Raw genomic sequence first — 239,250 nt, forward strand, 5'->3', positions numbered from 1 at the left:
TCTAGGCCTTCTCAGGAATTATGTGAGGAAAAGCAAGACCGACCCCCTGGTGGAAAGGGTGAAACTGCTCCACATCAATCCCGTGTGGAGTACCTGGATGGGAGGGAGGACACCGTCTCCATCAGTGACTTGGCACCTGCTGGAACAGAGGGTCTGTCGCCTCAGGTGCCCTGTGAGCCATGGAGCTCATTCTCGCCACCCCCAGTCAGGGTTCCAGCTTGGAGACAGAGACCCAGCCTGTCTCTCCTTGCTCACAAGGGGACCAGGAAACTCAAGGAGTCCAAAGCCCCTCGGGGCTAATGTGGTCCACCAGGATCTCCAGACCCCTTGACTGCTTAAATCTGTAAATTTGTAAATAACTCTATATTTTTCAACCATCTTTTTTCTGAACCCATGTTCTCTGTCTTCATTCATAGACCCTAAATTCTACAGGAAGGGGTGAATGCAATGAACTGGGATTCACTGGTAGGGTGTTCTGCTGTTCGTGGGCTCCGCCTCCTGGTTCCACCCCCATTTGCTCGTTTATAACCCTGGTTTCCCTCCTAAACCCACAACCCTTCCGAAGACTACTGAGACTCTACCCTTAGTTATAAGCTAATAAAAGTGTTTGTTTTTCCTCCAGTCGTGAGAGCTTTTATTCATGCTACACACCCCAAGGCTGCATGCTTAGTCCCCTACTTAACTCCCTGTAAACTCATGACTATACAGTATAGCCAAGTTCAGCTCCAACATTTAAAAAAAATTATTTAATATTTTCAAATTACATTAAAAAAATCCAATACATTTAAAGTAACTATAACTATATCCCCTCCCCTTATAATATATTAAAAAAACCAAGAATCAAAAGGAAAAAAAGCCTCCCCCAACCCCCCTCCCCCAAAACCTTACAAAAATATATCAAATATTCCCTGATTGAGTGCCAACCTTACCACAATTACTTAATTTCTATATTTCAAATATAAAACCCACATATCAATAAAAAAAGAGTATAATTATTTCTTACATTATGTTAGTTTTTCTAAATATTAACAAGACTGCAGTTCATTATGCCATCTATGCAAACTTAATTCTACATCATTCTTCCATGGAACCGCTATACATTTTCTTGCTACTGCTAACCCTAATCTTAGAAAAGCCAAATATGGTTTAGGCATTTTTGAGTCAACAAATGGAACGCTAACATAACCCAACAAACATAACTTTGGATCCAATCAAAAATCCATTTTAAATAATTCACTATCCTATTAGCCAAATCTTTTGCCACCAGTTTATAGTCAACACTTAATAATGATATAGGTCTATAAGATGATACTTTTAAAGGATCTCTATCTTTTTTTGGTATAACTGTAATCAATGCTCTTGAGAAAGATTCTGGAAATATACCTGTTTCAGTTGCTTGTTTCAAAACCTCTTTATATAACAGAAATAATAAATCATTAAACTCTTTATAAAACTCTACCGTAAATCCATCCTCTCCAGGAGATTTCCCATTAGGCATCGATTGCAAAGCTTCTTTCAATTCTAATTCAGTAAATAAAATATCTAAATTCTTTACTTCAACTTCATTCAAAACTGGCAAATTTAAATTAGATAAAAATAAATCAATTTGATCCATTTCTTGATCACCAAGAAATATAAAAAATTTATATTATAAATTTTCATTTAATTTTTAAAAATCATCATTAATATCTTCTTATTTATAAGTAATGTCTACATTCTTCCTAATAGCATTAATTGTCCTTGATACTTGTTCAGTTTAAGCTGCCATGCCAAAATCTTATGCACTCTTTCTTGTTGCTTAGACCGCAAAATCATTTTCTCATATTTATATGTTTGTAAATTATTATAACGCAATTTCAATTTAAATAATTGTCTTATCATCCTCTGTACATTTTTTTTGTAATTTTTTTCTCCAAACTTTCAATTTATTTTTCCAAATTTGAACTTTCTAATAAATACTGGTTTTTTAAATCTTTGTTGTATAGCTAATAATTTGTCCCCTCAAATATGCTTTTAAAGCATCCCACAAAATAAACTTACTTTGAACTGAATTTTCATTTGTTTGTAAATAAAAAATAATTAGATCTCTCATATACTTAATAAAGTCCGGTCTCTTCAATAACATTTCATTATAGCAGGGCCATCTCGTGCCTCTTGACTGAATATCATCCAGTTCTTACTGCAAGGATCAAAGTTCCCTGAAAGTGGCAATTCATGCCTACATCCTATTTTGAATAGGATCTTCCAATCTATTGGGACCTGTCCAGAGAATTTTGGCAAATTGTCACTAAACTGATTCCATCTGCATTAAATTAGTTCATCGTTATTGAATAAAGATCTACCGGGACCAATGCCTGAAGAGGGCACACAAAATCAGGGAACCGGTGCGGACTCGAAAGGCCAACATGGCCTGTTTCCGCTCTGTAAATGGTTATATGGTTAAACCTCCATCGATAAGCTGTCTCAGTTAATTCAGTACCCAAACGTCAAATTAATAGTAACAAAATATCTGACAATAATCTACTTTTATATTCTGTGAAATTAAATCTACCTTGTAAATGCGCAGAAATCAAAAATAAGTCTATTCTAGAAAACGAATTATGTCGAGCTGAATAAAATGAATAATCTTTATCAGTTGGATTTAATTTCCTCCAAATTTCCACTAAATTTAAGTCCTTTATCATCTCAATTAGTCTTTTTGCCTTCTTAGTTCTTTTAATAATTTTTGGAGATTTGTCTAACAAAGGATCCAAGCAACAATTAAAGTCTCCTCCTACATTCCCATTTGACTGATTCAAATTTAAAAAGGCCTCTGAAATAAATGTCTCATCATCTTCATTTGGTGCATAAATATTCAAATATTAAAGTCCTACTTTCAGAAAAAATCTTACAATTAACAATTAACACTCTTCCCGCATTAGCAAAAAAAGAGTCTACAGCAAAAGATATTTTTTATTAACTAAAATCGCCACCCCTCTAGCTTTAGAATTAAATGAAGATGAAATTACATGTGCTACCCAATCTCTTTTCAACTTCAGATGTTCTTTTTCTGTTAAATGAGTTTCTTGCAAAAATGCAATATCTACTTTTAACTTCTTAATATAATATAAAACACGTTTCCTCTTTATTGGATGATTTAAACCCTTAACATTAAAAGTTGCAAAACTTAAACTTCTCATTACAACTTATATAATGGCACCCAATCTTCCACAATTAACTTGAAAAAAAAACCCTTAACAAACAATAAAAAACAAACCCCCCCAAAAAAAACCTTAAACCCTCCCCCCCAAAAAAAACTGCAAACTCATATCTTTATTAACTGGGTGCAGTTAACACCAACATAGCAACATAGGAAGTAGGAACAGGAGTAGGCCAAAAATGGCCCATTGAGTCTGCTCCGCCATTCAATACGATCATGGCTGATCTAATCCATGACCTAACTCCACCTACCTGCCTTCTCCCCATATCCCCCAATTCCTCCATCATGTAAAAATTTATCTAACCAAATTTTAAATATGTTTAATGAAGCAGCCTTGGTTAGAGAATTCCAAACATTCACTACTCTCTGGGAAAAACTATTTTTTCTCATTTCTGTCCTAAATCTACTCCCCCGAATCTTGAGACTGTGTCCTCTCGTTTTAGTTTCCCTAGCCAGCTCAAAAAACCTTCCTACATCTATCCTATCCATACACTTCATAATCCTATATGTTTCTATAAGATCTCCTCTCATTCTTCTGAACTCGAGTGAACACAATCCTAGAGGATTTAATCTTTCATCATAAGTCAACCCCTTCATCCCAGGGATCAACCTAGTAAACCTCTTCTGAACCGTCTCCAAAGCCAGTATACCTTTCTCAAATATGGAGACCAGAACTGGACACAGTACTCCAGGTGCGGTCTCACCAGTACCTTATACACTTGCAACGTTACCTCCCTACTCCTGAATTCAATTCCTCTAGCGATGAAGGCCAACATTCCATTTGCCTTCTTAATAACCTGCTGCACCTGCAACCTAACTTTTTGCGATTCATGCACAAACACTCCCAAGTCCCTCTGCACAACAGCATGCTGTAGTTTTTCACCCTTTAAATAATATTCAGCTCTTTTATTTTTCTTGCCAAAGTGGATAACCTCACACTTACTAACATTGTACTCCATCTGCCAGACCTTTGCCCACTCATCCAGCTTAACTATTTCCCTCTGCAGACTCTCCACATCCTCATTACAATTTGCTCTTCCACTCAATTTGGTGTCATCCGCAAACTTTGCTACACCACATTTTGTCCCCTCCTCCAAGTCATCAATGTAAATGATGAACACTTGTGGGCCTAACACTGACCCCTACGGCACCCCACTTACCACTCTCTGCCAACCTGAAAAACTCCCATTTATCCCAACTCTCTGCCTCCTGTCAGACAACCAATTTTCAATCCAGGCCAATATACTTCCCCGGACTCCACTTTCCTGTAACTTACTGAGAAGTCTCTTGTGTGGCACCTTATCAAGCGCTTTCTGGAAATCCAAATATATGACATCAACCTGTTCCCCTCTATCCACCGCACCCATTATATCCTCAAAGAATTCTAACAAATTTGTCAAACAAGATCTTCCCTTTCTAAAACCATGCTGCGTCTGCCTGATTGAACAGTGGCTGATGACTTCAGATTCAGCTGGGATGATATCTTCTCCCCAGCCGGAGAGCAACGGAACCCCTCAGGTACTAGATGCTTCCGCAATTTCTTCTTGTAGATCCATCAATTGTTCAACTTCCAGTTGCTTTTCAACTTTCCCATTTCCAGCTTTGCTCAACACCACCAACGGTTTCGGAGAAAAATCCTGTATCAACTTAGAATCTGGTAAAGAGTTAGCAAATGTCAAAGCTACCTGTGGATTTTCAATCAATTGAAATTGATACTGCCCAAAGAAAATTTTTTAAATTGCTGGATATCTAAAAGTAGATTTATACTCTTTTTTCCATAAAACTGCTTTAGCAGGTGTTGAACTCCTTCTGTCTCATAACAACCGTCTCACTCAAATCTGCAGAAAAAAAACTTTACTATTCTGAATTACAATTGGGCCATTCAAACGAGCCTGTAAAGCCACAGCACATAAAATCATCTCACGGTCTTGATACCTCAAACATCTCACCGAGACAGCTCGAGGTGGTTGCCCTGGCAATGGCTTTTTTCTTAATGCACGGTGTTAGGTCTGCTTTGTTCATGAATGAGTGAGACAAACACCAGACTGAGTCGAAATCAGGGTTCTTTGTTCTTTATTACCGGACTAACCATGTTAGTCGGAGAATGCATTCTGCCGTTATCAGCAAAATGGTGATTTTTTATACCCTTGGATACATGCTTAGAACATCATCATATCATTACTTGTCCAATGACTAAAACTGTTGCTATCCTTTCCCTGCTAGCTTCCTGCCTCTCAATCCATCAATGTCTCTCTTATCTTGTAAGTACAAGGATGCATTCACATCTTGTTACAGCCCTGTACAGGGTAACTCCTTACACATTCCCATCTCATGATGTTTTACCTTACAACGGTGAGCCTTCTCTATCTCCAAACCCTTTGGAAAATATTCTGAACCAAATATTTCAACAATTCATTCTTCAAAAAACTTTGTAGTATTTACTCCTTCTGGCAACCCCACTATTTTTATATTATTTCGCCGACTTTGATTTTCTAATGAATCCATTTTCTGTAAAAGATTCTTCTTCTCAATCTGCCATCCAGCCACCGCTCCTTCAACTTGGTCCGCTCTTATCTTCTACATTTTTTATTTTATTTTCAACGTTATCCACTGCTGTCAAGCATTTATTAACATTCACCTTCATTGAAGCAATCTCACCAGAAATGTCAGTGATTTTAAGTCTAATGTCAGAAAGCTGTTGGTCAACATTTTGTAAATTGGTGGAAACATAATCCATCAAACTTACATTCTGCTTTGTTATTGTTTTTAAAATTACCATCACATAGAAGGGGGCATAGGACTCATAGTACTGGGAGATTTATAAGGTGAAGGTAACTTTAAAGATGTAGGAGTACCTTCTGCTTTGGCTGCAGCTCATAAAAGTTGATTATCTTCTTCCTCCAGATAATGGTCAAGCTCCTCATCCACTTCTTCCTGTAGTTCAGCCTGCTGCACCTCTCTTGGTTGGCTACAGGTCTGCTTCTCACCCAGCATCAAGCTGAATTCCTCAGCCCCACGCTGAGCAGCAGCCCCCGCAGCCCTCACTCTCTCAAGGGTTTCACGCACGCGCACCGCTGTGCGCATCCCGGCAGCGACCGCTTAGCGCTGGTAGGTCGTCCCCGGAATGTCCCTCGCAAACTGTGTTAAAGACGCAGTTGAAAACTACACGTCATGCCCCCCAACCGCTCCATGTTCAGCCGTGCTACTCGACATGCTCAACACGGCAGACCCACGCACATCGCGCACCTCCCGTAGCGACATTAAAGATGCCACGGCGGCGCCATCTTGCGTTGCTCTACGCATAGAGGATGCCGTCACTGCAGCCAACCTTGCTGAAATAGATTGCTGAGTCTTTGGCTCCATCTCCAACTGACTTCGAGGCTCCAAATCTTCGGTAAGGCCAGATTTTTCAGATTCTTCCAACGTATTGAAATGCAGTTTTTTTGACTGTTGAATTTTAGTTCTTTTAACCAGTTTCCTTCTCATATCATATACAGTCTTTTCATAAAACTCTCAAACATATATTAAGTCTTTAAATTCGGGTTCTGAACTTTCCAGCTGAGGAGAGATAGACTCCCACGTTCTCCCCTAAGCCATCTTGCCTCACCTCCCCAAGTTCAGCTCCAACTTGATCGACAAATTTGTTGACGTCGCCACCATTGTTGGCCGAATAACAGAATTCTGAGTCAAAATACAGGATGGAAATCGAGAACCTGATTGGGTGGGGCAAGAACATTAATCTTGCTCTCAACATCACCAAGAGCAAGGAGCTTAATGTTGATTTTAGGAAGGATAAGGCTGAGGGACCACACATCTGTCCACAGTGATAGGATGGAGTTGGAGAAGGTTAGAACCTTCAAGTTCCTGGGAGCCCATATTTCAGAAGATCTCTCCTAGAGGCAGCACAATGGAGCAACTGTGAAGGCACATCAATGCCTCTTATTTTCTTAAAGAGTCTGAGGAGATTTGACACGTTGATAAACATCTACAGGTGCACTGTGGAAAGTACACCGACAGGTTACATCGTAGCCTGGTTTGGGAATCAGACTGCCTGGGAACGCTGTGGTCTCCAGAAGGTCAGGTCAATCACAAGCTCTGAACTCCCATCCATTAAATGCATCTATGTGAGGCACTGCCAACATCATAAAGGACCCCCATCAGCCTAGTCACAAACTCTTCTCACTGCTATCTTCAGGCAGAAGGTACAGAAGTCTGAAGACTGGCATCTCTAGGTTCAAGGACATTTCCTTTCCAACAGCTATCAGGCTCTTGAACCTCCCTTTGTTACACTAATCAGGGACTGATTAGACACCACAAAAGGACTGTCTGCATAATTGCTGTCACTTTATATGCACAAAGATTTTTGCATTTATTTTGCTTCTTTTTAATTCAATTAAGTATATGTTTTTCATTATTTTAACACAATACCTGTTCAGTTGCAGCAAGTGAGAATTTCAGTTTATATGTACCACATATTTCGGCATTTGAGACGACCATCTAAGACAGGTCCTCAATTTCAGCCTGAATTTCATGGTTTTATCATATATTTAGTGTATAAGACAACCCCACCCCCCCCCAAAAAAATACGTGTGTTGACTGAGCTGGTGTCATGTTGACTGAGCTGTTGGGCGTGGCCAGAAGGTGGGTGTTATCATGGAACCTCCAACAAAGTGAAGAGACTATAAAGCAAGTTTTAAGTTAAAGGTCATTGAATTGGCCAAGGAATCGACCAACTGTGCTACTGCAAGGACATTGGACATAACTGAGATGATAAGAGAATGGAGAAAGAATGAAAAATACCAAAGAATGTGTTTCGAGAATAGGAATCATTTGTTGGCCAGAGTTGAAAAATGGTTATTCGAACAAAGGCAACCATTGTCAAATATTGGAAACATGAACAAAACCCCCATGAATTTTGACATGATAGGCAATGAAATGGTGGAACATTAAGGTGTTAAAATTGTTCAAGCCAGAAGTACAGGCCATGAAAGGACTAGGTTTACGGTGGTGTTATCGTGCATGGCTAATGATACGAAGTTGAAACGCATGGCCATCTTCAAGCAAAAAATTAAACCTAAACTAAAATTCCCACGAGGTGCTTTTGTACATTTGCCTGAAAAAGGATGGAAGGATGAAAGTGGCGTAAAACTATGAATAGACAATGTGTGGAACAGATGGCTGGGGGTTTACACAAAGAATGGAGTTTGTTGGTCTGGGATATGCTTCACATTTAACTGATAATTCTAAAAACAGATTAGCACAAAATAATACTGTGATTGCTGTTAGACCAGGTGGTTTGACTTCTCTATTGCAATCACTAGATGTCTGCTTGTACAGCCATTTAAAGATCATGTGTGTGAAGAATGGAATAATTGGTTGACAGGTGCTGAAAAATCCTTTACAAAAGGCGGGGAAATGTGTGGTATTTCACTTGATTTTGTGCTCAAAGCATGGGATAAAGTAAGAGTAGAGACTGTAATAAAATCTTTCAAAAAGTGCGGTATCTCTAGTACAATGGTTGGTACCGAGGATGACTTATTGTGGGACACTGACGACGAAGTGGAAGCCGACTCATCAGACTCAGACTGGGACCCAAATGTAAACAGTGAGACTCCGGATGTGCTCGTCAAATTCTTCACCTCAGACGATGATGGGTGATGGTGATTTTGAAGGATTTTAGATGCGTTCTTTTACAATAAAAAATTCTAATACACCGGTAGCTTAAAAATTCGTTTTCGGGTGGGGTCTGAGTGGATCATGGAACCGATCAAGTGATATTTTGAGTAGAATTTTAAGGTCACATTTTTGTATCTGATCTATAAGACGAGCCTTGATTTTGGCATATTCTTTGGGTGCTTCAAGGGTTGTCTTTTATGCCGAAATATGCGGTATATTGTAAAATGTATATGACAATAAACTCACTATCATCGTGAAGAAGATAATGCTCTCTATCAACATGTGATTTAAAAGTATCAGTAGGCCATCAACCCTTCAAGCCAGCATCACCATTTAATAGGATGAGGGTGACTGATCTCAGTTCTGCATTCCTGGCCACCTGCTGAAATCTAGTTTGCCCCAACAAAGTAGTTTAACCTTACCTTGATTCTGTCTTTTCTTCCCTGGTCCAATCCCTCCCCACCTACATCTGTGACACCTCACATGCCCTCCATCTCCTCAAAGACTTCATTTTCCCGAACTGAACCACCTCATCCTCACGATGGATATCCAATCCCTTTACACCTTAATTCCCCACGTAGAAAAGTTTGAAACCACTTTGCTTCTTCCTGGACCAAAAACCCAACCAGTCACCCTCTACCCCCGCCTGCTAGAACTTATCCTCACTCTAAATAACTTCTTCAACTCATCCCTCTTCCTCCAAATTAAAGGAGTAGCCATGGGTACCCGCATGGGTCCCAGCTACACCTGCCTGTTTTGTGCGTTTTGTGCTTTGTGGAACAATTCATGCTGCAAGCCTGCACAAGCAAGACCCTTCATCTCTTCCACTGATATATCAATGACTACATTGGAGCTGCCTCATGCACCTGCAATGTGCTTGTCAACTTCATTCACTTCGCAGCCAACTTCTACCCTGATCTCAGACTCACCTGGTCCATCTCTGATATCACTCTTCCCTTTCTGGATCTCTCTGTCTCCATCTCCATCTCCGGAGACAAGCTTTCTACAAATCCTCCAACTCCCACAACTACCTGGACTACACTTCCTCACATCTTGTTTCCTGCAAGGATTCCATCCCTTTCTCTCAATTTTGCATCGGTTCCCAAGATGAGGTCTTCCAGTACAGATCTTCTGAAATGTCTACCTACTTCCACAAATATGGCTTCCCCTCCACCACTATCAACTCAGCCCTCATCCGCATCTCCTCCATTTCCTGCTTCTCTGCTCTGCCTCCCTTTTCCCTCCCAGATGCAACAAACATAGAATTCCTCTCATCCTCCTCTACCACCCTACCAGCCTCTGCATCCAACAAAATTATCTGCCGGAATTTCCAGCACTTAATACAGGATCCCACTACTAGATACATTTTTCCTTCTCCTCCCCTCTTGGCCTTCCGCAGGGACTGCTCCCTCCACGATTCCCTTGTGCACTCATTCCTCACCACCCATTGTACCCCTGGTACTTTCCCCTGTGCCCATAGGAGGTGCAACACTTGCGCCCACACCTCCTCCCTCATCATGGTCCAGGACCCCAAACAGGCCTTTCAAGTGAAGCAACACTTCACTTGAATATCCTCAGGACTGATTTACTGCACCTGGTGCTCCCTTTGTCGCTTTCTCTGCATCAGAGAGACTGGTTGCAGACTGGGAAATCGCTTCGCTCAGCACCTCCTCTCCATTTGCAACAACAGCGACCTCCCAGTGGCCAACCACTTCAATTGCGAGTCACACTCACACACTCGTATGTCTGTCCATGACCTTGTATACCATCCCACCCTGACCACATGCAGATTGGAGGAACAACACCTTATTTTCCGTCTGAGCACTATCCAGTTAGATGGCAATAACATTGCCTTTACTGCTTTCCATTAAATCTGCTCACCTTTTCCTTCCCCTTCCCCCTTTTTCCTGTCTTTCCAGTTCTCCCACCCACCCAGCCATCCCTCCCCCTTCATTGCTGGTCCCCTCCCATTTTTCTCCTGCCTTTGCCACCCCCCCCTCCCCCTCCCCCCACTCTTTTGTTTGGACACCTGCCGGCATTTTCTCATACTCTGATGAAGGGCTCAAGCCCGAAACGTCGGTTCTGTATCTTTACCTTTGCTACATAGTGGACACTGTTTAACCTGCTGAGTTTCTCCAGCGTTTTGTGCTTTTTACTTCATCCACGGGGTCTACAGTTTTTTGTGATTTACTGCTGTAATCTTTCACCTCCTTGCACATCAAATATTTATGTAACTTTGTGTTAAAAATACTCAAAGGCTTTGCTTACATCTCTCTACAAGGAAGAGCATACCAAAGGCTCACAACTTTCTGAAAGATAACATTCTGCTCAACTCTATTTTTATTTTTAAGGAAGTGACTGTTCTAGATTCCTGTGCAAGAGGAAAGACCTTTCCAGCATCTACCCTGTCCAGACACCTTAGGATCCGATATGGTTCAATTGGGTCACCTTTCACTCTTTTAAACTCCAGCAGATGTCAATTGAAAGCTGCAAAGTGCATTCCCGATGTGCAAGAACCATGAAACTCTACTTCGGTGCCTGGGAGAAGAAGATAAACACTGCTTTGCACCTGTCTTGCTGCTCTACAGGTGTTAATTAACTCTCCGTGCGGTGGGAGCACTTCTATTTTCGAAAAGATATCAGCTGCTGTGACATCATGAGATTCCATTTGTGGGCACAGCTGGCAGAGTGGACATAGGGTTGTCAGGGCATCTACACCAGGGACTAAGATGAAGTGAGTTTACTACGATATGACGGAGAAGGTTTGATTACAGCCTCTGGGAGTGTAGATGAAATGAGCGCGATGACTCCAGCCAGAAAGTGGCAATTTAATGAAGAAGCAAAGGAAAGAAAGAAGCAGCGGGGCTGTGATTGGAAAGTTAGCTGATGAATCATCTTATTTATTGATATGGATTTAAATGTAATTTGGTGAATCAACCATGATTATGGCACAATTATATTTAATCAGATAGCCTTTTCTAATAGTGTCAGTATAATAATTAACCCTTCCTTATGTTTTTAGAATATCTGAGTGCTGATGTTTGGAAATAGCCCACAGTGCCCAAACAAGGCCTGAGTAAGGAGACCCAATCCTTCTCTCTCTCTCTCTCTGATATGGTCATTTAATTTCTATAGTGAAGGTGCATTTTGTCGAACTGCAGCAAACAAGATTTCAGTGCATTTGTACATTGTATTTATATGAATTTTTATGATCTCTGATAATTTTCATCACTGTTTCTAGAGTACAGAAGAAAGATGGAGGGACGAGGTTTGGTGCTGGGAAAACAACCCCTCCCTCAGTGTCAGCAAGAACCAAGCGGTGGTTATAGTTAAAAATACACAATGCTGTGGAAACGTAGCAGGTCAAACAGTGTCCTTTATATAGCAACAGTAAAAGTACATAACTGACGTTTCGGGCTTGAGCTCACTCCTGTCCACATCAACATTGCTGAGGTGCAGATAGTAGAACAGCTTTAAGTTCCTTGGGGCAAACATCTCCAGTGACTTGTCCTGGTTCATCCACATCAATGCAATGATTAATAAACTGCACCAGCACCTCTGCTTCCTCAAAAGCCTGAGGAAATTCAGCATGTCACCAGCATCCCTTAACAACTTCAGGGTGCATCACTATGTGAACATAGGAACATAGGAAGTAGGAACAGGAGTAGGCCACAAATGGCCCATCGAGCCTGCTCCGCCATTCAATACGATCATGGCTGATCTAATTTATGACCTAACTCCACCTACCTGCCTTCTCCCCATATCCCCTAATTCCTCTATCATGTAAAGATTTATCTAACTGAATTTTAAATATGTTTAATGAAGCAGCCTCAACCACTTCTCTGGATAGAGAATTCTAAACATTCACTACTCTCTGGGAAAAAATATTTTACCTCATTTCGGTCCTAAATCTACTCCCCTGAATCTTGAGACTGTGTCCTCTCGTTTTAGTTTCCCCGGCCAGCTCAAAAAACCTTCCTACATCTATCCTATCCATACACTTCATAATCCTATATGTTTCTATAAGATCTCCTCTCATTCTTCTGAACTCGAGCGAATACAATCCTAGATGATTTAATCTTTCATCACGTCAACCCCTTCATCCCAGGGATCAACCTAGTAAACCTCCTCTGGACCATCTCCAAAGCCAGTATATCCTTCCTCAAATATGGAGACCAGAACTGGACACAGTACTCCAGGTGCGGTCTCATCAGTACCTTATACAGTTGCAACGTTACCTCCCTACTCCTGAATTCAATTCCTCTAGCGATGAAGGCCAACATTCCATTTGCCTTCTTAATAACCTGCTGCACCTGCAACCTAACTTTTTGCGATTCATGCACAAGCACTCCCAATTCCCTGGGCACAACAGCATGCTGTAGTTTTTCACCCTTTAAATAATATTCAGCTCTTTATTTTTCTTGCCAAAGGAATTGAATTCCTTGTACTCCATTGTAACTCCATTGTTACAATGTACTCCATCTGCCAGACCTTTGCCCACTCATCCAGCTTAACTATATCCCTCTGCAGACTCTCCACATCCTCATTACAATTTGCTCTTCCACTCAATTTGGTGTCATCCGCAAACTTGGCTACACCACCTTTTGTCCCCTCCTCCAAGTCATCAATGTAAATGATGAACACTTGTGGGCCTAACACTGACCCCTGCGGCACCCCACTTACCACTCTCTACCAACCTGAAAAACTCCCATTTATTCCGACTCTCTGCCTCCTGTCAGACAACCAATTTTCAATCCAGGCCAATATACTTCCCCGGACTCCACTTTCCTGTAACTTACTGAGAAGTCTCTTGTGTGGCACCTTATCAAGCGCTTTCTGGAAATCCAAATATACATCATCAACCTGTTCCCCTCCATCCACCGCACCCATTATATCCTCAAAGAATCCTAACAAGTTTTTCCAACAAGATCTCCCCTTTCTAAAACCATCCTGCGTCTGGATGATTGAACCCTTACGTTCCAAACGTTTCACTATTTCATCTTTAATGACGGCTTCAAGCATTTTTCCAACTACAGACATCAAGCTAATTGGCCGATAATTTCCAGTCTTCTGCCTACATCCCTTCTTAAAAAGTGACGTGACATTTGCTGTCTTCCAGTCTGCCGGGACCTGCCCAGAATCCAAGGAATTTTGGTATATGACCACCAAAGCATCAACTATAACTTCTGCCATTTCCTTCAGAACCTTTGGATGCATATCATCAGGACCAGATGATTTGTCTGGCTTTAGTCCCATTAGTTTCTCCATCACTACTTCCTTTGTAACAACTATTTTATCAAGGCCCTCCCCAACATTGGCATCCTTAACTCCGCACTTGGGCATGCTGGACATGTCTTCCACCACGAAGACTGACACAAAATATTTGTTCAATGCCTCGGCCATTTCCTCATTTTTTGCTACCAGTTTTCCTTTCTCATCCTCCAAGGGTCCTATGTTAACTCTGGCCAGCCTCTTCCATTTTATCGATTTATAAAATTTTTTGCTTTCTGTTTTTATATTTTGTGCAGGAACGGCTTTGCCTAAGACCACAAGAAACATGCAGAGGGTTGTAAATGTGGCTCAGACCACCATCGACCCCATCCCCTCCATCTATCGCCCCCACTGCCTTGGAAAAGCAGCTAAAAGACACATCCCACCCTAGCCACACTTTCTTGACCATCAGGAAGTTGGTTCACAAGTATGAGATCACACTCCAGCAGGTTCAACACCAAATTCAACAAGAGTTTCTTTCCTTCCTCTGCCAGTCCCCTGAATGAACTACCAAATAGTCAAATTAGGTAGCTTTTCCTCCATACCAACTGAGATCTCTCTGTAACTCTACACTTTTATACAGCCTTGCTTGTACAAGGGAGAAGATGACTACTGATCTGCTCGTAAAACAACATCTGCCATTGCATCTTGATACAGGTGACGATAAACTTGAACTTAAAGTTTAGCTTTCAAATAACACTGCTCCTTGCCTTGTGTCTCCAAAACATTCCCTATAGATGAATGTGCGTCAATAATGCTGTTTTAGTTTTAACTGAGACGTTCAAAACAACTTGCACCCTAGAATGATCTAGTCCATTTGGCCCATCGTACTGAGGCTGGCGTCAGAGTTGTCGGGCAGCATCTAGGAGTTACCATCCCCAGAGGGTCTATTTGGCCCATCGTATTTATGCTGGTATCAGAGTTGCTCTGGATCACCCAGAAGGAGCCAGGACAAAGCCCAAAATTGAACCCCGGGTACTCGTGGATTCAGTCGTGACAGTTCGCCTTATAAGGGCTGTCCTTCGGGGCAAGAGGAGGCCGGTGGCGAGGGAGGTTGTGCTGGAGGGGAGAGCTCTCACGCACTCCCCGCTGCCGTGCGTGGGAAGACGTCGTGAAAGAATAGCCGTGGCCTCGCTCTTGTCCCCTTGTCGGCTGCGGTGACGAAGCAGTGCGATGGTCGAGCCCTTGAACCATTAGAGAGGAAACTCCTCCCTGGGTTGCAGACAAACAAGCCCTTGCAAGCGCCATGGTCTCATGGATCATCTCTAGATTAGTCGTGTGAGTATTGCAGGCTTTCCGCTGTTTTATTGTCTGGCCAATACTGGCGTTTATTTCGCTCCCCTCTCTCGAGTCTGAAGCTAGAAAGGATTGCAGCCGGATTGCATTGGGCCACACACAGTCTGTCTCGAAGTACCAATTCTCACCGAAAAGCAACCCCTCGCAATGGAAGGTGTCGTGTCGCCCTTTGTGTGTCCAAGGAGGATCCGGGTGCGCCAGGTTGTCACCGAGCGAGCAGGTGACCAGGTGCAAGAAAGAAACAGGAGCCGGGGAGAAGGGAGGGAATGTTGCAACTTGCCAGGTCGATTCCCCCCAGTCGGGGAAGCCTGGCTGCTTTCAGGTGTTGATGTGTTCAGGCTCGGGCTCTGGGGGGGGGGGGGGGTCCCGGGGCGCAGCCGGCTTCCCACCCCCACTTGAGGGGGCCGATCGTGTCTCTCCCAGGCTCGGCGATCCTGGCTCACCACGGCAAGCTGTTGTGACTGAGGTTGGGAAGGGACGTTCATCGGGTGAAAGCACAGAACATCGGACCCTATTTTAACCTCCTGTAGGTTCCCTCCTATTCCCCAAGGCTCCGGGCGTTCTTCCTGACCGCAGCTTTTCTCTTTGTCTTTAAAGAGACGCCCCCTCCCCACCCACCAAACTCCAGCACGTTTTTAATGATTGCAAACATTGGGAAGGAGAATCTGCGCATTTAATCAGGTTGGACACCAACACGGATTTATTGTTGAGTGGAAGCTTGGGTGGATGCGAACCCTGAATGTTTCCAGCGGTGGTGGTGGGGGGTATTCTTCCGAGTGACAGGAGCAAATTGTCAATCTGCAGTGGGAGCTATGAGATGCGGGCTGCCGATCCCCGGCACTCGCTGAGCGTCCAGAACATTGGGATGAAAGGCTGGCACTTAAAATCCAACCCTCCCTCTCTCTACGGATGATGTCAGAACTGCTGAGTGTGAAATATTAAGGCTCCACGTGAGATGTTTAGTCATGACCATTAACTGCCACTCAAGATTGCAGTACATCAGGGCTAAAATAAATCCCAGCACAGCCAACCCCATCTCTGTGGTCCTTCTGGCAAAAATGCTCCCAGAGTGTTCCTAAAGAGGGAGTTCCAGGATTAGATTATTTCAGATTCATTGACAAGACATCAAATCCAACCCTGAGATTCTTTTTTCTCTGCTGAGGCAGAATGATCACTTATTGAAAAAAAACTGTACTCAATGTACACATGTCAACAAATAAAGACATTTAAACAAACTGCAATACAGAGAGAAAAAAAATCAATAAAGTGCAAAAGTAAAAGTCCTTAAATGAATCTTTGAGCTTGTTGATGAGGATTCTGATGGTGGAGGGGTAGCAGCTGTTCCTGAACCTGGTGGTCAAGCCTTACCAACAAATGAAAAGAGCATGGAATAAAATTGATTCAGGCTTTACACTTTGTCTATTGGGTGCACCCAGCAGTAAGCCTGGTGAGTACAAAGTAAAGATGTACGGGGTTAGAAGGTTAATTGGTCACATGCATGTATTGTGCAGGGCAGGCTCATGGGCCGGAAGGGCCTGTTACCTTGCTGTATCACGACATCAAATGAAAGAATGTTCATCCACGGACACTTTTTTTTAAAAGAAAGAAGTACCAATGAAAGACAGCAAATGGAACACTTGCACAAAGTTGCAACAACTTTCCTCAATAAAGGCAGGGTGCTTTCCCAGTTAGCTGCCAGAGGTGGACAAGAGTGTGTGCACAGCATTTGCACACATTTTGAGTTAAAATCACCAGCCATCTCTTTTAGCTAAAATCATGTCAGGAAACCGTTGCAGGCAATTCTCTGTAACTCATCCTAGCACTGCCAATGTCTTAAACTGACATTTATTATGCACCTAATAACCACATTAGTTACTTTGTACGTATTTCTTCCCCTGTTGGCAGAAATGGGAGTTTTTGGAGGCATGCTGCGACCTTGACTAGTCATTCACATAATAATTAGGAGCGCAACGGAGAGGGTTGGGACTAAAATGCCAGTGCTATAGACCTAGGCCTGTCTGCTCATCTCCGCACCCTTTGAAAAATTAATCAGTGGCGCTCCCTTCACTTATCATGAGTTATATGTTGTGATCAGTCTGTATCTTGCCCTCCTTAGGGGTCACGCAGCAATGAGATCAGAGGATCACATGGGATCAGGGAGATGAATGTGCCAGATGGACTGGAGGATGCCTCTTCTTCTCTCCCCCCAGCATTTTCCCTCACCCTTATGTGCTGTCCCTGAGCTCTTTAAGTGCACATCAACCCTCAATGGGCAATGCAGTAATGCAGATAATTCTGATCTCTTTGATGGAAACCACATGGGTTTTGTTTTAGCATGTTTTTGGATGTAAAAACAACAGTAATGCTTTGAACTGGTTTTTGCCAATATGAATTTTTGAGGGGAGTACATCCAAGTGGGCATTAAAGTTACTTGTAGTACATGAGAAACATTTTTTACAAACACCAGAAATCTTGAGAGAACAAAGAGAAGCTGGATATACTTAATGTGTCAGACAGCCCTATGGAGAGAAATGGTAAGTCAACGTTTTGCATCAGGTTCCTTATTCAGATATGAAATGTTGACTGACCATTTCTTTTCCTGGATGCTCCATGACCTACTGAGACTGTCCAGCATCTCTTTGTTCAATGTACAGTATGTGGCACATGTTTTGCATATCAAGAGGAAAAGGGTTAAATGTAGTTTCAGAGCATATATGCGCCAGATAAATCCCATGCTATGGGAATTCTGCCTTGGAATTTTCCAAAGATTGCTACACCAGCTGGAAATGGTATTGCCATTATCTACAAAAGAAACAGGAGGGGCAGGCCATTCAGCCTCTTCAGACTACTCCACCATTCAGCAAAGTCAGGGCTGATCTAATTCTACTGTGTGTCCGTGGCTGATCATACCCATATCCAGAAACCCAGTTATCTTGGCTCAGAATACACACACTGATAGAGGCACCCTTGGGCAAAAAAATCTCGACACCACCATCTGCCTGAAGAAATTTCTCCTCATCTCAGTCCTCAACACAACTCTGTGGAGCCTTCGTTATCTTTCCATTTTAAACTAGAGAATACAGGCTCAGTGTATTCAAACTCTGCTCATATGATATAGACCATCTGAGAAAATTAATTTGAAACTATGAAGAAGGCTGAGGAGATTTGGCATGTGGCCGATCACTCTATCAATCTTCTGCAGCTGAACTGCGGGAAGTATACTGACTGGTTGCATCACAGCCTGGTTTGGTACTTCAAGTGGCCAGTAATGCAGAAGCTGCAAAAGGTTGCAAACATAGCCAGATCCATCTCAGGTTCTGACCTCCGATCTGTTGAAGGTCTTGCCTCAAGAACATAACATAACATAACAATTACAGCACGGAAACAGGCCATTAGGCCCTTCTAGTCTGCACCGAACCAAACACCCCTTTCTAGTCCCACCTCCCTGCACAATGCCCATAACCCTCCATCTTCTTCTCATCCATATACCTGTCCAACCTTTTCTTAAATAATACAATTGACTCCGCCGCCACTATTTCTCCCGGAAGATCATTCCACACGGCTACCACTCTCTGAGTAAAGAAGTTCCCCCTCATGTTACCTCTAAACCTCTGCCCCTTAATTCTTAACTCATGTCCTCTTGTTTTAATCTTTCCCCCTCTTAACGGAAATAGTCTATCCACATCCACTCTGTCTATCGCTTTCATAATCTTAAATACTTCTATCAAATCCCCTCTCAACCTTCTACGCTCCAAAGAATAAAGACCTAATCTGTCCAATCTCTCCCTATACTCTAGATGCTTAAACCCAGGTAACATTCTGGTAAACCTTCTCTGCACTCTCTCCACTCTGTTTATATCCTTCCTATAATTAGGCGACCAGAACTGCACACAGAACTCCAAATTAGGCCGCACCAACGTCTTATACAATCTCAACTTCACCTCCCAACTCCTATATTCCATGCAATGATTGATAAAGGCCAGCATACTAAAAGCCTTCTTCACCACCCTATTCACGTGAGTTTCTACCTTCAGGGAACGATGTACCGTTACTCCTAAATCTTTCTGCTCTTCTGTATTCCTCAATGCTCTCCCATTTACCACGTATGTCCTATTCTGATTCTTCTTACCAAAATGAAGCACCTCACACTTATTAGCATTAAATTCCATCTGCCATTTTTCAGCCCACTTTTCTAAGCAGCCCAAATCCCTCTGCAATCCTTGAAAACCTTCTTCATTATCCACTATTCCACCTATCTTAGTATCGTCTGCATATTTACTAATCCAATTCACCACCCCATCATCTAGATCATTAATGTATATAACGAACAACAATGGGCCCAGTACAGATCCTTGAGGCACACCACTGGTCACCGGCCTCCAACCTGACAGACAATTATCCACTACCACTCTCTGGCCTCTCCCTTTCAGCCAATGTTCAATCCATTTGACTATCTTAAAATTTATACCTAAAGACTGCACCTTCCTAACTAACCTTCCATGTGGTACCTTATCGAAGGCCTTACTGAAGTCCATATAGACAACATCTACTGCGCTACCCTCATCCACATTCTTAGTCACCTCTTCAAAAAATTCAATCAGATTGGTCAAACATGACCTTCCTCCCACAAATCCATGTTGAGTGCTCCTGATCAGACCCTGTCTATCCAGATGTTTATAAGTACTATCTCTAAGAATTTTCTCCATTAATTTACCTACCACAGACGTCAAACTTACAGGCCGATAGTTGCCAGGCTTCCTCCTTGAAACCTTTTTAAATAACGGAACCACATGCACAATACGCCAATCCTCCGGCACTATCCCCATATCTAATGACATTTGGAAAATTACCGCCAGAGCCTCTGCTATTTCCTCCTTCACTTCTCTCAATGTCCTGGGGAAGATCCCGTCTGGTCCCGGAGACTTATCCACCTTTATATTCTTCAAAAGCCTTAAAACTACACCTTTTGTAATCTCTATATTCCCCATATTTACCCAATTTGCTTTTTTTATCTCACATCTCCCAATATCCTTCTCCTTAGTGAATACCGAAGAAAAGAAACTGTTCAATATCTCCCCCATTTCTCTAGGCTCCACACACAGTTTTCCGCTCTGATTTTCTAAGGGACCAATTTTGTCTCTAGCTTTCCTCTTATCATTAACATATTTGTAGAACTCTTTTGGATTAGTTTTCACCCTGCTTGCCATAGTTTTCTCGTACCTTCTTTAGCTTTAGAAGGCAGCCAATTTCATAAAGGTCGACCACCACCACCTCCCCCCCATCACAAGCCAAGTCCTTGTGTGGGGATAAAGGTTCAAAAGCCTGAAGTCTGTGCCGCTTGGTTCAAGAATATTTCCTTCCAATACCTATCAAACTCTTGAATCTCCCTTTATTACCCTAATCCTAAAATACTCCTCGACCACCAAAGATCTGTAGAATACTTCACCACCACCACCACTACCAAAGGTCTAAGAATACTCCACCACCACCACCAAATGCTTGTAGAATACACCACCACAAAAGGCCTGAAGAATACTCCACCACCACCACTAAAGACCTGTACAATATTCCACCTCCACTACCAAAGGGCTGTAGAATCCTCTACCACCACCTCCACCACTAAAGGCCTGTAGAATCCTCCACCACCACCACCAAAGGCCTGTAGAATCCTCTACCACCACCTCCACCACTAAAGGCCTGTAGAATCCTCCACCACCACCACCAAAGGCCTGTAGAATACTCCACCACCAAAGGCCTGTAGAATACTCCACCACCACCACTAAAGGCCTGTAGAATACTCCACTACCACCACAACCAAAGGTCTGTAGAATACTCCACCACCACCAAAGGCCTGTAGAATACTCCTCCACCACCACCACCAAAGGCCTGTAGAATCCTCCACCACCACCACCACTAAAGGCTTGTAGAATAATCCACCACCACCACCAAAGGCCTGTAGAAAACTCCACTACCACCACAGGCCTGTAGAATACTCCACCACCACCACTAAAGGACTGTAGAATACTCCACCAGCACCAAAGGCCTGTAGAATCCTCCACCTCCACCCCCACCAAAGGCCTGTAGAATACTCCACCACCAAAGACCTGTAGAATATACCACCACCACCAAAAGGCCTGTAGAATCCACCACCACCACCAATGGTCTGTAGAATACTCCACCACAACCAAAGGCCTGTAGAATCCTCCACCACCACCACCACCACCAAAGTCCTGTAGAATCCTTCACCACCACTACTAAAGGTCTGTAGAATACTCCACCACCACCACCAAAGACCCGTAGAATCCTCCACCACCATCACCACCACCACCAAAGGCCTGTAGAATACTCCACCACAATCAAAGGCCTGTAGAATCCTACACTACCACCACTAATAAAGGCCTGTAGAATACTCCACCACCACCACCCAAGCTTTGTAGAATACTCCACCACCACCACCACCAAAAGGCCGTAGAATTATCCACCACCATCACTACTAAAGGCCTGTAGAATACTCCACCACCATCACCAAAGGGCTCCACTTTTATGGTGCAGCACCACTTTTTTGCATGATGGTAAATGTGAATATTTATTATCAATCTTCTGTATTTATCTCTTTTAATTTAATGTACATTATGGTAGTTTTTAAATTAAGTACCTGTTCAGCTGCAGCAAGTAAGATTTTTGGTATATACACTGTATATACCAATGTGAATAAGAATAAACTAATGGTAAAACACAGAATGCTGTGATCCGGTTCCCCCACACCTTGATGAAACGCTGGTGATGTATCTTTACCTTTACTACATTAAGGCAGTGTTTGACCTGCTGAATTTCTCTAGCATTTGTGTGTGTGTGTTTTTTTTAAAAAAAACAATAAACTAAAATGATTGCTAAAGAAGTTAAAACTGTGTTAAAATTGTCTGGACAAATTGGGTGGAAGGGGCTGTTTCTGCGCTGAACAAATGACTTTAAGGATCTATGACTGTACACACGCTCTCACCAAGGAAAAAGCAGGATGACGCGGCAGATTCGGTCGCCATCACCAGATAGTTCTGCACTGTGCATTGTAAATGCTTTCAGGGAAGGGCTTGTCATTCAGAGGGTCTTCAGCACAATGTGAAAGTGGATGGGTTTTTGCCCCAATATTTCCCTGAATAACAGAGATGATCACGGCTAGACTAGATGTCTATTGATCGCCCCGTTCGCAGCTGCAGGCTAAAGGGGGTCAGGGGACCCGTGAGTGTGCCAGCGTCGGATCAATGCAGACTGCCAAGCAAGGCATTCCCATCGACTGGCCAGTACGCATGTAACTGGGAAGTTGTCCTCCGTTATTTAAATGCCTGGTGTCCAATTCTGAAGGAATTTGTGTGCCTGTGCAACGACTGTTTGGGCAGGCAGGAGTTGACAAATACTTTAGAGGCCATCCAAATGGGTTGACTTAACAATTCTGATCGACTTTGTGCTAGTCGTGGAATTAATTGCGGTCCACTTCTGCATCAGTTTCATTGGAATCCTTGGGCTTCCTCTTATTTCTGGTGTACACACATCAACTAGAAACAAACTTCCGCATAAATGCTGGTAATATACAATACATATTTCCTTCCGACATCAGTTAATTCTGGAACAGCCCTGAAGGAGTACCTTCACCAGAAGGTCTATCATGTTCAAGGAAGGGCTGGCCATCTCCTTCCCAATGCCATGGCAGTGATGTCCAGATTCCCAAAGTAAACATGGTGAAAATGCCCACGTCGGTAATAGTGGGAGTCCTTTACCTGGGAGATGGTTGAAAGCCCAGAAAGTCTGCTTGAGAACATTGAATTTGACTGAGGTTGTGGTAGACTGTGAGAACTGCCTTCTCTCAGAGGGGACATAGTGGTCTTCCCTCCGAGTTATGTAAGGTATCCTAGGGCAGTGTTTCAAGAGCAAGGTCATGTTTATTGCCATCTAACTATATATATACAGCCTGAGGGAACAGCATTTCTCCAGAGCATGGTACACACACAAAGCACAGCATATAATAATCACAAATATTTAAAATAAATAAATATAATATTTGGGATGAATTATTCAGTTACTGGATACTGTTCATCAATCTCATGACCTGCAAGATTAAAGCTATTCCCCAGCCTGGCCTGGCAGTCCTGATTTTAATGACCTTTTACCCCTTTCTTGATGGCAGTGGGCCAAAGATGTCATGTGCTGGATGGAAAGGGTCTTCTATAATTGCTCTGTGGTGAACTGCTGTACACTCATTTATCTGGCTCCGCTCCACTCTGTGACTGTATCTATGGCTCCTCCCTCTTGACCAAGGCTCCAACACCATAACCCCTCTCCAGAAAGCCTGGGTCACAGCACAGGAGGATCTTCAAGTTTATTGTAAATACAAGCCTATTGTTCTGTAACTCCCATCTTTTGAGTTATTGATAGTGCATCAATTTTATTTACAATAATTTTTTCCAATGATGGAACAACTCTTGAAGGCTGATGAACTGGAGATCGGCCCACAATCGCCAGAAGCCTCAGACTGCTTTGAATTCTGGCTATGCTGCTTTGAGGTCATGCTGCAAAATTCCTCTGGAATCGTGGCCACAGAGGCAAGCATTTATTCTTCTCCCGGGTCAAACATCAAGTGTTCTTGATGATCAGGGATGCCTCGATGTACGGGGAGGCAATGGACATACTCAAGGACCAGTACAGGGAGAAAGTCAACAAGGTATATGCCAGGCACAGTTTGGCTACCCATAGACAGCAACTGGGTGAATCAAGCAACGAGTTCCTCTGGACCCTGTGGTGACTCACACAAGTGTGCAACTTCCAGTTTATGTTGGCCACCCAAAGTACAAAGGACATGATCCAGGACGCCTATGTCGCAGGCGTCAGGTCGGACTATGTGCACCAGAGGCTAATCGTTGGAGATCACCCTCCGTAACATGGAAGCTTACTTGGCCAATGATGTGGGGTCCACATGAGGACTGCCATCTTGGGACATGGGTTTACATGCCAGCAGTCCACTACCGCATCCAATGAGTGAGCCCATCACAGCTGTGGTCTCCCAGGAGCACCCAAAGTGCTACTTTTGTACCTAGCCAAGCCACCCCTGAAAATGCTGCCCAGCGAAAGACGTGATGTGCTTGAAGAGTAGAAAGAAGAGACAAAACGTGAAGGAATGTCTATCACAGATGCCTTCCAGTCCCAGTGCTGCCACGTGCGCAGCATGGGGCCAGCCATCATCACTGCCGTCATCTTCCAGAGATGACTATGCCGGATATGAGGGCTGCCATCTTAGATGCTGACAATTTCCGGGGATAACCATGTTGCCACATTATGCTCCCAGACATCTCAATCTACGATCAGGTGTAAGATGCCTTTTTGATAACGGGAGCATTGAGAGTTTTATCCACCCCAATACAGTGCTACGTTACTCCCTTAAAGCAAGACCAGTAAGCTATAAAGTCATTCTGTCTCAGAGTTCCACTCAATCGAGATCTGCAGCTACACCAGTGTGATGCTGACCATGAGGGGCACGACTTACAGGGACTTTAAATTCTTCATCATGCCATAGGTCTGCATGGTTGAGGATGAACTTTCAATACCACCTTGAGAGCTACGATGCAGTATGATGGCCCTTACCACCCCACCCCTCAGTCGGCAACCCACAGTTCATCAGCCAGCCATCCTGCATCCACCCCACCGCCCCCTCCCCACCACCCCCCCCCCCCCACCGCCGGCTCAACCCACACACGGTATCTCTGTTCTCTGTATCGATCCCCCACCGCTCAACCCCAACTGTAAACCAATCTCTACAAAAAGTAGGCGATACAGTGAAAGGGACAGGGTGTTTATTAAAGCAGAAGTGCGGCAACTCTTGAATGAGGGGATCATTGAGGTCAGTACCAGCCCCTGGAGAACTCAAGTAGTGGTGGTCAATGATGGGGGTAAACTCAGAATGGTGATTGATTATTGCCAGACCATTAACTGCTAAACACAGCTGGGTCACCAGTTATAACCCCCAAGGGTACAGCCAAGTGGAGAGGGAGAACCCCACTGTGTGGAAGGCATCCTCCTTGCTCTTAAGTCCAGGGGGCTGCCAGTCTCTCACTGGTGGGAGGTCCTTCCCAAGGGGCTCCACGCAATCAGGTCGCTGTTATGTACTGCCACCAATGTTTCCCCTCATGAACAAATTTTCTCCTTCCCCAGAAAGTCTGTGTTGGGGACCACCCTACCATCCTGATTGATGTCCCAGGGTCGGTCCTGCTATGGAAGCATGAGAGGGGCCATAAATAGGGTCCAGCTCCTCCAAGCAAACACCCAATATGCATACGTGGCCTACCTGGATGGGCGCAAGAAAACTATCTCCATCTGGGAGCTTGCATACGCGAGGGCACCCACCAAACAGTATCCCCCCTTTCATGGACACACACAACATGCCATCGCACCCCAACCCCTGGACAAGTCACCATGCCCCCAGCAGGTTAAAGACCAGGACTCACCCAACGACCCCAACTACAGCACAGCAACTGACTCTGCCAGTCATAATGGAAGACCAGGCCACCGGACAGACTTCACCTGTAGGACTTTGTGCCCCATGTCACCCCACTGGACAAAATAGAAAAAAACAAAGGGTGAATGTGGTGAACTGCTGTACACTCATTTATCTGGCTCCGTCCTGCTCTGTGACTGTACCCGTGGCTTCTCCCTCTTGACCCTGTGTAAAGGCTTCAACACCATAACCCCTCTCCAGAAAGCCTAGGTCACAGCACAGGATGACCTTCAAGTTTATTGTAAATAAAAGCCTCTTGTTCTGTAACTCTAGTCTTTTGAGTTAGTGATAGACTCATGCTCTAAGTCAGCCATTTTCAACGTTTGTTTTTGACTTCCCCCCTCCCCCGCCGGACACTGCTCAAAGTTTACGAACCCCCCTTATCTGTGAAGCAGTTAAATTTTAAGATGTAGCTGTCCTTGTGGTCTGGCTGTTCCAGGGACGAATGTGGGGACTGGGGATCAATTCAAATCAAATCAAGTCACCTTTATTTATTGCTCATACCATGATTGCACAGTAAAGATGAGATAGCCACAGAGCATATTTACATAAATATAAGTTAGAATAGAAGTTGAACACATTAAAACATTAAGATGTTTAATGTAAAAGTCCACAGTACACTATCCACATATGTTCTTGGAATTCATGAGCCTAATGGCTTGGGGGAAAAATACTGTTGCCTAATCTGGACATAAGGGCCCAAGTGCTATGGTACCTGCTACCAGATGGCAGAAGGGAAAACAGTTCACGTGTTGGGTGTGTGGAGTCCTTCACAATGTTTATAGCCTTTCACCTGCATCAAGTGTTGTAGATGTCCTTCAGGGTAGGAAGAGAGCCCCCAATGAGATAGCATCTGCTTTGAACTTGTTGCAGTGATAAATGGATTGGAGTGGTTTGATGGTGGCACTTCAATATGGTGGCTGTCAGAGCACTGTCCAGTAGTTTAGGGGATATAGAAATAGGGGACATGAGGCTATGATAAGGTTCAGGGGAGTAGATTTAGGACAGAGACGAGAGGAACTGCTTTTCCCAGAGACTGGTCAACCTGTGCAAGAAAGCAGTAGAGACTGCCTCATTAAATATATTTAAGATCGGATAGATAGACTTTTTCTATTAAGGAAATTAAGGGTTCTGGGGAAAATGTAGGTAGGTGCACCTGAGTCTATGACCAGGACAGCCATGATCTTATTGAAGGCTTGAAGGGCCAGATAGCCTATTTCTGTTTCCTTTTCTGAATACAGTATTTTGATATTCTAGATATTTTAGCCCATCACTACATTCTTCTTCAGCTTTGAGGATGGTGGCCTTCTTGAAGCAGGAGGGTAGCTCAGCCTATAGGAGAGAAAGGTTGATATCTGTGAATCCTCCCTTTAGTTAGTCTGCACAAGTACTGAGAACATATCCAGGGACTCTTTTTGGGCCAATTGCTTTCTGCAGGCTTGCTCTCCAGAAGGTGAATCTGGCATCTGGGGCGGTGACTGTGGGTTTGTATGCGCTTCAGGAGGCCACTGGCTCGCTGGCCTCCTGCACTGAGCTCATCATAAAAAGAAACTGTTGGAAGAACTCAGCAGGTCGAGCAGCATCTGTAAAAAAGATTTTGGTTGAGACCCTGTATCGGAAAGTGAAAGGTAACATATACAGTTATGGAGGCATTGGGTTTTTCACAGCACCGATACAGGCAATTCAGCTCAACTAATCCATGTCAACTAAGTTAGCGACCCTTTTCCCTCTGTCTCCTTTCACAGAGGCAACATCAAGCTAGACCGATTTGCCCATAGCCCTCTAAACATTTTCTCTGACAGTTTGTTCCACATACCCACCACTCCCTGTGAAGAACGACTCTTGAAATCTTTCTCATCTCATCTTAAATCCATGTCCTCTAGCTTTTGATTCCCCTACCCTGGGAAAAAGACGATGAATCTATGCCTCTTATCTATACCTCTCACGATTTACAAACTTATTCCACCACCTACACTCCAAGGAGAAAAGTTTCTCCTTGTAATTCAAGAGCCCCAGCACCCAGTCCTGGCAGTATTCTTGTCAATCTTAACTGGACTTCACCATTGATTTTGAATGATGAGCACCTCGGCTCTATCTGTCTCAATAGTGTGGATCTCTCGGTAGCCACCCATTTCAATTCCCCGTCCCATCCCCTTGATGACATGCCTGTCCATAGTATTGTGCACTGCCAGACCGAGACCACCCACAAATATGAGGAACCATCTTCCTTCTGGGCACTCTCCAACTGGGTGGCCTTTACATCAACTTCTCAGGTTTCCGTTAAACCTCCCCCCCTTCCCACCTTTCCCTTGTCACTTTTCCCCTAACTCTGTCTCTCTCACTCTCTTCCCTTTTCCCTCTGTCTCCTTTCACAGAGGCAACATCAGTTCTCGCCTCTCCTCTTATCATATCCATTTATCACCTTTTGTTGGTCTGCACTTGTCCGCCTGCTACTCTTTAGTCTTTATTCTGATTCCTTCCTGTTCTTTGCTTATAGCTTGAAGAACGACTCAGGCCCGAAACTTCAGTAATATATCTTTACCTCCTATGAATGCTGAGTTCCTCCAGCATTTTCGTGTTACACCGACTTCAAATATATTTACCTTATCTCAAAGTAAGAAAGTCTGGAACAAAAGACTGAATAAGACTGATTTAAAAAAAAATCCAACAGAGCCAAGTCAGGATTGGAGTTGTGATTATAAACTGACCATCTTGGGCATACTTGCAAGGTAGGCAGTTGTTTTCACCCCCTGGCCCATGTACTGATTCCTGTCCCAAGAGCATCATTGAAAAAGCTGTGCAACTAGGATGCCTGAGGGCATTCAGTGAAGGGTTTTGGTTTACAAAGTGCCTGTGTGATTATACAGAATACTAACTTTAATTGGATTCTCAGTCTGCTTACAAGGTCAAAAATAATGCAATGTCACAAAGAGGAAATTTAAAAAAAAATGAAAGTCACTGTTTTATGCAACTTATAAAATGTGGTGTAAGGAAATCAGATTCAACCTGCACAGAATGGGGATCCCAGATCCATAAATCAGTTTGTTGCTTACATCAACATGAGCCATGTGTATTGTACACTTAGGTCCAGTATTGGAAGGAAAGGGAGAGGCTCAAAGGTTAAAAGTTCATGTCCCACTTCAGTGCCAATAAAGAGTGCTCCAATGTTGTTAGTGCTACATTTAAAATGAGGTCCTGTTACCCTGCCAGATGGGGATAAAAGATCACAGGAAATCATTTCAAAGAAGTGCAGAATTATCTTGGGTGCTCTGGCCGATTTTCTAATAATTAATTTTTCTGAGAAAAAAAATTAAAAACACATTCAATTACTGTACTGAGGAACTCTTTAAAATAATTAAATATGTCTTTACATTTAATTAATCCCCCAAAATTAAGAATTTGAAACTTATCTCTCTCCCTCACAGTTCTTTCTCTCCTTTGAAATGTATGGAGTCACTAAGCCTAATTGCCCGAGAAGTGAAAAGCGATTTAAGAGTCAACCTTCATCAGAAGGTACGGATTCTGGAAAACCAGCACCTCGAGTTCAAGTTTTAGTTTATTGTCATCTGATTCTACATACACTTATTCAACTCGAAGAAACAGTGCATATCCGGTCCACAGTGCACAAACACAGACACACAGTACATATTGCACACATGACATATATACATAGCGATCTAAAATAAGTATATATAAAAATAATTTATGGGTTTCTTGGGTGGTTCAACAGTCTCACCACCTCCAGGAAGAAGCAATTTCCCAGTCTGGCAGTCCTGGTTTTTATGCTCCTGTACTTCTTCCTTGAAGTGTCTCAAAGCTACTGCAGGAAGCACTAGTCCCTGTAAATGTCGTTAATAGAAGGAAGGGAGGCCAGTGATCTCAGCAGTTTTAATCACCCTCTGTACTGACCTCCAATCCCATTCTTTGCAGCTACCATACCACACTATGGTGTAGAAACCCAGGACACTCCATTGTGCTCCTGTACAACGTTGTTAATGGGTGAGGCCAGTACCCTTGCCCACCTCAACCAGCTTAAGAAATATAGTCAGTCGTGACTATTGAGGAGGTGTTTTTTGATCCAGAATAGATTGTCCTTTAAATGAACATAAAGGAGCCATTGATATGTAGTGGGGATTGGTCCTTCATTCTCCTGAAGTCCACAATCATCTCCTTTGTCTTCCCCGTGTCGAGACTCAGGTTGTTACTCTTGCACCACTGTACAAGCCTTTCAACCTCCTCTCTGTGAGCCGATTCATCATTATTGCCAATGAGGCCAACAACCTCATCAACAACAATGTGCCATTTGCAAAGTTGATGCTGTTAGAGCTGAACCTGGCAGAACAGTTATGAGTTAGCACCGTGAACAGTAGTGTGCTGAGCACACAGCCCTGAGGTGCACCAGTGTTCAGTGTGATGTGTCTTGAGGTTTTGCTGCCAACCTGAACAGACTGTTGTCTTTCAATCAAGAAGTCCAGGATCCAGTTACAGAAAGGGAGGCCTAGTCCCAGTGAGGACAGTTTATCCACCAGTCTCTAAGGTATGTTTGTGTTGAATGCTGAGCTGAAGTCAATGAACAACATCCTGGTGTATGAGGCACATTTCTCTAGGTGGGTCAGGACGGAGTGGAGGGTCAGGGCTATTTCAATGTCTGCGAATTGGTTTGGACAATAGCAAACTGGAATGGGTCCATTGTCGCTGGTTGGTGCACGTTGATGCGCTCTATTATCAGTCATGATCATGGAGCTCAGTGAGGTGCCACTGGACAGTAGTCATGTAGTCCAGCTGCTCTCTTGGGATGATGGTGGCTGCCTTATATCCTGCAGGGTCAATGGACTGCTGGAGTGAGGTATTGAAGATTGAGGTCCATTAGGACCTTCAGTGCCCGATCAGGAATCTTATCTGATCTTGCTGCTTTGTGTAGGTTCACCCTGGATAGGATCCTCCTTATTTCATCTGTGGCTATGCAGGGTGATACTCTTGGTGGGGGGGTTCCTTTCTTTGGTGTCAATTTGTATTTCGCTCGAACTGTGCATAGAAGGTGTCCAACCTGTCAGGAAAGGAAGCATCATTATCACTGACCCATGACGATAACTTGTGATCTGTTGTGGTTCAAGAACAGTTTGTTTCCAAAGGCTATCAGGCTCTTAAACCTTCCCCGCCCCTATCTTGTTACACAGACTAGAGCTCCAACATCACAAAAAGGCTTGTCTGCACAATTGTAACAGCGCTTTTCCGTGCACTACAATAACTGTGAATATTTATTATCTATCTCTTGTACTTTATATCTTTTTAATTTAAATTAAGAAAAGCTGTTAAGAAAAGCTTTGTGAATCTCGGTGCATGAAAGGGAGGTCAAGACTCACGAGCCTACTTGAGTTTTTTGAGGAGGTAACACAAGAAATTAATGAGGGTAGGGTGGTAGAAGTGGTCTACATAGATTTTAGTAAGGCATTTGGCAAGGTCACCACATGAGAAACTTGTAAAAAATTGGCTTGCATGTAGAAATCAGAGAGTAGTAGTGGAAGGAAAATATTCTGCCTGGAAGTCTGTGACAAGTGGAGTTCCACAGGGATCTGTTCTGGGACCCCTACTCTTGGTTATCTTTATAAATGACCTAGAGCGGGATCTCCAAAGTGGTCGATATCAATCTCTGGGGGTCAATGGGACTATCCAAGGGGTTGGAAAATGCTAGGGGGTTGAAATGGGGTCAATAAACACCAGTGGGGGTCATTTGAACTTTTAGGGTCAAAAAATTTGTAGAGCCCATGGTCCTCATTCCTGCCCAGGAGATTGAGGTCCCTGCTCCTGCCGGGAGCCCAATATCCCCACTCCTGCTGGGACCCTGAGGTCACCACTCCTTCTGGGAGCTTGAGGTCCTCACTCTTGCCGGGAGCCCAAGGTGACTTCTTTGATGTGGATAGCACCGCATCTGATGTTAAGAATGGAATGCTGCCGCCGATGCTGAAGACTTGGTCCCAGCTCCGTTTGACATCTCGGCCGGAAGCAAAGGTTTTATTTTATTGTAATTGCTTCTTAATTTATAGCTTTGATACTTGATGATTGAGGTGTTGTATCAAAGTTTGGGGTGTGGCTGGGAGGCCCGGACACCATGCATATGGTATGCAGTTTCCTTCACTAATGCATATGGAAACTGTACGTCTACCTATTTATTTGTTTGTTTATTCATTTATTTATCTATCTATTTATTTATTTGGGGTGGGTTTTTTTGTACATGCTTTGGGTCTATGAGGGGGTTGATGGTGTAAAAAGTTTGGGGACCCCTGACTGAGATGAGGAAGCGGAAGGATGGGTCAGTAAGTTTGCGGATGCTTCTGAAGCTTATTGGAGGTTACAAAAGGAGAAAGCCAGGATGCAGAGTTGGACAGAAAAGTGGAAGATGGAGTTCAATCTGGATAAAATGTGAGGGGATGCATTTTGGAAAGGTCACACCAGAAGGCTGAGTAGAGTTAATTGTTGATTACTTAAGAATGTGGATGAACGGAGGGACTTTGGAGTCCAAATCCAACGTTCCTCAAGGTGGCCGCAGAGGTTGATAGGATAGTTAAGAAGGCATCACTGGCATCACTAGGGAGGTGCAGGAGGTGTGGACTGCACTGGGTGACACCATCAGAAGGAGTGACACCAAAATGACTGTCTATAATATTTTTGTACAGTGTTTCAGCAGAAACATTATTTTTTATAAAAATATACCTGTAACTTTATAACAACAAAAACATTTTTTGTAAGTGCAGCTTACATGTATCGATATACCTACAAGCATAAATCTTTATGCTAATTTACTTTTTGAACCTTCTAATGCGTTCCAGTCAGAGCGGTCATTATTACCCAATTACAATGATACTTCAAATCACGTGGTTTCGTTTGCACACGCTACAAGCATGCGCTGTTGTTTTCATTGCTGCTGGTGTTCAAATATTCTGGTATTTTAGCTACAATATTGTGGTATTTAGTATTTGTGAATTTATATCAATACCTTTTTTGAGAATGAAGTAGTAATTAAGGGAAAAGGAGAAAAATAAAAACAGTTACTAATAAATAATGTTGTAACTAATAATATAGAACTGTTGTTACTGTAACAGTGTCAATGCTGTTGTTACTGTAACTGTGTCAGTGCTGTTGTTACTGTAACTGTGTCAGTGCTGTTGTTACTGTAACAGTTTTAGTGCTGTTGTTACTATAACAGTGTCTGTGCTGTTGTTACTGTAACAGTGTCAGTGCTGTTGTTACTGTAACAGTGTCAGTGCTGTTGTTACTGTAACAGTCTTAGTGCTGTTGTTACTGTAACAGTGTCAGTGCTGTTGTTACTGTAACAGTCTTAGTGCTGTTGTTACTGTAACAGTGTCTGTGCTGTTGTTACTGTAACAGTGTCTGAGCTATTGTTGAAGTAACAGTGTCTATGCTGTTGTTACTGTAACAGTGTCTGTGCTGTTGTTACTGTAACAGTGTCAGTGCTGTTGTTATTGTAACTGCGTCATTGCTGTTGTTGAAGTAACAGGGTCAGTGCTGTTGTTGAAGTAACAGTGTCAGTGCTGTGGTTACTGTAACTGTGTCAGTGCTGTTGCTACTGTAACAGTCTCAGTGCTGTTGTTACTGTAACAGTGTCAGTGCTATTGTTGAAGTAACAGTGTCAGTGCTGTTGCTACTGTAACAGTCTCAGTGCTGTTGTTACTGTAACTGTGTCAGTGCTGTTGCTACTGTAACAGTCTCAGTGCTGTTGTTACTGTAACAGTGTCAGTGCTATTGTTGAAGTAACAGTGTCAGTGCTGTTGCTACTGTAACAGTCTCAGTGCTGTTGTTACTGTAACTGTGTCAGTGCTGTTGCTACTGTAACAGTCTCAGTGCTGTTGTTACTGTAACTGTGTCAGTGCTGTTGCTACTGTAACAGTGTCAATGCTGTTGTTACTGTAACAGTGTCATTGCTGTTGTTACTGTAACAGTCTCAGTACTGTTGTTACTGTAACTGTGTCAGTGCTGTTGCTACTGTAACAGTCTCAGTGCTGTTGTTACTGTAACTGTGTCAGTGCTGTTGCTACTGTAACAGTCTCAGTGCTGTCGTTACTGTAACTGTGTCAGTGCTGTTGCTATTGTAACAGTCTCAGTGCTGTTGTTACTGTAACAGTGTCTGTGCTATTGTTGAAGTAACAGTGTCAATGCTGTTGTTACTGTAACAGTGTCATTGCTGTTGTTACTGTAACAGTCTCAGTACTGTTGTTACTGTAACTGTGTCAGTGCTGTTGCTACTGTAACAGTCTCAGTGCTGTTGTTACTGTAACTGTGTCAGTGCTGTTGCTACTGTAACAGTCTCAGTGCTGTCGTTACTGTAACTGTGTCAGTGCTGTTGTTACTGTAACAGTCTTAGTGCTGTTGTTACTGTAACAGTGTCAGTGCTGTTGTTACTGTAACAGTGTCAGTGCTGTTGTTACTGTAACAGTCTTAGTGCTGTTGTTACTGTAACAGTGTCAGTGCTGTTGTTACTGTAACAGTCTTAGTGCTGTTGTTACTGTAACAGTGTCTGTGCTGTTGTTACTGTAACAGTGTCTGAGCTATTGTTGAAGTAACAGTGTCTATGCTGTTGTTACTGTAACAGTGTCTGTGCTGTTGTTACTGTAACAGTGTCAGTGCTGTTGTTATTGTAACTGCGTCATTGCTGTTGTTGAAGTAACAGGGTCAGTGCTGTTGTTGAAGTAACAGTGTCAGTGCTGTGGTTACTGTAACTGTGTCAGTGCTGTTGCTACTGTAACAGTCTCAGTGCTGTTGTTACTGTAACAGTGTCAGTGCTATTGTTGAAGTAACAGTGTCAGTGCTGTTGCTACTGTAACAGTCTCAGTGCTGTTGTTACTGTAACTGTGTCAGTGCTGTTGCTACTGTAACAGTCTCAGTGCTGTTGTTACTGTAACAGTGTCAGTGCTATTGTTGAAGTAACAGTGTCAGTGCTGTTGCTACTGTAACAGTCTCAGTGCTGTTGTTACTGTAACTGTGTCAGTGCTGTTGCTACTGTAACAGTCTCAGTGCTGTTGTTACTGTAACTGTGTCAGTGCTGTTGCTACTGTAACAGTGTCAATGCTGTTGTTACTGTAACAGTGTCATTGCTGTTGTTACTGTAACAGTCTCAGTACTGTTGTTACTGTAACTGTGTCAGTGCTGTTGCTACTGTAACAGTCTCAGTGCTGTTGTTACTGTAACTGTGTCAGTGCTGTTGCTACTGTAACAGTGTCAATGCTGTTGTTACTGTAACAGTGTCATTGCTGTTGTTACTGTAACAGTCTCAGTACTGTTGTTACTGTAACTGTGTCAGTGCTGTTGCTACTGTAACAGTCTCAGTGCTGTCGTTACTGTAACTGTGTCAGTGCTGTTGCTATTGTAACAGTCTCAGTGCTGTTGTTACTGTAACAGTGTCTGTGCTATTGTTGAAGTAAGTGTCATTGCTGTTGTTACTGTAACTGATTCAGTGCTATTGTTGAAGTAACAGTGTCAATGCTGTTGTTACTGTAACAGTGTCATTGCTGTTGTTACTGTAACAGTCTCAGTACTGTTGTTACTGTAACTGTGTCAGTGCTGTTGCTATTGTAACAGTCTCAGTGCTGTTGTTACTGTAACTGTGTCAGTGCTGTTGCTACTGTAACAGTGTCTGTGCTATTGTTGAGGTAACAGTGTCAGTGCTGTTGTTACTGTAACTGTGTCAGTGCTATTATTGAAGTAAGTGTCATTGCTGTGGTTACTGTAACTGTGTCAATGCTATTGTTACTGTAACAGTGTCAGTGCTATTGTTGAAGTAAGTGTCATTGCTGTGGTTACTGTAACTGTGTCAATGCTGTTGTTACTGTAACAGTGTCAGTGCTATTGTTGAAGTAACAGTGTCATTGCTGTTGTTACTGTAACTGTGTAAATGCTGTTGTTACTGTAACAGTCTTAGTGCTGTTGTTACTGTAACAGTGTCTGTGCTGTTGTTACTGTAACAGTGTCTGAGCTATTGTTGAAGTAACAGTGTCTATGCTGTTGTTACTGTAACAGTGTCTGTGCTGTTGTTACTGTAACAGTGTCAGTGCTGTTGTTATTGTAACTGCGTCATTGCTGTTGTTGAAGTAACAGGGTCAGTGCTGTTGTTGAAGTAACAGTGTCAGTGCTGTGGTTACTGTAACAGTCTCAGTGCTGTTGTTACTGTAACAGTGTCAGTGCTATTGTTGAAGTAACAGTGTCAGTGCTGTTGCTACTGTAACAGTCTCAGTGCTGTTGTTACTGTAACTGTGTCAGTGCTGTTGCTACTGTAACAGTCTCAGTGCTGTTGTTACTGTAACTGTGTCAGTGCTGTTGCTACTGTAACAGTCTCAGTGCTGTCGTTACTGTAACTGTGTCAGTGCTGTTGCTACTGTAACAGTCTCAGTGCTGTCGTTACTGTAACTGTGTCAGTGCTGTTGCTACCGTAACAGTGTCTGTGCTATTGTTGAAGTAAGTGTCATTGCTGTTGTTACTGTAACTGATTCAGTGCTATTGTTGAAGTAACAGTGTCAATGCTGTTGTTACTGTAACAGTGTCATTGCTGTTGTTACTGTAACAGTCTCAGTACTGTTGTTACTGTAACTGTGTCAGTGCTGTTGCTACTGTAACAGTCTCAGTGCTGTTGTTACTGTAACTGTGTCAGTGCTGTTGCTACTGTAACAGTCTCAGTGCTGTCGTTACTGTAACTGTGTCAGTGCTGTTGCTATTGTAACAGTCTCAGTGCTGTTGTTACTGTAACTGTGTCAGTGCTGTTGCTACTGTAACAGTGTCTGTGCTATTGTTGAGGTAACAGTGTCAGTGCTGTTGTTACTGTAACTGTGTCAGTGCTGTTGTTGAAGTAACAGTGTTAGTGCAGTTGTTACTGTAACAGTGTCTGTGCTGTTGTCACTGTAACAGTGTCAGTGCTGTTGTTACTTTAACTGTGTTAGTGCTGTTGTTACTGTAACAGTGTCAGTGCTATTGTTGAAGTAACAGTGTCAGTGCTGTTGTTACTGTAACAGTGTCATTGCTGTTGTTACTGTAACAGTGTCATTGCTGTTGTTACTGTAACTGTGTCAATGCTATTGTTACTGTAACAGTGTCAGTGCTATTGTTGAAGTAAGTGTCATTGCTGTGGTTACTGTAACTGTGTCAATGCTGTTGTTACTGTAACAGTGTCAGTGCTATTGTTGAAGTAACAGTGTCATTGCTGTTGTTACTGTAACTGTGTAAATGCTGTTGTTACTGTAACAGTGTCATTGCTGTTATTACTGTAACAGTGTCAGTGCTATTGTTGAAGTAACAGTGTCAATGCTGTTGTTACTGTAACAGTGTCATTGCTGTTGTTACTGTAACTGTGTCAGTGCTGTTGCTACTGTAACAGTTTCAGTGCTGTTGTTACTGTAACAGTGTCAGTGCTATTGTTGAAGTAACAGTGTCATTGCTGTTGTTACTGTAACAGTGTCAGTGCTATTGTTGAAGTAACAGTGTCTGTGCTGTTGCTACTGTAACAGTGTCAGTGCTATTGTTGAAGTAACTGTGTCAGTGCTGTTGCTACTGTAACAGTCTCAGTGCTGTTGTTATTGTAACTGTGTCAGTGCTGTTGTTGAAGTAACAGTGTCAGTGCTGTTGTTACTGTAACAGTGTCAGTGCTATTGTTGAAGTAACAGTGTCAGTGCTGTTGCTACTGTAACAGTCTCAGTGCTGTTGTTACTGTAACAGTGTCAGTGCTATTGTTGAAGTAAGTGTCATTGCTGTTGTTACTGTAACTGATTCAGTGCTATTGTTGAAGTAACAGTGTCAGTGCTGTTGTTATTGTAACAGTGTCATTGCTGTTGTTACTGTAACTGTGTCAGTGCTGTTGCTACTGTAACAGTGTCAGTGCTGTTGTTACTGTAACAGTGTCAGTGCTATTGTTGAAGTAACAGTGTCAATGTTGTTGTTACTGTAACAGTGTCATTGCTGTTGTTGCTGTAACAGTGTCATTGCTGTTGTTACTGTAACATTGTCAGTGCTATTGTTGAAGTAACAGTGTCTGTGCCGTTGCTACTGTAACAGTGTCATTGCTGTTGTTACTGTAACAGTGTCATTGCTGTTGTTACTGTAACAGTGTCAGTGCTGTTGTTGAAGGAACCGTGTCAGTGCTGTTGTTGAAGTAACGGTGTCATTGCTGTTGTTACTGTAACAGTGTCAGTACTATTGTTGAAGGAACCGTGTCAGTGCTGTTGTTGAAGTAACAGTGTCATTGCTGTTGTTACTGTAACAGTGTCAGTGCTATTGTTGAAGTAACAGTGTCTGTGCTGTTGCTACTGTAACAGTCTCAGTGCTGTTGTTACTGTAACTGTGTCAGTGCTGTTGCTACTGTAACAGTGTCAGTGCTATTGTTACTGTAACAGTGTCAGTGCTATTGTTGAAGTAACAGTGTCTATGCTGTTGTTACTGTAACAGTGTCTGTGCTGTTGTTACTGTAACAGTGTCTGTGCTGTTGTTACTGTAACAGTGTCAGTGCTGTTGTTATTGTAACTGTGTCATTGCTATTGTTGAAGTAACAGTGTCATTGCTGTTGTTACTGTAACAGTGTCTGTGCTGTGGTTACTGTAACTGTGTCAGTGCTGTGGTTATTGTAACTGTGTCAGTGCTGTTGTTGAAGTAACAGTGTCAGTGCAGTTGTTACTGTAACAGTGTCTGTGCTGTTGTTACTGTAACTGTGTCAGTGCTGTTGTTGAAGTAACAGTGCCAGTGCTGTTGTTACTGTAACAGTGTCTGTGCTGTTGTTACTGTAACAGTGTCTGTGCTGTTGTTATTGTAACTGTGTCAGTGCTGTTGTTACTGTAACAGTGTCAGTGCTGTTGTTACTGTAACAGTCTTAGTGCTGTTGTTACTGTAACAGTGTCAGTGCTGTTGTTACTGTAACAGTGTCAATGCTGTTGTTACTGTAACAGTGTCAATGCTGTTGTTACTGTAACAGTGTCAGTGCTGATGTTCAAGTAACAGTGTCAATGCTGTTGTTACTGGAACAGTGTCAGTGCTATTGTTGAAGTAACAGTGTCAGTGCTGTTGTTACTGTAACAGTGTCAGTGCTATTGTTGAAGTAACAGTGTCAGTGCTGTTGTTACTGTAACTGCGTCAGTGCTGTTGTTACTGTAACAGTGTCTGTGCTGTTGTTAATGTAACAGTGTCAGTGCTGTTGTTACTGTAACAGTGTCTGTGCTGTTGTTAATATAACAGTGTCACTGCTGTTGTTACTGTAACAGTGTCTGTGCTGTTGTTACTGTAACAGTGTCAGTGCTGTTGTTGAAGTAACAGTGTTAGTGCAGTTGTTACTGTAACAGTGTCTGTGCTGTTGTCACTGTAACAGTGTCAGTGCTGTTGTTACTTTAACTGTGTCAGTGCTGTTGTAACTGTAACAGTGTCATTGCTATTGTTGAAGTAACAGTGTCAGTGCTGTTGTTACTGTAACAGTGTCATTGCTGTTGTTACTGTAACAGTGTCATTGCTGTTGTTACTGTAACAGTGTCAGTGCTATTGTTGAAGGAACCGTGTCAGTGCTGTTGTTGAAGTAACAGTGTCAGTGCTGTTGTTACTGTAACAGTGTCAGTGCTGTTGTTACTGTAACAGTGTCTGTGCTATTGTTGAAGTAACAGTGTCAGTGCTGTTGTTATTTTAACAGTGTCTGCTGTTGTTATTGTAACTGTGTCAGTGCTGTTGTTACTGTAACAGTGTCAGTGCTATTGTTGAAGTAACAGTGTCAGTGCTGTTGTTACTGTAACAGTGTCTGTGCTGTTGTAACTGTAACAGTGTCTGTGCTATTGTTGAAGTAACAGTGTCAGTGCTGTTGTTATTTTAACAGTGTCTGCTGTTGTTATTGTAACTGTGTCAGTGCTGTTGTTGAAGTAAGTGTCATTGCTGTTGTTACTGTAACTGTGTCAATGCTGTTGTTACTGTAACAGTGTCATTGCTGTTATTACTGTAACAGGGTCAGTGCTGTTGTTGAAGTAACAGTGTCAGTGCTGTGGTTACTGTAACTGTGTCAGTGCTGTTGCTACTGTAACAGTGTCAGTGCTGTTGTTATTGTAACTGCGTCATTGCTGTTGTTGAAGTAACAGGGTCAGTGCTGTTGTTGAAGTAACAGTGTCAGTGCTGTGGTTACTGTAACAGTCTCAGTGCTGTTGTTACTGTAACAGTGTCAGTGCTATTGTTGAAGTAACAGTGTCAGTGCTGTTGCTACTGTAACAGTCTCAGTGCTGTTGTTACTGTAACTGTGTCAGTGCTGTTGCTACTGTAACAGTCTCAGTGCTGTTGTTACTGTAACTGTGTCAGTGCTGTTGCTATTGTAACAGTCTCAGTGCTGTCGTTACTGTAACTGTGTCAGTGCTGTTGCTACTGTAACAGTCTCAGTGCTGTTGTTACTGTAACTGTGTCAGTGCTGTTGCTACCGTAACAGTGTCTGTGCTATTGTTGAAGTAAGTGTCATTGCTGTTGTTACTGTAACTGTGTCAGTGCTGTTGCTACTGTAACAGTGTCAGTGCTGTTGTTATTGTAACTGCGTCATTGCTGTTGTTGAAGTAACAGGGTCAGTGCTGTTGTTGAAGTAACAGTGTCAGTGCTGTGGTTACTGTAACAGTCTCAGTGCTGTTGTTACTGTAACAGTGTCAGTGCTATTGTTGAAGTAACAGTGTCAGTGCTGTTGCTACTGTAACAGTCTCAGTGCTGTTGTTACTGTAACTGTGTCAGTGCTGTTGCTACTGTAACAGTCTCAGTGCTGTTGTTACTGTAACTGTGTCAGTGCTGTTGCTACTGTAACAGTCTCAGTGCTGTTGTTACTGTAACTGTGTCAGTGCTGTTGCTACTGTAACAGTCTCAGTGCTGTTGTTACTGTAACTGTGTCAGTGCTGTTGCTACTGTAACAGTCTCAGTGCTGTTGTTACTGTAACTGTGTCAGTGCTGTTGCTACTGTAACAGTCTCAGTGCTGTTGTTACTGTAACTGTGTCAGTGCTGTTGCTACTGTAACAGTCTCAGTGCTGTCGTTACTGTAACTGTGTCAGTGCTGTTGCTACTGTAACAGTGTCTGTGCTATTGTTGAGGTAACAGTGTCAGTGCTGTTGTTACTGTAACTGTGTCAGTGCTATTATTGAAGTAAGTGTCATTGCTGTGGTTACTGTAACTGTGTCAATGCTATTGTTACTGTAACAGTGTCAGTGCTATTGTTGAAGTAAGTGTCATTGCTGTGGTTACTGTAACTGTGTCAATGCTGTTGTTACTGTAACAGTGTCAGTGCTATTGTTGAAGTAACAGTGTCATTGCTGTTGTTACTGTAACTGTGTAAATGCTGTTGTTACTGTAACAGTGTCATTGCTGTTATTACTGTAACAGTGTCAGTGCTATTGTTGAAGTAACAGTGTCAATGCTGTTGTTACTGTAACAGTGTCATTGCTGTTGTTACTGTAACTGTGTCAGTGCTGTTGCTACTGTAACAGTTTCAGTGCTGTTGTTACTGTAACAGTGTCAGTGCTATTGTTGAAGTAACAGTGTCATTGCTGTTGTTACTGTAACAGTGTCAGTGCTATTGTTGAAGTAACAGTGTCTGTGCTGTTGCTACTGTAACAGTGTCAGTGCTATTGTTGAAGTAACTGTGTCAGTGCTGTTGCTACTGTAACAGTCTCAGTGCTGTTGTTATTGTAACTGTGTCAGTGCTGTTGTTGAAGTAACAGTGTCAGTGCTGTTGTTACTGTAACTGCGTCAGTGCTGTTGTTACTGTAACAGTGTCAGTGCTATTGTTGAAGTAACAGTGTCAGTGCTGTTGCTACTGTAACAGTCTCAGTGCTGTTGTTACTGTAACAGTGTCAGTGCTATTGTTGAAGTAAGTGTCATTGCTGTTGTTACTGTAACTGATTCAGTGCTATTGTTGAAGTAACAGTGTCAGTGCTGTTGTTATTGTAACAGTGTCATTGCTGTTGTTACTGTAACTGTGTCAGTGCTGTTGCTACTGTAACAGTGTCAGTGCTGTTGTTACTGTAACAGTGTCAGTGCTATTGTTGAAGTAACAGTGTCAATGTTGTTGTTACTGTAACAGTGTCATTGCTGTTGTTGCTGTAACAGTGTCATTGCTGTTGTTACTGTAACATTGTCAGTGCTATTGTTGAAGTAACAGTGTCTGTGCCGTTGCTACTGTAACAGTCTCAGTGCTGTTGTTACTGTAACTGTGTCAGTGCTGTTGCTACTGTAACAGTCTCAGTGCTATTGTTGAAGTAACAGTGTCATTGCTGTTGTTACTGTAACAGTGTCATTGCTGTTGTTACTGTAACAGTGTCATTGCTGTTGTTACTGTAACAGTGTCAGTGCTATTGTTGAAGGAACCGTGTCAGTGCTGTTGTTGAAGTAACAGTGTCATTGCTGTTGTTACTGTAACAGTGTCAGTGCTATTGTTGAAGTAACAGTGTCTGTGCTGTTGCTACTGTAACAGTCTCAGTGCTGTTGTTACTGTAACTGTGTCAGTGCTGTTGCTACTGTAACAGTGTCAGTGCTATTGTTACTGTAACAGTGTCAGTGCTATTGTTGAAGTAACAGTGTCTATGCTGTTGTTACTGTAACAGTGTCTGTGCTGTTGTTACTGTAACAGTGTCAGTGCTGTTGTTACTGTAACAGTGTCAGTGCTGTTGTTATTGTAACTGTGTCATTGCTATTGTTGAAGTAACAGTGTCATTGCTGTTGTTACTGTAACAGTGTCTGAGCTGTGGTTACTGTAACTGTGTCAGTGCTGTGGTTATTGTAACTGTGTCAGTGCTGTTGTTGAAGTAACAGTGTCTGTGCTGTTGTTACTGTAACAGTGTCTGTGCTGTTGTTACTGTAACAGTGTCAGTGCTGTTGTTATTGTAACTGTGTCATTGCTATTGTTGAAGTAACAGTGTCATTGCTGTTGTTACTGTAACAGTGTCTGAGCTGTGGTTACTGTAACTGTGTCAGTGCTGTGGTTATTGTAACTGTGTCAGTGCTGTTGTTGAAGTAACAGTGTCAGTGCAGTTGTTACTGTAACAGTGTCTGTGCTGTTGTTACTGTAACTGTGTCAGTGCTGTTGTTGAAGTAACAGTGCCAGTGCTGTTGTTACTGTAACAGTGTCTGTGCTGTTGTTACTGTAACAGTGTCTGTGCTGTTGTTATTGTAACTGTGTCAGTGCTGTTGTTACTGTAACAGTGTCAGTGCTGTTGTTACTGTAACAGTCTTAGTGCTGTTGTTACTGTAACAGTGTCAGTGCTGTTGTTACTGTAACAGTGTCAGTGCTGTTGTTACTGTAACAGTGTCAATGCTGTTGTTACTGTAACAGTGTCAGTGCTGTTGTTACTGTAACAGTGTCAATGCTGTTGTTACTGTAACAGTGTCAGTGCTGATGTTCAAGTAACAGTGTCAATGCTGTTGTTACTGGAACAGTGTCAGTGCTATTGTTGAAGTAACAGTGTCAGTGCTGTTGTTACTGTAACAGTGTCAGTGCTATTGTTGAAGTAACAGTGTCAGTGCTGTTGTTACTGTAACTGCGTCAGTGCTGTTGTTACTGTAACAGTGTCTGTGCTGTTGTTAATGTAACAGTGTCAGTGCTGTTGTTACTGTAACAGTGTCTGTGCTGTTGTTAATGTAACAGTGTCACTGCTGTTGTTACTGTAACAGTGTCTGTGCTGTTGTTACTGTAACAGTGTCAGTGCTGTTGTTGAAGTAACAGTGTTAGTGCAGTTGTTACTGTAACAGTGTCTGTGCTGTTGTCACTGTAACAGTGTCAGTGCTGTTGTTACTTTAACTGTGTCAGTGCTGTTGTTACTGTAACAGTGTCAGTGCTATTGTTGAAGTAACAGTGTCAGTGCTGTTGTTACTTTAACTGTGTCAGTGCTGTTGTAACTGTAACAGTGTCATTGCTATTGTTGAAGTAACAGTGTCAGTGCTGTTGTTACTGTAACAGTGTCATTGCTGTTGTTACTGTAACAGTGTCATTGCTGTTGTTACTGTAACAGTGTCAGTGCTATTGTTGAAGGAACCGTGTCAGTGCTGTTGTTGAAGTAACAGTGTCAGTGCTGTTGTTACTGTAACAGTGTCAGTGCTGTTGTTACTGTAACAGTGTCTGTGCTATTGTTGAAGTAACAGTGTCAGTGCTGTTGTTATTTTAACAGTGTCTGCTGTTGTTATTGTAACTGTGTCAGTGCTGTTGTTACTGTAACAGTGTCAGTGCTATTGTTGAAGTAACAGTGTCAGTGCTGTTGTTACTGTAACAGTGTCTGTGCTGTTGTAACTGTAACAGTGTCTGTGCTATTGTTGAAGTAACAGTGTCAGTGCTGTTGTTATTTTAACAGTGTCTGCTGTTGTTATTGTAACTGTGTCAGTGCTGTTGTTACTGTAACTGTGTCATTGCTATTGTTGAAGTAAGTGTCATTGCTGTTGTTACTGTAACTGTGTCAATGCTGTTGTTACTGTAACAGTGTCATTGCTGTTATTACTGTAACAGTGTCAGTGCTATTGTTGAAGTAAGTGTCATTGCTGTTGTTACTGTAACTGTGTCAGTGCTGTTGCTACTGTAACAGTGTCAGTGCTGTTGCTACTGTAACAGTGTCAGTGCTATTGTTACTGTAACAGTGTCAGTGCTATTGTTGAAGTAACAGTGTCTATGCTGTTGTTACTGTAACAGTGTCTGTGCTGTTGTTACTGTAACAGTGTCTGTGCTGTTGTTACTGTAACAGTGTCAGTGCTGTTGTTATTGTAACTGTGTCATTGCTATTGTTGAAGTAACAGTGTCATTGCTGTTGTTACTGTAACAGTGTCTGTGCTGTGGTTACTGTAACTGTGTCAGTGCTGTGGTTATTGTAACTGTGTCAGTGCTGTTGTTGAAGTAACAGTGTCAGTGCAGTTGTTACTGTAACAGTGTCTATGCTGTTGTTACTGTAACTGTGTCAGTGCTGTTGTTGAAGTAACAGTGCCAGTGCTGTTGTTACTGTAACAGTGTCTGTGCTGTTGTTACTGTAACAGTGTCTGTGCTGTTGTTATTGTAACTGTGTCAGTGCTGTTGTTACTGTAACAGTGTCAGTGCTGTTGTTACTGTAACAGTCTTAGTGCTGTTGTTACTGTAACAGTGTCAGTGCTGTTGTTACTGTAACAGTGTCAGTGCTGTTGTTACTGTAACAGTGTCAATGCTGTTGTTACTGTAACAGTGTCAGTGCTGTTGTTACTGTAACAGTGTCAATGCTGTTGTTACTGTAACAGTGTCAGTGCTGTTGTTACTGTAACAGTGTCATTGCTGTTGTTACTGTAACAGTGTCAGTACTATTGTTGAAGGAACCGTGTCAGTGCTGTTGTTGAAGTAACAGTGTCATTGCTGTTGTTACTGTAACAGTGTCAGTGCTATTGTTGAAGTAACAGTGTCTGTGCTGTTGCTACTGTAACAGTCTCAGTGCTGTTGTTACTGTAACTGTGTCAGTGCTGTTGCTACTGTAACAGTGTCAGTGCTATTGTTACTGTAACAGTGTCAGTGCTATTGTTGAAGTAACAGTGTCTATGCTGTTGTTACTGTAACAGTGTCTGTGCTGTTGTTACTGTAACAGTGTCTGTGCTGTTGTTACTGTAACAGTGTCAGTGCTGTTGTTATTGTAACTGTGTCATTGCTATTGTTGAAGTAACAGTGTCATTGCTGTTGTTACTGTAACAGTGTCTGTGCTGTGGTTACTGTGACTGTGTCAGTGCTGTGGTTATTGTAACTGTGTCAGTGCTGTTGTTGAAGTAACAGTGTCAGTGCTGTTGTTACTGTAACAGTGTCTGTGCTGTTGTTACTGTAACAGTGTCTGTGCTGTTGTTATTGTAACTGTGTCAGTGCTGTTGTTACTGTAACAGTGTCAGTGCTGTTGTTACTGTAACAGTCTTAGTGCTGTTGTTACTGTAACAGTGTCAGTGCTGTTGTTACTGTAACAGTGTCAGTGCTGTTGTTACTGTAACAGTGTCAATGCTGTTGTTACTGTAACAGTGTCAGTGCTGTTGTTACTGTAACAGTGTCAATGCTGTTGTTACTGTAACAGTGTCAGTGCTGATGTTCAAGTAACAGTGTCAATGCTGTTGTTACTGGAACAGTGTCAGTGCTATTGTTGAAGTAACAGTGTCAGTGCTGTTGTTACTGTAACAGTGTCAGTGCTATTGTTGAAGTAACAGTGTCAGTGCTGTTGTTACTGTAACTGCGTCAGTGCTGTTGTTACTGTAACAGTGTCTGTGCTGTTGTTAATGTAACAGTGTCACTGCTGTTGTTACTGTAACAGTGTCTGTGCTGTTGTTACTGTAACAGTGTCAGTGCTGTTGTTGAAGTAACAGTGTTAGTGCAGTTGTTACTGTAACAGTGTCTGTGCTGTTGTCACTGTAACAGTGTCAGTGCTGTTGTTACTTTAACTGTGTCAGTGCTGTTGTTACTGTAACAGTGTCATTGCTGTTGTTACTGTAACAGTGTCATTGCTGTTGTTACTGTAACAGTGTCAGTGCTATTGTTGAAGGAACCGTGTCAGTGCTGTTGTTGAAGTAACAGTGTCAGTGCTGTTGTTACTGTAACAGTGTCAGTGCTGTTGTTACTGTAACAGTGTCTGTGCTATTGTTGAAGTAACAGTGTCAGTGCTGTTGTTATTTTAACAGTGTCTGCTGTTGTTATTGTAACTGTGTCAGTGCTGTTGTTACTGTAACAGTGTCAGTGCTATTGTTGAAGTAACAGTGTCAGTGCTGTTGTTACTGTAACAGTGTCTGTGCTGTTGTAACTGTAACAGTGTCTGTGCTATTGTTGAAGTAACAGTGTCAGTGCTGTTGTTATTTTAACAGTGTCTGCTGTTGTTATTGTAACTGTGTCAGTGCTGTTGTTACTGTAACTGTGTCATTGCTATTGTTGAAGTAAGTGTCATTGCTGTTGTTACTGTAACTGTGTCAATGCTGTTGTTACTGTAACAGTGTCATTGCTGTTATTACTGTAACAGTGTCAGTGCTATTGTTGAAGTAAGTGTCATTGCTGTTGTTACTGTAACTGTGTCAGTGCTGTTGCTACTGTAACAGTGTCAGTGCTGTTGCTACTGTAACAGTGTCAGTGCTATTGTTACTGTAACAGTGTCAGTGCTATTGTTACTGTAACAGTGTCAGTGCTATTGTTGAAGTAACAGTGTCTATGCTGTTGTTACTGTAACAGTGTCATTGCTGTTGTTACTGTAACAGTGTCTGTGCTGTTGTTACTGTAACAGTGTCAGTGCTGTTGTTATTGTAACTGTGTCATTGCTATTGTTGAAGTAACAGTGTCATTGCTGTTGTTACTGTAACAGTGTCTGTGCTGTGGTTACTGTAACTGTGTCAGTGCTGTGGTTATTGTAACTGTGTCAGTGCTGTTGTTGAAGTAACAGTGTCAGTGCAGTTGTTACTGTAACAGTGTCTGTGCTGTTGTTACTGTAACTGTGTCAGTGCTGTTGTTGAAGTAACAGTGCCAGTGCTGTTGTTACTGTAACAGTGTCTGTGCTGTTGTTACTGTAACAGTGTCTGTGCTGTTGTTATTGTAACTGTGTCAGTGCTGTTGTTACTGTAACAGTGTCAGTGCTGTTGTTACTGTAACAGTCTTAGTGCTGTTGTTACTGTAACAGTGTCAGTGCTGTTGTTACTGTAACAGTGTCAGTGCTGTTGTTACTGTAACAGTGTCAATGCTGTTGTTACTGTAACAGTGTCAGTGCTGTTGTTACTGTAACAGTGTCAATGCTGTTGTTACTGTAACAGTGTCAGTGCTGATGTTCAAGTAACAGTGTCAGTGCTGTTGTTACTGGAACAGTGTCAGTGCTATTGTTGAAGTAACAGTGTCAGTGCTGTTGTTACTGTAACAGTGTCAGTGCTATTGTTGAAGTAACAGTGTCAGTGCTGTTGTTACTGTAACTGCGTCAGTGCTGTTGTTACTGTAACAGTGTCTGTGCTGTTGTTAATGTAACAGTGTCAGTGCTGTTGTTACTGTAACAGTGTCTGTGCTGTTGTTAATGTAACAGTGTCACTGCTGTTGTTACTGTAACAGTGTCTGTGCTGTTGTTACTGTAACAGTGTCAGTGCTATTGTTGAAGTAACAGTGTCAGTGCTGTTGTTGAAGTAACAGTGTTAGTGCAGTTGTTACTGTAACAGTGTCAGTGCTGTTGTTACTGTAACAGTGTCAGTGCTATTGTTGAAGTAACAGTGTCAGTGCTGTTGTTACTGTAACTGCGTCAGTGCTGTTGTTACTGTAACAGTGTCTGTGCTGTTGTTAATGTAACAGTGTCAGTGCTGTTGTTACTGTAACAGTGTCTGTGCTGTTGTTAATGTAACAGTGTCACTGCTGTTGTTACTGTAACAGTGTCTGTGCTGTTGTTACTGTAACAGTGTCAGTGCTGTTGTTGAAGTAACAGTGTTAGTGCAGTTGTTACTGTAACAGTGTCTGTGCTGTTGTTACTGTAACAGTGTCAGTGCTATTGTTGAAGTAACAGTGTCAGTGCTGTTGTTACTTTAACTGTGTCAGTGCTGTTGTAACTGTAACAGTGTCAGTGCTATTGTTGAAGTAACAGTGTCAGTGCTGTTGTTATTTTAACAGTGTCTGCTGTTGTTATTGTAACTGTGTCAGTGCTGTTGTTACTGTAACAGTGTCAGTGCTATTGTTGAAGTAACAGTGTCAGTGCTGTTGTTATTTTAACAGTGTCTGCTGTTGTTATTGTAACTGTGTCAGTGCTGTTGTTACTGTAACTGTGTCATTGCTATTGTTGAAGTAAGTGTCATTGCTGTTGTTACTGTAACTGTGTCAATGCTGTTGTTACTGTAACAGTGTCATTGCTGTTATTACTGTAACAGTGTCAGTGCTATTGTTGAAGTAAGTGTCATTGCTGTTGTTACTGTAACTGTGTCAGTGCTGTTGCTACTGTAACAGTGTCAGTGCTGTTACTGTAACAGTGTCATTGCTGTTGTTACTGTAACAGTGTCAGTGCTATTGTTGAAGTAACAGTGTCTGTGCTGTTGCTACTGTATCAGTCTCAGTGCTGTTGTTACTGTAACTGTGTCAGTGCTGTTGCTACTGTATCAGTCTCAGTGCTATTATTGAAGTAACAGTGTCATTGCTGTTGTTACTGTAACAGTGTCATTGCTGTTGTTACTGTAACAGTGTCAGTGCTGTTGTTGAAGGAACCTGTCAGTGCTGTTGTTGAAGTAACAGTGTCATTGCTGTTGTTACTGTAACAGTGTCATTGCTGTTGTTACTGTAACAGTGTCATTGCTGTTGTTACTGTAACAGTGTCAGTGCTATTGTTGAAGGAACCGTGTCAGTGCTGTTGTTGAAGTAACAGTGTCAGTGCTGTTGTTACTGTAACAGTGTCAGTGCTGTTGTTACTGTAACAGTGTCAGTGCTATTGTTGAAGTAACAGTGTCTGTGCTGTTGCTACTGTAACAGTCTCAGTGCTGTTGTTACTGTAACTGTGTCAGTGCTGTTTCTACTGTAACAGTCTCAGTGCTATTGTTGAAGTAACAGTGTCATTGCTGTTGTTACTGTAACAGTGTCAGTGCTATTGTTGAAGGAACCGTGTCAGTGCTGTTGTTGAAGTAACAGTGTCAGTGCTGTTGTTACTGTAACAGTGTCAGTGCTGTTGTTACTGTAACTGTGTCATTGCTGTTGTTACTGTAAAAGTGTCAGTGCTGTTGTTACTGTAACAGTCTCAGTGCTATTGTTGAAGTAACAGTGTCATTGCTGTTGTTACTGTAACAGTGTCAGTGCTATTGTTGAAGGAACCGTGTCAGTGCTGTTGTTGAAGTAACAGTGTCAGTGCTGTTGTTACTGTAACAGTGTCAGTGCTGTTGTTACTGTAACAGTGTCAGTGCTGTTGTTACTGTAACTGTGTCATTGCTGTTGTTACTGTAAAAGTGTCAGTGCTGTTGTTACTGTAACAGTGTCTGTGCTGTTGTTACTGTAACTGTGTCAATGCTATTGTTGAAGTAACAGTGTCAGTGCTGTTGTTACTGTAACAGTGTCAGTGCTGTTGTTACTGTAACAGTGTCAGTGCTGTTGTTACTGTAACTGTGTCATTGCTGTTGTTACTGTAAAAGTGTCAGTGCTGTTGTTACTGTAAAAGTGTCAGTGCTGTTGTTACTGTAACTGTGTCAATGCTATTGTTGAAGGAACAGTGTCAGTGCTATTGTTGAAGTAACAGTGTCAGTGCTGTTATAACTGTAACTGTATCAGTGCTATTGTTAAAATAACAGTGTCATTGCAGTTGTTACTGTGGCTGTGTCTGTGCTATTGTTGAAGGAACAGTGTCAGTGCTGTGGTTATTGCACTTTTGATGCTGCTATAACAGTGACAGTGTTGTTGTTATCAGGACATTGTTGTTGTTGCTGTGACAGTGACAGTGTTTTTGTTGTTGCTGTAAAGGAGACAACACTGCTCCTGTTGAGTGTCCAGGAGGAGCAGTGGAGCCAGTTTTTCTGCACTTTTTCACATGGTACAATGACCAACCATTCACCCTTTAATAGTGTAGGTTTAATCATCTCTAGATAGGTAGTTGATGGTGGTTTTCAATGCGATGACCCTTGGAGGTTCTTGCTCCATGGATGGCCATCAAATGTGGAGGTCTGCAGGTGCTGAACACCTCGAGGAACTCTGATGAGGTCTGAAGGGAAGCAAAACCTCAGCTATGGCTCAGATCAGCCAGGGCCAAGCTGTTGGAATGAGGCTCCAGCCTGGTTGCTCTATTAAGCGTGAGCTAATTGTAGTTGCAATGGTGAGTTGTAGCGCAGTCTTGACGGTTGGCAACACACCAGGCCACAGGCCAACCATCATCTGGGAACCAGGAATCGTGCCCAGGATTTCTGTAGGTACAATGGCAAGCGTAATTCCTGATTGAAGGGCCTCTTCTAAAGGTTTAGAATCAGTGGTGAAGGAGGTGTGATCAGTATATGGGCCTTGAACTCAGACTCATTGCTGAACTACATGCCATGTGACCGCAAAGGTTATGGGAGTGCTAGAAGCGGCTACATCAGAGGGGACGGCGAGATCCACAGCCACGCCCTTGATGGGACTCTCAATTTTCCTTCTCTTGTTTTAATAATGGGCTCTGGGTGGCTTGTCAACTCTTTGTTTTTGTAGGGGAAAAAAGGAGAGATCTTTGTCCAATTTTTTGTACATGATAATATATTGAATCTTGAATTGTATCGCCGAGAGAAGATTTATTGTCTGTAATTTAATTGGAAATAAACCTGAACATCATCAGTATCATATGATGTACAACCCAATCTACCTGACCGTTGCCTAAGAGCATATTCGTTTCCCCTGCTTATCCAGGAAAGCTGAAGGATCAAATAAACAGCATTTAACAATGTCATGCAAAGTAACTGCTGCCATTGTCAAGGTCATTTTTGTCTGTGGAATTAGCAAATATAATTTAAGTTCATAATTTGTGTGTCATGCTACTCATTTTCAAAATGCAATCCGTCAAGCTGAAATAGCAGTAAAAAGATTAAATAATTTTTTTTAAAATTTAGACATAGAGCACGGTAACTAGCCCTTCCGGGCCACAAGCCCGTGTTGCCCAACTATCCCAATTAATCTACAACCTGCGGACTTTTTGAAGGGTGGGGGAATCCAGAGCACCCGGACGAAACCTTTGCGGACACGGAGAGAACGTACGAACTCCTTACAGACAGCACTGGATCTAAAGGTCTAAATTTATTCAATTAACAATGCTGATCTTGTTGCGATCGTGTTGCGGGCCGAGTGGGCGCACAATGCAGTATTGCGAACCGTAGCCAGACGGACGACTGGGTTCTCACCCAGCACCACGGTGCTGCGGGCCAAGTAATGGCACGCCAGACTCCAAAGTCTTCTGCCGGAAGGCGCAGGACTATTGCTGTGCTTAACTTAAACCTGCTGGTCCCGGAGATCGGCAGCAAAGTCATAATGATATCCTACCCTGTCTCGTGGAGCCCAGGACGTGAGATATATAACAGAAACTTGTAAAGTCTAATTAAAACAGTCTTGTGTTGACTGATCTGGTATATGTGTATTGCTTTATTAGCTCTACTAAAATAGCCACTACAGCAGGGGTGTCAAACTCAAATTCACGGAGGGCCAAAATTAAAAACTTGGACTAAGTCGAGGGCCGAACTAAATATTTATTGAAAATTTTCAACAACATCTGCATGTTATCTCTTCTTTCAACATATGTAATGTTAAACTTTTTCTTATTAAAATAAATGTTTAATAATAGTTTTGGATAAACTCTTTCCAGAAGCATTAACAAATGAGAAATAAAATATTCAATAAATAATATTTCTCGAAAGAGGATTTGTCAAATGTTGCTAGTGTGCTGTCGAATAGTAAAATCTGAGGGCTATTGAGAATGTGGGAGAATAACATGATTCCTGAAACAATCAAATGGGTGACTGATTGTGGGCATGAACTCTAGCAGGGTTATTTGCCATGCCCTTTTTCCATTGGTACAGATATCCTTTGATTTACACACTTTTCAAGTTTTATGCCTAATGAGCTTGTATCCAGGTGCAGGACCATTTTTAACCAGGAATATATTTATCACTGTGACATGAAACTATTGGAAGATCGTTTTATCCTGAGATTAAAGTTCATAATCCTTACTCAGGCCTGTGTGTGGGAGGGTGGGGTTTGCGGGTGATCGGGTTGGACAACGACAGTGCGGGGCATCGGCTCTCGCTGCAGGGCGGCATCTCGGCGGATCGGCGGACCGTGAGTCGGGGGTCGGCCTGCGGCAGGGAGGGGGAGTGGGCAACGGTCCTGGCGAGGTCAGGCCCGAGGCCTCCGGTTCCGGGCGCTGGGAAGCGACCTTGGCTTCCCCTGACACCGGCCAGGCCCCAAAACCAGAGTCCACGGTGAGACCCTGCAACGTAAACAGAGGAGATGGGGGCGATTAGCGGGCTGACGCCAATGCATTCTAGGATTTGTAGTATTAGCTGTGCATGTGCTATACTGGCGCGGCGGCCAGCGGGCCACCTCTAATACATTTTTGAAATGATCTTGTGGGCCAAATATAATTATATTTGGCCCGCGGGCCAGAGTTTGACATGTGTGCTTTAGATTATATTTCTCACTGAGAAACTGCATGATGCCTACAGAAGAAACTGTTCCACAGACGAAGCGAAAGCCTTGTCTCTTCAGTCCATCCAGACCCACATGGAGAATGACGCCTGGTACACCAGGCTTTTCATCGACTTCCGCTCGGTTTAATATGATGATTCTCCAGAGGCTGGTGGAGAAGGTGTCCTCAATGTGACTCAATGCCACTCTCTGTAACTAGATCCTGGAACTCTTAACAGAAAGACCACAGTAGCAGAATGGTAGCAGAATATCGAGCTCCGTCAAACTGAGCACTGGCGCACCTCAAGGCTGTGTGCTTATCGCACTCCTATTCATGCTAATGACTCTTGACTGTTCGCCAGATCCTGCTCCAACAGTATCATTGTTTGCAGATGATACAACAGTCGTCGGCCTCATCAACAACTCTGATGAGTTGCACTACAAAGAAGAGGTGGAAAATCTTGTGAAATGGTGCGAATAAAACAACCTGAGTCTCAGCGTGGAAAACACGAAGGAGATGATCGTGGACTTCAGGAAGCCCAGGAACGACCATCCTGCACTACACATCATCTTCTCCATAGTGGAGAGAGTGGAGAGCACCAAGTTCCTTGGGGTTCACTTAACTAGTGACCTATCATGGACACATAACATCTCCTCACTTGTCAGGAAGGTACAACAGTGACTACACTTCCTGAGAAGACTGATGCGGGCAAAGCTACCAGCCACCATTATGCCAACCTTCTATAGGAGCTCTATTGTATGTGTCCTGGCCAGCTGCATCACTGTGTGGTATAGTTGCTGCAGAGAAATGGATTGGAGATCAATTCACAGGACCATAAGAGTGGCAGGGAGGATCACAGGAGTCTCCCTCCCCCTCATCGACATGATCACTGTCTGACAAGGGTGTGCAAAAATCATTAGGTGCTTTTAAGTTGCAGCCCCTAGGTAGCCCTCCTGGGACCCAGGTGTGATTAGTGGGGCAAAGGTGCTTCCGGCACTTTTTAAGTTGTGGGGAAAGGACGGATTAAATCGCCAACACGGTGATTTAAGGGGGATCCCACCCCCGCGATGATGCAGTTAATGACGCATCATGCACTCACGGGAACTATTGGTAAGTCTCCCCTGTGCCCCCACCGGCTGTCAGTCACCCCCTGACCCCTCTCCTCTTCCCCCTGCGGCAGTCAACCCCTCTCCTAACCCCCCGCGACAGCTGACCCCTCTCCTCTGCCCCCGCAGCAGCCGACTGCTCTCCTCTTCCCCCTGTGGCAGCTGACCCTTCTCCTCTACCCCCCGTGGCAGCTGAACCCTCTGCTCCCAGTGGCAGCCGACCCCTCTGCCCCCGCTGATCGTGGCACCACCCCCCCCCGCGGCAGTGACCTCTCCCCCATGTCAATGACCTCACTCCCCCCCCCCTTGCTCCCCGCCCATGGCAGTGGCCCCTCTCTCCGTCCAATCATGCCAGAAACTTCATCTGGGGTTTCCCCTGTGATGCCAAAGCGCAAGCGCTGACATCACAGGAGCAACTGGTCGGCCATTTTTGTTCAAGCCACTAATGGACACGACCTAGATAAGTTTAACTGGGTTCCCTGACTACCTCCGATGTAGGTCAGGGACTCATTTGGTTTTGGAAGCCGCTGACCAGGTCAGATCCTTTCAAACTGCCTTGTGAATGAGGACTCCTTCCACCCTGCACAGCTGCTTCCATTGGTAAATACATACAGGAGGATCAGAGCCAGCACCACCAGGCTGAGGAACAGCTTCTTCCCATGGTTAGCGAGAACGCTGAACGAGCAAAGGAACTGCTCACATTGACCCTCTGATAATTAACTAAACAATGTTTATTGATTTATTTATTTGTACATATGAATACTTGTCCTGCATATGTATTGTTTGTCTGTATGTGTGCTATGACTGGTTGTGTGTCTGTCTGTTTTGCACCGAGGACCGGAGGACGCTGCTTCGTCGGGTTGTACTTGTGCAATCAGATGACAATAAATTTGACTTGACTCAGACCTAATTCCAGTCCCAGATTAGTTGTACTACAGACATCTTCCAGCTTCCCAGTCTTTTCGGTCTTGGGCCCTCTATTCAGACTTCACTCTGCCCTCGCATCTTTTTGTTTTCTGTGAGGTTTCTCTTTTAGCGTTCTTTAGTTCCCCGGAAGTAAATCACGAAAATCCGTCGACCCCATGGTTGAAGTAAAACCTCACAGCGATGGAGAAACTCAGCAGGTCAAACCGTGTCCTTTATGTAGCAAAGTTAAAAATATGGATAACCGATGTTTCGGTCTCTTACCTTGAAGAAGGGCTCAAGCTCGAAACATCACTTATGTATTTTATTGGTTTTGATGCAGATCAGATGATTCTGCATCACATTAAGTTCATTTCTAACCACTTGTATTGATCTTCAGCCATGGTCTGATTTGTTGAGTTTACTGTGGACCATCCTTGACTTACTGGAAAATGTAAGTTGTACTTTTAGATTCTCCCTATCAAACCCTTTGTTCAATTTATTCATATTTATGACTTTTGTTAAAAAAGATATTCACATATTATTAATCTCTTAACTATATCAGATACATTACTTTATGAATAAATTTCTTATGTCCTGATCTTTGTTGATTTTAGGACACATTGCATCATCTTGCAAGGATATAGTGCTTGAGTTTGATAAAAGATGAGTTGTGTGGATTATAACCACCCATACACAGATGCTTCTATGCAGAAGGCTTTACCAAATTACTCAAAGTAACAAGCAGGAGGCAGCTAAAGCTCCAGTTTAATATTTCATCAAAAGCCGGGCAGTGACCGCAGTGCAGCTTCCTTTGTTTTGCCAAATGTTTTGTTACTTTGAGCTGTCGTCACCGCCACATGTGCGTAGTATGGAATAGGTTTGTCACTTGGACCATCCTTGCACTGGCTTCTGGCACCATTTCCTATCTGGAAATAGTTTACCAATGTCACTCCTTCATGGGCTGGATGGGCTAGAGTTTGTCAAATATTTACAAGATAGTTTTCTTAATCAATATGTAGAGGAACCAACTCGGGATGGTGTAATACTGGATCTCCTGTTAGGGAACGAGATAGGTCAGATGTCTGAGGTTAATGTTGGAGAACAAATTGGGTCTAGTGATCACAACTCTATTAGTTTTAAGGTAGTTTTAGGGAATAGCAAAGAAGGCCCTAAAGTTGAGGTTCTGGATTGGAGAAAAGCAAATTTCGAAGGAATAAGAATGGATTTGGGGAGTATTGAGTGGGAAATGATTTTTTTCAGGAAAGGATGTAAATGAAAAATGGAGAATATTCAAAGAAGAAATTTTGAGAGTACAAAGTAGATATGTCCCAGTGAGGATCAAAGGAAAGGCTGGAAGTTATAGGGAGCCTTGGTTTTCGAGGAATATTAGAAATTTGGTTAGGAGAAAGAGGGAGGTGTACAAGAGGTATAAACAGCAGGGTGCTGAGAAATTGAAAGAGGACTACAAGGAGTGTAGTAAAAATCTTAAGAAAGAAATTAGAAAGGCCAAAAATAGACACGATGAGGCTTTGCCAGGCAGAGTAAGAATAAATCCAAAGGGATTCTATAGGTACATTAAAAGTAAAAGATTAGTGAGAAATAAAATTGGACCCCTTGTAGATAGGGAGGGTCAGAGGAGATGGGGGAAATTTTAAATGATTTCTTTTCCTCGGTATTCACTAGGGAAAAAAATATTGTACCAGTTGAAGTAAAGAAAACTAGTGGGGAGGTCATGAATTATTTAAGGATAACCGAGGAGGTAGTGATGGCAGTGTTAAAAAAGATAAAGGTGGACAAATCTCCGGGTCCAGACAAAGTTTTCCCAAGGACACTCAGGGAGGCTTGTGTACAGATAGTGGGGCCATTAACAGAGATATTTAGGATGTCACTGGTCACGGGGTTAGTGCCAGAGGATTGGAGGGTAGCTCATGTTGTTCCACTGTTTAAGAAAGGGTCCAAATGTAAGTCTGGAAATTATAGACCTGTGAGTCCGACGTCTGTGGTGGGAAAGTGTTCTGAGGGATGGCATTTACAAATATTTGGATGAACAGGGATTGATAGGTAGTAGTCATCATGGTTTTGTCAGGGGTAGATCATGCTTAACAAACCTTATAGAATTTTTCAAGGGGGGTTACGAAAAAAATTGATGAAGGGAAGGTTGTGGATGTTGTCTATTTAGACTTTAGTAAAGCTTTTGACAAAGTTCCCCACAGGAGATTAGGTAAAAAGGTGGAGGCATTAGGTATAAATAAGGAAGTAGTGAAATGGATTCAGCAATGGTTGGATGGGAGGTGTCAGAGAGTAGTAGTAGAAAATTGTTTGTCCAATTGGAGGCCGGTGACTAGTGGAGTTCCTCAGGGATCGGTCCTGGGTCCACTATTGTTTGTTATATATATTAACGATCTGGAAGAAGGGGTGGTGAATTGGATAAGTAAGTTTGCAGATGATACAAAGATTGGTGGTATTGTGGATAGTGAGGAAGATTATCGTAGCTTAAAAAGAGATATTGGAAAGCTAGAGGAGTGGGCTGAGAAATGGCTGATGGAATTTAATACGGATAAGTGTGAAGTGTTGTATTTGGGAAAGGCAAATCTAAATAGGTCATATACATTGAATGGTAGACAATTGAGGAGTGCAGAGGAACAAAGGGATTTAGGAGTTATGGTAAATAGTACCCTCAAGGCTGATACTCAGGTAGATGGTGTGGTGAAGAAGGCATTTGGAATGTTGGCCTTCATAAATCGGAGTATTGAATTCAAGAGTTCGGATGTTATGATGAAATTGTACAAAGCATTGGTGAGGCCAAATTTTGAATACTGTGTGCGGTTTTGGTCACCAAATTATAGGAAGGATATAAACAAAATAGAGAGAGTGGAGAGAAGGTTCACGCGAATGTTGACAGGATGTCAGGGTTTGAGTTACAGAGAAAGGTTGAGCAGCCTGGAGCCTTTTTCTCAGGAGCGTAGAAGATTGAGGGGGGATTTGATGGAGGTGTTCAAAATTTTAAAAGGGACAGAGAGAGTCAACGTGGATAGGCTTTTTCAATTAAGAGTGGGGGATGGAGAGTCAACATGGATAGGCTTTTTCAATTAAGAGTGGGGGATATTCAAACCAGAGGCCATGGTTTGAGATTGAAAGGGGAAAATTATAAGGGGAACATGAGGGGAAATTTCTTCATGCAAAGGGTGGTTGGGATGTGGAATAAGCTTCCGGTGGAGTTGGTTGAAGCAGGAATGTTATTTACATTTAAGGAAAGACTGGGGATAATTACATGGAGGGGAGAGGATTGAAGGGGTATGGATCAGGTGCTGGTCAGTGGGACTAGGAGGGTGGGGATTTGTTCTGGCATGGACTAGTAGGGCCAAACTGGCCTGTTCTGTGCTGTATATGGTTATATGGTTATATCGTTGTTCTCAGTACATGGGCGACGAGCCTCCAGATTTCCCATTCCAAGATCCCTTCAGACTCCTCATAATACGCAAATGTGCTGGAGAAACTCAACAGGTCACGCAGCAACCTTAGCCAGTGAGGGGTAGCCAACGTTTGAGGCCTGGGCCCTTCCTCAGATATAAGCAAAAACAGGCAGGTTCCTGAATAAACAGATGGGGAGAGGGAGAGGAGAGGAGAGAGGAAGGGGAAGGGAGAGGAGCACAGGCTAACAGGTAATAGATTGATACAGGTGAGAGGGTAGAGATAAAAATGCTGAGGTGATGGGGGAGAGGGGAGCTCTCTGATAGGAGAAGAAAGGGAATGGAGTGGGAAGGTGGAGGAAAGCAAATGGGGGATAGGGAAAGATATAGAGTCGGGGAGGGGGTTAACGGAAATGGGAGAAATCAATGTTAATGGTGTCTGGTTATGAGACTGCCAAGATGAAATATAAGGTGATGTCCTCGCTCTTGTAACACCTTAACCAGCCTCTAATTCATGACTTCTTACATGAAGCATTATCTTTGGAAACCTCAACCTTTGTGTGATAATCCCATCTTTCTAAGTCACTGGTGTTCTACTTTTATGGCTGCAGTCTTACACTGTTTTTTCTCTGCAAGAAATATACAGTTGCCACTGAGCCAACCCCGTCTGGTTCTGAGTTTGCGGATCTCAGCTATTTGATTCATTCCTATTAAAAGAAGAAAGAAAATCATGTATTTACAGTATAGTCCATAATGTTTAGGACAAACAAACTTTTATCCTTTATTTGCTCCTGCGCTCCATTGTATTAATTTTGTAATCAAACAATTCACATATAATTAAAGTACATCTTCCAGATTTTATTCAAGGTTGTTTGTATACATTTTGGTTTGACCATGTGGAAACTACAACACTTTTTGCTGCTCTAAACAATTGACCTTGGTAATCCTAAGGTTTGTGCTATGTCTTTTACTGTTTTATTCTTATTTTTCAGCCTCATTATGGTTTCTTTGACTTTCATTGTCACATCTCTGGTCCTCATGTTGAAAAAAGGCAACTAAAGACTCCCAAAGTGATCAAAAGCTTTGAAGCAAACCTAGCTCTCATACTGTACATGCACCAATGAAGCAATTAAACATTCCTGAGTCCTCACAAGCACCTGAGTCCTCACAAGCACCTGAGTCCTCACAAGCACCTGAGTCCTCACAAGCACCTGAGTCCTCACAAGCACCTGAGTCCTCACAAGCACCTGTGTCCTCACAAGCACCTGAGTCCTCACAAGCACCTGAGTCCTCACAAGCACCTGAGACCTCACAAGCACCTGAGTCCTCACAAGCACCTGTCCTCACAAGCACCTGAGTCCTCACAAGCACCTGAGTCCTCACAAGCACCTGTCCTCACAAGCACCTGAGTCCTCACAAGCACCTGAGTCCTCACAAGCACCTGTCCTCACAAGCACCTGAGTCCTCACAAACACCTGAGACCTCACAAGCACCTGAGTCCTCACAAGCACCTGAGTCCTCACAAGCACCTGAGTCCTCACAAGCACCTGAGTCCTCACAAGCACCTGTGAAGCCAAATGTCCCAAACATTATGGTGCCTTGAAATGAGGGGACTATGTATAAAAAGTGCTGTAGTTTCTACATGGTCAAATCAAAACAGACACAAATAACCTTGAATAAAAACTGGAATGTGCACTTTATTTACATGTGAATTGTTTGATTGCAAGTTTAAAACTGTGGAACACAGGGGCAAATAAAGAAAGAAAAGTCTTCATCCCAAATATTATGAAAGGCACTGTAGATGGAGTCTCTTGATATGTCTCGGTATCCCAAAATACGTCGTATTAATCAATTATTTTTAAAGTATAATTATTATCCAACGTGGCCAATTTCCACATAGCAACAAACAGCCATATAATGGGGACTCGATCATTTGTTTTACAAAGGTTTGTGGTATTCAAAACGTAACAACAGAAGTAGGAGCAGGACCAGGCCATCTAATCCCTCAAACACGCTATCCTTTGCAATGCTGCATCTGGTACCTCACTGCCTGGTCTCTCAATCCTCCACTTTCCTTAAGAGCCTGAAAATCTATCGATCTCAGACTGGAACATCCACAGCCCTCTGATATGGAGAATGATGATCATTTATACCAAGCTGTGTAAACCACTTTCTTGTCATCTCACTTGTGAATGACTAATCACCTCCCCTGAGACCACAGTCTCTCTGGATAATGGAAGTACTCTCTCAATATCTCTCCATCCCCCTTACAATCATGTATGCTTTGATGAAATCCCTTATTGTTTTTCACAGTGAATAATATAACTGTTCCTTCTCAGAAAAAAAGAAACCTCACCACTTCTTCATCAAAGTACAGATTCCATCACAATTTAATGTCTTCATTTAAAAAAATTTTAGACATACAGGTCCTTAACCAATTGACCTACAACCCCGTTAATCTTTTGAACGGTGGGAGGAAACCAGAGCACCCGGAGGAAACCCACACAGACATAGGGAGAAAATACAAACTCCTTACAGACAGCGCGGGATTCAAACTGTGGTCCCAGTCGCTGGTGCTGTAACAGAGTTGTGATAATTGCTATATTAACTATGCTGTCTTGTTTATTTCATTTTTATCCAACAGCTATTGGGTTTTTGAACCTCCCTGTATGATCCTAATCATAAACTATCCTGGGACCCCTGAACAATCAGTCTGCACTCTTGGAAAATCATCTTTTTTCTTGCACTAACTTTGTGAATATTTATCTATTTATCCTTTAATATTTATTATCTCTTTTTCTGTCTTGCCATATTGTGAAATATAAAATATACAGTAAAACACTGACTTTACACGCCCCAATTTAATGTAGATTTGGATGTCATTGGACTTGGGTGTCGGGCTCCCGGCAGGAGCGAGGACCTCGGGCTCCCTGCTGCAGCAAGGATGTCAGGCTCCCTGATTGATTTTAAATGCATACAGAATAACTGGGATGTTCCAAACAAAGGAGAAATGGAAGTGATGTAGGTATACAAATTAAACAGGAGAATAAAGTGAAACCCCGATTTAGCACAACCCCACTTTTTTCGTGACCCCAATGATCGTGTTATAATGGGGTTTCACTGTTCCATCGTAATTCATGTGTTTTATGCACGGCTTCGGCTGTAGCAAGTAAAAATGTTGGTTCGTCTGTGCAACAAACACTCATTACTCATTATCTGATGGACAGCACCAACAGTTTAATTTAACATCAGCTCGATCTTTGGGCTCCTGTCTTTGGAGGGTCTTGAGCTAGATGGGTTGAAGGCAAGAGGGCTCCCAGTGAGTCCCAGCTAGCGTTTGGGATCCTCCGCACTAAGGAGTTCCCTTTTCTGTTAATACTTCAGTGATGTGCATTACTGTAATGGATGTTATCTTTTACAGGCTGATTTTTGGCACACTTTACCCAGCGTATTCTTCTTACAAGGCTGTGAAAACGAAGAATATCAAAGAATATGTAAGTATTGATATTTATTGTTTGTAGATGAGTAAACTATTTGTATGTTCATACATCTGTATAAAGTGAAGGAGGGAAGTTTAGGGGAGACATCAGCAGTAGGTTTTTTTTATGCAGAGAGTTGCGGGTGCCTGGAATGCCTCGCCAGGGATGGTGGTGGAGGCTGAAATATTAGGGGCATTTAAGAGACTCTTAGACAGGCACATGGATGAAAGAAAAATGGAGTGTTACGAGGTAAGAAGGGTTTAGTGTTTTTTTTGGTAGGAATATATAGGTTGTCACAAAATTGAGGGCCGAATGGCCTGTAGTGTGCTGTAATGTTCTAATTCCAATAACAGTAACCATTGTTCCTCTAACAGCATTGAAACTCTGGAAAACCTCTTCTTAGCTCTCTCATCATTTCACCTTGGGACGCTGTTCCTCTCAATCCCCACCCCTCCCCTCCCACTACCTACACTCATCTAAATCATAACATTGCACAGAATAGAAAGACCCCATTTGTCCCATGATGCCCATGTCACCTCTGAAAACACAACATATTATTCCTACACCATTGTCTTGTAGATATTTTTCCTTTGTTCAGTTTCATATTCATTACCCTCTTGAAAGTTACCATTAAATCTACTCCCATTACTCTTTCAGACAGCACATTCCTGATACGAATATCTCACTGCATTAAAATGTTCTCCAAAGATCTTCCTTCCCTTTGTTAAATTTCTTAATTTTGTGCTTCTAGTTTCCAGCCTGATTGTGTAACTTTTATTAAAAAATATAAACACTTATCCCTACAGAGAGACCTGGGAATTATCTCAGCTTCTCACATCCTTTTACATCCCTGAAATCACCATCTGTTGGATTAAAACAGTTGGGAAGTTGAGTTAGGGGTGGGGCACAGTGCGGAAGAAGCCTCTAAAGATCGTAAAGTGTGGGGTGGGGAGGGGGAACTGAGATAAATCAGCAATTACTAATTTTAATATAAGCTTAAATATCCGTAAGTGGTAGGAGAAAATAAAGAAACAGAGTGATGAATTAATCATTCTATCATTAACCACTGGTTTGATTGCAGCTATTTCTCAAAGCCAGTGGTTTGAAGGCTGCATGGATTACTTGCCATGGCATACTTACATGCAGACCAATAAGAGATGTGAATTTAGCTCATTTTAAGTGCTTGACGTTTAAGAATTGGGGCATTGAGAGGTCTGAGGGATTGCACACAGGTGTTGATGCCTGGGATGAAAGAGCCAAGATTATATTGAATGGAGGGGCTGACTTAATGCATCCGGTGGCCTTATCCTACTCCAATTTTCATGTGTGAAGAACAAAACGGGAATCCTAGTGCAGGAAGTAAGGAAAACAAATTCAATATTAGCATTGATTTCAAAAGGACTATAATATAAAAATAAGGATATAAAGTTGAGGCTTTATAAGGTGCTGATCAGAACACATTTGGTGTATTGTGAGCATTTTTGGCCCCATGTCTAGGAAAGGATGGGGGGGGCTGGCATTGGAGAGGGCCCAGAAGAGGTTTGCATGAATTATCCTAGGGATGAGAGGGTTAACTTATGAGGAGCTTTTGATGTCTTTGGGCCTGTGCTTACTGGAATTCAGAGGGAAGAGTGGGGATTTCACTGAAACCTACCAAATATTGAAAAGGGCTTGATGAAATGAATGAGGAGAAGTTTCCATCTGTGGGAGAGTCTATGGGCAGGCAGCACAGCCTAAGAATAAAATGATGTCCCTTTAAAATAGAGATGAGATATTTCTTTAGCCAGAGGGTAGTGAATCTGTGGAATTCAATGGTACAGACAGCTGTGGAGGCCCAAGTCGTTGGGTATATTTAGGAACATAGGAACATAGGAAGTAGGAACAGGAGTAGGCCAAAAATGGCCCATCGAGCCTGCTCCACCATTCAATACAATCATGGCTGATCTAATTTATGACCTAACTCCACCTACCTGCCTTCTCCCCATATCCCATAATTCCTCTATCATGTAAAAATTTATCTAACTGAATTTTAAATATGTTTAATGAAGCAGCCTCAACCACTTCCCTGGTTAGAGAATTCCAAACATTCACTACTCTCTGGGAAAAACTATTTTTCCTCATCTCTGTCTTAAATCTACTCCCCCGAATCTTGAGACTGTGTCCTCTCATTTTAGTTTCCCCGGCCAGCTCAAAAAACCTTCCTACATCTATCCCATCCATACCCCTCATAATCCTATATGTTTCTATAAGATCTCCTCTCATTCTTCTGAACTCGAGCGAACATAATCCTAGATGATTTAATCTTTCATCATAAGTCAACCCCTTCATCCCAGGGATCAACCTAGTAAACCTCCTCTGGACAGTCTCCAAAGCCAGTATATCCTTCCTCAAATATGGAGACCAGAACTGGACTTAGTACTCCAGGTGCGGTCTCACCAGTACCTTATACAGTTGCAACATTACCTCCCTACTCCAGAATTCAACTCCTCTAGCGATGAAGGCCAACATTCCATTTGCCTTCTTAATAACCTGCTGCACCTGCAACCTAACTTTTTGCGATTCATGCACAAGCACTCCCAAGTCCCTCTGCACAACAGCATGCTGTAGTTTTTTACCCTTAAAATAATATTCAGAGGTTTAAAGCAGAGGTTGATAGTGTGGTGCTACCACTATGTATATAGATGTATATATGGGCTGGCCCACCCCCTGAACCTGTGACTCCTCCCTCCCAGATATCCCCATAAAGGCTGTTATGACCAAACACCTTCCTGCCTTGGAAATGGGCCAACAACATACAAGATGTGCTGACACTTTAAGGTGATTAAAGCCCATTAATCATGACTTTCTGTCTGATTGTGGTTGATTGGTAGTACAGATAAGTTCTTGATTAGAAACTTGTAAAAGGTTATGGAGAGAAGGCAGGAACATAGGGCTGCAAGGAAAAATATATCAGCCTAGATGCGAATGGCAAAGCAGGCTCAAATGGCCAGATTCTGCTCCTTTCTCTCAAGTTCAATTCCTGTGTTGTAAGTGAACACTTTATAACCAGTCCCTTCATTCCTGTGCCCAAGGTCACGCTGGGCTTCCTACCTCTGGGGACTCCACAGTGACCTGAGTGTGACAGGTGAGAACCGGATCGGTTTCCGGCAGGTCAAAGTTAATCAGCCCAGCAATGATTGTCCAGGTGCACACGTGGGAAATTGTGAATCCAAGAACGTAGATAGGAGCAGAAGAAGGTTTTGACCCCTCAAACCCGCCCCACCATTCAATATGATCATGATTATCTATGCTGGTTCCAACTCTTCTACCGAGACATTTTCCCTTAACTCTCAATTCCTTGGTCTTTTAAGTATTTACCTACCTCCACCTCAAACATCCAATGATCAGGCTGCCTCCATCCTCGCTCGAACAGTGAATTCCAGAGAATCACTCCCCTCTCAGAGAAAAAAAAATCTGTCTACCTCAGTTTTAAATGATCAGCTCTTTAGTCTTGCAGCTGTGTTCCCTTATTTGTGACCCTTCCTTTGAGGTGAAAAGATCCCAGCATCTATCATGTCAAGCCCCTAAGGATTTTATGTTTGAGTATGGTCATCCATCATTTCTCTAAACTCTCATGAACACAAAACAAAATGTCCAGCTTTTCTTGATGTGGCACCCTCTCCTTCCAAGAATTAACCTGGTGAATCTCTGTTTGATTGTCTCCATGCTACCATATGCTTTTTTTGTGACAGGGGTCCAAAACTGTGCATAGTATTCCAGGTGTAGATGTACAACTGCAACTAAACCTCCCTTTCTTAAATTTCAACCCTTTTATAATAAAGACCAACGTGCCCTTTATTTTCATAACTTCTTGGATAATTGACAGGTGGTCAAAGTGCAAGAGGAGCAGGGAAAATTGAAAGGTGGGGACGGAGGTTTCCGAAGGGTCTACTTTCCCTTCAGCGACTGTGGAAGTGACAATGTTAATGAATTTATTTTGTTGCCTTTTATAATGCTTATATTGCAACTTGTTTTTAATTTGCTTCATCTCTTCTGCTCTCATTTTACGGTGGGATTCAGTAGGATAGAAGTTTTATCCTCGGCTGTATGCACTAAATGTTTGATGTAGTGGCAATTGTGCATTGAACTCAGCTGTTCAAGGTTCAGTTCCACCGACTGCAAAGCCTTTTCATATTTTATCAGTGCATGGCACAATGAGCATGTGGAACAGAGAATAATTTCCAATTACTTTGACAGTACTGTATAAAATAATATTTCACACAATTGTTCTCATGAATATACATGATATTTGAATGCAGATATACAAAGAATTTTAACTGGAGATACCATCATATCCCATGTAGCGATCAAACTGATGTATTGAATTCTTGTTAAATATGGCTGTCTAATACTTTACAGTCACGTAGAAAAAAGTATCCTGTATTAGTGACTTGTATTCTGCTGACAAAGTACAGGTTCATTTTATTGGGTGGCTAAGGAATTTTTCAACTCAATAGAGTTCAACCAAACCTTCTGGTGATTAGAAATGGTTGCTGAATTAAAGCTAATTGAATCGATAAGCTGCCACATAAACATGAGCTCGTGGTACTGGGAGAAATGTGAAACAGTGAGTCAGCACAAATGGATCTTTTTTCCAGACTAGAAAGATGTGCTCTGCTCAAGATCAGTCCTTGGCTTTCAACAACTTACTGTATTTGACGGCATATAAGACCCACTTTCCCCACCCCCCCAAAAAAAATGGCTGAAAATTATCCCCTGGATCTTATCCGTGAAGTTGAAATCAGGGTGATAACGGGGAGTAACGCCAACAGTGCATTTTCGCTGCCTGGCTCACTAGCCTCATCATCATCTATCGTTGGGGGCTGATGGTGGGCTGTTGGTGGTGGGGGGGGAGAGCAGGGTGGTGGGATCAGTATGGGGGCTGGTATCGGGCAGCCTTATTTAACATTGTCGGTCCCCCCCCCCCACCAGAAGAGAGCAGGGCAGTGGGAGCAGGGCGGGACCGAATGCGGGCCACTGGGAGAGAGTGGGAGTGCGGGCTGCTGGATGAGAGCAGGCGGTGGGACCAGCGTGGAGACCGACAGCGGCCACTGGGAGACTGTAGGCTGTGGTCTGCCAGGAGAAAGCAGGCAATGGGCCACTGGGAGAGACAGCAGGTCGCTGGGAGAGAGTGGGACATTCTTACATGTAAATACACTAAAAAAATTCTTAATACGCCCCACAGAAATGGGGGGTGTCTTATAAACTGTCAAATACAGTACTCTCTATGTTTATACGATTAGTACAGTGGTTCTCAACCTTTTTCTTTCCACTCGCATACTACTTTAAGTATTCCCTATGCCACAGGTGCTCTGTGATTAGTAAGGGGTTGCTTAAGGGGGTATGTGGGTGGAAAGAAAAAGGTTGAAACCCACTGTTTTAATTGTACCTAATTGACTCGTTATGTGCACAGTTTCATAGCTCCAAAGGAAATGGGCCAATGACAATTTTTCTCAAACAAAATATTTCAGTAACAATTAGGTCCAGAGCAGTGATTCTCAGCCTTCCCTTCTCACTCACATACCCCCTTAAGCAATCCCTTACTAATCACAGAGCACCTGTGGCATAGGGAATACTTAAAGTGGTTTGTGAGTTGAAAGAAAAATGTTGAGAACCACTGCATTAGGGTATCTTAACGCTTTTTCAGGTGCATTCTCCACTAAGAATGCGCCTGAAGAAGCAGAAGTGTCTGTTTAAATTGCAGTTCAGGTGGTAGCGTTGAAAGCACAGCGCTGGCCACCTGAAAGGACAGCTGTGCCGGGATGCGCACCTCAGCGCATTCCAGCTCCTGTCCCTTGGGCTGTCAATTCAGGATGGCTGGCTGTCAGCTGGGACAGCCAGTGCAGCCTATCAGTGCGGTGGGACGTCCCCACACTGATCCCTCTGCCCCACTCTCTCCCCACTCACGGGGCTGGAGCGGCTGGTGGGGGAGGAGGCTGGAGCACCGGTGGATGAGTACAGGGGCTGGAACGGCCGGCGGGGGAGAAGGAGGTGCTCGAGATGGATGCCGGCATTGGTTTGGCCAGCCCCCTTCTCCCCCGCCGGCCGCTCCACCCCCCTTCTCCCTACTCCCAAAATCAGTCACGACAGTGTGGGGACAGCCCACTTTTAGGCGGCTGCATTCAGATGGCTGGGGAGGCCGCTGTGCTGCGGGGATTATTTCTTTCGGAGGAGGGTTACCAAATTCGTCTTGCAGCCACCTCCTGCACACTCACGTGGCCTTCCCACAGCCACATTTTGCCAAAATATTCGGCTTTACAAGTGGGCCAATTGGCCACCTGAAAGTGCCTTTATTTGCCAGTGTAGCTGCAGCAAGTAAGAATGCCAGAGCATTTGTACTTGTCCTTATGTCTTCTTCTTTCTTCTTTGGCTTGGCTTCGCAGAAGAAGATTTATGGAGGGGTATGTCCACGTCTGCTGCAGGCTCATTGGTAACTGACAAGTCCGATGCGGGACAGGCAGGCACGGTTGCAGCGGTTGCAAGGGAAAATTGGTTGGTTGGGGTTGGGTGTTGGGTTTTTCCTCCTTTGTCATTTGTCAGTGAGGTGGGCTCTGTGGTCTTCTTCAAAGGAGGTTGCTGTCCGCCAAACTGTGAGGCGCCAAGATGCACGGTTGGAGGCGATATCAGCCCACTGGCGGTGGTCAATGTGGCAGGCACCAAGAGATTTCTTTAAGCAGTCCTTGTACCTCTTCTTTGGTGCACCTCTGTCTCGGTGGCCAGTGGAGAGATCGCCATATAACACGATCTTGGGAAGGCGATGGTCCTCCATTCTGGAGATGTGACCCACCCAGCGCAGCTGGATCTTCAGCAGCGTGGACTCGATGCTGTCGACCTCTGCCATCTCAAGTACTTCGATGTTAGTGATGAAGTCGCTCCAATGAATGTTGAGGATGGAGCGGAGACAACGCTGGTGGAAACGTTCAAGGTGCCGTAGGTGATGCCGGTAGAGGACCCATGATTCGGAGCCGAACAGGAGTGTGGGTATGACAATGGCTCTGTACACGCTAATCTTTGTGTGTTTCTTCAGGTGGTTGTTTTTCCAGACTCTTTTGTGTAGTCTTCCAAAGGCGTACTTATGTACATAACAATAAACCCTCGTTATCATCATGTTAAAGGAGGAAGCAGAATGTGAGGTGTCGATGTTTACTAATGACACAATAAAAGGCAGGAGGGCAAGTTCCAATATGGATATTTCATTATGCAACAGGATATATATAGATTAAAGTGAGAGCAAAACATGGCAGTGGAGGTTAATGTAGGAAAATGTGAGATCATGCATTGGGTAAAATGAACCAAAAGGCAAGCCTTCTTCAGTTGAGAGAATCTGTAAATATGTGGAATACAGAGGGATCGAGTTGCTCTTCTATACTAATCACAAACATTCGCAGGCAGGTGTGCACCAAATAATTAAGAAGACAAATGACATATTGGCCTTTATTGCCGGAGGGCTGAAGTTTAAAAATAGAGAGCTGTTGTTACCATTGTATCCACAACTACTGTATTTTTCGGCGTATAAGTCAACCTTCAGATACGTCGGGGCCTCATTTTCATGGTTTTGGCATTTATGGGCATATAAGTCGACCCTCCAAAAAAAATTGCATTGACTGAGCTGTTGGGCATTGCCATAAGGTGGTTGTTATCATGGAGCCTCCAGCAGAGTGATGAAAGTATGAAGTGAGTTTTAAATTAAAAGTAATTGAAGTGGCCAATAAATCCAGCAAGTGTGGTGCTGCAAGGGTATTTGAGTTGGTAGGTTGGGTTCTTTGTTGCTGTTTTAAGGGTTGTCTTCTTCGCCAAATCTATGTTGACCGGTTAATTTTGAGTTGAATTTAAGTTCTCATTTTTGTATCTGGCATATATCGACCCCTAATTTTTGAGTGCTTTTTGTGGGTTTCCAGACTCGACTTATATGCTGAAACATATGGTAATAATCTACAGCTGGAGTAGTGCGTACACTTTTGGACTTCTTACTTATGAAAAGATATACAGGTATTGACCTTGTAGACAGTCCAGAAGAGTTTCCGGGATGTGAGGGTTGGCCATTCATAAATTGGTAAAACGTTAGATCTGTATTCTTTGGAGTATGGAAGAATGAGGGTGACATTTTGAAACATTTAAGGTTTTAATGGGGCATGACAGGGTTGATGTGGAGATGTTTTCAGTTATGGGAGGGTCTCAAATGAGGGGACAGAGTAATGAGTAAAGGGGACATTTGTTTATAGTCATTGTTATTGAGTTATACAACACAGAAACAGGACCTTCAGCGCAACTCCTCCACGGTAAGGGAATCAAGGAAAAGAGGACACAATGGGATCGAAGGATATCCATTTAAAACAGAGAAGCAGAGGAGTTTCATTAGGTGAAACTTCTGAAATTTGCTGCCACAGGTGGCTGTGGAGGCCAGGTCATTTAATGCAGAGATCGATAGATATCTGAATAGTCAGGGTATCAAAGGTTATGGGAAGAATGGTGGAGAGAGGGGCTGAGTGGGAGGATGGATCAGATCATGATGGAATGGTGGATCAGACTCAATAGGCTGACTGATCTTCTACTCCTATATCTTATGGCAGTGGTTCTCAACCTTTTTCTTTCCACTCACACACCACTCTGTGATTAGTAAGGGATTGGTTAAGGAGGTATGTGGGTGGGAAGGTAAGGTTGAGAATCACTGCTCTCGACCCAATGGTTACTGAAATATTTTGCTTGAGAAAAATTGCCATTGGCCTGTTTCCTTTGGAGTTATGAAACTGTGCACATAATGAGTCAATAAGATAGAATTAAAACTTTTTCTTTCCCATCACATACCAGCTTAAGCAATCCCTTAATAATCACAGAGCACCTATGGTATAGGGATACCTAAAGTGGTATGTGAGTGGAAAGAAAAAGGTTGAGAAGCACTGCTCTACATCTTCCTCTGATGGCTCGTTCCATCCTGTGTGTGAAAAAATTGTCCCTCAGATCCCTTTTAGTTCTTTCCCTTCTCATCTATGCCCTCCAAATTTCCAATACCCAGAGAAGAAGACTGTAATCATCTTATTTGCAACTGAAGTATGTAGAATGTCTTCTCACTTAGAGTACTGAATCTCCAAAATTCTCTTCTGCAGAAAGTGTCAGATGCCAGGTCATTACAAGTATTTAAATTGAGGCAGATAGTTTTTTTGAAAGATCAGAAGGTTGAGGACTATGAGAAGAGGAGGAAGTGAGGCCTTGGGCAGAGCAGCCATCATCATTTTGAATGGCAGGGCAGGTTGAAGGGCCTGGTCACCTGCTCCTGGTCTTATTTTCTTGTGTTCTAATGAAAAGTGTGGGTGCGTTTAAGCAGTTCAAATTTGCAGAGAATCTTCTTATACCATCCAGAATCACAGATGGATGTCCCCAGCACATCAACAGGTTAGCTGGAAGGCGTGGCTCTGACACCCCACAAAAGAAAGAACTAAAACCAATTTCTATGTCGACCTTCAAAGCCAGATGCAAATGTTTTTATATAAAAAATTTTTTCAAGATGTTTAAACCATCTTATTTATTAATATTCAAAATCATTTTGATATGCCACTTGTTCCTTGCTTTCATGCCTTTTGAATCAATTTTTGTTTCCTTCAAACCAGGTAAAATGGATGATGTACTGGATCATATTCGCATTGTTCACAACAGCAGAAACGTTCACAGACTTGTTTCTTCCATGGTAAGGTTTAGACATTATTTTGGTTGTATTCCAACATAGACTCTGAAGTTAATGCAATCCCTGCATTGATGTAAAGTGCAAGCCACTAATTTTAAGTTCAATTTTCTTTTCCTCATTGTATAGTAAGAAGGGTTCTTCTATGAGCCGTCTCACAGGTCAGCTCTGACAATTCATGCAGATATGCAATGATGAACAAGAGCGCAATTACAGAGCTCCAATGAAAAATAAAGATCACCTTGTGCAAAGCAAGGCCAGCATGAGAGCCTTGTCATGGGGTTCATTCAGGAGCCTGATGGCTGTGGGGAAGAAACTGCCTGTTGGTGCACCATTTCACATTTTGAAAAACCTGATGGGAGGAAGAGAGGGGCGAATAGGTTCTTCAATTTTTTTTCCACGGGAGATGTAGATGCTTACATAATCTTCTAAAATGCATTCACCACCTTCTACAGCTTCTTCCAATCCCTAATAATAAATCCTGCACTGTATATATCCTCTTGTTCCATCAACTGCATACTTTATGTTATGTAGAGATACACATTCAAAATACAATGAGGGATGAAGTAAAGATAGGTTACTAGATAGGAATGGCTTTGATTGTTTTGGTTGGAATATATAGGAGAGCTGAATGGCCTTTACTGTGCTGTAGTGTTCTATGTCCTATGATATAATCTGTGCTCAAAGTAGTAGTTGTAATACAGAGAGACAACAATGGTTCAGGCTGGAAAATACCTTCAAAGCCTTTAATGCAGCTGAGACGAGCTTGATTTTCCCATATTTCAGGCTGTGTCCTTTCTGCACAGACTTAATCCGTTTTTAGTCCTTACATAAGAGCCATTCACTCGCTTAAACTGTAACCTATGAGGCTTTATGAAAAGCCTTTTTAGGGGCAGCACGGTTTGCGTGGTAGATAGCGCAACGCTGTTACAGAGACAGCAATTGGGACTGGGGTTCGAATCGCGCACTGTCTGTAAGGAGTTTATACTCCTCGTGTCTGCATGGGTTTCCTCCAGGTGCTCTGGTTTCCTCCCACCTTTCAAAACATACTAGGGGTAGTAGGTCAATTGGGTGTAGTTGGGCTGCAAGGGCTCATGGGAAAAAAGGGCCTGTGTGTGTTGAATGTCTAATTTAAAATTTAAAAAAATTAAAAGTACAGCCTAAAATTTTGGACACAAATTGTACAGCGATGAATGTGAAATTTCCATCTGAGGAATAGAGCATGTAACCAGACTGGTCAAGGACAGAGCTTATTCTCACAGCTGCCTTCTTCCAACCAAGGGCTCATCATTATTCAGCTACTATAAAGTAGCTACACATGACATTCTGTGGACTAAAATGGTTATATTGTCAACAATGATGTGGCATTGTAAATGTCTTGGTGCCCCCACGTTGAGTAGAACATTGGCACAATTTTTTATTGTTCTATACTATCAGCTAATTGTTTACATATATCATAGATTTTAAGTTCAAGTTCGCCTTTATTTGTCGTTTTAAAAACCAAACTGAAAATGCAGTATGCAGTTAAAAAATGAAACAACGTTCCTCCAAAAACCAAGGTGCTGCATTTAAACCACAAAAAAACAGTATTAGACAACACAAGACTACTCTATTACTATGCAGAACAAAGCTACATGAAGTGAATGAAAACAATACAGTAATTAACCAAAAAACTAGACCATAGGCCTAGTAGAGATAAGCTACAGTATAATAGACTCAGGATATTAAAAGTCTGATAGATTGAGTAAAGAAACTGCCATCAGGTCAGGAGAGGCAGCTACAGGCTTCTGCCGCGCTGCCGTCTTGGACCAGATTTGCAGGAATCTACTGGACTTTAGATATTAAAAAGCTTAAATAAAGAAACTGCCACACAGTTCACAATCCATAGGAGCCCGTAAGCCTCGACACCATCTGCCACAGGGCTCTGTGATCCAAGATGGTGCAACCTCCAGGACCCCCAAACCAGCTAAACGACACCGCTGCTCCGGACACCACGGCACACCTTCAGCAGAACGCGCCACGCCGACGTCCCCGCCTCGGCCACCGGCAACAAGCGACACCAAAGACTGGAGGCCTCAACCCCACAGCAGAGGCTCAGTCCCTAGAGCAAAGGCTTGGTCCCCACAGCAATCAGTTTGGTCTTCACAGCAGTCAAGGCCACAAGTTTGTTGTTGCTTGGCGGTTTCCATATTGCAGCCCTTGTCTCACGATGCTCTACCGCCCATCCCTTTCCAATTAAACTTTGCGCAAGATGCCTTACATAAAGAGCTACAATAGCACCAGATCCGGAGAGGCCGCTGTAGGCTGCTCCTGCACCACTGTCTTGATCTGATTATTCAGCTTTAGCTGATGCTGTTTACAACCTCGGGAGGCACCTCAATCTCGAGCCACTATCAACCATCATGACCTTTTCAAAGTTGCTTTAAATTTGTTTGATGCACCATCAATAACTCCAAAAGACTGGAAGGCTTTTATTCACAATAGAATGGAGACACGTCCATGCTGGTCGACTGTCCTGAGCTGACGAGGGGGCTGTGGAACGGTCCCCTTTATTCAGGAGTCTGTGGGTGGAGCCACAGGTACAGTTAGCCAATGGGGAGCCCTGACAAATAAATACACAGACAGTGGTTTACCACATTCACCCCTTGTTTTTAAAAAGAGTCCAGTTGGATGAAGTGCATTAGATACAATCACGTTAAGTTGTTCAGGCAGTCTGATTTGCCGCCGCAATTGTCATAGCACCGGCTGTGACTGCGGTGCAACAATGGGGTCCTGGCCAGTCTGGGGTGTCTATATGCAGTCAGCAGCGTTGGCTTGGTGGGTGCACGGTGACGAGTCTGGTGTGTCATTTGTTAGGGTTAAGGTAATGTGCCATGGCCCTAGTGGTTGTAGCTAGTGGTCCTGCTCGTGGCAATGCCTCTGACTAGCAGGGAACTGGCGCACCTCATCACTCATAAAGGAGGGCCCCCATTCTCTATGAATATAGCAGGGCAAGCCAAATCGGGTGAAGAGACTGCGTAGGGCCTTTATGACTGTGACAGTTGTCATGTCTGGGCGGGGGATGGTGAACGGAATATGTGAGTACTCATTAAAGACGTTGAGGAAGAACACATTGTGGTCCGAGGAGGGGAGGGGTCCTTTGAAGTTGACACTCAGTCGTTCAATATGGGCGCATAGTGTTTATCAACTGAGCTCTGTCTGGCGAGTATAGTTTGCACTCCATGCAGTTCTGGCAGTTTTTGGTCATTGATCTGATCACCTCAGTGAAGTAACGCAGGTTGCGAGCCTTGGCAAAGTGAAACAACCTGGTGAATCCAGGGTGGCAGAGATCATTGTGGAGGGCTTGTAAGTGGTCAATTTGTGCCCTGGCGCAGGTTCTGCGGGATTGAGCATCTGGGGGCTCATTGAGTTTCCTTGGTCGGTACAATATATCGGAATTGTAGGTGGAAAGTTCAATTCTCTACCATATATCTTGTCATTCTTGATTTTACCTCGCTGCTGTTTATTGAACATGAACGCAATTGCATATTGGTCAGCAGGCAAGGTAAATCATTTGCTGGCCAGGTAGTGTCTCCAATGCCGAACTGCTTTAACAATGGCTTGGGCCTCCTTCTTGACAGAGGAATGTCAAATTTTGGGGCCCTGGAGGGTGAGGAGAAAGCAATGGGTCTGCCCACCTGGTTAAGTGCAGCAGGCAGGGCGAAGTGGGATGCATTGCTCTCCACCTGCAATGGGGTGGATTCATCCAGGGTGTGCAGCGTAGCTTTAGCAATGTCTGCCTTGATGTGGCTGAAGTCTGCACGGGCCTCAGTTGTTAGGGAAAAGAGGTGGATTAAAGAGGGGGTGGGCCTTGTCCACGTAGTTGGGGACCCACTAGGCATAGTAAGAGATAAAGCCAAGGCACTTTCTCGGGGCGTCAAGGCTGTGGGGGACAGGGAATTCCAAAAGCAGGCTCATGCGGTCAGGGTTTGGACCAATGATGGCAAGGTGGGTTGTGCAAAATACGCATTTTTAATTATTGTATGTGAGGTTAAGGAGTCTGGCGGTCTGGAGGAATTTTTGGAGGTTGGTGTCATGGCTGCAGATGGTAACGTTTGTCCAGATACAGGAATGTGGCCTGCAGGTCATAGTTGTCTCCCGCTGGAAGACTGAGATCTCATTAATGGCACCAAAGGGAACCCTCAGGATAGGATAAAGGCAGCCATCTGCCTCAAAACCAGTATATTGGTTGTCCTCCGGGCGGATGGGGAGCTGGTGGTATGCTGACTTTAGGTCAATGGTGGAGAATACCTGATGTTGCGCAGTTTGGTTCACCATGTTGGATATATGAGGGAGGGGTACGCATCCAGATGTGTGCATCTATTAATGGTCTGACTGTAGTTGATAACTATTCTGCTTTTCTTCTCGTTCCTCCTCACCCTCACTTGTGTTTTCCATGGGCAGGTGCTGGGTTCAATGATCCCCTTGTGGAGTAGCCACTGCACTTCTGCCTGATGAATACTTGTCTCCGGCACTCTACCGTCTACAGGTTTACAGTTGGGGGTGAGGTTGGCCAACAGCAGTGGAGGGGTAATTTTGAGAGTTCGCACGTTATGCGCGCTGGCATTGTCAAATTAATTTAACAGTCAGCTATCCTTCACATTATTATGAAATTCTCAGAGTCACCTTGTTCTACAGCAGAAAACAGGCCCTTCAGCCCAACAATTTCTATTTATTTATTTGTATACATGAATACTTGTCCTACAAATGTATTGTTTGTCTGTATGTGTGTTTTGTCTGGTTGTGTGTCTGCATGTTTTGCACTGAGGACCGGAGAACTCTGTTTCATCGGGTTGTACCTGAGCAATCAGGTGACAATAAGCTTGACTTGACTTTGCTGACCCATTGAGTCCCATATGATTGCATTCATCCCAACTTTTCCTATCCATTTACTTGTCTAAACTTCTGGCAGCTCATTCCATATACTTAAAATTTTCTGTGTTAAAAATTATTCCCTTAGATACTTATAAATCTTTCTATGCCCTCCTTAAATCTATGGTTTCTAGTTTTAGATTCCTCTACCTCAGAGAAAAGACCATAATTATTCACTTTATCTGTGCCCCTCATGATCTTATAAACCTCGATAAGGTCACCATTCAGCTCCACAGAAAAAAAACGCAGCCTATCCAGTCTCTCCTTGTAACTCAAGCCCTCCAGTCCCAGAAATATCCCAGTGAATCTTTTTAGCACCCTTTCCAGCTTAATTATTTCTTTCCTCTAATGGGTGACCAAAACTGCTCCCAATACTCTGGAGTCTCACCAGCATTTTGTTCAGTTGTAACATGACCTCACTGTTCTTGACTATTGAAGGTAACTGTGCCAAACATAATCTTACCATCCTGTCTACCTGTGTCGTGGAACTATGTACCTGAACCCCCATCTCTTTGTTTTACAACACTCCCAAAGAACCTACCATTTACTGTGTAAGTCCCAACTTGGTCTAATGTACAACATTCCTCACATGTCCGAGTTCCATTACATCTGCCATTCCTTGGCCCACTTTCCCATTTCATTGAAATCCTGTGGTAATCTTAGATAACCTTCTTCACTGCCCACTATACCAATAATGTTGGTGTCATCTGCAAATTACTAACCCTACCAACGACACTGTCATCTCCAAACAAAGATGACCAACAATAGACTCAACGCATATTGTGTGCTCCATTTGAACCAAAGCCTCAGGGAGAATGAGATGTGGGATTAGTTCTTGATGATCAAAATGGTCTCTTCTTGTGCCATCAATCTCCATGTTTCTCTTAAGGACAGAGGCCAGTTCAAACCTATTGTGCTACTGTATTGCGAAGGATTGTGGCTGGCATGTGACAGCATTGCCCCCTACCTAGTCGGAGGACACACCAGCTGCCAATCAAGGTTTGGTTCCACCCTACCCATTTTCCCATGTAATTTACCTGGACTGAAGTCTCCAGCCTGCCTGTACTTGGCTTTGGGCCACTGGCTGTTGTAATTGGATTAACCTTCCTGGCACCGAGCTAATGAGCTGGGCTGGACAGTCCAGCATCATAAAGATGCCATGTGTTCTTTGTTCTCTCTCTTTGCCAGCTTAAGACAACCCTGCTTCACTCCAACCACTTTGGTAAGATGTGCACTGTTAAAAAGATTAGGAGCATTTAATTAGTGTCCCTTGTAGCATAGAGCCGTGCCTGCAGAATCAACAGATGGTCATTGTATGTACCAGTTCATTGTGTGTGTGTGTGTGTGTGTGTGTGTGTGTGTGTGTGTGTGTGTGTGTGTGTGTGTGTGTGTGTGTGTGTGTGTGTGTGTGTGTGTGGTGCATCTCTTACAATTTCCCACACCTGCCTTCTGTAATTAAAATCCTTCCCCATCAAAACAATGTTTGGAGTCCTGGCCTTTGAGACCTACCAAACCTGTTTCCTCACTCACAACAGCTATCCAATTCTTAGAATCTATCCTTTTTCTATAACTTTTTTAAAATTAGCAAGAACAACAATGTGGTAAACTACTATCTATATATTTATCTGTTGGGGCACCCCCATTGTCTGACTGTACCTGTGGCTCCACCCACAGAGTCCTGAATTAAGGGGACTGTTCCACGTCTCTTGTAGGTTTGCAGAGAGAGATATGTTGTTCCAGGATTTCCACAACTGAAGTACCACCATTAGCCACCTCAATGTCTTGCTGATGAAACTTGCCCCATCAGCATTCTCTTGATGATAACCTCTTTCTTTCAGGCTATCACAGAGTTCCTTTCTGTTCCACTTATTCCAAGAGGAACATCAGACAGATAGCACTAGCAGCCATCCGCCACTCTGGAGCTTCTGTTTCAGTTTCAACAAGCTTCTCCTGGCTTATTACAGCTCTCTCTCTCTCTCTCTCTCTCTCTCTCTCTCTCTCTCTCTCTCTCTCTCTCTCTCTCTCTCTCTCTCTCCATCTGAGTTTCAAACTGCCAGCCACATGTCCTTCTCTCTCTCACTTGCAAAACTCCCGACCTTCTCCAGCAAACAATAGAGTTAGTCTTCTGCTCCCATTTGTTGTTTTAGTTAAACAAACCTCTCAATGACCTCTGAGTGAGCACTTTGCAGATAAGTCAAGAGCCTTACAAAAAGGTCCAAAACAGACAACCTGGTTCTTTCAAGACAATAGTTCATTCATTTCATGATATAATTTCAATTAGCACCTACTTGTGAAATGTGCATAGCACTCTCCATAGTTTCTGTAAAGTCACTAAATATGAATTCTTCGGTATTTCAAATAAGTTATGTTTTAAAATGTGTGTATATATGTAACCTACTCTAATTTTACCAATTTATCTCCCACAAACATTCCCAAATATTCCATCACAATAAAAACAGAATATTTGGCGAGACTTCTATCAGATCATTTAACCATTGCAATAATTGAAAAACAAGGAAGCACATATAGATGCTGTTTCAATGCCACACACTGTTGAAAAGGACAGACTTCTGTGAGTTTATTAAGAGACGATTCTTTGAAACTAACCTTCCTTCTACTGATAATAGCTTTTTGATATACGATATGTTTAAAGCTTATCTAAGAGAACATATTATTTCTGATACAAAAAATCTTAAGCGTGAATATGCTACAGAGCTGGATGGTCTAGAGAAAGATATAACAAAATTGGAAAAAAATCAGAGAACAGGGTCACAAGAAAAATATAGACTGTTAAGAGAATTTTTAAAAATGAAATATAACACATTACAAATGTATAGAATGGGGAAAAAAAATAAAAACCAAACAAAAATATTATGAGTTTGGAGAATGGGCACATAAAGTTTTATCTTGGCAATTAAAATCAGAGGAGTCACCTAGAATGATAATGCAATAAAAACAGAGGCTGATATTATAACATATTGTGCCAACTTGCCCACGCAGCAAGCGAACCTGTTCCAGCAGTCGCAGGCGAGTCTGCAGCCAGTGGCGACCAGGAGAACTCTGAGTACAGGGCAGACCTCAGCCCAGAAGCCGATTTCACATTCACGCAGTGAGCGGGGATTGCTGGGAGCAGGTCTTAAGTGTGCGCTGATTCAAACAGTAAACAGTTCAACCGGGCCCTCGACTCAGTGTGTTGCTTTCACTCGCTGTGATCAGCATGACTGCATTGGTGACCCCAAGGGTCCAACGGCATTTGGACTCAGCACGAATGACGTGGCTCTACAGAATGCAGTTTCCCTTAAACTGCCAACCTTCTGGACCATTTCAATCCCTGGTCTGGTTCAAGCAAGCAGAGGCCCAGTTCCAGGTCAGACAAATTGTCTCAGATACTACCACATATTACTACTTGGTGGTCATCCTCGACTAGGAGACAGTGGGCCATGTTATTGACTTTCTGCATCAGTCCCTGGCAACAGACAGGTAGGAGGCATTCAAGGCCCTGTTAATCTGCACATTTGGCCTCTCCCGCCATGAACGGTTGCACGGTTACTGCATATGGACGGCCTATGCGATCGCGTGCCATCAGCCCTGATGAGCGACATACTAGCACTGGCAGACAGCCATAAGCTTTGCCTTCTTTTTGAACAGATCTTCTTGGAGCAAATGCAAGAAGACATCCACCTCCTGCTAGCAGATGAAGACTACAGAGACCTGCAGAGAGTGGCTGCCTGCGCGGATGTACTGTGGTGCACCAAAAAAAAATGGTGGGACTACCATCGAAATTAGTGCTGCGTCATGGTCAAAAGCCCAGCCCTCCCACACCCCAATGGCAAAGCTTGTAACACCCACACCAAGGAATGTCAGCACTTCTGAGTCTTGGTGTTTTTATAATCAAAGGTAGAGTCCCGAGGCCCGTCACTGTCGACCACCATGCTAATTCCAGGGAAGAACCAGGACCAGCCGTTGTTGATGGCTATGGAGGCTGGTCACTGTGATGGCCTCCTCTACGTTTGGGACAAACATTCTGGGCGTAGATTTCTGGTGGACACAGGTGCCACAATACCCGAACTAGAAGAACAGGAAAGGAACTTGTGGCAACCAGCCAACAGCAGCACCATCCACATCTATGGCAGAAGAACCATTCTCTTGCAGTTCGATTCCAGCTGCTTTACATGGACATTTACTTTGGCCACAGTGTCACACCCTTTGCTGGGAGCGAACTTCCTCCATGCCCACTGCCTGCTCGTGGATTTAAAGGGACGACGATTGGTTGACGCAAAGACATTCTAGACTTTCTCCCTCGGAGAAGCCAGGTTGCCATCCCTGCACCTGGACTTCGTCACTTATTCTGACAAGTTTGCCAGAACATTATTGGAGTTCCCATCTATCATCACTCCGCAGTTTTCCTCAACAGACCCAAGCATGGCGTGATGCACCACATTCCCACATAGGGACCTCCCCTTCATGCCCGTGCCCGCAGGCTACAAACTGACAAGCTGTCCCTCGCGAAATAGGAATTCAAGAAAATGGAGGAGATGGGGATTGTGTGGCATTCTGACAGCCCTTGGGCCTCCCTACTCCATATGGTGCCCAAGTCCACAGGAGGGTGGAGACCATACGGTGAATATAGGAGGATGAATGACACCACCACGTCTGATTGCTATCTAGTGCCACACATCCAGGACTTTAAGGCCAACCTGCACGGGCCGTGCATTTTTTTCAAAGAATGACATGTTTGGAGGGTATCATCAGATCCCAGTCCACCCAGATAATGTACCCAGGATGGCCCTCATTGCCCCTTTTGGCCTGTTTGAATTCCTCAGGATGCCATTTGGGCTCAAAAACATGGTGCAGGTGTTACAGCACCTGATGGATGCAGTAGGACAAGATCTGGACTTGCTGTTCATCTACCTGGATGATATACTTATTGCCAGCCACTCCTGCCAGAAGCATCTAGTTCATCTACGGCTGCTCTGCTGCCGCCTAAGGGACTACGGCCTGGCTATCAACCCTGTCAAGTCCCAGTTTGGCCTACCTACCAACGACTTCTTTGAACACCAGATCGACCACCGTGGAGCTTTTCCTTTGCCGGAAAAAGTTGAAGCCATCCGCCAATTTGTCAGGCCAGCATGTTAAAGGTCTGCAGGAATTCATTAGGATGGTTAACTTTTACCACTGTTCCCTGCCTTCAGTTGCCTGGATCATGTGACCCTTTTTCAGCTTGATGTCTGACAAGGTCAAAGAGGTCACCTGGATAGAGGAAGTGATGGTGCTTTTTAAACAAGCCAAGAATGCACTGGAAAATGCCACAAACTCCTGGTCCACCCCGCATGCACATCCCCTCTGTCCTCACTGTAGATGCCTCCAACATGGCAGTTGGTGGCATGCTCGAGCAGCTCATCAAAGGCCGGTGGAAGCCACTCATTTTCTTCAGTTGGCACCTACAACATGGAGCTGCTGGCCCTGTACCTTGCCATCCGTCACTTCAGGTATTTCTTAGAAGGGATGGATTTCACGGTCTTCACAGACCACAAACCCCTTACTTTCACATTTGCCAAATTGTGGGGGGTTGCTGGGAACGAATTCTTAAGAACATGCTGATTCAAACAAGTTCAATCGGACCCTGCTCGACTCAATGTGTTGCTTTAACTTACTGCGATCAGTGTGTCTACAATATAATCAAAAAGAAATAAAAAATATTTTTAGACAATATTATATGAAACTCTAGAAATCAGAATTATTAGAAGATTAAAATGAGATGGATGAATACTGAACTTCCAAAATTAGAAGATAGACCACAAATTGATTTAGACGCCTCTTTCATAAGAGAAGAAATCGAGAAAGCCTTGGGTACTTTACCAGCTAACAAATCTCTGGGGGAGGATGAGTTTCCTCCCAAATTCTACAAATAATTTAAAGATGTATTGATACCTCTTATGTTACATGTACTGGACCGGGGGTAGAGACCCAGACCCCCTGGAATCTTTCTCAACTGCTATAATTACAGTGCCACTGCAAAAAGGTAGAGACCCATTAAAAACTGCATTATCACTTCTCAATGCTGATTATAAAATATTGGCAAAGGTATTAGCTAATAGACTGGGAAAATATCTACCAAAATTAATACATACAGATCAGGTAGGATTTGTCAAAGGAAGACATTCTTCAACTAGCTTAAGTAGACTATTTAACATAATACATGAGGCAAAATCAAAGTTGAATTCAAGTATAACCATCTCCCTAGATGCATAAAAAGCATTTGATAGATTAGAATGGTCTTTCTTATTGGAAACATTTGGTATAGACAGAAAATTTATAAACTAGATAAGAACTCGTTATTATAAACCACAACCCAAAATTATAACAATCAGATGTCAGCAGTTTTTCCCTTGAGTAGATCGAGTAGATAGGGGTGTCCTCTGTCTCCAGCACTTTTTATCCTAGCTATTGAACCACTGGCAGAGATTACAAGGAGAAATCCAGGTATTAAGGGTTTCAAAGTTGGACAGGAAGAACATAAAATGAGTTCATTTTGTTATGAACCGTGCGTAATGAGCAGCATAGAAAATAAACCAGACAATGTTTAATTTTAAAACACTAATTTTATTTCTAACTCTTAAACTATAGTCTTAACTTTTAAACTATCCTTAACACTATATCTTTCCCCAGCTATGCACAGGTGTCTAGTGTATGTGTATATACATGTGTACCATTATAGTCCATGCTAAAATCTAGAAAGTTATTTCAAAATTCAGTCTTTCAAATTCAGTGTTGAAGCAAAGGCCTTTGAAATTTGATGCCCAGAATTAACGTTGAACTGATGGGAAGACTGGAGTTGTGGCTGCTCCAGACTCACTAATTCTTCTTGCAATACACGAGCTGTGGTCATAACACACCTGGTCCTTTTGTAGGCAAGGTTCGAACTGGGCGGCCTCCATGAAGCTTCCAAGACCCTGGCACCGACCGGTCTCTCCAAGTAACTTCACTGCTAGTCACACTTAAAATGAAGTAGTCTTTCAAGTGACCTCCACTGTTAGTCACAATCAAAATAAAGCATCTTTCTTCCCAAAAGACCCTCCTGGCACAGGTCAATCTACCGAAAAGGCCCAGTCATTCACAGAGCATGCTTTTCTCTGAATTCCACAAAAACTGCTTCAAAAAGCTGTTTTCTCTTCAGCAGCCAGAATGGTTCTCCCTTTGCAAAATCACAATGTCTTTGCAAATGTATTGAATTCTGGAACAGACTGTGACAAGCCTTCCCTCAGTTCTTCCAATATATTGAATTATCCCTGGGCTATGACTTGTGTTGTGCTTGTATGAAATGTTAAATGTTAACTGTGACCATTCAGTCCCTCCTGTCTAATACTATCCTTTACGGTGATAATTCCATTTTACTAAAATGGGAGCTCGTAATAATTTGCTGATGATGTGCTATTGTATGTGTCTGAAGCAGCTTCTTCTTCTTCTTTGGCTTGGCTTCGCGGAAGAAGATTTATGGAGGGGTAATGTCCACGTCAGCTGCAGGATCGTTTGTGGCTGACAAGTCCGATGCGGGACAGGCAGACACGGTTGCAGCGGTTGCAGGGGAAAATTGGTGGGTTGGGGTTGGGTGTTGGGTTTTTCCTCTTTTTCCTTTTGTCAGTGAGGTGGGCTCTGCAGTCTTCTTCAAAGGAGGTTGCTGCCCGCCAAACTGTGAGGCGCCAAGATGCACGGTTTGAGGCGATATCAGCCCACTGGCGGTGGTCAATGTGGCAGGCACCAAGAGATTTCTTTAGGCAGTCCTTGTACCTTTTCTTTGGTGCACCTCTGTCTCAGTGGCCAGTGGAGAGCTCGCCATATAACACGATCTTGGGAAGGCGATGGTCCTCCATTCTGGAGACGTGATCCACCCAGCGCAGCTGGATCTTCAGCAGCGTGGACTCGATGCTGTCGACCTCTGCCATCTCGAGTACTTCGACGTTAGGGATGAAAGCGCTCCAACGAATGTTGAGGATGGAGCGGAGACAACGCTGGTGGAAGCGTTCTAGGAGCCGTATGTGATGCCGGTAGAGGACCCATGATTCGGAGCCGAACAGGAGTGTGGGTATGACAACGGCTCTGTATTCGCTAATCTTTGTGAGGTTTTTCAGTTGGTTGTTTTTCCAGACTCTTTTGTGTAGTCTTCCAAAGGCGCTATTTGCCTTGGCGAGTCTGTTGTCTATCTCGTTGTCGATCCTTGCATCCGATGAAATGGTGCAGCCGAGACAGGTAAACTGGTTGACCGTTTTGAGCAGCTACATCCTTGATAAATTACAAACAACATTCGAAAAATATGGACAAGAGTGAGATAATGTCATTGAATTTTTTTGATTATGAAAGATATCAAAAAGGTATGAGATTTAAATGGAAGATGGAATGAAATATTTAGGAATAATGACAGATATTAAATTTACAGAACTTGCATAAATTTAATTACACTCCTCATTTAGAAAAGAATAGAGAAAGATTACATTGTATTAAAATGAATGTGATGCCAAGATTACAATATATTTTTCAATAGTTGCCTAAAAATTTCTTTAAATTATTGAATAATTACATAAGGCAGTTCGTATGGAATAAGAAAGTGCCGAGAATTTCATTGGATTATAAATTGTGAGGACTTGGACTTCCGTAAGTATTATTTATCAGTACAAGCTAGATTTTTATAATTATTTTCTGAAGAAGATCGTCCCCCTTCCTGAATCTCAATAGGATTGAATTCAGTAGAGGAAGAAGCAGTGAAGGAATTATTTATGTGAAATGCTAAGTTAATAACAAAAAAAGATGGATAACTCTATGTTAATACATATGATTAGATTATGACAAGAAATAAATGAGTGTATTGGAAAAATAGCAGGGCTATCAAGAACATCATTATGTAAAAATGTGTTGCTGCTTTTGAATCTGGGTAACAAAATATTGAATTCATGGTAGGGCAAAGGAATTTTTGTTTGAATATTTTATTTAAAGTTTTTTCCATCTAATGCAATTATATAACTTTTACATTAAAAAATTTTTAAATTACAATGATTACATGATGGTTTAATCCACCCGTACCCTTCCCTCCCTCCCTCTTACACTCCCCTCCCACTAAAAACCATATAATAATAAAAATATATCTAAATATATTGTTATATGAAAAAATTTAAAGGAAAAAGAAGAAAGAAAAGAAAAAGAGAACGTTATTCTGAATTGCTCACACATTGGGATCTTACAGTATTTATATAGCCATTTTAGGGAAGAAGGTTATTACAGGTCTAAAATTTAAACATGTATTGATTCCTATTTTTATGGAAATGTTAGATCAAGCATCAAGAATTCATACTCTTCCAGATTCATTTTCAACAGCAATAATTAATTACACTCCCCATTTAGAAAAGAATAGAGAAAAATGAAATTGTATTAAAATGAATGTGATGCCAAGATTACAATATATTATTGTAAAAGGTAGAGATCCTTTAAAACCTTCTTCTTATAGACCAATCCCATTATTGAATGCAGATTATAAAATACTGGCAAAAATATTGGCGAATAGGGTTACTAAATTAATAAACATGAATCAGACAGGATTTATTAAAAAGAGACAGTCGGCGGACAATGTAGCCAGATTAATTAGTATTATACATGCAGTACTAAAAAGGGAAAGATCTAAGTGTAGCAGTGGCACTCCATGCAGAAAAAGGATTTGATTGATTGGAATTAGACTTTTTATATTTAAAGTATTAGACAAATTTGGGCTTCGACAAACCTTTATAAATTGGATCAAGGCATTATATAATAATCTAAAAGCGAAAGTAGTAACTAATGGCAAATGTCTGATCCATTTCATTTGGCGTGATCTACTAGACAAGGTTGTCCCTTTTCCCCAGCTTTGTTTATTTTAGCTATACAGCCACTAGCGGAGGTAATTAGGAGTGATTTTGAAATTAGGGGATTTAAGGTTGGTCAGGAGGAGTACAAAATTAGTTTATTTGCAGATGATGTTTTGATATATCTGAGAGAAGTGGAGACATCCTTGTGCAAATTGCATTTAAATTGGGAATAACATATATTGATGATTGCTATGTGGATGGATCTCTTATGTCTTTTGAATAATTAAGAAATAAATATGGAGTAGCTAATGGGACTTTCTTTTATTTTCTCCAGCTAAGATCATTCCTAAGAGAAAGATGGAGGCCAAATTGGCCCCACTTGAAATTATTGAAATGGAATGAATGGTTTGGCTGGGGAATACACATAAATTCATAACTAAGATGTACCATGCTCTCCAGAATAAGAGTGCAAAACCAGGTTTACAGAGATCGAGAGAGGGATGGAGTTGGATCTAGGTGTTGCAATAATGGATAGATTGGTGTTTGGAGAGCTTAACATCAATTATAAATGCAAGGTACGGATTAGTGCAATATAATTTTCTACACCAACTTTAATTCACACCACAGAAGTTGCATAAATATCAGAAATGTGTTTTAGGTGGGAATAGAAATAGGAACTTTTGTATATGCTATGTGGTCGTGTGTAAAGATGAGACCTTTTTGGCAGGATATTACTGAAATAGTAACAAGGATTACAGGGGTAGCCTTCACGGGTGACCCAGAGCTTTATCCTTTGGGCAACTTCATTGAAATGAGTAATAAACTAACTAAGTTCTAAATTTCATTTGTTAAAATAGGCTTAGCAGTGGCTAAGAAATGTATTGCAATTACTTGGAAATCTGACTCCTCTCTACAGAAAGCACGATGGACTGCTAAGATAAATAGTCGCATACCCATGGAAAAAATTACATACAACTTAAAGAACAAATATGAAATATTTATTTAGATAAGGCAGCCACATTTGGATCATATAGGGGCCCAATTGTAATTCTAAATGTAATAATAAAAAGGATAATAATAAATGCTGCTGTAGTATAAATACAAGTGACTTCCCCATGTAGAGTTTTAGATGGTCAACATTAATGTGAGCCCTGATGGTGTGTGGATTTATATGGTTAATTTTGTTTTGTAATGAAAATACTATATATAAAATGTATGAGTGTGTGTGTGTGTGTGTGTGTGTGTGTGTGTGTGTGTGTGTGTGTGTGTGTGTGTGTGTGTGTGTGTGTGTGTGTGTGTGTGTGTGTGTGTATTTAATATCAGAGAGTTTTTCTATATGAAAAAAACCCAAAAATTAATTATTGAAAAAAGACATTTCCCCAGCCTTTTCTTTTATTATTTCAATGATATTGCATGAATTTGATCACATCTGGTAACTATATTTTTTCTTTTAATTTTTCCCCCTTTTTATCAAAACCTTTCTTATATTAAGTAGCTCTGTCGGAATCCTTCTTAGCATTCACTTTGGTAATGATCAGTCACAGAATCCTAGAAAGTACTCACACTTGCGAGCCTGCTCCACCATCAATATTATCATGGTTGATCAGTTCTCCATTGCAATACACAAATGTGGTGGAAAAACCAATCAGGGCATGCAGTGTAACAGCTCTGATTTACCACAGCTTACAAACAAATAAAGAATGCACTCACTCATTTCTTTCAGCACTCCATGAGGTTGACTTTTAAAAAAAATTATTCAGTAGACTCAACTTTGCATCTTCAACTTCCCAAACACCATCCAACTAAACTCCTCTGACCTTCTCATTGCTTCACTGCCATATGGCTGATCCTGACACTCACTCTCCTCCTCCTACATCTGAGCATCTGCAAACTTACTGACCCATCCTTCTGCTTCTTCATCCAGGTCATTTATAAAGGTCACAAAGAGCTAGGGTCCAGAATAGATCCTTGCGCTACTCCACTAGTCACTGCCCTCCAGGCAGAATACTTTCCTTCAACTACTACTCTCTGTTTTCTTTCTGCAAGCCAATTTTTTATTCACACATCCAAGGTTCCATGGATTCCATGCCTCATGAATTTTTGATCTTGTCAAATGCCTTCAGTCTGATAGCTAATGTTGAGTTAAAATTCATCTGACTTCTAACTTTCAGTCCAATAACTGTCTTTTTGAAATTATTTACAGCCTTCTTCACTGTTTACTTTTGTTTCATAAAATTAAATATTTTATATTACATTTATAATCTACATGATTCCTATGCACATAATATATAATAGCAATTTACACAAGCATATACAGAAAGTATTTCCTCAAAATATCTCGGCCAAACTTGTCAAATAATTTGTGCCTTTTACAAGTCTGCTCAAAATATGCTTTGTGTGGGCATCCAACAGAGAAGGTGGTGTGGAAGCGTGTGTTGTATGCATATGTGCGTGTACACATGCGTCTTTGATGTCATTGAGTTGTAGATTTGAACAGCACAGAACTAGGTCCTTTCTCCTGTCACCTCCATGTCAGCCTTTTTGCCCCACATTCATCCTATCCAACCACATTAGGACTGTCCATCTAAAAGAATGCTGAACAAAATGATTGTATTTGATTCTATTACCTTTTCTACCATTATGTAACAGATATCAATCATTCTCTGTGTCAATAAAAACTTACCCCCATAGATCTCCTTTAAAATTTCTTCCTCTCACCTCATCTATTGCCCACTTGTTTTTTATATTCCTACTGTGGGGAAAAAAGATTTTGACTCTATGTCTCTCACAATCATAATGAATCTCCTCTGCATTCTCTCCAACACAAAATGCATATAAACATGTGATGAGGTATGTGTTTATGTGCATGACGATGCATGTATGCACCTACATGTAGTGCCTTCCATAATGTTTCGGACAAAGACCTTTTTCTTAACCTTTATTTGCCCCTGTGCTCCACATTTCTAAATTTGTAATCAAACAATTCACATATTATTTAAAAAACATATTCCAGATTTTATTCATGGTTACTTATATACATTTTGATTTGACCATGAGGAAACAACAGCACCTTTTACACATAGTTCCCCCATTTCAGGGCACCATAATGTTTGGGACATTTGGCTTCACATGTGCTCGGGTATAGTGCAGGTATAAGAGAGCTCGGCTTGCTTCTAAGGTTTTGATGACCTTTGGAGCCTGTAGTTGTCATTTTTCAACATGAGGTCCAGAGTTGTGCCAAGGAAAGTCAAAGAAGCCATTATGAGGCTGAAAAATAAGAATAAAACAGTAAGGGACATCGTACAAACCTTAAGTTAAGTTAAGGTCTTTACTTAACTCTAAAGACCTTGTTGGAGCCGCAGATTGTCTGGAGATGTTCTAAGAGTGTCCTTTGGTTTTGAAAGCAGAGAGAGAAACAAGCTTTCTCTCACCCTGTTACTTTGGTAACAGGATTACCAAAGTATACTGTTTAGACCATCATTATGAAGAAAGAGCCTACTGGTGAGTCAGTAACCACAAAGCAACTGGTAGGCCAAGGAAAATCTCCACTACTGATGATGGAAGAATTCTCATCATAATGAAGAAAAATTCCTAAACTTATGTCCAACAGATCAGAAACACTCTTCAGGAGGCAGTTGACTTCATGAACAGAAATGCAGAGGCTACACTACAAAATGCAAACCACTAGTTAGCATTGAAATAGGATGGCAAGGTCATAGTTTGAGAAGAAATATTTAAGAGTCTGTAGAATTCTGGAGAAAGGATTTGTGGACAGATGAGGCCAAGATTAACCTGTATCAGAGTAATGGCAAGAGCATAAAGGATCTGCCCAAGATCCAAAGCATTCCTCCTCATGTGAGAAATGTGGTGGGGGTGTTATGGCCTGGTGATGCCTGGCTGCAACAGGTACTGGGGTACTTCTCTTTATTGATGATGTAACTGCTGGTGGCAGTAGCAACATGAATTCTGAGGTCTATAGAACATCTTATCTGCTCAAGTTTGAGAAAATGCCTCCAAACTTATTGGACCGCACTTGATCCAACAGTAAGACAGTGATCCCAAACATACTGCTAAAGCAACAAAAGAGTTTTTCAAAGATAAAAACTGGAAAATTCTTGAATTGTCACCTAATCTAAATCCAATTGAACATGCCTTCCATATGCTGAAGAGAAAACTTAAGGGGACAAGCCCCTGAAACAAGCAGGAGCTGAAGATGGCTGCAGTAGAGGCCTGGCAGAGCATCACTGGAGAAGATACTCAGCACCTGGTGATGTCTATGAATCACAGACTTCAAGCAGTCATTGCTTGCAAGGGATATGCAACAAAGTACTGAACATGACTACTTTAATATACATACCATTGGTATGTCTCAAATATCGTGGTGCCCTGAAATGAGGGGACTATGTTTAAAAAGGGCTGTAATTTCTACATGGTCAAACCAAAATGTATACAAATACATGGGTGGCACAGTTGGCATAGCAGTTAGTGCAATGCCTTTACAGTACCAGCAATCGGGACTGGACCGGGTTTTGATGTAAGGAGTTTGTACTGTGACAAGAGTATATAGATATGTTTTTGGGAGATAAATTGGGAAAGGTTTATTAGAGAAGGTCACATACAAATACTTTAAAACAGATCTTATTTGAAATACTGGAGCTCTGCTAATGCTAGACATATTGGCTCCACAGCTTTTGCAAGAGCTTTGGAGACTGCTCAAGAGACTTCACTAATGGATTGTTGTTTACAAAAGGCAATAGATGAAAGACCTTGTTGGAGCCGCAGATTGTCTGAGATGTTCTAAGAGGGTCCTTTGGTTTTGAAAGCAGAGATAGAAACAGGCTTTCTCTCAGAGAGAGAAAGAGAAAATGAGAGAGAGAGACATCACTTCTGCAATGTTACAACCAGTAACAACAGCTGGGACTGGAACAGGACAAGCTGGCAAGCTTGTGGAAAGCCCCATTTGGAAGATGGTCTGGTCAAAACCCTTGTGGTTCATGCAAGAGGAGAGGACTGGCTGTCTAATGTTTCACTTGGAACTCTGTAGTGACCTGTAGTTATCATCTGGAGAACCCTGAAGGGGCAAGTTTCGTCAGCAAGACACTGGAGTGGCTGATGGAAGTACATCAGTTGTGGATGTCCTGGAACAACAAATCTCTCGGAAAACCGACAAGAACCTTCCTGAGTGGTAACCATTTACCTTTCAAACACCAAAGCCTGGTGAACTTTATAAATGTTAAATTCTGTGCACAGTATAAGAATTGCCTGCAACCCAGTGAACTTTGAGGAATGAGAAGTGAGATTGGACTGTGAACCAAAGAATATGTCTGAACTTACACACACATGCACTTAGAATTAGAAGGGGGTTAAATTAGGTTAGTTAAGTTAAGGTTTGATTCTATTTTCATGTTTAAAGGTAATTAAAAGCAACTTTTGTTTAAGTAACCATTTGTCTTGGTGAATATCTATTGCTGCTGGGTTTTGTGGTCCTCTGGGCTCGTAACAGTACGTTCTCCCCATGTCTTAGTGGGTTTTCTCCAAGGGCTCCGGTTTCCTCCCACCATTCAAAAATATACTAGGGGTGTAGGTTAATGGGGTGTAATTGGGCAGCAATGGGTCAAATGACCTGTAACCGTGCTGAATGTCTACATTTTTAAAAATTGAAGTTAAACAACTGTTACAAACTAACAACCCTTATTAGAACTAACAAAGAAACAACAATGGAAAATTCACCAGACAATGGTAAATTTAAAGTGATAGTTTTTATTAAACCATTAATCACATAACATTTCTTACTTAACTCTAAGCTTAGCTCCACTATGCGTAAATGTAATTGTATAAATGTGTGTGTGGTCAAGTTTCAAACCACTACAATTTAAAACTCAATTCCAAAAAAATCAATTTTTTTAAAAAAATTTTTTTTATTTTTCACACCATCAATCACAATAGCCATGATATAAACTTTTTCTTTTTCACACATTTACAGTGACTTTTTCTCCCCCCCCTCCCTCCTCCCAAGCCACCCCCCACCCCCCCCCTCTCATCCATTTTAGGTATACAATCTAGGTTGCATTAATTCAGTCAGACAATGTTGTCATTCAACAAAAATACACCAGAAATTCTACAGAGTCCATTCTTTTCTTTCCTTCTCCTTCCATCAACTTAGGTAATGTTTGTCCCCAGTAGGTTTTCGCTATTGTATTTAATGTAAGGCTCCCATACTTGTTCGAATATTTCAATATTATTTCTTAAACTATGTGTTATTTTTTCTAATGGAATACATTTATTCATTTCTATATACCATTGTTGTATTTTCAAATTATCTTCCAATTTCCAGGTTGACATAATACATTTTTTTGCTACGGCTAGGGCTATCTTGACAAATCTTTTTTGTGCATCTTCCAAGTCAATTCCAAATTCTTTATTTTTTATGTTACTTAGGAGAAAGATCTCTGGATTCTTTGGTATATTGTTTTCTGTTATTTTATTTAATATCTGATTGAGATCATCCCAAAATTTTTCTACTCTCTCACATGTCCAGATTGCATGAATTGTTGTTCCCCTTTCTTTTTTACATTGAAAACATCTATCAGATACTGTTGGGTCCCATTTATTTAACTTTTGCGGTGTAATGTATAGTCTGTGTAACCAATTATATTGTATCATACGCAGCCTCGTATTTATTGTATTTCTCATCGTTCCAGAACATAATTTCTCCCATGTTTCCTTTTTTATCTTTATATTTAAATCTTGTTCCCATTTTTGTTTAGTTTTACCATTTGTTTCCTCATTCTCCTTTTCTTGCAGTTTGATATACATATTTGTTATAAATCTTTTGATTAACATTGTATCTGTAATCACATATTCAAGGTTACTTCCCTCTGGTAAACTCAAATTGCTTCCTAATTTATCTTTCAAGTAGGATCTCAGTTGGTAATATGCCAGCGCTGTATCTCCAGTTATATTGTACTTATCTCTCATTTGTTCAAAGGATAAGAATCTACTTCCTGAAAAACAATTTTCTATTCTTTTAATCCCTTTTTTTTCCCATTTTCTAAAGGAAAGGTTGTCTATTGTAAAAGGGAGTAGCTTATTTTGCGTCAATATTAGTTTTGGTAATTGATAATTTGTTTTATTTCTTTCTACATGAATCTTCTTCCATATATTGAGGAGATGGTGTAATACTGGAGAAGTTCTATGTTGTACCAATTTTTCGTCCCATTTATATAATATGTGTTCAGGTATCTTTTCCCCTATTTTATCTAATTCTAGTCTCGTCCAGTCTGGTTTTTCCCTTGTTTGATAAAAATCTGATAGGTACCTTAATTGTGCGGCTCTATAATAATTTTTAAAGTTTGGCAGTTGTAAGCCTCCTTGTTTATACCATTCTGTTAATTTATCTAGTGCTATCCTCGGTTTCCCCCCTCTCCATAAAAATTTCCTTATTATTTTCTTTAACTCTTTGAAGAATTTTTCTGTCAGTTGTATTGGCAATGCCTGAAATAAGTATAGTATCCTTGGAAAAATGTTCATTTTAATACAGTTTATCCTTCCTATCAGTGTTAGTGGTAGCTCTTTCCAATGCTCTAAATCGTCCTGTAATTTTTTTCATTAGTGGATTGTAATTGAGTTTATATAATTGGCCTAGATTTTTGTTTATTTGTACACCTAGGTATCTTATTGCCTGCATTTGCCATCTGAATGGGGATTCCTTCATAAATTTTGAGAAATCCTTGTTATTCATAGGCATTGCTTCACTTTTATTTACGTTTATCTTGTATCCCGACACTTCTCCATATTCCTTCAATTTCTTATATAGTTCTTTTATTGATAGTTCTGGTTCTGTTAAGTACACTATCTTCTTTCTTTGGCTTGGCTTCGCGGACGAAGATTTATGGAGGGGGTATCACATCATCCGCAAATAGACTGATTTTATATTCCCTGTCTTTTATTTTTATTCCTTTTATATTATTATCTATTCTTATCGATTCTGCTAGTGGTTCTATAGCTAGCGCAAACAATAATGGTGATAGTGGGCATCCCTGCCGCATTGACCTGCTTAAGTTAAATTGCTTTGATACATGTCCATTTACTGTCACTTTCGCTAACGGTCCCTTATATAATGCTTTAATCCAATTAATATACTTCTCCGGTAAACTGAATTTTTGCAATACTTTGAACAAGTAATTCCATTCTACTCTGTCGAAGGCCTTCTCTGCGTCTAAAGCAACTGCTACTGCAGGTGCTTTATTTCCTTCTACTGCATGAATTAAGTTAATAAATTTACAAATATTGTCTGTTGTGCGTCTTTTTTTGATAAATCCAGTTTGGTCTAAATTTACCATTTTCGGTACCTGTTCTGCTAATCTGTTCGCTAATAGTTTAGCTATTATCTTATAATCTGTGTTTAGCAGAGATATTGGTCTATATGACGCTGGTGAGAGTGGATCTTTCCCTTGTTTTAGTATCACTGTAATTATTGCTGTTTTACATGAATCTGGTAAGTTTTGTGTCTCATCAATCTGGTTGATTACATCCAGGAGGGGCGGTATTATTAGATCTTTAAATGTTTTGTAGAATTCTATTGGGAGTCCATCCTCTCCTGGTGTCTTATTATTTGGTAATTTTTTTATTATCTCTTGTTTTTCTACTGTTCCAAATGGTTCTGTTAATTTATTTTGTTCCTCTATTTGTAGTTTTGGTAGTTCAATTTTAGTCAAAAATTCATCTATTTTCCCTTCTTTCCCTTCGTTTTCAGTTCGGTATTATTGTTCATAGAATTCTCTGAAGTTTTCCTTAATTTCTTTTGGATTATATGTAATTTGTTTGTCTTTTTTCCTTGTTGCCAATACCATTTTCTTAGTTTGCTCTGTCTTAAGCTGCCATGCTAAGATTTTGTGTGTTTTTTCACCTAGTTCATAATATTTCTGTTTTGTCTTCATTATATTCTTCTCCACCTTACATGTTTGAAATGTTTCATATTTTATTTTTTTATCCGCCAATTCTCTTCTTTTGGTTTTATCTTCCTTTATTGCTAATTTTTTTTCTATGTTTACTATTTCCCTTTCCAACTGCTCTGTTTCCTGATTATAGTCCTTCTTCATCTTGGTTGCATAACTTATTATTTGTCCTCTAATGAATGCTTTCATTGCGTCCCATAGTATAAACTTATCTTCCACTGATTCCGTATTTACTTCAAAGTACATTTTTAATTGTTTTTCAATAAATTCTCTAAAATCCTGTCTTTTAAGTAGCATGGGGTTTAATCTCCATCTATACATTCTTGGAGGGATGTCCTCTAGCTTTACTGTCAGTATTAAGGGTGAATGGTCCGATAGCATTCTCGCTTTATATTCTGTTTTTCTTACTCTATCCTGCATATTAGCTGATAACAAAAATAGGTCTATTCTTGAGTATGTTTTATGTCTAGTCGAGTAGTATGAGTATTCCTTTTCTTTTGGGTTTTGTTTCCTCCATATGTCCACAAGTTTCATTTCTTGCATTGATTTAATTATAAATTTGGTTACTTTGTTCTTCCTGTTAATTTTTTTCCCCGTTTTATCCATATTTGGATCCAAATTCAGATTGAAATCCCCTCCTATTAGTATGTTCCCTTGCGTATTAGCTACCTTCAAAAAGATATCTTGCATAAACTTTTGATCTTCTTCGTTAGGTGAATATATATTAAGTAGATTCCAAAGCTCAGAAAAACTCTGCATGCCAAACTGCATGAGTTTTTCAAGCTTTGTTGGGACCAAGGTAAACTGCCTCAGGATCTTCGTGATGCCACCATCATCACCCTGTACAAAAACAAAGGCGAGAAATCAGACTGCTCAAACTACAGGGGAATCACGTTGCTCTCCATTGCAGGCAAAATCTTCGCTAGGATTCTACTAAATAGAATAATACCTAGTGTCGCCGAGAATATTCTCCCAGAATCACAGTGCGGCTTTCGCGCAAACAGAGGAACTACTGACATGGTCTTTGCCCTCAGACAGCTCCAAGAAAAATGCAGAGAACAAAACAAAGGACTCTACATCACCTTTGTTGACCTCACCAAAGCCTTCGACACCGTGAGCAGGAAAGGGCTTTGGCAAATACTAGAGCGCATCGGATGTCCCCCAAAGTTCCTCAACATGATTATCCAACTGCACGAAAACCAACAAGGTCGGGTCAGATACAGCAATGAGCTCTCTGAACCCTTCTCCATTAACAATGGCGTGAAGCAAGGCTGTGTTCTGGCACCAACCCTCTTTTCAATCTTCTTCAGCATGATGCTGAACCAAGCCATGAAAGACGCCAACAATGAAGACGCTGTTTACATCCGGTACCACACGGATGGCAGTCTCTTCAATCTGAGGCGCCTGCAAGCTCACACCAAGACACAAGAGAAACTTGTCCGTGAACTACTCTTTGCAGACGATGCCGCTTTAGTTGCCCATTCAGAGCCAGCTCTTCAGCGCTTGACGTCCTGCTTTGCGGAAACTGCCAAAATGTTTGGCCTGGAAGTCAGCCTGAAGAAAACTGAGGTCCTCCATCAGCCAGCTTCCCACCATGATTACCAGCCCCCCCACATCTCCATCGGGCACACAAAACTCAAAACGGTCAACCAGTTTACCTATCTCGGCTGCACCATTTCATCAGATGCAAGGATCGACAATGAGATAGACAACAGACTCGCCAAGGCAAATAGCGCCTTTGGAAGACTACACAAAAGAGTCTGGAAAAACAACCAACTGAAAAAACTCACAAAGATAAGCGTATACAGAGCCGTTGTCATACCCACACTCCTGTTCGGCTCCGAATCATGGGTCCTCTACCGGCACCACCTACGGCTCCTAGAACGCTTCCACCAGCGTTGTCTCCGCTCCATCCTCAACATCCATTGGAGCGCTTACATCCCTAACGTCGAAGTACTCGAGATGGCAGAGGTCGACAGCATCGAGTCCACGCTGCTGAAGATCCAGCTGCGCTGGATGGGTCACGTCTCCAGAATGGAGGACCATCGCCTTCCCAAGATCGTGTTATATGGCGAGCTCTCCACTGGCCACCGTGACAGAGGTGCACCAAAGAAAAGGTACAAGGACTGCCTAAAGAAATCTCTTGGTGCCTGCCACATTGACCACCGCCAGTGGGCTGATAACGCCTCAAACCGTGCATCTTGGCGCCTCACAGTTTGGCGGGCAGCAACCTCCTTTGAAGAAGACCGCAGAGCCTACCTCACTGACAAAAGGCAAAGGAGGAAAAACCCAACACCCATCCCCAACCAACTAATTTTCCCCTGCAACCGCTGCAATCGTGTCTGCCTGTCCCGCATCGGACTTGTCAGCCACAAACGAGCCTGCAGCTGACGTGGACTTTTTACCCCCTCCATAAATCTTCGTCCGCGAAGCCAAGCCAAAGAAAAAAAAGAAGAGATTCCAAAGCTCCGAATATATCTGACATTTTATCATAACATATCTCCCTGCTGGATCTATTATTTCCTCTTCTATTTTAAATGGCACATTTTTGCTAATTAATATAGCCACTCCTCTTGCTTTTGAATTATACGATGCTGCTGTTACATGTCCTACCCAATCTCTCTTTAATTTCTTGTGCTCCAATTCAGTTAAGTGTGTTTCTTGGACAAATGCTATATCAATTTTTTCCTTTTTCAGTAAATTTAGTAGTTTCTTCCTTTTAATTTGGTTATGTATTCCATTAATATTTAAAGTCATATAGTTCAGCGTAGCCATTTTATATTTTGTTTATCTTCTCTTTCCGTTTTTCCATCATTACCTTTCCTCCTTTTCCATTTCTGTTTTCTTATTTTCAACTCTTTACCAGACAACATTCCTACAACATCCAACATTTTCCTTATTCTCCTATTTCTATCTTCTTTATCCCCAATCTCCCCTTCCCCTCCTGAGTTGTCCTTTATCCCTTGTCGGACAACCACATCTCCCCTCTCCATTTGGATTTGCGAATCCACTCGCAAGCGTCAACTGATTTTGCAGTGACCGCTCTTTTCCCCCACCCAGCCCCCCCAAGAAAAGATTTCACTTTTCATATGTCACAAAGGTCACTCTTTTAATTCCCTCCTCATTCTCTCTATTCCATTACCTTCCCTTATTAATTCTTGTCTATACTATCTATGTTTTCCTCTAATTACAGATACTTTCACGTATGCCCATTGTCTCTATTCACTCTTATACCTCTTTACCCGCATACATATCAATCGTGGTCATTTTTACCCTCATTACCCGTCTTCATCCCTCAGTCTATTTTTGTCTTTACCCACATACATATCAATCGTGATCATTTTTACTCTCATTACCCGTCTTCATCCCTCAGTCTATTTTTGTAATTGTTCTGCAAATTTTCGTGCTTCTTCTGGATCCGAGAACAGTCTGTTTTGTTGTCCTGGAATAAATATTTTCAATACCGCAGGATGCTTCAGTGTAAATTTATATCCTTTCTTCCATAAAATCGCCTTTGCTGTGTTGAACTCTTTTCTCTTCTTTAGGAGTTCAAAACTTATATCTGGATAAATGAAGATTTTTTGCCCTTTATACTCCAGTGGTTTGTTGCCCTCTCTTACTTTTTCCATTGTCTTCTCCAGTACCTTTTCTCTTGTAGTATATCTTACGAATTTTTCTACAATAGATCTTGGTTTTTGTTGTGGTTGTGGTTTAGAGGCCAATGCTCTATGTGCCCTTTCTATTTCCATTTCTTGCTGTAGTTCTGGACATCCTAGGGTCTTAGGGATCCACTCTTTTATAAACTCCCTCATATTCTTGCCTTCTTCATCTTCCTTAAGGCCCACTATCTTTATGTTATTTCTTCTGTTATAATTTTCCATTATATCTATTTTTTGAGCTAGTAGTTCTTGTGTCTCTTTAGTTTTTTTATTAGATTCCTCCAATTTCTTTTTTAAGTCTTCTACCTCCATTTCTGCTGCTATTGCCCGTTCTTCCATCTTGTCCATTTTTTTCCCCATTTCTGTTAAGGTCATATCTATTTTATTCACTTTCTCTTCTGTGTTGTTTATTCTTCTTCTTAAATCATTGAATTCCTGTGTTTGCCATTCTTTAAATGACTCCATATATCCTCTAACAAGAGCAAGTATATCCTTTACCTTGCCTTTCCCTTTATCTATTTCACTGTATTCTTCCTCTTCTTCTTCCTCTGGGTTGGCCATCTGTTGTTTCTTTGCTGCCCTTTCCTCCTCTTCTTTCTTGTTTCTATTGTCTTCTGTGGTCTCTTCTTGCTGCAGGTGTTCTGCAGCTGTCGTTGCCGGCTGTGGAGATCGACTCCCCAGCTGGTCCCCCCTCCCGTCGGTGTGTTTTTTTTCATGCGCGACTCCTCGCGCATGCGCGGTTGCGCACTTTTACTCGGCTCTGTGAGCCATTGTTGTAGTTCTTTTTCTACCGACCTGAGGTAGTGGGCTCCTCTCTCCACAGCGGGCCTCTTCGGACAGGTAAGGCCTTCACCTTTTTCCTCCGTTGTCTTCTCTTCCTCTCTTCTTACCGTTGATTTTGATTTTTCTTCTTTTGTCTCCATCTTCTTTCCACCTTTATACTCACTTTTCTTTAACTTGTATTTCTGTGCCTTTGTATTTTCTCTTGTTTTTCCCGACTTTTCTGGAGAGGGCTGGAGTTCACCGTCCGGCCACTACTCCATCACGTGACTCCTCCTCCGAAAAAATCAATTTTAAAGTCATTTAGAATGTCTTGTTGACTTCAGGATCCCTTTAAATCGCAGTTCAGAAGTAATTATGAAGCACCTTTAACCATTTTATTTTCAGATCTCTTTCAACTCACAAATCTTTTGATGAGCTGTCTTTCAGAGAGATATTCTTCAAACAGGAGTGGCCATCTTCTGGGCACAAATGAGGCTGTTTCTCCTTTCTTAAGTAAGCAGTCCTTGTCTTTCCAGGGATGTCAATATTCAGATCTTCTGTCTTCTGTCTTCAGTTTTCTTCCACGACGAAGCTGCACTCTTTATTTTCAAAAGAGCAGTAAGAAAGTGGTCTCCCTTTCGAAATCCACTTATTTTCTGTATTCCTCTTTGATTAGGAGTAACATATAACAGCACCTATTCCAGTTACTGTAATTCAACCTTGTCTATAACAAGGGTCCAACTCCTGTGTGTGACCCAGAGGGTCTTGACTTCTGAACTGATTCAAAATGTCTGAATTTGTCAATATATTTTTCAAAATCATATGGCGTTTACGTCATCAACGAGACAATCTCAATTGTTGGAAATCATGTGACCATGTACTGGAATCTTTAACAGTTGTCATCTCCAGTTTCTTGAAAATCATGTGACCTTCATAACTCTGGCTTGTAGATGTCACAACTCCGAAAGATTACCTCACTTCTGAATGTATTGTATGGATGTGTGTAACCCTGTGTAATCCACAATTCCCTCACTAGAAATACATTTAACTCTATAACTTTACTAAGAAATTTTTTTATGAAATGTAGCTTAACATTAATCTAAATATTAATATTAACACAGATCCCTTACATAACCTTGAATAAAATCTGGAATGTGCAATTTAATCACATGTGAATTGTTTGATTACAAATTTAAAACTGTGGAGCACAGTAGCAAATAAAGGAAAAAAGTCTGTTTATTCCAAACATTAAGGAGGGCACTGTAAAGTTCAGAAAAAGATTTGGAGCTCACAGCTGAAGATTATTAGTATTCTTATCCTATAAAGACAGCAGATGTATTAAAATCTGGATGGTATTTTAATGGAAATGTCTTTTTTTCCTTCCCCAGGTTTCCATTTTATTATGAACTTAAGATCGCTTTCATAATTTGGCTGCTCTGCCCGTACACAAAAGGCTCCAGTGTTCTCTACCGGAAATTTGTGCACCCCACGCTCTCCTCGAAAGAGCAGGTGAGGCAGGTTATGAAGTAACTTCAATGTTCTTCAATATTACTAACTTGGTAATTACAGTTGGTAAACTGTGACTTGGAATCTCTCTGTTCACTTACACAGGTTGCCCCATACTACCATTCCCTGAGATCATCTGCTGTATTTGTCTTGGTCACAGAAACATAGAATCATACAACACAGAAACAGGTCCTTATCCCTAACCTGTTCATGTGAACTGTGTTCGGCACAGTTTGGCTGTGTTTGGCTTACATCCCTTTTAACCAGGAATCCCCAAACCTTTTGGACCATTGACCCCTTCATGGAATCCTTGATAACTCATTGACCTCCAGACATGGAATCCTTGGAGTGCTGGTGGAGTTGGGGGGAGTGTGTGGTGGTGCTCGACTGGGGGATGGGGGTGGCATATTTGGACACATACCTTCTTCTTCTTCGCTCCGTCAGTCCTTCGCTCTCTCCTTATTAAGAGGCTGAAGCCAAATACATCATGGCGGCCATCAAGGCCAGCTCTTGCGAGAGGTTTTCCACCCCTGCCATAGGTACTATCTTCAAAAGTTCAATCAACCCACGCTCCCACTGTTTATTGACCCCCTTTTGACCCCCCTGGCATTTATCGACCCCTTGGATTGTCCCATCAACCACTTTGGAGTCCCCTGCTTTAATCCTTTCCTTTTCAGGTATCTGTATTTTAAAAATAATAATTGTACCCATGTTGACACCACCCCACTCTTTGTGAAAAAAGATGCCCCTCAGGTCCCTTTTAAATCTTTCTTCTCTCATCTGAAACCTATGCATTCTAGTTCTGGATTCCTTCATCCTTGGAAAAAGACTAGATTTAAAACTACGTAATTCCAATTATGTCCTAGCATCAGCATCATTCTACAAGAGAGAATTTCAAAATCCTCCTCCATATTGAAGGAAGGGGTGCTTTCTGACACAATCCTTGAGCAGCCACAATCCTAATTTACCTTTAAGCAGAGGTTGCCATATTCTGTACTCTCCTTTTCCTGGAAACAGTTTCCCTCGACTCAATCAAATCCTTTTGTTCAGAAAATGTTCTGCTTTTGGAGTGGAGCCCATGAGCACCATGAGTATCTTGGTGGACAGGTGAACATGTGTGGAGCAATCCATAACTTTGCCAGATTATTGAGAGTGGAGATTGAGGGAATGGATGCCCCTTTAACAGCTCCCCTCCCCACACCCCCCCAACCTTGCATATCTCCCAGAGCAGGCCATGCCACTTGAGCCCAGGATTGAGAATTGTAGGTTGCATGGTCCAGGGTTGAGGGCTTTTTGCCATCTCCACAAATGCACTTACATCCACGTGCCTCGCATTCCCTGTATATCTTTGAAGTTTTAAATCTGAATCCCTTGATCATTCATCCATTTGCTCGTTAAAGCAGCTTTCCTTATTGATCATATATAAACCTTAGATTGCATAGATTAATCTAAATCAGTTGTGATCTTGTAATGATTCAAATATAGATTTGTAATGTGACAGATCAAACTGTTACAATTGACAGGCCCTTCTTGACTCCTAAATTCCTCCGTTGTTAAATAACATAAACTTTCATCTCTTTTTATCTCATTGTGCTTTAATATTGCAATAGCATTGGCTGCTTTGAATTAAAGTTTAATTCTTGGCAAGTGAGAAGCTCGTGTAAAGTATCTTGATCATCTGACAGTGTGGCGGCAGATGGTATGTTCTAAAGTCTTTGTACGAAAGGATAAAATAAGGTACAATTTAAATTATTATCCTGCCAATAACTTTAAAAATAAGCTAAAGAAAATTGTTACAGAATTTATTCCACAATGTCTATACAAAATCTAAGACCCAAGGTTACATAAGCACAAAGTAATAATAGGGTAAAGAAGCAGCAGAGAAAAGGCTCCTTTTTTACAGTCAAAGAGTCAGACTGGAAATGGGCCCTTCAGCCCAACTTGCCCATGCTGACCAAAATGACCCGCTGGCCTGTGTTTGGCCCATATCCCTCCAAACCCATCCTATTGATATATCCATGAGCCTGAGACCTCCCTCAAGGTATTAAAGATATATTACTTGAGGAAGGGCTGAGGCCCGAAATATTATTAATATATCTTTATACCTCGAGGAAGAGCTCAGGCCTGAAATGTCGCTAATATATTTTTACCCTCAATGGATGCTATGAAACCGAATGATTTCCTCCAACATTCGTGTGTTTTGAATACATAGCTGGCAAGAGGCAACACAAACAGATGAATAAAGAAGACACACAGCACAGTTGCCTTTGCTGGTCCAGGCATTGCGCATAAAAGTCAGGAGGCCATCTTGCATCTTGCAGCTGTATAAAACTTTGGTTTGGCCTTATTTGGAGTTACGTGAGCAGTTTTAGTCACCACATTACAGGAGCGTAGTGGAGGCTTTGGAGAGGCTACAGAAGAAGTTCCCCTGGATATTGCCTGTATTGGAGAATACTAGCCTTAGGGAGAGTTTGAACAAATTAGATTGTTTTCTCTGAAGCATCATAGGTTGAGGGAGACCTGGCAGAAGGATCTAAAATTATGAAAGGCACAGATAGAGGGGGAAGTTAGTGTTTTTTTTCTCAGGGCATCGAATTAAGGTAGAGAGATGAAGTTTAAAGGAGAATTACAAAGCTCTTTTTACACAGAGAGCAGTCAGCACTTGGAATGCGCTGCCAGGGTAAGTGGTAGAAGCAACTGATGCACCATCAATGACTCAAAAAACTGAAAGGCTTTTATTCACAATAGAATGAAGGCACATCCCTGCTGGTCAACTGTACCGACTGAGGAGGAGGCTGAGGGACAGTCACCTTTATTCAGGAGCCTGTGGGAGGAACCACAGTTACAGTCGACCAATGGGTGTACTCAGACAGATAAATATATATATATAAAATATATACACACACACATACACACAGTGGTTTGCCACAGCAACATTTAACAGGCACTTAGACAAATATATGAATAGATTTGGATTGAAGGGATATGTGTATAAACCGTACCTATGCGTACACATAGGCCGATGTACACTTTAATTTGGCATCATGTTTGGCACAGTCATTGTAGACTGAAGTACCTCTTCTGGGTCACTTTCCAAAGCCGAAAAACAATACAATTGTACCATCTCTTAAAGGAACCTTATCTCTTAAAGGATTACCGCAGAAGGCTTGTTCATGAAAAGGTATCAAACCAAATCTCAGTGCTGAGCAGAATCCAAACTTGTGTCGTAATCTGGTCTCTAGTTGTATTTCAAAACCCCTATCAGAAATTGTTGCCAGAGCCCCGAGATCCTGAGGGGTCTTGACTAGGTGGATGTGGAGAGGATATGCCCTTTTGTGGGGGATTGTAAAACCAGGGAAAACCATTTAAGTCAGAAATGAGACAATTTTCTTTTCACTCAGAGGGTCATGAGTCCTTGGAATTCTCTTCCTCCAGGAATATTTTAAAATCAGAAGTGGTTAACAAGAATTAAGGATGAAATGTTACCATGGGTAAATGGGAATGAGGAAATTGATGATGATGAGAGATTGTTGGCATTCACAAAAGTTTGATGAACTGATGGACGGAAATTCTTGATTGCTGCAGCTAAGCGGTCTATAAAATACACTAATTAATAAATATAAATTAAATTACCACACGAGGAAAAAAATAATAAAAGGATTAATAATCGAAGTTGTAAATTGTGCAAAAAATTACTTGATGTTACGAGAACACAGATAGATCTGCTTGGGGTGTACAGGTTCAAGGTCGCAATCAGATTGGTCACGATTTTATTGTATGACACAGCAGGCTTGTGCCCTGTTGAGTTGGTCATAATGTAGGAAACAGATGCATTGGTTTTACATGATCATCAGCGAGAAGACCTGCTTGATTTTAATAAATATATGAAGATAAATCTGTCCTCCCTTCGATCATCAGTGCCGCAATCTTGTTTACCATCTAGTTTCAACTTGCTGGCACAAAGGCAGGGTTGGGCAAGGTTAAAAAATGTCATGGTTATTCTGGATCACGTTATAAATTGTTGACAGTTGCTGAAAGTTATGTGGACTGACATTTGGTTGCCAAACCTAAAATTAGTTTGAAGAAGATTCAGTGCAGGATTGCAAAGATGTTTGTTGAGAGGAAAATTGTTGAAAGCACAATATTGATTATTGAATAAACAAGTTGGTTAACTGACAAACTAGTTAAGTTTTCATCCAGCACACATTCTTTGACCTGCCAGGAATAAATACTTCCAGTAAGTCCTGCTCCTTCGATGTAACACCTGTGCTAAACATTTGAATACAACATAAAGATCCCAGAAATGTGACATGGATTATTGCCATTGATGAACTGCGACATGCATCACGTGTCTATTTCAAGCTCCAACCCCTTCACCACCCCCATGACTGAATTGAGTAATAGCTACTCTGTTGGTTCATTAGTTTTTTTAACTTTTGCTCTGTATTAAGTGTCGGACAACAAAGTGCCTCTGCTGGGGAAAACAGCTTCATTTCTCATTAACGTTCTTCTAAAATAAGCACCCACTTATCAAACCAGGAATTGTACTGCCAGAGCACCCATAAATTGGAGGAACAACACCTCATCTTCCAACTAAACCCCCTTCCACTGGAATGCATTCCAGACTTCTCTGGGTTTCGTTTAATCCCTCACCCCCTTGCTTCTCACCATCCCCCCCCCCCCACCCAAATCATCTCTCCATTCCCTGTCTCCTTTCGCACAGGCTTGATAAACTCGATCTAGTCCCTTATCATATCTGATTAACACCTTTTGTTGGTCTGGATTCCTCCCCCATTGTTTAAATTCTGAAACTTTCTGCTACATCCTGCTTCTGCCTTTTCGGATTTTTCCTTGAAGACGGGCTCAGGCCTGAAACGTCGACAATAGATCTTTGTCTCCTATAGATGTTGAATAAGTCAGCTGAGTTCTTCCAGCATTTTGGTGTTTTTACTGCAATCACAGCATCTGTAGCCTATCGTGTATCTCATTGCTTCAATGGGCAACAGGGCATCCAGGAAAACCTATGCAGTGACATTGAATGTTGGAAGTTTTGCCATTTACTAGGGTTTCTCTGGATTCTCCTGAGAAGCTGCAATATTGGATGGAATGAATATGATAGGGTTTGATTTTCTATTTGGTTTAAATGCCCATTTCGTCGTGCAGGAGTAGGTTGGAGCTATTGCTCTGAATATGTTGGTTGAATGGGAGCTTCAATTCTTTTTCTTTGAATATTTTATTTATAATTTTTCGTACAGGCTCGTAGTCATAAACCACGATCTGCCAACGATGGCAATTCACAATCTCCTTTACATTTACATATATTCCTTTTCTCTATGACTTTATATACAAGCCCTCATCGCTGCCCACCCCCACCCCCACCTATAAAACTAAACAATTTGTTCATACTACAATGTCGATAACAATAACAAACACTAACGTTAAGGAAATGTATAAGAATACAAATGATAAAAAGAAACGAGAAAAGAAACAGGGACTATCACGGCTCAACGGACGGCTTCAGGGTCGGTGCTCATTCTTGACTTTCCTTGATTGGGATCAGTGCAGGAGAGAGGGAGTGGCAGCAGGGGACGGTAGAAGAATCACTTCCATGCACCTATGTAGTGAATGTATGGCTGCCAAATCTTCCGAAAGGTGCTGTACTTGTTTCTCAGATTGTAAGTTATTTTCTCCAGGGGAACGCAACTTTGCATTTCCTTGTTCCATTGCTCAATACTAAGAATAGAGTCGGACTTCCAGGTCACTGCCGTGCACTTCCTGGCCTCTGCCAATGTGATTAACACAATTGGATTTGAAATTTGGACAGCTTCATTGTAAGCCTTATGTCCATTATATTCCCCAGCAGGAACACCTCTGGGTCCTGAGGGAACTGTTTACCTATAATTTTTTTCCAGGACTTGGCCTAGATTCACCCAGAAGGGCCTCACCTTGGCACACGACCAGGTTGCATGTACAAACATCCCGGCTGCCACACCACACCTGAAGCATTTGTCTGGGAGTTATGGCTTTGATCTATGGATTTTCTGCGGTGTTATGTACAACTGGTGGGAAAAGTTATACTGGACCAGCCTATACCTTGCATTAATGACTGTGGTCATACATTCCCGGCATAGGTCAGACCAGCACCTCTCATCAATTGTAATACCCAAGTCCAACTCCCATCTTTCTCTCAACCTATGAAGGCCCGGGTTGGGTCCCTCTGACTGGAACAGGTAATAAATGCATTGCTGAAATAAATTTCTTGCCGATCCCCCTTTGAATCAGGGCCTCTATGCTACTGCAATGAGGTAGGACAATACCTGGACCTAATATGTCCCATAGAAAAGACCTTATTTGAAGATAGCAGTGGAATGTTTATTCGGTAAATCATATTTATTTTTAAGCTATCCAAACGACATTAATTGCCCTTGCTCGGAACAGTCCTCTATACACCTGACTCCATTACGGAGCCAGATGTCCAGAATCTTGTTACCTACTGTCAGTGGTATTAATTTATTCAGAGTCCAGGGCGTTTTTGGTGACAGCCCCATCTTAATATCCAAATACTGGTTGATTTTGGCCCAGATACTAATCACTTGTTTTAATATGGGGCTGCACTTCTTCCCTGTCAACAATTTAATGTCCCATTTAGAAAATCCTCTGCTATCTTCTTGCCCACCAGGTGCAGATCAATTTGTGCCCAGGATGGTACATCTTCTCCCTAAAAAAGGGAGGCGATGTATCTCAACTGAGCTACCCAATAATATTTTTTGAAGTCCGGCAATCTCAATCCACCTAGACTATAATCCCATGTTAATATTTCCATAGAGACCTTGGTACCATTCCAAAGAAACCTCCTAACCATATGTGATAACTGTTTGAAGAAACCCTGGGGCAATGGCAAAGGCAATGTTTGGAAAAGATACTGGAATCTTGGCAACACATTCATTTTGATGCAGTTGACCCTGCCCACCAGTGTGGTAGGCAGGAGCATCTACCTCTTTAAGTCCCCCTCGACTCTTCCCAGCAAGGGGGCATAATTTAACTTGTGTAAATTATTCAAGTCACTATCAATGTTAACTCCTAGGTACTTGATCTCCTTCTGTGGCCAATTGAAACTAGTAATTCCTTTAAATTAATTATAATTACCCTCAGTGAGTAGCATCACCTTGCTCTTATCCCAATTGATCTTATACCCAGAAAGTTCCCTATAGTCCTCTAGTACCTCGTGCAGCCGAGGCAAAGAAGTCACAGGGCCTGTCAAATATATCACTACGTCGTCAGCAAACAAGTTAATTTTGTGTTCCTCCTGGCCCACTCTATAACCTTTGATGTCTGGATCCTGCTGAATGGCTTCTGCCAATGGTTCCATAGCCAGCACAAAGAGAGTCGGTGAAAGTGGGCACCCTTGCCTACAAGATTTGGTAAGTGGGAAGGCTGGAGAGACCTGCCCATTGTTACAACTTTCGCCTAGGGCACGTGATATAGCACCATAATCGAATTTTGAAAAATTGGTCCCAACCCTGCCTTCTTCAGGACCTTGAATAAAAATTCCCACTCCAGTCTATCGAAGGCCTTTTCTGGATCCAAGAAGATGGCCAGACCTTTCTCATTTCTAGATTGTGCCAGATTCATAACACTCAGCAATCTGCCAATATTATCTGCTGCCTGCCTTCCCTGCACAAACCCTGTCTGATCCTTGTTTATCAATTTTGGCAAATGCAATGCCAATCTATTTGCCATGGCTTTGGCTAGGATCTTCTAATCGGTATTCAACAGAGAAATTGGCCTATAGGAAGAGGGCATAAGTGGATCCTTACCCTTCTTCAAAATAGTTGTAACAATTGCCACTACAAAAGATTGTTTCCCTTGCCTGGTCTACCACCTCCTTATACAGAGGCATTAATAAGTCCTTAAATTCTCGATAGAACTCAGGCGGGAACCCATCCTACCCCGGAGGCTTGCCTGTTTGCAGCGCACTCAATGTTTTACCCAGTTCTTCCTCAGTAAAAAGAAGGTCTAATTCTGCCTGATCCTCTGGGTTCAGGCAGGGGAGATCTAATCTGGCCAGGAACTCGTCCTTTTGATTGTGGTCCCCAGACAATTCAGATTTATATAATCCTTCAAAAATTCCCTGAAGGTCTCATTAATTTCCTTTGGTTTGTAGAGACCTGGCCATTCCCCATTCTTATTACATTAATTGTTCTAGAGGCTTGTTCTGCCCTCAACTGCCAAGTACCTTATGTGCTCTCTCCTCCAACTCATAACATTTTTGTCTCAACCTCATTATAGCCTTTTTCATACTATACATTTAAAGCGTATTATATTTTAATTTCTTGTTTGTGAGAACTCTGTAATGGTCTTCTAGGCCTGATTCCTGAAAATCCTTCTCTAATTGGGTAATGTCCTTTTCCAATTCCTCCACTTCCCTCATATTATTTTTCTTGACCACCTTCAATTATCTGACCCCACAAGTACACCTTGAGGGTGTCCCATAGAAGAAATTTATCTGGAGTAGAGGGGCAGTTGTCCTCACAAAACTGAGTTATTTGAGATCATATAAAGCTACAAAACTCTGGCTTTTTCAATGGCAAAGTGTTAAGACACCACCTATATGCCATATCCTGCTTCTCTGGCATGTTTATAGTCAAGATCAGGGGGGAGTGGTCTGAGAAAAGTCTCCCTCTGTACTCGACTTCTATGATCCTGCCCTCTAAATGGGATGAAGCCAAAAAGAAATCTATTCTAGAGTAGGAGTCATGTTGTTTCGAGTAGAATGAGTAGTCTCTCTCTCTTGGATGCATTCTACGCCACACATCTATTAAATTCAACTCCCTCATACAGTCAATGGTGGCTTTTGCCGCTCTAGTCCTAGTTATACATGTTGTGGACTTGTCCAATACAGGATCCAGGCAAAAATTAAAGTCGTCCCCTATCAAAATATTTTCACTTCTCTCTGCCAAACTTAGGGAAATGTTCTGTATAAATTTTTCATCATCAAAATTGGGGGAGAACACATTGACTAAGGTCCAGGACTCTGAATATATTTGACAGTACCTCAAGAAATCTCTTGGTGCCTGCCACATTGACCACCGCCAGAGGGCTGATATCGCCTCCAACCGTGCATCTTGGCGCCTCACAGTTCGGCGGGCAGCAACCTCCTTTGAAGAAGACCGCAGAGCCCACCTCACTGGCAAAAGACAAAGGAGGAAAAACCCAACACCCAACCCCAACTAACCAATTTTCCCTTGCAACCGCTGCAACCGTGTCTGCCTGTCCCGCATTAGACTTGTCAGCCACAAACGAGCCTGCAGCTGGCGTGGACATACCCCTCCATAAATCTTCATCTGCGAAGCCAAGCCAAAGAGAAGAAAGAAAAGAAGAATTACTAATCTACCCATTTTGTCTGCAGTCACCCTCTGCACCTGCACTGGAACACTTTTCCTTACTAAAAGTGCCACTCCCCTTGCTTTTGAGCCAAATGAGGAGGATATAACCTGGCCCACCTACTCTCTTTTTAATTTTTGATATTCCTGCTCAGTTAAGTGAGTCTCTTGAAGAAAGGCCAAATCCACCCCCATTTTTTTAATGTGTGTCAAGACCCTTTTCCATTTCATCAGATTATTTAAGCCATTAACATTAAAAGACACTACTTTTATGCTCTTAGTCATTTTCCCCAGGTTCTTCCGAAGGTGCCTCTTCCTTCATTACAACCACCCTTCCCCACCCACCCCCAATCTCCTTCCGTTCCACCCAAGCTGCGAGAGTAAGGAAATTAAAAAAAACAAGGGGGAGACAAAGACAAAGACAATAATACAAATAACTGAGAAAAACAGCATGAAAAGTCATACTTCTCCTTGATCCCATACTATTTCCCTACCCCTTCTATTTTGTTGATAATAACCTTCATTGATTACCAATAAACACCTTGTACCACAGGCTGTGCCACCAGCACCCATCAACTACTTTCCCCAACTCCTGAGCTCACCAGGAAAAACTACTATTACAACTTTTCATTTGTTTGGTCTAATCTCTTTCTCAACTTCTGTATTTATACAATTTAAATAATGTAAAAAACACTATGTTATTATAGTCCAAGACATGCCTTCAGGAGTGTCGAGCTAACATCTGGGTAGAAAAAGATTTTGTTCCCCTCTAACTCTAGAGGGGATCCCCTTCTCTTTGCCTTGATTGTTGCCGCTCCTAATATTTTCTCCCTGTCCTGGTACCGCAACAGCTTCACCAGAACAGAGTGCAGCCTTTATTCGGGATCAGGTTTGGGGAAGAGGGACCTGTGTGCTCTCTCCATCTCTATTCTTTCACCCAGTATCTCCTTACCCAACACCTCAGGGATCCAGGTTTGAAAGAAGCGCACTTGGTTCTGACCTTCCACACCCTCTGTTAGCCCCATTTCCTCCTGCTATAATTCTCGAGGGCATCCAGATGCTCTCCCTTTCATTTATTAACTTTTCCATTTTACTGGACATAATATGGATATCATCTTCATTCTTATTTATTCTTCTTGTGCCTCGGTCACCCTGCCCATTAGCCCAGATAGGGGGCTCTGGACCCTGTCCAGTTTTTCCCCCATGTCCTGGGCAGTTTTGTCCACAGCTGGGAAGAGCCTGCCCTCCATTTGCCCTCGCTTGTTAATTACATCCTGCAGGGAGGGTTCTGAGCCTCCCTGCTTACTTTTCCTTAACAGTCCTTTTCCCCTGGGGCTCATAGCTTCACAAGATCTCCCCTGGCCATTGGCCACTTCCTCCTCCGGACTGCTGGACCCCTCTTCATTGCTGCTGGTGCGCCCTGCCTCCTCTGATCCAGCGCTGGACTCACAGGCTGCTCTGCTTCCTCTGAGGTCGCTTGCTGTTGGGACTCTCACTGAGACTTGCAGTTTCACTCCTGTCCTGCTGCCAGGGCAGAGATAAGTTTCACTCTCTCCCTTAGTGCCGGCAGCAATGCCGGTTTTTTGCAGTTTCCTATTTTGTTGGGCAGGTCCATTCCCCACGGGGGTTGCCGTTGCTGCCCCGCACCCAACTTCACCTCGGGCCTGGTACCCGCCACGAGCTCGCTCGACATGGCGATCCTACTGTGGGAGGGGGGATCCAGCCCTTTCCTTCTCTCCAGGGGCTTCCAGAGGGATTTCCCTCTGTACCTGCCGGTCATTGATGCTGGATTTTTCCAGGACCTGTTCTTCCCATCTGGCGAGTTCCTCCTTTGGAGCTGCAGTTCCCATTTCGGGCCCTGGGGTGGCTCCGCCATTTTCCTCACCACGAGGCATTCTAGGCTTGCCCTCTTGCCTCAGTGGTGATTCTTTTGCCCTCTTGCTTGCAGACTTGCTTTTTTTTGTCAAGTTATGTTAAAAGATTCTTCTCACGTACTTTTTTGGCGTTTTGGACTGGTCAGTTAAAGTTTTGACCTTGTTTGTACTCAAAAATCCTGGGAGCTCTCAGAATCCACCTCCTCATATTCTCCCGTCACGTGACTTCCTCAGAGCTTCAATTCTTCATGCAAATGAGAGGCAAAATGGCAAATGGAGCAAAGATACTATCATTCTTCAAATTGAGCGCAAAACAGTACGATGTGTACACTGAATGGGATGGTTAAACTAAAACACTTCATGTAGTTGAAATAAACCCCCTTTATTCACTGCATATTCACGTGTGAGTGAGGTTTGCTTTCCGTTCTTCATGTGGTGAATAGAAGGGAGATTTGATTTTTTTTTGCACACAAGTGGATCAGAGCCTGTGTTCTCCATGCAATGAATGGTTTAAAGCCTTGAGATCGTTGAGTTGGTGGGATGGAACCTGAGTTAATTCTGTTTGTAACTTGAAAAGATAGTTGTCGACTATTGAATGGGTTGTGTCATTGCTGTTCTGATCCTTGTTCTTTGCTGAAAAGGCAAAACAATTGAGTTGGGCTCTGTTAGTCTGGATGGGATGACTTATTGTAGTGGACAGAGGGAGAGAGCACTGTTAACTTCCAGTCTTAATATGCCAGTGGTGCGGCACACACCAGCTAGAAGCAATGCCTTCTCATGCTTTGCCCATTTCCCTTGTAGGAGATCGATGAGTACTTGAGCCAGGCGAAGGATCGGAGCTACGAAGCGGTGGTGCAGTTTGGAAGGCGAGGCCTGAATGTGGCGGCGACTGCTGCAGTCACAGCTGCTGCCAAGGTAATGGGCTCAGAACTCATCCCTCGGCATCTCACCGTAAGACGCCCATGCCTGACCGATGTGGCGAGTCACTTGTCCTGGGTAGAATACAATCCATGAATCCATTTAATTCAAACAACATTTGACTTCCTTCTTTCCAGAAGTCCTATTACAAATAAAAAGTATCACAATTAGAAGCCTCAATATCCCAGTCAGATATTTGCTTCAAGTTTCAGGTTAGGCTTACTGTTTGTTTTGCATGTTACCCAGCAAGTGTATCCATGCACAAGTACAGCAGAAGCAGAGAAAAGAATTACAATAAGAGATCAGTCGGGACAAGTAACGTTATTTTACTTGTTCATTCAGGTCGTTCTTCAGTTCCTGGAGATTAATGCCTGGGTGAGATGGAAATTGTAGTTTCTGCCAATTAATTGTGGCCTACTATTAAGATGTTCAGTTAGCTGATCAGAGCTAGGACCATAGTGGCAAGACCACAGTTGTATCTCAGCATGGGTGGGAAAAGAAATGGCTCACTTCACAAGCATTTCAGTCTGGGGGGGGGGGGGGTGGGATTGTCCATAACATCAGCCTTTTTTTACAGGAGGAAGATAAAGGCAGTTCTAAAAATTACTTAACAAAAACAAAAAGAGAAACAAATGGGAGTTAAGGGATTAACTGAGCCCACTTTAATGGAGCAATCTGTTACGTTTAGCACACTTTGTAATAGGAAAAGACACGGCAAGCTGTTGATTCATTGATACTTTACCACATTCTAAAATGGTGTTCTAACAGGCATGCATATATCAAAGTGTCCCCACGTCATCACGTACATGTGGTGGCGTCATACCTACCGCTCTGAGGCCTGGGGTCATAAATAGCTGATAAATTGAGAAGGAATACACATTGAAGAAAAGTTTGCGGCCTCTGCATTGGGAGATCTGGTTCAACAGCTTATCAGCTACCTAAAAACTCAAGGCAACAGTCAATGCTTCATCTTTACAATAGGTGATTTTCCTAGTGTAAGATAATATTTATTAATGTCACTTCTCAATGCTTGCATTTCATTTCAGTCTCTTGTCTTCTCTAAATAAATGTGAAAGCACAAGATATTATAAGACACAGCTTTAGCAGACCAATCGAAACTCAAGGAAAGAGATTTACACACTGGTAAAAAGAAACTTTCACAGGGTTCAGCGCTCTAGCGGATCATCCAAGTCGTGATTTATAAGCAGAAACAAATAAAAGTAAAGCAGGCACAAACAGAGCAGCTATTGTTGGGGTGGCCAGTGAGTATGAGGCCCGGTGTAGAAGTGGCGAGTTAGAGGCTTTGGTTCTAGAGGCTTCAGCAAGCAGAGATGAGGACGAGCCTCAGGTAAGATCTTTACATAATAACCAAGAGTAAATAGTGGATTTGGCAGCCAAGGCAGTGGTTGTGCTCCAATTGGAGCATGGCTGCACCTGCAGGAAGCGATAGATGCGATGGAACAGGAGGGATGAAAGGGGGAGGAGTGGCATTGCTCATCAGGGAAAATGTGCTAAGGCAGGATAGACCAGAGGGCTTGCATACTGAGGCTATATGGGTGGAGCTGACGAACGGGAAAGGTATGACCACACTCATAGACTGCCCAATATTATAGACTGCCCAATAGTCAACAAGAATTGGAGGAGAAAATCCACAGGAAACATAGGGTTGATAGTTGGAGATTTTAATTTTCCACATATTGACTGAGACTTTCATACTGTAAAAGGGCTGGATGGCTCAGAGTTTATCAAATGTGATAAGGAATGTTTTCCACATCAATATATAGAGGTAGAGAGAGTGCAATACTGGATCTCCTATTGGGGAAGAAGACAGGACAGTGACAGAAGTATGTGTAAGGGAACATTTTGGATGCAGTGATCTTAATGCCATTAGCGTCAAGTTAATTATGGAGAATGTTAGATCTGGGCCTCGGGTTGAAATTCTAAATTGGAAAAAGGCCAACTTTGAGGAAATGAGAAAGGATCTAGTATGCAAGGATTGGGATGTTGTTTTTAGGCAAGGATGTGCGAGGTAAGTGGTGGACTTGCAAAGGTGAAATTTTGAGAATGAAAAGTTTGTATGTTCCTGTCAGGATTAAAGGCAAGGCTCACAGACATAGGTAACCTTGGTTTTCGAGGGATAGTGGAGATCTGGTTCAGAAGAAGAGAGAGGTGTATAACAGGTATAGGGAACATGGAGCAAATGAGGTACTTGAGTTATAAAAAAAAAGCAAGAAAACCAAAAAAGAAATCAGGAAGACTAAAAGACAATGTGAAGGAAAATCCTAAGGGTTTCTCCAGGTATATTAAGAGCAAAATGACTGTAAGGGACAAAATTTGTCCCCTTGAAGATCAGAGTGGTCAGCTTTGTATGGAGCCAAAAGAGATGAGGGAAATCTTAAATTAATTTTCTTTCATCAGTATTCACTCAGGAAAAGAGGACAAGATTGTGGGAAGTAAGGAAAACAAGAAGTGAGGTCATGGAACCTATACAGATTAAAAAGGAAGAAGTGTTTGCTGTCTTAAAGCAAATAAAGGTGGATAAATCCCCAGGGCCTAGACAACATATTCCCTCGGACCTTGAGGGAAGTTAGAGTAGAAATTGTAGGGGCTCTGGCAGAAATGTTTAAAATATCCATAGCCAGGTGTGTTGTACCAGAGGATTGGAGGGTAGCTCACATCGTTCCATTATTTAAAAAAAAACTCCAAAGGTAACCCTGGAAATTAAAGGCTCGTAAGCTTGATGTCCTCCAGCAGCATCATATGTGCAGGACAGCAAAGCACAAAGCAATACTAGGAATAGGGTCACAAGCTATGGAGAAGTCAGGGACCTCTACTTCAGAGCCGGATGAGGAAGAGTTTGGCCTCAGAGAAGGATCTGCAAGAGTTGGTGGTGAAGAGGAAGAAGAACTACAGTAACAGCAGGAAGAGGAGGTTATTAAAGGGGTTAAGACTATGAGTGAAGTAGAAGATTTAACAACAATAATTATGCGTCAGTTTAAAGCAATAAAAGTGGAAATGAAAGAAGAAATGAGGGGACTGCAGTCAGAAATGAATGCAGAAATGAAAGGGGAAACTAATAGAGTGTTAGAGGTTGTGAATGAAATCAAAAAGAAACTGGATAAAATGGATGAGATAATAACAAGGGTTCAGGAGGAAATGCAGCATGTTGAAGACAGGCTATCGATTGTGGAAAATATAACTACTGGTTTAATTACGGTGAATCAAAAGCTTTTAGAGAAAGTGGATGTATTGAAAAACTTCAGTAGAAGGAATAATATTAAAATAGTAGGCCTTCTGGAAGGGAAAGAAGGTCCTGATGCAATTCGTTTTTTTTTTCAAAAATAGATCCCTGAAGATTTGGGCGAGCAAAATTTTGAAAATCCAATTGCAATTGAAAGAGCTCATATTGCCCTGAGAGCAAAGCCTTTTACAAACCAGAAACCACAATCTGTATTAATCAAATTTTTATGTTATCAAGTTAGAGAGAAGGTTTTAAGTCTTGCTGTGAGAGGGACAAGGGAGTGTAAAGGTCTGCTTCAACAGGATGGAAATAGAATTTTATTTTATCCTGATTTGAATGAAGATTTATTGAAGAAGAGGGAAAGAAAGAATTCACTCCAACTAAGAAAGCTCTTTTCGAGAAAGGCTACAAATTTGTGTTTCGTTACACTTCGACTTTGAAAGTTTTCGTACCAGGAGACAAAATAAATTCTTTTCTAATTTTGCTCAAGCAGAAGAATTTGTCCGAGTCTCTCTAGAGTGCAGCCCCAAGAAGATACTTTATCTTTGTTGGAATTAACTATTTTCTTTTCCATGTTTCATTCCTATCAGAAAAGAGGAAGTTTGTAAGAACAAAGAAATGAGAATAAGAATTATTCTCTTTTCTTCTTTCTTTCTGATTTCGGCAAGTTATTTTAGTTGGGGTTAATTAATTTATTAAATAAAGATTATATAGTAAATGTACCAAGGGGGTTGAGAGGAGTTGGAGGTACTGATTGCTACGGGATTATATGTGTTTTTGTGACTTTGGTCAGAGCTCATAAAATGAAGGGAGGTAGTGATGCACTTTATTTAAACAGCACTTATGGGGAGTGTTTTTTTTTAATGTATTTGTGTGTGTGTGTGGGGGGGGGAGCATAATTATATGCTTATAATTATAAGCATGGGATTAATCATTTTTTCAATGCCTATCTATTTTCTTTTTTCTTTTATCTGGTTTGCTAGAGGATATGCGTTCTGACACATAGGAATCAAACAATAGAATTAGGAGGAGATTTGTGGGGAGGTAATGGAAATTAAATGAAAGGGATTGATTATAATTTATGAAGATGAATAAGGTAATGAAATTTGTAAATTTTAATATTAATGGGTTAAATGGACATATAAAAAGGAAATGAGTGTTAACACATATTAAGAAAATGAGAGTTGATGTGTTTTTCCAAGAAACAAATTTAACTGAAAAACAACATTTGACATTTGGGTATGTAGTGTCTTCTTCATTTAATTCTAAGGCAAAAGATGTGGCAATTTTGATAAATAAAAAATCTTCCAATTAAAATTGAAAATGCTGTGACGGATCCTGCAGGGAGATATGTAATGGTACATGGTCAAGTATATTTTAAATCATTTGTATGCTCCAAATATTGATGATGAGAAATTTATTCAAGAAACATTTCTTAATTTACCAGAGACGCATGAAAATATTTTAATAGGAGGGGATTTTAATTTTTGTTTAGTGCCATAGTTAGGTAGATCCACTTGAGAAGCAACAAGAACAAAAGCAGCAAAAGCTACATTGGTATTAATGAGAGATTTGAATTTAATAGATGCATGGAGGAAGATTCATCCTGGAGAGAAGGATTATTCATTTTATTTGTGTAGGCATGATTCTTATCCTAGAATTGATTTATTTTTAAATTTCTGCACAAATGAAAACTAGGATTCTTGAAGCGAATTATAAGGCAAGGATCTTAATAATGATTGAAATGCCTAATAAGAAGAAAACAATTTACAGATGGAGATTGAATTCTTTATTATTGAAAAGATTTTTATGAGTTTGTTGAAATGCAAATTCGGATATTTTGAGACACAAATTTGAACTCGATAAAGGATAAGATTATTATATGGGATGCTTTGAAAGCGTATTTAAGAGGACAAATAATAAGTTTTACTTCTAAAATTAAAAAGGAGTATACGAGAGAGATTGATCAGTTAGAAAGAAATAATAGATTTGAGAAAGGACCTTCAGAAACTCGGTTCTGAAAATAATTAATAAAAAACTTCAGTATGACATCATATAAACTTTCAGCACAGAGAAAGCAATAACAAAAACAAAACAAAGATATTATGAGTTAGGCGAAAGAACACATAAAGTACTTGCTTGGCAATTTAAAACAGAGCAGGTCTCCAGAACAATGACCGCAATTAAAAAGGACACAAATTTTATTACTTATAACCCTCAAGAAACAGATGAATCTTTTAACAATTTTTATTTAAAATTGTATAGTTTGGAATCTTTAAAAGATGAAAATAGATATATATTTATCACAGATATTTTTGTCTAGATTAAGACTGGAAAAGCACATTGAATTAAGTGCTCCCTTTACTCAGTTAGAGGTGAGGGAGGCAATGAGTTCACTACAGAGTAATAAATCACCAGGAGGATGGATTTCCACCTGAAATTTATAAAGAATTTAAAGATTTATACAATTTTCTGCACCAGCTGTACATGACGCCACAAAAATTGAACAGATCTAAACCAGAATTATCAGACCAATCCTTCAGATGTGGCATTGAGACAGGAATCTTAGTGCAAACAAGCTGGACATGTACCAAAGTGGGACCCTTTTGAGTGGAACTAGGCCAAGTCCTAGGAAAAATTATAGGCAAAGAATTTCCGCAGGTTTCAGAGTTGTTCCTGTTGGGAAACATAATGGACATAAGACTTACAAGTTCCAAATCTAATTCATAATGATTGTATTGGCATTGGCCAGGAAGTGCATAGCGGTTACCTGGAAATCTGACTCCTGCCTGAGCATTGTGCGCTGGAACACAGAAATGCAGTTGTGTTTCCCTGGAGAAAATGATTTACAACTTAAGAAAAAAGTATACATGTTTTAAAAAATTTAGCAACCATACTTAAATTCCATTGGAGCATAACTATAATGCCTCATCACCCTACCTTCCCCATCTAGTCCTCAATCAGTGGGGAGGGGGGAGGGGCAGGGAGGTGTCCATCCCATTCCAACCAGGAAAAGTCAAGAAAACAGTCTGAGCTCTGGCCACCATGCCATGACAAACCCATAAAACCCTGATATATGTTTTACACCTTTGTTGATTCTTCAATGTCGTGTGTAACTGTGGATAATTAAGTATAAAGTGTTAAATGTTGAGGGTGTGGGGGGAGAGAGGGGTATGGAAAGAGCTTGAACTCAGCAGAAACTTTGTATAGAATTAACAATTGTAAATTGTAATCAATGCTGATAATATTAACACTGACACTGATAATTTTATAATTGTTTGAGTTAAAGTTTGGAAAATCATAAATTATTCAAAAAAATAATTTAAAGATTTCTAAATTCTTTTATTAATGGAAATATTACACTTTGGAAACTTATACTCTCCCAGAATAATTTTCGATGGCAATAATTACAGTGATATCTAAAAAATAACTCTTTAAAGCCTTCATCTTATAGACCTATTTCATTATTAAATGTAAAATTCTAAGATAGTTGCAAACATTTTGGCAAATAGAAAGACTAAATTCTTACCTAAATTAATAAATATGGATCAGAAAGGTTTTGTAAAAAAAGAGACAGTCAGCTGAAAATGTGGGAAAATTAGGTTGGGGCTGGATCCCAAGAGAAGGGATTTATTGAATGTCTTCAGGATGGTTTCTTAAAGCAGCTTGTGGCTGATCTGACGAGGGAGATGACAATTCTGGGTTGGGTATTGAGTAATGAACCAGAGTTGATAAAGGAGCTGAAGGTAAGTGTGCTAAACCACTGTATGTATATATTTAACTGTTTGGGCACACCCAATTGTACCTGTGGCTCCTCCCACAAGCTCTTGAATACTCTTCCACAGCCCCCTCCCCAGTGCATGACAGTTGAGCCTTTGTTCTATAGCAAATAAAAGCCTATCAGTTTGCTCAACCTCAGTCTTTTGGAGTCATTGATGGTGCATCAATTTTATTTGCTATAAATTTATAATGGAGAAGATCCTGAAGCCAGAGAAGGTGGAAATCAACCCTCAATCACCGAAGGCAGCTACCAACTTTGAACTCTGGCTACGCTGTTTCAAAGCATTCCTGCAGGCATCTTCAGCCATCGTGCAGTCAGAGACCGATAAATTAGAGGTTCTGCACTCTTGAGTTGGCACCCTGGTGTATTCAATGGTCAGGGACGCTGTGTCATATCAGGAGGCCATGGACATTCTTTAGAGCCAGTACCTACGAAAGATTAATGAAGTCAATGCCAGGCTTCTCCTGGTGACCTGAAAGCAGCAACCCAGGGAGTCAAAGGCTGAGTATCTCCAGTCCCTGCAAACCCTTGGAAGGGCCTGGGAATGTAAGATCATGACAGCTGCAGAGTACACAGAAGGCCTGATCAGGAATGCCTATGTTGCAGGAATCAGGTCGAACTACATCCACCAAACATTATTGAGGGGAGCTCAGCCTGCAGAGAAAAACAACATTTTTTGGCAGGTATGCTGAAAATGACCCTTCAGAATATGGAAACCTACTCAACCAACAATACAGCTGCCTCGTGGTTGCCCTGGGCACTGGCATCTTGGAATGTGTCGCATCCCCCTCACCCAACTGATGATCCGACCACGGCGACAGTACTCCTTCTGTCATCATCATCATCAGGTCCCTTCAGTGACCCGACCACAGCCGATGTACTCCAGGAGCACCCAAGGTGCTATTTCTGTGGTCTGGGCAAGCACCCGAGGAAATGCTGCCCAGCAAAAGACACGGTCTGCTACAGCTGTGGGAAGAAGGGACTCTCCACTAAGGTGTGAAGATCCAAACCCCTTCCCAGCAGCACCTCATGCAGACAGTGGGGGCCGCCATCTTTGATGCCGCCATCAGCGGGAACTAGCAGTACCACGTGCAAGTCATGAGGGCACCATCTTGGGAGCCACCTTCAGATTCAGCAGTGTCGCGTGCAAGTCGAGGGAGCTGCCATCTTGGACACAGCCATCTTCTGAATCAGTATACGATTTCACCACTGCAGCGACAATTAATGCTCCATCACTGGCCTCCCACACACTTAACCAGGACAGCCCACATCAGCTCACCAAATCAATGATGGATATTCAGGTAAACAGCCATGTCACGAGTTGCCAGTTCAATAGTGGGAGCACGGAGAGCTTCATTTCATTCATTCCAACACGGTATTCCCTCATGGTAAGACCAGTAAACCAAAAGGTCTCCTTGGCCTCAAATTCATATACTGCAGATGTCCGTGGCTACCGTGCATTAACTCTGACTTCGCGGGTACAGACTATAAAGACTAAACTTTTGGTGATTCCACAGCTCTGCGCTGCCATGCTACTGGGACTTTTCTTTTAATGTTACCTTTTTTTTGTTTTTTTTTTAAATTTTTTATTTTTCACACCATAAATCACAATAGCCATGATATACACTTTCTCTTTTCCACACATTTACAGTGACTTTTTCTCCCTCCCCCCTCCCTCCTCCCAAGCCACCCCCCCACACCCCCCCCCCCTCTCATCCATTTTAGGTATACAATCTAGGTTGCATTAATTCAGTTAGACAATGTTGTCATTCAACAAAAATACACCAGAAATTCTACTGAGTCCATTCTTTTCTTTTCTTCTCCTTCCATCAACTTAGGTAATGTTTGTTCCCGGTAGGTTTTCGCTATTGTATTTAATGTAAGGCTCCCATACTTGTTCGAATATTTCAATATTATTTCTTAAACTATATGTTATTTTTTCTAATGGAATACATTTATTCATTTCTATATACCATTGTTGTATTTTCAAATTATCTTCCAATTTCCAGGTTGACATAATACATTTTTTTGCTACGGCTAGGGCTATCTTGACAAATCTTTTTTGTGCATCTTCCAAGTCAATTCCAAATTCTTTATTTTTTATGTTACTTAGGAGAAAGATCTCTGGATTCTTTGGTATATTGTTTTCTGTTATTTTATTTAATATCTGATTGAGATCATCCCAAAATTTTTCTACTCTCTCACATGTCCAGATTGCATGAATTGTTGTTCCCCTTTCTTTTTTACATCGAAAACATCTATCAGATACTGTTGGGTCCCATTTATTTAACTTTTGCGGTGTAATGTATAGTCTGTGTAACCAATTATATTGTATCATACGCAGCCTCGTATTTATTGTATTTCTCATCGTTCCAGAGCATAACTTCTCCCATGTTTCCTTTTTTATCTTTATATTTAAATCTTGTTCCCATTTTTGTTTAGTTTTACCATTTGTTTCCTCATTTTCCTTTTCTTGCAGTTTAATATACATATTTTTTATAAATCTTTTGATTAACATTGTATCTGTAATCACATATTCAAGGTTACTTCCCTCTGGTAAACTCAAGTTGCTTCCTAATTTATCTTTCAAGTAGGATCTCAGTTGGTAATATGCCAGTGCTGTATCTCCAGTTATATTGTACTTATCTCTCATTTGTTCAAAGGATAAGAATCTACTTCCTGAAAAACAATTTTCTATTCTTTTAATCCCTTTTTTTCCCCATTTTCTAAAGGCAAGGTTGTCTATTGTAAAAGGGAGTAGCTTATTTTGCGTCAATATTAGTTTTGGTATTTGGTAATTTATTTTATTTCTTTCTACATGAATCTTCTTCCATATATTGAGGAGATGGTGTAATACTGGAGAAGTTCTATGTTGTACCAATTTTTCGTCCCATTTATATAATATGTGTTCAGGTATCTTTTCCCCTATTTTATCTAATTCTAGTCTCGTCCAGTCTGGTTTTTCCCTTGTTTGATAAAAATCTGATAGGTACCTTAATTGTGCGGCTCTATAATAATTTTTGAAGTTTGGCAATTGTAAGCCTCCTTGTTTATACCATTCTGTTAATTTATCTAGTGCTATCCTCGGTTTCCCCCCTCTCCATAAAAATCTCCTTATTATTTTCTTTAACTCTTTGAAGAATTTTTCTGTCAGTTGTATTGGCAATGCCTGAAATAAGTATAGTATCCTTGGAAAAATGTTCATTTTAATACAGTTTATCCTTCCTATCAGTGTTAGTGGTAGCTCTTTCCAATGCTCTAAATCGTCCTGTAATTTTTTCATTAGTGGATTGTAATTGAGTTTATATAATTGGCCTAGATTTTTGTTTATTTGCACACCTAGGTATCTTATTGCCTGCGTTTGCCATCTGAATGGGGATTCCTCCTTAAATTTTGAGAAATCCGCGTTATTCATAGGCATTGCTTCACTTTTATTTACGTTTATCTTGTATCCCGACACTTCTCCATATTCCTTCAATTTCTTATATAGTTCTTTTATTGATAGTTCTGGTTCTGTTAAGTACACTATCACATCATCCGCAAACAGACTGATTTTATATTCCCTGTCTTTTATTTTTATTCCTTTTATATTATTATCTCTTCTTATCGATTCTGCTAGTGGTTCTATAGCTAGCGCAAACAATAATGGTGATAGTGGGCATCCCTGCCGCGTTGACCTGCTTAAGTTAAATTGCTTTGATACATGTCCATTTACTGTCACTTTCGCTAACGGTCCCTTATATAATGCTTTAATCCAATTAATATACTTCTCCGGTAAACTGAATTTTTGCAATACTTTGAACAAGTAATTCCATTCTACTCTGTCGAAGGCCTTCTCTGCGTCTAAAGCAACTGCTACTGCCGGTGCTTTATTTCCTTCTACTGCATGAATTAAGTTAATAAATTTACAAATATTGTCTGTTGTGCATCTTTTTTTGATAAATCCAGTTTGGTCTAAATTTACCATTTTCGGTACCTGTTCTGCTAATCTGTTCGCTAATAGTTTAGCTATTATCTTATAATCTGTGTTTAGCAGAGATATTGGTCTATATGACGCTGGTGAGAGTGGATCTTTCCCTTGTTTTAGTATCACTGTAATTATTGCTGTTTTACATGAATCTGGTAAGTTTTGTGTCTCATCAATCTGGTTGATTACATCCAGGAGGGGCGGTATTATTAGGTCTTTAAATGTTTTGTAGAATTCTATTGGGAGTCCATCCTCTCCTGGTGTCTTATTATTTGGTAAATTTTTTATTATCTCTTGTATTTCTACTGTTCCAAATGGTTCTGTTAATTTATTTTGTTCCTCTATTTGTAGTTTTGGTAGTTCAATTTTAGTCAAAAATTCATCTATTTTCCCTTCTTTCCCTTCGTTTTCGGTTCGGTATAATTGTTCATAGAATTCTCTGAAGTTTTCCTTAATTTCTTTTGGATTATATGTAATTTGTTTGTCTTTTTTCCTTGTTGCCAATACCATTTTCTTAGTTTGCTCTGTCTTAAGCTGCCATGCTAGGATTTTGTGTGTTTTTTCCCCTAGTTCATAATATTTCTGTTTTGTCTTCATTATATTCTTCTCCACCTTATATGTTTGTAATGTTTCATATTTTATTTTTTTATCCGCCAATTCTCTTCTTTTGGTTGTATCTTCCTTTATTGCTAATTTTTTTTCTATGTTTATTATTTCCCTTTCCAACTGCTCTGTTTCCTGATTATAGTCCTTCTTCATCTTGGTTGCATAACTTATTATTTGCCCTCTAATGAATGCTTTCATTGCGTCCCATAGTATAAACTTATCTTCCACTGATTCCGTATTTACTTCAAAGTACATTTTTAATTGTTTTTCAATAAATTCTCTAAAATCCTGTCTTTTAAGTAGCATGGGGTTTAATCTCCATCTATACATTCTTGGAGGGATGTCCTCTAGCTCTATTGCCAATAACAGGGGTGAGTGGTCCGATAATAGTCTAGCTTTATATTCCGTTTTCCTAACTCTCCCTTGAATGTGGGCTGATAACAGGAATAGGTCTATCCTTGAGTATGTTTTATGTCTAGTCGAGTAGTATGAGTATTCCTTTTCTTTTGGGTTTTGTTTCCTCCATATGTCCACAAGTTTCATTTCTTGCATTGATTTAATTATAAATTTGGTTACTTTGTTCTTCCTGTTAATTTTTTTCCCCGTTTTATCCATATTTGGATCCAAATTCAGATTGAAATCCCCTCCTATTAGTATGTTCCCTTGCGTATTAGCTACCTTCAAAAAGATATCTTGCATAAACTTTTGATCTTCTTCGTTAGGTGAATATATATTAAGTAGATTCCAAAGCTCTGAATATATCTGACATTTTATCATAACATATCTCCCTGCTGGATCTATTATTTCCTCTTCTATTTTAAATGGCACATTTTTGCTAATTAATATAGCCACTCCTCTTGCTTTTGAATTATACGATGCTGCTGTTACATGTCCTACCCAATCTCTCTTTAATTTCTTGTGCTCCAATTCAGTTAAGTGTGTTTCTTGGACAAATGCTATATCTATTTTTTCCTTTTTCAGTAAATTTAGTAGTTTCTTCCTTTTAATTTGGTTATGTATTCCATTAATATTTAGAGTCATATAGTTCAGCGTAGCCATTTTATATTTTGTTTATCTTCTCTTTCCGTTTTTCCATCATTACCTTTCCTCCTTTTCCATTTCTGTTTTCTTATTTTCAACTCTTTACCAGACAACATTCCTACAACATCCAACATTTTCCTTATTCTCCTATTTCTATCTTCTTTATCCCCAATCTCCCCTTCCCCTCCTGAGTTGCCCTTTATCCCTTGTCGGACAACCACATCTCCCCTCTCCATTTGGATTTGCGAATCCACTCGCAAGCGTCAACTGATTTTGCAGTGACCGCACTTTTCCCCCACCCAGCCCCCCCCAGAAAAGATTTCGCTTTTTATATGTCACAAAGGTCACTCTTTTAATTCCCTCCTTATTCTCTCTATTCCATTACCTTCCCTTATTAATTCTTGTCTATACTATCTATGTTTTCCTCTAACTACAGATACTTTCACATATGCCCATTGTCTCTATTCACTCTTATACCTCTTTACCCGCATACATATCAATCGTGGTCATTTTTACCCTCCTTACCCGTCTTCATCCCTCAGTCTATTTTTGTCTTTACCCACATACATATAAATCGTGATGATTTTTGCTCTCATTACCCGTCTTCATCCCTCAGTCTATTTTTGTAATTGTTCTGCAAATTTTCGTGCTTCTTCTGGATCCGAGAATAGTCTGTTTTGTTGTCCTGGAATAAATATTTTCAATACCGCAGGATGCTTCAGTGTAAATTTATATCCTTTCTTCCATAAAATCGCTTTTGCTGCATTGAACTCTTTTCTCTTCTTTAGGAGTTCAAAGCTTATATCTGGATAAATGAAGATTTTTTGCCCTTTATACTCCAGTGGTTTGTTGCCCTCTCTTACTTTTTCCATTGTCTTCTCCAGTACCTTTTCTCTTGTAGTATATCTTAGGAATTTTACTACAATAGATCTTGGTTTTTGTTGTGGTTGTGGTTTAGGGGCCAATGCTCTATGTGCCCTTTCTATTTCCATTTCTTGCTGTAGTTCTGGACATCCTCGGGCCTTAGGGATCCATTCTTTTATAAACTCCCTCATATTCTTGCCTTCTTCATCTTCCTTAAGGCCCACTATCTTTATGTTATTTCTTCTGTTATAATTTTCCATTATATCTATTTTTTGGGCTAGTAATTCTTGTGTCTCTTTAGTTTTTTTATTAGATTCCTCCAATTTCTTTTTTAAGTCTTCTACCTCCATTTCTGCTGCTACTGCCCGCTCTTCCATCTTGTCCATTTTTTTCCCCATTTCTGTTAAGGTCATATCCATTTTATTTATTTTCTTTTCTGTGTTGTTTATTCTTCTTCTTAAATCATTGAATTCCTGTGTTTGCCATTCTTTAAATGACTCCATGTATCCTCTAACAAGAGCAAGTATATCCTTTACCTTGCCTTTCCCTTTATCTATTTCACTGTATTCTTCCTCTTCTTCTTCCTCTAGGTTGACCATCTGTTGTTTCTTTGCTGCCCTTTCCTCCTCTTCTTTCTTGTTTCCATTGTCTTCTGTGGTCTCTTCTTGCTGCAGGTGTTCTGCAGCTGTCGTTGCCGGCTGTGGAGATCGACTCCCCAGCTGGTCCCCCCTCCCGTCGGTGTGTTTTTTTTCATGCGCGGTTGCGCACTTTTACTCGGCTCTGTGAGCCATTGTTGTAGTTCTCTTTCTACCAACCTGAGGTAGTGGGGTCTTCTCTCCACAGCGGGCCTCTTCGGACAGGTAAGGCCTTCACCTTTTTCCTCCGTTGTCTTCTCTTCCTCTCTTCTTTCCGTTGATTTTGATTTTTCTCCTTTTGTCTCCATCTTCTTTCCACCTTTATACTCACTTTTCTTTAACTTGTATTTCTGTGCCTTTGTATTTTCTCTTGTTTTTCCCGACTTTTCTGGAGAGGGCTGGAGTTCACCGTCCGGCCACTACTCCATCACGTGACCTAATGTTACCTTAAAAGCGTGACGGTGGAGTATGATGGGCTCCATCCACCTCTCATTGTCTGTTACCAGCAGTTCTCAAATTGCCCACTGTGCTCTACCTTCCCTTTAGCCCCCATCGCATCCGGTCTGCGGACTCTCCATGCTCAAAATCACCCCTCCACCATTGTTCACCAATCTCACCCTCAACCGTAAGCCCTTCGCTACCAAAAGTAGATGATACAGTGCCAGAGACAGGGTCTTTACCCAGGTGGATGTGCAGTGGCTACTTAATGAGGGGATCATTGAGGTCAGCACCAGACCTTGTAGAGCACAAGTGGTGGTAATGAGAAATGGGAAGAAGAACAGGATGGTCATTGACTACAGTCAGACCATTAATAGGTACACACAACTAGACACGTACCCCCTCCCCTGTATATCCGATATGGTGAACCAAATTGCGCAGTTTTGGGTCTTCTCTACGATTGACCTGAAATCTGCATATCATCAGCTCTGTATCCGCCCAGAGGACCGCCAATACACTGGGTTTCAGGCAGTTGGCTGCCTCTACCCCTTCCTGTGGGTCTCCTTCGGCATCACCAAAGGAGTCTCAGTCTTACAGCGGGAGATGGACTGCATGGTAGATCAATATGAGCTGCAGGCCGCATTCCCGTATCTTGACAAAGTCACCACCTGCAACCATGACCTGCAGGACCATAACACGATCCTTCAAAAATTCCTCCAAACCGCCAAGCTCCTCAATCTCATGTACAATAAGGCCAAGTGCGTATTTCGCACAACCCGCCTTTCCATCCTTGGCTGTGTTGTTGAGAACAGAGTTGTTGGTCAAGACCCTGACCGTTGCTGGAACTTCCCCTCCCGCACAACCTTAAAGCCCTGAAAAGGTTTTAAAACCTGGGCTTTTTCTCTTACTACGCCCAGTGGGTCCCTAACTATGCATACAAGGCCCACCCCTTGTATAATCCAACTCTTTTCCCCTAACATCAGAGGCCCGTGCAGCCTTCAGCCACATCAAGGCAGATATTGCCAAGGCCACAATACATGTTGTGGATGAATCCACCCCGTTCCAGGTGGAAAGCAATGCATCAGACTTCTCTCTGGCTGCTACCTGTAGTGATACAACCACTACACTGGCCATCCTCCTACCAGCCTACTGCAGGGGACAACCACTTCACCTGCAAGTAGGCCCCATCTGGCCGCTGTCAATCACTGCCCCATATAAGGGCTCGAGCCGTCCCCTTCGGGGACAGTCAGACACATGGAGCCAACAGTTTACAGAGACTGGTGTGTACAAGTTTAAGCTAGTTAAAGCTTGTTGTACAGTCTGTGGAGTTAGCGCTCACACTACCCTTAACCAGGTTGGCAGACCAGTTGTTTTCCTTTCCCATATCCTCCAAGGCCCCGAAATTCAACACTCCTCTGTTGAGAAGGAGGCCCAAGCCATTGTCAAGGCAGTGCGGCACTGGAGACGCTACCTGGCCGGTGAACGATTTACTCTGCAGTTGAGTTCATGTTCAATAACCAGCAGCGAGGTAAAAATCAACAATGACAAGATACGGAGGTGGGAATTGAACTGTCCACCTTCAATTACAATATCTTGTACCAGCCCAGGAAACTCAATGAGCCACCTGATGCCCTATCCAACAGAACCTGTGCCAGCGCAGATTGACCACTAACAAGCCCTTCACAATGATCTCTGCCACTCCAGAGTTACCAGGTTCTTCCACTTCATCAAAGCCCGCAACCTGCTGTACTCCATTGAAAAGATCAGGTCAATGACCAAAAGCTGCCAGGTCTGTATGGACTGCCAACCACATTTCCACTGGCCAGACAGAGCGCAGTTGATAAATACCACCTACTCTTTTGAACACCTGAGTAACAATTGAGTCTAGAGCAGTGATTCTCAACCTTTCCTTCCCACTCACATACCACTTTAAGCAATTCCTTACTAATCACAGAGCACTTATGGCATATGGATTGCTTAAGGTGGAATGCAAGTTTAGGGGGACAGTTTAAAAACTACTGCTCTAAAGGAAGATAAGTCGCCTGCACCAAATGGGATGCACCCTTGGATTCTGAAAGAAGTAATTATAGAGGTTGTGGAAGCATGAGTAATGATCTTACAAGAATCAATAGATTCTGTCATGGTTCCCGAAGCCTAGAAAACTGCAAAAGTCACTCCATTATTTAAAAAAGGAGGGAGACAACAGAAAAGAAATTATAGACTTGTTAGCCTAACATCAGTGGTTGGGAAGTTGTTGGAGTCAAATGTCAAGGATGAGGTTACAGACTATCTGGAGGTGCATGACAAGATAGGCCAAAATCAGCATGGTTTCCTTAGGGAAAATCATACCTGACAAACCTACTGCAATATTTGCTCGATCATTGGGGAAGTTTAAGGGGGAGATTGATAGGTATCTAATTCATCAGGGTATCAAGGGGCTTGGGAAAAGCCCAGAATTTGGAACTAGATGTGAGAATGGTTCAGCTCAGGGTGGATTTACGGCACATACTCAATGGGCTGAATGGCCTACTTCTGTTCTTTGATCTTGTGAAATCGCAAGCAGGCCTGACAAAGAAGATGTAGTGGATGTTGTATTTTTGGGTTTTCAAAAAGCCTTTGACAAGGTGCTGTACACGAGGCTGCTTAACAAGATGAGAAAGCCCATGGAATTAAAAGAAAGATACTAGCGTGGTTGGAGCATTGGCTGATCGGCAAGAAACAGAGAGTGGGAATAAAGGGTCCTATTCTGGTTGGCCACCAGATACCAGTGGTGCTGTGCGGAGGTCAATGTGGGGCCACTTCCTTTTACATTGTATGTTAATGATTTGGATCGCAGAATAACTGGTTTTGTGGCTTACTTTGCAGATAGGTGGAGGGCCAGGTTGTGATGAAGAAATGGAAAGGCTGCATATATTAGGAGAATGGGCAAAGGAGTGGCAAATGTTACATTTAAATTTTTAATTTAATTTTTAAAAAAATTTGTGGGCCTTTCTGGCAGACAGTGTCAGATTCGAGCCTACATCACTGGCAATCTAATAGTGTGTAAACCGCTGTGCTAATCGGGCCATCCTGAATGAAATATAATTTTGGAATGTGCACTTTGGTAGAAAGAAAAAAGGCAGAATATTATTCGGATTGGAAAAATTTTCAAAATTTGGAGGTGCAAAAGGACTTGGGAGTCCTCGTGCAGGATACCCTAAAGGTTAACCTCCAGGTTGAGTCGGTGGTGACGAAGGCAAGTGCAGTGCTGGCATCAGAACAGGGATGAGATGTTGAGGCTTTGTGAGGCACTAGTGAGGCCTCACTTGCCGCACTGGGTATAGTTTTGGGCGCCTTGTTTAAGAAAGAATGTGCTGGCATTGAGAGTTCAGAGAAGATTCACAAGAACCATTCCTGGAATGAAGGGATTAGCTCAGGGTGGATTTGTGGCGCAGACTCAGTGGGTATTTGACGGCTCTTGGACTGTACTCCTTGGAGTTCAGAAGAATGAGGGGGACATTATAGAAGCATTTTGAATGTTGAAAGGCCTGGACAGAGTAAATGTGGCAAAGTTGTTTTCCATGGTAGGGAAGTCTAGGACAAGAGGCAACAACTTCAGGATTGAAGGGTGTCCATTTAAAAAAGAGATGCGGAGGAATTTCTTCTGTCAGAGAGTGGTGAAGCTCTGGAATTTGCTGCCACGGGCAGCTGTGGAGGCCAAATCATTTGGTGTATTTAAGGCAGTGATTGATAGGTATCTGAATTATCAGGGTGTCAAAGGTTATGGAGAGAAGACAGTGGAGTGGGGCAGAGTGTGAGGATGGATCGGTTCATGATGGAATGGTGGAGCAGACTCATTGGACCGAATGGCCTATGTCTGTTCTTATATCTTAATGGTTTTATGGTCTAATTACCGATTAAACTAACTTTACCCTTATCCCTTTACATAACTTTAATACAGAAATGTAGAAAAGGACATGAAAGCATGAAAATGCTGAAATCCAGAAAAGATATCATATTGCTAGAAATATATTCATAATTTCATTCATACTTTTGTTTTAATTTATGGTTTCTTTTGACCACTTTAAACAATGCTTGCGTTATTTTCATTTCTTCATAATACATTTATGAAGAAGATAACATAATACAGCCATTCAAGAAGCCAGCTTCCCACCACTTTCTTGAGGGCAACTTGGGATGAGAAATAAATGCTGGGCAGCATTGCCCAGATCCTGAAAACTGAATACAAATATAATGCATTATGCATTGTTGGTTACAGAATTAGCAATTTTCCATAGTCTCTTTGAACAATATGCGTTTAATGCTATTAGCGAGAGACAGAGACAAAGACAAGCCACTTTCAGGTGGCCAGAATACCTCAATGTAAAGCCACCTAAAATACCCAGATGTGGCTGTTGGGAGGCCAAAGAAAACCCTGACCCGAGGAGTACTTACCCAACCCTCCTTGGGTAGGTGTATTCTCCGCATCCGAGCGCTCCCCCTAGGCACCTGAAAGTGGGTCGACAAGAGCTGGCATTTGCTCCGTGGCGCCTCTCCCCGCTGCGGACCTTTCAGGTGCCAGAACAGCGCCTTCAGCACTGCCACCTGAATGTCACTTCGCACACACCCGCAGCCGACTCCAGAGCCGCAATCTACCAGCTCTTCCACCTGAAAGCGGCTACAGAGAGAGCAGTATAAAGATTCTTCTCGAACCTAGATTTTGTTCTTTATTTTCTAGTTTCTGAGTTGCCTGTGTCTGTAATGTTGATGTTACATAATTTTTCTCATGTAAAACCAGATGCAGATGTACAACTGTTTAGAACTAACTATGTTACATGAGTGAAAAACACAAAGACTCCAGATGCTGAACTCTTGAGGCAACAATGAGCTTCTGGAGGAACTCAGCAGAAGTGACAGCATCCATGGGTAGAAATGGTCAGTCAACGTTTCCCACCGGGGCCCTTTATTTAGACTGAAGTAAAAAGGAAGTGGGATTATGTACTGTATATGAGGTGGGGGGGGGGGGAGGGGAAGAGCTGGCGAGGGGTCTAGAGGTGATAGGGTATTAGGCAGAGGTGGGAGAGGTGAAGGGCAGGTGGAGGAAGTGATTGCTGGGATTTGTCCTCAGTTCATCCATTGACACAGAGATGCCAAATGTAAATTTGAAGAAATATGCATCATATTCCTCCTGGACCTTGTACCTTGGTTCAAAAGTTCTTTATGGTCATGCACGCAAAATTTGTTTTCCTTTGTTTGCCCTGTAAAGGTACACAAAGAGGGTGCCACTACTCTAGCACCCCAGTCAAGAAGATGAAGAGAAGCAAAAGAGAGACCCTTCAGAGATATCAAGTGTCCATGGATCCCACCAACCCCATTAAAGCTGCCACCTCCTGCAGCCTTCTTAGCAAGCATGGTACAAGCAGTGACCCCCAAGCTCCAGGCATCCACGTCACCCTCCTCAACCTCTGTTTCCAAAGCCCCAATAAAATTGGGACATTGTCAGTCTCTGAGGCCCATCAGGAACACTGTTTGCTGTCAGCATCCCCGCAAATCCCAATCCCCATATTTGGTTCCCACGAGCATGACCCCCCACTGTTTCTATCGCTTCATTACATCCTCCTATATTTATTTTAAACTCTCACTTTACTCCCTCCTTCCACCCCCCCTTTCCAATTGTCTCTCCCTTTACCTTTCTCACCACCTCAAATATCCCTACTACCCTTCACCAGCTTCTTTTCTCATTTATATAACGTAGTATCATCCTTCTTCCTTCTACTTTAATCTCGAGAAACAGTCCTGACACTTATTCCCCTCCCCACCCCTTTACCTTCTTCAGAAATCATTCCCTCTGTGATTCCTTTGTCCACCATTTAGTCCTCTGCACCCCTGTTTCTGTGACCCCCTGATACTATCCCTTTCAACCACAGGATGTGCAACACTTGCTTTTACACACCCTCCCTCCATCTCTCTCCAGGGTCCCAAGCAGCCGTTCCACATGAGTAAAGACTCACATGCACCTCTAATCTCAATGACCATTGAGACCAAATGTAGTCTTGGGGACCATTTCACAGAGCATCTACCCAATAGTCATCCTAAGATCCCAATTGTGTGCCATTTTAACTCCCTTCCCATTCCCACACTGACCTCTCTGTCCTGGGCTTCTCCACTGCAAAATGCAACAACACCTCATATTCTGCCTGGGCAGTCTTCAGCGGAATGGTAGGAACATAGAGCTTTCTAATGTCAGGTAATGAGTCCCCTCTCATTTCTCCTGTTCCACTTCTGCTCTTCCTTTTTTTGTTCACCCAACCCAACCACCCTCATATATTTTTATCACTCCTTCTCTTTGATTCCATACATCCTCCCTCCCCACCTCCCCCCTTCAGTTCCATCTGATCAGATTTACCTTTGTCTTCTTCACCCTGTGTGACTCATCTTCTTCCATCTGACCCCTTTTCATTTCTAGCCTCTCTTTCCCCTTGTCTAGCACCTACCAGACCTTGCTTCTGCTTGTCATGTTTCACCTCTGCCTTGATCACCAATCCCATGTGGGGTCTCTGCCTATCCCTGTCCTCTTTACGCCACTTCTGTACTAACTCTCCTCAGTCCTGTTGAAGAATTTTGGCTTGAAATGTCAAATATTCTTTATCTGATATTGAGTTCTTCCTGCAGATTGTGTTTAGGCCCCAACCCAAAATGTTGACTGACCATTTCTACCCTTGGATGATGCCTAACCCACTGAGTTCTTCCAGAAGTTCCTTGTTTGCTGTGTTGTAAGGTTGCTTGATTAAGATTAAGAAAAAGAAGAAAATTTAATCCTTCAAAGTCTGTACTTGGGAAGAAGGGTTATAATTTCTCTTTTTGCCATCCTGCCATACTAATTTTTTTTTCCTGGGGAATAATCAGGCAAAATTCTTCGACAATGAGATGGAAGCTGAACTCACTGTCATCTCCTCTCAACACAGCCTTCCTCTTCCCACCCATCTCATTTTGACCACAAGGCCAGGCTTTATTCCAGAGACCTGACAGCCATGGCTTGTCCCTGACAGTTAGTCCTCCAGCATCACAAACATTTCTACGACTGATTCCACCTGCATTGAATTCGCCCATCATTATTGAATGAAGATCTACCGGGACCAATGCCTGAAGAGGGTGCACAAAATCAGTGAACCAGACTCGAAAGGCCTACATGGCCTGTTTCCGCTCCGTAAATGGTTATATGGTTTTATGGTTATAATAGAGGAACCAAGGATGTGTCAGATGCCCACAGATAAAACTGAATTGGTTGTTCAGAGTTTGTTGAATGGGTTTCACCACTGCTTGTTCTAAATATTAGCTAATGTATTGGTCTCTTTTGGTGAAAGATGTGAACACATTAGGAGCAGGTTCAGTCTGACCTGCTGAGTGATTGCTTGGTCTGCCTGAGTACAACTGTCAGCTGGTTATCCCACAAATGTTCGAATCTCTTCCCACAGACATAGCATTTAACAATGTTAAAGATTGCCACAACGCAAATAAGTTAAAATTATAATACTCGTCATCGCTGACTGAAAGCTAGTGTACTATTCCAGCAAGAATTGTGAAAAAATTATAACCATATAACTGTTTACGGCGTAGAAACAGGCCATGTCGACCCTTCAAGTTCAATGGAATGAGAAAGTAATTAATCTTTAAAACTTTGATCTTAAAAACACACTGTCAGCTACATGGAATTTTAAAAAATTCATTTCCATTTAACCATTATTAGAACATCAATATAGCAGGGCCTTCACAATTTGGTTTATTTGATAAATGAAGTATATTAATGGCTCCCTGACAATATTGGTTTGTTTTATGCTCCAAGAAAATATCAAGCCTATGCCTCATGCATGGTCATCATATGTGACCTACTGACTTGAGGCTGAAAATAACAAGAGGATTGTACAGTGAAGTAATATTGTAGCCCTTTTCCACGAGAATGGGGTTTATTTTTCTCTGGCTACTTTAAAAAATGTTTTTAAAAATGTAGACATACAGCATGGTAACAGGCCATTTCAGCCCATGAATCATACCGCCCAATTTACACCCAATTAACCTACACCCCCAGTGCATTAGTGCATTTTGAGCGGTGCGAGGAAACCAGAGCCTCCAAGGAAAACCCATGCAGACGCTGGTAGAAAGTACAAACTCCTTACAGACAGCACGGGATTAGAGCCCTGGTCCTGATCGCTGGTGCTGTAAAAGTGTTGCGCTAATCGTTATGTCAACCGTATCATGTGTCATGGTGAACCCAAAACTGCCCAGATTTGTTATTATTTGGTGCTCATACAGAGATCGTGGCCAACACATGGAGATCTGATGACCCAACACATTTTTTTGGGGTCACTAACAAAGGGCAGTGGTTGGTGCCAGAGTAGGAGACAGTGTTTGTATAAAACTCTCAACCACGTCCTTCTATGATCTTGGTTCCATCAAATGACTTCCTTTCATTTTGGAATCATTCTGTGATTGTGTAAAAATCCACCTCTTTGACTAAGCTTTTTGAGACCTGTCCTTATTCCTTCATCTCTGCAACAGGTATCTCACCTTCTCAACCTATTCCTTTATATGGAGATAAAAGAGGGGGAGGTAATTCAGACTGCACAGATTCTAACTTTGTACTAGTACACCTTGTCTGAATAAGATTACTTGCATTTTGTTGTTTGCTGCACTGTTGCCTTTAAAGCATGTGGGTGGAAGCTTAATCTTTTAAAGAAAGATTATTTACAACATGGTAGAAGCCAATTCTGACTATTGAAATACTTGGTGCCCAATTACACCTAATTAACCTACAATCCCGTATGTTTTGGAAGGTGGGAGGAAACTCGAGCACCCAAGGAAAATCCACACAGGTCACAGGGAGAACCTTGCAGCGCCGAATTCAAGCCTGGGCCGCTGGAACAATAATAGAGTCTAATCGCTATGCAATCCAATCCATAATTTGGATTCCTACAGCTGAATAACACTGCAGTTGGTCTAAAGACATCAGACAGCATTCTCTGGTCATTGGTACAAAACATGCAAACACACAACCCAGACATAACACACACACAGACAAGTAATACATATGTAGGAAAAGTATTCATAATCTACAAATAAATAAATATTGTTTCGTAAATATGAGAGCAGTTCCTTTGATCGTTCAGCATTCTCACTACCCGTGGGTTGAAGCTGTTCCTCAGACTGGTGGTGGTGGTTCTGATACTCCTGTATCTCTTCCCCAATGGCAGCAGCTGAAAAATGCTGCATGCAGGTGGAAGGGGTCCTCAATGATTTTGTGTGCCCTCTTCAGAGGGCGATCCTGGCAGATCACATTGATGGATGGGGTTGGGGGAGGGGGAGGGAGACCCCAGTGATCCTCTCTTCCAATCATGTCCTGTGGATTGACCTCCAATTCATTTCTCTGCAGCAATCACACTCTAGAGAATAAACACACAGCCTACCCAACCTCTCCCTATAAGTCAACCCATCGAGTCCTGGAAACACCCTAGTGAGTCTCCTTTGCAGCCCTTTCTATATTGATGTCTATCTTATAGCTGGGTGACACGGTACTCAGTGTGGTCTCATAAACTCAAAACAAATCATGCGTTCCCAACTTTTGTACTCGACAGCCTGCCCAGCATGCGAAACACCTTCTCCACTACCTTATCCACCGGAGTTGCCATTTTCATGGAACAATGTAACTGTACCCCTAGATCTTTATAACTTTCTCCAGAGCTTTACCATTCCCCGTATTAGTCTTTCCACAGTTTAACTTACCATAATACAACACCTCACACATCTTAGAGTTCAATTCCAATTCCAATTCCAATTCTTTGATCTACCTTGTCAACTGATCTAGATCTTCTTGTAAACTTGGATATGCTTCCTCTCCATCCATTACACCACCAATGTAATTTGTTAAATGCACTGCCATGCAAATCATTAATATAGATGACAAGTAGCAGTGGGCCCAGTTCCGAACCCTGTGACACACCATATGACTCCTATTGCCTCCTTACACTCAGCTAGTTTTGAGTCCAACAGGCCAACTCATCCTAGATCCTATCCTGTCATGTGGAACCTCATCAAGGCCTTGCTGAAGTCCATATATAAAACATTCTCTTTAAATAACTAGCAGATTCTTGAGACACCACTTTCCAGATACAAATCCATGCTGACCGTCCAAATACTGGTAGATTCTAATCCTCAGAATCCCCTGCAGAAATTTTGCAATGACTGGTATCAAGCTCACTGGCTCCCCAGCATTTTGGTTAAATAGACCAGCTGAGTTCTTCCAGCATTTCGTTAATAGATTAACTGAGTTCCTCCAGCATTTTTCACACAGATATGATAAATTCTACTTAGCCCTTTGGTCTGGATTCCTCCCCCACTGTTTGAATTCTGAGACTTTCTAATATATCCTGTGTTACGAGCCCAAAGGACCCCAAAACCCAGCAGCAATAGACATTCACCAAGACAAGTAGTTTTTTTAAAACAAAAGTTATTTTTAATCAACTTTAACATGAAAACAGAATCAAACTTTAACTTATCTCTATACTTAACTAATCCAAATTAACCCCCTTCTAATTCTAAGCACATGTGTATGTAATGTGTGTGTAAATTTAAGAAAAGTTCTTTGGTTCACAGTTCAATCTCACTTCTTCCAAGTTTTCTGGATGCAGGCAATTCTTACACTGTGCACAGAATTTAACATGTATAAAGTTCACCAGGCTTTGGTGTTCGAAAGGTTAATGTTTACCACTCAGGAAGGATCTTGTAGGGTTTGCAGAGAGAGATTTGTTGTTCAAGGATTTCCACAACTGAGGTACCACCATTAGTAACCTCAATGTCTCGCTGATGAAACTTTCCCCTATCAGGGTTTTCTAGATGGTAACCTCTTTCTTCATGCCACCACAGAGTTCCCCTCTGTTCCTCCTATTCCAAGAAAAGCATCAGACAGATAGCACTTCCAGCCATCCACTGCTCTGGAACTTTCTGTTTCCAACCAGCTCTTCCTGGCTTGGTTCAGCCGTGACTGTTCAGTCTCTTTTCAGTATCACCCACACGAGCTGAGAGAGCTTGTTTTCTCTCCCTCTCTCTCTCTCTCTCTCTTTTTCAACTGAACAGCCAGAAAGCCCATGTGACTCTCTCACTTGCAAAACCCCCACCTTCTTCAGCAAACAACAGGAGTTCCTCTCCTTGGTCAAGATGTTGTCTGAGATAAACAAAATCAGGAGTGACCTTTCTGTGCACTCCGTCAAAACCCTTGAAAAGAGCTTCCAGCAGCCAGAGTGTCTCCATTCCATTCATTTTTGACGTCAGTTCAATTAGCACCTACTTGTGAAATGTGCATCGCATTCTTCAGAGATCCTGCAATGTTATTGAATATGAATTCTTCAGTCTTTCAAATAAGATCTGTTTTAAAATGTATGTAACCCACTAATCTGACCAAAATCCCAAATATTTATAATCCATTACGCCCGCTTCTGCCTTTTCTGATTTTTCCTTGAAGAAGGGCTCAGGCCCAAAACGTCGGCGATAGATCCTATAGATGCTGAATAGACAGGCTGAGTTCCAGCATTTCGGTGTTTTTAGTACAATCACAGCAACTGTAGCCTATCGTGTTTCTGTCCTGTAGTTCCCTGCTTGTCCTTTTTAAACAACGGCACAACGCTAGCCATCGTCCTGTTTTCTGGCTCTTCACTCGGGGTCAAAGATAACGCAAACATCTCAGCAAGGGCCTACAAAGTGGCTTCCCTCAAGGGGTGGGGGGGATGCACTTCATCAGGTCCTGTGAATTTGTGCACTTTAATATGCTCCAAGGCTGCAAAGATCTCCTCCCTGGTGGTTCAAATATGGTTTAGAGCCTCGTGACTTGTTTCCTCCAGTTGTTCAGCTTCTATAATCTCCTGCACAGTAAAGAATTATGAGAAGTATTCATTCAAAACTTCACCTATCTCCTCTGGCTCCTTACAGAGACAGCCAAATTGATCTTTAATGGGTCCATTTCTCTCCTTAGTCGCCCTTTTACTCTTAATGTACCTGTGGAATCTCACAGGATTCTCCTTTAACCTGCTCACCAGCCCTCATGCCCTCTTTATGCCCACCTTGTATTCCTCAAGCACACTCCTGCTCTACTCATCAAGGGATTAATTTGATTCACACTTCTTAAATCCAGACTTCTTCCGGAACAGAGCCTCAATATCCATCATCAACTAGAGTTTCTTAAACTTACCAGCCTTGACCTTCACCTGAACAGGAACATGATCATTTGAACTCTTGCCATCTCACTTTGAAAAAGATCCCATGTTCCAAAATTTCCTTACCTGCAAACATCCTTTGTAAGGTCCTGTCTAATTACCCTGAGATCAGCCTTACCATGGTTTAAGATTTTATCTTGCAGATCAGTCCTATCTTTCTCCCTAACTATTTTAAAACTATTTTAAAACTACCACTGGATATTCCATTGAAAAATAAGGCTGGGCAAGTGACTAGTGTCTGTAGGAGAGCAATTTAGGACTAGTGGACCTTAGTTCTTTCAGTTTTAAAATTATATGGATAAAGATTGGTGTAGTCCTCAAGTCTTCAAGTGGTGGCACAGTTAGCATAGCAGTTAGCGCAATGCTGTTACGCACCAGCAACCCAGGTTCCAATTCGGTGCTGTCTGTAAGGAGTTTTTACGTTCTCCCCAGGTGCTCCAGTTTCATCTCACCTTTCAAAGATGTATGGGTGTTGTAGGTTAATTGGCTGAAATTGGGCAGCATGGGCTCATGGGCCGAAAGGATTGTCACCATGCTGTGTGTCTAATTTTTAAAAAATTAAAAATATGTAATTTAAAAAATGAAAGTACTAAATTGGGGAAAGGCTAATTTTGATGGTTTTAGACAGACAGCAGGTTGATCAGGAGAGAGTATTTGAAAGTAAAGGGACATCTGGCAAGTGGAACCCTCTTTAAAAGAAGATAGAAAGAGTTCAGGACCAGCATGTTCCTGTTTGAATGAAGTTCAAGGCTGAGGAACCTCTGGTTTATAAGGGATATTGAAGGTCTGGTCGGGAAAAAAGAGGTACATATCAGGTACAGAATCAGATATAGAATCCCTGTGGGTAGAATTAAGAAACTTTAAGGGCAAAAAGACACTGATGGGAATTGTATACAGGCCTCAGAGACGTGGCCTGTTTCTGCTCTGTAAAAGGTTATATGGTTAAATGCCTTTCGGATGATTTTTTATAACAGGTTGTGACTGAGCCGACCAAGGAAACAGCAATTCTGGATTGGGCATTGTGTAATTAACCAGAATTGATAAGGGAGCTGAAGGCACAGGAAACCTTAGGAGGCAGAGATCATAATATGATAGAATTTGGCCTGCAGTTTGAGACAGAGAAACTAAAATCAGAGATGATAGTATACCAGTTGAACAAAGAGGACTACAGAGATATGAGGGAGAAACTAGCAAAAGTTGATTGGAAAGGCACACTAGTAGGGAAGACAGCAGAGCAGCAATGGCTGGAGTTATATTTCAAAGGAAAAAGAGCACAATTGTGGCTGACAAGAGAAGCCAAAGCCAAGGTAACAACAAAAGAAAGGACAGACAAGGAAGCAAAGGTTAGTGGGAAGAGACAGGATGGGAAGATTTTTAAAACTGACTGAAGGCAACTAAGGTCATTAGGAAAGAAAAGATGAACTTTGAAAAGAAGCTAGCAAATAATATCAAAAAGGATACTCAAAGCTAAGTATATTAAGAGTGAAAAAAAGAGGCAAGAGTAGATACGAGGCAGATAGAAAATGATGCTGGAGAAATGGGAGATAAGGAGATGGCAGAGGAAGTGAATGAGTATTTTGCATCAGCCTTCACATGGAAGACATTAGCAGTATTCATGATTTTAAAGGGTTTCAGGGAAGAGAGGTGCGTGCAGTCACAATCATCAGCGAGAAGATGCTTAGGTAACTGAATGGTTTAAAGGTGGATAAGTGTCCCAGACCAGATAGGATGCATCCTTGGGTTCTGAAAGAAGTAACTATAGAGATCGTGGAGGCATTAGTAATGATCTTCCAAGAATCATTAGATTCTGGCATGGGTCCGGAGGACTGGAAAACTGCAACGGTCATTTCACTACTTAAAAAGTAGAATGGAAATTATACATCTGTTAGCCTAATATCAGTGCTTAGGAAGTGGTTGCAGTTGATTGTCAAGGATGAGGTTATGGAGTACCTGGAGGTGCATGAAAAGATAGGCCAAAGTCAGCATGTTTTCCTTAAGGAAAAATCTTGCCTGACAAACCTACTTCAATTATCTTCAAATCAAAAGCAGGCCAGTCAAAGGAGATGCAGTGAATGTTGTCTACAGGGAGTTCCCACGTTACGAATAATCAATTTACCAACAACTTGTACTTACGAACAAATTGTGCCCCATTTCGCGCATGTGCATAATGTTACCTCACGAATGCAAGACAGCGATGGAACAAGTGTAAGTGTTAACTTTTAATCATGATCTTTTTTTCTACCTAACCTGTTTTAAAAACTGCTTCTTTAATTTTTTTTACAGTACTAAGACAAACATTTGACTAACTGATGCCAAATAAGAGCCTTATGTACCTGTTCTGACTTATCTACAAACTCCAGGGGTTGGAACAGATCTTGTTTGTAACCTGGGAATTCCCTGTATTTGGATTTTCAAAAGTCCTTGACAAGGTGTCACACATGAGATGGCTTAAGAAGATGAGAGCCCATGGACTAACAGGAAAGATACTCCTGTACTGTACTGCCCGGAATTCAGAAGAATTAGGGAGGATCTCGTAGAAGCATTTCAAATGTTAAAAGGCTTGAACAGAGTAGTTGTGGCAAAGTTATTTCCTACGGTAGGGGAGTCAAGGACAAGAGCGCACAACTTCAGGATTGAAGGACGCCCATTTAAAACAGAGATGCGAAACAATTTCTTCAGCCAGAGAGTGATAAACCTCTGGAATCTGCTGTGGCGGCCACGTCATTGGATGTATATAAGGCAGAGATTGATAGGTATCTGAATGGTCAGGGTATAAAAGGTTATGGGTAGAAGGCAGGGGAGTGGGGTTGAATAGGAGAATGGATCACCTCATGATGGAATAGCAGAGTAGACACAATGGGCCAAATGGCTTTATAGTCAATTGGGATCAAGCAAGTCAGAGGGAAATTGGAAGGGCAACAATGAGAGGGAAACGTGAGATATCTTTGGCAGATAAGCTACAGGAGAATCTTAAGTTTTTTTTTAGTAAGGTCCAAAGAGTAACTAGGAGAGATGGGGCTCCTTAAGTATCAATGATGTCACAGGAGATGGGCAAGGCCTTAAACAAATATTTCTTGTCTGTATTTACTATGGAATAGGTCATAGAAGCCCAGGAAAACAGAGAAGAGAATAGTGACGTGTTGAAGTATTGAGTTACAGGGAAAGGTTGAACAGGTTAAGATTTTATTCCCTGGAGTGTAGAAGAATGAGGGGAGATTTGATAGAGGTTTACAAAATTATTATGGGTAAATGCAAGTAGGCTTTTTCCACTGAGGTTTTGTGGGATAAAAACTAGAGAAACATGGGTTAAGGGTAAAAGGAGAAACGTTTATTAGGGAGAACTTCATGCAGAGAGTGATGTAATGAGCTGCCAGCTAAATTGGCAAATGCAGGCTCAATTTTAATATTTAAGAAAAATTTGGATAGGATCATGGATGGGAGGTGAGCAGGCCAGTGGGACTCGGCAGAATAATAGTTCAGCACAGACTAGAGGCCCAATGGACCTGCTTCAGTGCTGTAGGTGTCTATGGTTCTATCTACATTACAAAAGAGGAGGTGCTGGTGGCCTTAAGGTGCCCTGGCCGAAATATTTGTATCATCTTTAGCTACAGGTGAGGTACTGGAAGTGTGAAGGGTGACTAAAGCACCTTGACTTAAGAAGGGATGCAAGGACAAGGCAGAGAACCATAGGTCAGTGAACCTGACACCAGTGAGAGGTAAATTACTGGAGAGGATTCTCAGAGACAAGATCTACATGATCTACTTGCACTTGGAAAGGCAAGGACTGATTAGGGATCGTCAGCATAGCTTTGTGTTTGGGAAATTGTGCCTCATAAATTTGATTGAGGTTTTGGGGGCCAAAAAGGTTAAATTGAACTCCTTACAGACTGGATCGGTTTCGAACCTGGGTCGCTGGCGGTATAATAGTGTCATGCTAACTGCTATGCTAATCATGCCATTCTTGATGATAGCAGACTGGTAGATATTGTCTACACATGGACCAAGGTGATTGACTAAGACCTGCATGGTAGGCATAAAGGTTAGATCACATGTGATCCAGGGTGAACTAATCAATTGGATGCAAGAAATGTGGACGGATGCTTGGATAGGAAAGGTTTAGAGGGGAATAGGCCAGATGTAGACAAATGGGGTTAGCTCAGGTAGGGAACTTGGTTGCCAATGGTCAAGTTGTGTGGCAGGCTCATTTCTGTGCTGTATACAGTAAGTTATTTATGCTGTACTGTTCTGCTTCTTACATCTCAAACATTCTTCCAAGGTGTATTAGTATATTTGAAATCTACAGATATATTCTCTTTTCATACATCTGAATGAGTGGGCAATGGGGAAACATTTGTTTTGTAACTGCTTGGGAGAGGTTAACAAGCATGGAAATTGGAATACTGTGGAATGGGTGAACTGTTATGGCCATAACACCTTGGCCTGCGTATAACCCGGAGAGATCGAATAATCACCATGTTTCCTAACATGCAATGTGTTGGTGAAGAGTGTGTTGACTGGTTAACTCAGTGTGTGTGAGAGATTGCATGAAGTATTAGAGATTGAAAAACCTTGAGTGCTTTTCAGCATACAGTCGTTCCATTTTGCTGTGAGATGCTAAGAAACCTCGTGTGCCCTCTGCTTGTTTGTGGTTTGGCGCAGTTGCTTGTTGATCTTAGCAAGATTGACAGAAATTAATGTTTTCAGAGAATAGAAGATTCTACAAATAAACAGTTAACTTGTTAATTTACAAAAGAGAAACTTTGGTTAATTTTGGATGTGATTTGTAATATGTTAATGCATGTTTTTAAGATAATGTTCATTCAGTTATAGAGTTTTACAGCATTGAAGGAGGCACTTTGGCCCAACTTGCCCATGCTGACCTAGGTGCTAACCCAAGCTAGGCCCATTTGCCTGCATTGGCAGTGGATATGTTCAAGGGGAAAATCTTCGAGAATGGTGAGAGTGTGGAATGAGCTACTAGTAGAAGTGATGGGTGTGGGTGCGATTTTAATATTGAAGAGAAGATTGGATAGGTACATGGATGGGAGGGGTATGGTCCCAGTGCAGGTTGATGGGATGAGGTGGCATGGTCTAGGTAAGCCAAAGGGCCTGTTTCTATACCGTAGAGTTCTATGCTTCTATTCTCCAAGCCATCTCCATATAATTTAACTTTCCTAAACAAGTCCAAATGTCTTTTTAAATACTGTGTTGTAATTCTACTTTCTTCTACAACTTCCTCTGGCAGTTCGTTCCTTGTACCTATCACCCCTCTGCGTGAAAAGTTCGTCACTCAAGTCCCCTTTAAATCTTTCCTTCTCATCTTGTCTATGCCCCTTATATTTTATAAGGCTTCCCTCCAAGGAAAAAAATTCCAAGTCTATCCTTATAACTCAAGTCCTCCAGTCCCTTTAACATTCTCCACCTTCTCATACTTCCTTATCATACTACAACCAAAACTTCATATCATTGTCATTAACTGAGGAAGTGCTGTAGGTTTAAATGTGGAATCATTCACCATTGCATCATAGATGACCAATGAAGCGTATCAAAGTTTAGACGTGCCACATCCAGTTATGACTGCTGGGGGACAATGAGAGGACATCCCACTTTCATCAGTGGTGAAACCCAACATGTGAGTTTTGAGCACAATGTAGCTCCTTCAGCCAAAAGAGTTGTGCCGACCTAAATAAACTTACTTCATAATCAATCTAACCCTTCACTCCCTCACAGACAATAACCTTGTATCCATGTGCCTATCTAAGAGTCTTTTAAAAGTCCATAATGTAGCGGCCTCTACCATCACCCTCAGCAATTCATTCCAGGCACTCTTGGAGTACAAAAACCTACCTCTGCTAACTCCCCTAAAATTTCCTCCACTCACTTCAACAAATGTCCTCTGGGATTGGCCATTGCCACGCTGGGAAATAAAGTGCTTGCTGTCCACTCTGTCTATCCCTCTCCATGCACCTCTCGTCTTCTATCACTCCAAAGAGGAAAGCTCTGCTCACTCAACCTTTCTTCATAAGACATGTTTTCTCATCCAGACTGCTTCTGATAAATCTCCTCTGCACCATTTCTAACCTTCAAAACCTCCTGCAATGAGGCAATCAGAATTGAACACAATATTGTAAGTATGGTCTAACCAGTTTTATAGAACTGTAACATAATCTCGTGGCTCTTGAATTCAGTCCCATGACTAATGCAGGCCAGCATACCATATGCCTTCTTAACCATACCACCGCCCCCCCCCCCCCCCCAATCAACTTGTATGGCAACTTTGAGGGATCTATACATTTGGATCCCAAAACTCTTCTGTTCCTCCACAATGCTTAAAATTCCACCATTAACCATGTATTGCACCTTTGGGTTCAATTTTCTAAAATGTATCACTTCACACTTATCCAGATTGAACTCCATCATTGAAGTCAAGGTCAAAACATGCCAGCCATTTTCAACTAGCTGTGATGAGTGGATGATCCATCTCTGCTTTGTCCCACCATTATAGAAGCTGGTCTTCAGCCAATTCAATTAATCTCACAATAACAAGAAATAACTGTCCATTGAATATAAAACAAATAATAGAAGCACATCACTGTGTTACATTATTTATATTGAATCTAAATCCTGCATCCCCCTACCAAAGGGAACTGTGGGATTTTGCATTGTGTTTATTTATGGGATCTGGGCATCACTAGCAAAGCTAGCCCTTATCTCCATTCTTAATTCTCTTTGAGATGATGGCAATAAACTAGAGTTATGGATGGCAACAGTCTTTTAGTGAAGGCCCTCCCACAGTGCTCTTTAGTTGGGTGTTCCATGGTTCCAGTGATTCTCAGCCTTTTTCCGTCTAAGGCCTATCTGGCTTCTGGCCCAACAAGCCATGGCCCATGGGTGGCAATGACTGAGCAATGTTTTCAAGCCAAATGTAGCTCAAAAAGAAGCACATCTTTATCTAATTTAAAGTATTTTATTTAACATTTTTGTGGTGGAGTACAACTGCAGGCATGTCCGGGCACATCCTAACTGGGCTAGGCAGGCTGGCCCACCTTCTGTATCTGTAGCCCTTCCCCATAAGGATCGCCTAATAAAGGCCAAGAGCCCTAGTCTCCTCCCTCATACCTACCTTGGACGTGAGCCAGCAGCATGTAGAGGCATGCCTGGGATTTCTGATTAATAAAGCCTTTGACCCTTGCTTCATGTCTGTGAGTGATCATTACAATTTACAATTAATGTTACAATTTATTAATCGGAATTTTAAAGTGAGATGGACAAGGTGATCTGACTGGAGAAGCTGGAGATCAATCCAAAGGAACCAGAGGCCTCCATAAAGTTTGATATGTGACTACACTGTTTGAAGGCCTACCTGAGGCACCACAAAATCACAGCTATTAGTGATCGGTACGACTGAGCCATCGAGCATACCAATTAATTTGCAACTGCACTAGATACAAAGAGGCAATGGCCCTTCTCTGACAGCAGTATGGAGCCACAAGGAACGAGCTTGGCTCCCGACGCCAGGGTCCAGGTGAGTCAGTTGACGATTTCGTGAGAGATCTGCAGGAGCTGGGATGTGACTGCGGGTGCCGGGACATGACTGCAGCAAACTACCAGGAGGAGTTCCTCTGTGACAGGCGAGTCACTGGCTTCCGTTCCCATCACATACAGGAACGACTCCTGGAGAAAAGCGTTCGGTCCCTACAGGAAGTGATACAAATGGCTCGAGCGATATACACTGCCCAAAAGAATGCATAGGGTTATTCAGCAGGCCACACAGCCACCAGGTGGGGAGAATGGGCAGCGCCATCTTGGAACTTGGGGCCCCTGACTCCTGCTGCCACTGGCGAGCACACAAGGTGCAACTACTTCAGCCAAAGCAAACACCTGCGAAAGTGCTGGCCGACCCATAGCGCGACTTGCTCGAACTGCTGGAGTAAAGGACACTATGCCAGGGTAAGTCACTCTAAGCCCCTCTCTAGCAGGACCACGTGTGGACTCGCGTCGCCATCTTGGGCCGACCAACTTCCGCCTTAATTTCTGGTTGCCAAGAACCAAACTTCTGGACCAGGGGTGCGACAACACGGAGGGACATCACATTCAGCTTCAATTCCGGACTCCACCTCGTGTGATACATGCGGGCGGCCATCTTCACGATCTCCCAGGAGGCCATCTTGGCAGCAGCTGAACCAACAACATAGCAGCAGTTACTCTAGACAGTGAGCTGGCGTTGGCTTCCATCGTGCTGGATCAGAGTAGACCACACCAGCTGGGGCGATCGATGATGGACGTCGAGGTAAACGGCCACACCACTGGCTGCCTGTTTGACATGTGAAGCACCGAGAGCATCATACACCCGGGCACAGCTAAACATTATTCTCTGACCATGTCCCCAGCCGAGTGCAAGGTAGCACGAGCCTCCAAATTCCTCTCTGTGGACATCCACTTTGACCTTAACCTTGGGGGACACAAAATATAAGAACTTCAGACTGCTGGTGACGCCCCACCTCTGCACACCCATCATATTGAGGCTGGATTTCCAGTGCCAGCTCAAGGGTGAGCTGATACAGTTTGACATGCCCCACCGTTCCCCCCCCCCCCCACCCCACCACTATCAGTAATAACCAGTTTTGGAGGCCCTGCCCATCCCCTGAAGAGGCCCAATCACTAACCTGAACACCAGGCCGGCCTCCTAACCTGCAGTCTGGCCACCCTCCAGGACCCTCCACATCTGCTGTTCCAAAACCTCACCTCGGACTGCAAACCTGTGGCCACTATGACCCAGTCCTGAGGACAGGGAATTCATTAAGTCGGAGATGGAGTGGCTGCTGGAAGGGAACATAATAAAACCAAGTAACAGTCCCTTGAGGGCACAAGTAGTGGTGGTCAACCGATTCACCCTTTGCCCCGCATAGTTGATATAGTGAACAAGATCACCAAGTATAGGATCTTCTCTACCATAGACCTCAAATTTGCATATCACCAAATCCCAATTTGCCCAAAAGTCCAGCCGTAAACGGGGTCTGAGGCCAATGGCCAACTCTACGATTTTCTGCAGGTCCCAATCAGCCTTATGAATGGGATATTGGTGTTCCAAAGGGAAATGAACTGCATGGTGGATGATAATAAACTAAAGGCTATGTATCCATACCTGGACAATGTCACCATCTGTGGCCATGACCAGAGGGAATACGACAAGAACCTGCAGAGGTTCCTGGTCACCGCAAAGGCCCTCAATCTCACATATAATAAGAAAAAGTGCATGTTTAGCACCAAGCAGCTGGCAATCCTGGCGTACGTGGTGGAGTATGGTGTCATCAACCTCGACCCCGAGTGCATGTGGCCCCTTCTGGAATTTCTTCTGTCACAGAACCCCGAGGCTTTAAAAAGCTGCCTGAAGGCTCTTCTCTTATTATGTCCAATGGATTCCCGACTATGCAGACAAGACCCAACCCCTGGTGAACACCACCACCTTTCCCCTGTTGGTGGAGGCCCGTAAGGCTTTCGAGGGCAACAGGGACGAGATTGCCAAGGTGGGGATGCATGCCATTGATGAATCCATCCCATTCCATGTGGAAAGTGATGCCTCTGACTTCGCTCTAGCCTCCACACCCAACCAAGCAGTGGCATTTTTTTTCCCGCACCCTCCAAGGCCCTGAAACCAGGCACTCCACCTTAGAGAAGGAGGCACAGGCTATAATAGAGGCCTTGCACCACTGGAGCCACTACTTGGCCAGCAGACCATTCACCCTGCTGACGGACCAGAGAGCCGTCGCTTTTATGTTTAACAATAAACAGCGGGGAAAAATCAAAAATGGCAAGATCATAAGAAGGAGAATTGAGTTGTCCACCTACAATTATGAGATCTTGTACCAGCCGGGCAAGCTTAACGAGTCACCCAATACTCTGTCCAGGGGAACCCGCGTCAGGGTGCAAGTTGATTGCTCCATGCCCTCCACAATAGCCTCTGCCACCCCGCGGTCACAAGGCTCTAGCATTTTGTGAGGGCCCGTAACCTCCCGTACTCAGTGGAGGAAGTCAAGGAGCTGACTCACAAATGCCTGATCTGTGCGGAATGTAAGCTGCAATTTTACAGACCGGAAAGAGCACAATTCATCAAGGCCACTCACCTCTTCAGATGACTCAGCTTGGACTTCAAGGGGCCCCTCCCATCCACGAATTGGAACATCTATTTTCTGTACATTGTGGACTAGTACTCACGTTTCGCCATCCCCTGCTCCAACATTCACTGTCATTAAAGCACTCCACACAGTATTCACTCGGTTGGATATGCCAGTTACGTTCACAGCAACCTTCATGAGTGAGGAGTTGTGGCAATAGCTATGAGCAGAACCATCAGTTACAACCCCCGTGGGAATGGGCAGGTGGAGAGGGAGAATCTGGAAGGATGTCCTTTTGGCCCTCAAGTCAAAAGGGATGCCTGTATCCCAGTGGCAAGAGGTCCTTCCTGAAGCGCTGCATGCCACCAGGTCCTTACTTTACACAGCAACTAATGCAATGCCACATGAAAAATTGTTCTCCTTCCCTAGGAAGTCAGCGTTGGGAACCACGCAGCCGGTCTGGTTGACGACCCCGGGGCCGGTGCTTCTCCAGAAACATGTTAGAACGCACAAGGCGGACCTACTGATCGAGGAATATGCCTCCTGCATGCAAACCCCCAGTGTGCACTGGTAAGGTACCTGGACGGATTGGATGATACAGTGTCCAGTCCATCTGGGACTTGGCATGAGCTGGGGCACGAGGGAGGTGCACTCAATACCCCCAGGCAGTGTCCAGTTGGCCCCAGGGATCACTCTGACAAATGAAGTAATGATCCCACCTGCAACACGGCCCCCTGAGTGCTCCCCCCTCCCCACTGTTACAAACAAATTCCCCATCTCCTACGGACCTGGAAGACACACTGTTCAGCCCTCCAACACCCAGCTGAGCGAACAAGCCACCGTTCTGCTGGAACCAACGACACAGCCAGCAGTACTTCGGAGATCACAGCACCAAATAAAACCACCGGAGCGGCTGAACCCTTGAACTGTATGAACTGCAAGACCCATGCCAATGGCCCCGCATCACCCCGCCGGACTTCATTCAAAAAAGGAGGGCTGAATATGGTAGAACATGGTACCGCGGGCATGTCCTCACTGGGTTGGGCAGGCTGGCCTGCCTTCTGTGCCTGTAGCCCCTCCTCATAAGATCCCCTAATAAAGACTGAGAGGTCTAGTCTCCTCCCTTAAAGCAGCATGTAGAGGCATGTCTGGGCCTTCTGATTAATAAAGCCTTTGACTACTTGCTTTGTGTCTACAAACGGTTATTGATCGCGCTACAATTTTTAAAGACCCACATGGAAGCATGCTGTAGCACACCAGTGGGCCATGCCCACTGGTTGAGAACTACTGTAAACAAAGGGATGATGAAGGTCTAGCTGGTTTTCACTGTGATTATTTCCTGTTTAAAACACTTCCTGCTGATGGTATCGACTTTATGGGTCAGGCAAGTAGGTTTGTAGTTGCTTCACCCCACTCTCTCCCAATGAGTGGAAGAAAAAGAGATTGTAGGAGAGAGAGACAGGAGGAGGTGGAGAGAGAGGAGAGAGAAAGAAAGGTGTGGAAGAGAAAGGGGTGGGAGCAAAGAGGTGGTAGAGAAAGAAAAAGATTTGGAGATCGAATGGAGAAAGAGAATGAGAGTTAGGAGTGAGAGAGAGAGAAAGAGGGCGGAGGGGGTGAGAGAGAGAGAGAAAGGTGGGTGAGGTAGAAAATGAGTCCGAGACCAAGGTATTTACGGTGCAGCTTGATCACTTTAGCAGTTGGTTAACACAGAAATAGTGGGTGTGCAGATATTTAGGATATTTTAACCTGGTAGTTGAGATTAGTTTGTGCCAAGGAAGGCTGCAGTACAATCTTGCAGTGGAGGGACCATGATATTAGACAAGGTGGGAATCGGTGAGAATTTGGGGCTGGTGGCTTGATTGCTGTGGAGATGACAGATGCCTTTGTGGTAGTTGGGCCTAATTTGAACACAGTTGGTAAAATCTCAGTGTTAATCTTGGCCCATATACAAAGCACATAGATTATGAATCAGAAAGTATAATGGTGTTGATGATGTTTGAAGCGAGCCACCCGATTCCTGAAAGTGACCCTCTTTTTGAAGGTTTATAACCAAAGAGAAATTCTGCAGTAGTCGAGTCCATGAATTCAACCAGAATCATGGTGGACCCTCTTGAAAGGATTCCACCAGCTGTGCCTTCAGTACAATTTTCAGCCAATGCTGGCACATACTTTGCAAACAGAATGTCATCCAAATTTCCCAGCTTTTCCTGTAGGAATCCCTTTGAATGTCACTGGAAATGTCAATCCATTAACTTCTGAGGACAACTGGTGAGCAGAGGACTTCGTGGTGATAACAGAAAGATGTCCATTTAAAAAGTAATTTGATTATATCCAAAATGTTAAAGAACTGTCATTCTTGTTGTCATGTTGGAAAAATAACTCTCAAGTCGTGAACAGTTCTAAAACTGCACTTCACTAATCTATTTTGGTTAAATGAGAGAGTTTTATTGGCAATTATCCTGATCTTTAGTGTAGACCCCGTGATCTTTTACAACCACTTGAACATCTCTTCTGTGGTGAAACCCCTATTGTACATGTTTGTCATATGTAAATTTCATGACCTTTCTTGGTTGACCCTGCCAGCTTGTGACTCCTCCCCTTTCTTCCCCATGAAGGCTGTCATGCCACAGGCTTGCCCCCAGTTCGAATCCGGGTCAGTGTGAGTGACCAACACAGGGATGCTGTCCATCTCCTCCAAATAAAAGCCTTCAGTTTCAGTAACTTTCAGTCTTTATGTAATTGATCGTACATCATCTTCAAAAAGACTTTTCTGGTGGGTTGTGCTCCTTGGTAGCATGCTGGCATGTTGAGACATTTTGTGTTGAACTTACGAACTTCTTATTTCAGGTACAGCTGACAGTCTTAAATGGAGCAGTAGTACGTGACAGGCATATTTACAACACACACACACACACACACACACACACACACACACACACACACACACACACACACACACACACACACACACACACACACACACATTCTTACTTACACATATCTGCGCAATGTTCACAAGTCCTCTGATGTAAAGAACTTTTCTTCTATGTGGCAGGGACAAGGAGCTCTCTCCGAAAGGCTAAGAAGCTTCAGCATGCAAGATCTGACAATGATCCGAGGGGAAACTATCAGTGATCCGACTGAAGACATAAGCGATTCACAGACCCAAGTCCAGAGTACACCACGGATCATCACAGAAATGGTCGATAACTCGGGTAAGCTTTGGTTCCAAGAACCCTCCACAGACTGGAATACACGTGGAGAATTATAAATATGAGTCTGATTAATCCAAAAAGGAAATTCCTCAGTGAGGAATTTGGAATATGTGAATCAGGTGAGATAACTTGCATTGATGCCCTTAGGGAGAACCTAGTTCAAGGAAGGAATAAAACAAATGGAAGGATATGTTTGGTCAGTGAGGCAGGAGGCAATGTACTTGGCTCTAGTCCTGGGTATGGCTCAGATGGACTTTCTGTGAACTCCATATCATACTATGTAATAATCCAACATTCAGCCAGAATTATCTCCTCTCTCACCCCTCCCCCCCCACCCAACCTCATACAGGGAAAAGAAATATGACCATGACATCCTTTAACATCGGCAAGAAGTCTTAATCAGAACCCTTATCATCATCTTTAGAAGTTACTCATAATATCCTGCCAATTTAATGCTTTGCCAGATTTTCCTTTGCACATCCTGTTGGCTTTGCTTTTGTGAATCATTTTCCCAGTAGAATCTCGATCCTTATTGGCCTCTTTCAATGTTAGTTGTTGAGACCACAGCTCTGAAGATGAGCTCTTTGACATTCTTTATTTTTAGACATACAGCATGGTAACAGGTCCTTCTGGAACATGAGCTTGAGCCACCAAAATACCCCATTTAACCTAAAATCCCTGTACATTTTGATGGTGGGGGGTGGGGATGGAGGAAACCGGGGAATCTCATGCAGACACGGGGACAATGTACAAACTCCTCACAGGCAGTGCTAGATTTGAACCCAGGTCGCTGGCGCATTAACACCATTGCACTATCCACTACGCTAACTGTGTCTTCTCTCTCACTGATTTTGTGGGAGGTTGAGAAAGACTAAGATAGGCATAAAAAGGAGGTATCCTTACTCATCTGTCATTGTGTGGACAGAACAAGGGACATCAACCTAGATGCTGCTGAGGAAATGATCTCCCTCTTCATACAATTCAACAGAAAAGAAATTCACTTGCATAAAATTTACATTTCCATCCCATCTTTACATTTCCATCCCAGGACAGACAGCTTAGTCCTTGGGCATTTTGTGAACATCTAAACTGATATGCCAAGAAATAGAATGGCAGCTCTTTTAATGTGGGAAAACATTGATTGCTGTATGTGCATTTGCATCAAATCAGGTCCCTCAAAATGATGGTGACATTGGTTTTGTGGCGGGTGGAGCACCTGGAAATAATCCTTGCAGGTCATGGGGAGAACGTACAAACTCCAAGGAAGTTTGCAACAGAATCAATGTGGTTTCTACCTCAAAGGTTGCATTGAACTCACTTGAACTGGAGGGGGACCAATGTGCTGGCAAGCAGATTTGCTAGAGCTGTGGGGGAAGGTTTAGACTAGTTTGGCAGGGGGGTGGGGAACAGAGTGTGAGAGCAGAGTCAAGGGAGCATGGCCACCTAGATAAGAATAAAAACGATAACAAAGGTAAGATGGAGATTAGGGTAGAAGGTAGAAAAGAGAATGTATGTGAGGGTCATTCTCTGAATTGCATATATTTTAATGCAAGAAGCATAGTGAACAAGGTAGACGAGCTTAGAGCATGGACAGATACTTGGGGTCACGATATTGTGGCAATTAGTGAGACCTGGCTACAAGAGGGGCAGGATTGGCAACTTAACGTTCCAGGATACATTTGTTTTAGATGTGATAGATCAGGGGGTAAAAAAGGGGGAGGAGTTGCTCTGCTTGTTAAGGAGGACATTACTGCTGTGAAGTGGCAAGATGGTCTGGAGGGATCATCCAGTGAGGCTGTTTGGGTGGAATTGAGGGGTGAAGGAAACATGAGGGTGCTAATAGGGGTGTATTACAGACCACCAAATGGGTCAAGAAAACTAGAGGAACAATTGTGTAGAGAGATAATGTATATGTGTGAAAATCATAAGGTAGTGATCATGGGAGATTTTAACTTCCCTCACATTGATTGGGATACCCATACAGTTAGAGGGCTGGATGGGCTAGAGTTTGTTAAATGTGTTCAAGATTGTTTTCTGAATCAATTAGTAGAAGAACCGACTCGGGATAATACTGGATATCCTGTAGGGAACGAGCTAGGTCAGATATCAGACATTAATGTTGGAGATCCAATTGGGTCTAGGATTCATAATTCTGTTAGTTTTAAGATAGTTTTAAGGAAGAGCAAGGAGGGGCCTAAAGTTGAGGTTCTGGATTGGAGAAGAGCAAATTTCGATGGAATAAGAAGGGATTTGGGGAGTATTGAGTGGGACACGATATTTTCATGTGAGGGTGTAAATGAGAAATGGAGGATATTCAAAAAAGAAATTTTGAGGGTACAGAGTAGATATGTCCCAGTGAGGATCAAAGGAAAGGCTGGAAGTCATAGGGAGGCTTGGTTTTCGAGGAATATTGGAAATTTGGTTAGGAGAAAAAGGGAGGTGTACAAGAGGTATAAAGAATAGAGAGCTGACAATTTGAAGGAGGACTACAAGGAGTGTAGAAGGAATCTTAAGAAAGAAATTAGAAAGGCCAAAAACAGGCACGAAGAGGCTTCGGCAGACAGAGTAAAAATAAATCCAAAGGGTTTCTATAAGTACATTAAAAGTAAAAGATTAGTGAGGGATAAAATTGGACCCCTTGTAGATAGTGAGGGTAGGCTGAGTGAGAAGTCAGAGGAAATGGGGGAAATTTTGAATGATTTCTTTGCCCTGGTATTCATTAGGGAAAAAAAATATTGAACCAGTTGAGGTAAAGAAAAATAGTGGGGAGGTAATGAAGCATATAAGGATAACCAAGGAGGTAGTGATGGCTGTGTTGAAAAAGATAAAGGTGGATAAATCTCCGGGACCGAACAAAATATTCCCAAGGACACTCAGGGAGGCTAGTGGACAGATAGTGGGGCCATTAACAGAGATATTTAGGATGTCACTGGCCACGGGGGTAGTGCCAAAGGATTGGAGGATGGCACATGTGGGTCCGCTGTTTAAGAAAGGGTCTAAATGTAAACCTGGGAATTATAGGTCCGTGAGTCTGACGTGTGTGGTGGGCAAGTTGATGGAAAGTGTTCTGAGGGATGGTATTTACAATTATTTGGAGGTATAGGGATTGCTAGGGAGTAATCAGCATGGTTTGTCAGGGGTAGATCATGCTTGACAAACCTGATTGAGTTTTTCGAGGGGGTTACAAAAAAGGTTGATGAAGGGAAAGCTGTGGATGTTGTCTATTTAGACTTTAGTAAAGCTTTTGACAAAGTTCCCCACAGGAGGTTAGGAAAAAAGGTGGAGGCATTAGGTATAAATGAGGAGGTAGTGAAATGGATTCAGCAATGGTTGGATGGGAGGTTTCAGAGAGTAGTGGTAGAAAATTGTTTGTCCAATTGGAGGCCAGTGACTGGTGGAGTTCCTCAGGGAGCGGTCCTGGGTCCACTATTGTTTGTTATATATATTAACGATCTGGAAGTAGGGGTGGAGAATTGGATAAGCAAGTTTGCGGATGATACAAAGATTGGTGGTGTTGTGGACAGTGAGGAAGATTACCGTAGATTAAAAGGTGATTTAGGAAGGCTGGAGGTGTGGGCTGAGAAATGGCTGATGGAATTTAATACAGATAAGTGTGAGGTGTTACATTTTAGAAAGGCAAATCTAAATAGGTCATATGCATTAAATGGTAAGCTATTGAGATGTGCAGAGCAACAAAGGGATTTAGGAGTTGTGGTAAATAGTACCCTCAAGGCTGATACTCAGGTAGATGGTGTGGTGAAGAAGGCATTTGGAATGTTGGCCTTCATAAATTGGAGTATTGAATTCAAGAGTAGGGAGGTTATGATGAAATTGTACAAGGCATTGGTGAGGCAAAATTTGAAGTACTGTGTACAGTTTTGGTCACCAAATTATAGGAAAGATATAAACAAAATAGAGAGAGCGCAGAGAAGGTTCACGAGAATGTTGACAGGATTTCAAGGTTTGAGTTACAGGGAAAGGTTGTGCAGACTGGGGCTTTTTTCTCTGGAGTGTAGAAGATTGAGAGGGGACGATAGAGGTGATTAAGATTTTAAAAGGGACAGACAGAGTAAACGTGGATAGGCTTTTTCAATTAAGAGTGGGGGAGATTCAAACTAGAGGGCATGGTTTAAGATTGAAGGGGGAAAATTATAAGGGGAACATGAGGGGAAATTTCTTTACGCAAAGGGTGGTGGGGATGTGGAATGAGCTTCCGACACATGTGGTCGAGGCGGGATCATTGGTTACATTTAAGGAAAGACTAGATAGTTACATGGATAGGAGAGGACTGGAGGGGTATGGACAGGGTGCTGGTCATTTGGACTAGGAAGGTGGGGATTTGTTACGGCATGGACTAGTAGGGCCGAACTGGCCTGTTCTGTGCTGTGATGGAAGCAATATCACTGTAGCACAGAGCACCATGTGGAAAATATCGTCAGCCCATAAAGGTAAAATCCTCATGGCTGCTTAAGGTTAGTAGCACATAGGCAGTCTTGGGGGAAGAGGGAGGCTACAGGCAGTTCCATTTTTCTGCCCCCTCTTTCATGGTCAGATACCCTCTGGATCTACTTGCCACACCAAGCCACACCCCTGTGCTACTCACAGCCAAATGTCCTCCTCAGTTACATTCTTCTGTACCACCTGTGAGCAGTGTCCAATGAGATTTGTGGCTACCTTGTGAAGTTTCAAGTTATCAGCAGAGATGGCGTCTGATTAAAGAATGCACTCCCTGTTTATGTGATGGTTTAACAACAGTCTTGATGTGGGAGGTTCAGCTATTGGGTAAGGGCCTGAAAATGTGCATTGCCTGAGAATTGGTGCTATTATGTGCATATATGACCCTGGGAGCTCCTAGTTAATTCTGAAAATCAGAATCTGATGTTGAAGGTTTTGATTTTTTTTCCATAATGTGTCTTTGTAGGATTGATGAGACTACACTTGGAGTATTATGCCCAATTCTGTTCTCCCAGCTGGAAGAAAGATATCATTAAGCTAGAAAAGGTGCAGAAAAGATCTGTAAGAATGTGACCAGGATTGAATGTTGGATAGCTGGGGACTTTTCTCTTCTCAAGGTTTATAAAATCATGAGGGACATGGATAATATAAAGTGTCATAGTATTTTCCCTTTATAAGGAAATCCAAAAGGAGAATGCATAGACTTAAGGGGCAACCTTTTTCACACAGAAGCTGGTGGGCATGTGGAATGTGGAATTGGGTAGCACAGTTAGCATAGTGGAGAGTGCAATGCTGTTACAGCGCTAGCTGTCAGGACCGGGGATCGAATTCCTTGAGTTATGAACTAACAATCCTTTTAATTTTTTTTTGTTTGGGACTAAAGGGGCTTTGTTAGCACTGACAAAGGAACAGCAATAGAAAAGTCACCAGACAATGGTAAATTAAAAATAATAGTTTTTATTAAACTATAAATAACATTACATTTCTTACTTATCTCTAAACTTAACTCTAAATTTAACCCCACTATGTGCACAAATGTAAAATGTAAATGTGTGTGTGTGTAATTAAAGTCCCACTCTGAAAAGTCCATTTTAAAAACTTCAGCATTATTTTGGTCTTGCTTGAAGGTCTTAAATTCTTAGTTCAGAAATAATTATAAAGTGCTTTTAAACATTATAGCTTCAGGCCTCTTTACACACAATCCTTTTGATGAGATACCTTGAGATATTCAAATAGAAGTGACCATCTTCTGAGCCACAGATTTATCTCCTATGAAAAGGAGAATACATTTCCTACATTTCATGCAGGTACAGCAGGCGGTTAAAAAGGCAAATGGTATGTTGGCCTTCATATCAAGAGGGTTTGAGTATAGGAACAAGGATACCTTACTGCAGCTGTACAGGGCCTTGGTGAGACCCCACCTGGAGTATTGTGTGCAGTTTTGGTGTCCTTATCTAAGGAAGGATGTTCTTGCAATGGAGGGAGTGCAGAGGCGATTCACCAGGCTGATACCTGGAATGGCAGGAATGACTTATGAGGAAAGATTGCGCAAATTGGGATTGTACTCGCTGGAGTTTAGAAGATTGAGAGGGGATCTCATAGAGACCTATAAAATTCTGGCAGGACTGGACAGAATGGATGCAGATGGGACGTTTCCAATGATGGGAAAATCCAGAACCCGGGGCCATGGTTTGAGGATAATAGGCAAACCATTTAGGACCGAGATGAGGAGGAATTTCTTGACCCAGAGGGTGGTGAATCTGTGGAATTCATTGCCACAAAGGGCAGTAGAGGCAGGTTCATTAAATATATTTAAGAGGGAATTAGATCTATTTCTTCAGTATAAGGGTATTAAAGGTTACGGAGAGAAGGCGGGGACGGGGTACTGAACTTTAAGATCAGCCGTGATCTCATTGAATGGCGGAGCAGGCTCGAAGGGTCGAATGACCTACTCCTGCTCCTATCTTCTATGTTTCTATGTTAATTTATAAACCTTAAGGTATTTTACTTTATTTTCAGTCCATTCTTTGAAACATTTAACTGTCACTGCATCTGCAGGTTCCTCCCCCTTCACAGAGTTGCCCAAAAGATGAAAAACATTATAAATAATTAAACACCCCACCCCCCCCCGCCCCCCCAAGTTTACAAATAAAGCCTCTGACTCTTACTAAGCAGAGATAAGGAGACTCTCTAAGAGAGTCGCCCCCAAACAGCGAGCAGTTTCACACAACTTTATTCAACCAGCTGCTGCCAGCAAAGTACGACCAAGGCACCCCGCTGGCTGAATACCTGCTCCCATCTTTACCAAAGGTTCATGTGTTACTTCACCCTTTTACAATTTTAAACTTACGTATTTTTTACCTATTATTTTCTTAATTATTTAAATTTTAAAAAAATTTACTTTGCTCAATATTTTTGGTGGTTGCTTGAGGTTGTCGGTTGCTTGAATTCTGGATACCAGGGGTTTTACTGTATTCCTTTGAAAGTGCACTCAATTATTATATGGAAAAATCTCACGACATCTTTGAACCAACATCCTGCAATGAGTTGAATGAACACTTAATTTCCTGAAAGGCCACATTACAGTTTTTTTTACTCATCTTGAGGTCAGTCCTGATGTAGGATTTCAGTTTGAAATGTCGATTCCCCATTTCCTTCCACCGATACTGCCTGACCTGCTGAGTTCCTCCAGCACTGGATTTTCTGCTCTGAGTTACTCTTGCTTGATTTTGATTTATGATTCTTTGCAGATCGGATGATGGTTAAGTTTTAATTTTTATTGTATATTTTTCTATTGCTGTTCCTTTTTTCTCCAGTTTTTAAAAATGGCATCATATTCAACATAATAACAGGTAAGTCATAAGCTGTTGAGAAATAAGGCAGCAGGACACAACCTGAGCCATTGACTGCACTGACTAACTTGTTGGCTATAATGATATTGGAATTGATTGAACTGAAGGATTAATTGCTTTAGTAAAACTAACACGAGCGTGACCTTTGATCCTTCCATTGAGAACAATAACTTTCCTGGAGGCTCCAATGTAAAATGCACTGTTGACTTGCAGAGACCCTGCAAGGCATGGGCTTGATTTCTAACCTGTGCCATCTCACTTGAACAGAGTTGATCTCATTCATCTTAGCTCTCTCTGAGATTCTATTTACTCATGGGATTGTACGTTACAGAGGGAGGCCATCAATCCATTGCTGGTTTCTTAAAGAATGTAGAAATTATCCTTCTCTGTCCTCAGCACATACCCAAGCATGGTTTTTTAAAAATTTTCTTTTGTAAAATCCAACAAAATAATGCATTCTGGTTCACAGAAATTCACTGCATAAAGACATTTCACTTCTTGATACCAGGGGACAACACAAACATCAGTGGTTCAACTCTGTTGACTGGTGTGGATTTATTTATGAAATTGGGTAGAGAGTGGCAGATGTTGTTGGGGATCGTATAAGTCTATGGAAATATATAAATGGACATTTAAGGAATTAAAGTAATAATTATGGTTCAGACACTGAGGTGGGACGGCTGTTGCTCAAATATATTTGGGGAAGGATCTTGAATTGGGTGTGTGTTGAGAGCAGAAGGTGCCAGCTGATATACAGCAAAAACAGTAGAAACAGACCATATTATAGACTTACCAGCCGTCATCAGGCAGAACCTGGCATGAATTCCGAAGAGGAAAGTGCGATACACTGGCCTCTTTCACAAATACGATAAAAGATTCAACAACATGATTCATGAGAGAGGTAGCCACTGCTTCCATCAGAGATTGTAAATAACTCTCAGTAAAGTACAAGTCTGATTTAAGAACTGAGGATATGCTCAATAAGTTCAGATAGGATGTTCCAATAGAGAATGCAACTCCCTTTGCACAAACAAGAGTGAAAATAATACTTGAAGCAAAATTATGCAAATGCCAATAATTCAAAAACAAAACCACATTTGTCTTCTACCTCCTACATTTCAGACAAATTGGGACCATTAGGGCACTTCTGAAGGAGGGCTCAGGCCTGAAATGTCGTCTGCCTTTTACTTCTCATGGATATTGTGTGACTTGTTCAGTTTCTTCAGCACTTTTGTGTACTGAACTAGACCTCAGCATCTGCAAATTTTCCCTTTTACCTCCCTTGAATTTCAGGGAAACCCCTTTTTCCCACAGCTATGGCTGTTCCTATGTTTCAGTTTGTTTTGTTTTATTTGTCTCTGTATCACTTTACTGTTGGGTTTTAAACTAATTACTACCTCGATAACTTTGCTCCCTTCCATCTCATGGACGTTCCTGCTGCTCTCTCCACCTCCGCATTTCTACAACCCCAAACATGATTGTTTTCTCCCCATACCACTGATATTTCAAGATTCAAGATTCTTTAACTGTCATGTAATAAAAGAGAAAATATATTACATGAAATTTCCTTCAGTATGCCACATGGTGTAGTCACCGACAGCATGGGTTCCTCACCTTGGGTCACCAGCAGCCCGCCACCTGTGTGTTCTTCAGCCTTAGAGCCCTTTGCTGGTCCACTGCCGTGGTTACCACCCCGTGGGTCATCACCGCCCCATGGGCTGTCTCCTTTCTTTCTCTTTCTCAAACTGGTGTTGTGCTCCCTGTTTTCTGGGGTCCTACACCAATCTTCTGTTTCCCTGGAGTCTGCAACCCCTCGAGGCCGCTGATGAACATAGGTGCCACCAACTTTGGCCCAGATCCTGTGGTCGCAGGTCTTTAAAATAAATCGATTCCTTTAACAGACCGTTTCAAGCCTGTATGGAGATGTCGACAGTTGGACTAGGTGGTTGGACCCCACGGGGGGAGTGCTATCTCTCTACTCCCCGCTCTCTGCACGTCCGCACCAACATCAGCACTGCCATTACAGAAGTTCCGGCAGCACCGACATATTTCCCACTGATGTCACCAGACCTGCTGAGAACTTGGAGCATTTTCTTTCTGAAATAGCACCGAGTCATCTGATTAACAGCAGCCATCTTCCAAATATCTGCAACATTTTCTGAAGTTCATGTAATTTAATTTCCATCCACTTCCAGAGGGCTACCATGTCACAGTCAGACTCTCAGTGGTTACTCAGTAACCATGAACTTTTCAAGGAAATAAATCCCACTAGACTTGATAAAGGGAGCCAACCTGTAATGTTAACTAACCATGGATGTTGCATCAGAATCAGAAATTATTGCCATGAACATGTCATGAAATGTGTTGTTTTGCGGAAAAACCTCAGTGAAAATATTGGTATAAATTACATTTAAAAATAAATAGGTAATAGTGCAAAAGAAGAGAAAGAGAGGTCGTGTCTGTGGGTCATTGTCCATTCAGGAATCTGATGGCAGCGGGGAAGAAGCTGTCCTTGTGCCATTGAATGCACGTCTTTAGGCTCCTGTACCTCCTTCCCGATGGTAGCAGAGTGAGGAGGGCACAGCCTGGGTGATGGGGGTTCTTGAAGATAGAGGCTGCTTTCTTAAGACGCCACTGAATCATTCCAGCTTCTCTTTGCTCACTCAGGATTCCAGCATCTGCATTTTTTCATGTTTCTCTGATTCCACTGGAAACTCCAGGTTCATTTTAATTCACAAGGAGAATGCAAAGGGAAGTAATCTGTGGATAATGATTTCTCTCCACAGAGACTAGGAAAAGGGAAGAGCTTTGAAACAAGGGGATGTCACATGAAGTTCATTATTACCAGGTTAGCTCACCAGGAAGGGAATTAAGATACGTGAATTGGCCTTAGCAACTACACAGTAGAAAATAGGAAACAGAAAGTGATACAAATACAAATTTGAGATAGCTCAAATGTGTTAGAGAAATTCAATAGGTCTCGCAGCATCTATAGGAAGTAAAGGGTAATTAATATTTTGAGCATGAGCCCTTCGTCAAGAGGGGAGGAGAGGAAAGGAAGGAGGAAGGGGCAGGGGGGGAAGAATGGCTAATAAGTAAGAGGTCATAGGTGATTGGGGTGGTGCGCTATTGAGCAGAAAAGCAGACACAAAACATAAAGACTGTTCAACAGGCTTTATTCCACTCAAACTTCCATAGAGTTGGCTGTGAGAGTAGCTGTGCTGGCTCTGAGACTGACCTCGAGGGGCCGGATGTGACATATATCCTGGCAGATGATTGACAGCCGACCGGGTGGGTTTGGTCCATTCAGGTTGGCTGATTGACAGCCGGCCAGGTGTTACCTTGTCCACCAGTGCTCTTCTGCAGGTACACAGGTTGCCCCCTTCAGTAGGCTAGTGGTGTACCACCACAGAAGGTAGAGGGAAAAAAACACTGAGCTGATGAGGGAGGGATTAACTCATAGGAGAGGGAAGAAAGGGGGTGGGAAGTTAAAGGAAAGGAGGCAGAGAGAGAGAGAGAGATTTCGGGGAGGGGTTTGATGGAAATTGGAAAGATCGATGTTAATGCTGTCTGGTTGGAGAGTGCCCATATGATGTTCAAGGTCTTTCTCCAATTTCCAGATAGATTCAGTTTGGTAGTGCATGAGGCATGTCGGTGTGGGAATGGTGTGTGGAATTAAAATAGTTGGTCTCCGGAGGTCCTTGCTATTGCAGCAGACAGAGTGAAGGTGCTCAATGAAATTATCTCCCGGTCTGTGTTCAGTCTCTCCGATATAGAGAAGGCCACAACGGGAGCACTGGATGACCCCTGCAGATTCACAAGTGAAGTGTTGCCTCACTTAGAAGTACTGTTTGGAGCCCTGAATGGAGCAGGTGTTGGCACAAGTGTTGCACTTCCTGCAATCACAGGGGTAGGTACTGAGGGGGGGGGTGATTCGTGAGAAGGAAGTCCCTGCAGTAAGCAGAGATGGGAGGGGAAGGGAAGACGTAACAAGGACAGGATTCCCCTTGTCCTCAACACCACCCCACCAGCCTCTGCTTCCAACATATTATCCTCTGCAATCTCCGCCACCTACAATATGAACCCATCTCCAGACACATCTTCCCCTCTCCTAATCATGAACTACACAAGCATATTTTTACATATTTATATTTTCTCATGATACAAGTATCAATTCCATACCTGCCTCAAACAAATTGCATCCACATGTCCCTGTAATATTTTCCCGCTGCCATGTTCATGAGCTCTGGCTTGATTCTCTGACTACTCCATCTATGGGACGGTTATCATAGTTGGTTAATTCAATGCTGTTGCAGCACCAGTGACCAGGGCTTGAATCCGACACTGTCAGTAAGGAGTTTGTATCTTCTCCCCATGTCTGCATGAGTTTCCTTCATGTTCACTGGTTTTCTCCCATCCTTCCAAAACGTACAGGGGTTGTAGGTTAATTGTGTGTAATGGGGTGGCACAGGCTCGTGGGCCAGAAGGTCCTGTTACCATGCTGTATGTCTAAATTAAAATATACACTCCATGTAATTTACAGTGGCCAATTAACCTACAAACCAGCCCATCTTTAGGATGTAGGAAGAAACCAGAGGACCTTGAAGAAATCCATGCAGGGAGAGGTGGAAAATCCTGACCAACAGCTCGGAGATTAGGATTGAACCTGGAGCAGTGAGGTCACAGCCGTAGTCACTTGACCACTCCACCACCCAAGCATGAGGCAGCTTGTGGCGGAATTAACAACTGCTTTCTGACAGGATTGAAATGAACTGAATGCTGATGTATGCCTGTGTTGTGCATTTTAACAATTGCTCCGAAATGGCGCTTATTAATAAATAGTCATGGCAAACGAAGTTTCTCAATAAACTGATTCACGGTGCCTTCTGTTCATTAAGTATGAAGTATTGAAATGAAGAATTGATTGTCAAATAATTGTAAAGAATCAAATGATAGTCAAAACAACAATTTCTTTCCAGTTAACCTTAGAATCAGGTAAATTGTAGTAGGCTTTAAATAGGCCAAAACCAATGTGTGATTATCATTATAATTTCTACTTCTGGGAGAGAGCCAAACTAATTTATGGCTGTGGATTCTCAAACTGGTGTTGTGCTCCCTGTTTTCTGGGGTCCTACACCAGTCTTCTGTTTCCCTGGAGTCTGGCTGTGGATTTCTTTTAAACCTTGCATCATTCTCCTGGTTGATCCACACACAATCACAAGGTATAAGAGCAGAAGTAGGCCCATTGGCCCATCAAGCCTGTTCCGCCATTCTAATCGTGAGCTGATCCATCCTCCCACTCAGGCCCACTCCCCAGCTTTCTCCCTGTAACCCCTGATCAAGTACCTGCCCATCTCTGCCTTATGCACACCCAGTGACTTCATTTTCACAGCCACCTATGGCCACAAGTTCCACAGACTCATGACCCTCTGACTAAAGAAATTTTTCCACATCTTTTTTATATTGATGCCCGTTTATACTGAAGTTATGCCCTCTTGTTCTAGGCCCCCCCCCCCACCATGGGAAATAATCTTGCCGTATCTAATCTGTCCAGGCCTTTCAGCATTCGAAATGCGTCTTTGAGGACCCCCCACCCCATCCTTCTGTACTCCAATGAGTAATCCTACAGATTCTTGTCTTATTTCCTTTCTAAGTTCAATTCCAGATTGGCTCCCATTCCATCCTGTTTTCACCTCCTGCATCAATCTTAGATCTTACTATGTTTCACCCATTACACCTTCTCCAACCAATTACTATAAAAAGAAGCTTTTGACCTTGTATCCTGCACTGCTTAGTTGCTGCTGTTCAGTTCACCAACTAAACTCGATGCTCATACCACTGAGGGTCATAGTGGTACTGGTTTGCTATTTATAGTAAGATTAGCATTCAGACAGGCAACCCTGACGTTTTGACACTCATTCGTGCTCTGACCCCACTGATGAGTAACACACAGGCATAGACACCAAGAAATGTGCTGAATGTTCAAGTTTCGGTTTTGTCAGAATGGCACAATTTCTATCAGTGAATATTGGCCAAATGCAAACAAATTTTACAAAATACTCATCTGTTTGGATTTTTCACCAAGGCCTTTAGTTTTTATTTTGAAATATGAGAATAGTTTTGGGAAGATTTAATCATGAAGGGCTTAGTCATGAGACTAAATTTCCCTGGGACCTCCCTAAATCCTTTGTGGATAGCAAGAGTCTAGAATCCTACCCTTACTTCTGTTGAAATAACCAACATCAAGATGAAACACAGAGTACTACTGATAAAATGGTCACCACGGGGAGATGAAAGAGAGGACCAGAGGAAGCTGGTGACAGATTTGATGTCTGGGTGTCTTGAACTGGGAAAGCGATCGGAATATATGATGGCAAACTGCAACAAGGAGTTGAGGCACCTGGAGTTTAAAATATTTGAGCACATCATTTACAGGTTTCTCTTCTGTTTTTTTTTCTGTTCGCTCTTCATCAACTTGCTGGAATGTTGTGTAAGTTCTTCCAGTCTGCATGAACGGCCTTTAGTTCAGTAAACATAAAAGGAGATTCTTAATGTCCCGGTAGAATATTGGATAGTTGCTGAGTGTTACGGCTTGTGTGTGGCTGTTGAGCAAGATTAGTGCCACAGTCATTGCAATAGCTCGATGCTTATGAATCACTGCTAATATGCAATTTCCTTGCTCACAGAACTCCGCTGCCAATATTTTACATGATGATATATTTTTTAACATTTATCACCTTGATGAGTAATCTAATACAGTCTCATGCTACTTCTCAATAAATTTTTTTAAAGTGTTTTTGGATTAAATGATTCTATCACACAACACAGACAGAACATGTAACCATAATTGGTACATTACTCTATAAATGTATTGTATCTTTATCAAACTTTTTCACGAACTCTATCTTGATTTGTGTAATGGAATAAATGTTCTTGCAGCTTGCAGTGACTGTATTGGTTATGACCAGCTGTACAGTATTGTTACCGACGCATATGCAGTCAGCTTGGATTATGTTGCAAGCTGTTATTTTCACCCTGAGCAGAGTTGTGTGTTCATAATTGCAACCAACCCAGTGTTTGATTAGTCATGCCGACCATTCCCTGTGCTTCAATACATTTCTTGGTTGAAATGTTGTTTTCTGTGTTTGGGCATCTTATGCTATTTTCCTCTCACCTGAAAACAACAATGATTTTTTTCAAGCAAGAAACAATCTGCTCGAGGAATTCCATGGGTCAAAACTTGATGTAAGGTTTTGACTTGAAATTGTCCTCAATTCCTTTCCCTCCTCAGATGTGCTGATTTCCTCCTGCAGATTTTTTTTTTCTCCAGCACCTGCTGTCTCTTAATGTCTCCAATGCTTTTTGTTTTTACTTTGTTCACACAAGCTGGAAAGGAATGGCATTGTAAAGAATAACTACCTCAGAAGAATGAATAAAAACATACATAAAAGGAATAGATAAACTAGACATAAACAGACTCTTTCCCCTGAGGGCAGGGGAGGTTGGAACAAGAGGGCATGAGTTAAGGGTAAGGGGGCAAAACTTTAGGAGAAATATTAGAGGATGCTTTTTCACTCAGCGAGTGGTGGCAGAATGGAATGATCTTCCAAAAGAGATAGTTGCGTCAAGGTCCCTTCTGTCATTTAAGAGAAGGTTGGATGTGTGCATGGAGGTGAGGGGGGTTGGAGGGTTATGGGCAGAGAGCGGGAGGATTGAGCTAGTGGAGTTGTTCGAGTGAACCGGTGCGGACTCGAAGGGCCGACATGGCCTGTTTCTGCTCTGTAAAAGGTTATATGGTTAAATAAGAGCATTCGAGCACTATACAGGCTCTTCAGCCCACGATGTTGTGCTGACCTATATTAAATTCACAACAATCTAATTTTTCCTCTACCTTGCACCCTTAAACCCCTTTAAGTTTGTCGAGTAGGTTTTTATAGGTCAGCACAATGTCATGGGCCAAAGGGCCTGTACTGTGTTGTTAAGTTCTAAGCTCTAAAGTATAGAAGGCTGCAGATGTGGAGATGCTTAATCAGCTTTGATGAAGGGTTCAGGCCTAAAACATTGACAATGTTTTTCTCCCTTTGATGCAACTCAACCACTGAGTTACTCCAATCAATTCCTTGCTGAGTAAAGAATGTATTATGTCCAAATTTTCCTTCTAATTTCGACAAGGTGACAGTCTTCAATATATCATGCGTTTGGAGCCTACAACCGGTGGTGAAGTAGTAATTGTAACCAATCTGGGAATCTGGATTCATTTGTCATTTTCAGATGCTTTGTCTGAGGTTTGAGAAATAATAGTGTGGTAGGATTCACCAAAGGAAAACACAGGCACAATACTGTTTGTGGCAACACAGCTTTATTCTACTCACAGAAATATCTAGTTGGCTGCGAGCTGTGCTTACAGTGATCCTGGGGTGGGGGGGGGGGGGGGGGTGGTGTTGGTAGAGAGAGAGAGAGAGAGAGTGCACACGGTTGGGACCTTGGCTTTATACTATGGGCCCTTTGGGCCCACCTAGTGGTCGGATGTCATTAAGCCGGGTGCCGTGTCTTTAGGCCACCAGTTGGCTGAGTGATGTACATACTGCGGCGTATCATCGCAAATAGGGTTCATTTTGAACATAAATGTTAAGGAATAACAGCTAAGAAAATTGAAATTTTCTCTGGATTTGGAGGTGAGCAGAAGAAATTGTTTCCATTTTTGACCCAGTACCCAGGAACTCCCACTGCAATACTTTGAAATGGTGCAATGGATTCACAATCTTTTGACGTACCTGCAGGAAATATCCCATGTTTAAAATGGCCTCAAATTTCTGCTGGGAAATGTAAATTAAAAACATTATGATTGTCTTTTAGATCCCAACTTAAATTAGAGGTCAAAAGCTTTGCTTGGAATGTACAGAACCCAAACATCTATTCCACATCGCTGGACCCTTGAAGTGTTGAAGCTTTTTTCTTCTCACTCTATTGCCCTTACCATAATGAGCAGAATTTCCACAGTGTTTGTCAGACTCAGGTGAAAAATTGGTGCTGATTGGGGGCAGCATTTGTTAGCGGCCCTCAGCAGACCTTCTCTCTGCGCACTCTACGACCGCTCTACTCTCCTATCCCTCTAACACTCTATCTTGGCGCATATGACAATAAACTTGAACTACGCAGTTTTTTATCTTCACTATTTTCCCCAGAAGGGCATTCTGTGTGGAAAGCTGGCACCTTTTGTGCTTCCAGTGTAATGCTACTGAGTGTGTTTTGCTTTTGTTGCTAACAGCACTCCCTTAAAGAGAGAAAATAGTTCTCTTGTTTTATTTTTGTCTTACTTTTCTTCATCCCTCAGCTGGTTAACTGGACATTAAAAGGTGATGAAGTAAATATTGATCAGGGTCCAAGGTCAGATGAGGAGCAATATAAGACTAAAGCAGTAGAATATTCTGATGGTGAGATAAGAGGACGCATGCTGCAACACCCTGATAAACCAGTTAGAGAAAAGAGGCTACATCATGAGGTAAGTTTTTGGGCCTGTTGGCTGAGGTTGTACTCTCCAGCAAGGCAGCAAAGTCTTGTCAATCAAGGCTTATCATTTTATTTTTCTTCATTCAGCTATCTAAAATATCCCTCCTTTGTTCCCTTCTGTCAACTCCCAACTTTCCTTTCCTTCCCATTTTTTCTTCCTTCCTCCCATCTTGTTCCTTTCTCTCACTTTTCCACTCTTTATCTGCCACCTACCCAGCCCTGACCTATCAGCTCCACAATTTATTTCCTACCACTTCTGATTCCCATTTTCCATTCTTCCCCACTCCTTCTTCATACAATGACTTCTACATTTGAACTAAGGAATGGGATCCAGCATAGACTTGATGGGTCAAAAGGACTCCTGCTATGTCAAGCAAAAATATGAAGTTGGCTTGTTGATGTTGCTACTTTTATCAAGGAAGTAAACGTCCCAGCTCTAGCTGATATGATTCAATTAAATAGCAATCCTGTAAATTACAATTAAGGAAAATACTTTGTTGCTGAGTCGCACCTTAAATTTAGCAATGAAGCTGCTGGAGAATTGATTGTAAGATGCAGCCTTAAAAGGAGATTGCTTAGAAAACCAAGTTTTACAAAAAAATCAAATTTTAAAATAACTATAAGAGGGCCAAGCATGATCAACAGAGTCTATAAAATATTGCTGACTGTGACCTATTTAATCACTGGGAATGGTTCTGATCTTGAAGTGACTCTAAGGATCACAAGGATTTCTTCTAGTTTCTGTAAGACAATGTCAAACTTACCTTCTTTCAGTCAACTCCCTTTTTCAAAGGAACAACGCAAGTCCACAAACTGTAAATGCTGGATATCAGAAATAAAAACATAAAATTCCAGAAACACTCATCATATCAGACAACGTCTGTGGACAGAGAAACAGAGTTATGGCTTCTGAAGAAGGGTCCCCACCCTGAAACCTTAACTTTGTTTCTTCTCCACAGATACTGCCATGCCTGATGAGAGTTTCCAGAATTTCCCCTTTTATTTCATGCCATGAAATTTGGTGATTCCTACAAAGCTACAGTTCTCCAGGGACCAAGCATCCTCCCTGATAACCCAAGTAAGTGACAAATTCACAAGGTGAGCATTTTCAATTTGATTGATATTTAGAAGTGATTTGCACACCTGAGCTCAATCTGGTCTCTTTCTATCACCTCTCGGTGTATAAATTTTCTTGATTTTGGTCAGTTATCAAGGCAACAAACCTTGTCTTCTTAATAATAACTTTAGAAACATAGAAAAATAGGTGCAGGAGTAGGCCATTTGGCCCTTCGAGCCAACATCGCCATTCAATATGATCATGGCTGATCAGTACCCTGTTCCTGCCTTCTCCCCATACCCCTTGATCCCCTTAGCCACAAGGGCCAAATCTAACCTACTCTTAAATATTGACAAGGAACTGGCCTCAACTACTTCCTGTGGCAAAGAATTCCACAGATCCACCACCCTCTGAGAGAAGAAATTTTTCCTCATCTCAGTCCTAAAAAACTTTCCCCTTATCCTTAAACTGTGACCCCTGGTTCTGGTTTTTTCCCAGCATTGGAAACAATCTACCTGCATCTAGTCTGTCTAAACCCTTAAGAATTTTATGTTTCTATAAGATCTCCCCTCAATCTTCTAAATTCCAGAGAATACAAGCCTAGTTTATCCAACCTTTCTTCATATGCAAGTCCTTCCATCCCTGGTATCATATAACCATATAACCACTTACAGCACAGAACAGGCCAGTTCGGCCCTACTAGTCCATGCCGTAACAAATCCCCACCTTCCTAGTCCAAATGACCAGCACCCTGTCCATACCCCTCCAGTCCTCTCCTATGCATGTAACTATCTAGTCTTTCCTTAAATGTAACCAATGATCCCGCCTTGACCACGTCTGTCGGAAGCTCATTCCACATCCCCACCACCCTTTGCGTAAAGAAATTTCCCCTCATGTTCCCCTTATAATTTTCCCCCTTCAATCTTAAACCATGCCCTCTAGTTTGAATCTCCCCCTTTCTTAATTGAAAAAGCCTATCCACATTTACTCTGTCTGTCCCTTTTAAAATCTTAAACACCTCTATCAAGTCCCCTCTCAATCTTCTACGCTCCAGAGAAAAAAGCCCCAGTCTGCACAACCTTTCCCTGTAACTCAGACCCTGAAATCCTGTCAACATTCTTGTGAACCTTCTCTGCACTCTCTCTATTTTGTTTATATCTTTCCTATAATTTGGTGACCAAAACTGTACACAGTACTCCAAATTTGGCCTCACCAATGCCTTGTACAATTTCATCATAACCTCCCTACTCTTGAATTCAATACTCCGATTTATGAAGGCCAACATTCCAAATGCCTTCTTCACCACACCATCTACCTGAGTATCAGCCTTGAGGGTACTATTTACCATAACTCCTAAATCCCTTTGTTGCTCTGCACTCCTCAATTGTCTAGTGAACCTTCTCTGCACCCCCTCCAAGGCAAGGATATCCTTCCTCAGATAAGGAGACCAAAACTGCACGCAGTACTCCAGGTGTGGTCTCACCAAGGCCCTGTACAGCTGCAGTAGGATCTCCCTATTCCTGTACTCAAATCCTCTCGCTATGAACGCCAACATACCATTCACCTTCCTCACTGCCTGCTACACCTGCATGTCCACTTTCGCATGCCATCTTAGATTATCTGCCTTAGGATTGAACTTGAAACTGTCCTTTTTTTAACACAGTAGCACATTGGGCTTACCTGTTAAGTTATGAGTGGAGTAGCTGTTGGTCAATTTTGTGATTGAATAAATGAATGCATGATGAGCTGGTATGTAAGATATACCAACTACAATAGTACAAATTAAATTACCATCATTTATGAAGACAGAAAAAGAGATAATAAATATAAAAGGATAGATTCATATTTATATCCACAGTGCAAGAGAAAAAATGACAGTACAATAGTGCAGACAGATCTTCTGGTGGTCTTATGGTTAGGGTTGGGTAGTACAGGGAGGTTCAACAGCTTGATAGCTGTTATATAAAAAAAACTGTAATAAAAGGGCAGACTATCATTTGGATAGGGAGAAAATTGAAAATTTGGAGGTGCAAAGGGACTTGGGAGTCCTCGTGCAAGATACCCTAAAGGTTAACCTCCAGGTTGAGTCAGTGGTGAAGAAGGCGAATGCAATATTGGCATTGATATCTCGAGGGATAGGATATAAGAGCAGGGATGTGATGTTGAGGCTTTGTAAGGGACTGGTGAGGCCTCAGTTGGAGTATGGGGTACAGTTTTGGGTTCCTTATTTAAGAAAGGACCTCCTGGCATTGGAGAGGGTTCATAGAAGATTCACAAGGATGATTCCTGGAATTAAGGGATGATCAAATGAGGAAAATTTGATGGCTCCTGGACTATACTCCTTGGAATTCAGAAGAATGAGGGGGGAACCACATAAGGATAGAGTAGATGTGGCAATGTTGTTTCCATGGTAGGGGTGTTAAGGACAAGGGGGAACAACTTCAGGATTGAAGGGTGCCCATTTAAAACAAATTTCTTTAGTCAGACAGAACTCTGGAATTTGCTACCAGGGTGACTGTGGAGGCCAGGTCGTTGGGTGTATTTAAGTCAGAGATTGATAGCTATCTGAATAATCAAGGTATTAAAGATTATGGGAGAAGGCAGGGGAATTGGGTGAGTTGGAGAATAGATCAGATCATGATGGAATGGCGGCGAGCCGAATAGCCTACATCTGCTTTGATGTAGTCTTGTGATCTAATGTACTTAAATCTAGACATGCTGAACTTGGAGTCCAGGAAGCAGTGAGAAGAGATTGTGGCCAGATTGTGGTGAGTTAAGTTTCAAGATTCCTTTATTGCACTAATACACAAAATGTGAAAGAGAAACATAAGACCCTTCAGAGACACTAGTGTCTGTAGATTTGCCTACTGTGCTCCTGCAATCTCTGCAACTGCACAGATGGTGCCTTACCTCCTAGTTGATACATTGGTGACCACAGCTCCCACATCTGAACATCCAATTCAATCATGAAGCTTTTGGCACCTGAGGCCATTTGGGAGACTTTCTTGCCCTCAGCACCCCATGAATACCAGTCCCAGTACCTTGTTCCATGAGCCAATCTCCAGAATTCCGCAGCTTGGTGAGTCATCCAGCTGCCAGTCTCCAGCAGCCCGCAGCCTGGTTTGAGTCCTTTGATTGCCAATCTCCAACAGCCTGCAGCCAGCTGTGGTGAGGGCCCTTTATGATGTTGGCTGCTTCTTGAGGCTGCATCTTGCATTGATGTATGGACTGGAGACTACACTATACTTGTAGAAGAAGTCTGTAAGAGAATCCAATGACATACCAAATCTTCTTGGACTTCTTAAAAAGTTGAGGTGTTGGTGTGCCTCATTCATGATTTACTCAATGTACTAGGTTCACGAGAGGTCCTCCAATATGTGGAACTTGAAGCTACTAAGTCTCTTCACTGCTGTCCCATCAATGCAGGAGCATGATCCCTCTGCCTCTCCTTAATATCCACCATAAGCTCGTTAGTGTTGCCGACATTGAGAGTAAGATTGTTGTTCTATCATGAAACAACCAAATTCTTGATCTCCATCTGATATTCTGACTCATCATTGCCTGTTATTCAGCCAACGGTGGTGGTATAATCAGCAAATTTATAGATTGTGATGGAGCCAAACTTGGCTTCGTAATTGTGAGTGTAGAGGGCATAGTAAGGGGATTAATCATGAAACCTTGCAGTGTGTGTGTGTGTGTGTGTGTGTGTGTGTGTGTGTGTGTGTGTGTGTGTGTGTGTGTGTGTGTGTGTGTGTGTGTGTGTGCGCGTGCGTGCGTGCGTGCGTGCGTGAATTTTTTTCTCATGAATGTTCATTTTTTAACATAATTTTAAGCATTGGACGCTCTCTTTTGTAGTGAAAAATATTTGTATGTGGCCACTGGAATCACAGTGGACACGTTGAAATAACCACGCAAGGCGTTTTTCAAGTGAAACAAATGGATTTATTCTTCATAACCTGTGCAACCTTTTAAAACCCCTAGTCACGTACTGACATCACATAGTTGGTTGATGCCTTCTGTGAGTTATAGTTCCACCGTAGCACCACTACACTGCCCCCCCCCCACCCCCCACACCCAGAAGAAATGTTCATCTGTCATTTAGGTGGTGGACCTCTGTTGTTGGCTGCTGCAGTGGGGAAGACTTGTCCACATAAGCTGATTTAAGCCTATCAATAGTGAAAGACTGTGGCTTCCCTCCAATGTCCAAAATACAGGTCGACCTAGTTAGTCTGAGTATCTTATAAGGTCCTTCGTAGGGCATCTGTAAAGGTTGACCAAGTGATCCCCTACAGATGAAGATATATTCACAGTTTTTGTGGTCTTCGGGCACAAAGGAAGAGAGTTCTTCATGCAAAGATGATGGTAGAGGGGCCAATTTTCCTAAGGTCTCCCTTAAACTGGTCAACAGTTCCTTAAGATCATTGTTGGGATTTGAATGGTAAGGGACGAATTCCCCTTGAACCACCAACAGCGTATTGTACACGAGCTCTGCAGATGAAGCTTAGAGGTCCTCCTATGGAGTTGTTCTAATGCCCAGCGATACCGAGAGCAGCTTATCAGCCCAGTTCAGGCCATCTACCGAGCCATCAAGGCTGACTTGAGATGTCGATGAAATCTTTCCACCATTCCATTGGCCTGGGGATGATAGGCATTTGTATGATGAATTGTTGCACCGAGCAAGTGAGACAAGGTCGTCCACAGCGAGGAAGTAAATTGTGGTCCTCTATCCGAAGTAATATGTGTGCGTAAACCAAAGCGAGACACCCAGATGCAGTAGCATCTACCATAGGCACAGCCTTGGGCCACCACATAGACCTATTACTGTAAGAAGATAACGGTTTCCTCTTGAAACAGGAAGCAGACCAACAATGCCCACGTGGACATGAACAAAATGCCAAGTAACTGCCGGGAAGGACTCCAGTGGTGCCTTATTATGCCACTGAACTTTTGCTTTCTGGCAGGCAATGCAGGACCTCACGATTTGTGTAACTTTTTTTTTAAGACCATGCTACACGAACCTGTCGGAAACCATTTAATCAGTCAATCTAATTGACGGATATGAAAGACTATGCACAGAGTCGAATACTTGATGTTTCCATGATGCCGCAATGACTGGGCATGGGTGTCCTGTTGATATATCATAGAGGAGTAGTTTGCCGTGAACTCCAAACTGGACATCCTTCAATTGCAGGTTGGTGATTGCAGTCTGATAAGCATTCGTCTCATGGTCATGTTTTTGGGCCACAGCCCAAGATGCATAGACAATACCTTGATCTACAGACAAAATCTCTAGTGGAGCAGAATGGGTAGGTACATCAGCTACTACATTGTCTTTTCCAGAAATATGTGATATTTTTGTGGAGAATTCTGAAATGAATGATAATTACCATTGTTGTCGAACTGACCTGAGCTCTGTGACCTTGGAAAACGCAAATGTTAAGGGCTTGTGGTCAGTGTACATAGTAAAATATCTGCCCTCCAAAAAAATAATGGAAGTGTCGAATAGACAAGTAAATGGCCAAAAGCTCCTTATCAAAAGCACTGGATTTCTTCTCTGCTTCACGAAGATGGGGGCTGAAGAATGCTAACAGTTTCCATTGCCCATTGACATATTGATGAAGTGCACCTTCTACGGTCATACTGGAAGCGTCTGTCGAAAGGGCGGTGGCTGCATTTAAAACTGGGTAGTTGAGCACAGTGACATGAGTCAGCAAATCTTTCATCTTCAAGAAGGCATCGTTTCCCTCTTCAGTCCAGTGGATGGTTCTGTCATTGCTGGACAGTAAATTGAAAAGAAGCTTCATGTTATGAGCTGCTCCCAGAAGAAACCAACAGTAAAAATTTACTATTCCCAAGAATTCCTGCAGGCTTTTAACTGTAGCAAGTTTTGAGTTTTTAGTAATGGCCTCAACTTTGGATGGCAGCGGGGTCACACCTTCCGGAGTAATCCTATGCCCCAAGAAATCAATTGCTTCTTGTCCAAAAACGCATTGATGGTCAGTCCAAATTTCTGAAGATGAATAAAAAGTGTATGAAGATTTTCCAAATATCCTTCCTTGGTCGCACTGGCCACTAAGATGTCATTGAGGTAAATAAAGACATTGGTCATACCACGTCCTAAAGCATCCAACACCCATTGAAATGATTAAGCAGCATTCTTTAATTTGAATTGCATTTGTAAAAATTCGAACAACCCAAACGGGGTAATTATTGCTGTTTTTGGAATGTCTTCTGGCTCTATTGGTACTTGGTGATGGCCACACACCAAGACTATTTTGGAGAAGATCTTCGCTCCCTGCAAATTAGCCGAGAAATCCTGACTATGAGGTATTGGATAACAATCCGGGATGGCGTTAAGCCACCTGTAATCTTCACATAGTCGCCAACCTCTATTGTGTTTCAGGACCATATGTAATGGGGATGCCCAGGGGCTGTTGGATCTACGAATTATGCCTAGTTCCTCCATCTTGGCAAACTCTTCCTTAGCTAAACACAGCTTCTCTGGGGGAAAGAGGTGCCCTTTAGCTTGGATAGGAGGGCCCTTAGTATAAATGCGATGAGTAACACTGTGCTTTGCAGTGGAGGCAGAAAATTGTATAGTAATCGCAGGGAAATCTTCCAACAGCTTGAAGAATTAATCCACTGGTTTACTTAATGTTTGGAAGCACGGAGCAGGGTATAGGCATCTGCCAGAGGAATGGTCTGAGAAGTAGATCCATCTATTAGCTGACACCCTTTTAAGGCATGAATGAGCCCGAAGAAAATCTACACCAAAGGTCGGGATTCTGCTGCAATAATAAATGGCCAAGTGCAGAGATGATTCTTGAACTTGACATTCATCTTCCTGGTGCCAAAGGTCAGAATGTTGGAACTGTTAACTGCTCATAGTTGCAGGACTGGGTAGGATGGTGTGTGTCAAAATCAGTGTGTGGAAATAACACTAACTTTTGAACCTGTATCCACCAGAAATTTTCACTAGGACAACTGGTCCCATACATACAGTATGCGTGTAGGTTTTTCACCAACCACCACAGCCCCTACTGATGGTTGGCCTGGGCGTTTCCCCAAAAACAGGCAGGATGGAAGGCACTCGTGGGCATTTACTCCCCAACGCCTGTGATGGTAACACCAAGATGAGGTGTCCACAGGCTGCTTGCCCATTTTGGGGCATTGTCTGTTTGTAGGGAGTGATGTGCTAAGAGGGTCAATATCGGAGGGGTTGGTTGTTTCTTTTCTTACCGTCCTTTTTAGCCAGCCATAAAATGTCTGCCTCCGCCGCTGCAGCCCTTGGGTCTTCAAATGAACACTTGAACAAGAGCCTAATATCATCTGGCATTCACTCTAAAAAGAGCTGCTTGAATTACAGATTGGGCTTTTCGCCAGATGCCAGGAACAGCATTTCATCCATTAGTTCTGAAGGGGTGTGGTCTCCCAACCCATCGAGATGCAATAGCTTGGCTGCCCTTTCCCTATAGGACATATTATAAACCTGTAATAAAAGTGCTTTTAAAGCATCATACTTGCTGGTACATGGTGGATGCCCATAGGAAGTCACTGATCCTCTTGGTGATGGCCAAGTCTAGGACACTGACAAGATGATAATAACAAGTAGTGTCCAACTTGACTTGGTGAAGGTGAAATTGTTCTTCAGCCTGTTGGAACCACAGTTCAGGCTCAACTGTCCAGAAAGGTGGCAGCTTCACAGCAACGGCTGCAGAGTCATTTTTGAACTCGTCGGGTTCACTAATTGTGGCTGCTGGAATCACAGTGAAATAACACGCAAGGAGTTTTTCGAGTGAACCAAATGGATTTATTCTTCATAACCCATGCAACCTTTTAAAAGCCCGAATCACGCACTGTCGTGCACTGATGTCACATAGCCGGTTCAATGGCTTCTGGGAGTTGTAGTACATGTTTACAATTTTGTCATGTTGACTTTATTTTTCTTTAAAACTGCTCGTTTTGATAAATAAAGCATGCTGTATTTGCAAATGAATAAACTATCAAAATGTTCCTGTTCATCTCTTCTTTATTCCTCCGTAAATTTGAATTTTAAAAGTACTGCCCGAGAATCTGGAAAATCTGGAAATCCAGACCGACCCAATCCCCAAGCAGTTTGGATTTTAGGAACTTTTACTGTACATAAAATAACACAAATCACGATTTAAGTATAATTAACGCCTAAAAACGATAAATGTCAAAGATCTTTGGTGCTCATGAATTATGTATAATGTGTGCATGTGTTTCTTTTTATAGGTGGAGCAAAGGCACCCTAATCCACCACCCAGGAGAAAACTTACCTCAGGCTGCACCGGCAAATCCATGTAATGCTAAAGAGCCATCGTGCCGGAGGGACCTGGATTTGACTTGCTGTTTTATTGTCCTGCCTTCACGAGCCAAGCAACAAGTGACCCACAGGGAACTGCAGAGAAACCACTGGCATCACCTTTCCTGCAGATGCCTTCAACGACTATCCATGAGTATAATCTGCATCGTAATGTTTCCATTTATCTTTGTTAGCTTTCAAAATTTACAGATGGTTGTCAAACAAAATTCAGTTTCATCGAAATGCTTGTAGATCTAGTGTCTTCAGATTTGGGGAAGAACATTCCAACACATAGGGTTTTTGCTTTGGAGTAATCCAGAAAAAAATGTTAAAAGATTGAACAGACAATTATTTATGTAAACAGGGATATCTGCTCTATTATACACAGCTGCATCTGTCCCACTTTACACAGGGATTTCTGTTTTTCTGTACATCAGTACTTATACTATTCTGTGTACAAGGGTTTCTGTTACACCATGTACACAAATGTGTTATGCAGACCACAGGTGTATGTGATGTATATATAGGTAAATGTGTTGTATTATGCACAGGTATATATATTTCATGCACAGTATGGGTGCTGTCCTCTACACAAGTGTATCTCCTATATTGTACATAAGTACATTCAATGTATGACTTGAAACTCTAATCACATTGTGCACATTACAGGCTGACGAGTCTGCCAGGATGGATCTCTTTTGAGGTTGCATTGTTACTGATGAGAGTCAGTAATGAGCACATATTTTGCACCAAAATTTTTTTTAAAAAGCATTATAGATTTTACATTTTTTTATTGATCCACCGGAGTAAACAATCATTCTGAAATTTCTGCTTGCTGTTGTGTCATATTCAAAGCAATATTCATTTAGGAACCAAAAGAGCTGATTCCCTCTCTTGTGTTTTGCAAGCAGTGATTTCCATTCAGGGGTGGTGATGGAGACTGATGTAATAGAAGTAGATGGCAGGAGGCCATTCAACCCTTCGAGGCTGCTCACCATTCAGCTAGATCACAGCTGACCCTGCTGCCTCAATTCCATTGACCTGCCTTTGTTCTATCTTTCACCTTCAAAAGGAGATTAAGTATATTCTTTCCTTTACAATTCAAATTCTGTGCAGGAGGTTCCCATAATTAATTAGTCTGTTAATTGATGGAGCCCAGCTTAGTTATTGTTAAACATAAATAAATCAATCATCTATGTAAGGAACACACCAATGAATGCACTGTGTTTGGAGGGGTGCGGGAGGGGGAGGAGAGTGGACATTGTATTTCTCTGTACTTTATTGCATATTTAGAATATTGCCCTTCGAGCTTTTGACAAGAATTACATCACAATTTCTTTTACATTTCTCCTGGTGTAAATAATTGTGCGATTACAGGAATATGGAGAACCCAGATATGATGATTCTATCGTAATTGCTTCTCTGTAAAATTGAATAAACCTATTTTCAGAGCGCTGTGAATGGCATTGTTAGTCAGCTATTGTCGTGAAAGGAAATGTTGGAAAATATGAGCAGTGTAATACCAAGGACTCACAGCAAGGAAGTTACATCAACAGCGCTGTTGTAAAAGGTTCAGCGGATCCCTATTTACTGGTTGGTGCATTCATCAGCAAAATTTAATACTATTTTGGCAAATGGTCTTTCTACTAATATTATACATCATTTAACATTAAAAAACAATCATGGAAACATCTTGGTTGCTTAAGAAAACACATTTTTGTTGCTCTTTTCAGAAGAGCATCCCTCCCTTGGCAAGGTGCACTAGTCTCTGCATCTATATGTGAAGGAAGGGGTGTTTTCAACTGGGGCTCAGTTTATGACCTTCCTCTGAGTTGGAAGGTTATGGATTCAAGCCCCCACAGGTGCCTGGCTCCAAATTCTAAGCTGAAATTGCAGTGGTGCATTGAGAGTGCTGGACTATAGGATCGTGGTTTTCAACCTTTTTTTCCCACTCACATACCACCCTAAGTAATCCTTTACTGATCACAGAGCACCTATGGCATCTTATATCATACATAGGTGCTCTATGATTAGTAAGGGACTGCTTAAAGTGGAACGTGAGTGGAATAAAAGTTTGAGAACCATTGCTCTAGGAGTTGTTAAAGACTCCAACCATCTTGCACAGAGGAAGAGTTGAGGCCTGGGTTAGATCATAGAGATTGGTGTGGCAGGTTGGGCTAGCTGGCCCAATCCTTCCATTGGAGATGTTGAACTAGGTAAGGTCTGGTCTCCCTTTGAGACTAGAAGAAAACCATGTGATTTTTCATAGGGTTTGGTAACAATATTTCAACATCTGAAGTAACAAGAACAGGAGGTGACCTCTGCTCTGATCTGCTCTGTCATTGGTCTGATTCCCAAACTCTTGGATTCACCAAAATGGATTGTCTGGTCACTCTACCTCTGACACCTGTGCCAACATACTATGTGAAGAATTGCCATATTTCCTTGAGTAGCTACACTTTAAAACTTCGTTGAATGTTTAAGTGCTTTGGGTGGTGCTACTGCATGATCAGTTTCTGGGTTAATCTGTGCTCCACATAACCTTGCTCACAACTTCCTTTGTGGGGAATGGTGACAGTGATTGAGAGGATCTCCTCCTCTTCTATAATGCTTCAGTCACCCAGTAAGAATGTGATTGTCTAATTCTATATCTATTAATTATAGAGAGAAGCAAAGGTCAGCATTAACTTTTTTTATAATTATTTTGGTGCAAACATGTTGCTAAAGTCTTCCAGATGCTTGAATTTAGAAGAGGTCCATGAAACAACAGAGGGATATATTTGGGTTATATTTTCTATCTCAGGCTGTCTGAGGAATGCCTTGAGCTCCAACAGGCATCAGTATGGTTTGTGCTAAAGCTGGATTTAGGCCCAAATACCTACACCAGGCTGGGTGGAGCTGGAATACAGAAAAGTAAGGTTTGGATGTTAGGGAAAAGGTGGTATCCACCTGGCCTGGGTCAAATCTGGCTTTGGAGTAAAACCAGCATTTCTCCCCCCCCACCCCCCTCAGGCTCAAAACTTCTCAAAATGAACATAAGTAGCTGGTGAGAATGTGAAACAGAAACTTTAATCCTACATTCGGATGCTTGAAGCAGATAAATGTATTGTGCAGTGCATCGCCAGGATGCCTGAAAGCTTCCAGTTCCATTGAGGAAAACAATAGGTTCCAAGGAGGCACTGAACACATGGACAAGGGCACTGAACACATGGACAAGGGCACTGAACACATGGAGAAGGGCTCTGAACACATGGAGAAGGGCTCTGAACACATGAGTGATACCGCATGCGGAAGTTTAAGGGTAGTGATAGTGTATTGTAGATAGTATATTTGGTACTTGGTAGTCTTTAAAGCTTTGGAACAGCCTTATAGTGTCTATAGGCATTCCGATACTTGGTTGAACCTTGACAAGTAGTTGTAGCATTTTTGAGACAGATTTTAGTAACAAAGTGGTTTGTGGGAAAAAAAAAATCGAAACATATAATTAACCCTTTCCTTGCATGTTTTTCCTTCAAATGTTTAACTCTCAAATCGTAGGGAGCACACGTGAATTTGTGGAGGCTTACACTAAGTTTCTTATTCGGGGATGATTTAGTTGCTAGAACTTCCTTTAATCAGGCATGGTAGTGGTAGTCTGGGACTGTTTGCTTGTGATGAATTTAGTATTACATTAGCTTGTAATATTCTGAGTTGTTAGTTAGCTAATGGGCAGGTAGATGTCTTTCAGGTGAGGCTCCATCTGCTTTCTGAGGGAAAGGCCCTATTTAGCTGTCAAGCCAGAAATCCCCATGTCAAATATTAACATCTCACTCATCACCCGAAACAGTTTATCTGGTCAGTGTCACATCCTTGTGTGCAATTTACTGCCATAATTACTTTGAAAAATAATTACACTAAACCTCTGGTATCCAGCACTAATAGGAATTGATAGATGTCAGATGAGTATATTTTCCAGTTGCTTGAGACTTACTCTTACAACACCTAACACCTGCATTAAGAATAAAGATTAAAAGACAAAAATACTACGCTACACTGAACAAACTTCACTTGCATGAATATATAAACCTTAAAGAATTTTATTTTATTTTCAGCACGTTCTTTGAAAACATTTAACCTTCACTACATCTTCAGGTTTCTCCCCCTCCACGGAGCCACCCAAAAGACAAACAATAACATAATAGATAGTTAAACCCCCCCAGTTTACAAATAAAGGGTCTGACGGGGGCACCACTTACTAATCAGGGATAAGGAGACACTTCAAGAGAGTCACCCCAATGGCGAGTGGCATAAACCAGTTCTTCATCCTGGGCGACACCATTTTATTCAAAAACTAATTTATTCAAACTGCTGCTATGAACAAAGCTCGACCAAGGAACTCCACTGGGTGAATATTTGCTCCCATCTTCACCAAAGGTTTATGAGTTACCTCAGAGAACAATTTTGAACTTACAGATTTTACCTATTATTTTAACCTTATTTATTTTAATTTTTTTTTATTTATTTTCCTTAATTTTTTGCCAGTTACTTGAATTCCAGATACTAGGGCTTTTTATATATTTGGTTTTAAAACATTTCAAAACATCCTAAAGCTGTGAAAGGCACCACATAAATGCAGCTCTTTATTTCCTAGACCAGGTGTGATCCAGTTCTATAGCCAAACTCCATGTCTAACAGGCAGCAGCATCAGTTCTCTTAAATCTGAGCCCACATTAAAATCTTTGCTTCCTTAGCCCTATGGTGGACATCAGTTATGAACATTTTTCCTATTCATCAATTATTCCAGTCAGAAGTCAAATGGTGCCATTGGGATAACCAGTATATAAAAGACCAGTTTCCTTTGGGCTAAATGCACGATTTGAGTGAATTCTTACACTGCTGGATGTTTTCAAATGCGGAAAACCTAGATGAAAGGCTGTGACCAAGGTTGAAAAGTGAAATCCAAAAGCTGTGGCTTCACTAACTCCAAGCTTGGGGAAAAAAGTGAAAGTAAAGATGGTCTGCTTGTCAGGTGGGGCTATTGGTATCACCGCTAATCCCTTCAATGTTCACAAAGCTTTTCCACATAATGCTGTTTTTTTTCTCTGTTGAGGGTGATGTTATTTTAAGAAGCATGAAAAAAAAAGAGTTGCAAACTTGCTGTGAGGTGGAACTGTGTGGTGACAAATTATGTGGTGGTGTTTGGGATTTTACAATGCCACAATAATATGTCTTACCGAGTTCAACATTTAACACCATCATCCCCTCAAAACTGATCAGCAAACTCCAAAGCCCAGGAGTTAACACCCCACTGTGCAATTGGATCATTGATTTCTTCACCTCCAGATCACAATCAATGAAGATTGGCAAGAACTTCTCCTCCACAATCTCCATCAGTGCTGGAGCACCACAGGACTGTGTTCTTAGCCCCCTGCTCTACTCACTTTACACCTACGACTGTGTTGCTCAGTACGACAATAACACCATCTACAAATTTGCCAACAATATTACTATTGTGGGTTGTATAAAGGAAGGTGATGAGTCAGCATACAAGAAGGAGATTGAAAACTTGGCTGAATGGTGCACCAAAAACCACCTTGCACTCAATATTACCAAAACTAAGGAGCTGATTGTTGACTTTGGGAAGGGAAAACCAGAGATAAACAATCCAATGATCATTGGGGGATCAGAGGAGGAGAGGGTGGGCAAATTTACGTTCTTGGGCGTCACTATCTTGGATGATCTTTCCTGGACTCCACACACTAATGGCATCAAAAAGATAGCATGTCAGCGTCTTTACTTCCTCAGGAGTTTGCTGAGGTTTGGTATGACACCAGAAACCCTGGCCAATTTCTATAGCGGTATGATGGAAAGTGTGTTGACCGGCTGCATCACAGTCTGGTATGGGAACACCAATAACCCAGAGCGTAAAGCCCTCCAAAAGGTAGTGAACACAGCCCTGGACATCACAGGCAAAACCCTTCCCACTAATGAGTACATCTACAGGGAATGCTACCATCAGAGAGCAGCAGCAATCATCAAAGACCCTCACCACCAAGCACACACTCTGTTTTCACTGCTACCATCAGGAAAGAGATATAGATGCCACAAGACTCACACCACCAGGTTCAGGAACCCCTCCACCATCAGACTCCTCAACGACAAGCTCAATCAGAGACTCATTTAAGGACTCTTGTGCACTTTATTGATTTTCTTTTTTATTTTCTCTGTACTGCAGTTTGTTTACATTTGTTATCCATGTACAGTTCTTTATTTGTTTAAATCTATACGCTGTATACATTTTTTTTTGCACTACCAATTAGTGGTAATTCTGCCATGCTCGCAGGAAAAATTTCAAGGTTGTATGTGATGTCATGTATGTACTCTGACGATAAATCTGAAATCTTCCTGTCCGCTCAATATTTTAGAAACTGTTAATATCAATTATAGTCTCTCTTTCTATAACTTTCCACAAGTAGCTGTTCATTAGATTTCAGATTTATTGTCAGAATACATATACACAATGTCATTTACATCCCTGAGATTCTTCTTCCTGCAGGCAAGGTAGAATTATAATTTACTGGCAAAGCAAAAAAACACTGACTCAATGTGCACAGGTAAACAAATAAATAAATTGACTGCGTAATACAAAGAAAGAGAGAAAAAAAATCAATGAAGTGCAAAAGTAAGAATCCTTAAGTAAGTCCCTGATTGAGTTCATTGTTGATGAATCTGATGGTGGAGGGGTAGCAGCTGATCCTGAACCTGGTTGCGTGAGTCCGATGGCATCTATACCTCTTTCCAATGGTAGCAGCGAGAACAGAGCATGTGCTGGGTGCTGTGGATCTTTGATGATTGCTGCTGCTCTCTGATGGCAGTATTCCCTGTAGATGCTCTCGATGGTGGGGAGGGTTTTGCCCATGATGTCTTGGGGTGTGTCCACTACCTTTTGCAGAGCTTTACACTCAGGGGCATTGGTGTCCCCATACAATAAGACTTCCTCTGTAAAACTGATCTTAAACTGCTGGATATTTTATATCCTTTTTGGGATGTCAGCATTTATTCCATCCTTAACTGTCACTGTTGGTGTCTTAAATTGTTGTGGTGAAGGTACTCCAAAACAATGTTGTGAAGGGAGTTAGGTCAGTGATAATGAAGGAAGGACACTATGCTTCCAAGTCAAGATGGTGCTAACTTGGGAGGGGAAGCTGTAAGTGGTGACATACCATGTCACTTTCATCCTTTAAATTTTTTAAAATTTAAACATACCACATGGTACAGGCCCTTTCGGCCCACGAGCCCCTGCTGCCCAATCACACCCAATTAACCGACAACCCCAGGTACATTTTTTTCCAAACGGTGGGAGGAAACCAGAGTCCTTGGGGAAAACCCACGTAGACATGGGGAGAACGAACAAACCCCTTACTGACAGCGTGGGATTCGAAGCTACCGCTGTAATGGTGTGGCGCTAACTGCTATGCTAACTGTGCCGCTCATTGAGATGTTCGAGGTCATACATTTGGCAGGTGCTGTCAAAGAAAATATTAGTGAAGGTATTTACCCTGTATTGAGTCATAACAGCTCAATTTGGTGTGGTTTAATAACTAAATGCTTGAAACATATGGCATAATGGTCAGGATTTTAAGTTTGCCAACATTTTTCTGTTATTAATTAGAGAACCAGCAGTGATATCTACACATTAACTTTAGACAATTTTTGAAGCTGAATGCTTGCAAGCAGATTTAGGTTTTGAAAATTATGTGGGGAGAATAAACATTTTAAACTGAATGCTGCAAAATGGCAGCTTTAAACAGGTCTTAAACAGGTCATTGCCAAGGCTTGAAATGTTCTCATTAACCAGTGCTTACTTTGTTTGGTGTATTTATTATCCTTTACAATTGGATCTGAGGCCTCTTGAAGTAATTTTCCCATTGTTCTACAACTCAGTACCTCAGCAGTTATTCTGGAGCTTGTACGTTTTAGTATCTAAGAACAGCAATATCTCTGGCTGGGTTAGGTGATGGAATGGAGAGGCCTGAGGATCTAATTCATCCTCTGATCTTCCTGGCACGTCAGGTAACCCTGGACGACAATATTTTTTCAAAAGGTTTGCTTTCTGAAATTAAATCAGGGATTATGATAAACAACTTCAAGCTGAACACAAAGATAATTTCAGATTTGCTGCGTCATGAAAGAAGTTGGAAGAAGCAGGAACGTTTATTGAATTTGGCATACTGATACCGACACATTGCGTTAGTTCAACAGACCCAAAAATGTTTTGCCACTGATTTTCATTTGTATTCAGCATCTGATGCCTCTCGTGTCAGTGTCTAACAGTCAGCCAACACTGATGGATTCCAGTTGCCCTGATAACACTTTTCCATAGTTGCAATATCCTGGTGAAACCTTTCACCATGTTCGTCACTGACTGCACCAAGATCAGCAGGGAAAAAACCCAAGCGGAAATGCAGAAAATGAATTTTCAATTACATGCTGCATTTCATAGTTTTGTAGGCTTGAAGTAGACTTAAAATATGACAGGAAATCACAAAAATAGGCTATACCTAAAAAAGTGGGAATGTGATAGGCAAATTTTAAGGTGATTTTCATGATCAGCAGACCAAAGTCTATAAAATACCCCCAAAATGCAGGAGGCAGAGCAAAAAGTAGCATATACTCAGATATAGAGTGTAGGTTGAAAGCAGGTGCTGCACAACTTCTGCTTTCAACTCGACAGATTTTGAATTTGAGAGCTGTGGTTTATGATCCCCAATGCCTAGATCAGTCAGTGCATTCCGTATTGCAAGCACGCAATTGGGCATTGAATTGTCACAATCCAGGAGTGAAATGAGGCCCGGAGCTGGCTATCAATATAGAAATTAGTCCTGTAATATTTCAGGACCACAGACCACCAAAATCTGCCAAAGACAAAATGTCAAATCATACTCAGATGAGAAATTTTACAGAGTAAGGAAAAATGTAATCTGACATGGCCTTGAAGAGTTATTTAAAAATCTTTTGTTTCAAATATTCCTCAGTTGGCCAGTTTGATTTTTCTTTCTCCAGCTTTACTGAGAGCCTCCTTCAACTCTCACAACTACATTGATAAAGCTTTTCCTTGTCAGTTTCCAGCGTGATAATTTTTTGGGTTTTTTTTTGCTCTATTTATTTTTTTATCCTGTTTCTCCTTGGTGAATTTCTTTTGCATTCTCTTGCACACACTTGTTGAGCTTGCCACAGTCACAATCACTGTTTCTTGCTTTGCCTTGTAATTAATCTAAACCTGACTATCTTCTACTTTAAGTGCACATTTCACTGTATGGATGACATTGTAATCAATGATATGAGCTGGAAGACTATTTAATCAAGGTCTAAGAAAGTCATTACACAACAAGCAAGCTTGCAAAGAGTGCTGCACTTGCTACCTTTGAAAACTACAGCTCATCACAAGTTCAACGTTGCTCCCTTTTCAACCTGAGGCAAAGATTTGTCTGCATGGAAATGTGAACAAGAAGATCATGGCTCTCAAGTCCTCCTTAAGGGAGCACATTTGTGGCAAAGGTCCACCCCTGGGTCCCAGCCAAGAGACAGGCAGCCTACCCTGGGTCCAGGTAAGAGATAGCAACCTACCAATGATTCCATTCAGGAGGCTGGCTGCTGCCATGGAAACATTAGGGTGTGATTGTATGTTAACAACTGGAAGGTCCTCAGATATTTTTCAACCTTGTAAAAAATAGCCCGCTGACAATTTTATTTATGGCCGAAAATCTCCAAAACACTCTCTAGCTCTTGGGACATTGCTGGAAACAGGAGTGCTATGAAAGTCTCAATGCCTTTCATACAATGTGGTAATCAGATCAAAGGGACCATGAAGTATATTTAATATTTTGAACAATTAATTCATAGGCGAAGATATTAACTATTATTTGGGTGGCACAATTGGCGTAGACCATGGTTCGAATCCCATGCTGTCTGTAAGGAGTTTGTATGTTCTCCCTGTGTCTGCGTGGATTTTCCCCAGGGGTTCCGGTTTCCTCCTACCATTCAAAATGTATCAGAGGTGCAGGTTAATTGGGTGGCACGGACTCGTGGTCCAAAATGGCCTGTTACTGTGGTATATGTCTAAATTTAAAAACGATGTAATAAAAATTAGAACAAATGTTATGAAACATATGGGGAGAAAGCAAGAATGTAAGACAAGCGAAAGTTGTTCCGACATGAATCAAACATTAATACATGTTGAAGAGAGCCTTCAGTCTAGGTTTGAATTTGTACGATTTATTCCAGACAAAATTGGATTAGTCTAGCCAATAGGAGAGAACTTGTGATTTCAAAACTTTAAGATGTCAAAGGTTTACACCAATGGACTACTAAAGGATAGTTTTAATTAAAATGTTTTAAGATAAATCCTACGGAATGGACAGTGAAACAGAAGTGGTCATTTAAAATAGGCTGGAAGTAGACATTTAAAATAAGGCTAGAAGGTAAGGTTTTCTCTGAATGGATGAGTGTTTCCTTGTCCATTTTCTGATCAAACGGGCTTTCTTTTCAACTATTTAAAAAGATTTTGCACTTTAGATTCCAAGTTGCTTCTAATTAGCAAACTAAGCAGTCATGTGCATCAGGAGGCCCGGTGTGGTATTAAGTGATAAATGTAGATTAATAATTTGAAAAGAGAGTGTTGATGAGATCACAATAACTTCTCAAATTTTCATGGTTCATGAAGGAATGGAAGGGTTCTTTCAAATCACATTTTAATTTAAAAGTTCACCTTGTTCTTAAATCCCTCTATAATCCAAATTCTTCCAGGTTTTCCCACCATTGCATCTTGCCTTTTCTATAATTCTCTTTATCCCTAAAGTTTTGGATCCTCTCCAACCATCAAGCCTCTCAACCTCCTTTAACTAGAATGCCTTTTGAACCAATTTTCATTTGCATTCCCCTAAACTGAAAGCACTAAATGAGTTCAGATTGTGGCAGTACAAAATTTCACCACTTCTACCATACATAGTAAAATTATTTACCCCAAAATATTAAAACAAAGATCACAATGCAGGCTCTTCAGCCCATTGAGAAGGTTATTAGGTTGTCACGACACTAACAACTGCCATCGTGCAAGCTTCATATTTATAACAAACCTGGATTTCATTGCCTGTTATGGTGGAGGAGGCTGATTCAATACTAATTTTGAAAAGGGAAAAATATGCAAGAATATGTGAAAAGAATGAAGTGGTTGGAATAATCAGGTAGCTATTTCAAAGAGTCAGCACAAACACGATAGTTTGCATTGCCTCCATCTCTGATGACTCAGCTTTTATGTCACAGCTCCCTGGAGTTTTACGGCATAAAATTCATGCTATAATCCTATTAAATTTGTGGCACTCATACTTGCAAGTATATTTATGTGATTGTAATTATTATGCACAACTATCTGATATTATTTGAAGGTTTTTTTTTTAAAAAGTGTGCGGTGAAGTTTATGAGGGATACAAACAAGAAAATCTGCAGATCCAGTGCACAAAAACACTGGAGATACTCACCAGGTCACACCACATAGGAAGCAAAAAGCAGACATTTCGGGTATGAGCCCTTCAGGAGTGCTGAAAATCACGGAAATGCCAAAATAAAAAGGGTGGGTGGAGTGGGGGGTGAGGAGATAGGAATACCAGCCAACAAGTAAGGGATAATGAGTGAATACAGCTAGACGAGAAAGAAGCATAGGTGATGGGGGAAAGGGCAAAGAAGAGAAGGGAGGGAAGCAGGTGGAGAGTAGGGATAAGGGGGAGGAAGGTGGTAGGGAGGGATTAGTATAAAAATTACACATGTATTGTCTTAATATATATATATATATAATTATTGATTGAATGTATTGTGGTTTTAAAATTTTAAATAAAATATTCAAAAAGAGAGTAGGGATAAGTGAGACAGAGAGACGAGGGAAAGAGAATGACCGTGGGTGGAGGTTAGCGGAAATTGCAGAAATTGATATTGATACCATCTGGTTAGAGACTGCCAATACAAAATGCAACATGTGGTTCCTCCAATTTGCAGGTGGCTACAACTTGATAGCACACGAGGCAATGGACAGATATGCCAGGCTGGCAATGGAACGTGAAATTGAAGTGGTTGGCCATACAGAGGTCCTTGCTGTCGCAATGGAGAGAGAGCGAAGGTGCTCAACAAAGAGTTTGCCTCATGTACTGCCAGGTTGAGGCCATTCCTTCCTCCAGCTCACCACCCCCTTCTCTTTTCTTCTCCAATCAGAGAGCTACTTTTCTTTGCCCTCTCCCTTATCACCTCAGCTCCCAACTCTATCAACCTAAGACCTTACCTGTCAGCCTCTGCCCACCCTCCCCCCTCCCCCTTCACCTTTTTATTCAGGCATCTACCTTATTTTGGCATTCCTGAGTAAAGGCACAGGCCCAAAATGTTGACTGCCTTTTATATTCCTGTGGATGCCACGTAACTTGCTGAGTTTCTCCAGCACTGTTGGGCACTACTTTATGATGGATAACATCCTCTTTTTGTGAGTGGTGTTGCAATTATTGACTCATACGTGCAAGATGGACAACAAAACTTTGAATAGTTAAATGGACTAAAAAAATATACACTAGTGATACATGTCAAACAGATGCCTATTAACTAATTTTTATTTTGCACTGCAATAGCAGGCAATGGCATAGATGTGTGCTGCCTTATCGGAGTACTAAACCACTGTGCTAGCTTGTTCACATTTAGACACAATGAATGCAAATGTAAAATAATTACATGTTTTTGTAACAATTATATTGACTTAACTAATGCAGACTATGCTGTACACCACTGCATAACTATACAGGGAAAATGTACAAGTTGAAATACTTGTATTTTCCCTTGCATTTTTAGCTGCATATATTTAAGCAGATTTACTTGCAACCTGCACTGGTTTTTAATTACCTTTCACAAAAGATTGGTCTGATAAGTAAAGGTGATTGTCTTAATTTGTACTATTGCAATTTTTTTTCCTTCTGGTGTGCAAGAACCTTTTTATTTCCTTACATTTGCAGTAAATAACTGCAGATCTGGCAGGCCAGAGCACTTTACAGTTGTGTTCATTCACGTTTGTGTTACCCGGGCTACAAATGTTAATTGTATATAGAGAAACTGTTGTTGCTGTTACACTGGTTGCATTCAGAGTACTGCATGAATTACGGGATTGTTGACTTACATTTGTCACAGGGAATTGTAATAAAAGACAGAAAAATTATAAAGGGATGACTCCATTTTTATGTTTTACACATACGCACTTGGCATAGCATTCCTTTTCAAGGATTTTAGGTAGAGTATTTGATCTCTACTGCACTTCACACATGTTCTTGGTTACTCATTACAAGATTTGCCATCGTACAAAGCCATCATATAGAATGCAAGATACCACAAAGGGTGGGGGGAGGTGAGAAATTTCCAACATTTCTTGGAAGCCGACAGCTTGTATTTATAGGGTGATGCATTCAAAGTTTCATTGAGCAGAATAAAACAAAATTAAATAACACCCAGCTGAGGGAGGAGGTAGTGGCTAAGCCTTATTAGCTTGCTATTATGTCAGATTTTGAGGAGGACATTCAAGAAAGGGAGGGATTGTGAAGATTAGGAAAGCTGAGGACTCATATTTTCAGCACTGTTTTCTTTGCGACCAAACCACCAGACTGGCAACATGAAGAACTCAGTGCAAATCTTCTGATTTTGTCAAGGAAGGTCCAAAAGAACTTGAAAGTGTCCCATCCAAAAAATTCAATCAAATAAAGTGACATTGTTGGGACGTTTTATTGCTGGATTAAACAGAAACACACATTAAAGAAATCTTACAGTCAAAAGAACCACCTTTGCCAGTGTTCCAGTATTCCAGTATCACTGATGATAAAGCTGGCCACTATTATTCTCAGGTATGTTCTAATTCTGTCCCTGGATTAAAGCAATAAACTATGGATTTCACCAGATTTGTTAGAGATATTCAAACCTTCAGGTTAGTTCGATCGTGGTAGATCTGGTACCGATCATTCACATACCAGTTCCGCCTTTTCCAGAAATCGGTTGTCATTTTATCCAGCATTTTGCTTTGAGTTTTGTTGCAGAAGACATGCTGTCTGAGTCGACGTTTTCTCTTGGCTCTCTTTTTCCAAAGTTTCTTCTTATGACCCGCCTGAAATTAAAGGTGCATTGTTGAGGATCGGAACAGCACAACTCACACGTGCATTCATGGTTCAAACCTGAATTCACTCCCTGCCATTTCCAACAAGAAACTGCTGAGAAAAATTTGTGCTTCTTGCAACTTTCATTGAACCAGCTCCAAAGAGATGATATCTTTCCTTAAAAAGGAAGACTAACACTGTTCACAGTATTCTAGATCAGGTGTTAATTAATTTTTATACATTGAGAGATACCGCACAATAACAGGCCATTCCAGTCCACAAGCCTTCCCCCGCCCATGTGACCAATTAACCTACTCTCCCTGTTCGTCTTTGTTCAATTGATCAATTTCCCTATCTTTAAATTCCAAGCTCTTTGAAATAAGGACTAAGATTCCATTAGTCTTCCAGATTATCTGCTGCATGTGTGTGCTAGCTTTGTGTTCCATGTACAAACTATCCAAAAATTCCCTTTCTTTAAGCTCAGAATGCAGAACAGCTCTAAACAACATCTTCAGACTAACTGCTGCTTTTAGTTTTTCCCCATTTAAATAATGCTCAGTTCTTTTGTTCTTCCTTCCACAATGAACAACTTCACATTTCTTCACATTTGCTGACTGCTTCATTTAACTACTAAATATCCCTTCTGTAAATTGCTTGTATCGTGCTCACATCTTGCCTTCCCAACTATCAATTGTGCCGTCTGCACACTTGGCCGCTGTACGTTGACCCCACATCTCTTCTTGCTACTTCCTGCCTTTTAACCAATCCTCTATCCATGCCATATTACATCCAACACCATGGGATCTTGTTACTCCACCTTTTGTGTGGAACCTCAGTGAATACCTTCTTGAAAAATTTGTAGTTGCTCCTTTCAATGCACTCTTTTCAGACTTCTCAGAAATCTAATCAACTTGTCAGTCACAATTTCCCCTTCATGAAGCTATGTTGACTCTGCTTGATTAAATGACAACTTCCTAAAATCTGCTATTCTTAGTTAATAATTGATTCTAGCATTTTTCCAAAGGATACTAAGCTTATTTGCATATCGCAAACCACATTTAATTTTGCTTCCTTTGCCACGCCTCTTGTACTTTCTAATTACAATCTTTTATCTAACCTTTTATCTGCGATTGCCGGGACCGGACACCTGCTGTTGTTCGGAATCTTCCATATTTTGGAATCATTTTAATTTTGGTCCCTTTAAGCAAATGCCTCACTTCTAGCCCCCGCTGTCCATCCACCCACTGCTGCCCACCCCCAGCCATCTGTTGCCCCCCCCACCCCGTCCATCGGCTGCCCATCCTCCCCCATACTCCATTGCTTCTCCCCCCCCCCCCCCCCCCAGGCCAGTGCTAGACTATTTTGTGCCCTAGGCCTGGCTGAGTCCTGGGGAGGTGGGGTGGGGGAGGGAAGGGAGTGTGCGTGATGACTGGTGGTTCGACGAGCATCGTACAGGAGGCTCTCGATCAGCACATTGGTCAGGTGGAGGTCAGAGGCGACAGGGTGGCCATCTTCCTTACCAATAACTGGCAGAGTGGTACCAACTGTGTGAAGGATTGTGGATAACAAAGACAGCCATTGGTCCCACATTGAGCCATCTGCCACCTGCTTCTCTCCCACTGGGTGGGGGAGCTGAGAGTCACCTATCCACTGAAGGTAAGAGAGGATAGGGGCAGGGACTGGTGGGGATCTCCCTCTGAAAATGCTGAATTTATTACGGGAAATTAATGTTACTTATGTGTAATTGCATCTACCAAAGAAAGGGTCGATTTTTGGAGGGTGCCAGTGTTTGGAATCTTGGATGGAAGGTTAGGAACCTGTACAATTCTAAGGAATTTTGGAAGGTTATAATCAATGCATCTAATATTTGCTAGGGTAATTGGAAGGAAGACATCTTGGTTATGGGACTTGGCAGCTTCTTTCCCAATTAGCATGCCTAATATTATTTATGATTTTGGTATTTAATTCCTCCCTGGCATTGGTCATTGAATCACACAACAAAGAAACAGACCACCTGAATTAATTCCATCTTCCAGCACTTGACCATAGCCTTCTATACCCAGGCGATACAAGTGTTTATCAAGACACTCACCCAGATTCCCTTTAAATTTCTTAATTCTTTCTCAAATTGTTGGAGGCTAGTACAATAGAGACATTTAAAAGACTCTTGGACAGGCACATGGATGCGAGAAAAGTAGAGGGTTATGAGAGTGATGCAGGGAAGATTTAGTTTGTTGTGTAAGTTTATATAGGTCGGCATAACATCATGGACAGTAGGGCCTGCACTGTGCTGTAAAGTTCTATGTTCACTCCATGTCCTCTGACTTTATTCACCTATTGAACAGGGGAAATGTTTCCTTTAGACTACCCAGTCTAAATTCATTTCAATTTAACATACTTCCATCATGTTCACTCTTTCCCTTCTCTAATGTAGCATCTAGAATCTCCAGTCTCTCCTCATAATCAAAATGTTCCATCTTAAGCAACACCCTCCTCTGCATCAGTTCAGGTCTATTACATCTTTCCGACACTGCAGTGACCAGAACTGCACTTGGTACTCAAGCTGAAATCTGACCAATATCTTATAAGGTGAGAGCACAACCCCCCTGTCTCAATGCCCCAACTAAAGAAGGCCTGGTCCCCATACATCTGTTTAGACATACAGCTTGGTAACAAGCCCTTCTGACCCAAAAGGCCGTGCCGCCCAATGACACACAATTAACCTACAACCCCCATACATTTTGAAGGGTGGGAGGAAACCGGAGCACCCGGAGGAAAGTCATGCAGACACAGGGGGAATGTACAAACTCCTCACGGGAAGCAAGGATTTGAACCTGGGTCTCTGATCCTGAACAGTATTGCACTAACAGCTATTTTCTTAAAAAATTATCGACCTGCACTATTTTTTGGGGACTTGCAAACTAGGGACCCTCTGTTTCTCAATACTAACGAGGTCCTTCCCATCCATGGTGGATGTCTTTGCCTCATTAGTACTCCCAAAATGCATTACCTTGTATTTATCAGGATCAAACTCATCCACCATTTTTCAGCCTACTTCACCAATACCATTATAATCACCCCGTCAGCCTGTCTGACTTCCATAAGGACAACAAGTCCACCTAGTTTGTGTCATCTGAAAACTGACTGATCATGCCTCTTACATGAGCATCCAAATAATTCACATGTATGAAAAAATCCGTGTTATCCTGAATTTAAACGACCGACAAAAAAAAATAAAGAAAATAAATTTTCAGATGACCAAGACTGGGGCAAGTAAAAGGAGTAGAAAAGGAGGGAGCGGCCAGCGAGGAGCGGCGCAGTGAGTGAGTGGCCCAGTGAAGGAGTGGGGACTTTGGTTCGAGGGACTTTGGTGAGCAGGGGCTAAGAAGGAGCTTATTAGTAAAAGGTATTATAGTAAGAAAGGAGGAAATGGAGTCAGTTGGGGTAGTTAAGTGCTCCAATTGTGGGATGTGGGAAGTCAGAGACTGCACAGCTGTTCCTGATGACTACACCTGCAAAAGGTGCATCCAATTGCAAATAATGAGTGACCGTGTTAGGGAGCTTGAGCTGCAATTGGATGAACTGAGGATCATAAGGGAAGCAGAGGCAGTGATAGAGAGGAGTTACAGGGAGAAAGTCACCCCTAGAAGGCAGGAGTCAGGGAATTGGGTGACTCTGAGGAAAGGAGGGAGAGTGCCAGTGCAGAGTACCCCTATGGAAGTGCCCCTCAGCAACATGTATTCGGCTTTGGATACTGTTGGGGGGAACAGCCTATCAGGGACAAGTCGTGGGGGTCAGGTATCTGGCACAGGGGCTGCCCCTGAGGTTCAGAAGGGAAAGAAGGATAAGAATAGGATTCTTGTAGTTGGGGACTCATTAGTCAAAGGGACAGATAGGAGGTTTGTGGGACGAGATCGGGGATCCAGGTTGGTATGTTGCCTCCCTGGTGCCAGGGTCAGGGATATCTCTGATCGAGTACATAGCATTCTGCAAGGGGAAGGAGAACAGCCAGAAGTCGTGGTCCATGTGGGGACCAATGACTTAGTTAGAAGTGGGGATGAGGTCCTGAATCAGGATTATGTAGAATTAGGTAGGAAGTTAAAAAACAGGACCTCCAAGGTAGTAATCTCTGGATTGCTGCCCATGCCACGAGCTAGTGAGGGTAGAAATAGGAGGATGTGGAGGATGAATGCGTGGCTAAAGAGATGGTGCAGGGGACAAGGGATAAGATTTCTGGATCATTGGGATCTCTTCTGGGGAAGGTCAGACCTGTACAAGAGGGACGGACTCCACTTGAACTGGAGGGGGACCAATGTGCTGGCAAGTAGATTTGCTAGAGCTGTGGGGGTAGGTTTAAACTAGTTTGGGAGGGGGGTGGGGAACAGAGAGTGAGAGCAGTGTCCAGGGAGTATGGCCACCTAGCTAGGAATAAAAAAGATAAGAAAGGTAGGATGGAGATTAGGGTAGAAGGTAAAAAAGAGAATATATGTGAGGGTCATTCTCTGAGATGCATATATTTTAATGCAAGAAGCATAGTGAACAAGGTAGATGAGCTGAGAGCATGGATAGATACTTGGGGTCACAATATTGTGGCAATTAGTGAGACCTGGCTACAGGAGGGGCAGGACTGGCAACTTAATGTTCCGGGATACATTTGTTTTAGATGTGATAGATCAGGGAGTAAAAAAGGAGGAGTTGCTCTGCTTGTTAGGGAGGACATTACTGCCGTGAGGTGGCAGGATGGTATGGAGGGATCGACCAGTGAGGCTGTTTGGGTGGAATTGAGGGGTGGAGGAGGCAAGAGGGTGCTAATAGGGGTGTATTACAGACCACCAAATGGGCCAAGGGAATTAGAGGAACAAATTTGTAGGGAGATAATGTATATGTGTGAAAATCATAGGGTAGTGATCATGGGAGATTTTAACTTCCCACACATTGATTGGGATACCCATAGAGTTAGAGGGCTGGATGGGCTGGAGTTCGTTAAATGTGTTCAGGATTGTTTTCTAAATCAGTTAGTAGAAGAACCGACTCGGGATGGTGTAATACTGGATCTCCTGTTAGGGAACGAGCTAGGTCAGGTAGCGGACATTGATGTTGGAGAACCAATTGGTCTAGTGACCATAATTCTGTTAGTTTTAGGGTAGTTTTAAGGAAGAGCAAGGAGAGGCCTAAAGTTGAGGTTCTGGATTGGAAAAGAGCAAATTTCGTAGGAATAAGAAGGGATTTGGGGAGTATTGAGTGGGACAGGATATTTTCAGGTAAGGATGCTAATGAAAAATGGAGGATATTCAAAAAAGAAATTTTGAGGGTACAGAGTAGTTATGTCCCAGTGAGGATCAAAGGAAAGGCTGGAAGTCATAGGGAGGCTTGGTTTTCGAGGAATATTGGAAATTTGGTTAGGAGAAAAAGGGAGGTGTACAAGAGGTATTAAGAATAGAGAGCTGACAATTTGAAGGAGGACTACAAGGAGTGTAGAAGGAATCATAAGAAAGAAATTAGAAAGGCCAAAAAAAGGCACGAAGAGGCTTCGGCAGACAGAGTAAAAATAAATCCAAAGGGTTTCTATAAGTACATTAAAAGTAAAAGATTAGTGAGGGATAAAATTGGACCCCTTGTAGTTAGTGAGGGTAGGCTGAGTGAGAAGTCAGAGGAAATGGGGGAAATTTTGAATGATTTCTTTGCCCTGGTATTCATTAGGGAAAAAAAATATTGAACCAGTTGAGGTAAAGAAAAATAGTGGGGAGGTAATGAAGCATATAAGGATAACCGAGGAGGTAGTGATGGCTGTGTTGAAAAAGATAAAGGTGGATAAATCTCCGGGACCGGACAAAATATTCCCAAGAACACTCAGGGAGGCTAGTGGACAGATAGTGGGGCCATTAACAGAGATATTTAGGATGTCACTGGCCACGGGGGTAGTGCCAAAGGATTGGAGGGTGGCACATGTGGGCCGCTGTTTAAGAAAGGGTCTAAATGTAAACCTGGGAATTATAGGTCCGTGAGTCTGACGTCTGTGGTGGGCAAGTTGATGGAAAGTGTTCTGAGGGATGGTATTTACAATTATTTGGAGGTACAGGGATTGCTAGGGAGTAATCAGCATGGTTTTGTCAGGGGTAGATCATGCTTGACAAACCTGATTGAGTTCTTCGAGGGGGTTGATGAAGGGAAAGCTGTGGATGTTGTCTATTTGGACTTTAGTAAAGCTTTTGACAAAGTTCCCCACAGGAGGTTAGGAAAAAAGGTGGAAGCATTAGGTATAAATAAGGAGGTAGTGAAATGGATTCAGCAGTGGTTGGATGGAAGGTGTCAGAGAGTAGTGGTAGAAAATTGTTTGTCCAATTGGAGGCCGGTGACTAGTGGAGTTCCTCAGGGTTCGGTCCTGTGTCCACTATTATTTGTTATATATATTAACGATCTGGATGTAGGGGTAGAGAATTGGATAAGCAAGTTTGCGGATGACACAAAGATTGGTGGTGTTGTGGACAGTGAGGTAGATTACCGTAGATTAAAAGATGATTTAGGAAGGCTGGAGGTGTGGGCTGAGAAATGGCTGATGGAATTTAATACAGAGAAATGTGAGGTGCTGCATTTAGGAAAGGCAAATTTAAATAGGTCATATACATTGAATGGAAGACAATTGAGGAGTGCAGAGCAACAAAGGGATTTAGGAGTTATGGTAAATAGTACCCTCAAGGCTGATACTCAGGTAGATGGTGTGGTGAAGAAGGCATTTGGAATGTTGGCCTTCATAAATCGGAGTATTGAATTCAAGAGTAGGGAGGTTATGATGAAATTGTACAAGGCATTGGTGAGGCCAAATTTGGAGTACTGTGTACAGTTTTGGTCACCAAATTATAGGAAGGATATAAACAAAATAGAGAGAGTGCAGAGAAGGTTCACGAGAATGTTGACAGGATGTCAGGGTTTGAGTTACAGAGAAAGGTTGATCAGCCTGGGGCTTTTTTCTCTGGAGCGTAGAAGATTGAGAGGGGACTTGATAGAGGTGTTTAAGATTTTAAAAGGGACAGACAGAGTAAATGTGGATAGGCTTTTTCAATTAAGAAAGGGGGAGATTCAAACTAGAGGACATGGTTTAAGATTGAAGGTGGAAAATTATAAGGGGAACATGAGGGGAAATTTGTTTACGCAGAGGGTGGTGGAGATGTGGAATGAGCTTCCGGCAGACGTGGTCGAGGCGGGATCATTGGTTACATTTAAGGAAAGACTGGATCGTTACATGGATAGGAGGTGACGAGAGGGGTATGGACCGGGTGCTGGTCAGTGGGACTAGGAGGGTGGGGATTTGTTACGGCATGGACTAGTAGGGCCGAACTGGCCTGTTCTGTGCTGTAAGTGGTTATATGGGTGGATGGACCCCATAGGAGAGTGCTGAGACTTCGTTGGACACGCGCAGGTTTGCCCTGCTGAACTAGCAATATCCCTCAATGCGTTTGCATTCTTTTCGCTGTCGCCAATTGCATGGAGGTGAGCCAGGTCATCAGCGCCAAGAAAGTGGTAGAATGTACCTAAGGCCTGACCAGGACACTTGCGTGGAGGTGTCGGGTTGTCTGTGCCGGGAAGGTGGTAGAGTGCGCCTAGGGTCTGACCGGGACACTTGAATCAGAGCTGGCGGGATGGGGATAGGATATAGAGGAGAAGGTGGACGATGGCAGTGGAGTTGAGATTTCCCTGTAAGGTTTGGTGTTTAAGCTGACCCAACTTTGAGCCACACCATCATATGATAGGTAAAAAATATACGTTTAAAATTGGCGGGGATTAATTATGACAGCGGCACGGTTACATAGCAACTGCCACAAACAACTGTAACAACACCTATAACTGGGGTTTGAATATAAATTTTATAAGTTACAGGAATTACCTGATTAAAGTGAACTTTACATAATTAAAGACTATAATACTGATTTTTTTTTCAAATTACATTACATTTCACACTTTCTTTTGTCTTTTAAACAGTATATACTTCTTTTAAACAGTATATACTTAATGCAGGTGCATCAGTTAGGCATCGGAAGAGTGAGTGTCAGTCAACCGGAAAATTTACATATCCGACATCCATCATCCCTGTACGTGTCAGTTAATGCAGATTCTACACTATATCAAACAGCAAGGCTTCAAGCATCGATTCCTGTGCACATCTCTGGTCATAACCATCCAATCACAAAAACCGTTCTCTACCATCATATTGTTTCTCCTATTGTCAAGCTAATTTTAGATGCATTTTTGCCAAATTTGTGCCACATCCGTGATTCAAATTTTTCAGATCCTCAGATGCCTTAATGATGTGCATTTAAATCACATTTACTGCACAGCCTGCAAGACATTCTGTTACCTCCTCAAAAAAAATTCAGACTGGTCAGACAAGAGCTGCCCTTGTCAAAGCTAATATAAAGGAGCTTTATATTTCCAAATACTGCCATGTCATCAACTGCCTCAACTTCACCACTTCCTCTCAGAATGCTCTGCCCTTCACTCCCTCTGCACCAATCCTTACCTCACCATCAAACCCACAGAAAAGGGTGGTGCTGCTGTGGTCAGGCGCACTGACTTCTACCTTGCTGATGTCAGACAATCTGTCTCAGATGCCTCCTCTTACTTACCCCTTGAACAGGACCTCACCAAAAAACATCAAGCCACCATCTCTGACCTTATCACTTCTGGTCATCTCCTTTCCACATCCTCTAACCTCATTGTTTCCCAATCCTGCACTGCCCATTTCTAACTCCTAACCATAATCTAAAAACCCAAGTGTCTCGGTAGGCACAATGTTTCCATATGCTCCTGCCACACTGAAATGGTATCATAAGACCATAAGAAAAAGGAACTGAAGTAGGCCATTTGGCCCATGGAGTCTGCACTGCCATTCCATCATGAGCTGATCTATTCTCCCACTCAACCCCATTCCCCTGACTTCTCCCAATAACCTTTGCTATCCTTTCTCTTCAGATACCCACAGCTGCCCATGATAGCAATTTCCAGAGGTTGACCACTCTCTGGCTAAAGAAATTCCTCCACAACTGTTTTAAATGGACACCCTTTAATCCTGAAGTTGTGCCCTCTTGTCCTGGACTCACCTACTATGGGAAACATCTTTGCCACATTTACTCTAGCCAGGCCTTTCAAAATTTGAGATCACCCCTTATTCTTTTGAATTCTAAAGAGTACAGTCCAAGTGCCATTAAACATTCCTCATAGGTTAATCCCTTTATTCTAGGAATCATTCTTGTGACTCTTCTCGGAACCCTCTCCAATGCCAGCACAACCTTTCTTAAATAAGAAGCTCAAAACTGAACCCCATACTCCAAGTGAGACCTCAAACCCTCAACATCACATCCCTGCTCTGATATTCTATTCCTCTAGATATGAATGCCAATGTTGCATTCGCCTTCCTCACCACCAACTCCACCTGGAGTTTAACCTTTAGGATATCCTGCAGTACTCCCAAATCCCTTATGCACCTCTGAATTTTCTCCCCATACAAATAAAAGTCTGCCCTTTTATTCCTTCTATCAAAGTATATGACTGTACATTTTCCAGCATTGTATTTCATTTGCCACTTTGCCCATTCTTCTAATCTATTCTTGTCTCTCTGCACCCTCTCCATTTCCACATCACTACCCGCCCCTTCATTCATCTTTGTATCAACTGCAAACTTAGCCAAAAAACCATTTATTTTGCAATCCAAATCATTAACATACAATGTAAAAAGTGAATCAAACACTGACCCCTGAGGAACACAGTGGTAACGAGTAGCCAACCAGAATAGGATCCCTTTAGTCCCATTCTCTATTTCCTGCTGATCAGCCAATGCTCTACCCATGCCAGTGTCCTTCCTGTAATTCCATGGGCTCTCATCTTAAGCAGCCTCATATGCGGCACCTTGTCAAAGAACTTTTGAAAATCCAAATATACAACACATCTTAATGAAGGGTTCATTCCCAAAACATTGGTTATGTATCTTTAACATACAACATACAACACATCTTACCTCAATTTTGACCCCCAGTCCAGACCCTCCGCAACTTCATCCATGATATTTCACATGCTCTCCATCACTTCAACACTTCCAGTTCTCCAAACTGGAGTGCCTCATTTGTCCAATCTCAAATCCCTTTAATTCTTTCTCAACAACAGACCCAACCAGTCTCCCTCGATTACCACCTTCCTCTGCCTTGCAGAACTTGGTCACACTCTCAATAGCCTCCTTTGACTCAACCCACTTTCTACATCCCCACATGGGTCCCTGCTATGCCTGCCTTTTTGTGGGCTATATGGAGCAATCCATGCTGCAAGCCTACACATGCAAGGATCCTCAACTCTCCTTCTGCCACATCAATGACCATATTGGTGCTCCCTTATGCAACCACAATGAGCTTGTCAACTTTATGCACTTTGCAGCTAACCTTAACTCTGATTTCAAATTCACTCTCCTTTTTCTCGATGTCTATCTCCATCTTCAGACAAATCTCTACAGACATTTCCTACAAACTCATCAAATCCCAATGTTTCATCTTCACACCCTGCCCTCTAAAGGATTCTATTCCTGTCTCTCAATTCCTCCATTGCATCTGCTCCCATTCCAGAACATCCGAGATGTCCTCCTTCTTCAAAAAGCATGGTTTCCACTCTACTGCCATCAATGCAGCCCTTACTCATCTCCACTATTTCCCACACATCTACCTGGCCTCCTCAGCCTCTAGACGTAACAAAGACAGGATTCCCCTTGTCCTCACCTACCACCCTACTGGCCTCCACAATCAACATATTATCCTCCACAATTTCTGCCACCTACAATGAGATCCCATCGCCAGATACATCTTACAGCATAGACCACTCGCTCGCTCTGTGACTACCTCTTCCACTCATTCCTTCCCACTAATCAGCCCCCTTGGTACCTACCCCTGTGACTGCAGGAAATGCTACCTACACCCAAGCCTTGTTCCTCACCACCATTTAGGGCCCAAACATTCCTTCCAAGTAAAGCAACACTTCAGTTGCAAATCTGAAGGTGCTGGAGAAACTGGACGCAGCCTGGGAGATCATTTAATTGAGTGCCTTCCTTCTGTCCGCTGCAATAACAGGGACCCCCCCAATAGCCAACTTTTTCAATTCCACACTCCATTCCCAAACCAACTTGTCTGTCCATGGCTTCATACACTGCCAAACCAAGGCCACCCACTAACTGGATGACACCTAATATTCTATCTGGGGGATAAAGAAAGTCCCAGCCTATACTTACAGCTCATGGCCTCCAATCCTGGTAATATCCTCATCCCTCTACATTGATCATTTTACTACTCTTTCTGGGCTTATGCACAAATGCAACCACTTATTTCCCTTATGCAACAAAATCCCTGTTATCTGGAATTCAAGCGACCAGCAGCCTCAAGCAACCAGCAAAAGGTCCATGGGAAATAAATAGGTTAAAAATATGAAAGTTCAAAACTGGCACCCCTAGCGGTTTGCCAATCCATGTAAGATAATGGGTGGCCTCCGTCGGTCATGGTGGACCATGGGTACAGCTTCTGGTAGTAGCTGGGGTGGCCTCTCCAGGGCGCAATCTAGGCAGTGTTAATATGGAGATCTGTCTATTGCCCATGCAGTGGGACCCCCATCTCCATGCTAATGACAGGTCCAAAGGAACAACGAAAGTCAATACAGTTTGGTGCAAGTAGCATCACAGGAGTTGCTGTGCCAGTGCTGGGTACAGCAGTCAGCTGCCTTTGGGACTCTGACTCCAGATTTTTCCCTTGGGATTTACTCCCAAAGCCTTTCTCATAGGAGGTTTGAAATCGGAGCTTTCCCTCTCCTAGTTGAGCTACCATCCATGGTTAATGAGCCCCATTTGCCTGGAGCAACTGGTTTCAACGCACTGGGGGCCACCTTTGGTCCTTCTGCCAGTAAGAACAACTCCACCAAGCCACACATGAAGGCCAGGAGTTAGACTAGTTTGTCAGAGGCTGTTGGAGACGCATGCCATGAAGACCATTTGTGTAGCGAGGAGCTCATCCCCACTACCACGCTTCAGCTATGACAACCTTTAGAACCAACGCAAGCTAAAACAACTGGAAAATTCAATTATCTGTCATCTACCAATTACCATAGGTGCAAGAGACCATGAGTTTTACTGTATTTTTTTTAAACCTTCACTCATCTTAAACATCTTAAACTAGATTATCTGTTTTGATTATTTCATCCCTTATTAACAGTGCTACTATACCATCTTTTCCTTTCTGAGAATCCTTCCTAAAAGTCAAATAACCCTGATGGCCATAATAGAGATATAGTTACCAAAGACCAGAGCTTTGCAATTATGTCTCTATCACATCATACTCATTTACCTCTCATTGTGCAGAACAGAAAAGTGCTGGAGAAACTCAGCAAGTCATGCAGCATCCATGGAAAGTAAAAATCAGATGAGGTTTCGGAGCTGAACCCCTCTTTAGGTGCAATAATCAAGGCAAAGGTACCTATTAATTCTTAACTACCTGCTGCAATGAGCTTACATTCCCACTACCTCCACCAACTGAAAGGTAACATTTCTTTAGGTTTCTCTTGTCCACAAAAAAAATCAGTTATATACATTCCTCTGGCAAATTATTAGCTCATTTAGATTTAAATGTGCAGATTGCTGGAAGCACATACCTTCCGTCGTACCCATAGTCCACAATGCAGTCTCAGGAATCTCTTGACAACAGCTTTTACTGTTTTACGTTTTCCTTTGTTTAAGCTGCAATAGGTTAGGGTCCTTGCTGGCTGTTGAAAACTGGGAGACTGAGGAATCACACTACGCACAAAAGAAATATAATGGACATCAATGCAGAATTTAACAAATGTAAATTATTCTTTGCATACATTAAATGTACCATTTCCCTAAACAATTGCCCCACTTATAGAATCCATTTTTCAGTTTCAGGAAATTTTTTTATGATTAGAGGGCGAAAAAACAAAACTAAAATAGAAATTAATTTTGCCAGATTGTTTACATTGGATAATCTATAGGAATACCAGACAGCATGAGAAAAACAGCTGATCAACTAGAAAATCTATAAATGGGGCATCATTACAGAGTTCTGTGTTGTGTATTGGCCTATATTTTGTGTGGGTTTTTTTAAATTTTTCACTGTGAACCATATCAATCAAAATACATACAAGCATTTCCCTCTTAAATATACACAGTGGCATTTTCTCCCTTTTTATCCCCCTACCTTCCCACCCCCCCCTCCAAACCCATTAAACGTTCAACATATACAATATATTAAAACCATTAAACAATGTCATCACACAATGAAAATAAACAAGAAAAATGTGTCTACACACTGGGTCAGTTCATTTTGTCTTCTTATCATTTTAGGGGGTGGAGGTCCGCGGTAGGCCCTCTCTGTTATGTTCCATGTATGGCTCCCAAATTTGTTCAAATAAAGTGACTTTATTTTTTAAATTATATGTTGTTTTTTCCAATGGAATACAGTTATTCATTTCCATGTACCATTGCTGTATACTCGTGCTCTCTTCCATTTTCCAAGTTGACATTATACATTTTTTTGCTATTGCTAAGGCTATCATATGAATTTTTTTTGCACTTTATCCAATTTGAGGCCTAATTCTCTACTTCTTGTGTTACTTAAAAGAAATATCTCTGGTTTTTTTGGTATGTTATCTTTTGTAATTTTATTTGGTATCTGATTTAATTCTTCCCAAAACATATTTACTTTCGTACATGCCCAAGTTGCATGTACTATTGTTCCCATTTCCTTCTTACAGCGAAAACATCTATCCGATAATGTTGGATCCCATTTTTTTAATTTTTGAGGAGTAATATATACCCAGTGTAACCAATTACATTGTATCATGCGTAACCTCGTGTTTATTGTATTCTTCATAGTTCCAGAACATAACTTTTCCCATACTTCATTTTTATCTTTATGTTTAGATCCTTTTCCCACTTCTGCTTAGGTTTATAGTTTATTTCATTTTCCTGATCTTGCAGCTTAATGCACATGTTGGTTATAAATCTTTTGATTATCATTGTGTCTGTAATCACGTATTCAAAGCTGCTTCCTTCAGGTAATCTCAAGCTGTTTCCTAATTTATCCTTTAAATTCACTTTCAATTGATGGTATGCAAACATTGTACCATGACTTATTCCATATTTGTACTTCAACTGTTCAAATGTTAATAAATTATTTCCCAAAAAAAGTTTTCTATTCTTTTGATTCCTTTTCTCTCCCATTCTCTAAAGGAAAGGTTGTCTATTGTAAAAGGTATTAGTGGATTTTACTCAATAGTAATTTTGGTATTTGATCATTTGCTTTTTTCCTTTCTAAGTGGATCTTCTTCCATGTATTAAGTAAATGATGCAGTACTCGTGAGTTTTTATATTGCACCAGCTTTTCATCCCACTTATACAGTATATGTTCCAGTACCTTTTCCCCTATTTTATCTAGCTCTATCTTAGTCCAGTCTGGTTTTTCCCTTGTCTGGTAAAAATCTGATAAATATCTTAATTGTGCGGCTCTATAATAATTTCTAAAATTTGGTAACTGTAAACCACCTTGATTATACCTCTCTGTTAATTTATCTAATGCTACCCTTGGATTCCTCCCTTTCCACAAGAATTTCCTTATTATTCTCTTTAGTTCCTTAAAGAGTTTTTCTGCTAAGGGAATTGGTAATGTTTGAAATAAGTATGTATCCTTGGAAACACGTTCATTTTAATGCAGTTTACCCTCCCTATCAATGTTATCGGTAATTCTTTCCATTGTTCTAAGTCTTCCTGCAATTTCTTTATTAGTGGCTGATAATTTAGTTTGTACAAGTGGCTTAAGTTATTATCTAACCTGATCTCGAGGTATCGGATTGCTTGTGCTTGCCATTTAGATGGTGATTCTTTTTTAAATTCTGTATAGTCTGCATTACTTATTGGCATCACTTCACTTTTAATTGCATTGATCTTGTACCCCGATATTTCTCCATATTCCTTCAATTTCTTATGTAATTCTTTTACTGATACCTCTGGTTCTGTTAGGAATACTATGATGTCATCTGCAAATAAACTGATTTTATACTCCTTCTCCTTTATTTTTATCCCTTTTATTTTATTTTCTATTCTTATCAGTTCTGCCAAAGGTTCTATTGCTAAGGCGAACAGTGAGGGGGATATTGGACATCCCTGTCTAGTTGACCTACTTAATTTAAAGTGACTCGATACATATCCATTTACTGTTACCTTCACCAACGGTCCATTGTACAATGCTTTAATCCAATTTATATATTTTTCTGGTAGATTAAATTTTTTCTGCAATACTTTAAATAAGTAATTACACTTTACTCTGTCAAAGGCTTTTTTTGCTTCTAAAGCAACAGCCACTGTTGGCTTCTTATTTCCTTGAACTGCGTGAATTAGATTAATAAGTTTACAGTCCGCTGTTCGTCTTTTCTTAATAAATCCAGTTTGATCTTGTTTTACTATTTTAGGTACACAATCGGACAATCTGTTTGCTAATAATTTTGCTATTATCTTATAGCCTGAATTAAGTAGGGATATTGGTCTATATGATGCTGGTGTTAGTGGATCTTTCCCCATCTTTGGCATTACTGTAATTATTGCTGTCTTACAAGAATCTGGCAAGTTTTGTGTTTCTTCTATCTGGTTCATTACTTCCAGGAGAGGAGGAATTAATAACTCTTTAAATGTTTTTTGGAACTTCATCCTCTCCTGGTGTTTTATTGTTCGGTAGCTTTTTTAATAGATCCTGTACTTCCTCTATTTCAAATGGTTTTATTAGTTTGTTTTGTTCCTCTTCTTGCAATTTTGGAAGTTCAATTTTAGCTAAAAATTCCTCTATTTTATCATCGTTCCCCTCGTTATCAGTTTAATACAATTGTACATAAAATTCCTTAAAATTTTCATTAATCTCTGTTGGATTATATGTAATTTGTTTGTCCTTTTTCCTTGATCCCAGTGTTGTTCTTTTAGCTTGTTCTGTTTTAAGTTGCCAGGCTAATATTTTATGTGTTTTTTTCTCCCAGTTTGTAATACTTTTGCTTTGTTTTTATTATTGTTCTTCTCCACCTTTTACGTTTGTAATGTTTCATATTTAATATTTTTTTGTCCGTCAGTTCTCTCCTTTTCGTTATATCATCCCTTTTTACTAATTCCTTTTCTGTACTTACTATCTCCCTTTCCAACTGCTCTATTTCCCTATCGTAATCCTTTTTCATCTTAGTTACATAACTTATTATCTGCCCTCTAATGAAGGCCTTCATTGCATCCCATAATATAAATTTGTCTTTCACTGATCCTGTGTTTATTTCAAAATATGTTTTAATTTGGCATTCAATAAATTCCCTAAATTCCTGTCTTTTAAGTAGCATCGAGTCTAACCTCCATCTATATGTTCTTGGTGGGATGTCCTCCAGTTCTATTGCTAATAATAGGGGTGAATGATCTGATAGTAGTCTAGCTTTATATTCAGTTTTCCTAACTCTCCCTTGAATATGGGCTGACAACAAAAACATATCAATTCTTGAGTAAGTTTTGTGCCTACTCGAATAATATGAAAATTCCTTCTCTCTTGGATGTTGCCTCCTCCATATATCCATAAGTTTCATTTCCTGCATTGATTTAACCACAAATTTGGCTACTTTATTCTTTTTACTTGTCTTTTGTCCAGTTTTATCTAACATTGGGTCCAAATTAAGGTTAAAATCCCCTCCTATCAATATATTTCCTTGTGCGTCTGCAATCTTCAAAACAATATCCTGCATAAACTTTTGATCCTCTTCATTAGTTGTGTATATATTGAGCAAATTCCAAAATTCTGACACTTTATCATTGCATACCTCCCTGCCGGATCTATTATTTCCTCCTCTAATTTGATTGGTACATTTTTGTTAACTAGTATGGCTACACCTCTAGCTTTTGAATTATAGGATGCTGCCGTTACATGTCCTCTTAGTTTGTTATGTCCGCTTCAGTTAGATGCGTTTCCTGCACAGATGCTATATCTATCTTTTCCTTCTTAAATAAATTTAGTAGCCTCTTCCTTTTAATTTGGTTATGTATTCCATTAATGTTTATAGTCATATAGTTCAACATGGACATCTTATATCTTGCATACATCTCTTTTCCACTTCTTTGCCACCTCCATCCTCCTTTTCCCCATTTTCACCTCTTAGTTTTCTCTTATTACACTTAATGTACGACAACACATTTAAAACATAAAGTACCCCCACTGTTCCCAGATCCACTAATAAATTAACCCCAAAAGTTCCCCCCCTCTCTGAGTTGCCCCATACCCCTTGCCGGGCAACCACAACTCCCCTTTTCATTTGGGTTGTGATCTTGTTCGCAGTGTCAACTGAATTTGCAGTGACGGTTATTCCCCCTCCACCCAGCCCTCTCCAGAAAACACTTTTAAAAAAAAAACTCATATAACAAAGCTCTCTCTCTTCTTTTTTTTCCCCTTACTCCCTTCCTTCCCTTCTCTTTTCCCTCTTTAGTTCTTTACATATACATTGTTTTTACATCTTTATATATGCTTTATGGCCATTCTTCTTCATTCTTGTTACATCTCTTCTTCTGTTCTCCAAACGTTCTGCAAATTCTTGCGCTTTATCTGGATCCGAGAACAGTCTGTTTTGCTCCCTGGGTATAAATATTTTAAGGATGGCTGGATGTCTTAATATGAATTTGTAACCTTTCCATAAAGTTGATTTCGCTGTATTAAATTCCTTCCTCCTCTTTTAGAGTTCAAAACTTATGTCTGGGTAAAAAAATATTTTTTGACCCTTGTATTCCAATGGTTTATTATCTTCTTTAATTTTATTCCTTGCCCATTCCAGTATATTTTCTCTTGTCGTATATCTCAAAAATTTTACTAAGATGGATCTTGATTTTTGATGTGCCTGTGGTTTTGAAGCTAATGCTCTGTGTGCCCTTTCCATTTCCATTTCTTCCTGCATTTCTGTCATTCCCAGGACCTTCAGGATCCATCCTTTTATAAATTCCTTCATGTCTGTGCCTTCTTCATCCTCCTTCAGGCCCACTATTTGTATGTTGTTTCACCTACTATCAATTTTCTGAGATAATAACTCTTGTGTCTCTTTAATTTTTTTTGTCACTTTCTTCCAATTTTTCTCTTAAGTCATTCACTTCCATTTCTACAGCCGTTTCCCGCTCTTCCACACTCTCTTTTCCCTATTTCTGTCATTACCAGTTCTAACCTTTGCATTTTATCTTCTGTTCTTTTCATTTTTATTTTAATTGCGTTAAACTGTAATGATAACCATTCTTTTAGTGATCTCATTTGTTCTTCAAAAAAGACTTTATCTACATTCTGTTCATCAGTTTTACCTTTTATTTCTCTTTGTCCATCAGTTTACCTTCTAATTCTCTGTGAAGATCTTGGTCTTCTTCTTCCTCTTCTTCTGTGCCTGTATCCGTGTTTGTGTCTTCTCTTCTTTGTGTCTGCGTCTCTTCTGTTTTTCCTGATGAGCTGCTTGTATCTCTTTGTCGGGCCTCTTCTTGCTGGGCCTCTTGTTGCTGTTCCTCCCCTCTTGGGTTGCTCCTCTGATGTGCTTCTTGACGTTGGTCTTCTTGTCGATCTTCCCTCTCTCTGTCTTCCATGTTTTTTTCGTCGCACCCTCTTCTGCTGTCTTCCTTATCCTCCAGCTGAGAGAACTGGTGTTGGGTGCCTCTCAGCTGCTCGGTCTGTGACAGCCCACTCCTCTGCTGAGCCCCCCTCCCACCGGTGTCCTCTTTCTCCTCTGATTGCGCACTTTTGTTTGGCTCCGAGAGCCATTTTTGTAGTGTACCGGCTGGTAGGTCACGACTCTGCAGGGCAGGTACTGACCTCGAGGGTCGGGCGCTCCTCGTCACCACAGCGTCCTGTTCCTTCCTGCAGGTAAGGCCTTCTTCCTTCTTCTCCAGTGACTTTTTTTTAAACTTATTTTTTTTTCAGTTGTTCTTATTTTCTCCTTCTTGGAAGCCATCTTCTTTCTCTTCTCTTTATCTTTTATTTCTTGTACTTTATTTCTGTTATGCTTTGCTTTTTCCTGACTTTTTTTTCTATATTCCTGGAGAGGGCTGGTTTTCCCAACCGGCCACTACTCCATCACGTGACTCCTCCTCCTCCTCTCTCTCTCTCTCTCTAAGATCTTTTGGCTTCAGTTTACCAAACAAAGTGAATTTTGTTTATGATCTTTGCTTCAGTTGAGATCGAAGTTTTGTGAGTCTTGTGTCTAAATTTTTCTGTGGGCTGGTTGGAAACATAACTTCGACTTTAATTACATATGTTATATTTAGGCTGGGGAATGTATCAGTTCTACACTGTTATAGAAATTTACATAGTAACCAGTGGGTATTGTTATAAAAGGGGGATTTTTAATTAAAGTTTGAAGGTGAATTTTTTGTTAATAAAGTAATTGTTCATCTTTACCCCTGTGTGATATGCCTTCTTTGTGGTTGCTGGTTTGATCTTGTAACAGGCATCAATTAAAAACCACAACATTAAACTATCACTTATTTGCTCTTTCCAACATCAACATGAATGTTGGAAACAGAAAGCTGAAAATAGTTACTGTAAAATGCATATTTAGCACAAACACAAAAAGTGAATTCCTACCCTGTCGCTTCCAATCAATATACAAATTAAGTTGAAGAACGAGTTAGTTGGATAATCTTACAAAAATTAAATGAATGCAACTTAATAAACACAACAGTTACATTGCAAGAAAAGTCCAAGTGAGTGCATCAAAATTCAATTTCCTTCCTGACAGTTAAATTTCTGCTTTCAATCTCACCTGTTGAGAGTGGCAAGTTTGTGTGCACAAATAAATCTATACTCCACAGATGATCCCAGTTTGGTTACCGTAGAAATGGTCGTAGACGAGACATGGTAAGAGTTGAGGGTGGCAAACCTGGAGACCAGTTGCGTAACAGAGGAACTTCTTGAAGCATTATTCTGAGCTAATGGAAGGAGTTGCCTCAACGCTCCTTGAAATACAATTAAAAAAAAACACATTTTAAACACCAATCTTATTCTTAGACTTCTCTTAAAAAAATAAAGATTTGTTTTTACCTAGAAGTATGTAAACCAGTTTAGAATGGCTAAATATTTGCGATTCATGAGAACGAGATCACGCACTATCAGATTCAAGGACAGATTATTTCTTGCTGTTTTAAGACCCCTGAATGAAGCCAAAAATGGTAAAATTATATTGCCTTTGTTCCGTACCAACTGATCTCTGTACAACTCTGCATTTTTCTATGTCTTAATTGATGTACTAGATGTTTGTTCACAAAACAACCTCTATCATGCATCTTGGTAAATGTGACAATAAACTTGAACTGGAACTTGAAATTCTGTATGAATGGTCAGATGCTAATAATGACAGATATATTCAAGCTGAATGACCATTTTACACGACTTAAAAATACAGAAAATGCTGGAAATAATGAAAGAAAGAGGCAATGTTTCAGGTTAGTAGCCTTTCATCAGAACTAGCTTGATTAGGTTTCGAACAGTACAGCACAGGAACAGGCACATCAGGCCATGATGTCTGCACCAAACATAATGGTCAAATTAAATTAAAATTCTCCTACTTGCACATGATACATATCCATCTATTTGCTCCATAATCAGAGAAAATTTCAAGTTCCAGTTCAAGTTTATTGTCACATTAACCAAGGTTCAGGTCTCCTTTAAACTTTGCCGTCTCAAACTTTAAACACATGTCCTCTAGCATGAGAGTTTTATCCTGGGAAATATATTCTGACTTTATTTCTAACATGTTTGGTTTTGTTGATAAGTCTTCAATTTGAAACATTAACTGTTTCTCTTTCCATCGATGTTGACGACCCTGCTGAGTATTTCTAGCATGTTTATTTTCAGAATTTCAACATAGTCCAAATGTATTGAGGACCCTAATAACTCCATGTCTTTTCTTGCTCCATTCTTTTGTTGTTTCATAAAATAGTACAGCAGAGTTCAGGCCCTTCAGCCCTTGATGTTGTGCTAAACCATATATTCTTTCCTAGAAAAGGTACTAAATCCTCCTTGCCCCATAACCCTCCATGTGTCTGTCTAAGAGTCTCTTAAATGTTTCAGCCTCCACCACCATCCTTGGCAAGGAACTCCAGGCACCTACAACTCTCTGTGTAAAAAAAAAAATTAACTCTGATGTCTCCCCGAAACTTCTCTCCCTTAACTTTGTACATATGTCCTCTGGCATTGGCTGATCCAGCCCTAGGAAACAGGTGCTTGCTGTCTACCCGATCCATGCCTCTCATAATCTTGTAGACCTCGATCAAGTCTCTCATCCTTCTATGCTCCCGCATCGGACTTGTCAGCCACAATCGAGCCTGCAGCTGACGTGGACTTTTACCCCCTCCATAAATCTTCGTCCGCGAAGCCAAGCCAAAGATGCTCCAAAGAGAAAAGTCCCAGCTCTGCTAACCTTGCTTCCCAAGATTTGTTTCCAAATCCAGGTAACATCCTGGTATATTGAGAATCTCCTGAATGTCAAGATGAAACTGGAAACTGAGATCAGTCAGTACAGATCACTACTGGATGGTAGCAATAAGAGGTAAGACAAATGAATGTGGCCATTAAGGACATACCAACTTGTTCAGGTAGTTATTCCCATATAAATTTAACCGCTTCCCTTTTGTAAAATAATGATGGAAAGTGAGTGAAATATGGAAGTCTGCAGATGCTGTGATTGTAGTAAAAGTGCACAGTAAATGCTGGAGGAGCCCAGTAGTCTTGCAGTGTCCATAGGATGTAAAGATATATTACTGACGTTTCGGGCCTGAGCCCTTCTTCAAGATGGAAGCAAAAAGCAGGCAGGCGAGTTTGCGGAGAAGCTAGTGGAGTTGTTCAAGTGAACCAGTACGGACTTGAAGGGCCAACATGGCCTGTTTCCGTGCTGTAAACAGTTATATGGTTATATCTCCTTCGCAACCTCTCCATGGTTTCCACATCCTTCCTATAATGAGGTGACCAGAACTGAACACAGTACTCCATGTGGTCTTACCAAAGATTTGTAGAGTTACAACATGACCTCTCTACTCCTGAATTCAATCCCCCATTAATGAATCCCAACATCCCAAAGGCCTTCTTAATTATCAACCTGTGCAGCGACCTGTTCATCCACACTCTTAAGTAACCAACTATTAACCCTGTAATCAGCCTTCTGGTTTGTCCTTCCAAAATGCATCACCTCACACTTATCTGGATTAAAATCCATTTGCCACTTTTCTGCCCAACTCTGCTTTCTGTCTATATCCTCTTATAACCTTCGACCACCTTCAGCTCCATCCACAACTCCTCTAACCTTCATGTTATCCACAAACTTACTCACCCATCCTTCCACCTCTTCATCCAGGTCATTTATAAAAATCGCAAAGCGCTATTCATCCTAGCTATTGAACCTCTGCAGAGAGGAGATCCAGCTATTAAGGCCTTCAAAGTTGGACAAGAAGAACATAAAATCAGTTTTTTTGCTGATGATGTGCTATTATAGATGTCTGACCCGGCCGAGTCACGGATAAGATTACAAACAATACTGGAAAAATATGGAAGAATATCAGGATATAAAATATGGATGAAAGTGAGATTATGCCATTGCAGAATTTTGATTATGAAAGATACCAAAAAGGTAGTAGATTTAAATGGAAGAAAGATGGAATTAAATACTTAGGAATAATGACAGATAACAATTTACAGAATTTATATAAGCTTAATTATACCCTTCTATTAGAGAAAATAGAAAAAGATTTACAGAAATGCAAAAATTTGCCAATTACATTAATAGGAAGGGTAAATTGAATAAAAATGAAGGTAATGCCAAGACTACAAATTCTCTTTCAATTGTTGCCTTTTGTATTAACTAAATAATTCTTTAAATTATTACATAATTGTAGAAGACAATTCCCATGTAATAACAAAGTACCAAGAATTGTCCTGAAAAAGTTAACATGAGACTATAAATTGGGAGGACTTAAAAAGACTTCCGGATTTTAAGAAGTATTATCCATTAGCACAAGCAAGATTTCTATCATCTTTTTTTGAAGAAAGCAGTCCCCTTTCGTGGATTCGAATGGGGCTGAATTCAATAAAAGAGGAGACAATGAAGGACTTTATTTATAAGTGGAATGTTAAGACAATAACAAAAAAAAGGATAATCCTATATTAATACACATGATTAGAATATGGCAAGAAATAAATGAATGTATCAGGAAAAAGCAGGTATATCACTGAGGACACCATTATGTAAAACTGTACTACTGCCTATGAATCTGACAAAGGAATAAAATATGTTGATTGTTATATGGAAGGATCTCTTGTGTCTTTTGAACAATTAAGAAATAAGTATGGAGTAACTAATGCTTTCTCCAGTTAATATCATTCTTAAGAGAAAGATGGGACCAAACTTGACCCCACCTGAAATTAATGAGATGGAATGAACGATTTGGCTGGAGAAAACACCAAAATTTATATCTAAGATGTATTTTGCTCTCCAAAATGAAAGTGCAAAGCCAGGTTTACAGATATTGAGAGAGATGAGGGTCAGATTTAGGAGTTGCAATAATGGTAAGTTGCTGGTCTGAATGGTGTTTGGATAGCATGACGTCAATTGTAAATGGATTAGTACAATATAATTTTCTACACCAATTATACCTCACACCACAGAAATTACATTAATCAAAATCAGAAATAGCAGAGATGTGTTTTAAATATGGAATAGAAATAGGAACCTTTGTACATGCTACGTGGTGATGAGTGAAGGTGAGACTCAGGCAGGATATTACTGAAATACTAACAAGGATAATAGAGGTGGCCTTTGTGGATGACACGAAGCTTCATCTTTTGGGAAATTTTATTGAAATAAGTATTAACTAACTAAATTCCAAATTTCATTTGTTAAAACAGCCTTAGCAGTGGCTTAAAAATGTATTGCGATTACTTGGAAATCCAACTCCCCTCTACAGATAGCACGATGGAAGAAAGAGATGAACAGTTGTATTCATATGGAAATAAAGCACATACAATATAAAGAACAAATATGACATATTTATAAAAATATGGCAACCATATCTGGACTATATAGGGGACCAAATATAATAAAAAGGTGCTACTATTACAAAAATATAAGTGACCTCTGCAATGAAAGCTTTCTTTTTTAAACTCTACTGTAACCCCTGACGGTATATGGATTTATACTGTGAATGGGGTGGGTGGGAAAGGGTTGTTATGTTTTGTTTTGTAAGAAAAATTTCTATCTATTTTGAAAATTGAAAATTTTGATATGTATCTTTACAGAAAGAAAACCAAAAATAAAAAAAAACACAAAGAGCAGGGTCCCAGACCTCCAGGAAGAATACTTTCCTTCCACTACTACTCTCTGCTTACTTCCTATAAATCAATTTTTTATCTACACACCCAAGGTTCTACTGATACCGAAACTGATGACTTTCAGGATGAGTATCTATCTCATGGGGAACCTTGTCAAATACATAAAATCCATATAGACTCATCTACCGCTCTACCTCATCAATTCCTCGTAACCTCCTCAAACAACTCAATTAGGCTCATGAGGCATGCTGACTGTACTTCTCCAAATACTCATAGATCCTATCCTCTCCATTAGTTTGCACACCACTGACACAAGATTCACCAGTCTATAATTCCCAGGATTCTCCCTATAACCTTTTTTTAAAACAAGGGGACTACCAATGCCATTTTCCAATTCTCTGGCATCTGGACTTGATGACTTTAAGAAGATCCAACACTTTCACTTTCTTAAACTCTACATCGTTCAGCACGCAGGCCTGTTCAATTTTGACCTCACCGTGATCAAGGTCCTTTTCCATTGTGAATAATGACGCAAAGTATTCATTTAGGACCTCCCTAACGTCCTCTGCCTCCAGGTACATGTTGCCTCCCTTATCCTTTAGTGGCTTCACTTTCACTCTCATCATCCTTCTGTTCTACACAAATGTATAGAACGCCTTGGGGTTCTCCTTAATTCTACATACCAAAGGTTTCTCATGCCCCTTTTAAGCTCTCCCAAGTCCTTTCTTAAGCTCCTTCCTGGCTACCATATACTTCTCATGAGCCCTTCCTCTTTCCTGCTTCCTATATCCAATGTATGCTTCCTTCTTCCTCTTGACTAGTTGTTTTACCTATTTCATCAGCCACTGTTCCCCTTTCCTACCATTTTTTCTTTGTCCCAGTGGGTCAAACCTATCTTGAACCCTATATAAGTGGTCCTTAAACTTCCTCCACATTACTTCTGTGCTTTCATCCTTAAACATCTGTTTCTAATTTATTCTCACTATTCCTGCCTCATCCCTTCATAATTAGCTCTTTCCCACTTTAGCACTTTTCCCAGTTTGACTGTTTTTATACCTTTCCATAGCTATGTTGAAGCTAAGGGAGTTGTGGTCACTCTCACCAAAAAGCTCCCCCACTGAGAGGTCCACCAACTGACCAGGTTCATTACTCAGAACCAGATCCAGTATGCCCTCTCCTCTAATCAGCTGGTCCACATACTGCAGAATCTTTCTTGACGAACTCAGCTCCATCTCTCCCTCTTATAGTAAGGAGATGCCAGTCAATGTTAGGGAAGTTGAAATCACCCATAACTATAACCCTGTATTTCCCGCACCATTCCAAAATGTGCCTTTTTATCTGCTCCTGTGTCCCAAGGGCTATTTGGGGGCTATAGACTATTCCCTTCCTGTTTCTGAATTCCACCCACACCAACACAGTGGACACTCCCTCTGCAGCATCCTCCCTTTCTGTAGCCATAATACTATCTCTGACCAGTAATGCTACTCCCCCCGCCTTTTCTACCTCCCGTCCTATTCTTTTTAGAATAGGACCCCACCGACCATCAACAGGATATCATTTCCCAGATGATCAAGGACCTCATTACTTTAGGTGATTTCCTAATTCCCACCTGCACTGATTACTTTTATCTTCTGCCCAAAATTCACAAATAGAAAAGAACTACCCTGATAGAGCTATTATTTCTGCCTCCTTCTGCCTACCAAACATCTCCTCATACTTTGACACTATCTAATTCCCCCCCCCAATCCAGTTCCTTCACTGCTGAAGAATTCCTATTCTATGGCCCCCACTACCATAACAGATGTGCAATGCCTTTACATATCAATTCCCCACCAGGAAAGCCTCAAGGACCTCCATTTCTTTCTTGAACAGAGAGCCCGGCAAATCAGCCTCAACTACTTCTCCTTTAACTATCCCTCTTTCCTCCAAATCTAGAGTTTAGCCACACACACACATCTTGTTTGGTATTTGGAATCCCTGTTCCAATCCTGCTCAGGACTACTCCCCCATTCTTCCTCTGTTACATCAACAACTGTACTGGTGCTATCTTATGGACAGGTGCACAATTTGACAATTTTATTAAGTTTCAGTGCCAACTACTCATCCCTTTCCACCTCTCCCCGCAGGGATGTCCATCTGTGACTCTCTAGTCCGTTCTTTCCTCACCACCAACACCCATCCCACCCCCCCCCCCCCCCTTTCTATCTCCTCAGGCACTGCAAATGCAGAAAATGCAAAACTTGTCCCTACATCTCATTCATCTAAGTCACAAATAGACCTTCCAGATGGGGGAGAGTTTTACATGCACTTCGTCCAACACAATCTACTACATGTAGAATACTCAGTGAAGCCTCCTCAACATTGGTGAGTCCAAACAAATTCGCTGAAGATATCACTCTGTTTGTGGGTATAAACTTGAATTTCCTGTGGCCAACCACTGGAACTCTCGCAACCATTTCTACAATGATATGCCTGTTCTTAGTTTTATCAACATTGAGGCCAAAAATAACATTGAAGAAAAACACATCAATTTCCTCCTGGACAAAACCTTAAACCTAAAGGCATGAACAATGACTTTCCAAATTTTAAGTAAGCCCCATCTGGTGTCACTGTTTCTACATTTTCTTTACCTACTTATTTCCCACCTCTAACTTTGGTTTAACAATCCCTTCCCACCTCTCAAACCTTCTGCCCTCTCCTCTTCAGGCCCCTCTTCGAGTTTATTTTCCCACAGATGCTGTCTGACCTGCTGAGTTCCTCCAATAATTCATCGTCTGCTCAAGATTCCTGCATCTGCAGCTTTTCTCTACCCCCTAGTAATTGTCACCCACATTCGGGGAGTATCATCAAAACCCCTACTCTATCAAAATTTTCTCCTTAGAATCAATAACAACTAATTCGACTGAAAAAAGACTCAATCTCCTTTGGAACATCAACCCTAGATTTGAATCAGTGCCTCTTTCTGCTGGCAGATGTGGAAAGGAGGTGGGATAACCAAGAGAGGGTAGTGGAGATCAGACCGATACGGGAGAGGTGGAAATCTGATGGTTCGGATCCAGGGGAATGAAAGGGGTGGAGGGGTTGGGGGAGGGGGGGTTGAGGGAGGAGGGGTTGGGGGAGGGGGGTTGAGGGAGGGGGGTTGAGGGAGGGGGTTGAGGGAGGGGGGGTTGAGGGAGGGGGGTTGAGGGAGGGGGGTTGAGGGAGGGGGGTTGAGGGAGGGGGGGTTGAGGGAGGGGGGTTGAGGGAGGAGGAGTTGAGGGAGGAGGAGTTGAGGGGGGGTTGAGGGAGGGGGGTTGAGGGAGGGGGGTTGAGGGAGGGGGGTTGAGGGAGGGGGAGTTGAGGGAGGAGGAGTTGAGGGGGGGGTTGAGGGGGGGGGAGTTGAGGAGAGCCGTACCCCGGGGACGGAACAGGTGGAGACCCGACGAGTCGTAACGGGGATGAGCGGACAGATAAGGAGGGGGAAGCAGATGCGAAGGTCATGGCGCCTTCCGTCGAGTGAATTGGGGGAACTCAACCTTGTCACAGCAAGTGAATCATCCGGCGCACTATTTCCTTCCCCTCCGAGACCGTCCCCTCGGCCCATTCCCGGACTGCGATCACCATTCGTCTGCACCCACCGAGCCCGCTCCTCAGCGCCGCCATCTTGTCCGCTCGCCCAGCGCTTTCTCCTACGGCGGCTCCGCGCACTCAAACTTCCCGCCTCGCATCATCCAAACTCTGCGTTGGGCTCTTCGGGTTTGACTTGGTCGCTTCTTATTACTTATCCATTTCCAGCAAATAACTCAGTAAATCACATTATAATATGTTGTTTTCTTGTAATTTGTATTTGGGCAAGCGTACAATGTCTCACGTCGCCTTAGAAGTCACATATGGGATGAGTTCAATCCAGAGAGGTCATTTGGATGTGTCAAGGATCTTGTTTCTCCGTTGTATGGATTTCGCTGAATAGAAAGCAAACAGATTGACTGTAAATGCATTCGGGAATTTTAACATGCATTATTATTTATCAGAATCAGGTTTATTGTCATGAACATGTGCCATGAAATTTATTGTTTTGCAGCAGTATTGTGCATTAGATTTCAGATGTCTTGTCAGAGTACATACATGAGGACTCGGCAGAATTACCACTTATTGGTAATGCAATTTAAAAAAACTACACAGCATACACATGTCAACAAATAAAGAGCCATAAGCAAACAGAATGCAATACAGAAAGAATTTAAAAAAAACAATAAAGTGCAAAAGTAAGTCCTTAAGAGAGGGTGTGAGGAAGTGCAGGGTTTGTACTATATGTCAGTGAAAAGCTTGTCTCTTGTGATGGAGACAGAGAGATCCAGGAAGGGGAGAGATGGACCAGATAAGTTTGAGATCAGTGTGGAAGTTGGCCATGAAGTTGACGAGCTCATCACAGGTGCATGAAGGAGCCCCAATGTAGTCGTCGATGTGTAGGTTTGCACCATGGATTGCGCCAAACCCCACAAACAGGCAGGCATAGCTGGGACCCATGCGAGTACCCATAGCTACTCCTTTGATTTGGAGGAAGTGGGATGAGTTAAAGCAGAAGTTAGTTAAAGAGTGAGGACAAGTTCTGTCAGGCAAAGAAGGGTGGTGGTAGAGGGTGACTGGTCAGGTTTTTGGTCCAGGAAGAAGCTAATTGCTTTCAGACCTGTGTGGGGGATAGAGGTGTGAAGGGATTGGACATCCATCATGAAGATGAGGCAGTCCGGTTTGGGGAATCTGACGTCATTGAGGAGATTCAGGGCATGTGAGGTATCGCAGATGTACGTGGAGAGGGATTTATCCAGAGGAGACAAGATAGAGGTAAGATTAAACTAATTTGGTGGGGCAGGAGCAGGCAGAAACAATGGATCTGCACGGATGGTTGGGGTTGTGGAGAAACAGGCATTGCGAGGGTGGGAGAGAATGAGGTTGGAGGCCATGGATGGGAGGTGACCAGAGGTGATGAGGTTGGAGATGGTGTTGGCGACAGTGGCATGATGTGTAACAGTGGGGTCCTGTAGGAGGAGGTGTCTGAGAACTGTAGACTGGCCTCAGCAAGGTAGAGACCACACTGCACCACCCTTGAATGCAGGTTTGATGGTGAGGTTGGGATTGTTGTGGAGACAGTCGAAGGTAGAGCATTCTGAGGAGCTGAGGTTGGAATACGAGAGGAGGGTGGTAAAGGAGACAGTTGACATCTCGGTGACAGTTTGAAATAAAAAAGGTCCAGAGCGGGAAGCTGGCTAGGATGAGGTGTCCAGTAAGAAGAAGAAGGCTTGAGGTAGGTGAAAGGGTCTTGCGTTGGGGGGGGGGGGGGGGGGAAGAAGAGTCATGGGGTCATGGAAGTGAGCCCGGAGGCGACAGAAAAAGAGTTAGGAATTGTAGCGTGCGCAGAACTCATTGAGGTGTGAGTAGAGGGGGCAAAGGTGAGGCCTCTACTGAGGAACGAGCACTCTGTCTCAAAGAGGAGAAGGTCAGAGCAGAAAGCAAAAACTAAGCAGGGGCCAAAATCAGTGTTGTGGAGGGTGTTGGGGGGAGGAGGAGGAGGAGGAGGGTTGGGGAAGGTCCAAGGGTGGAGATGGAAAGTGGGGGACGTTGGAAGGATAAGGATGGAGGTTTGTGAGGGAAGGGGGTTGGGGAGCTCAGAGGAGAGGGGTGGTTGAAGTGCCAGTTGATGAAGTAGACAAAGACGATAAGGGTCAAACAATAACCATGGCTTTTATTAGCAGAAACTAATGGTACAATAATGAAAGACAATGGGTGCATACACAGTTATACCCAAGGGGAGTGTCTTTAATAGCACAGCTAATGTTACTACAGCAAGGCTCACCAGAGGGAAGACAGACAGCTTAGCAGAGATTTACGACAAGGGGGAAAGATCAGAGGGGGGGCAGAGAGGAGGGAGGGTGGGTGGGTAGCCAGAGAATGGAGGGAAAGCGATGAGATCTGAGGGTTGGGGGAGGAGGTGGGCAAAGAGGCGTAGATGGGGGTGGAATAGGGAGAGGTGTACGAGGATAGGGAAGGACTAGTGAGGGGGATGTGGGACTCCAGCAGCAGTCTGTGTTGGGATGTGGTGTGAGTCAGCGATGGAGGTTCCAGCATCTTCTGCAGGTAGGAGTCTGTGTTTGGAGTCAGCAGTTGAGGTGTCAGGAGCTCTGGTGAGAAGGGGGTCGGGGCCCAGATCGCAGTGGTTGGCAATGGCGTTAGGAGTACCGTTGTATTGGTGGTCGGGGCCCAGGTTGGAGTGGGCAGCCGTGGCATTAGGCATACTGCCTGTGGGAAGAAGCTGTTTTTCAGTCTGACGGTGCTGGCTCTGATACTCCTGTATCTCGTTCCTGATGGGAGCAGCTGAAAGATGCTGTGTGTGGGGTGAAAAGTATCCTCAATGATTTTGTGTGCTCTCTTCAGACAACAATCTGGGTAGATCATGTTGATGAGTGGGGGTGGGGGGGGGAGAGGTGGTGGGGGGAAGGAGACTCCAGTGATCCTTTTTGCCACTCTTATGGTCCTGTGGATGACCTCTGATTCATTTCTCTGCAGCAATGGTACCACACTGTGATGCAGCTGGCCAAGACCCTCTCAATAGAGCTCCTGTAGAAGGTTGATATAATATTGGCCGGTAGCCTTTCCCACTTCAGTCTTCTCAGGAAGTTCAGTCATTGTGGAGCCTTCCTGACAAGTGAGGGGATGTTGTGTGTCCATGATAGGTCACTCTACTGTCTCCTTCATCTTGTCCACATTGAGACACAGATTATTACTCTTGCACCATTTCATGAGATTTTCCACCACTTCTCTGTAGTGTGGCCCATCATTGTTGCTGATGAGGCCGACCGCTGCTGTGTCATCTGCAAATTTGATGACATTATGAGCTGGATCAGGAGTGTGAATAGGAGTGTGCTGAGCACCAATGCTCAGCATAACAGTGCTTGACAAACTGTGGTTTTTCCGTTAGGAAGGCCAGATTCCAGTTACAGAGAAGAGCGTTGAGTCCAAGCTTCTCCACCAGCCTCTTGGGAATCATATTAAACACCGAGCTGAAGTGATGGAACGGAGGAGTCATTTTTCAGGTGGGTCAGGTTAGTTATTTAAGCATGTACAAAGGTAAAAAAGCAGTTAATTAATGAATTGATGTGTCTTCAGCAATCTTTCATGCTAGCCTTAGATTCAGAACATGATTAAGAAGAAAACGGAAGAAGACTCGTTACCTGCTGAAAACATTGAGGTACCTCGATATGAATGAAGTCTCCTCATTACAGCTCATAGTTTACATTGCCATACTCTTATCACAATAGCTGCTATTTCTTTTAGACCACCCTTTCCCTTTACAACTTAGGCAATGTCTTGTCTGGGAAGAATTTTTTTTTAATTACAGATGGTATCAATGCACTATTTTTATATTTCAGAGGGCATTTAGCAACTTTTAAGTATAGTCCTGGAATCACGTTTATATCAGGACAATTTATTTCCTCCCTGAAAGGTAAATGGTTTTTATAACAATTGCTATTGCAGGTGTTACGAGCCCAGAGGACCCCAAAACCCAGCAGCAATAGATATTCACCAAGACAAATGGGTACTTAAACAAAAGTTTCTTTTAATTATCTTTAAACATGAAAACAGAATCACACTTTAACTTATCATGATTGACTTAACAAACCTAACTTAACACCCCCTTCTAATTCTTAGTGCACGTGTATGTAATGTGTGTGTAAGTTCAGAAAAGTTCTTTGGTTCACAGTTCAATCTCACTTCTCATTCCTTCAAGTTCATTGGTTGCAGGCAATTCTTATACTGTCCACAGAATTTAACATGTATAAAGTTCACCAGGCTTTGGTGCTCAAAAGGTAAATGGTTACTGCTCAGGAAGGTTCTTGTTGGTTTTCAGAGAGAGATGTGTTGTTCCAGGACATCCACAACTGAGGTACTTCCATCAGTCACCTCAGTGTCTTGCTGACAAAAATTGCCCCTTCAGGGTTCTCCAGATGATAACCTCTTTCTTTCAGGTCACCACAGAGTTCCTTTTTGTTTCCCTTATTCCAAGTGAAACATTAGACAGCCAGTTCTCTCCTCTTGCATGAATCACAAGGACTTTGACCAGGCCGTCTTCCAAAATGGGGCTTTCCACAAGCTTGCCAGCTTGTCCTGTTCCAGTCCCAGCTACTTCTGCTGGCTGTAACACTGTACAAGTGATCTGTGTGTGTGTGTGTGTGTGTGTGTGTGTGTGTGTGTGTGTGTCTGTCTCCCTCTCTGAGAGAAAGCCTGTTTGACTCTCTCTGCTTGCAAAACCACATGACTTTCTTAGAACAGCAAGCTCTACTCCAGACAGAAGGCGACTCCAAAAAGATCTTTCATCCGTTGCCTTTTGTAAAAAACAAGCCATTAGTGAGGTCTCTTGGGCACTCCAAAACTCTTGGAAAAGCTGTGGGGCTGATATGTCTAGCATGGGGCAGAGCTTCAGTATTTCAAATAAGATCTGTTTTAAAGTGTTTGTATGTGACCTACTCTAACAAACCTTTCCCAATTTATCTCCCAAAAACATTTCTATATGCTCTGTCACACAGGTACAGTAGAACTTTGATATCCACAAATGACTGTTCAAAAATCCCAAAATGGTTTGCCATCTGGCTCACTAGGTGCTGCTACCTACATTCCCTTTAACACGCTGGTGCAAATTCCTGTGTTTCCTTCAGCAGATTGTGTCCCAGATTCCCAATCTCCCCTTCATCCCAAGCCAGAGTTCTCAATCACATTAACATTCTTGTCTGATTCCTGTGCTCCCTCACACTTATCAGGATTGAACTCCATCTGCCATTTTTCCACCCAACTCTACATTCTGTCCATATCCTTTTGTAACCTACGACAACCCTCACCAATATCTACAACTCCTCCAACCTTCATATCATTTGCAAACCTACTGGTCCATTTGCAAGACCTACTGGTCTTCAACTAAGTCATTTATAAAAATCACAAAGAGCAGAGAGCCAGAACAGATCCCTGCAGAAAAACAGGCCTCCATTGAACACATTTTCCTGTAATTTAATTGACTGATTCATTAAAGATGCAGGTGCAGTAAGTAAATTAGTAAGACATACAGTTTGTTGGCTTTTATTTCATGAGGGTTTGAATAAAAGATTATTGACATATACTGTAATAATATGTGACAAATCTCAGTTGTTTGCTGCACCGAGACCTGGCTAACAGAAAACACACCGCTATGTTACCAGACAGTTTCATAGCCTGGATCGGAACACGGATTCTAGAAATGGGAGAGGGGGAAGTGTGTGATTTTTTTTGTTAATACTGGGTGGTGCATGGACATTGGGGTTATGACAACCTTCTGCTCTACTGCCTTAGAGCCAATCTTGATTAAATGCAGACCCTTCTATCTATCCAAGTGTTCTCATCAGTGATTCTCACCAGAGTTTATATCCCTTTTGATGACGATTAAAACAGGCACTTGCGGAGCTGCATGATGCAGTCAGTAAACATAGGAACATAGGAAGTAGGAACAGGAGTAGGCCAAAATGGCCCATCGAGCCTGCTCCGCCATTCAATACGATCATGGCTGATCTAATTTATGACCTAACTCCACCTACCTGCCTTCTCCCCATATCCCCTAATTCCTCTAACATGTAAAAATTTATCTAACCGAATTTTAATGATGTTTAATGAGGCAGCTTCAACCACTTCCCTGGTTCGAGAATTTCAAACATTCACTACTCTCTGGGAAAAACTATTTTTCCTCATCTCTGTCCTAAATCTACTCCCCCGAATCTTGAGACTGTGCCCTCTCGTTTTAGTTTCCCCGGCCAGCTCAAAAAACCTTCCTACATCTATCCTATTCATACCCTTCATAATCCTATTTGTTTCTATCAGATCTCCTCTCATTCTTCTGAACTCGAGCGAATACAATCCTAGACGATTTAATCTTTCATCATAAGTCAACCCCTTCATCCCAGGGATCAACCTAGTAAACCTCCTCTGGACCGCCTCCAAAGCCAGTACATCCTTCCTCAAATATGGAGACCAAAACTGGACTCAGTACTCCAGGTGCAGTCTCACCAGTACCTTATACAGTTGCAACATGACCTCCCTACTCCTGAATTCAATTCCTCTAGCGATGAAGGCCAACGTTCCATTTGCCTTCTTAATAGCCTGCTCCACCTGCAACCTAACTTTTTGCGATTCATGCACAAGCACTCCCAAGTCCCTCTGCACAACAGCATGCTGTAGTTTTTCACCCTTTAAATAATATTCAGCTCTTTTATTTTTCTTGCCAAAGTGGATAACCTCACACTTACTAACATTGTACTCCATCTGCCAGACCTTTGCTCACTCATTCAGCTTAACTATATCCCTTTGCAGACTCTCCATCTCCTCATTACAATTTGCTCTTCCACTCAATTTGGTGTCATCCGCAAACTTGGCTACACCACATTTTGTTCCCTCCCCTAAGTCATCAATGTAAATGATGAACAGTTGTGGGCCTAACACTGACCCCTGCGGCACTCCCACTTATCCTGACTCTCTGCCTCCTGTCAGACAACCAATTTTCAATCCAGGCCAATATACTTCCCCGGACTCCACTTTCCTGTAACTTACTGATAAGTCTCTTGTGTGGCACCTTATCAAACGCTTTCTGGAAATCCAAATATAAAACATCAACCTGTTCCCCTCTATCCACCGCACCCATTACATCCTCAAAGAATCCTAACAAGTTTGTCAAACAAGATCTTCCCTTTCTAAAACCATGCTGCGTCTGCCTGATTGAACCCTTACGTTCCAAAAGTTTCATTATTTCATCTTTAATGACGGCTTCAAGCATTTTTCCAACAAGAGATGGCCCACTCTGATGCACTACAAATCTTAGTTGGCAACTTTAACCAGTCCCGTGTCAAGAAAGCACTGCCCAACTAACACCAGCATGTAACCTGCTATACCAGAGGCCCAAGCACACTCGATCATTTCTGCACCAAGATAAGGAAGGCCTAGCATTTTTTCCTGAGACCATATTTTTTTTGTAACCTTTTATTTATCACACTATGAACCACATCAACCAAAATATGCAAAAATGTTTCTCATAAATATACAGAGTGACATTTTCTCTTTTTTCTCCCCCTTCCCTCCCTCCCCCCTTCCCACCCCCCTCCAAAACCAATAAATATTAAACATATAAAATACAATAAAACAACATCTTCACACAAAATAAAAACGAAAAGGAAAGACGTGTCATCTACTTTTACACATTAAATCTGATTGTGTTTATCTTCGCACTTTAGGAGGGGGAGGTTCGAGGTCGGCATTTTCTGTTATATTTCATGTATGGTTCCTAAATTTTTTCAAACAATGTAACTTTGTCTTTTAAATTATATGTAATTTTTTCCAATGGAATACACTTATTCATTTCCATGTACCATTGTTGTATTTTCAGGCTCTCTTCCATTTTCCAAGTTGACATTATACATTTTTTTGCTACTGCTAAAGCTATCATAATGAATCTTTTTTGTGCTCTATCCATTTTGAGACCTAGTTCTTTACTTTTTATATTATTTAAAAGAAAAATTTCTGGGTTTTTTTTGGTATGTTGTTTTTTTGTGATTTTACTTAATATTTGATTTAGCTCTTCCCAAAAAGTATTCACTTTTGAGCATGTCCAAATTACATTTATTATTGTTCCAATTTCTTGTTTACAGCAAAAGCATCTATCCGATATTGTTGGGTCCCATTCTTTTAATTTCTGAGAGGTGATATATAGCCTGTGTAACCAATTATATTGTATCATACGTAGCCTGGTATTTATTGTGTTCTTCATAGTTCCAGAACATAATTTTTCCCATGTTGCATTCTTTATGTTTAAATCCTTTTCCCATCTTTGTTTAGGTTTGTACCTTATTTCATCATTTTCCTTGCCTTGCAGCTTAATGTACATGTTTGTTATAAATCTTTTAATTATCATTGTGTCTGTAATTACATATTCAAAGCTGCTTCCTTCTGGTCGTCTCAGTCTGTTTCCCAATTTGTCCTTTAAATAAGCTTTCAATTGATGGAATGCAAACATTGTACCGTGAGTTATTCTGTATTTGTCCTTCAACTGTTCAAATGTTAATAAATTGTTTCCCAAAAAACAATCTTCTATTCTCTTGATTCCTTTTCTCTCCATTCTCTAAAAAATAAGTTGTCTTTTGTAAAAGGGATTAGTGGATTTTGTGTCAATAGCATTTTTGCTATTTGGTAATTTTTTTTTCTTTCTGTGTCTATCTTCTTCCATATTTTAAGTAAGTGATGCAGTATGAGTGAATTGTTATATTCCACCAGCTTTTCATCCCATTTATAAAGTATATGCTCCATACCTTTTCTCCTATTTTATCTAGTTTTATCTTAGTCCAATCCGGTTTTTCTCCCGTCTGGTAAAAATCTGAGAAGTACCCTAATTGCGCAGCTCTGTAATAATTTTTGAAGTTTGGCAACTGTAATCCACCTTGATTATACCTCTCTGTTAATTTGTCTAGCACTACCCTTGATTTTTTTTTTCCCTTTCCATAAGAACGTCCTTATTATTTTCCTTAGTTCTGCAAAGAATTTCTCTGTAAGGGAATTGGTAACGTTTGAAATAAGTATTGTACCCGTGGGAATACGTTCATTTTAATGCAATTCATCCTCCCTATCAATGTTAGCAGTAATTCATTCCAATTTTCCAAGTCTTCCTGTATTTTCCTTATTAATGGTTGATAATTTAGTTTGTACAAGTGGTTTAGGTTGTTGTCTATCCTGATACCTAGGTATCGAATCACATGTGATTGCCATTTAAATGGAAATTCTTTTTTGAGTTCTGTATAGTCTGCATTACTCATTGGCATCACTTCGCTTTTATTTGTATTGACCTTATATCCAGATATTTCTCCATATTCCTTCAGTTTCTTGTATAACTCTTTTATTGATTTCTCTGGTTCTGTTAGGTATACTATGATGTCATCTGCGAATAGACTGATTTTATACTCATTCTCCTTTATTTTTATCCCTTTTATTTTATTTTCCTTTCTTATCAGTTCAGCCAAGACAAACAGTGAGGGGGCAATGAGCATCCCTGCCTATTTGATCTGTTTAGTTTGAACTCGATACATATCCATAGTTTGGCTCGATACATATCCGTTTACCACTACCTTTGCCAATGGTCCATTATATAATGCCCTAATCCAATTAATATATTTTTCTGGCAGATTAAATTTCTGTAACACTTTAAATAAGTAGTTCCACTCTACCCTGTCAAAGGCTTTTTCTGCATCTAACGCAACCGTCACCATTGGTCTTTTATTCCCTTGAGCTGCATGAATTAAATTAATAAGTTTACAAACATTGCCCGCTGTTCGTCTATTCTTGACAAATCCAGTTTGGTCTTGTTTTACTATTTTTGGCCAATCTGTTTGGTAATAATTTTGCTATTATTTTACAATCTGCGTTTAGTAAGGATATTGGTCTGTATGATGCTGGTGTTAATGGGTCCTTCCCTGACTTTGGCATTACTGTGATTATTGCTGTCTTGCATGATTCTGGTAAGTTTTGTGTTTCTTCCACCTGATTCATTACTTCCAGGAGGGGTGGAATTAATAACTCTTTAAATGTTTTATAAAATTCTATTGGAAATCCATCCTCCCCTGGTGTTTTATTGTTCGGAGTTTTCTTAATTATATCCTGTACTTCCTCTATTTCAACCGGTTTTATCAGTTTGCTTTGATCCTCTACTTGCAATTTCGGCAATTCGATTTTAGCTAAAAACTCGTCTATTTTATCGTTTTTACCCTCATTCTTGGTTTGATATAGTTGTTTATAAAAATTCCTTAAAGTTTTCATTGATCTCTATTGGGTTGTATGTGATTTGTTTATCCTTTTTCCTTATCGCCAAATTGGTTCTTTTAGCTTGCTCTATTTTAAGTTGCCAGGCCAATATTTTGTGTTTTTTGTCCCACATCGTAATACTTTTGCTTTGTTTTCATTATGTTCTTCTCCACCTTGTATGTTTGTAATACTTCATATTTTATATTTTTGTCCGCCAACTCTCTTCTCTTTATATCCTCCCTTTTCACTAATTCCTTTTCTGTAATTGTTATCTCCCTTTCCAGCTGTTCTATTTCCCGATTGTATTCCTTTTTCATCTTTGTTACATAACTTATTACCTGTCCTCTGATGAAGGCTTTCATTGCATCTCATAGTATAAATTTATCTTTTACAGATTCTGTGTTTGTCTCAAAGAATGTTTTAATTTGGGGTTCCATAAACTCTCTAAATTCCTGCCTTTTGAGTAGCAAGGGTTTAACCTCCATCTAAATGTTCTTGGTGGGATGTCTTCCAGTTCAATTGCTAATAGCAGGGGTGAATGATCTGAAAGTAGTTTAGCTTTATACTCAGTTTTCTTGACTCTTCCTTGAATATGGGCCGACATCAAAAATATGTCAATCCTTAAGTATGTCTTGTGCCTACTCGAATAATATGAATATTCCTTCTCTTTTGGATGTTGCCTCCTCCATATATCCATTAGTTTCATTTCTTACATTGATTTAACCATAAGTTTGGCTAATTTATTCTATTTGTTATTTATCTTTCCAGTTTTATCCAACACTGAATCTAAATTAAGGTTAAAATCCCCTCCTATCAGAATGTTTCCCTGTGTATCTGCAATCTTCAAAAAAATATCTTGCATAAACTCTTGATCTTCTTCATTAGGCATGTATATATTGCGCAAATTCCAAAATTCTGAGTAAATCTGACACTTTATCATTACATATCATCCCACTGGGTCTGCTATTTCTTATTTTATCTTGATTGGTACATTTTTGTTAACTAGTATGGCTACTCCTCTAGCTTTTGAATTATATGATGCTGCTGCTACGTGTCCTACCCAGTCTCTCTTCAATTTGTTATGTTCCAGCTCGGTAGGATGCGTTTCTTGTACAAATGCTATATCTATTTTTCCCTTTTTCAATAATGTTAGTAGCTTTTTTCTTTTAATTTGGTTATGTATTCCATTAATGTTTCTTCTTTGGCTTGGCTTCGCGGACGAAGATTTATGGAGGGGGTAAAAAGTCCACGTCAGCTGCAGGCTCGTTTGTGGCTGACAAGTCCGATGCGGGACAGGCAGACACGGTTGCAGCGGTTGCAAGGGAAAATTGGTTGGTTGGGGTTGGGTGTTGGGTTTTTTCTCCTTTGCCTTTTGTCAGTGAGGTGGGCTCTGCGGTCTTCTTCAAAGGAGGTTGCTGCCCACCAAACTGTGAGGCGCCAAGATGCACGGTTTGAGGCATTATCAGCCCACTGGCGGTGGTCAATGTGGCAGGCACCAAGAGATTTCTTTAGGCAGTCCTTGTACCTTTTCTTTGGTGCACCTCTGTCACGGTGGCCAGTGGAGAGCTCGCCATATAACACGATCTTGGGAAGGCGATGGTCCTCCATTCTGGAGACGTGACCCATCCAGCGCAGCTGGATCTTCAGCAGCGTGGACTCGATGCTGTCAACCTCTGCCATCTCGAGTACTTCGACGTTAGGGGTGTAAGCGCTCCAATGGATGTTGAGGATGGAGCGGAGACAACGCTGGTGGAAGCGTTCTAGGAGCCGTAGGTGGTGCCGGTAGAGGACCCATGATTCGGAGCCGAACAGGAGTGTGGGTATGACAACGGCTCTGTATACGCTTATCTTTGTGAGGTTTTTCAGTTGGTTGTTTTTCCAGACTCTTTTGTGTAGTCTTCCAAAGTTTAATGTTTATGGTTTATATAATTATATGATATAATTATATCATATAATTATATCATATAATTCAGCGTGGCCATCTTATATCTTTGTTTTCACTTCTTTTCCGCCTCCTCGTCACCTCCATCCCCTTTTTTCCATCATTGTTTTTTATTTTTTCCTTTCTAATCTCAATATATGATAACACGCTTAAAACACAAAATACCCCAACAATCCCCACAACGAATAACACTTTAACCCCAAATGAAGTCCCCCTCTTTGGGCTGCCCCTTGTCCCTTGTCCCTTGCCGGGCAACCACAACTCCCCTTTCCATTTGGTTTGTGATAATACTCACAAGAGTCAACAGATTTCGCAGTGATGGTTGTCCTTCCCTCCACCCCAGCCCCACCCAGAGAACACTCTCTCTTTTATTCCCTTCTTTCCTTCCTTTCCCTTCTCTTTTTCATCTTTCAATCTCGATATATATATATTGTCTCTATTTTATATTATTACGTATTTTTGTATATTTTCTTGTCAGTCTACTTTCTTGTTACTCCTCCTCATCTCTTCTCCTGTCCTGCAAATGATCTGCGAATTCTTGGGCTTTCTTTGGATCTGAGAACAGCCTATTCTGTTCCCTGGGGATAAATACTTTGAGTACTGCTGGATGCCTCAGCATAAAGTTATAGCGTTTCTTCCATAAAATCACTTTTGCCATATTGAACTCCTACCTCTTCTTTAAAAGTTCAAAACTTGTGTCCAGGTAAAAAAAAATATATTTTGTCCCTTATATTCCAACGGCTGCTTATCTTCCCTTACTTTATTCCTTGCCTGCTCCAGAATGTTCTTTCTTGTTGTATATCTTAGAAGTTTTATTAAAATGGATCTCAGCTTTTGGAGTGGTTGCGGCTTCGGTACTAGTGCTCTGTGTGCCCTTTCTATTTTTATTTCTTCTTGTAAATCTGTCACTCCCAACACCTTCGGGATCCATCTTTTTATAAATTCCTTCATGTCTGTCCCTTTTTCGCCCTCTTTCAGGCTCACTATTTTTATGTTGTTTCGCCTACTGTAATTTTCCAACATATCACTTTTCTGGGATAAAAAATCTTGTATCTCCTTAATTTCTTTGTCTCTTTCTTCCAATTATCCTCTTAATTCATTTATTTCCATTTTTACAGCAGTTCCTCATTCTTCCACATTTTCTATTCTTTTTCCTATTTCTGTCATGACCAACTCTAAACTTTGTATTTTGTCTTCTGCTCTTTTCATTTTTCTTTTAATTGCACTAAATTCAAATGTAAGCAATTCTTTTAATGACCTCATTTGGTCTTCAAAAAAGGCTTTATCTATAGTTTGTCCATTTGCTGTGTAGATCTTGGTCTTCTTCCTCCTCTTCTTCTGTGTCTCTATCTGTGTCTGTATCCTCTTCTTCTCTTCTCTGTATCTGTGTCTCTTCACCTCTTTCTGATGAGCCTCTTCTGTGTCTTTTTCGGGCCTCCAGTTACTGGGCCTCTTGCTGCTGTGCCTCCTGCCGCAGGTTTTTTTTTTTTATTAATTTTTTATTTTTCACACCATAAATCACATTAACCATGGTATACACTTTTTCCTTTTCACACATATACAGTGCCATTTTCTCCCCCCCCACTCCTCCCAACCCACCCTCCCCACCACCCCCCTCCCGTCCATTTAAGGTATACAATCTAGGATACATTAAACCAGTCAGACAATGTTGTCACTCAACAAAAATACACCAGAAATTCTACTGAGTCCATTCTTTTCATTTCCTTCTCCTTCCATCAACTTAGGTAATGATTGTCCCCGGTAGGTTTTCGCTATTGTATTTAATGTAAGGCTCCCATATTTGTTTGAATATTTCAATATTATTTCTTAAACTATATGTTATTTTTTCTAATGGAATACATTTATTCATTTCTATATACCATTGTTGTATTTTCAAATTATCTTCCGATTTCCAGGTTGACATAATACATTTATTTGCTATGGCTAGAGCTATCTTAACAAATCTTTTTTGTGCACCATCCAAATCAATTCCAAATTCTTTGTTTTTTATGTTACTTAGGAGGAAGATCTCTGGATTTTTTGGTATATTGTTTTCTGTAATTTTATTTAATATCTGGTTTAGATCTTCCCAAAATTTTTCTACTTTCTCACATGTCCAGATTGCATGAATTGTTGTTCCCATTTCTTTTTTACATCGAAAACATCTATCAGATACTGTTGGGTCCCATTTATTTAACTTTTGAGGTGTAATGTATAGGCTGTGTATCCAGTTATATTGTATCATACGTAACCTCGTATTTATTGTATTTCTCATTGTTCCAGAACATAACTTCTCCCATGTTTCCTTTTTTATCTTTATATTTAAATCTTGTTCCCATTTTTGTTTAGTTTTACCATTTGTTTCCCCATTCTTCTTTTCTTGCAGTTTAATATACATATTTGTTATAAATCTTTTGATTATCATTGTATCTGTAATCACATATTCAAGGTTACTTGCCTCTGGCAAACTCAAACTGCTTCTTAATTTATCCTTCAAGTAGGAACTCAATTGGTAATATGCCAGCGCTGTATCTTGAGTTATATTGTACTTATCTTTCATTTGTTCAAAGGATAAGAATCTATTTCCTGAAAAACAATTTTCTATTCTTTTAATCCCTTTTTTTTCCCATTCTCTAAAGGAAAGGTTATCTATTGTAAAAGGGAGTAACTTGTTTTGCGTCAATATTAGTTTTGGTCATTGATAATTTGTTTTATTTCTTTCTACATGAATCTTCTTCCAAATATTGAGGAGATGATGTAATACTGGAGAACTTCTATGTTGTACCAATTTTTCATCCCATTTATATAATATGTGTTCAGGTATCTTTTCCCCTATTTTATCTAATTCTAATCTGGTCCAATCTGGCTTTTGCCTTGTTTGATAAAAATCTGATAGGTATCTTAATTGTGCGGCTCTATAATAATTTTTAAAGTTTGGCAGTTGTAAGCCTCCTTGTTTATACCATTCTGTTAATTTATCTAATGCTATCCTCGGTTTCCCCCCTCTCCATAAAAATTTCCTTATTATTTTCTTTAACTCCTTGAAGAATTTCTCTGTCAGTTGTATTGGGAATGCCTGAAATAAGTATAATATCCTTGGAAAAATGTTGATTTTAATACAGTTTATCCTTCCTATTAGTGTTGGTGGTAACTCTTTCCAATGCTCTAAATCGTCCTGTAATTTTTTCATTAGTGGATAATAATTGAGTTTATATAGTTGGCCGAGATTTTTGTTTATTTGTACACCTAGGTATCTTATTGCTTGCATTTGCCATCTAAATGGTGATTCCTTCTTAAATTTTGAGAAATCCGCATTATTCATAGGCATTGCTTCACTTTTATTTACGTTTATCTTGTAACCCGACAGTTCTCCATATTCCCTCAATTTCTTATATAATTCTTTTATTGATAGTTCTGGTTCTGTTAAGTACACTATAACATCATCCGCAAATAAACTGACTTTATATTCCTTGTCTTTTATTTTTATTCCATTTATATTATTATCTATTCTTATCAATTCTGCTAGTGGTTCTATAGCTAACGCAAACAATAAAGGTGATAGTGGGCATCCCTGCCGTGTTGACCTGCTTAAGTTAAATTACTTTGATACATGTCCATTTACTGTCACTTTCGCTAACAGTCCCTTATATAATGCTTTAATCCAATTAATATACTTCTCCGGTAAACTGAATTTTTGCAATACTTTGAACAAATAATTCCATTCTACTCTGTCAAAGGCCTTCTCTGCGTCTAAAGCAACTGCTACTGTAGGTGCTTTATTTCCTTCTACTGCATGAATTAAGTTAATAAATTTACAAATATTGTCTGTTGTGCGTCTTTTTTTGATAAATCCAGTTTGGTCTAAATTTACCATTTTCGGTACATGCTCTGCTAATCTGTTTGCTAATAGTTTAGCTATTATCTTATAATCTGTGTTAAGTAAAGATATTGGTCTATATGACGCTGGTGAGAGTGGATCTTTCCCTTGCTTTAGTATTACTGTAATTATTGCTGTTTTTCATGAATCTGGTAAGCTTTGTGTTTCATCAATCTGGTTGATTACTTCCAGGAGGGGCGGAATTAATAAGTCTTTAAATGTTTTATAGAATTCTATTGGGAATCTATCCTCTCCTGGTGTCTTATTATTTGGTAATTTTTTTATTATCTCTTGTATTTCTACTATTCCAAATGGCTCTGTTAATTTATTTTGTTCCTCTATTTGTAGTTTTGGTAGTTCAATTTTAGTCAGAAATTCATCTATTTTCCCTTCTTTCCCTTCGTTTTCAATTCGGTATAATTGTTCATAGAATTCTCTAAAGTTTTCCTTAATTTCTTTTGGATTATATGTAATTTGTTTGTCTTTTTTCCTTGATGCCAATACCATTTTCTTAGCTTGTTCTGTCTTAAGCTGCCATGCTAGGATTTTGTGCGTTTTTTCACCTAGTTCATAATATTTCTGTTTTGTCTTCATTATATTTTTCTCCACCTTATATGTTTGTAGTGTTTCATATTTTATTTTTTTATCCGCCAATTCTCTTCTTTTAGTGATATCTTCCTTCATTACTAATTCTTTTTCTATATTTACTATTTCCCTTTCCAACTGCTCTGTTTCCTGATTACAGTCCTTCTTCATCTTGGTTACATAACTTATTATTTGCCCTCTAATGAATGCTTTCATTGCATCCCATAGTATAAACTTATCTTCCACTGATTCCGTATTTATTTCAAAATACATTTTAATTTGTTTTTCAATAAATTCTCTAAAATCCTGCCTTTTAAGTAACATGGGGTTTAATCTCCATCTATACATTCTTAGAGGGATGTCCTCTAACTTTACTGTCAATATTAAGGGTGAATGGTCCGATAGTATTCTAGCTTTATATTCTGTTTTTTTTACTCTATCTTGCATATGAGCTGATAACAAAAATATGTCTATTCTTGAGTATGTTTTATGTCTAGCCGAGTAATATGAATATTCCTTTTGCTTTGGGTGTTGTTTCCTCCATATATCCAAAAGTTGCATTTCTTCCATCGATTTAATTATAAATTTGGTTACTTTGTTCTTTCTGTTAATTTTTTTCCCAGTTTTGTCCATATTTGAATCCAAATTCAGGTTGAAATCCCCTCCTATTA

At 41.6% G+C, this 239,250-nt stretch overlaps 2 protein-coding genes across 6 annotated transcripts; one reads left to right on the forward strand and one right to left on the reverse strand.

The window, feature by feature from the left end:
- Positions 1-15,183: 15,183 nt before the first annotated feature.
- Positions 15,184-193,044, forward strand: LOC138757034 (receptor expression-enhancing protein 1-like). Of its 4 annotated transcripts, none has more exons than XR_011353285.1 (10): positions 15,184-15,424; positions 61,904-61,976; positions 71,606-71,682; positions 101,184-101,304; positions 113,360-113,473; positions 153,459-153,618; positions 160,890-160,925; positions 170,282-170,427; positions 179,749-179,972; positions 191,846-193,044. XR_011353285.1 is itself a non-coding variant. In XM_069923659.1 (9 exons), exons 1-9 carry the CDS (start codon positions 15,393-15,395, stop codon positions 179,818-179,820), a joined length of 831 nt encoding a protein of 276 aa, XP_069779760.1. In that variant the 5' UTR covers positions 15,184-15,392; the 3' UTR covers positions 179,821-181,279. The 4 variants fall into 4 exon arrangements, 2 of the variants coding, with proteins under 2 accessions (XP_069779760.1, XP_069779761.1); XR_011353286.1 differs by lacking the exon at positions 191,846-193,044 and adding an exon at positions 171,395-171,513 and having other exon boundaries at positions 179,749-179,832; XM_069923659.1 differs by lacking the exon at positions 191,846-193,044 and having other exon boundaries at positions 179,749-181,279.
- Positions 193,045-193,581: 537 nt separating this feature from the next.
- Positions 193,582-222,152, reverse strand: mrpl35 (mitochondrial ribosomal protein L35). Of its 2 annotated transcripts, none has more exons than XM_069923661.1 (4): positions 221,963-222,152; positions 213,790-213,982; positions 206,629-206,770; positions 193,582-193,973 (listed from the first exon to the last, which is right to left on the reverse strand). In XM_069923661.1, exons 1-4 carry the CDS (start codon positions 221,985-221,987, stop codon positions 193,785-193,787), a joined length of 549 nt encoding a protein of 182 aa, XP_069779762.1. In that variant the 5' UTR covers positions 221,988-222,152; the 3' UTR covers positions 193,582-193,784. The 2 variants fall into 2 exon arrangements, with proteins under 2 accessions (XP_069779762.1, XP_069779763.1); XM_069923662.1 differs by lacking the exon at positions 221,963-222,152 and adding an exon at positions 216,352-216,452.
- Positions 222,153-239,250: the final 17,098 nt, after the last annotated feature.

The sequence above is a fragment of the Narcine bancroftii genome, chromosome 3, assembly GCF_036971445.1.
Source record: "Narcine bancroftii isolate sNarBan1 chromosome 3, sNarBan1.hap1, whole genome shotgun sequence".
Taxonomy (NCBI): domain Eukaryota; kingdom Metazoa; phylum Chordata; class Chondrichthyes; order Torpediniformes; family Narcinidae; genus Narcine; species Narcine bancroftii.

Coding starts and splice junctions, on each gene's coding strand:
- LOC138757034 (XM_069923659.1), top strand. CDS start 15,393: ATGGTCTCATGGATCATCTCTAGATTAGTCGT. Junction 15,425..61,903: donor ATCATCTCTAGATTAGTCGT/GTGAGTATTGCA, acceptor TATCTTTTACAG/GCTGATTTTTGGCACACTTT. Junction 113,474..153,458: donor CAGTCACAGCTGCTGCCAAG/GTAATGGGCTCA, acceptor TCTATGTGGCAG/GGACAAGGAGCTCTCTCCGA.
- mrpl35 (XM_069923661.1), bottom strand. CDS start 221,987: ATGGCGGCGCTGAGGAGCGGGCTCG. Junction 213,983..221,962: donor GGCGCTGAGGAGCGGGCTCG/GTGGGTGCAGAC, acceptor TTGTATTTCAAG/GAGCGTTGAGGCAACTCCTT. Junction 206,771..213,789: donor AAACTTGCCACTCTCAACAG/GTGAGATTGAAA, acceptor TTTTGTGCGTAG/TGTGATTCCTCAGTCTCCCA.